This window comes from Danio rerio, chromosome 7 (genome assembly GCF_052040795.2).
Source record: "Danio rerio strain M-AB ecotype USA chromosome 7, GRCz13ab, whole genome shotgun sequence".
Classification (NCBI taxonomy): domain Eukaryota; kingdom Metazoa; phylum Chordata; class Actinopteri; order Cypriniformes; family Danionidae; genus Danio; species Danio rerio.
In genome coordinates this window covers 17,509,739-17,798,096 of record NC_141027.1, presented here as the reverse complement: position 1 = coordinate 17,798,096, position 288,358 = coordinate 17,509,739, and the positions used below count along the sequence as shown (strand labels likewise).

General features: G+C 34.2%; 25 protein-coding genes, 1 long non-coding RNA gene and 3 pseudogenes across 75 annotated transcripts in view; 13 read left to right on the top strand and 16 right to left on the bottom strand.

Moving 5' to 3' along the window:
- rtn3 (reticulon 3) overlaps window positions 1-2,322 on the bottom strand; it is a 37,512-nt gene extending 35,190 nt beyond the window's left edge. For 2 of the 3 annotated variants that reach the window (NM_001328361.2, NM_201072.3), the window contains exon 1: window positions 2,061-2,322. In NM_001328361.2, the coding sequence (NP_001315290.1) occupies window positions 2,061-2,154 (94 nt within the window). In that variant the 5' untranslated portion in view covers window positions 2,155-2,322. The remainder of the gene's footprint in view (window positions 1-2,060) is intronic. The other variant, XM_087259028.1, reaches the window with a different exon arrangement.
- A 3,985-nt stretch (window positions 2,323-6,307) lies between these two features.
- On the top strand, window positions 6,308-23,557 carry men1 (multiple endocrine neoplasia I). 2 transcript variants are annotated; one of them, XM_087258774.1, is made up of 11 exons: window positions 6,308-6,372; window positions 9,550-9,633; window positions 9,942-10,415; window positions 14,176-14,384; window positions 14,895-15,023; window positions 15,329-15,369; window positions 16,028-16,115; window positions 16,206-16,342; window positions 20,893-21,025; window positions 21,133-21,306; window positions 22,466-23,557. In XM_087258774.1, the coding sequence occupies exons 3-11, from the start codon at window positions 9,980-9,982 to the stop codon at window positions 22,970-22,972; spliced, it is 1,854 nt and encodes a 617-aa protein (XP_087114900.1). In that variant the 5' UTR covers window positions 6,308-6,372; window positions 9,550-9,633; window positions 9,942-9,979; the 3' UTR covers window positions 22,973-23,557.
- Window positions 23,558-24,437: 880 nt separating this feature from the next.
- On the top strand, window positions 24,438-66,665 carry map4k2 (mitogen-activated protein kinase kinase kinase kinase 2). Of its 3 annotated transcripts, NM_001040358.1 has the most exon segments (32): window positions 24,552-24,748; window positions 32,579-32,636; window positions 34,633-34,723; window positions 37,447-37,511; window positions 38,917-38,972; window positions 39,070-39,117; window positions 40,054-40,096; window positions 40,204-40,276; window positions 42,138-42,269; window positions 42,353-42,415; window positions 43,173-43,254; window positions 44,107-44,214; window positions 44,837-44,915; window positions 49,843-49,901; window positions 51,146-51,192; window positions 51,283-51,321; window positions 51,523-51,556; window positions 51,657-51,816; window positions 51,899-52,068; window positions 54,233-54,274; window positions 56,340-56,424; window positions 56,529-56,608; window positions 56,706-56,766; window positions 59,541-59,664; window positions 59,751-59,809; window positions 59,946-60,049; window positions 63,021-63,192; window positions 64,654-64,722; window positions 64,817-64,903; window positions 65,507-65,577; window positions 65,672-65,727; window positions 66,245-66,665. In NM_001040358.1, coding segments are annotated over 32 exon segments (2,598 nt in total). In that variant the 5' UTR covers window positions 24,552-24,655; the 3' UTR covers window positions 66,333-66,665.
- Window positions 66,666-72,606: 5,941 nt separating this feature from the next.
- On the top strand, window positions 72,607-75,150 carry LOC137496253 (uncharacterized). Its single transcript, XM_087260781.1, has 6 exons — window positions 72,607-72,725; window positions 72,833-73,189; window positions 73,313-73,387; window positions 74,341-74,463; window positions 74,749-74,780; window positions 74,992-75,150. The coding sequence occupies exons 1-6, from the start codon at window positions 72,692-72,694 to the stop codon at window positions 75,088-75,090; spliced, it is 720 nt and encodes a 239-aa protein (XP_087116907.1). The 5' UTR covers window positions 72,607-72,691; the 3' UTR covers window positions 75,091-75,150.
- A 2,510-nt stretch (window positions 75,151-77,660) lies between these two features.
- Window positions 77,661-83,223, top strand: nitr6b (novel immune-type receptor 6b). Of its 4 annotated transcripts, none has more exons than XM_087259166.1 (7): window positions 77,661-77,981; window positions 80,559-80,722; window positions 80,831-81,184; window positions 81,266-81,322; window positions 82,398-82,505; window positions 82,607-82,638; window positions 83,061-83,223. In XM_087259166.1, exons 2-7 carry the CDS (start codon window positions 80,689-80,691, stop codon window positions 83,187-83,189), a joined length of 714 nt encoding a protein of 237 aa, XP_087115292.1. In that variant the 5' UTR covers window positions 77,661-77,981; window positions 80,559-80,688; the 3' UTR covers window positions 83,190-83,223.
- nitr5 (novel immune-type receptor 5) lies at window positions 77,911-122,164 on the top strand. 4 transcript variants are annotated; one of them, XM_087258600.1, is made up of 8 exons: window positions 115,592-116,544; window positions 116,598-117,153; window positions 117,214-118,084; window positions 118,187-118,537; window positions 118,904-119,248; window positions 120,436-120,540; window positions 120,676-120,725; window positions 120,826-121,154. In XM_087258600.1, the coding sequence occupies exons 3-8, from the start codon at window positions 118,039-118,041 to the stop codon at window positions 120,940-120,942; spliced, it is 1,014 nt and encodes a 337-aa protein (XP_087114726.1). In that variant the 5' UTR covers window positions 115,592-116,544; window positions 116,598-117,153; window positions 117,214-118,038; the 3' UTR covers window positions 120,943-121,154.
- On the top strand, window positions 89,059-92,172 carry nitr6a (novel immune-type receptor 6a; the record flags this gene model as incomplete). The annotated part of the gene is given in 6 exon segments (NM_199130.3): window positions 89,059-89,174; window positions 89,274-89,627; window positions 89,709-89,783; window positions 90,244-90,369; window positions 90,480-90,511; window positions 91,495-92,172. Coding segments are annotated over 6 exon segments (750 nt in total). The 3' UTR covers window positions 91,624-92,172.
- Window positions 99,969-100,232, top strand: si:busm1-105l16.13 (annotated as a pseudogene).
- Window positions 101,079-105,430, top strand: nitr4a (novel immune-type receptor 4a). Of its 6 annotated transcripts, none has more exon segments than NM_131657.1 (6): window positions 101,147-101,195; window positions 101,276-101,629; window positions 102,018-102,299; window positions 103,806-103,916; window positions 104,079-104,128; window positions 104,218-104,328. In NM_131657.1, coding segments are annotated over 6 exon segments (957 nt in total).
- si:dkey-88n24.5 lies at window positions 108,415-112,893 on the top strand. 4 transcript variants are annotated; one of them, NM_001034991.1, is given in 9 exon segments: window positions 108,415-108,470; window positions 108,611-108,654; window positions 110,081-110,245; window positions 110,637-110,787; window positions 110,885-111,022; window positions 111,142-111,235; window positions 111,632-111,800; window positions 111,987-112,047; window positions 112,419-112,893. In NM_001034991.1, coding segments are annotated over 7 exon segments (747 nt in total). In that variant the 5' UTR covers window positions 108,415-108,470; window positions 108,611-108,654; window positions 110,081-110,172; the 3' UTR covers window positions 112,480-112,893.
- A 669-nt stretch (window positions 122,165-122,833) lies between the features above and the next one.
- On the top strand, window positions 122,834-273,391 carry nitr3d (novel immune-type receptor 3d). 6 transcript variants are annotated; one of them, XM_087258700.1, is made up of 8 exons: window positions 122,834-122,944; window positions 124,656-124,744; window positions 268,593-268,648; window positions 268,925-269,278; window positions 269,547-269,585; window positions 270,250-270,375; window positions 270,516-270,550; window positions 272,596-273,391. In XM_087258700.1, the coding sequence occupies exons 3-8, from the start codon at window positions 268,603-268,605 to the stop codon at window positions 272,704-272,706; spliced, it is 711 nt and encodes a 236-aa protein (XP_087114826.1). In that variant the 5' UTR covers window positions 122,834-122,944; window positions 124,656-124,744; window positions 268,593-268,602; the 3' UTR covers window positions 272,707-273,391.
- Window positions 126,639-129,133, bottom strand: nitr1n (novel immune-type receptor 1n). Of its 2 annotated transcripts, none has more exon segments than NM_001037571.3 (7): window positions 126,639-127,183; window positions 127,281-127,303; window positions 127,411-127,515; window positions 127,718-128,056; window positions 128,141-128,494; window positions 128,604-128,686; window positions 129,077-129,133. In NM_001037571.3, coding segments are annotated over 6 exon segments (981 nt in total). In that variant the 5' UTR covers window positions 128,650-128,686; window positions 129,077-129,133; the 3' UTR covers window positions 126,639-127,069.
- Window positions 130,896-131,700, top strand: si:busm1-263j20.12p (si:busm1-263j20.12, pseudogene; annotated as a pseudogene).
- Window positions 131,078-131,530, bottom strand: si:busm1-105l16.14p (si:busm1-105l16.14, pseudogene; annotated as a pseudogene).
- Window positions 135,631-137,827, bottom strand: nitr1m (novel immune-type receptor 1m). 3 transcript variants are annotated; one of them, NM_001309818.3, is given in 7 exon segments: window positions 135,667-136,216; window positions 136,344-136,357; window positions 136,456-136,566; window positions 136,770-137,111; window positions 137,195-137,539; window positions 137,629-137,703; window positions 137,787-137,821. In NM_001309818.3, coding segments are annotated over 6 exon segments (972 nt in total). In that variant the 5' UTR covers window positions 137,666-137,703; window positions 137,787-137,821; the 3' UTR covers window positions 135,667-136,093.
- On the bottom strand, window positions 145,100-147,755 carry nitr1l (novel immune-type receptor 1l). 2 transcript variants are annotated; one of them, NM_198347.3, is given in 8 exon segments: window positions 145,100-145,529; window positions 145,660-145,682; window positions 145,786-145,890; window positions 146,298-146,633; window positions 146,744-147,088; window positions 147,203-147,280; window positions 147,362-147,491; window positions 147,706-147,755. In NM_198347.3, coding segments are annotated over 6 exon segments (951 nt in total). In that variant the 5' UTR covers window positions 147,243-147,280; window positions 147,362-147,491; window positions 147,706-147,755; the 3' UTR covers window positions 145,100-145,427.
- Window positions 155,051-157,774, bottom strand: LOC137487204 (uncharacterized). Its single transcript, XM_087260759.1, has 7 exons — window positions 157,749-157,774; window positions 157,587-157,668; window positions 157,139-157,489; window positions 156,707-157,048; window positions 156,338-156,445; window positions 156,198-156,220; window positions 155,051-156,067 (listed from the first exon to the last, which is right to left on the bottom strand). The coding sequence occupies exons 1-7, from the start codon at window positions 157,749-157,751 to the stop codon at window positions 155,945-155,947; spliced, it is 1,032 nt and encodes a 343-aa protein (XP_087116885.1). The 5' UTR covers window positions 157,752-157,774; the 3' UTR covers window positions 155,051-155,944.
- LOC141375330 (uncharacterized) lies at window positions 159,550-162,985 on the bottom strand. The gene is made up of 6 exons (XR_015495493.1): window positions 162,490-162,985; window positions 161,335-161,397; window positions 161,161-161,215; window positions 160,953-161,028; window positions 160,714-160,882; window positions 159,550-160,439 (listed from the first exon to the last, which is right to left on the bottom strand). It is a non-coding gene; the product is annotated as an uncharacterized LOC141375330 (long non-coding RNA).
- Window positions 163,570-165,984, bottom strand: nitr1j (novel immune-type receptor 1j). 6 transcript variants are annotated; one of them, NM_001011881.1, is made up of 6 exons: window positions 165,766-165,805; window positions 165,343-165,687; window positions 164,910-165,251; window positions 164,667-164,765; window positions 164,293-164,300; window positions 163,956-164,093 (listed from the first exon to the last, which is right to left on the bottom strand). In NM_001011881.1, the coding sequence occupies exons 1-6, from the start codon at window positions 165,803-165,805 to the stop codon at window positions 163,956-163,958; spliced, it is 972 nt and encodes a 323-aa protein (NP_001011881.1). The 6 variants fall into 6 exon arrangements, 5 of the variants coding, with proteins under 5 accessions (XP_087114819.1, XP_087114817.1, NP_001011881.1 ...); XR_015494542.1 differs by having other exon boundaries at window positions 163,570-164,093; window positions 164,293-164,765; window positions 165,766-165,940; XM_087258693.1 differs by lacking the exon at window positions 164,293-164,300 and having other exon boundaries at window positions 163,570-164,093; window positions 165,766-165,984.
- nitr1k (novel immune-type receptor 1k) lies at window positions 168,198-171,883 on the bottom strand. The gene is made up of 7 exons (XM_087260760.1): window positions 171,856-171,883; window positions 171,693-171,774; window positions 171,248-171,598; window positions 170,818-171,159; window positions 170,483-170,587; window positions 170,345-170,367; window positions 168,198-170,226 (listed from the first exon to the last, which is right to left on the bottom strand). The coding sequence occupies exons 1-7, from the start codon at window positions 171,856-171,858 to the stop codon at window positions 170,125-170,127; spliced, it is 1,008 nt and encodes a 335-aa protein (XP_087116886.1). The 5' UTR covers window positions 171,859-171,883; the 3' UTR covers window positions 168,198-170,124.
- On the bottom strand, window positions 178,807-181,525 carry LOC141375324 (uncharacterized). Its single transcript, XM_087260770.1, has 5 exons — window positions 181,319-181,525; window positions 180,898-181,248; window positions 180,478-180,819; window positions 180,275-180,373; window positions 178,807-179,599 (listed from the first exon to the last, which is right to left on the bottom strand). Exons 1-5 carry the CDS (start codon window positions 181,386-181,388, stop codon window positions 179,595-179,597), a joined length of 867 nt encoding a protein of 288 aa, XP_087116896.1. The 5' UTR covers window positions 181,389-181,525; the 3' UTR covers window positions 178,807-179,594.
- LOC141375325 (immunoglobulin kappa light chain) lies at window positions 181,861-192,138 on the bottom strand. Of its 9 annotated transcripts, XR_015495446.1 has the most exons (11): window positions 188,814-188,948; window positions 188,648-188,714; window positions 188,288-188,360; window positions 187,811-188,152; window positions 187,415-187,738; window positions 187,218-187,322; window positions 187,111-187,145; window positions 186,867-186,927; window positions 184,149-185,079; window positions 183,860-184,073; window positions 183,532-183,751 (listed from the first exon to the last, which is right to left on the bottom strand). XR_015495446.1 is itself a non-coding variant. In XM_087260769.1 (9 exons), exons 3-8 carry the CDS (start codon window positions 188,325-188,327, stop codon window positions 186,877-186,879), a joined length of 897 nt encoding a protein of 298 aa, XP_087116895.1. In that variant the 5' UTR covers window positions 188,328-188,360; window positions 188,648-188,714; window positions 192,007-192,138; the 3' UTR covers window positions 186,276-186,689; window positions 186,867-186,876. The 9 variants fall into 9 exon arrangements, 5 of the variants coding, with proteins under 5 accessions (XP_087116894.1, XP_087116891.1, XP_087116895.1 ...); XR_015495445.1 differs by having other exon boundaries at window positions 183,529-183,751; window positions 183,860-185,079; XR_015495448.1 differs by lacking the exon at window positions 186,867-186,927 and having other exon boundaries at window positions 181,861-183,751; window positions 183,860-185,079.
- Window positions 205,181-209,615, bottom strand: nitr1d (novel immune-type receptor 1d). Of its 2 annotated transcripts, XM_087258698.1 has the most exons (7): window positions 209,412-209,615; window positions 209,254-209,329; window positions 208,823-209,173; window positions 208,402-208,743; window positions 208,039-208,146; window positions 207,912-207,934; window positions 205,181-207,773 (listed from the first exon to the last, which is right to left on the bottom strand). In XM_087258698.1, the coding sequence occupies exons 1-7, from the start codon at window positions 209,412-209,414 to the stop codon at window positions 207,663-207,665; spliced, it is 1,014 nt and encodes a 337-aa protein (XP_087114824.1). In that variant the 5' UTR covers window positions 209,415-209,615; the 3' UTR covers window positions 205,181-207,662. The 2 variants fall into 2 exon arrangements, with proteins under 2 accessions (XP_087114824.1, NP_938163.1); NM_198349.1 differs by lacking the exon at window positions 209,412-209,615 and having other exon boundaries at window positions 207,659-207,773; window positions 209,254-209,320.
- Window positions 219,357-221,714, bottom strand: nitr1c (novel immune-type receptor 1c). Of its 3 annotated transcripts, none has more exons than XM_087259960.1 (7): window positions 221,686-221,713; window positions 221,524-221,605; window positions 221,077-221,427; window positions 220,646-220,987; window positions 220,087-220,194; window positions 219,960-219,982; window positions 219,357-219,823 (listed from the first exon to the last, which is right to left on the bottom strand). In XM_087259960.1, exons 1-7 carry the CDS (start codon window positions 221,686-221,688, stop codon window positions 219,701-219,703), a joined length of 1,032 nt encoding a protein of 343 aa, XP_087116086.1. In that variant the 5' UTR covers window positions 221,689-221,713; the 3' UTR covers window positions 219,357-219,700.
- nitr1b (novel immune-type receptor 1b) lies at window positions 224,300-235,725 on the bottom strand. The gene is given in 7 exon segments (NM_001309819.1): window positions 224,300-224,339; window positions 224,342-224,448; window positions 224,731-224,747; window positions 225,002-225,100; window positions 225,238-225,579; window positions 225,664-226,014; window positions 235,686-235,725. Coding segments are annotated over 7 exon segments (996 nt in total).
- nitr2b (novel immune-type receptor 2b) lies at window positions 244,594-249,301 on the bottom strand. Of its 5 annotated transcripts, XM_087259962.1 has the most exons (8): window positions 249,194-249,301; window positions 248,470-248,564; window positions 248,027-248,374; window positions 247,641-247,952; window positions 247,451-247,561; window positions 247,328-247,362; window positions 245,349-245,455; window positions 244,596-245,173 (listed from the first exon to the last, which is right to left on the bottom strand). In XM_087259962.1, exons 2-7 carry the CDS (start codon window positions 248,510-248,512, stop codon window positions 245,363-245,365), a joined length of 942 nt encoding a protein of 313 aa, XP_087116088.1. In that variant the 5' UTR covers window positions 248,513-248,564; window positions 249,194-249,301; the 3' UTR covers window positions 244,596-245,173; window positions 245,349-245,362.
- On the bottom strand, window positions 253,397-257,954 carry nitr2a (novel immune-type receptor 2a). 2 transcript variants are annotated; one of them, XM_087260762.1, is made up of 7 exons: window positions 257,882-257,951; window positions 256,780-256,857; window positions 256,191-256,532; window positions 255,788-256,117; window positions 255,596-255,703; window positions 255,451-255,485; window positions 253,397-253,673 (listed from the first exon to the last, which is right to left on the bottom strand). In XM_087260762.1, exons 2-7 carry the CDS (start codon window positions 256,817-256,819, stop codon window positions 253,542-253,544), a joined length of 987 nt encoding a protein of 328 aa, XP_087116888.1. In that variant the 5' UTR covers window positions 256,820-256,857; window positions 257,882-257,951; the 3' UTR covers window positions 253,397-253,541. The 2 variants fall into 2 exon arrangements, with proteins under 2 accessions (XP_087116888.1, XP_087116887.1); XM_087260761.1 differs by lacking the exon at window positions 256,780-256,857 and having other exon boundaries at window positions 257,882-257,954.
- A 5,861-nt stretch (window positions 273,392-279,252) lies between the features above and the next one.
- Window positions 279,253-282,834, top strand: nitr3b (novel immune-type receptor 3b). Its single transcript, NM_001007211.3, is given in 6 exon segments — window positions 279,253-279,317; window positions 279,475-279,530; window positions 279,858-280,211; window positions 281,213-281,347; window positions 282,057-282,091; window positions 282,443-282,834. Coding segments are annotated over 5 exon segments (693 nt in total). The 5' UTR covers window positions 279,253-279,317; window positions 279,475-279,484; the 3' UTR covers window positions 282,566-282,834.
- A 1,703-nt stretch (window positions 282,835-284,537) lies between these two features.
- The window catches only part of nitr3c (novel immune-type receptor 3c), a gene marked incomplete in the record, with an annotated part of 33,865 nt that continues 30,044 nt past the window's right edge, over window positions 284,538-288,358 (top strand). Inside the window, 4 exon segments of the mRNA NM_001007202.1 lie at window positions 284,538-284,593; window positions 284,906-285,259; window positions 286,640-286,992; window positions 288,252-288,281. Coding sequence (NP_001007203.1) covers window positions 284,548-284,593; window positions 284,906-285,259; window positions 286,640-286,992; window positions 288,252-288,281 — 783 coding nt within the window.

Genomic DNA, 288,358 nt, shown 5'->3' with positions numbered 1-288,358 from the left:
AATATTTGCTTTTATCTGCAATATAATTACATACATGAATGGTTATATATAATTTTACAACAGAGACATATTAAATATTGCTTTGTTTTTCGGAAAGTCTAACAGATTCAGGTACTGAAATTAATTAATCAAATGTAAAACACAACTGTTCTGTCATTATCATATTAAAGAAAAATCACTGTTAAAACATTTTGATTTCTTGTGCTTGAATACTTTAAAACTCACTTTAAATGCTTACAGTCACAAGCCTTAAAACTGATAAACTTTCACTCACATATTTATTATAGTTCAACTTTGCAATGACGTGTTCTGAACTGTTGTGCTGGTCAAATATACTCCAGACTTGACATTGACCATCTTGCCTTGTAACTATTGCATAAACGCACGTTGCGATATTTAAGCTTAAACTAATAATTGATAACATTAGCTATGCTTCCATCCACCTATTTTTATATAAACCGGTTGATGGAAACGCCAAGAAGCTTATAAATTTAAAAATGCGCATAAAACACATATGCACATAACCGAGTAGAATAAACGTTTTTGTTCAATAAGAAAAGATGCGCATGAATTGTGATGTAAACACTTTTCTGAACAAATTCCAGTATGCCCATTAAAAAGGTCATGTGATCTTGTTATAAAAAATCATGTGATGATAAAAATGTGTGTGAATGGACAAACCAGCAGGCTGAGCACATTGTAAAGCATCTGAAATGTTGTTTTGATCATTCTAAAACATCTTAACAATTTCAGTACTAGTGTTATTATATTATTAATGACCTCCAGAACTGTCAACAGCATCTGTGCTCTGCGTCTCACACCTTCAAACGCCACAATACGTTCATTGCATGTCCAGATTGCCTTCTGAGGCATTTATTAAATGAAGAAAAGATTCACGCAGCTTCTCCTACTGCAGCAAATTCCATTTTTACTGTTGATATTTGACGGCAGTTAATCCGGAAGTGATGATTTTGTTCGCTTTGATTCATTGGATGGAAATAATGCCTTATTTGAATATTTTTATGCGATATTCCAGTTTAATTCACATTTTTAGAAGGAAACCTAGCTAATGTTTCCTTCACAAATCAACATGATTTCCAATGGTTGTGGATGCATATCCAAACATACAATCTGGTTCCATACTAAAAGTTTTTCTGTCTTTTTAAAGACTTTTGTCATCAATCACCTACCATGCAAAAAAAAAAATTCCAATACAAAATCGATTACAGCCACACGCAGGCGTATTATGGTTTCAGCAATGAAGCATTTAATTAAATTTGTATTTAGTTCAATATATTGTAGCCATTACAGTTACAAAAAAGTTATTTACAACAAAAATGTTATTATGCACTAATAAAATTGTCACATTTTCCAATAAATAAACGATTGCTTGAAATGATTCAATTAATTCATCTTAAGATTCAACTCAAAAGAACGATTTATAATCGGTTCTAGACAGCTCTGTTGATTATTCCAGCTTGTCACGTCGGTAGTAATGTAGATGGGTGTGTGTATGTAGGTTCTCCCTTGATTTACACGGTCCTCCAGTTTCGGATGCATCTGCACTGCAGATCATCAGCTGAGCCGCAACATGTGCCCATTTCAGCATGGGTTCAAAGAGGTATTATGTGTCCTCATATTTCTCCCTGGCCTTTTCCTAAAAATAAACGTTAGGTCAAAGCTGTGGATGAGAACACATTCATTCTGAGTCTGACATCCGCCATGATATTTATCCCTACAAAATGTCAATATAGTCTTCCTACAATGCCCAAGAGGAGGCGTTATGGAAAGTGTACGTGAGAAATAAACAGACCAACACCATTACATAACACGAGAGTATCCCAATATTAGACTCAACCCATTTTAAGCATGCAAGTTCATTCGAATCGATCTGAATCAGTGTGTCGGTTTGTATTGTCATAAAATGCTCTAGTCAGAGTGACCTGCCAAAAGCATTTCCACCAGTTCCGTTTTAGAATATCCACGAACACACGTTCTAAATTTAGAAGCATATATAACCAATTTAACGGCAGTGCTGCATGACGTTTGCGTTGTCTTACCGGAAAACTTTGAGTCTTTAGACGCTGCAGAATGTCCATCGTTTAGGCCTTGTGACGACGAAATCTGAGAAGATTGGGTCATTGGGTCTGCCATTTTTTGTCGCGCAGCTCTACAGGGTCTGTAGTATAGAGGTGTCGATTGAGGTTTGGATTGAAACTCTGAGCGGTCCCGATTCACCGAGTATTTCCCAGTACAGCAGCGGCGTCACCGAGCCTGCACAAGCACATTAGGTGAACCTGCCTGAATGTTGCAGTGGATGGGGGCGGTGGAACACATATAGGGCGGGTACATATGAGAGAGAGAGAGAGAGAGAGAGAGAGAGAGAGAGAGAGAGAGAGAGATAATAGGGTGAGAGGTCGATGTTTTGCATAAAAGTCTACGCCATTAAACTATAAAAACTATAAAGATACTGTGGCTGACTTTTTCTTTTCTTTACGTGTCCGTTCAATTAATTATTTCATTTACAACTATAGACTTATCCCATTCCGACAGTATCACGTGTTATAAACTGTGTTTTTTGTATTAAAGTATAATTAAAACTATTTTCTGCTTGCTCTATCAAAGTAAATAATATCTGATTCTGCAGTCTCTATCTTGACCATCCAGACAGTTGTTAATCCTAAAAACTGCGGACTGTTTTGGATTAGGTTGATGTCTAATCTATCCTCGTCTACTTAGAAATGATACACTAAACACTGTGCAACTGTATGGGATGTGATTATGTAATGCTTTTCGCATTTTAGCCCTGGATCTTTATTTCTTACCATGACAGTAAATGGTGGATCTGTATTTTATTTCATGTGCAACAGCGCCCCCTTTTGGTTAACCATAGTGTTGCGTTTATAGACTGTAAATAAAGGAGTCAAGTTTTTAATTAGCAAGGTTTCATTTACAAATTCATCCACGACCCAATGTAGAGTTACGACATGTTGCATTTTTTGTAGTGTAGAGGTATACTCCTACTTAATTTTCAGAACTACAGTGCTCAGCATAATTGAATACACCCCATGAATATGAACATGATTATCCATTTTTCAGTGTATAGGCATTGTATTTTGGTGCATTTAAACAAAACAGATTTATTAAACAGATATAATTATTAAAATAATATTTTAGTCACCAAATATATTTAGAAATTGAAAGATAATACAATTAAATTTAAGCAAAATATTGCAAAAAAAATTACAACCTACAAAATTTCTATTAAATGTAAAAAAATTTTGCTTCTCTTGATTTTTCCTCTTTTTAAATTTGTATTTAATATTTTTCTATAACATATACATTTGGTTGTACTAGTTTTAGGGCCGTTATCGTAAGTTATTTTGTTAGATAAGCTCCAGATTTGGCTTTAGAACCGACTAATGTAATGCATATGCACAAATATAATATTGTACTGCTTCCTATTAAAAATATGAATTTAAAAGAGAGATTTAAGAGGGGTGTACTTATATATGCTGAGCACTGTATCTGACTGTTAGCAATTGGTTTTCCTTTTGGTTGTACAAAAAGAATGTCAAGGCCATTTTTTAAGCAATTAACATCATGTTTGTTGCAGGGACGTGCCCAGGACGTTCTAGAAACATTCAGGGAGCGTTATGTGTTTGCTGGGTTTGAGCTGAAACTTTACAGACATATTCTGGAGACACGAAAGGCTTATCATAAATCTTAAAAAAGGGGTAAAATAAGTGCCCTTTAAAACTTTGAAAACATTATCAATGAAGACTAATAACAGTTGACGAAGCTGATGTACTTTTTTTAAATTTTAACAAATCAAGACAGTATATGTAATCCTGACTCGATCATCTATAATTAAATCATATAAGTAATTGATAGTGTTTTTATTGAATGTAAAACATAATGGCAAAATCACAAATACAAATAGGTATGTATGTTATGTTTACAGTTTCGGTACTAATTATAAGTCATTTAGATTATGCAGACTGTTTCCACAACACCAGATTACATTACGTTTTAAACTACCCATAATCAGATTACTGTTAACCACTTTGACCTACTTGGTAAATATTTCAAGTTTATGTCATTGGTGCTAGGTCAAAAGTAATCCAAAAGTAATCCAAGTACGTAAAAAGTAATCCAAAATTGTTATAAAATAAATTACAAAGTAATTTTGAAATCAGCGACAGGTGTGGTGAAAAGATTACTGAAACATCATACTCAAGTAAAAGTACCATTAAAAATGTCGTGCAAGTAGAGTGAAAGTGTGTGTTGTACATATTACTTAAATAATGAGTAAAAGTACCCAAGAGTAGCGAGTATTACACTCTGAAAAGTTGATGTGTTTTCATGCAGTTTGTGCAGGGATGTGTAAACGTAACATTCTGTAGTCCATTTAGTGATCTTCCTAAATTTGTTCCTTCCTTCCTTTTTTCCTTCTATTGTTTGTTTGTTCTGTCCTTCATTAATTTGTTTGTTTCTTCCTTCATTCCCTCCTTAATTCGTTCACTGATTCATTCATTCTTTTGTTCCTTTCTTTATTTGTTCATTCATTCAATAGTTCATTCCTTTCTTCCTTAGTTGTTCAGTCCTTTCTTGATTGCTTCCTTCATTCATTTGGTCCTTCCTTCCTTCATTAGTTCAGTCCTTCCTTTCTTTCCTTGTTCGGCCCTTCCTTCATTTGACCCTTCCTTTCATTCTTCATTTGTTCCATTTAGTGATTGTTTAGTGCTGTTTGGCAATTTCAGTCATCATGCAGTCGACATCCTTCATTTTCTCATCAGTGACATGCCGTCTATAAACACTCTCTGGTTCATAGCGTATGAAGATCTTCTTGGACATTTGTAATGCTTCCAAACGGTTTGCTGCATTTATAAAGCAGCCATATCTTGATGTTGTTCAGTAGGATGTGATTTACTTTCTATGTGGGATTTGATTGGACGGGAATTACAGAACTGATTTTCTACTCAGCCAGTACCCATAGATAAGAAAAAATAAAGTAGTGACTGCAGGTTGAAGTTTTTTGCTAGATCAGATCCAGTATGCTTGCGGCCGGAAGTTAACAAGAATTATTTATTCATTTTCTTTTCGGCTTAGTCCCTTTGTTAATCCGGTGTCGCCACAGTGGAATGAACCACCAACTTATCCAGTACGTTTTTACGCAGCGGATGTCCTTCCAGCTGCATATTCCAGATCTCTGGGAAACATCCACACACTCCTTCACACTCATACACTACGGACAATTTAGCCAACCCAATTCACCTATACCACATGTCTTTGGAATGTGGGGAAAAGCGGAGCACACGGAGGAAACCCACGCGAACGCAGGGAGAACATGCAAACTCCACACAGAAACACCAACTGACCCAGCCGAGGCTCGAACCAGCGACCTTTTTGCTGTGAGGCGACAGCACTACCATCTGCGCCACTGGGTCGCCTGAGATTTATTTATATTATTTATTAAATTTCCTACTTATTGTATTAAATTAACGTCTACCCCCACCCTAAACCCAACCGTCACAGTAATGTTAAAACAGTAGTAGTACTGAGTATTATTTATGCTATCTATTAAATTACCTATTAAATTTTAGTTTTTAACGCCGGCTATCCCCACCTCAACCCTAAACCAAACCGTCATAGTACTGTTAAAATATTAATTATTGTTAGGCCTATATAGTGTCATAAAAAAGACTGCTATTGATGTGCATATCGCACTTCCAGCCGACCGCATATCCGATCTAGACTTTACCCAGGTTGAAGGAAAATAGTGGAGTAAAAGTACCAATACAGCACAAAAGAGGGACTCAAGGGGAAGTATACAAATTTAAAACTAACGTTACTTAGTAAATTACAATTCCTGAGAAAAACTACTCAATTACAATGATTTGAGTATTTGTAATTTGTTACTTTACACAACTGCTGGCACAAAATCAAAAGTGATCCAAAGGTAATCCAAGTAGCGTAAGTAAAAGTAATCCAAAAACATTATTGACTAAATGACATGGTAAGTTGAAAATCAGCAAGCAACAGACTAACGTTACGCTTTGGAAGTAATTTTGTCAATACACACCAATGTATGTAAGGTGCACACCCTACTTTCGTCTCCAAACACTGGCGGTGATGTAGCAAAAACTGGCTCGCCAACCGTCATTAAACAGCAACGATGACACTACTACATTTCCCAAAATGCTTTTAGAACCCGGAAGTGATCTGTGAACAATAGGATTGCCCGGTTCAACGTTTTGACGTAGGAGCAGACTGTTTACGTCTCTGGCGTTTTGTAGAAGCTTCTGTCCTTTGACTGCGCGGCAAAAGCAAGGAGCAAAACAAAAGCATGTGGATGTAATTTCAACAAAGGTATGTTTTGTGGATGAAACAACGCATCGCGTTATTGTTTAGAAAGCAAGGCTAGAACAATATGTTTAATTCAAAACGCCCTCTAACCTAGAAAAACACCAGAAGCTAATATTTTTGTGCAAGCTAGTTAACGTTAGCTGCAGCAGCATCATGCAGATGTCCACACAGGCGCACATGGGTTGCTGTTGCGCTGTTTTCATTGCTCAAAAATTCATGCACTGGGTCGTTATTGATAGCATCTTGCATGGCATTCTTTTATTATGTCTGAATACTAGTTGTTTAAATGTAACTCTTGGTATCAGTGGAGTATACTGTAACTTACCTCGAGCTTATGCTTGAGGTAAAACGTTCAACCTGTCTAATGTCAACTCTAGCCAATCCAAAAGCTTTATTTTGGATTTGACAGCTAATTAATCCAATTTAATGTTAAGTTTTACATTTGGGACATCAAGTGTGGCTATACACGTGTCTTTGGGGATTTCCCTAAGTGACCACTTGGCATCCTTGGAGCCAGCAAGTACACACTTTAAATATTTGTCTATTTTATTTGCTGTGCTTTAAATCTGAGTCAGAAATGACCCAATAATTGCACCAGAACTGATTTTCAAAAAACATTTTAATCTTTGCTGAATCTTGCATGTCATTCACAGTATGTTTTATTGTGTTTCCAGGTGGAATATTTGCACAATATCATAATTATATGCGTCATTCTAAATAATGTGTAAAATACACATAAAACACTAAATAAATGTAATGCCGTTAAATTGTAATCAATTTAGTTTGTGCAGGGACATACATTGACCCAGAACCTTTATTTTGGCATTTTTAAGTTTCCTTTAAATTCTGACCTTGCAGTGTAAGTAACATTTCTAAATACACAAATGAAAATATTGGCTTCGAATTTCGTGCTATATTGTGCTAGATCTGTTCTATGGTAATGTCAAGTGTGTGTACTATTTTTTTTCTTAGTGTTACAGTCTAGTATGCAAAGAGTAACTCCTGCCCACTTTATCAGACACTGGTAAAATGAGATAAGACGCATTGTTTGTATCTACAGAACACAATGAGGGAGGGAGTACATTGGTCTGCTGTATTTTGATTAAACCTGATATATGGGTGTCACCTAAATTAAAAACTGTTGCAGTGAAGCATGTAATCATACTTTGCTGTTCTGGTACGTTAAACATAATTTTTGTGTATATTCAGGGTATCCGTGGGATCTTGTCAATACACACCTCAGGGCTGGGCGATATGGGCAAAATATCATATCTCCTGGAATTTTTAAGAGGAATGACGGTATACGATATATATCCGGAATTTTCCCATAAATGGTTACTTGAGAGTTAAGGCCTTTATTAAAAGTTTATTAAACATTTTTAAACTAAATATAATTCAAACACTGGGGGTTCTCCCGCTGTTTACAAATAAACAGCTGCAGAAAAAAATAACAGCTGCACAAAATCTTTAATATATAAAATACAGTACAGGTTTTTCTCCTGCTTAAAAATGTTGCACAATATTTTAAATTATAAAAAAAATCTTTGATAAATAAAAAACAGTACAGGGTTTGTCAGTAGTCAGCACTACTGTGCAAATAACAAAATAAACAGAACCGTAGAAAACAGAGCTACATTGTCAGAGCAAAAAAGGAACACACTTAAATAGTAACACAACAAAAAGTCTTGTAGGATAAAAAATCTCCACTTAACCGCTGCTTGATGGAGATTAAAGCCTGGATGCAACAAAACTATCAAAAATTAAACAGCTCCAAGACTGAGATTTTACTTATTGGCACACCCTCTAATGTTAAGAGATGTGGCAATCTCAAGTTAACAGTTGATGAATTTCTTTTAACTCCTTCTATGCAGGTGCGAAATCTTGGTGTCCTCTTTAATGCTCAGCTTAGCCTCAAACCTCATTTTAAACAGTTAACAAAAACTGCATTTGATCACTTGCGCAACATTGCCCGCATCCGTCCTTTTCTCTCAACACCAGATGCTGAAAAGCTTGTCCATGCTTTTATTACGTCTCGTCTAGATTTTTGTAACTCTTTATTTGGGGGTCTGCCAGCCAATTTACTTAAGATCTTACAATATGTTCAAAACTCAGCAACACGTGTGTTAACCCACACATCATCTCGCACTCACATTACTCCTGTTCTTCAGCAGTTACACTGGTTGCCTGTAAAGTCACGCATCGATTTTAAAACCTTGATTTTAACTTACAAAGCTGTTCATGGTTCTGCACCTGATTAATATATGTGACCTGATATCAACCTCCTCATCCTCTCGCAATCTACGTTCTGCTTCGGGGCTCACCTTGTATCAGCCCCGTTGCAAACTTAGCAGCATGGGAGGCAGGGCTTTCTCTTATCGTGCACCTAAATTGTGGAATGCTCTCCCCACAAACATCAGAAACGCCAGTTCCCTGGACTGTTTTAAGAAACTTCTTAAAACTCATCTTTTTATTATTGCTTATAACTTATGAAGCCTTCTTTTAATATGTATATTTTTATCATTATTATCATTCTTACTTTTTTGTGTATTTCATGTTCTTCTGTGTGTTGATGCTCTTGTTAGCACTTTGAGTTTGAGAAAAGCGCAATATAAATAAAATGTATTATTATTATTATTAAAAGAACCACATTGAATGTAAATATGAAACGCACAGTATTTTATTTCACAATCACAGTGTTGTTATTAGTAATCCTGTTGACCACACTTGTGTGATTTACAAACAACAATTAAATTAGCTGTATATGTTTTTAAGTTACACATTTACATGTATGTATAGTGCACAATTATTAAACAGTACACACATCAAAGATATCTTAAGTTTTTCACTCCATGTAAAAAATCCTACACCTTTTTTGTTGTTGTTTTGACTAAACTTGTTTTACTAAATATTAAACAAAGAAATGGAAATGAATAGACTATAGAAGTAATGAAATTGTTTCAGAGTAATGTGATGAAATGCTGGTAATGCATAGAAATGTAAATAGTCATTATAACAGACCAGAACGCCGAGCTAAATGTGTTATAACGTAAATGTAAAGAAGAGACCATCGTGTAATAATTTCTGAACTTATAATTAGTGAATATAAGGTGGTTTCACTTTCGAAATGTGGTATAAATTCGTCCCATTTTTGGCGTTTTTAATTCTTTTGAACACATTCAGGTGCTGCTTGTCAATTTGACAAGGCTTCTTTGTTCGTTCTTGCTGGCAATTGGCTTTGTGGCTGTTCATCAAGACGGCGACAAGGTTTGTTTGAGCTCGGGACGACCATGGCTTGTTATTATATTATTAAGGTGTAATGTCTCGTTTGTGTTTTTAAAAATGGCAGTTTCTTTGTTTTCATTCTCCTTCTGTGACTGACGTATCTCTGTAAATTAATAGTGTTCAGCTGCTTGTCTAGCTCTGCCTTTTGGTACCATTTTTACGTGCTAGGTACCTTTTGCAAAGGGTATAAAAGTTTCAGCAACTTCCTATAAATGCACACTTGAATTGTTTTGATGCTTGAAAACCAGGTTTAATCTTATGATTGTCTGATTGTATTCTTTTTATTTTAGGCTACATCAGATTGAGCTTGAAAACTCAACCACTAACCATGGGGATTCGTTCAACTCAGAAGAAGCACTTTCCTCTTCGAGGCATCGATGGAGTGGTGCAGCTTTTCGAGTCTGAGCTCAACAGCCCAGAACCAGACCTGGCCCTGCTGTCTCTAGTGTTGGGTTTTGTTGAGCACTTCCTGGCCGTCAACAGAGTGGTCCCTGTCAATGTCCCGGGCGTTCGCTTTGAGCCTCTTCAACCGGACTCCCTAAACTCCTGCTTCCCTACAGTAGAGCTGAATCTCTTATCAGCCCTCTACGAACGCTTCATGGCCCAGATTCGTGGTGCGGTGGACATGTCACAATATCGCAAACCGTCTGGCGCTTCCAGCCGAGAGCTGGTGAAAAAGGTATCCGATGTGATTTGGAACAGTCTCAGCCGATCATACTTCAAGGACAGAGCGCATATTCAGTCCCTCTTCAGTCTGATTACAGGTAAAGTTTCACAAACGTTTTGCAATCACTGTTTTAAGGCATAAAAACAATAGTGATAATGCTTTAAAATAATGGTCCATTAGTTCATGTATTTATGAACATGAACAAACAATGAACAGTACATTTATTACAGTATTTATTTGTCTTTATTGACGTCAGTTAAAATAAAGTCATTCATTGTTAGTTTCTGTTAGCACACAGCACATTCAGCACATTAACTAATGTTAACAAGCACAAGTTTGGGTTTCAATAATTCATTAGTCAAAGTTTCTCTTAAAACAAGGTGGGGGTTGTTTCCCGGTCATGAAGTTTTTGCTACCTGAAATAAACTTATTTTGCATTCTACTAATTTTATCAAGTAAAACATTCTTATTTAAAGGGCACCTATTTTACCCCATTTACAAGATGTAAGATAAGCCTTTGGTGTCTCCAAAATGTGTCTGTAAAGTTTCATCTCAAAATGCCCATCAGATTATTTAGTCTAGCCTCCAGAATCTGCCCTATTTGGTGTCTTACGCCAGTTTCACACTGCAAGCGTCAGCGGCGCGTCAGCGGCGCGTCAGCGGCGCATGAGCGGAGCGTGAGCAGCGCGTATGTCGAGCAGTAGCAGCACGCAGGCGTTTGCCTTTCACACCAGCTGCCTCTGCAGCGCGCAGCTCTTCGGCAGCTGCTGCAGAGATCAACCTATCTCTGTCTATTCTATCTAACTTTTCATCTGCACCAAGGCCCCTCCTATGCTCTTTCTTTAACCTGCAAATGTTTATTTTACAAATTTTATAGATCAAATAGTACTGTATGCTTCTCAAGCTAACATATATGAGAAGTGTCTACAGTCAGAAGACAATCGCCTGTGATATCATGTCATTTGTTTTTTGATTATCAGGTTGCTGTAGACCTAGTTATAATAATATTTATACAATATAGTTATAATGATATTTATACATGAGCAAACTAGTGTTACTTTCTCCGCTTCCTTGATGTCCAGCGGCAGATAAACAGCTCGTTAATTCATGCTCGTGCAGAGGATGAGACGGACAAAAGTAACCAATGCATGCCATTCTTTTACTTATTTTCGTGTTGTCAGATTCACAGTGGAAACAGCTCCCGGTAGGAATAACTCGAGTTAACATAAAACAAAGCCGATTAAAACTTTCTTTCTCTGCTCAGCTGCACAGAACACAGCGAGCTCTCATAATCCAGCATGCGTGTCGAACTACACTACCCACAATACACTTCGCTATGGACTACAAATCCCGTAAATATTCTATTTCCCCTCTCCTACAACACTAGTGTGCAACTTAAGCAAAACTGATACTAAATAGTTTTACATTTGGTTTTGTAGTTTGGGCCTAAATAAATGTTTGTTGCCGTTTTTAATCGTTTTAAGTTAATTTGAATGACTATATATAAACCATTTGACATTATTATAAAATTGCTACTTTTTACTGTCATTCAATGTGTTTTGGTCATTATCAATGCACTGTCACTTTAATTGAGCGTGAGCAGCGCGTCAAAAATAGACCCAGCGCCGAAACTATCGCTGCACTGCTGCTTCGGCGACGCTCACGCCTCGCTCTGACGCGCTGCTGTTTCGTGCGGTATGAAAGCTCTAATCTGTTAACATGGACGCCGAAAAAACACGCGCTGCTCACGCGCCGCTGACGCTTGTGATGTGAAACAGGTGTTAGTGTAGGGATGCACTAATCCCGATACTTGGATCGGATATCGGTTCGATACCGCATATTTTTGCTGGATCGTGTATCAGCCAGCTGGTACTGATCTAAATCCGATCTTGCGCGTGCGCTATATTCTGTGTAATTTATAAGCCAACAAAAGCCACAAAGGTAGCCTATTACAAGGCACTGTAAAGTTGTCATGTAGGTTATTATATCCTAAATGTTCTCAAGCCATCCTATAGTTTAATGTTAAGTACAGATGGATATTCGAGTGCTTAAACTCATGTTCAGTTCAGCGCTTCCCGCCACTGCGCCTGTCAATCATTCTCCATTCATTCACCATTCAAGCTGCGTGTGGCATTCATGACAACATGAAAAACTTTCTCCAAGACTATTTGTTCCTGTTAGTTTAAATACTCAGTGGAGAAATGCATTTAGTTTAGCATTAAATGGGTTCCTTTTGACCTGCAACAAGGAGTTCATTGCTGTTTCTAAATCATGCGCAGTGTCTGTTAAATCAGCAGATCGCATTCGCAACACTGAAGTAGAGAGGGTTATTACCTGCTTTTCACACACAAAGTAGGCCTACCTGAAACTTTAAAAGGCTCAATAATACATTGGACTGAATCAGCTGCGTTAAATGGTTACATAAATCGAGTTTGTTTAATATATTTTCATTAAAGTGGAATCCTATGTAAAAAATAAGGTGAACTTGACTGAGTGCTTCATTTCCCCCTTTAAAAAGGAAACATAAGCTTGACCATATGAATGTCATAATGAATGCTCAACTAATGTAGCCCATAGTTTATAACAAGCATCATGTTTAGTTAGATTGAGCCTTTTGTCATATACAGTAGACCTGTAGGTCTGTTATTTTTACTAAAGAAGATAAATTATTTGAGTTCATCACCAGAAATATGGAAACTGTATTATTTTAGTATAAAAATTAAATTAGTTAATAAAAATGAAGAACAACAGCACAGTATCGGGATCAGATCTGTATCGATCAATACTCAGAATTTTGGTATCGAGATCTGTGTAGCTATTTTTGTAGCGCGTGGCTTAAAATCCAAATGAGCTGCTTCTCCCCACCCACCGTTCCCACTTGTGAGTCTGTTTGTCATACATTGTCAGATAAACAGCAGTCAGTGATAGAGACAGACAGATGACGCTGAAAAACAGCTCATTAGAGCAAAACACCAAGTAGGTTTATTTCATGTTTTTGTGGTTAGGATAAAATTTATGTCAATAACAATAATCACTGGACTTTTTATTTTTGACACTATATTGATTCAAAGGCCAATCACAAAGCAGAAATGTGCAACAATGAGAATGTAAAAGTGTGTTGATATTTGAGAATTTTGGGCCACCGAAAATGTTATTTAATGGACCCTCTAATTTTTCTGGCTTCAGTCATTGTTACTATACTCTTAAATCTGGAAGCATTAACAACTTATATCAAAGTATATATTGTTATTGTTCAATATGGAAGATAATTATCAAGATTACATTTTTGCCATATTGCTCAACCCTAGTTTCAAGCACAAATGTTTCAGTTGGTGATGTCCTAAATTAAGAAGTGCAAAAGTAAGAGTCTGTATTCTCTGTGCGTTCAACATGGTTGAATGTATGAATGAGTGAATACTAGAAATTCATAGAGAGCTACAAATTTTGGAGGGAATGTGGAGACAGTTAAAAATGCATATTTTTTACTCATTTATGAATAGAAATCTTTTTAATTTAAGCTTAAATATAAACTGCATATCAATATAAGTTGCATACGGTCTAGTCGCAGAAATATTTTAACGGATCCACAGCACAAATCGAATCTGAATTTTCCGCATATGGAGATAATCGGAACTCCAACACAGGTCCCGGACTGCTCTCCATGGGAAATTAATGACTTCCGGTCTGTCATTTGTTGTGTATAGTGGAAAGGCGGCTTTAAAAGTGTAATATGGAAGTTTTTCCATTTACACTGAAAAACATAAACAAGTGCATGAAAAACTGTATTTTTGCTTGCACTCATTAAATTGCATGTTTGATTTAAATGATGCTAATTAATTGTCATTTTTGTTGGTAAGGCACTAAGCTGGACAGCTCAGGAGTTGCATTTGCAGTGGTTGCTGCATGTCAGGTGTTGGGTCTGAAAGATGTTCATCTCGCTCTCTCTGAGGATCATGCCTGGGTGATTTTTGGCAAGGGTGGGGAAGAAACTGCAGAGGTCACATGGCATGGGAAGGGAAACGAAGACAGAAGAGGTCAAACTGTCAGTGCTGGAATCAATGAAAGGGTAATGCTTTGATCTGATATTGATGTTTACCACAATATAATGAGCACTACTGTATATTCACAAACACTGCCCCTGCAGAACTGTTGAAAGTTAGTTTTTTGTTTAAAGAAATTAATGCTGTAATTCATCAAGGATGTGTTCAGTTGTTCTAAAGTAAAATGATATTAATAGTGTTACATAATGTTAAATAACTTAAATGAATGCCTTGCCATTAATAAAAGAATTCTGAGTTAATTAAACTAAATAATTAATGAAATGTCGATATTTTAAATGAAAAAATGATCCAGTATTTCACAGTAATATTTTTGTTACAGTAAATTTGAGCAAATAAATGTAGCCTGAAGAGCATAAAAATGTCTTTAGAAAAACAAGAATTCTAACAGACCTTTTAGAATAGTCCTCAAAAATTAGATTTGACTGAGATTACTAAAATTAGATTTGTTTTGTAATCTTCAAAATGCATTTTGTGAATCTGCACCTCATTTATGTATTTTTCTTCCATTTCATTAGAGCTGGTTATATCTCAAAGGCTCTTACATGAAGTGCAACAGGAATATGGAGGTTGCGTTCATGGTTTGCGCCATCAATCCATCTTTAGATTTGCACACAGACAGTACCGAGTTAATCCAGCTCCAGCAAGTATGTCTTCAATCTGTCCTTTTTTGTTTTAAGAATTTATTACATCATATTTTTATTTTTATTTTCTTGGATTAGATTAAAAATCTGTTTTTATTTTTTAAATTTAAATTTGTTCAATAACTATGTGCAATAACTTTTTTTTAAAGAGACAAATATGAAAGTGTTAAAATGCAGAGATTGTTCTAAATTGTACCAACATATATAACATATTATGTACTGTACCTATATTTGTGGATGTGTGTACACATATTTATTCATCTATTGACAAGCAGATTGGTTTCCGACATTTTATTTCTCTTTTGCAGAGGCTGTTGTGGCTACTGTATGATCGAGGTGATTTGGAAAGGTGTGATATTATTATATATTAATACATTTGTGATATTTCAGAGCAGGGATGTTGACCATTTGAGCTGATGTAATGTATTCTTAAAGGGATAGTTCACCCAAAAATTTAAATTCTGTAATTTTTCTTGCCCTTCACTTGTCACAAACATGTTGATGTTTCTTTCTTCTGTTGAACACAAAGCAAGACATTTTAAAAAATGTGGGAAACTGGTAACCATCGACTTTCGTAGTATTTGACTGTGAAATCAATGGTTTCTAACATTCTTCAAAATATCTTCCTTTATATTTAACAGAAAATGGAACCCTTTGAGTAAATATAGTCAAGTTTTGTTTTATTGTCGTTTCGCTTTATGTGTGGACATAAAATGGAACAAAATTTCCTGTCTCACAGGACCACGGTGCTACATAAATTAACAATCATAAATATGACCACAACATTGGACATGAGAGCTATTTTAAACCTATACATAACTAACATACTGAAGCGGAAATTTAACTACTCACTATACATAAACTATAAATACTTAACTATGCACATGACTGTATAAGTACTTTTACATAAGGCAGAACAATATTGTGGAAGATAAGTGGGAGTAAATGTAGTTTTTTGGGTGAAACAACCCTTTAATATTCATTCTCTTGTACTTGGTGTGTTACAGGTATCCTATGGCCATGGGCACTTTGGCTGACCTTGAAGATCAGGAACCCATGACTGGGAAAGAAAGCCCTCTGTCCATTCACCTTAAGGTATTTGATCAAACCTGCATCACAAATATTTGCAAGGCTGTCATTATTATAATGCACTAATCCGTTTGGTCCCTTTTTTTGTATTTCCAGGCTGTTGAATCTGCTAAAAAGTATTATAACAATGAGCACATCTACCCTTACATGTATCTGGCTGGGTACCATTACAGGCACAGGGAAGTCCGGGAGGCTTTGGGTTCCTGGGCTGAGGCAGCATCAGTAATGCAAGAGTAAGTTAAACGCCACAGAAAATGTTTTTAAAGAGCGCCTATTTTGCATTATAAACGGTCATGTTTTGGTTTTGGTGGTCTCCAACAACAGGCTGATATGCATACAAGGTCAAAAAACACTTCTATTGTCTTATAATATGCATTTATTTTTACCTAATTATCCCAATGACTCCAATATGATTTGATCAGTGATTCATTTGTTCCCAAACCCCTCCTGCCTAATCTTTGCTGAATGGGCCAATGACCCAGTCTATTGTAATTGGTTGGCTGGGTTCAGAGTGAGACAGAGAGAAACGCCCAACACGGTTATAAAGTAGCATGCAGAGCATGTGAGAGCCCAATGCAGGAATGCAATAAAGCAATGCAGTTAACGCCAGCCTATATTCTATTCTTAACCCCATCCCCAAGTAATAACAACGACACACATTCAGTATTAATCCACACAGTGGCAAAAGTTTAACTATTTTAAAAATTGAACGTGCCTCGCATGTGAGGAACAGCTGATGATGGCCATAGCAAAGGGGAACAGCAGAGGATCATGAGTTCAGAAACGCATTTAAATCGGTAAAGGAAAAAGCATGCGTCGTGTTTTCAACATGGTTTTGGATACAATATGTGAATAACCCACACAGATTTAACCTGAGAGATACAGTACAAGCACTGATCTATTATACATAGGTGATTACAAGCCGCGCAGAGCAACAGTTGAAGACACATATTTTGCTAACCACACAAAACGAGGCAAAACATTTTTTTACACTTATATGATTTGGAGGAGGAAGAAACTGGTCCATATGGACTATAACAGTTACTGACAAAGTCCCTGTCAAAGTCTGACAAAGTCCCATACATAATAGTCTGCTCCTTCCTTTAATAGCAAACGGCCGACAAATCCCGCATTGTAGGTTATTGTATCGATCATCAGAAAAATGACAGGAACTAGGACACAGCACTAGGTTGGCTATACTGTGGTGTTGTTGTGAAAATGAACTTTAACCGCTTATTTCCTACAGCCGAATCTCCATCTGTTAGTGATCGTTTACTTCATGTCATGGTCCAGTGCCGTTATCTGCCGCGCTCCACTAGCATCTAAAGGGAAAGGCACATTCACATTTTACCGTATCCAGCACTTTATATTTGATGATGTACCGGATCGATGTCGATGCGTAAGCAAAAGATCCGAACCCAATTCAATTTATTTATTCGAGTCTGAGTCGACTATTTTATTAAAGAATCAGTAGTTTTAAGCACTTTCAGATTTAAACCTCAGCTGGATGTTTCCAGGCCATTTTAAAAAAAATCCATAATAGGGGCTCTTTAAAATCTTTTGAGTGTTGAAGAATTGGGTATGCAAAGAGTGTATACTTACAAATAGGAGTGAGTGCAGTTTTTATTTCTTAATTTCATTATTTAAGTGAATAGGAAATCTGAAATATCTACCCTGAGGCAATTCTAATTTCTAACGTCAATACATTTCCTTAAAGGCATAGTTCACCCAAAAATGAAAAGTCTTTCGTCATGTTCCAAACCTATTTGTGTTTCTGTTAAACCCAAAGAAGATTTGTAAGATAATTTACTTTTTATGTCCTTATTTATTTATTTGTTTTATTTGTTTGTTTATTTATTTAATTACAATTTAATTATATTTATTATTATTATTTTATTATATTTTTTATGTGGGGGTCAAAATTTCAAATTACATGAACGAGTTATATTATCTTTTTTGATCGATGTAAATTTTATGTCATGTTTTTGCACTAAAAACGTTCAGTAAAATTATAAAATAATTAGGAAATTTTTTTAAAAGAATATAAGAATATTAGAAATATTAAAAAACACAAAGAAAATATATTTTGAAGCATGTTACCAATTGATAGTCATTGTTCATAGTATTTTGTTATTAATATGGAAGTCAGTGGTTACGGACATTCTTGAAAAAATATTTTATGTTCAACAGAACAAAGAGATTTATGAAAGTTTGGAACTTTTATGAGCTTTTGGAAAGTAAATGATAAGTACGTTTTCATTTGTTTTGGTAATTCATCATTTCTTTTATGTTTATTATCTGTTAAAACAGCAGGGGGCAGTGTTGTGATGCATCCATTTGAATTCTGTTGACAAATTTGATCCGTTTGAAACCTCTTATTGCTTGTAATTTCTTTCTAGGTAAAAAATGGCCAAATCAATCTCTGCACTAAGATTCTGTTACTGCTCCATAATAATGAATAAATGACACAACATAATAACTTGTGAAGCCCCTTGATGCTCATACTGAATGGAAAACACATGGTTTGCCAGCATTGTCTGTGTTGCCTCATGCTGCTTGTCTTTAGAAAGCTCATTCCTGTCTCAGCCTTGGCATCAGTCCCTGTTGAGAGAGAGACAATCTGTACTTTCCTCCCTTTAAACACACAGTGCAGTGGACAGAGGGCTAAAAATACTATAGTCTAATGTCCAGAAGGATGTCTGCACAAAGCATGCCTAGAACTACAGCTCACTCCCATCCACTTCCTTTTCCTGCTCTTCCTGTATCCTTTTCCTTCATGACAACATCAGCTATCTCTACCTTCTGTTTCTCTGACGTGCTTTTTTGTTTGTGCCTGTTTAATCCGGGGCTTTCTGGCAGGTTGACAGGTTTTCTGCATCATAAACTACACAGTTATGATTATATAGGTTTTATTGATGATAATATATGTCTATACACACATATACAAACATAAACATGGATGTGTTGATCATAGGAGGCTGCCATTTAACTCTTAAAACCATATACAATTTAATAACATTTTAAAGGTGCTGTATGCAAGTTTGACACTCAGTGGTTGTACTAGGTATTGCAACTCTGGTTCAAAAGACATTCAAGAGCAGGTTGCCAGATTGACAACACCAACAAAGCAGTGGAGTTGCAAGGTGGGGGCTTTGGGGGCTTAAGCCCCTGATGTTTTATCAAAAGCCCCTGATCTTTTAGAATATGTTGCACTTAAATAAAAATAGGAAGTATAACATTTATTTTGTTATCCAAGTACTTAAAATTAGCACATACATCACCCACATTCCACTTAACGCAGTGTTTGTGTCGGGTAATTAAAAAGTCAGTTGTTTAGCTGTACCTGTTTCTACTGGCAGGTGGGAGTGGCACTGTTGTTACATGGTGTGAAAAAAATCCCGCCACTGCACTGTATTCATTCATTCATTCATTATTTTAAGGACTTATTTGGGGCTAAGCCCCTTATCCCTTTCGACCCTAGCAACGCTCCCGCAACAGGCTGATTTATGTTGTGTTTGAAATAAAAGCAAAGGCTTGCGATAGAATGTTTTAAATTAGGGGTGTCAAAATTAATTGTTTCTTCGGTGCACCATGATGCAGACGCGGACAATAAGTTATCTGTTCAGTAATAATCATAACCGGTTATTATGTAGTGACGTCATTTATCTCCTATGCGCTCTGTCTCGAGGGAGGTGAGCGCGATTATTTACAACACTCAGCCAACTCAGGGCTGGTCTGTGGCATAGGCACCATAGGCAAATGCTAAGGGCGCTGTATATCCAGGGGGGCGCCAGAAAGGAACGCGATTCAGTTGGTTTTGTTTTCGATATTCCTGACACACATTCAGTTATAGACGGCAATAACTCAAAAACCTCTTACCCTAAAAAGATCTAAAGTGTGTTTCCTACAAAAAGACAAAGCTGGTTATGTTTCACAGCTGTCTTTCTTTTTTTCGCTCGACATTACGAGCACTGCTATATTTGAGCCCTGGCAATATGTGTTTAGCTGGGAGAGCTCGCGCTGAGAGGAGCTCTCAGTAAGGGACCGTCGGAAAAGTGCTTCTTTTTTTCGTTTTTTTTTTTTTTTCGTTTTTCTGCTCCGCTCAGCGTAAGCTCTCCCTGTTGCGAGGGCTTAAGTGTGTGTGCGTGTGTGTGTGTGTGTGTGTGTGTGTGTGTGTGTGTGTGTGTGTGTGTGTGTGTGTGTGTGTGTGTGTTTGTTTGTTTGTTTAGTGCTGTCTATGTTTGTGTATGTGTTTGAATGAGAGACAGTGTGGTACTGTATGTCTGTGTGTTTATACAGACAGCTTGTTATAGCCTCCCCCCTAAAATATAACACTGTATATGAAAAGCATCGTCAATGCACCGTGCTGTACGATATCGTATTGAACCGAATCAAAGGCATGATTATCGTAACCGAACCGAACCGTGAGACTAGTGTAGGTTCACACCTCTATTTTCCATATTAAAAAAGAGTTTTTATCCTAACCAACACCAGACGTTTATATTTTAGAAACGGTTTCCATTTTTTGCAGCTGATCAACAGAAAACTGACAATGATCACTCCAGGTACCCTTCATGTGCTTTATTCAGAATACAAACATAGTATGGTATTTTTATGCTTTAGAAGAGTCAAAAACTTGCATACAACACCTTTACCTATATTTTTTTAGTGGTGTATACAAAATGTATTTAAAAATGTAAAATTGGAAGTTGTATTATACCACTATTATTTTCTTCAACTTGTCTGCGTGTAGTCTAAAACAAGATTTTTATTTTCTTTACAGTTACAACTATTGTAGGGAAGATGAGGAGATCTACAAGGAGTTTTTTGACATTGCTAATGATGTCATTCCGACACTCCTTAAAGAGACCGCAGCTGCTGCTGAAAGTGAAGGCACAGATGAAGCGGAAAAAGAGGTCTTGTGTAATTAAAGATTAAAAAGCATTTAGAAAATGATTATATTTAGAATAAAGTTGTGAACAAGTCTTTCTCTTGTCCTCTATTCATGCTATTTCCTCAAAAGGACCAGCCCAGAGAAGCAGCTGCTTTGACCGCCCTTCAGGACCCAGAATGCTTTGCTCACTTACTCCGGTTTTATGATGGGATTTGTAAATGGGAAGAAGGAAGTCCCACACCAGTGCTTCATGTAGGCTGGGCCACTTACCTGGTTCAGTCTCTAAGTCGCTTTGATGCACAGGTAAAAACTCCTCAATTTTCACAAATTCAGGTGTTATTAAAAGAGCACTCCACATTTTTGGTAATAATTTGACAACTCATCTAGAGGTAAACAGTTTAGTTAAATTTTTATGAAAATTATTTCATCCAATCTTCAGGTAGATCTCAAGAACTCCCCTGCTGTAGTAGCTAATGAATAGATAGTGATTGCGTTTAAGGGGTAACTACTTACGAGAAGCTTGTCAATGGTGCCGATTTGAATTAGTCAATTAACTTGAGTTGCATGTTTTTGGACTGTGGGAGGAAACTGGGGAACCCGGAGGAAACCCATGTGAACTCGGGTAGAACGTGTAAACTCTGCACAGAAACGTTGGCTGGCTTGGTAAGGACTAGAACCAGTGACATTCTTGCTGTAAAGCAACAGTGCTAACCACTAGGCCACCATGCCACCCATCTAGGAAAGGAGGAGGAGTAGGGGTGGAAGGAGGGATTCTTTAAAATGAAGATGGCTGTTATGTGTCACTTAGGGTATTTATAGTGGCTAAGGAATCATCTGATTGGTTGATCAAAATTAAATAATGCGTGACCAACCGCAAGTAATCATGAGCACATGGTCCTCTCGAAATAAGTTTATAAATAAACTTCACAAAGATACAATAAAACAAACCTCATACCTCTTTGGAGTGGAGCGGAGTAAATGTAAAATCTGTAAATCCTGCATTTTGCATTCTGAAGCACATGTCTAACGCAATTGTTGCCCAGTAGCTCGCAACAAAACAATCTATGATTACGTTTTCAAAGTCCCACATACTTAGTAAATTAAATATATGCTTTAAAATAACTAATGGAGAGAAGCAATCATTGTTTTCTAGCTATATTAATGATCTCAGAGCTACATGAGTCTGGGTTTTCTTGATGATGTCAAATGTGTATGAACAACCTAAAGTAGTCATGCATGCAAATGCAGAGGGCATGGCACTTGAGTCTTATCCAGTGGGGTTTTACACTCATGGAATTTACATAATAACGAATAAACAATGGTCTCTGAGGCTCACAGTTTGTCTATTTCTATATACTGATCTCTTAATATTCTACTATGCTTTGGTATAGTCATAGGTTCATTATGGGGCACCTTTAAATGAACATTCATCATCTGATGCCATGTATTTACTCTTTCTCAGATCAGGCAAAAGGTGTCGATCATCACCAAAGACACAGAGCCAGTGGATGATGATGACCAGTCCAGTGAGGACCTGCGGGAGGGGCGTAGGCGAGGCCCAAGACGGGAATCCAAACTAGATGAACCAGCAGGATCGGCTTCTCCAAATCCAGCACTGCCTGCTCAAAATCAAAACCCAGTTCCCAAAAAAGTGGGTGGAGAAGGAGGCCGGCGGCGCTCCTCTGCTAGTACTCGAGGTAAAGAGGCAGATGGCAAAAACGAACCATCATCCCCAAGTCCCATACCATCACCATCCCAGCCTCCCGCTGTTCAGGGAGGACCGGTGGTGGTTTTCCACAGCGAGAAGATGAAGGGTATGAAGGAGCTGCTCTCGGCGGCCAAGGTCAACTCTAGTGCCATCAAACTGCAGCTGACAGCTCAGTCTCAAGTGCAGATGAAGAGACAGAAACCCACAGCTTCTGGAGATTACACCTTGTCCTTCATGAAACGCCCTCGCAAAACCCTTTAAAGTGGCTCATTTATATACATAAATATAAATATATATATTTTCTACCTTTTACATTTTCACCTGGACGGATTTTTTTTTTTGATCACGTGCAAATGACTGATTTGCCAATGTTATAAGCTGATGCTGAGTTAATTATCTAATTCAGTTCCTCAAAATCATTTCAAGTTGGCGAACTTGTCTATCATAAACCAGCAATTTTGTTTCATTATATAATAAAGGAATTTTATTAATTTGCCTTAATTTTGTATATTGACCATTTGATTTGATAAATCCAAATGACAAAGAGCCAAAGTGATTGTCTTTTGTTGTGTCAAGATTTTATTTTAAGATGCAATTATGTTTTTCAGATAGCTGGTTGTCTGCAATACAGTGAAACTTGTGTTTGCTTTCAAGTCTAAATGTTGTATTCAGAAATGTTGGGGCTCTCAGTCTACATATGAAGGTCTTGCACTTGTTTTATTGCTCTTCACACAAACTGCTGAAATCCATAGCTGACCTCGAGTTTATTAGTTTAGTTTTATTTTTCAAAACTATTTTGTCATTGTTAAAGTATTTTCTGTAAAATAAACGATTGGAAGAAAACTAGCATATGTTTGTTGTCTTTTACTCTGTCACACATGTTCATTCATTCATTCGTTCATTTTCTTTTCGGCTTAGTTTGTTTATTAATCAGGGAGCCACAGTGGAATGAACCACCAACTTATCCAGCATATGTTTTATGCAGCTGATGCCTTTCCAGCAACAACCCAACACTGGGAAACACCTATACACACTTGCATTCACACACATGCACTACGGAAACCCACACAAACACAGGGAGAACATGCAAGCTCCACACAGAAACACCAACTGGCCTAGCCGAGGCTCGAAGTAGCAACCTTTTTGCTGTGAGGCGATCGTGCTACCCACTGAGCCCTGTCACATATGTTGTCGAGGCTAAATGACAATAATGTGATCACCTATTGATGCTGTGCACATGCGCAAAACAGCGAAGAGTGTCGTGTGGCGATGAGTAGAGCCCGCTCGTGTTCAGTGACTCGGTTCATTTGAACGGTTCTTTTAAAAATATACTGTATTGTATATGTAAAAGCCAGTGTTTCTTTTACATTTTTAATACTTTAATTCTTGACTTCTTTACTTTTGATTGGGTTTAATTTTTAGCTATGTTTACGTTTTGTAAAAGAATAAGTGTTTGTTGTAATTCCATTCACACTCACAAGTGCATTTTACGTAACCTATCTAAATACGTTTATGTATTTATTTGCACGTTTAAATGAAGTGCTGTTTATTAAAACCTAAATAAACCACTTCAATAAAGCGTTGACTCGAGAACATAGACAGTAAAAACCGTTAATCAGTTATTTTAGTTCATGAATTATTCAAGCCAGCGCAAACCAATTCACTAAAAAGATCCGACTCTAGAGAATGAATCATTCTCGAATAGGACAATGCTATGTTTGAGTCCACACACGGGCGCGCGAGTAAGGACAGGCGGCGAGATTATCAGACGCTGGTTACCCTGATAGACTGGATATAAAAAACGTTTTTAAAATCACTGCTAAATCAACACCTTTTCGTCATTTACTCCTTTATTCACCACTTTTAAGGACAGCACACCAGGATGAGCTACATCAGACTGTGTGACAGCTGTCATGAGTAAGTGAAACACCAAGATCTGCGGGCATGAATACTATTGGAGTTTCATTTTTGGATCCCTTGGATGACTATGAGATTATTCAACGTATCGGGAGCGGCACTTATGGAGATGTCTTCAAGGTGAGGATAAAATAAAGGGCTATAGGGTTGCATTGTTGTCTTGAAATTACCGTATATGGTTATTATTATTCGGCATGTTAAATGCTAAAGAGCCGTGTGATACTATCATTGTACCATACCACCTCAGCACTGTTGATCTTTCTTTCTTTCTTTCTTTCTTTCTTTCTTTCTTTCTTTCTTTCTTTCTTTCTTTCTTTCTTTCTTTCTTTCTTTCTTTCTTTCTCACTATTAGAAACCTTACTCACCAAAATGTCTTTCACTTACAATAAATTATGCATCTAGACCTATTATATTTAAATTATATTTTAAAAATACCTCAAAACAGATTGTAATTTGAACATTAATTGCTGATCTTTTATTGTTTCAGAAAAATGTGATGCATACTGTATTAGTAACCAATTACCAACCAAAGAAAAACAACCCCATCCTGACAGGGCCATAAAATCAAATATACACATGGAATAAATATATATATATATATATATATATATATATATATATATATATATATATATATATATATATATATATATATATATATATATAAAGGGCAAAAAAACATTAAGACAATTACAGTTTAACACATATACAGTTTAAATTTATTAGCTCCCCTTTGATTTTTATTTTCTTTTTTCAAATATTTTCTTAAATGATGTTTAACAGAGCAAGCAAATTTTCACAGTATGTCTGATAATATTTTTTCTTCTGGAGAAAGTCTTATTTGGTTTATTTCGGCTGGAATAAAAGCAGTTTTAATAAAAAAAAAAAAAGCATTTTAAGGTCAAACTTATTAGCCCCTTTAAGCTCTATATTTTTTTCGATAGTCTACAGCACAAACCATGGTTATACAATAACTTGCCTAATTAACCTAACCTGCCTAGTTAACCTAATTAACCTAGTTAAGCCTTTAAATGTAACTTTAAGCTGTATAGAAGTGTCTTGAAAAATCTCTTGTCAAATATTATTTACTGTCATCATGGCAAAGATGAAATAAATCAATCATTAGAAATGAGTTATTAAAACTATTATGTTCAGAAATGTGTTTAAAAAATCCGCGCTCTGTTAAACAGAAATTGGGGGAAAAATAAACAGGGGAGCAATTTTTTCTGACTTCAACTGTACATTCCAATGAAAGTGAAAATATATTAAAGCAAGCCATAACAAACACAGAGCACATATTAACACAGTCAACGACCGTTAAATACTTGATTCACATTTTTAAAAATTCTTTACAATTGCCACTATACCAATTTTTACCCAGCAAAATGTGTTTAATAACCTTAAAAATTAATAATATTTAGTATGACCACTTATTCCTTTATGCATTTTAATAAGTACATATTAGAAAGCATGCTGTACGGCGACAGAACATTAATCCACCCATAGTTTAACTTTTTATTTCTGAAATATTAGACAATTATCTGAAATATTAGACAATTTACTTGCATTTAATATGCTTTTTTGTGATAGGCTAAGTTGGCTATTTGGAAATGTGATGCTGACGTCTCCCCTTTGACTCTATGCTAAGTATTAGAATACATTAGGCACATGATCTTTCTTGACAGACTGGATGGTTTTGTTTTGTAAAGTGATAGTATTCACAGCATGTGCGCAAAACCACACACTCCATCCAACAAATTGAACACAAGCTGAAAAGTGAAAAGTGTCACCTTTCAACAAAATATTTAATACTCTCCTGTCCCTTACAATAGCCCTGTAAATACAGAAAACCGTGAAAAAACAGATGCAACATCAAGTAGCTCTCAAAAGTAAAGTGGAATAGCATTAGGTTGGCTCAGGAAAAGAATTTACTCAACCACAGCATTAATGGAATGTTACAAATGTAGACCTTAAAGCCACATAAGACACTGGCAGGTGTGGTAGTTTCATTTCTCGAGAAGTTTAAAGTGCAAAAATGTTGTTGCTATTCGTGTGTATCTCTTTTATATGTGTTTTGCTAAAGTAATGTAACGATTGTGTCGCACTGTAGCACACAGTCCACTCTATCATAATGCATTGGGCGAGCCAACCACCCCACAATGCCCATCTCACAATGCACAAAGAATCCTTTCTAGTGTCCTCCAGCTCTCTCAACTTGGGGTAGAAAGTTCTCAAGATCTAAAAATGTTTCAGGGTGAGGATTCCCAGCTGTGTTCCAGCAAAACAGGCTGTTTTGTGTTTGATGGACTTTGTCAGCTCTGACCATGCCAGCAGACAGAAAAACAAGCTCTGGTGGAGATTTTCTGGTCAGAGTGTGGACAGATATTCAGCCCGAGTCATTGTTTTTTGGGTTGTGGGAGCGTTATTTCAGGTTGCGCAGTCAAACCATTAATTCGAATGTTGCACTGTTGCTTTAGTCATGACAGGAAGCCCTCTGGCATGCCAGGAAAAACAACAGGAAGGCAGCTCAGTAAAGTTCCAGGTTTTGTCCAGAAATGCTGGATTTGTTATGTTTATGAGTAAGCTAACTCAAAGCCAAAATGGAGGCCTACTTTCTTGTAGTCTTTTATATTTGGGCCGTCAATAGCTGATTATATAAATATACTGTAAAACATATGTTAGTTAACAGTTTCTGTGTTTTGTGATTGTTTTTGTTTATTTACAGTTGTGATTTACATCGTTCATCTCTGCTCTGTTCAATTTTGATGTTGGAAGTTTAACTTTACAGTTTGACAAAGTGGCTTTTATTGTCATTTTAGTAGTTTGATATAATATAATGTATGAGAAGTAGTGAATAGAGAAATAAGGCTGTAAAATAACTTAAAAAGTACTGGCAGTTTATTACAAGGTTTTTGTGCTTTAATATACCTCCTGCTTCAAATGTTATCACTGGATTGAATGGGCATTATCAGTGGTTGTCAGCTGATGGATATGGGCCAGTTAATTAAAGTACAATTAATAGGAAATGTAATAAATAGGCTATTTCTCAATATGCGTTCTTCAGCAATCTTGTGTCCACGTGTAACGTCATCATCAACTGCCAAGTTCAATTCCAATACACAAGACCACAAGTACTGAGGACGCGTGAAACTTCCCGCATGTATTCTTGATATTGAGGACGCATGGATGCAGACTTAAGCACCGAACTCGGTTTAGAAGACCCAGAAGTCATTGAGACTGGAGGTGGGAAGTGCAGCATTTTATATACATTTATTATTAAAGTTGAGAGATAAAACTTATTTACCTCAGGAATTTCCCTAAATGAAACGGTGAATATAAACATCACCATAAAAATCCTAATTAAAGCATAAACACATTAAGGTTGTTTATTTACTGAAATTCGTTTTAAAATCTGTTTTATTTATATTGTGCAACGTATATTTGTGAAGTCTTTATGCATAGTAAATATTTTGAAAAGGGTTAAACCAATAAATCGTTAATTAAAAACGTGTGAAGGTCACGTGACCTACAGGAAGGACGAAGCATCTCATTTCTCACAGGACGCGTTCTCTGTTCTTGTGGTCTCCCAAGTTCGTTCTTCTGAGGTGACCTGGTAAGACCGCTCTTCACAAGAAAGCAAATCCGTTGTCTGCATTCTTGAAATTAAGAAACAGCTACAGTGTCACCATCTTGCACTTTGTCTCCATTCCCCTAGAGGTCCCCGTCTTTCCCCTCTGCCCTAGTTCGTCCTTGTGTGTTCTTGTTTACTTAATTACTAATTATGTTTGAGCCTTTGTTTTTAAGTTGTCACTTTTTCCTCTGGTCCTCACTCGGTTCGCTTGATCTCCTGATCTACGTCTAGTAAGACTCTTTTGATTTCCCTGTTGCTTGCTGCCTTATTGTTTATTTTTTCCCCCTCGTGGTGTTTTCTTTGTATATTTATCATACTGTTAAACCATTTTGTATATCTCATTTTGAGGACAACCTAAATTGTCTGTTTTGCTGCCTCATTTTTGAGAAGAATCTAAGTTGACTTTTAAATAAATCCTTGTTTTCGGGATCCCTACTTGGAGTTTTTCGTTTGGGTCCACGACTACAGCTCCTGTTGCTCTGTGGTTCACTCACCCGTCTCCACTCCAGAGACCCGGGTTCAAGACCCACTCGTGACAAAATAGTATAAATAATAATTGTGGTTAATCAGCTATATTAATAGAGAAGATGTCAGATCTGTTTTAATCAATAATTTATTGTCTAAAATATATTGGAATGAGGCGGCGCAGTGGTGCAGTGGGTAGCACTGTCGCCTCACAGCAAGAAGTTGGCCTCACAGCTAGGTCATTTTGCCTTTATGTGTGGAGTTTGCATGTTCTCCCCGTGTTGGCGTGGGTTCCTTCAGGTGCTCAGGCTTCCCCCACAAGTCCAAAGACGTGCTATAGGTGAATTGGGTAAGCTAAATTGTCCGTAGTGAATGTGTGTAAATGAGAGTGTATGGGTGTTTCCCAGTCATGGGTTGTAGCTGGAAGGGCATCCGCTGCATAAAACATATGCTGGATAAGTTGGCGGTTCATTCCGCTGTGGTGACCCCTGTTTAATAAAGGGACTAAGCCGAAAAGAAAATGAATGAATGAATGAATATCAGAATTAGTTTGTTATTGACCCAATAATAATACCTTTAAAAATAAGCATTTATTTGCTAATACCAAGATGACCGTCAATAGACTGTTATTGCAAAGTTTTTTAAATCACATGCCCTCATAACCTTTAAACAAAATAACTTTCCCTTTCTCTTCAATGTCATCTGTTCTCTTTTATAATGAGGTGTTTATTGTGAGCAAGACAATCCGTCACTCGCATGATCGACCAATAACAAACAACAACTGAGTCAGTTCTCAATAGACAAAAATCGAGTCCTTCCCTACATTTCTATTTATGTATTTTTTGTTTTAGATTTCACTCAGATATTCATCACACAGATATAGCCACACATTTAATGTTGGCCTTTTTCATTCCACCACTTTATGAATTTGATGAATCGTTGGCAAGTATCATTTTATGGCATCTATTTTGATAGATTCCTTCCATACGACTGATGAACTCATAGTGCAGTTAATCTAGAAAGATGAATCTGAACATCAGCTTCTGGCTGCAGTTATAGGACAAGGTTACAATGAAGGACGCAGCAGGCTGCTACTGACACTGGGATATTTGTCATTAAGGCGCCTGCCAGGAGAGCTGGATCTGTTCCTGGCTTTTCTACAGCATCCCGAGCATTTCACTAAAGTAAACATGGCCTTAAAGTCACATCTTTGTTACATCTGCTCATTAAAGCACTTTATAATTCATTCATTCATTTTCTTTTTGGCTCAGGCACTTTATTTATCCAGGGTCACCACAGCGGAATGAACCGCCAATTTATCCAGCACATGTTTTACACTTCAGATGCCCTTCCAGCTGCAATATAAATTACAGTTATTGTTAATGTAAGCAACATAAATATATATATATATATATATATATATATATATATATATATATATATATATATATATATATATATATATATATATATATATATATGTATGTATATATATATATATATATATATATATATATGTATATATATATATATATATATATATATATATATATATATATATATATATATATATATATATATATATATATGTGTGTGTGTGTGTGTGTGTGTGTGTGTGTGTGTGTGTGTGTGTGTGTGTGTATATATATATTCTGTGTGGAGTTTGCATGTTCTCCCCATATTTGTGTGGGTTTCCTCCGGGTCCTCTGGTTTCCCCCACAGCCCAAACACATGTACTATAGGTGAATTGGATAAACTAAATTGGCCGTAGTGCATGAGCGTGTGTGTGAATGAGTGTGTATGGGTATTTCACAGTACTGGGTTGCGGCTGGAAGGGCATCTGCTGCGCATAAAACAAATGCCGGAATAGCTGGTGGTTCATTCCTCTGTGGCAAACTTTGAAATAGAGACTAAGCTAAAGGAAAATAAACAAATGAATATATGACATTTCTAAATTAGAATAGAAAACACTTATATAAAATTGTAATATTTTTTGTTATTAATGCTGTTTTATAAATGTATTATTAATTTTGTTACTGTTTTTTTACTGGATTTTTTATCAAATGAAGCTTTAATATAAGCATGTGGGACTCCTTCTCAGCCCTGGAGTTTCAAGTATTAGACTGGCCCACCTCAGTTCACGACTGACTATATTAATATAAGGTCATTTGCAAATCAGTTTCTAATGACACTATTGAGTCTTTTTCAAGAAAACAACTGCTTTAGAACTTCAAATGTCCAACAGCCCTAACAGTATTGTATGTCTAACAATAAAAATGAAAAAATAAATAATAATAATAACTACTAAGGAGAGGTTCGAACTCGGTTCGGCGTAACGCAACGTGCTGACCACTGGACCAGAATGAAAAATAAGTATTGCACTGTTCTCTGCAAAACTCTTTTACTTTCTATTGATGGCTTAATCTTTTTCTCCCCTTTTTAGATTTCTGATCAAGTTATGTCAGATTTATTAATGTAGTGAATCATCTGATTTTCATTGAGCTGGTGTACTATTCATTAATATTATTTATTCAAATTTTTATATTCACTAAGGTGCCGCTGTTTGGGGTCGAATGAGAGTTACATCATCATTAACCTGCGGGCTGCATTTTGCTCATGGTGCTGCGAGAAAATAAATAAAAAGAGCGTGTGAATATAACCAGCCTCAAATTGTAAAAGTTAAATACTTCTATTTTTTATAATCACACTTGATAAAAACTGTCCATAGAAACACTTTGATTGACATTCTCCCTTTTATACATGTCATCAGAGGGGAAAGCCCCGCCCATTAGTGACGATCTCTCCCTCATTAGAATAGACAGCTCTGAGTGAGAAGCAGCTGTCTGCCATTAGAGTTTTGACTCTGTTGCTATGCTTACACATAGGCATTTATAGCTCCACCCTCTGTTGAAGTTAGAGCTGGGAGCACAAACTCACTAAAATTTAAAGCGACAGTCACCAAAGTGGCACAATTTGGATCAAAGCATAAAAGGGTCTCAACAGAGAGGTGTGTTGATTTTTAACTTTGCATGCGGCGTCACAGTGGATTGCAAAATCGCCTCAGCAAGAAGGTTGCTGGTTTAAGCCTCAGCTGGGTCCTTTGGCATTTCGGTGTGGAGTTTGCATGTTCTCCCCTTGTTGGCTTGGGTTTTCTCCAGTGGCTCCGGTTTCGAAGTCCAAAGACATGCAATATAAGTGAGTTGGATAGGCTAAGTTGGCCGTAATGTATGTGTGTGAATGTGTGCTTATGTGTGTTTCCCAATGATGGGTTGCAGTTGGAAGGGCATCCGCTGCGTAAAACATATGCTGGATAAGTTGGCGGTTCATTCCGCTGTGGCGACCACAGATTAATAAAGGGACTAAGCCAAAAAGAAAATGAATGAATGAACTTTACATGCACACTCCTGGGACATTGGAGACTTATTTTACATATTGTAAAAAGGGGCATAATATGTTCCCTTTTATACATTTTCAAAAATCTTAGTAACACAATTAAAAGGTTGGGTATAAAAATTGATATTACAAAATGTGCACGAATATGCAGTGTTTTATCGCAGTTAAAACATGGCTCAACCAGCCCGATCTCACAAGGAAACATAACTATTATATTTATTGTCAGAAAACTGCTTATTTATATGAAGTGTTATTTACAATTTTGTTTATATGAAAACATCTGATTTTAAAAAAGAGTCATGCCCTGAAACCCTATCCCTAAACCCAACCGTCATTGTAGGATTAAAACATCATAATAAAATGATCATTTTCCTAACTAATTTTACAGCAATATACTGTAGCTGTAAAAGAGAAAATACAGTCTGATTTTCATGTTTATCATGTATTGTCTTTTCTTTCAGGCTAGAAACATTAGGAGCTCAGAAATGGCTGCTATCAAAATTGTTAAGCTGGATCCAGGTGTGTGAGTTGTTTTAATGTGTTGACCAGTGCAGTAGTTATGCATAATCCATCATGAAGCATACTAGTAAAATTACTAAAACTAAGTCTGCAGCATTGCACATTAACTACTAGTACTTATTATATTTATAGGTTATATATGCAACCACAAAAACTAGATGTGACCACAAAAACCTGGATCACAAAACTAGATAGAAGACTTTATGTTTTTAGAAATTAAGTTGTAAGTGTTATCTGACTACTGAATAAATAAGCTTTACATTAATGTATGGTCTGTTACACTCAAAACATAAATTTAGGCCTAACAAATAAGATTTCTGTAGTCTGATTGTATATTAAATTTTCCATCCATTTGGATTACAGAATTTTAACATAATTGAACAAATAAACTTTGTGTGATTTGATATTTGTTAGTTAAACATAAACTAAACAAATAAGAACAAGATTGATGTAATAATATCTTATTAATTCTGTCATGGTCACCAGTGATCCAGCCTACGCAGATCGCTGGTATACACACAGATCGCTAACAGACTACTAATCTGCCCTTTCAAGAACTACAAGTTCCAGTCATGCACCATATGCATACACACCGGTTCCTGATCCCGATTGATCACATTCACACAGCTGAAGCTGCTCAAAGACTGATTCGTTAGAATGACGGATTTGTAGTCTGGTAGCGATCTGTATACCAGTGATCTGCACAGACTGGATCGCTGGTGACCGTGACTAATTCATTTATTGTGTGGAGTATGGAGTTACGTCAATTTTGCCCCTGAATGAAAATTAAACCAATCTCATAGAATTGTACTAATTGGATCTGGCTTTTTCTACAGCTAGATTTATGTATACCAAATTCATATCATTGATTTTCTGATTAAATATAATAGTATTCGGTAGTACTATTTTAACAGATTTAGATTGATTGTAAGGAATCCAACAACATGCATTAAAAAATTAAATGAAATATTAAAGGTTACAAATGGTTATTGATAAACTTCATAGTGATTTAATATTTGGCAGAGATGCAACAATTTGAATATCTGTAATCTGAGGTTTCAAAAACTGATAACAATATTGAGAAAATCGCCTTTAAATTTGTCCAAAGTAAATTTTTAGCAATGTATATTACTAATCAAAAATTAAGTTTTGATACATTTACATAGGAAATTTACAAAATATCCTCACAGCACATAGTCTTTACTTACCATCACAATGATTTTAAGTATAAAAGAAAAAAAAATTATAATAATTTTGACCCATACAGTACAGTATAGTTTTGTATTTTACCAAAACATACACCCTTGCAACATAAACTTTTTCAGTTTTTCAGTGTCTCATATTTTTTTTAGTCATTATTTACTGAATTCAGAACTAAAACTCTTAATATTTTGGTATAAACTATTAAGAAAATTTGGCAATTACTTGTTCAGTAAATAAAATAAAATAAAATAAAATAAAATAAAATAAAATAAAATAAATAAATATATATATATATATATATATATATATATATATATATATATATATATATATATATATATATATATATATATATATATATATTTTAACAATATATTTTGTTGCTTGTTCAAACTACTTATGCAACTCAAGCTTAAACAACACAATTCTTGATTACAATTTATTTTGATTGTCTGTTTGTTGATTTAAGTTACATTGCATCTACATGTCAACTAATTCTCAATAGATTATGAGTAGACTATGGGTATTAGGGTTATTGTTAGTTAACATGTACTTGCAAAGTCTCTTATAGTCAGTTAAATGTCTGTTGAAGGAGCAGTATCAACAGATATTAAGCAGACAGTCTACTTATACCCAAATGGACCATCAAAATAAAGTGTTACTGGGACAACTTAATTGTTTTATGTTCAATCCACTTAAACTTGTTACTTAATCAATTTGTGTTAGGACAACCTGAATGAATTGTGTTGAACCCTGCATTTTTACAGTGTGCCCTTCTATCATTCTTATTCAGGAGATGACATCACCTCCATCCAGCAAGAGATAACGATGATGAAGGAGTGTAAGCATAAGAACATTGTGGCCTATTATGGAACTTACCACAGGTACAGCAATGTTTGTGCTTCCTCCAGAATGCTATTTCTGCAGAAGTTGTCAGGGCATAGAAAGGTGCATTCCACAGCCTGTTTTACACCCCTACAGGCAGAGTTACACAAACAGACACGAACTACAGATCACCTGAGCATGTTTAATAGGTTTTGTAAATGCTTGCCGACATGTGTCAGCACACGCTCTAGATGACTTTGTGCATTCCAAAATAATATTTCTGCGCCATGTATTCCCACTCACATGCTTTCAAAATGTTTATGAGATTCTTTTCATGTTTGTGAGTTAGGGGGTGTGAAGACGGAATTATTAACTGTCTTGTTAAGTTTTTTCTTAATTTAGATACTTCCCCAATGCTGTTTAACTGCGAGAATACATTTTAAAACAGTTTGAATTACATCTTATTTTACTAGATATTTTTCAAGATACTAGTATTCAGCTTAAATTTCAATCTAAAGGCTTAACTAGGTTGATTAGGTTAATTAGGCAAATTAGGGTAATTAAATCTTTTAAAAGTTTTTTTTTTTTTATTAAAAACTGCTTTTATTGTAGCTGAAATAAAACAAATAAGACTTTCTTTAAAAGAAAACATATTATAGTACATTTCCTTAAATTTGCAGTAGGTGATTGTCTTCAGAAACATTTTTGTTGTGCTGGTTAAAAGTCTCTTCTCATCCCAATAGTAATGATTCAAGTAAATGATCTAAATGTATTGATGTGTATTTTTATATTCTGGGTAAGCCGTAAAGCTAAAAAATGTTCGGGTAACACTTTACAGTAAGGTTCATTAGTTAATGCATTTACTAACATGAACTAATCATGAACAACACATGTACAGCATTTATTAATCATGATTGAACATTTACTAATGCATTATTAAAGTCCATGCTTGTTAACGTTAGTTAATGCACCATGAGTTAACATGAACTAACAATGAACTACTGTATTTTCATTAACTAACGTTAACATGAACAAATACAGCAGTAGATGTATTGTTCATTGTTTGTTCATGTTTGTAAATGCATTAATTAACATTAACTAATGAACCATATTGTAAAGTGTGACCAATGTTGGTCCAATTAAAATTTCCCGGGCTGACAATTTCCATAATTCTGATAAGTAGCCCAAACTGTCTGTCAACAAATGTAGATTTGTACGTCTGCGCACCCCGATCACGCAGACAAATCCGACGTTTGCGCATGCATACGCACCACTTTTACATGCACACGAGAGAGAGAGAGAGTGGCGGTGATAAAAACAAATGCTTAATCAAAACTTTTTAAAATCCTGAATCCATATTGGAGTTAATTTTGCACGCTGGAGGAAGGATGACACCATGGCTGAAGTATTTCTTTTAGAGAGGTAATGTTCTGTATTAAAAGTATTTTAGTCACGCAAAGCTGATGTATATTTTGTTGAATTACGAATGGGTTGCATGTGTCACGATCACCAGCGATCTGACCACCAGAGTTCGATGGAAAACATTGACGTTTACACAAACTACAAATCTGCCGGTTTATGGACTACAGATCCAGTCATGCAACACACACACACTCACCTGCTCCAAGTCACCATTGATTAGACGCTCACAGCTGAAACTACTCATGGGCTGATTCATGGACTATATATACAGCACATTAACACAGTTATTGCTGAGTCTTGTTGATCTGTTTGTGGAACATTATGACGCGTTTTCCTTGTTTTGTTTTGCCGTGTGCTTTGACCTTCGCCTTGTTTGCTTTTGTACGTTGCCTGCTGCCTGCCTGTTGAACTTTTGCCTGTTTAATTGACTGACTCTGGATTGCCCTTTTTGCTCCTAAGTTGATTGTTGCTTGGATGACTACTTTCTGTCTGAATAAAGACTTTGCATTTGGATCCACACCCCTGTTGTTAGCATCCATTTCCACATTACAATATGCACAGAAATCCTCTGGCGAAAGATTGATGCGACTATTTTCAGTTTCATAAGGGACCTTTTACTGCATCGATATTGTAGATTTTTATTTAGTTTAACAGCAAGACATAAGTAAATATGCCTAGCCTGCTTTACTGAGGTGAATTTGGTTTTATATTCACATCGGTTCATTTTTGAACAATGATAGCCTGTTATGCGCTCCCGATATTGTTTACCATGCTACTCTGAATATTTGTTCTGAAATAGCATGTAAGTATGGCTTAGTAATAGTGTAAGTCCTGCAGCCTGCCAGCCAACCAATAAGCATACAGTAGTGGCTTTAGGTCAAAGCATGTGAGAGAGTGAGACCAGTGATCCTTACATGCATGAAATTTAGCACATTATGGCAAGTTTTGCTTGCTACACAACAGAAAACTATTTTTTTGTTCAGAATTTTAGTATTATAAAGTACTAAAAAAGTTTTCTAACTGGTGAATGACATGATCTAGTGGATTGTCTTTAAGGTGTGCGTTCGTGATTTCAGGAGGCGAAGCTTTGTTCGGCAGGGGTGGGACTGTATTTCAAAGATATTAAGCTAACAGAAAGCATTTTGGCAGATCACCTACTGCATCTTTAATCAATTAAATATCACTTGAGAAATCTTTTTAAAAAAATAAGTATTGTACAGAATGACTAATAATTTTGCCCTCAACTGTTTACATCTTTTATTACAGACAAACTAAGAAATAAGACTTTCTCTTTGAATAAGACCTTTACTTTGTATTTATTCAAATGTTTTGCGTGTACTGAACTGTTTTGGCTTTTCAGGAACACTAAATTGTGGATCTGCATGGAGTACTGTGGAGGAGGATCATTGCAGGATATCTACCAAGGTATAACATTACAATGTAAACAGCTCACAAGACGCTGTTTGAAGTTCTTTTTTTGTGTATTACAGAGACTGACTATCTCTGTTAGAGAGAAAAACCCTTTTGTGGGAGACTATAAGATTCAATTCAATTCATTTTTATTTCTATAGCGCTTTTACAATGTTGATTGTGTCAAAGCAGCTTAACATAGTTCTAGTAAAGTCCAGATTTCAGAGTTGAAGTTCAGTTTAGCTCAGTTCATTGTGGTTTAAGTTTCACTGATAAAAGTTCAAACTCTGAAGAGCAAATCCATCGATGCACAGCTTCACAAGTCCCGATCCGAGCAAGTCAGTGGCGACAGTGGTGAGGAAAAAAAAGATCTATAGAGCGTTTTCACTCACAGTGTATGTCAAAATTTAGTCAGTTATCCATATGAGCAGTGGCTATATTGGAAATACTGAGATGTACAACAACAACATGGATTGGACAGTTAACATACTGAATATGCTGTTTATGCCTATTTATGCTGTCTTTAAACCATGGAAAATATGTTGAAGCTGCATCATCCTATAGAGGACCAGGGGCGCCGCTGGTCAGTACAGGCCCAATGACAATTTTCTGATGATGTCACAGATGAAAGTGCAGACCACTTTGGGGGATGGGGGGCTAAATGTAACTCTGGGGGCCTCAAAACGGTGCGGGCCTTTAGAATCGTCCTAACAACCCCCCCAGTGGCGTCACTGTAAAGGACTTTTAATTTAATGGGTGGTAAAAGCATTATATGAGCAATATTCATAGAAATATTAGATTCATATTTTACTTGACTGGATATGATAAGAACAAATATGAATATGATTCTTTCACTGCATATCCTGGCTCAGTTTGGCCAACCACAAACCCCTTTTGTTCCTCAGACAGTTTTTTCACTATTCCGTTTGTTAAATTGTTTGGCAGGCTAAAGCCTACTAAAAATGTTTTTTTTCCTTTTCCAACTGATTGGTACACCCCAAAACATAATAGCAACATTTTCAGCAACAATAATCGGCGAAATATGCAAGTTTTGTTCAGTTTAGTGGCATTGTTTACATTCTGTGCCTCCAATATGGCAGAACACATCTTGAAAACACTCAATCCATGGACAAACAGATATATTACACACTAAAAGAAAATATTTTAATAGAAAGCATCATATGGCCTTATAAATTAAACAATTATTGAGCATTTTAAACCAATTAAAAAGAAAAAAAAACACTCACTTTTTAAAAAAATTATACAAAAAATAAAAATAAAAAATTCCATAGGAATATATATAGGAAGATATTCTGTTAAACAAAACATATTTCAATCTCTTCCACCTTTGTTATTGAGGTAAACTGTTCCCGCAAGCTGAGTGTAATGGCTAATGTTTAATATAATATGCCCTCTGCAGTAACTGGACCTTTAAAGGAAAAGCAGATTGCTTACATCTGCAGGGAAACGCTCCAGGTGAGGCTGATTAATTATTGAAAAAGATCTTTAGATGCATAAATCTTCCTCAGTGACATGGACTTTCATTTAACCAGACTGCTCTTGTTTTGTCCAGGGTTTGAATCATCTCCATGAGACAGGCAAAATACACAGAGATATAAAGGTGAATGAGGTTGTTCAAAAGTTTTGCGGTTGGAAATGTTTTTGATTTTAATGTTTTTAAAGAAGTCTCTTATGCACACCAAGGCGAAATTTATATAATTAAAATTAGTGCTGGGCAAAAATTAATCATGATTAATCACATCCAAAATATAAGTTTGTTTTGACATCCTGTGTATATTTATTATGTATATACAGTTGAAGTCAGAATTATTAGCCCCCTTGTTTATTGTTTCCTCAATTTCTGTTTAACGGAGAGAAGATTTTTCCAACACATTTCTAAACATAAAAGTTTTAATAACTCATTTCTAATTTTATTTAGTTTTATTTTATCTTTGCTATGATGACAGCATATACATGTTTCTGGATGCGTTTTTGGATGCGAAAAACATAATTTTGGATGTGATTAATCATGATTAATTTTTGCCCAGCACTAATAAAAATACAACAAAGCGGTAATATTGTTAACTATTATGAAAGTTTAAAGAGTTTATATAGTGCTCAATGTGAATATATGTTAAAATGTCATTTTTCTAATAATTGTAACACATTAATCTGATGGAAAACATATTCATCAGCACATGATACTTCAGAAATAATTATATGCAGAAAAAGGAAAGAAATCTTATCAATGTTGTTACCGCTTATTAACAGTTGCATTGCTTAATATTTTGATGAGAACCATGATGCATTTTTTCTTTGGTTCTTTGATTATAAAACTTTAAAACAACTTAAATTAAACAGCTTAAATGCTTCTTTTGACTAATTTAATGCATCATTGCTGAATAAAAGTAATAATTAAAAACAAACAAACCAAAACTCACAAAAAAGTCTTACTGACCTCCGACTTTTGAACAGTGGTTTGTTAACAGTGTAATGGATATGGTGATTTAAAAAATATATATTAATACAAATGTATGTATATATTTTCCTTGTGTAGGGAGCTAATATTCTTCTTACTGATCGAGGAGATGTCAAACTGGGTAAGTGATCTTGTGTTATTGAATCCTAAACAGACACAGACAACTGAGGTTGCTCATTTTAGATTAATCTCTCTGTCTCTCTCTTTCTCTCTCTCTCCTCTCTGTAGCTGATTTCGGGGTTGCTGCAGAGATCAGTGCCTCTGTTGCCAAAAGGAAGTCCTTTATAGGAACACCCTACTGGTGAGCATCTGTGCAGAGATTTGCCCTCGAGCCTTGCAGAATTGCACTGTCTGGACTTTTTTTTTCTAAAGCAATTAGCACGCTGTCATCTATGAATGCAACTGAAGTGTAAAAAAATAGATCACTGCGGCATTTTTGTATAGCCTGTTTAAGTAGATTATAAAAACTAGCAAAACCAATGATTTGTATAGGCATTTACAAAATAAAAATATTTTTTTAGCAGATTTAAGTTTTAATTTTTACTGTAAACGTCATGCTTAAAATTATATAATCAGTATGTCATGAACAGGTTTTTATGGTTTTTATAGTTTTCTTAAATAAATGTGAAATTTTTGTTCTTTTTCAAATGCTTCCCAAGTGCTTTTTACTGGAGATATTATTTTTTTCAACACATATTTAAACATAATAGTTTTAAATAACTAATTTCTAATAACTAACTAATAAATTCACTGATTTTATTCCAGTCAAACTAAATGATATAAGACTTTCTCTAGAACGGGGGTCAACAACACGGTGCCCACGGGCACCAGGTAGCCTGCGAGGATCACATGAGTTGCCCGTGGCCCTGTTATAAAAATATTAGCTTACCATAGCACCACATACCAGTAAGCTGCATCTAATATTTTTTGTAGCTATTCTTTTTAAATCACACTTGCATTGGTGTAAAATTGAAAATGACATTAAGTTATATATTTAAAAAAACTTTAAAAACAATTTCAGACAAATGAAGTGTTGCATATTGATATTTATCTGTTACCAATCAATGTTGACAACTATTGTGAGAAATCATTAACATGATCAGTGTCTTCACATAGATGAATATCATTAATTATTAATAATAATTGAGCAAATTTGTTATTAGGAAGTGTGTATCAAACTGGTAGCCATTCACATTAAACGATACCCAAGAAGTAGCTTTCAGTTTCCAAAAGGTTGGTGACCCCTGCTCTAGAAGAAAACATAATAGGAGCGTATAATAAGATCTACAGTGAAAATGTCAGAATCATCAGCAATCTGCACAGGCTGGAGAAGATCTACAAACGTGCCACTTTAATGAACTACAAATGCCATCATGCACTTCACTCACACACCTGGCCCAGATCTACCTTGATTGCTAACACACAGCTGAAGCAGTTTAGGATTAACCAGATGGGCTATAAACACAACACACACATCATTGCTAAGTCTTGTTTCTGTTTTAGAGCATCATGTAAGCGTTTTCCTTGTCTTGTCTAGCTAGGTTTTTGACCCTTGCCTTGTTTTATTGTTTACATTGTTTTGCCGCCTGCACTGACCTTTTGCCTGTTTTTGACTATGATTATGGATTATCTTTATGCTTCTGTTTGCTACCTGTTTGACCGTTGCCTGTCTGACTACTCTTCTTAATAAACTGCATGTGGATCCACACCTCTGTTGCCCCAGACCCTTACATGACAGAAAATGCCTTGATCCGGGATTAAATATCGATCCGGGAAATATTTGAAAAATAATTACAATTTGACAGAAGGGCTAATAATTTTGCCTTCAACGGTATCAAAAATGAACTAATCATGTCAATCATAAATTAATAATTTTTTTCTTGAGTAACATATAAGGATTTTAAAATGATTTATGCTGGATCTTGTTACATTATGCTGGATCTTGTGATCATTTTTTATGTCTTCTAAATAAAACACACCAGATTCAGGTCATCAGTTCATGACCAGAGATTGAAAGACATGTAATGGGTGTGACATACAAAAGAGACATCCAAAACATGCAGTGTTGGTGATTCTTCAGGAACATGGTTGAGAAACACTGCTTTACATGATCCAACAGCAGGTGTGAGATATCTAATGAAAGTCTGTGTGTGTTTTGCCAGGATGGCCCCTGAGGTGGCTGCGGTGGAGAAGAAGGGTGGATATAACCACTTGTGTGATATCTGGGCAGTGGGCATCACCGCCATCGAGCTGGCAGAGCTCCAGCCTCCAATGTTTGACCTTCATCCCATGCGGTTAGAAAAAATCTCATTCATTTGAGAGAAGTGAAAATACAGTATAAAAACAGTACTGAGCTGAGCTTTCTTGTCCACTCTAGAGCTCTGATGCTGATGTCTAAAAGCAGCTTCCAGTCTCCCAAACTAAAAGACAAGAGCAAATGGTGAGAAGCTGAAAAGGCTTTTTCAGTAGACTACCTCAGCACTTTAGAACGACTCAATTTGTAAATCTCAGTTAAAGACTTACAGTTGAAGCCCTTTTGTTAAATTTCTGTTTAACGGAGAGAAGATTTGTTCAACACATTTCTAAACATAATAGTTTTAATAACTCATTTCTAATAACTGATTTATTTTATCTTTGCCATGATGACAGTACATACTGTAATATTTAACTAGATATTTTTCTAGAAGCTAGTATTCAGCTTAAAGTGCATGTTAAAGGCTTAACTAGGTTAATTAGGTTAACTAGGCAAGTTAGGGTAATTAACCAAGTCATTGTATAACCATGGTTTGTTCTGTAGACTATCTGAGAAAAAAAATTATCAGAGTATAATTATTAAATATTGATATTATTCATAATAATGATTAAAATGTTTTTTTAATGTAAAATTGCTTCAATTCTACCAAAACAAAACAAAAAAATACTTTGAAAAATGCCTTGCTCTGTTATACATCGAATAATTTTGACTTCAACTGTATTTGTATTCAGTGTCATTGCTTTGTATGTTTATTATTTTAATGTGTAAAGTCTTGTCTAGTAATTATGTGTTGCTCTGTTGTTAAGTTTCTTCTATTTAATCTTAGTATTGCACTTTTACAGCACTGTATGTGCTTTATAAATAAATTGACCTGACTTTACTTTAAAACATTTTAAAAAGTTCTTGTAAATGTGAAACGAGGTTTGTGTCTTTGTCTTGGCAGGTGTGCTGGTTTTCATAGCTTTGTGAAGATGTGTTTGATCAAAAGTCCTCGTAAAAGGCCGACAGCAGAAACTCTTCTTCAGGTGACAATCATCAAAGCTTCTATCTGTAGAAACAAAGTTAACATTGTTTTTGTTATTGCTGCTCAATACGGATCCACTTTAATAACCTTTCTCATGTTTTTGGGTGGATGCAAGGGACCTTTATTTTTTGTATTAGTTATAAAAGATGTCATATAATTCCTACTATATACTGTATAGGCCAGTATTTATCCTAAAGATTTACATTATCGATAAAAAGAATGGATTGGTAAAATAATCCAAACCAAAGTCCATTTATTTGATCAAAATATTATTTTGATTAACACATTATTACAGGTTAAACCAATTTAAAGGCACAGTTCACCCAAAAGTTATTCACCATTTATTCACAATCAAGGGGTTCTAAACTTTTATAAACATCATTCTTCTGTTGAACACAAAAGAGGATATTTGGAAGAATGCTGGGAAGAAAACATCCATAGTAAGAACATAGAATACTTTGGAAGCCAGTGGCTGTTTTTTTGCCAGAATTCTTCAGTATATTTTCCTTTGTGTTCAACAGAAGATAGAAACTCAGACAGGTTTGAAACGAAGGAAGAGTAAATGATGGCAGAATTTTCATTGTTTGGGTGAATTAGCTCTTTAATATATTTAATGTGTCAGCATTACTTTATATTAATTCAGTTAACAGCATTTATAAGGAGTTTAAAATATTACAGATCTAAGTATATGATTTTTATTACATTCTTTGTTATTTCTTTTACTGACAACATCCTGATATGATCATCCTCATAACTAAATGAGATCCTCATACAATGTCGCAATACAACAGTTTAGATTCCTTGTAAAGTTATAATTAGAACTGATAGTTAATGTCACCGTTTCTCTCCTCAGCATCCGTTTGTAACACAGTTACTGACCAGAAAACTGATGATTGAGCTGCTGGACATGGCAAATAACCCAGATCTCCACCGACCAACCAGTCCTGAGGAGAATGAAGAGGTGACAGAAAGACACTTGTATAGAAATATACTGTTTCTTGTGCTGTTTTACTCTTTCATGTCTTCTTCTCTATAAATACAGGATATAGCCTTCTTATACATATTTATGGTCATTTTTGCTTGCTTAAAGAATAGTTTACACAAAAATTTTTACTTCCTGTTTGTTTACTCCAACTTAAGTGGGTCTAATTGAAAAAAAAAAAGAATTTATTTCTTGTGTTGAACACAGAACAAGATATTCTGTAGATTGCTGGAACAAAAACAGCCATTGACTTCCATAGTAGGAACAAAAAATACTATGGAAGTCAATGCCTGTTTATCTTTCATTATTTGTGTTCAACAGAAGAAATAAAGTGTCTCTTTAATCACTGAGCAAGGCAAAATTTCCGAAAAGCATTCTTTTGAAAACTTACATTCAAATCTGCATATCACAGTATTTTTCTTAATAAAAATACAGTAAAGAACACAGTGAAATGGGGCAGATGAAGCAGGACATTTTGTTAAACTTTGCCCTGTTTGTTTAAGCTTTTTAAGTTATTTAAAGCTCTTTGCAAATATCCAGTCAGAGTTCAGTGTATCAAAGTGTACAAATATTTCTGTGTTTGTGTATGTGTGTGTTAAAGGCAAACGACACAGCCCCAGATAAAATCCAGTCCAAAGGGAAACATATGGCAGTGGAGAGGAGCTTGTCTGAAGAACAATGTAAGTTCTGGTTAACACTGTTTACACACCAGCTTGTACACAAATCAGTACAGTATCATGTGACAGGATCAACTAAAAGACATGCAGGAAACATTACCAAATAAAAGGCATGGGCACAGGGATTGAGCAGCTGATCTTGTTTCATATCTGCTAGAGTTTCCATATCAGATTCAGATTTTATGGGAAGAAAATATTAAGTAGCAGCTATTAAATCTGTGCTCATATGAATATACTTAATTTGACAATTTATTTATTTTACAATTGTCATATTTGTCATATGGGTAAATATAAATGGATCATGCTAACTAAACAAAGCATATATGTTTTTGCGTAAATGAAAAAAGCATAATATTTCCCACAATAACAACAACAACAACAACAACAACAACAACAACAACAACAACAATATTAATAATAATAATAATAATAATAATAATAAGATAAATAAAAATAATAATAATAGAAATAATAATAATAATAATAATAATAATAATAATAATAATAATAATAATAATAATAATAATAATAATAATAATAATAATAATAATAATGTGCAATATCCCTAATATTACCCATTATACATAAATAGCCAATCTGTAAAAATATCTGCGTAGGCTCAATATATAAGCTTATTTGGTAATTTATAAGCTAATGAGCTAATTTTTTACACAGTTAAGTAAACAAGAACAAAAAAAAGAACAGAATAAAAGAAAGATAAAACATATTACAGAATTCAAAAATACAAATACATTATAGATCTAACCCCAACCAACAGATTGTACAGCAATCAATATACGATAAACATAACAAAGTGGCAATATATAAATAAGAGAAAGTCAGGCCTGGATGTTGAGGGAGACATAGACTATACAAATGTAAATATGTAAAAAAAGTATGTAAATTCATCCCATATATTTTGGGAAGTTCATAACTAAGAAAACATGTGGTAAGGTAATTGTTATTTGTATTTAGAAATATTATTTGGATTATACTTGTTATTATTAAATTATTTACTTTATATAATGTAGTTCTATCATATACTATATACTTTGCTATACGTTAAATTGTACTGTACCAGCATCAGCCTTTTTTAACCCATTTAGAATTACCATACAATAAATTGTTAAGCAATGATACATTAGAAATACAAATGATGTCACGAATGTATTTCTACCAAATAAAATGTTTGTGAATATTGCAATAGCAACCTAACAGTCAAACACAAACATTTTTTGATGCCCTATTTTTAATGTTATCAGACAACAGTGTTATTATGGGGAGTCTTTAAATGACTCATTTTTAAACACATTTTTTAATCCTTTTAAAAAAGTAGATCTTTTAATAAAAGTAAGTCTTAAAAAACTGTTTTAGATTCTTATGTTATTTTATATATTATTCATTGTTGTTATAAATTAGCATTGGGTGAGTAATTCACCTCCAAAATAAAAGTTTGTTTTGACATAATAATATGTGCATGTACTGTAGAAATATATACAGTTGTAGTCAGAACTGTTAGCTCCCCCCCCCATCCCCCCTCGTTATTGTTTTCCCAATTTCTGTTTAATGGAGAGCAGATTTGTTCAACACATTTCTAAATATAATTGTTTTAGTAACTCATTTCTAATATCTGATTTATTTTATCTTTGCCATGATGACAGTAAATAATATTTGACTAGATATTTTTTAAGACACTTCTATACAGCTTAAAGTGACATTTAAAGGCTTAACTAGGGTAATTAGGTTAACTAGGCAGGTTATGGTAATTAGGCAAAATATTGTATAATGATGGTTTGTTCTGTAGACTATCGAAACAAAATATAGCCTAAAGGGGGTAATAATTTTGATCTTAAAATAAAAAAAAAAAAATAAAAACTGATTTTCTTCTATCCAAAATAAAACAAATAAGAGATTTTCCAGAGGAAAAAATATTATCTGACATACTGTGAAAATGTCCTTGCTCTGTTAAACATAATTTGGAAAAAAAAAAAAATCAAAAAAAAAATCAAAGGGGGGCTAATAATTCTCACTATAACTGTAAATATACACTTGCATGCACATATTTAAAAAAATATATACTCATAAGTAGATATATATATATATATATATATATATATATATATATATATATATATATATTTGTGTGTGTGTGTGTGTGTGTGTGTGTGTGTGTGTGTGTGTGTGTGTGTGTGTGTGTGTGTGTGTGTGTGTGTGTGTGTGTGTGTGAATGATAGAAATTAAATATAAATTTAAATATTTTTTAAAAGTTTTGTTTTTGTGTATGCGTGTGTATCACATATACATAATAAATATATGTAATATATACAAAATATCTTAATTCAAAGCAAACTTTTCTTTTGGATGCAATTAATCGTGATTTATCTGTATTATAAATCCTTTTTTTTTATAAAAGTGTTATTTACAAATTTTATTTGTTTTTGCTATGAAACAGACAAGGATGCTGATATGGCAATAAACCCAAAATCTCCCTCTCTTCCAAGAGTTCACACTTAGCTGATGATTGATTATAAAGCTTGTTTAGCATGCTGTCCGGGGAGAGAGCCCTGAGCTCATAAGATCCTCGAGCCTGGGGCTCCCTCCTTTGTGCAAGGCGAGAGGGGTGTTTGAGCTTAGGTAAATCTCGCAAACTCCCCTGCTGTAGTAGCTAATGAACAGATAGTGATTGCTGTTAAGAAATAGCTACTTATTAAGAGCATGCCTGTGGTGCTGATTTGTGTTCATCAATTAACTTAAGTTGCATGTTTTTGGACGGTGGGAGGAAACCGGGGAACCCGGGGTAAACCCATGTGAGCACGGGGAGAACATGTAAACTCCACACAGAAATGTTGGCTGGCTTGGTAAGGACTAGAACCGTGACATTCTTGCTGTGAGGCAACAGTGCTAACCCCTAGGCCACCATGCCACTCATTTAGAAAAGGAGGAGGAATAGGGGTGGAAGAGGGGATTCTTCAAAACGAAGATGGCTGTTATATGGAACTATGGGTATTTATAGTGGTTTAGGAATCGTCTTATTGGTGAATCATAAATTGAATAATGTGGGACCAGCCGCAGGCAATCATAATCAAGTGATTCTCTCGAAATTAGTTTATAAATAAACTTTACTTAAAATGTTTAGCTTGTTTATGATCACATCACATTTTCATCTTTTAGTTTGTTTTCTGCTGTAAGTCCAGTGTCACTGCGAAGTTCGTGTGTGTGTTTAGATTTTTAGCGTGTGCATGATTAGAGTTTAATGTATGTATGTACAGTACTCGGGCAACAAGGCGGCTATTGAGCATAACGCTAGTGATGTCAAACTCATAGAGCTGGTACTGTTTAGCACACGTCTATGGCATGTCCATCTCCCTCCCCCTCACACACACTCACTGATCCACTGCTTACATTCAAGGCCAAGCAGAGAGCTCTGTGCGTGTGTGTGATCGGGTGGAAAGTTGATGCCACTTTTACTGAGAATCCTTTGTCACACTTCTTGACTGTAAGATTACAGCATTCACAGGCAGAAAAGCAGGCTGATGGACAATGAAGCTTCTTTAGGGTGTCTGTGGAAGTGATGTTCAAGTTTTAAAGGTCTCTCACACACACATACATGTGCATTTAAGACAACAAGCTCACTTTCACATAAAGGAAGATAATTAAAGGTATAGTTCACCCAAAAATTTTAATTTTGTTAACCATTTCCTGTCTCTCGTGAGGTTAGTTGAACATAAAAGAAGAAATTTTGAAGAGTAATTGCTAATTGAAATTGCATTCTTCAAAACATCTTTTTTTAGTGTTCTACAGAAGAAAGAAACTCAAATTGGTTTTAAACAAGTGAAGGGTGAGTAAACGATGACAGAGATTTCACTTTTTAACTTTAAGTTATTATCACAGTGTACTCAGCAAGACTGCACTCAATCTATTAAAAGTGTCAGGATAGATGTTTAGAATGTTACAAAAGAGAGGAGAGACAGTGATAGAGCCAATTTAGTGAATGAGAATGATTGGGAGGCCACGATGGGTAATGGCGCTGATGGAGGGAATTTGGTCAGCCCTAATATATATGTATATTTGTCATTTGTCATGTTGGGAGTTTTTGTACTCTCTTTAGTTCGTGTTTTAGAAGGAGTTTTAGCAGTGCAGAGTTTAATAGCTTTGGTTTAGTCCTCACTGTGACCCAGTCAAAGTAATATCACATTGACAGACAGATTGAATGCCCTATTGACTATGGCATTGACTATGGCTATGATTGACATTATATAATCTGCCAAAGCCAGAAATATGCATCAGCATTAGGAATGCTGCCTCTCTGGACTGTTTTAAGAAACTTCTTAAGACTCACCTTTTTAGCGTTGCTTTTAATATAAGATGATGATTTTGTTTAACTTTTTATTTCTATCTTATGGTTCATATTTTTATTGTCTTATTGCATCTTTTATTGTTTTGCTGTTTTGCTTGCATTGTGTTTTAGTGTTTTGCCTGAAGCGCTTTGAGTATAAGAAAAGCGCTTTACAAATAAAATTTATTATTATTAATATTATTATTAAATATGCTTTTTCTAATTAGTATTTTAGCAATATTATCATTAGAATTCAGCCTTGGTCAAAATTTTCATTCCTTTATTTTCTTTTTGGCTTAGCCCCTTTATTAATCATGGGTCGCCACAACAGAATGAACCACCAACTTATCCAGCATATGTTTTACGCAGCAGATGCCCTTCCAGCCGCAACCCATCTCTGGGAAATCACACTCATTCAAACACATACACTACGGCCAATTTAGTCTACCCAATTCACCTATAGCACCTGTCTTTAGACTTGTGGGGGAAACCAGAGGGTCAAAATTTTAGATAAAAAAAATCTTTTGAATTGTAGTTAATATATATTTGAAAAATATGCAGTTGTGTTATATGTGTGTTTTTTATTTGTTTCAGTTGACCAAGTCAAGTTTACCCCTCCCAGACGGAAAGAGACGGAACCCTATCCTGACTTGGTCAGTTTTATTTCTCTCATTAATGCTCTCTGTGATCCATTTTGTCAGACAAACTTCAAACTACTTTTTTTGTGCATTTTGTGTGTCATCAATCACAAATATTGGAAAAATTATAAGCTCTTCTCTAAAACTTTTACTTTTTAATGATTTGCCAAGTGCTGTTTTACAGAGCAAGGATTTTTTTTTCACAGTATTCGCTTATATTTTTTCTGTGGGAAAAAGTCTAAACGCAGTTAAAGTCAGAATTATTAGCCCCCTGTTTATTTTTTTACCCAATTTCTGTTTAACGGAGAGATTTTTGTAACAGAGAACAAATTTCTAAACATAATAGTTTTAATAACTCATTTTTAATAACTGATTTATTTTATCTTTGCCATGATGACAGTAAATATTATTTGACTAGATATTTTTCAAGACACTTCTATACAGCTTAAAGTGACATTTAAAGGCTTAACCAGGTTAATTAGGTTTACTAGACTAGTTAGGGTAAGTTATTGTATAATGATGGTTTGTTCTGTAGACAATCGAAAAAATTATAGCTTAAAGGGGCTAATAATTTTGTCTTTAAAATTGTTTAAAAAGTAAAAACTGCATTTAGCCGAAATAAAATAAGACTTTCTGCAGTAGAAAAAACATTATCAGACATACTGTTAAAATTTATATATATATATGTGTGTGTGTGTGTGCATATATATATATATATATATATATATATATATATATATATATATATATATATATATATATATATATATATTTATATATACAGTTGAAGTCAGAATTTTAGCTCCCCTTTGAATTTTTTTCTCTTTTTTAAATATTTCCCAAATGATGTTTAACAAAGCAAGGACATATTTATATATTATATATTAATTTATTTTTTGAATGAAATAAAAGTGTATTTTAATAAAAGAATATATAATTTTAAGGTCATTATTATGAAGAAATTATTTTCCTATTATTCGATTTTCTACAGAACTTGCCTGGTAAAGCAGATTAAGCTGCTTGCTTAGGCCTTTAAATCGCACTTTAAGCTGAATACTAGTGTCTTGCAAAACAAACTACTGAAATATTATGCACTGTTATGGCAAAAATAAAAAATATATAGTTATTCGAATTTTTTATTAAAACTATAATGTTTAAAACATGTTAAAACTAATCTCTGTTAAACATCACATGGGAAACATTTGAAAAAGAATACAAATTTCACAGGAGGGCTAATAACTGTATATTTCCGTCATTAGGGATCATGTGATGATTGGAGCATATCTGGAGATGAACCCGAGTCACCGTAAGTGCTGATTAATTGAAATGGACTTGCTGTTGTATTATGTTTAAAGCTTATTTTTTATGTTTTTACCCTAACTATTCATTTCTGCAGGGGTCTTCTGGAGTGTGTGGAGGAGGAGTTACAGCAGAGGTACGTTTTTTTTTTTTTTTTTTGATGCTGAATTTTGTGCGCCATCTTGTGGAGTATATATCACACACACAAAATACTGTATTTGTGTATACATATAACCTTTACTTATAATGCAGTTTAACTTTATTTCTTATTATAACACCATTGCACAGACATTCAGAAATCATTTTGACATTGTGCTTTGAACTTTTTCTCTTTTAGGAGTATGACAGTCAAACGATTCTCATTTTTTGAGGTTTGCACTTAAACGTGTTGCAATGAATAGTTTTTATTGTTATATGTATACAAGTAACGTAAGCAAGAAAAAAAATCTCAATAAATGATTTCTAATGTAGTGGAGTAAGAGGAAGAGTGGACTGTTCAGCCCTCCACCTGCCTCTGCGACAACATCACTTCCTCCCATGAGCTCTTTAGAATGTGATCTGGAGGACAAGGACCTGACGCTTCGACCCAGTGCTACTCTGTGCCCAGAAACTGTATCCAATCCAAAATCAGGTATTAATAACTACCAGAACATACAAGATGCATTGTAATTGAATTCCTTAATATGAGCATCTCTCTCTTTGTGTTTTGGCAGTGCTGTTGAGGTGTTCTGGTAGTCAGGATGTGCGGCAGTGGTGCAGTGATCCTTGTGTTCCTGATGGGAAAAACACAGAGGAACAGCAGAGGACTTTAACAAGGACTTTCAGCAGAGACGCAGCTCTTTCTCCAGAGTGGAGCACCATGAGGAAGAAAACTGAGGACTCTGTGAGTTTCAAAACGTTGGATGTTACAAATAACATACGTATTTTGGTATTGCTCCTATCTAAAACACTTATTATTATATTTATTTTATTAATGGCGTTATTGATGGAGCGTTCACTGTTTTTTTTTATTTAGTTTATGTCTTCTGTGGTACTTGTAGATATCACACACCTTCCAGAATCCACAAAAAAATCTCATGAAATAATACAAATAAGGACTTTTTAAGCTGCATGATACTGGACAAATATGCGATATTGTTGTTGAGTGTTTTTGATAATGGTAATTCTTAGGATATTTCCCTAGAAAAATGCCATTTTTATTAGCTATGTTATAAAATTATTTATTTACGTAAGGATATTTAAATAAATTGGTCAAAGAAATTTTTCAGATCTTATTAATTCTAATTCAGACAAAAAAATAAATGTCATGCTTTCAAACATTTAATTTCAAACGTTTGACTCCTGCCATTAGTATTTATTTTCAGGTCTGGGTTCATCTTTGGTTGAGTTGTTGCTAGAAGGGATACAGCTATGGCCAGAAGTTAAGGAAAATTATATATATAATTTATTAAAATAGCATTTAGTTGTATTTTTAATATCTACCCCAACCCTCACAGTAATTTGAAAACAGTAAATATAATTATAATTATTTAAATTATTTATTAAATTTCAAAGGCGACACTGTGGCTTAGTGGTTAGCACTGTTGCCTTACAGCAAGAAGGTCGCTGGTTCAAGCCTCGGCTTGGTCAGTTTGTATCTCTGTGTGGAGTTTGCAAGTTCTCACCGTGTTGCCGTGAATTTCCTCTGGGTGTTCTGATTTTCCCCACAAGTCCAAAGACATGCGGTATAGGTGAATCGGATAAACTAAAATTGTTTTAGTTTATATGTGTGTGAATGAGTGTATATGGATGTTTCCATGACTGGGTTGCGGCTGGAAGGGCATCCACTGTGTAAAACACATGCTGGAATAGTTGGCGGTTCATTCCGCTGTGGCGACCCCTGATGAATAAAGGGACTAAGCTGGAAAAATAATGAATGAATTAAATTACCAATTAATTGTATTTTATTAACATCTACCCCTACTTCAACCCTCACAGTAATGTAAAAGCAGTAATTATAACAGGATTATTTTCATTATTATTTGTTAAATTGTATTTTATTAACATATACCCTCACATTAATGTAAAAATATTAATTGTTGTAGAGTATAAAAAAAAAGTTCGCTAAATTGATGTGAGTATCTGCAGCTGTATCCCATTTAGACTTTACCCTTTGGCTGCTCCATTCAATAGCAGAACAGTAACTGGTAGGGAAAAAAAAAACAGTAAACCCCATCTGATTGGTCAAATTTAGAGAAAGAACCAATGCATGGAGCACAAATGCTTTGCATAAAAACTAAATGTAAAATATCACACAATCTGCAATAAGTTTATTGCTTATATTGTTATCGTTTATTCTTCATTTTGTTATATAATGTGTAGCCCTTCTCTTCATTTCTCATTTTATCTTGTAGAGTATGCAGTACGTGGCTGATATATAAACATCTACTATGTGAAATCTAAAATATTGCCATATAAAAAATGCATTGACTTTGCACTTGCACTTCCCACTTATATTTTAAGGTGTGTGTAGGTGTATACATGTATGTGAATATATATACATCCTGTACAACACTAAAGCAAGTATACTAAAGAAAAGTGTTGGGCAAATGCTCTTAAATAGATTTTTTTTAACTTATTTTTATTGAAGAATACAACATTGCATAAAGTACAATACAGTGTACAATTTTTTTTTTGTATGTTAGTCCATCAATTTCTAGCACGATAATGGTTGTAAATACATGTAGAGAACAAAAAACATCCTTAGGACATAAAAAGGTACAAAGAAAAACATTACAAAAATATTTAAACTTTAATTAGATTTTGTGATTAGCTAAAACGTAATAGATTGAATTATTGTATTGAATTGAATTTCATTGTAATTGCATTACCCGTCAATTTTGTGTTATTGAAATGCTATACATTTCAGCACCATGGACAGAGCTCCAGAACACATTGGATATGTTTGTTTGTTTGTTTGTTTTCTTGATATTACTAATTACTGACAGACTGACTAAAAAGAAACCTATAAAAAACTCATGCTTGTGTTTTTAACCTTTAATTAATAGAGAGCTGATTCTCATGGACTTCCTCCCACTCCCCAAGTCTATGTAAGTTTAACAAGCTAATTTGTTTAACCAGCTAAATATACCTTTTAATTGTGTTAAAGGCACAGTATGTAATTTTCACCACTAAGGGGCATGTATTCACAACAAACAAAGATGTAGTTTCATCATGCCGTGACTTTGGTGTAGAATCATGGGAGTTGTGGTCTTCACTACATCCTATGGAACTCCTACAGAAATAATGTTGATGGATGAGATGAAGTGTTCTAGACTTATTATTGTGGTAGTATGAAGCAGAGGTAAACTGTAAGCTGTCAAAGCAAAAAGAGAGTGCTAAAGAAATTACTGATGCTGTTTTTGATGCTAAATACTTTTTAATGTTCTGTTATAATGCTGCTCTGTGCAATCTGGAAAAACCCATAACATATTAAATCATTTTTGGTGTTTCCCTATTTTCTTTAAAAGCAAACTGGAAATCGAGTTTTTTTGACATTGTTAGTGTAACACAGTGATCTCAAACTCAATTAATGGAGGGTCGCAGCTCTGCATAGTTTAGCTTGAGGAGGAATCCATTTTAAGACCTATGGTGTAACATATGGGTCGTGCACAACGGAAATGGGGATCCCTGTACTGTTTAAATCAAGGGTGTCCAAACTCAGTCGTGGAGGGCTAGTGTCTTAGAGAGTTTAGCTCCAACCCTAATCAAACACACCTGAATCAGCTAATCAAGCTCTCACTAGATATACTAAAAACTTCCTGGCAGGTGTTTTGAAACAAATTGGAGGTAGACTTTCCTGTATACCAGGCCTCCAGGACCGAGTTTGGACACCACTGATTTAAGAGAATAGTCAGGCAGGCAACAGTCAAAACAGGTACAAACTGACGTATATAGACAATCCAAAGAGCATAGTCATTAACAAGCGAATGGTCTAGACAGTCGGTCAGAACATAATACAAAGCAAGTGAATAATCAGGACAGGTGGCAAAACAACATGAGAGATAAACAATAAATGTGTCAAAAGAGTGTGGTCAAAAGCAGGCAAATGGTCTGGACAGGTTGCAAAACAACCTGAATGATAAACAAAACATAGGTCAAAAGGGCATGGTCAAAAGCAGGCGAATGGTCAGGACAGGCAGCAAAACAACATGAACGATAAACAAAACATGGGTCAAAAGAGCGTGGTCAAAAGAGGGCGAATAATCAGGACAGGCGGCAAAATAACATAAAAGATAAACAAACACAGGTCAAAAGAGCGAGGTCAAAAGCAGTTAAATAATCAGGACAGGCGGCAAAACAACATGAACGATAAACAAAACACGGGTCAAAAGAGTGTGGTCAAAAGCAGGCGAATATTCAGGTCAGGTGGTAAAACAACATGAATGATAAACAAAATGTGTCAAAAGAGTGTGGTCAAAAGCAGGCAAATGATCTGGACAGGAGGCAAAACAACATGAACGATAAACAAAACACCGGTCAAAAACACAGAAAGGCTAGACAAGAAATAGCACTTTGAAAGACTCTGCAAAGTGTATGTCAAAGTGAGGTGTATAAATAGTCCTGGTCAGTAGTTCTTATGAGCATCAGCTTTGTGTGTAATCAGGGAGAGAACTGGGACTGGTGTGTGTGTGAGGTGCGTCATGGGATCTGTGGTTCATACCGGTGGGAGATGTGAAGTAGAGTAAATGAATGATAGTGTTTTTCAGCGATCTGCACAGGCTAGATTGCTGGGGATTGTAACAGTTAGCATGACGACACAGTACACAGTCTGTCTCGGTAGTTAAACTAGCTTATTTCTCTGGATTTGAACATATTTGAAAACATTTGACATAATGCAAGTTCATAAGTCAACAAAACACATAACTATGTTCTAGTGGTTTTTGGATATTTTAATGGAAAACCTTACATATTGTGCCTTAAAACCTTGCTATATTAGAGTCTGACAAAACATGTAATCATGTATAATTAATCAATAGGTTGAGATTAACGTGATTAAGAATGTGATCTGAAAACTTGAACCTGAATAACTTGAATAAGTTAAAGTTGTTGCTTATTTTACATCTGATTTTATAGCTGTATTTATACAAAACTGTAATACTTCATGTTGCGCAGATGGGGGCCTGTTTTACCAAAGTCTTTAATGGATGTCCGTTAAAAATCCACTGTGCAGACACTTGGGTTTTGCCCAAAACAAGAGGTACAGATTTACGTCAATGCTACAGACAGAGAAGTTTAATGAAAATAGAAAATATTAATTAAATATACCATAAAATGCAGAATCTGACTATTGATTTTCCACAGATCAGTATTTAATTTTGGGGGCAGAGGAGGGGGTTTATATCCTAAACTTAAATGAGCTGCATGAAGACACCTTAGAAAAGGTAGTGCATCAGTTTGTTTGTATTTTTATCTCATAAAATGCAGTGCCAATAAGAGAGAATTCTTTTTTTAATTGTTAAAATGTGGTCTACATTGCAGTTGCTTCCACAGAGATGTACGTGGCTTTATGTCATGAACAATGTCTTAATGTCCATCTCTGGTACGTATCTTTTTTTTTATTTTTACAGTTTCATGGGTTATATATATATATATATATATATATATATATATATATATATATATATATATATATATATATATATATATATATATATATACACACATTAGATGTCGCCTACCCTGTTGTTGTCTATTAGAAGGAATGTGTCAATAGAGCCGCCATTTTAGTACAGGGTAGCGCTCCTTTGAAATGAATGCGGTACCAAGCTGCAGTGAAAGACTGTGACCATCCAGAGCCAGAGAATTACATATATATCACATATATCTATGATATCTATGAGTTTTCTCAGAGGTCAGTATGCACTTTTTTTTATATAACGAAACTTATAATTTTACATCACTTTTCTACATTGATGGATCAGTGATCGCACAGGCATTTCTGACAAAAAGCTTGTGTTTGTGTGTATGGAAATGTACTATTCACCCTCCCTGTTAAATTTGATCTAATCATGTCCTGAAACACACCTCCTCTGCTGCTTTCACTTCTCATACTGACGGAGGGAGCGATTCGTTTGTGAATGAATCTCCGTTATGAACGACTCGTTCACTTAGCCGACAATAATACAAGTTTCTAGCACGCAGCATCTCGTTGTCATATTTCTTTTGCATTGTTTGCTGATTTTATTCAACAAAACTAGCATAAGCTAAGTGTTTAGTGTGAGTTGGTGCTGCTTTGACTTATGGTGAATGCAGTAAGTGACTGTATAATCATCAATAACAGTACCTGTTTAGCACAAAAGTTCATAACATCCAAAAATGTAAAAAACTAAATCTTACCTATATGAAATGTTCTGCCTTTGTGCTTTGTTTTCTTTGTTTGCTCGTTACTACACCCATAGACACCGCTAAAGTCCAGCATCTTCACGTAGTAACACTGTCTTGACTAGTGTGGTTGAATGTCACTTGTCCTGGGAGCACTGTACAAATATGGCGGCGCTATTGACGCATGTATATATCTGAGATGTTGTGATGTGAGATTGATGTGATGTTAGTTTAGCCAACTAGTTTTAGAAATGAGATGCTTAGGAATTACAAACTGTTTAGTATTGGAGTTCTAATATAACATAAACCAAATCATAACAGTGGATCTCACTTGCTTAGACACTAAAATCCATGTTTACTGAATAATAATAAACTAAAAATTTAAACTTTAAATAAATAATAATTTGCTCAGAATTTACAATGAAGCTGCATTAGTTAATGTATTTATTAACTTAAAATAAGAATGAACAATAGTTGTACAGCATTTGTTTATCATAGTTTCATTTTAACTTAAATCTAAAGTTGTGCTTGTTGCGAGTTGTGTGAGTTAATAAATAGTTAAGAAATTGTTACGAATTAAGAAATAACAATGAATAATTGTATTTTCATTGACTAATGTTACTAAAGATTTATTCAATGAAGAATATTATTTATTTTAGGAATATTTAGAGTTGTAGGTCTGTCAGAAATAACATTTTGCATCATGTGAAGTTTTTTTTTAATCCTTAACATAAAAAAATCACCTGCTTCGAATGTTACTGGATTGAATGGGTTTTATCTGTGGATATCAGCTGATAGATATGGGCTTTGGGGCCTTCTGTGCCTACTAGTAGGCTCAGAAGGCTGTTATCATCCATCAACATGGTTTATCAGCTCCTGGTCTGTTTTTACATTACTGTTACAGGCTTTACTGTTGGGGTAGGGGTAGACGTTAATAAAATACAAATAATGTAAAATCTAATAAATAATAAAAATAATTCTTGTTACACTCGAATGTGATCTATAGCTGATTAACCATGTGTATGGATGATAACAGCCTTCTGAGCTTACTGGTAGGCGCAGATTCAGAAGGCCCCCCTACTGACCCATATCTACAGGTATCAGCAGATTAATCACTGATAACACCCACTCAATTGAGTGATAAGTTGAAAAAAAAATTGGCTGAAAAAGTGACAAAAAGGACAAACAAACCTTTGATTTCAATACCCTGTGTTTTATAAAAAAGGAAAAAAAATAAAAGAAGATAATGACATAAAATACAATTTTTGTTAAAAGCCAAAAAAAAAAATTATATTTAGAAAGTAATATTAAGAAAAATAATTATTAAATAATAAAAAAATAACTGTGGCATGTTCTGTCAAATCTGAGTTCCCATATATAAATTTATTTATTGTGGTTTTACAAATCCAAAATAAGCAATAAAATAAAATAAAGAATAAAAAACAAACAAAAAAATTATATCACCAAGAAAGCCAGGAGTTTATGAGTGAAAACTAGTTGGAATGATAGTTTATTTAAATGTTCAGTAACATATTAAGAATTTTTAAATTACAAATTTAAGTTAGCTACTGCGCCCCCTGCTGCTGGGATCAGCTTCCAGAAATGATCAGATGTGCTTCAACATTACACTCATTTGTTTAGCTATACCTTTACTGAATGAGCACTGTGCTACGTCTGACAGATCGCACTATTATGTCTTTCTTTTTTATTAACTTAAAACCTGTTTTAATACATTCTAATATGTTTTAATAATGTTTTTTTTGTTTCTTTTATTCTTGTTTATGTAAAGCACTTAGAATTACAATTGTGTTTGAAATGTGCTATAAATAAACTTGCCTTGCATATTAACTATTCTATTCTATTCTATTCTATTCTATTCTATTCTATTCTGTTTTGTTCTGTTCTGTTCTGTTCTGTTCTGTTCCGTTCCGTTCCATTCCATTCCCTTCTGTTCTGTTCTGTTCTGTTCTATTCTGTTCTATTCTTTAATAGGCAAATCATCTCAGCTGTGTTCTCACAGACTGACAGCTCTGTTTGAGCAGCGAGGGCACTTACAAAGGAAACAGGGACACTTGTCTCTCGGCTCCAACCGCTTCACTGAGCGGATCATCCACAGGTCACACAAACACAAGACTGACATCCCTAATCCAACCATTCAGCTCATTTCTGCTCCTTTTAAAAACTTTAATGATCTTCTTACAGGAAGTTCGCTGTTTCAGTGAAGATACCCGACACGAAGGGCTGTCGAAAGTGCAGTGTGGGTGAGAAACATTTCATTTCTTACCTCATTTCATTCTGTCGTTGTTGATCTGTAACTGTCTAAGATGGGGAAAAGGGAAATCTGAGTTTAGCTGACTGAAATGAATTAATGTTTTATCTGTGATTCTTCATCATTAGCTCGTAATCCGTACACTGACAGTACATTCCTGTGTGCCGCTGTTCCCTCTGGACTGGTTCTGCTGTTGTGGTATGAACCACTGCAGAAGTTCATGCACCTCAAGGTAATATCTTAAAGGGGACCTGTTATGCAAAAATCACATTTATAAGGGGTTTAAACACGGCTGTGTGGCAACAATCTGTAAATATAACCACCTTCTAATGATAAAAATGTATTAATAAAAATTTTTATAATCACACTTCATAAAAACAGTCTGCAGAAACACTTTGATATTCACTCTTTTGACATGGTAGACTCATCAGAGGGGGAAGCCACGCCCATTAGTGACGATCTCTTCTTCATTAGCATAGCATAGGCATTTAAAGCTCTCTGCCCTTTTAAAAAAGTGCTGGAAGCACAATCTTATTTGAGTTTAAAGGGCCATGAAACCCCCTCGTTTCAGCAGGGTGTTTTCACACCTCTACTTTGGAAAAAGTCAGAAAAGTGGGCGTGTCCAGCTCTGTTTAGGGGGGAGTGTCGGAGGAACTAAAGTGGGATGGTGTGGGAGTGTCTATTTCTGCACGCGCGAGTTTCAGAGTCAAAATACACACCCACACAGACAGGAGAAGTGTTTAACCTACATGGACATCTGTAGTCGAATTATTTGCCAAATTATTAAATGTTGGACTTTAACAGCAGTTTGGCTCTTTCATTCAGGGAATTCATTCATGCCCCTCGCGACAAACGAGATATTTGATTCGAGGATCTGCTGCAAGCGTGTATTTTTCATGCAATGTTTAATACCGCACGGCGAATGAGAGAAAAAAAAAACTCTGCATTTCCCGGAAACTTAGATGCACACAGCAGGTAGCATCAGAAAGCCGAATGTGTTATTCCGGTCACAAAATGCGGTGCTAACATTTCTGCACTCAGTGCAATAGTTAACTTAATTCGATACGAACAAACTGAATAAACAAAGAGCACTGGTCGCTCACTTACCAAATCTGTAGAGACAGGACAATCACCAGCAACTAGAGCCGCGTCTTTATGGAGAGAATACTACAAGCAAATCCAGATTTCAGTGTTTGCAGATGAGAACAGCTCTCAGGTAAACAATAATCCCCCTTAGACACGTAAGTTATTGTTGTCGAGCGTCGCGTACACTGTTAATCCACACGTGATCCAGATGAGCTCTCACAGAGAGAAAATAAAAACGAAACTTAACTGCAGCAAACTATAAAAGCAACACTTCACGCTTGTTTTGCCAACACAACGTGGCGTCTTTGTGGTGTAAACACGGTGACACAAATGAATATTAATGAAGTTGCACAGTAGAGCGCGCTGATTGGTTTGAACTAAGCCTTATTCATGCATTAATGTATCACACTGTAAGACGTAATAAGACTCACTCTGGCACAGATGCCCAGTCTGCACGCTGGAATACAACAGGAAGTACGAATTTGCTTGAAATAACGCAAAAACAACCAATTTACACTTTTTAGTGAAATATAGGTGTCCTAATAGTGTTTTTAGCAGTGTGGGACACATATATGACTGTCAACAGCTCAAAACATGTGTTTTGGTGTTTCGTGACCCTTTAAAGTGACAGTCACCAAAATATGGAGCCAGATCAGTCTCGAAAATATAACATTTTATTCATTCATTCCTTTTCTTTTCAGCTTGGTCCCTTAATTAACCTAGGGTCGCCACAGCGGAATTAACCGCCAACTTATCCAGCATATGTTTTACGCTGCGGATGACCTTCCAGCCACAACCCATCACTGGGAAACCCATTCACACTCATTTGCAAACATACCTACACTACGGACAATTTAGCTTACCCAATTCACCTGTACTGCATGTCTCTGGACTGTGGGGGAAACTGGAGCACCTGGAAAAAAAACCCATGCAAACGCAGGGAGAACATGCAAACTCCAAACAGAAACACCAACTGACCGAGGCTCGAACCAGCGACATTCGTGCTGTGAGGCAACAGCACTACCTTCTGCGCCACTGCGTCATCAAAATATTACTTTTACAAAATAAAGTTCCTACACAATACACATTTAGAAAATTTCATCATACAAAACACAATTCATAATTTTAAAAAACAATTCGTAAATATGCAAATTCAATTCATAAATTCAAAACATAATTACGCAAAACACAATTCGTAAAAATTCAAAACACAATTCGTAAATACACAAATCCAATTTGTACATTTAAAACACAATATGTACATAAACATTTTGTTCGTAAATTCAAAACAATTCGTAATAACACATAGCCCAATTTGTAATTTCAAAACACAATACGGAAATTCAAAACATAATTTGTAAAAATGCAAAACACAATCTGTATATTTGAAACACAAATCGTAAATAACCACATCCAATTAGTAAATTCAAAACACAGTTTGTAAATATGCAAAACACAATCTGTACATTCGAAACACAATTCGTAAATAAACTTATTTTATTCGTAAATTCAAAACACAATTAGTAAATATACAAAACACAATCCGTACATTCAAAGCACAATTCATAAATAACCACATCCAATCCGTATCCAATCTGGATCAAAGCTTAAAAGGCATAGTTTTAAAGAGTTATAAAACATTTTTTGTGGGGTATTTTTCTCTAAAACTTCACATACACACTCTAGGGACATCAAAGACTTATCATCTTGTAAAAAGGAGCATAATAGATTCCCTGAAAAGGAACGCTTCACTCAAAAAAAAAAAAAAAGGCTCATTAGCTCCCCTAGAGTTAAACAGTTGAGTTTTAGCATTTTTTAAAATGCGGGAGCACTTTTAGCTTAGCTTTGCATAAATCATTGAATCAGATTAGACTATTAGCATCTCGCTCAAAAGAAAAAGAGTTTTCATAATTGTAATAATAAGCTTAATTCTTCTGTTAATCATTTACTATGAAATGTTGTTATTTTCCAGTTTGAATTGGCTATGAACTATACTATCATTTACTAGCATAATAAATAAGGAACTTTGTTGCCGAACCATGGCTGTAGCAGGTGCAATTCTAATATTTCTAATGGTCACTCCCTCATGCTGTTTCTACTCTTGTTCTGCCCTGCAGCACATTGCTGTGCCACTGCCAGAGCCGCTGGTCATCTTTGAGCTGCTGGTCTTGATGAGCGATGAGCTTCCTCAGCTCTGTGTGGGCGTTCAGGAAAGTCCAGAACAGCAAAATGAGCCACAGCTGAAGTTTGACATCATCAATCTGAACGGCTTGCCAAACCCTACGCCAGGTAAATTGCTGAATGACTGACTGCTGATTCATGAGAATTCTGCAAATGCTTCTCATCTCACACTCAGCAAAGAAAATCTAAAACATGCTGATCTGCACTAGGAGCGCTCCAACTGATTGATGAGGCTCTTTCTTCATAAGCCTTTAAAATGGATAATAACATATTTTATTAATAATAATTGTGTTTTTAAAAGGCCTATCATATTAAAATATATAAAATATAAATATATAAAATTTAAAAGTTTGTAATATTTTTAAAAAAAATTCACTTATGGTCATCAAGGTTGCATTTATTTGATGAAAATACATTAAAGTCCTTATGTATATTTGTAGCTATAGCCAGCAATTTGCTTTTATGTAAAAAGTAGATGAAATATTAGGTAACGATCATGTTCCATTAAGATATTTTGTAAATTTTCTACCATATCTTTATAAAAACAACATTTTTGAGTATGTATTTAATATGCATTTCTAAAAACTTAATTTGCACAACTTTAAAGGGATTTCTTTTACCTTCCGATTCCGATTTTTTTAATTATTCAGCTTTTAGATAATGTATTCAAACATGTAAAAAAATGACACTTATGTCTGTTTTTGTGGTTCATTGTTGCATCCGTTCCTGATTATTTATTCCAGTAATAGCAAATGTTAACATCAAGGATCTGAAATATGGTTGTTGTTTTTTTTTTATATATAATTATATAGTCAGTCTGATCTCACAAAGGAGTTTAACTACTTTAAATACTGTCAGAAAAGTGGCTAAGTCATACAAAAATTTGTACAAAATTTAAAAAGATGTGTGCCCCCAACCCTCACCCTAAAACTAAATCCTATTTGCTGATGAGCAAATTGTACTAGAATGTATGAAAGAGATTGTACAACCACTAATTCAGTAAGTTACGATTTGCTATGAGAATGCACTATATATTTTATAATTATCGATCTGTATTGTCACTTTTATTTAATTTAATGCTTTCTTGCTGAATCAAAGTATTAATGTGTAAAGATATTATCCCTCAGAATTATACTACATAATCAAATTAAGGCTTCAAATTGACCCTATGATCGATGATCTCCATTAGTATTGGCCAAAAAAATAATAATAATAATAATAAATAAAAAAACTCTTCCTCTAAACCTCCTGATCAAAGAACAATTACTGGTTTATATAATATTTATATTATACAAATTTAATTTAACTTTTTTTAATTTAATTTAATTTAATTTAATTTAATTTAATTTAATTTAATTTAATTTAATTTAATTTAATTTAATTTAATTTAATTTAATTTAATTTAATTTAATTTAATTTAATTTAATTTAATTTAATTTAATTTAATTTACAAAAAACTTCCTTTGACTGATGTGCTTTCCAGCAAATAAATAATACAGTATAGTTTTAAGTGTTTTATTTATTGACATCAAGTGCATGAAAGGTGATTTTTTTTTTGTCTTTTCTCAGACAGCGAGTCAATAAGAGCTGTACAGGTGACGCAGCTGGACAGAGACACGGTTTTAATTGCACTGGAAAGTGTGTATTCATTCTTATAATTTATATATGAACCAATAAAAGCATGCACTGATTCTCGTACTGTAAATAAACTTTATTTTGTTCTGCTTTCTAGAAACAGTGAAGATTGTGAATATGCAGGGCATTCCCAGCAAAGAGTTAGCATCCCAACTGGAGTTTGACTTTCCTATTGAGACTTTAGGTATGAACCTGATATTATATGAATATAGTATTTGTTCACAACCCACTCTGCGAAATTTCTCTGGCCCAGCTCTGGCTGCAGCAAATTACGGTACATGAATGGACCAAGTCTGGCTTCCAGACAGGGCCAAACATGGACCATATCAGAATCTCAGCCAAGTTAATAACTCAAAACTGGGCTTAAACTGAGTCAGATAGGTTGGTGTGTCACAATTGCAATAAAATTGATAAATCCATAAAGATTTTCACTTTAAGCAAACTATGGGCTTGCTTTTTTTTTTCAAAGCAACCTGATTGGTAGAATTCACCAACTTCACTCAAAAATAACTTTAATGTATTTTAAATGTGGGTCAAGACAGTCCAAAATTAAATGGCCCACATATTAATTTAAAATCTAGGCCAAATACTACATTTTACATCTGGCCCAAATCTCATGTGCCACCTCTGCCAAACCCGGGCCATGTTTGGCCCAAATGCTGTAAGCCAGTGCCAGATGAATGCCTCCTGTGCCAGCTTTATGTCAAATCTGGGCCAGAATTCTTTGCTACCTGGGAAAAAGCTAAAATTGTGGTGTATGTTTTCATTTGACTGTTTTTTTTTTCAGTTTGCTTAGAAGAAAGTGTTTTAGCTTTCTGGAAACACGGGCTGAAGGGATGCAGTCTGCACAACTGTGAGGTAAAGAGTGATTGGGCTTTGTTATTTATGTACCATCAATCGTGAATTTTAATAGTTGATATATTAATCATGTTTGTCTCATCTGTCCACATAGACAACACAGGAAATCACAGACAAGAGCCGAGTGTTTAAAGTTTTAGGAACGCACAGGTAATCCTACTTTGTTTTTAATTATTGTATTTTATTTTATTTCAGTGGCTCAATGGTTAGCACTGTCGCCTCTCAGCAAGAAGGTCACTTTGAGTCCCTGCTGGGTCAGTTGGCATTTCAGTATGGAGTTTGCATGTTCTTCCCATGTTTGTGTGGGTTTCCTCTGGGTGCTCTGGTTTCCACCACAAGTCCAAAGACATGCTCTATAAGTAATTATAAGTGAAGTATATAGCACTATAAGTGAAGTAAATTGATCGTAGTGTATGAGTGTGTGTGTTAATGTAAGAGTGTATGGGTGTTTCCCAGTAATGGGTTGCGACTAGAAGGGGTGAAAGGCTGTGTTTTTTTTAATCAGCAGTGATTTAGAACTGGTGTGTGTGAGGTGCACAATGGGATATGTAGTCCAGTTCAGTGGCAGATGTGTAGTAGCATGAATGATAGTGAGTGTTCTCCAGCAATCTCCAAGGGCTAGATCGCTGGTTATAGTGACTATAATTATTTCTTTTTTGTTTTACAGAGACATTATTTTGCAAAGCACCCCGACTGAAAACCCTTCAGCCACTAGCAATTTATACATTTTGACCGGCCATGAGAGCAGCTACTGAAGTAAGCCAGCAGACCTGTAAATAACACGCATCACAGCATGGACATTTCAGAGACAGAAAGCATGAAAATGGATAAAAAGAAGATGTTGTCAACAGTAAATCTGCCTTATGAGTGTTCAGACATGGACTATCAGTTGATGTCACTGGTACACATTATGAGGGTACAGGAAGAAAATGCCCTGGCTCTTCATTTGTCTCTCTGAAAGTGTGCATTTGTCATTGTTGTTTATTACATCTAAGTAATCTAAATTAAACAACTGTATTTAAATAAAAATATAAAATTTTGTGATGGAAGGATTGTGATAACTACTAATAAACTACAGTGAAACCAAACTATATGAGAATGTTTTAATTTGTTTAATTTTAATCTGTTTGCTTTTAATTTTGCTATTACAACTCAAGTTTTTCAATCATTGAATACTTTTAACATTTTAACTGGACAAAAAGTGTTTGTGTGGAAAATAGTTTTTGTCTTAAAGGTCTAGGAATTGGGCGTCACAGTGGTGCAGTGGGTTGCACAATCACCTCACAGCAAGAAGGTTGCTGGTTCGAGCCACGGCTGGATCAGTTGGTACTTTTCTGTGTGGAGTTTGCCTGTTCTCCCCGTGTTCGTGTGAGTTTCCTCTGGGTGCTCCAGTTTCCCCCACAGTTTAAAGACGTGGTATATGTGAATTGGGTAAACTAGAATTGTCCATAATGTATGTGTGTGAAAGAGAGTGTTTGGATGTTTCCCAGAGATGGGTTGCAGCTAGAAGGGCATCTGCTGCATAAGACATTTGCTAGATAAGAAGGCGGTTCATTCCACTGTGGCAACCCACAGCGAATAAATAAATGAATAAATGAAGGTGTAGGATTGACATCCAGGGGTTGAACTAAGTGTTGCAGTCCAAATTGAAAAAAAATTCAATAGCGCCGTCCCAATTCGCATACTATCCGTCCTAAGTAGTATTTGAAAATAGAATTAGTATGTCCCAAATCATAGTATGTTGAAAAGAGTATGCCAGAGGTTCCCGGATGGTTTGCTATTTCCGGTAAAAAAATTAAGTGTAGAACTGTACATACTCTAACTGCTGATATTGCCAGCAATAAATTGAGCATTGGACGTGAATTCGATTGGAACTACAAACGGGTGTGAAAAGTGTAAATAAACTACAAACATGATGGACTCGCGAGACCAACCGTCAAGTAGAGAGGCTTCGGTAAAGATATTTGAATGACTGTTCATTCAAATAAATATTTAAATTGCATTGTGTTATATTTCATCTGCAACAAACAATACTTAACTTATATAAAGACGTGTTTGGACGTCTGCTGCTTTCCCAATAAAGTAGGAAATCAAGAATTTATGTGGATGATTGACAGAGGGCTTAACTAAGCAACACAAAAATCTGGTAAAGAGGAAGTAGTATGTCCCAAAGCTTACATATTCTTCTGTTGCTCTCTCGAAAGTATAAACTTTTGCTTCACAAACAAAGTACATACTTTTAGGGCGTAGTATAAGTATGCGAATTGGGACAGCAAATGACTTGATGCAGATTGCCAGATTTACGACACCTAAAGAAGCGAGCGTTCAAGCTGCTCAGCTAATGTTTACATTTGTAATGTTCATGTTATTTGCTAATTAAAAACACACCTCATGTGGATTTTGATAACTCTAAATCTGCAGCTTATTACCAATAGGATCTGGATGCAGCCTTTATGATGCAAGCTGAGATTACATCCTTATGCCGAGTTTAGACTGCATGACCTTAGGCTTGATTTTGACTCGCCGATAGGTTTTGAGAAATCGCTGACAAATGCCTGAAATCACAGGCAAATCGGAGCTGGTTCACATGAGTGAACTATCGATAGATGCGATCTGAGAGAATCGCTGAAGAGTCGCCGATGCCTGTGAGATATATGACATGCTAAATGCCATGTGAAATCGAGTTTTGACTGAAAATAACATCTGCGATCACAGCCAATGAGAGAGCAGCATCCACTAGACTAGTGTTTGTGTGTGTACCTGCAGGCCAGTGGGTGAATGGGGAGAAGCTAAAAGCGCTCCTTTTCAGTTTATTTGGACTCAAAAAATGGAGGAAAAACTATTGTAAATTTGGCAGGATCACCTGAGTCTGTTTGACGTGTCATGTGAGCAATATCACAACCGGGTCAAAAAAGAAAGTTGAGGAGATACTAATTCCCTTCAAACCCAGGTGAGCAAATATGTACATTTTCTACTCCATTAAAGGCTTCTTTCTCATTATGTAGTTAATAACAAAAAATATACCATGTGTTTTGGTTGAGAGACGTAGTTTGGAGGAAGTTGTCAGTGATTCTTCCAATTGTAAAGTTATGCAATGTGAAACCCCCTGTCGCCGTTCTGTCTTGCAGTGTAAACAAAGCAGCGACAAAACACCAGCTCAGATAGTCATGCAGTGTGAAAACATCTGTGACACGACTACTTTCAAAATCATGCAGTCTGAGCTTGGCATTAGCGATGCAATTTCAGACACAATGCACTCAATGGAGTGAGTGATGTCACTGTGACGGGTAGGGTTAGGGGTGGAGTTAGGTGAGCGCATTAAAAATCATCGCATGCAGCTCAGATTGCACTGCACCGAGTCAGCAGCCAGACCCCTCTTCTTATTCCAGAGGTTGATATTGTCCTCAGAAATCTAATTTTTGGAGCTGCATCCAATGCTTTTAATAAACAGTGACATCACTAGCTCCATTGAGTGCATTGTGTCTGACATTGCAAGTTTGAGATATGCAGTCTCAGCCTGCAAATCCAAGTCTGCATCCAGATACTCTTAAAGAGTCGACTGAGTCTGCATACATTGAAAGGGTTAAATATCTGCAAATATATGGTATTTTTATGGTATTTTAAGTTTTAGAAGAATCAAAAAATTTCAGACACACACCTTTAACTATTGACTATGTTATTATTGATATGATTATAAAGGTTAAGTTCACCCAGTAATCACAAGTTTCTTTTTTACTCACCCTCAGACCAGATCTAAGAGGTAGGAGACTTTTTTCTACAGTAGAACAGTAAATAATTTTAGCTGAAACCATTGCCCTTTTCCATCTATACACTACCTGACAAAAGTCTTTTCGTCGATCCCAGTTGTAAAAGCAACAAATAATAACATGACTTCTAGTTGATCATTTGAAAAAGTGGAAGAAGGTAGATTTTTTCTGATATACAGTATCATGTTGAACTGCATCCCAATCATCTTGAATACTGCAGAAGACCTATTAGAACCCGCATGGACCTAAGATTCCCGCAGAAATCAATCGAGTTTGGTGAAGGGCAAATCATGGTTTGGAGTTACATTCAGTATGGGGGTGAGCGAGAGATCTTCAGAGAGGATGGCAACATCAACAGCCTGAGTTGTCAAGATATTTGTGCTGCCCATTACATTACAAACCACAGAAGAGGGCAAATTCTTCAGCAGGACAGCGCTCCTCATACTTCACCCTCCACATCAAAATTCTGAAAAGAAAGGAGGTCAAAATGATTTGGGATTGGCCAGCCCAGTCCCCAGAATTGAACATTATTGAGCATGTCTGGAGTAAGATGGAGAAGGCCTTGAAGATCATCCAAAGAATCTTGATGAACTCTGGGAGTCCTGCAATAATGCTTTCTTTGCCATTCCAGATGACTTTATTAATAAGTTATTTGAGTCATTGCAGAGATGTATGGATGCAGTCCTCCAAGCTCATAGGAGTCATACACAATATTCATTCCGTTTCCACTGCGCCATGACATTATATTCTATTCATTCATTCATTTTCCTAATATTTACCTTATTAGTTCCTTTATTCATCAGGGATCACCACAGCGGAATGAACTGCCAACTTATCCAGCATATGTTTTACACAGCGAATGTCCTTTCAGCTGCAACCCTGGGAAACATCCACACATTCATTCACACATTTTTTCTATGGCCAATTTAGTTTATTCAATTTACCTATGTCTTTGGACTGTGTGGGAAACCGGAGCATCCAGAGGAAACCCCATGTGAACACGGGGAGAACATGCAAACTCCACACAGAAATGCCAACCGACCGAGCCGGGACTCGAACCAGCAACCTTCTTGCTGTGAGTCAACAATGCTAACCACTGAGTCACCACTTTATATTCTACACTGTACATTATTTCTGTTAAATGACAAGACTTTTGTCTAAGCAAAGTCAGACCTTACTGTCCTAATGAAATAATAATAAATCGGGCCTAGTAGTGTCAACTGAGTAAATTGAAGATGCAGTTTGTATGTTTTTGTCTCTTACCTGCTTTGTACTTTAGACAAATAAGTCCTCCTCTCTGACAAAGTCACCTGACATTTATTCGCTACATGTAAAAAATAAACAAACTACAAAACAAAATTAAAAACCCATAGTTTCTAACAATGCATTGGGGATCCCATGAAGCAAAATGACCAGTAAGAATATAAAGATCATTGACAACATTATTGTCTGTGATCTGCAGCTTCAGACAAAGTGGAAAATCTGACTTTTTCTATGAACTAAAAAAGTCAAAGCTGGAATTTATCTTTTAGTCTTTTTTGCATTTTGTGTTATTGTGCCAAAGCAATACAAAAACCAAAAGAACAGAGAAGGAAAAACAAGGTAACATTGGTTGTATATTCACTATACACTATTGCCTCGTTTCCACTGAGTGGTATGGTTCGGTACGGTATGGGTCACCTTTATCAGGCTAAAAAGTGTTACAGTAGTTCACTTTTTGGTACCTTTAGACCAGGGGTCACCAACCTTTTGGAAACTGAAAGCTACTTCTTGGGTATCGTTTAATGTGAAGGGCTACCAGTTTGATACACACTTCCTAATAACAAATTTGCTAAATTATTATTATTAATTAATGATATTCATCTATGTGAAGACACTGATCATGTTAATGATTTCTCACAATAGTTGTCAACATTGATTGGAAACAGATAAATATCAATATGCAACACTTCATTTGTCTGAAATTGTTTTTAAAAGTTTTTTTTAATATAAAACTTAATGTCATTTTCAATTTTACTCCAATTCAAGTGTGATTTAAAAAGAATAGCTACAAAAAATATTAGATGCAGCTTACTGGTATGTGGTGCTATGGTAAGCTAATTTCATAACAGGCCCACGGGCAACTCGTGATCCTCGCGGGCCACCTGGTTGGTGACCCCTGCTTTAGACAGTGGAAACAGACATAAAAGCATACCATATTGTTCCGTACTGTACCCCTCAGTTAAAACGGGCCATATAAAGCTAATACCATCTAAAAAATGTGCTTTATAATTAAAAATAGTTTTGTGCTGTAAATATGGGCTACTTTGAAATTAATTTACCTTTCATATAAAGTGGCTCCGTGCTAAACTCACTAAAAGAAAAACTGCCTGAAGTGACATTAAATTATGCAAAAATTGTGTGAGACTGATAACAGCAGACAGAAAGAACAATGCAAAATTTGCTGTCCTGAACAAAGACACTGTATAAAAACACCTCAAATAAGCATCACCTATTTCTTTTGTAATTTAATGCAAAGATGATAAAATATGAAGTATAGCTTTTTAAATGCACCTACATTTTTTTAACTAAAAAAATCTACATATGATTTAAGAACCTGATGACCTCTTTTAAAGTTTTTATAGTCTCATGATGTCATCTTTTTTATGGTTATAGTTTTGTTATTTGTCAAATCTGTGATTGTCCCAAACACCCACTCAAGCTAGCAATGCAGACGAGGTCTGTGCAACAGTCGTTTGAATTCTTGCTGTTTCTAATGAGATAACGCTGTGGTCGTGAAACACTTTTGAGGCAGAGTTGTATCGTGACATTCACTTTCACATACGTGTACACAGGATATAAGTTCCTGCCGTCTTTTCGACAATTGCTATATATGGTGCTAATGAGGTCAGTGGTCGTTTCTGCCATCTTTAAAAAACAAGAAACCACAAACTGCTTTTGTATAGACAAATAACAACAACAACACCAAAAGGAAACTCAAATTTGTGTCCAGTGCACAAATAATTTACATAGACTAACAACAGTTTATTATTAAAAATAAATCTTAAAAACAACATGCATCGCGCACACACACACACACACACACACACACACACACACACACACACACACACACACACACACACACACACACACACACACACACAAACTATTTTATTACCATTTTTATTATAGACAATATGGCAACATTGGTCATAACATTCTTTTACTTCGATTTGCGAGTGAGCTGAGAGATATCAGGTTGAACCAATCACAGTTTGATTTCAGTGTGTCTTGGTTTGAAAGTGACCAATCACATCACATGCAAGTCTTCTAAAGAGGATTTTCAGACGTCCATTGCAGCAGATATGATCTTTTGGGTTATTTTGATGTGTTGGGCTTGTAAGTAGCATTTTTATATCTCTTTTGACTGTTTAAATATATGCTTATTCAATTATTGGAACTTAATACATCATTTTAATTGTTGAAATCTCACTGATTTGTTGTAGCTGGAGTCCAGTCTAACCACAGTGCTGAAATCATCTCATTACAAACATTTCAGCTGGGAGATGATGTTATCATCAAATGCTTCTTGACCAGAAAAGGTGTTGGCAAATCATTGGTTTGGTATAAACAGAGCACTGGAGAGATCCCAAGAGCTATCACAATATCATACTACAATCACAAGGGTGAAGTCATATTTGATGATGAATTTAAAGATGGGAGATTCAGTATTTTATCAAGTAAAGACTCTTTTCACCTCAACATCACAGCTGCCACCAAGCAGGACACTGGAATATACTACTGCGGCACGGTGTTCTTGAATTTAATAGAGTTTATCTCTGGAGCACATCTGATGCTACAAGGTAAAAAATATAAAGTAACCATATATATCTATAACCTTTTATTTCACAGATTTTGTGATGGAATATAGTTTTAACAAAAGTCGTTTAAATTCTAAAAAAAAATGGTTTTTTTTTATGATTAAGGAGCTGAGTCCAAAGATGTTAATATGGATTACAGAAAGATACCAGTTATGAATGGAACGACTATTAAAATGGCTGGTAATTTCTCATTTAATTGCTATCATATAGTCAACTATTTCATATTCCTATTTTAATACTTCCTATAACGAAATAATAGGCCACACAGTGGCTCACTGGTTAGTACTGTCGCGTCACAGCAAGAAGACTTGCTGATTCGAGCCCCGGCTGGGTCATTTCTGTGTGGAGTTTGCATGTTCTCCCCATGTTCATGTGGGTTTCCTCTGGGTGCTTCAGTATCTCCCACAGTCCAAACACATGCGATATAGGTGAATTGAATTAACTAAATTGGCCGTAGTGTATGTGTTTGAATGAGTGTGTATGGGTGTTTTCCAGTATTGTGTTGCAGCTGGAAGGGCATCCGCCGTATAAAACATATGCTGGAAAAGTTGGCAGTTAATTCCACTGTGGCGACCCCTGTTGAATAAAGGGACTAAACTGAAGGACAATGAATGAAAATAAATTATAATAATTCTTTAGTTGAAAACTGTACTTGGTAGAGAACATAGTTGTATTTTGTTCTTGTTTTTATGTACTAAATAACTAAGCTTTTATTTTTTAAATCCTAAGTGTTGTGTTGTTTAATGGTTTTCTGAGAATAACCCTAATATCATTTCAAGAAATGTAAAAGTATGATCCCACACTAAATAGTTATATGCAGTTCTAACATATATATAATATATAGTTCTAATATATATATATATATATATATATATATATATATATATATATATATATATATATATATATATATATGTATATATATATATATATATATGTGTGTGTGTGTGTGTGTGTGTGTGTGTGTGTGTGTGTGTGTGTGTGTGTGTATATATATATACACACACACACACACACACACACACACACACACACACACACTCACACACACATGTTTTTAATCGAAGAACTCCACTTTAAGATGTACACTGTCACTTAATGCCTTTTTTTAATCTATTTTTTTTTCATTTTAGACAGCAATAGCCAAAAAGTACGGGATTTTATGCTACTTTGTCTGATATCCTCGACTTTTATTGTGTTGATAATTATCACACTCACTGTTGATCACTGCAAATACTGGAGAAAAAGCCTAAAAGGTAAAATTCACACATACTTTCTGTTTCCCACACCTTCTGCACTGTAAAATATTATATGATCAATAAGTCTTGACAACATTCGTGTATTTTTATTAAAGTAAGGTTGTAAAGTCAACTTTAAGTTATTTAACTTTTTAATGTTTAACCATGCTTTAAATGATATTAACTGAGACATTAATCCTAAAATAATGTAATAAACCAATATCATGTGCAAACTTACTAAATACCCCATCATGAATGCATTATATTAAACGCAATGTCTTTCATTTTATGCTTATTTTAAAGGACCAATTGAAGTTACATCTTTGTTAAACAAGGTAATTCAATTTCTTTATCATTGAAGGCTGAATTTAGGGTGACACTGCATCATATGAATATTAATGGTCCTGTTAACTTTGGTCTGTCTGTCTGTCTGTCTGTCTGTCTGTCTGTCTGTCTGTCTGTCTATCTATCTATCTATCTATCTATCTATCTATCTATCTATCTATCTGTCTCTCTGTCTGTCTGTCTGTCTGTTATTTTTCACAGATCGGAAATTCACATTACACAGCTGTGAGTTTTGCCTCTGTCCCTCCAGCAAGGCGATCAAACAACAAGCATCTGTCAAGGGATCAGAATATGGTTTAGAATATTCTCTTCATAAATGTTTCTGACTTACTGTCAAAAAGTGCATATATATATATATATATATATATATATATATATATATATATATATATATATATATATATATATATATATATATATATTGACATTTCAAAAGCATCATTTAAAGCAAATGTAAGAACATAAAGAGTTCATCTTACTTTTGTGTGTTATGTAAAAATAATTTCTAATTAAAAGAAAAACCCTTAGACAATAAAAAGTAGAATCTGATCAAACAACTACATTCGTGGGGTTTATTCATAAACTAATTTTGAGAGGATCACGTGCTTATGATTGAACACAGCTGGCCGTGCATTAGCCAATTCATGATCCTCCAATCAGACGATTCCTTTGTCATGATAAATACCCTAAGTTCCTTATCAAAGTCATGTTTGTTTTGAAGAATCCCTCCTTCCACCCCTACTCCTACTTTCCTAGATGGGTGGCACGGTGGCCCAGTGGTTAGCACTGTCGCCTCACAGCAAGAACTAGGTCCTCACTAAGCTAACTGATGTTTCTGTTCGGAGTTTGCATGTTCTACAAGTGCTCACGTGGGTTTCCCCCAGGGCCCCTGGTTTCCTCCCACTGTCCAAAAACATGCAACTTAAGTCAATTGACTAAATCCAAATCGGCGTCATAGATGTGATCCTAGTAAACTGTTATTTCTTAAGAGCAATCACTATCTGTTCATTAGCTACTCCAAGCAGGGGAGTTTGCAAGATCTACCTAAGCTCAAACTCCCCTCTTGCCTTGCAACGGGAGGGGGCCCCGGGCTCGAGGATCTTATGAGTTCAGAGCTCTCTCTCTCGGGACAGCATGCCAAACACGCTTATAATTAATCATCAGCTAAGTGTGAATTCTTGAGGAGTATTTTATTGAGAACATAATGACATATGTAGCTGCACTGGTCTAAATAAAATGATAGCCACGCTTCATACTGATGTCGTTACTGTTTATTTGTTTCTCTCTTTCTCTCTCTTTGCAGTAGACACCGTGAAAACTACAAGAATTAGAACATATAACATAAAAAATATGCATTTCTCAGAGTCTTTTTTACAGTCTCTCACTTAAATGTTCGCTGATATGCATATGAATATGTGCGACAACTATGAATCCAGTAACATCAGTCTTTACACAACATTATTTATGTAAATTCACATAATACAACGCTATACACAAAATGTAACAGAATTAAATATAAATTACCCCTGCGCCCTCTTAGACCATGCAGATTAATTAACTCTCTCTCTGGCTCTGTATCGTTGGCTTCTCTCTGCCACCATGTCAGTTTCACCCATAATGCAATGGTCCCGCACTTCACATAACTCAAAACGTGATCTGTATTCTCCAATAGCAACTCTTTCATTTATTACAAGGGTGCACATTCTCTGCTTTGCATTATATTACATATTATGATTTTATAATATAAATTAACATACACATTATACAACATTACTTGAGTTTATAACAAAAACACAAATATACACAACTTTTAAGAAATATGTGTGTCCTTGACATTTACAACATATTTATGAAATAAACAATAACAGTGACTATAGGCTTAACATTAACACTACAATGATTATCAATATAAACAATAATATGACAAGTGTAAAATTTTAATTATGTTACCAGCATAATTAGCATTTTAGACAAAAGCATCCTCACAAACACATCTCTGCTATGAAGAAACAAAATAAGGCTGTAGTTAAATGACATAGTTGCTCAGAGAGATAAAACATGCAAAACAAAATAATACCCTATACATTGAGATCTTAAAAAGTTAAATCACCAGTTATAAAAACTAAGATCACTAACAGCAGTATTATCTGTATTCTGCAGCTTCAGACAAACTTGACCCTCTGAATCCAGATGAATTCAGAGCTGGGCATTTTTTTTTGTGTGTGTGTGTTGTGTCAATGACAATATTTATTGTTACCACTCACTGTGTTGTAATATAGGTTACATCAAAGTTTATTTTAATGTTTCACAAAGTGCTAATCTCAAGTGAAATGATGTGTCTCAACATGGTTGGAGTCGTCCCGATTTCACAGGCCTGGTGTGTCTGATTTCAGACATTATTTCAAGAATTAAAAAATCTTGAAATCTTCTCTGAGATACAAAAACAAGATATGCTTGTTAGGTGGGTTTTTAAACCATGACTGCTCATTTGAGCTGGCTCAATTTGGTTCTTGCATGCCATGAGTTGTTCCTGGATGGTCCTGACCATCAGATGACCATTAAAACATATTAAACCAGTTTATGACCAGTAAGAGCTCAATCCAGCAGCCATGATTCAAAACCTACCTAACCATATGCTGTTTTTCAACAGGGTGAAACTCAGCATAATTCACCTGTTTAGTTATCGTGCAATTACTCACAATTATGAATCCCTAAATAATGATGTAAAACAATAAACAAATAATGTAAATAGATTTGTATTTAAAAAAAAATATTTCAAACCACGGCAACCATAAAAGTGCCAAAACCTTTAGTTTTAATCCTTGCCACCCGCTATAAAACGAAAAAGAAGAAGAAGATGAAGAAGAAGAGGAAGAAGAAGAAGAAGAAAGAAGAAGTTTTTAATCATTTGACTTTTCAGTAACGTACTCGGTTCACGCATGAGCTCGTGACTAGCTGACAGTTTTTTTTTTGGTCTGGTTTCTTCTGGTCAGCACTGTTGGGTTAAATTCGGAGTTAGTTCTCAAAAAGTGTCTTCAAATGATAATATACGCAGGTTTATTTGTTTTTAAGTCAGAGTGACTCGGTCAGGTCTGTTTAATTTAGTGAACCGGTTCATTCAATGAAAGGAATCTGTTCATTGGACTGGTAACGGAAATCGCTCTGGGCTGTTTTCTGATGCTTTGGATAAGGTAAATATTAAGTAACATTTTAAATAATGATACTTTTCTTGCACATACTGAACATTTTGCTTCATAAGACATATGTGTGTGGTTAGGCGGTAATAATTTTGTTTTTATTGTAAGTTATATGGTTTTTCATCTCTTTCAAAGGGATTGTAATCATTCCGCTAAAATCTTTCAGATATAATATCTGCTTCTTAGATTGTAAATTAACTGCAAAGGGTGAGCAGATTTTAGTATAGAGAGCAGGTATACAGTAGGAGTGTCAAAAAGCTGAATTTTAGTCAATGTTTTTGTTCGTCACAATCTATCCACAAGAGGGAGCTAAAGCTAAATAAAAGAAATTAAACCATTTTAAAATACATTTTAACACACACACACACACACACACACACACACACACACACACACACACACACACACACACACACACACACACACACACAATAGTAATTAATAGGAAAGTTTATGAGAATATTTAAATTTTTAATCAGTTTAATATTTAACACATACAACTGAATTATGAGTTATATCTACAGGACGATTACAGCACTTCTACTACTGCTAATAATAGGAATAAGAAGACAAATAATAGTTATTTTATAGCATGTTTCTAGACTCTCAAAGCACATTGCAAATTTGAACTGAGAAATAATACCTGTACTGGACAGCATCTACCTGTATGTTAGATGGCACAGTGTACCAGATGGCCATTAAACATTGGTGGAGTAGAGCGAGAGACAGAACAACAGACATACTCAGTAGATATATAGGTGTGTTTAGAAAGCCATGATGATGGACAGAGCAATTTGGCCATGGTCACATTTCTATTCTTTTCAAAGTGCATTCTGAGATTTATGATGACAGAAGGTCAGAACCTCAGTTTAGCACTTTATCAGGTAGGTATAATGCTTTTTTGAGAGTTTAGAATCCCAATTACTATACTGGCTCATTAGGGCCCACACAAACAGGACACAACAGAATGAGGATCACCATTTTCATATTTCTCAGCAGCAGAGGTTATTATAGTTGGGCAAACTTAGAGCATAGTTAAAAGTGCCACATATATTATTATTATTATTGTTATTATTATTAATTATTGCATTCAAATTTGCACAAACAACAAAAGAAAACTAGTATTTTCATGACTTTCAGAAAAAAAAAATGTGTGAGACTGAAATCAGCAGTCAGAAGAGAAAACAATGTCAAATTTACAGTCCCGGACATAGCATTAGAAGCATCTCAAATAAGCATTAACTTTTTTTTTTTTTGTAATTTGATGCATATTTGATATAATACCAAGTATAGCTTAATTAAATGTATGTTTTTGTATGTCTTAGAGTATTTAAAAAGCTGTTGATCTTTAAATGCATAACAACCACCATGTGCAAAGTGTCCATTCTCTCATTCTGGAAAAATTCCATTGGATCAGCAGACTCTGCAATACTCCGACAAGCCTTTCTGACACTAACACAACCACACCAAATTTAAACCCATCTAAATCACCTTCTTTCCTCATTCTGGTGGTTGGTTTAAACTTCATCAGATTTCTTGACCATCTGCATAAATGCATTGAGCTGCTGCAGAGTGATTGGCTGATTAGATGCTTTATGTTAAATAAGTGTATGCATATTATTCATAGTTGCAGATTCCACTTTTTTACAGTCTTATGTTTTTATCAGTTTTAAGCAGGATATAGTTTTGTTCCATGTCAAATCTGTGGTTGTCAAAAACACCCACTCAAGCGAGCAATGCAGAAGACATCTAAAAATGCAGTGGTCGTCTGCATTCTCACTTTTTCCAACGAGGTAACACTGTGGTCGTGAAACCCTTTAGAGACAGTGTTGTATGTAAATGTGACTTGCACTTTCACTCACATGTGCACAGGATATATGTTTTTGCTGTCGTGACCTGTTTTTGTCGACAATTGCTAAATATGGTGCTCATGAGGTCAGTGGTTGTCTCTGATAGCCATCTTTAAAAAAACAATAACAAGTAAACCACAAACTGTTTTTGTACAGTACAGACGTTTATCAAAACAACAACAACAACAACAACAACAACAACAAAGGAACTCAAATTTGTGGCACATACTGTAATTCTTGATTTATATCTCAAATGTACTCTATATATAAACTTGAAATACAACTTGGGTAGTATTTTAATTGTTGTTATTCATGTCAGAGTGTTAAAACTAATTTAATAATATTGATAATAATAATTTATTTTTTTAAATAAATATGTAAAAAAATAATCTTGGACTTGATTTCACTGCGGTTTCTCATTCCTTTTTTTCAATAATTTAATGTTGTTTACACATAAACACATTTCAAGCTAAAATAATGTTATATATATTGGCCATTTGCATTCAAGAAGACAATAGGCTCCTTAAACTATTTTTATTAACTTTAGTAGGATTGTAGAGCTACTGTAAATTACTACTCTTTTTTTCTGTAGTACAGTGTAAAAACAGTATGATCATTGTGCAAAGTTGACCCATTGACCCAATGCATTAACCACTATTATTATATACAATAAAGCAAATAAGACATTGATCATGACATTTTGCTTCAATTTGGGAGTGAGCTGAGAGATATCAGGTCGATTTCAACCAATCACAGTTTCAGACAGATCAGTCTGTCTTGGTTTGAAAGTGACCTATCACATCAGAGGCAAGTCTTCTAAAGAGGATTTTCACACATCCATTGCTTCAGACATGATCTTTTGGGTCATTTTGATGTGTTTGGCTTGTAAGTAGCTTTTTTATTTCTCTTTTGACTGTTTAAATAAAAAAAATATTTATTTATTGGAGTTCCATACATCATTTTAATTGTTGAAATCTCACTGATTTGTTGTAGCTGGAGTCCAGTCTAACCACAGTGCTGAAATTGTCTCATTACAAACATTTCAGCTGGGAGATGATGTTATCATCAAATGCTTCTCGACCAGAAAAAGTGTTGGCAACACATTGGTTTGGTATAAACAGAGCACCGGACAGATCCCAAGAGCAATCACAATATCATACAACCACAAGGGTGATGTCATATTTGAAGATAAATTTAAAGATGGGAGATTCAGTATTTTATCAAGTGAAGACTCTTTTCACCTCAACATCACAGCTGCCACCAAGCAGGACACTGGAATATACTACTGCGGGACGGTTTTCTTGAATTTAATACAGTTTATCTCTGGAGCACATCTGATGCTACAAGGTAAAATATATTCATTCTACTATTTTGTGAGGGAATAGACTTTTTTAACCATATAACATCATTTAATTTGTTATTTCCAAGGAACTCAAGACGTCAACATGGCATGTGAGAATATTCCAAATGGAACCACCGTTAAAGGTGCTGGTAATTCTTCTTTTAATTTCTATAATTTTCTAAACTATTAGTCCTTCACTTTTCTGTTTTGGTAACTTGTTACCTGTCACTATGTTGAACCAGAGCTGTGGTTCAAGATAGTGATTGTATCATTAAGCCACAACAAAACACATTATAAATATCCTTGCATTATTAGATATAAAATATCAAGCATGACTTCTGCAAACAAAAACTGCAAACAAAAACTGCACTTTTTTCTGGTGATTTTTTTTCAACCAGTGGCATTTTAGATGATGATGATGATGAATGAATTCTCCTTAAGTTCACAGCAGTTTTGTGTCAGTCATACATTATAATTTATTTATTTTTTTAAATGTGTGTGTGCAGATTTGTCATTATACATGTATTTGTAAAATGTATTTTTTGTTTTGTGAACTGTGTACAGTACATGGACCACAAAACCATAAGGGTAAAGTCATAAGGATAATAATGGTAAAGTTTTGAAAATTGAGATATGCATCTGAAAGTTTACAAATTGGCTAAAATAAAAGGCTTTCCAATGACATGATTTGTGCGAGCATAATATTTGTTCAAGATACAACTATTTGAATATCTAGATTATGAGGGTTATGCATATTGCTAATCCAAAATTACGTTTTGATATAGTTACAGTCGAAAGTTTACAAAATTTCCTCATGAAAGATGAGATTTACTTAATATTCTGATCATTTTGGCATAAAATAATAATCTATAATTTTAACTTATACTATGTATTTTACCATAAATATACCAATGCGGCATAAAACAAAAGGTTTTATGGTCCAGGGTCTCTGTATTGCTTATTTAAAAAAAATATATATTAAATTTAATAGAATTTAATAGAGAAATGAGTCACCTGGTTTGATATTTTATCTAATGCCGTGATCTTTAAGCTTAAGTCATAGTCATGTATTTTGCGCCATAGAAAGCATTCTGCACAATACACACAGTTCTAATAAAAGGATTTTGATTCTGGCAATGCAGTATTTAGTAGAACTTTATATTTTGACTTACTTGTTGCTTTATTTTTAAATTGTTGTATATTTTTTCTCTATTTCAGATAGCAAATTTCAAAAGGAATGCTTAATATTCTCCAATGTTGTTTTTGTGCTGGTAACTATCACACTTCTTGCTGATCGCTGCATACATCGGAGAAAAAGGCACAGAGGTAAAATCTATACACACAAACAGTTTAATATGCAAAATTGTTAAATATGCAATCACAAATGTTTGTCAAAATTGAACCCAAATGTTCTGCACATTTTAAAGGACCTGAAAATGTAGCATCTCCATCATGTGAGGTAATTTATTGTTATTCTTATAAAAATGGAATCTGGTAACAATTTGTGATAAGCTTCCATTAGTTAACACTGTTTAATGCATTAACGACAATTAGCAATATTTAGAAATAAGAAACTGTACGTAATCTGTTGTATCTTTTTAAATATTACTAAAGAATTGGTTTGTTTTTGTTCGGTTCTGTTATAAATTGTATTACCTAATGCAAATATGATTTTAATTATGAATATTTAGAAATTACTGACATGGAGCCTTATTGGAAAATGTTATTAGAATCTACAGTACACAATCCTACTTCTAACCCAATGAATATTACAACTACATTAATAACAATGTGATTTGTTTCTTAATCAGGAAAAAAAAAACAAATATATATATATATATATATATTCGTGTATTTCTCATTTTATTTATTTTTTTTCAGATTAGAGATTCAGATGTGAATTATGCAGCTGTGAGTTTTGCCTCTGTTTCACCGGCAAGAAGATCAAACGACAGACAAATGGCTGCATACAGTGAAGTGAATTTAAAGTCAAGAGATTACATGATTTAACAAAACAATAAACTTTTTACAAAAAAGAGAAAAATATCAGACCTGACTTTTTTTAATGTAGAGATTATACCGAGTTCATCTTGCCTCACAAAGGTAGAATGTGATCTTCACTTTTGTGTGTTCCACTGTATAAATATACTTAGTGTTTAAAGATTTAAAGTTACAAGCACACTTTATTGAGGCCATAAGGTTAAAATATTTTATAACTGTGACTGCTTCATGACAAAAATGTTTCAGGTTGCATTATTCATAATGATTTATCAGTATCATAAATTTGGTTGCCAATTCCAAAATTAGCTAAATGTGAATTATTTGTCTTGTAACTTAAAACAGACATCAAGGCATTTCTGTTTGTGTATTGGATTCTAATGCTGTCTGCTGCTTTCCTAAAAAAAATCTGTAATTTTACGGTTTATTATCAGCAGCTGGGGTGCCAGAAAAAAAAAGTAAAAAAACAGCTAAATTACAGAAGTTTACGGTAAAATAACTGACATTAAATAACAGAAATGCCCTTAAATTTCAACTTCTGGTAATTTTTTGTAATTCAATTGCTGTTATTTATAGTAAAAGTCTGTAATTTAACAGACGTTATTTTAATTTTTTCAAGGACCCCAGCTGAAAAACCATAAAATTCTTGATTTTTTTTTACAATGTATAATTAAGCTTCTTTTATTTATACAAGATTATATAAGATTTTTTATATAAAGAGAAAATAGGGAATATAAAATTAAAATATTTTCACACATATAAGAAAATGACAGATCTTAAAATAAAAAAAAATTAATTCATGAACCTGTTAAATATTTATAATAAAGAAACTCTAATTATTTCATAGCTGAATGTTAATAACAACTGATAATGTTACAGAATAAAATTTATGGCTATTTGAGTAAAATACCAACTTGACCAAAATAAAACTCAAAATTGATCCACACTTTTTATTTCTTCATTCTGTTTTGCAAAACATCACATTATCTTACACGCTTTTATTTGAATCTCCCAAAACCTCCACATTTGTGGCATCAACATCTACAGTATCAGATGAACAGAGAGAGTTCTTCCTAAAAAGATCCATCTTCACTTGAATTATTTTACAGTCATCATTTTTTTTCCTCTTCACACATTTAAAAAGCACTGTGCCGTATTAGTCTTACCAAAAAATAAATCTTATCTAATCTAAACTAACCAATCACCTGCAAAGCAAAGACATGGTGACGACAATATGTAATACAATGTATGCAATACAATATGTCTAATGAATAATTACAAATCCAAATCAAATATAAATGATGAACAATTAATAAAATAATCATACAATAGTACATTAAATGTAGAAATTGATTTATTTCACTGTAGTATTTGGCAGCCTTGATCCTTCCAGCATCATTAACATTTTAATGATGTTAAAAAGAACATGAGTAAAAGGTAGACCAATATTGCATTGGCTTTTAAAGATTGCTGTTCTCCATCAATAGTATTCTTTTATATCATTACCCATATTGTTGTATGGACCTCACTGTTGATATGTTGTAAGATATTTGAATGGCAGTATGCATAATAAAACAACATGCATAAGTTTACGCATAACAGTGTTCGGGAGTAAAACAATAGTTAACTATAAAACCATTTTGATGACTTCTTTCTTCACTTCTTTCTCAAACTAAGCTCTTAAAGGTGATTAATTGCCATATACTGGATAAAAAAAGTTTTAGGAGCTGCTATTTTGTAGCCATGTAACTCTGCTTGAATGTGATATAGATGAGTCATTCCTTTTTTGTAGTAATTTGCAACATTTAAAAAGAAAAATTCTAAAAATATATATTCTGTAGAGTTTTAGAACAAGTAAAAAATATGGCCCAAATCTAATTAAATTTTACACCTACAACCTTCCCATTGGCCTTTGAAACAGAGTGTGAAGGGGAAGAGCTTCAAAATCTACCTGCACATGTAACCCCACCGGTCCTAACCCACTCTGAGCTAGTATCGAACCGGCGACCTTCCGCATGGGAGTCAGGTTACAGACCATGGCCTTTAGCATCTGTCGCTAGAGTAGCTTTAGAGGTCAGAGGAGTGAGGTTTACCTGCACAGCACTCACTAGCTTCATGGCCTCCGTTACACACACATCATCATATGTCATTGCGAGCTCTTACTTAATTTGAGATCGACGATTGCGACTGCTGTAGTTACTCCAGTTGTGTTATTTTTGGTATTCATCTTCAGGAAATCACTGAAGGGAACAATATCATGTTATCGTAATGATATAATGTGGCAATAAGATCATAAGTGTACTGTGTATTTACACAGTGGCCTTAGTCATCTACGTAAACACAAGAAAACAACATTAACGATATCTTGGAGCCAATAGCTAGACTGTACAATAGGGCCTATAAGATCCACAACAGACTTTCTGGATGGACACATCTCTGTTTTGCTCTATCACTTTCTAAAGCTTTAACATTTCAAAACTACATTATGAACACAGGTATCAAACTGTACTATCAAATTTTAAATAGCTCTACCTCAGCAGCCTTTTGTGCATTGGTACCAAAACTCAACACAAGGACTGATCGTTCCACCAGATCTGTAACAAATTGATGTTTGCCAGTACCGGCTTTTAAAAACTTATGGACAGTTATCTTTCTTTTATGTTTTCACAAGAGCCTAGAATGAGATCCCACAACATCTCAAAACAATCCCGACACTGAGACTTTTTAAAAAATCCCATGCTTGTCATCTGATGGTCAACTATTGCTGTAGCCACTGAGATAGTAGCCTGCTTTTCTTTATTTTATATGTTTGGTGATTGCTTGTACTGTGTTGATGGATGAGATGTCTGTCTGTTTTTATGTTCTGCAGAGCAGGAACCTGCTAAAAACAGCATTCATGCTGAGTCAGGCCTGATTATCTTTTAATCCTTTCCTGTTTAAAAATTATAAATAAATAAATAAATAAATAAACATATAGTCAGTGAAACACTTTTCAGTGTTTATTTAACTCATTTGGTCATCGTCTGTTTCTTTTAAAGTCTTTAAATTTAATATCAAGCCTAGGAGGGTAAACACTTAATTTAATTCAGGGGGCATATAATTTAATAAATATAATTCAATAATTCATATAAAGCATAAAATCTAATAAATATTAACATATTAATTACATAAAATTAACTGCTGCACTGGAAAAAATATTTAGCTCAGCCTTGCATGCTTAATTTGGTCAAGAAATAATATTCATCCTAAAACATGAAATAAATGTTATAGAAAGCCAAAATTTTACTTTCTCAAGCATCAACATATTGTTACAACACCAACTTATGTATTTTTGATTGTATTGCGGAAAATGACTTTTCAGAACGAGAAGGTTCTATCTGCATTTACCATGTTTTTTTTTACTCCAATTTGCAAATGTAAAAGAACTTTGATCATTTACACTTAGAGAACCCTTAGGGTCTCTGTCATGTTAATGTATGAAAGAGAACTGTACACATTGTTTGCTATATGGAATGCAAAAACTTTGAAGCTCAATATCTCAAAATCTTTCAGAACTCAGATAGAACCTTATAATTCTAAGGTGATGAAATGTTAAATCTTAAAGGAAAGATAAAAGCAGGAGTTACGTGAGTAAAATGATGAGAGAGGACCAGGCCTGGCAAGTAGGTTTTGCTGCAGCCTGGAGAGGGATTTACGTCGTTAGTAGTTTGGGTTTACGGTTGGTGTTGTAGGTGTAGTAGACATTAATAAAACACAAAAGGTTGATGTGAGGTTGCAAAATATTTTTTAATTAATAGCGTCTGTATTTTGTGATTCACAACTGTTATTTTATTTATTTAGAGTTGTGAATTCCATTATATGGCGATGGAGCTGTGGGTAGCATGATCAACTCACAGCAAGAAGGTCGCTGGTTCGAGCCTCGGCTGGGTCAGTTGGCATTTCTATGTGGAGTTTTTATGTTCTCCCCATGTTTTTGTGGGTTTCCTCCGGGTGCTCCGGTTTCCCCCACTGTCCGAAAACATGCGCTATAGGTGAATTGGGTAAGCTAAAATTGACCGTAGTGTATGTGTGTGAATGAGTGTGTATGGATGTTCCCAGTGATGGGTTGCAGCTGGAGGGGCATCCGCTGTTTAAAACATATGCTGGATAAGTGGGCGGTTCATTCCGCTGTGGCGACCCCAGAATAATAAAGAGACTAAGCCGAAAAAAAAAGAATAAATGAATGTTGATCTCTGCTCTGCCGGTTCTTGAAAATTCAACTCTACACTTTAACATAGTGACTTTCATTGACATTTTAGTAGTTTGGAAATAATATAATGTACAATACATAAAATATAGAGAAATATTTTAAAAATAGCAGAAAATGTACTGGCAGTTAATTACAAGGTTTTTTGCCATGTTATACAACATTAACCCAGACAATATATCCCTTTGAACTATTAAAAATGTTTATAAAATTCACTTTTTAGAAATTTTCAAGGTTAAAAGTTGTTGGAAAACTGCTAATTTGTGGATTTTTTTTGTGTGAGTTTAGGGTTTGTGTAGATGTAGACATTCATAAAACAATCGGTTGGACTCTTGTGCAACTTAAACGAGACATTAAATAAATGAAAACTCCAGGAGGTTTGTTCATCCCACTTGAAGCTAAATTTGAAGCTGACTCTGATCTCCGTTTATACCCTTCTCAGGCCTGAATGTTTGAGTTTACCTTTAAGTTTCTGTTAAGGGTATTTATGTTTATTATTAAAATTATTAAAGGTTAGCCGCTTTCCCACCTTCACCATTCATTGAACCACAAGCTTAAACCTGTGTTACATCGCTTTGTGTTTAACAAATTTTTCTATCAAGCTTAGAAGAGGTTAATGTTAGTGCAACAGCATTTGTTCATTTCCCCTTAACATGTTTTATCAAATATCATAACTTTCCTTGCCCCCTAAAAATTGCATTTCTTTATTTCTGGTCACATAGAACATCTTTCAGAAAGGGCTAACAGTGTGTATTTTTTCTCCCCTGCTTATGTCTGTTCTGCAATCCAATCAGTTTCCAATGGAAGAAATCATGCACCACCACTACATTTTTACCCCTCAAGTGGATGTATGTCATGACAGAGGAAAAAGGACAATCTTTTGCTTCTTTGTGACCTTAAGAAAAGGGGGATTTTTGAAACCACTTTCAGTGTATGTACATGATGGTGGCTGACCCGAGGTGTGCACGTGCTCATGATTTCTTATTAACTTGCAAATTACATACAAGTTTAATAATCAAAAAATGTACAGAAAATTGTAAGCATAACATTTTACTAAATATAAAAAAAAATATTTACACAAGGTAAATGCAAGGTAATATTTTAAAGCATTTTTACAAACTCTGTCTCTTGTAATGTACAAAAGTAGGTTTGAACTCAGGCTAAAATGACATTTAACAAGTCCAGAAAATGTGCATGTGGTTTCTAACACAAAAAAACATGACCTTTTGGGCTCTTTTATTTGACTTCCTTTCATCTAGCAGCCAGATTGACTGCAGTTTTAAGTGGTTTGTCTCCTCTTTGTGTTTAGTTCCCCTTAGTGGTGTAACTTATGTTTGTTATACACTGTCAGTAGCTTTTCAGAATCCTAGATTCCACATAAGATATTAGCAAAAAGGACAATAACACTTCAACTGTAATGGCATGTAGAAACATATTAAAGTAAATTTGTTTGAACACAAACACACACACACACACACACACACACACACACACACACACACACACACACACACACGTTTAATAGATCTGGTATCAGATAACAAAGCCACATTATTTCCTCCTGCTAGAAATGATGTTGTTTTTTGCGGTCAGTTGCAAAGAGTTTTTTAGCTTTGCTCAAAACAGACTTATTCTAGTCCGTCTTGGTTTGAAAGTGACCAATCATGTCACATGCAAGTCTTCTAAAGAGGATTTTCCCACATCCATTGCTTTAGACATGATCTTTTGGTTCATTTTGATGTGTTGGGCACGTAAGTATAGCTTTTTTATTTCTCTTTTGACTGTTTAAACATACTTCTTTACTGTTCATACATCATTTTAATTGTTGAAATCTAACTGATTTGTTGTAGCTGGAGCCCAGTCTAACCACAGTGCTGAAATTGTCTCATTACAAACATTTAAGCTGGGAGATGATGTTATCATCAAATGCTTCTCTACAAAAATTAGTTTGGGCAACACATTGGTTTGGTATAAACAGAAAACTGGACAGATCCCAAGGGCAATCACAATATCATACATTCAACTGAATAAAGTCATATTTGAAGATGAATTTAAAGATGGAAGATTCAGTATTTTACCAAGTGAAGACTCTTTTCACCTCAACATAACAGCTGCCACCAAGCAGGACACTGGCATATACTACTGCGGCACGGTGTTCTTGAATTTAATAGAGTTTATCTCTGGAGCACATCTGATGCTACAAGGTAAAATATATTCAGTCTACTATTTTGTGAGGAAATAGGCTATTTTAACCATATAACATCATATATTTTGCTTTTTCCAAGGAACTGAGTATGTAGACGTCAACATGACTTATGGAAAGATGCCAGCTGGGAATGGAACCCCTGTTAAAAATGCTGGTAATTCTTTTAAGTGCTATAATTCAGTAAACAATGTGGCCTTTATAGCTGTAGTTCAAGATAATGATTTATACGCCTAAGCCACACTTAATAAAATAAATCCTTTAATTGGATAATAATATCAAACAAGATGTATACAAAAAAGGACTGCAATTTTCTGAGCTAATTTTTCTTCTGATTTTTGTTTTTTAGTTGGTTAATAAACTACTTTACAACTCATTTAAAAAATCATTTGCATTTGAATCAGTATTAATATTTTATTTTACTATGGTTTAATATTTTATGTAATGCACTAATTTTTATATACTTAGACATTCGCTTAAGTGGTCAAGTCAGTTTTGAATTAAAGAATCTGCACATCACATTAATAAAAAGAAATTCAAAGTCTGGCAATACATTGTTTTTAAAGAACTGTTCTTTTTATTTTTAACATTCTTTGATTCATTTTCCTCCATTTCAGATGACATTTTCCAAAAAGAATGGCATCCTGTGTTACTTTGCTTGATATTCTCCAATGTTGTTTTTGTGGTGGTAACTATCATAATTCTTGCTGATCGCTGCATACACTGGAGAAAAAGGCACAGAGGTAAAAACTATATACACACAATATAATATCAAAATAAGCAGTACTTTTGAATAATTAATCACAAATGTCTGACACATTTTAACAAAAATATTCTGCACATTTTATTAAAGGACTTGAAATGGTTGCATCTCCATCATGTGAGGTAACGTGTTGTCTCTATTTTCATGACAAACATATATACATAAAGTAAAGTCCTTGCAACAAAGGGATGGATCATATATCAAAGATCACCCACCCTTCTAACACAAATTAAAATGCTTGTAGAAGGTCTCATAATCTGGATCACCTAAGCAGACAAAGTAATTATAGAATAAATAATGAAATAAAAAAACAAAAACAAATCAACATACAATATGTACAGAATTGCTGTATAATGTACAGTATTACTGGCAGTTTTGTTTGCCAGTAATACTGTAAAATATTCAAGTGCACTGTAAATGACCAATTACAACTGTGTTGTAATTTTAGAGCATAATTGTAATTAATAATTTACAGGGCACTTGTAGATTTTACAGTATTACTGGCAACCATAATTGTCAGTAATACTGTAAGTTTTACAGCATTTTAGCAGTGTAGTTTTGTGAAACTCTAGCAATTTAGTCTATCTGCAAAAAATATTGTGAATGGTTTCTAAATATTGTTAAAATCAGGCAATTTGTTGCTTAGTGTAAAGCTCAGTTATTCTACATATGAGGTCATTTATTATTATTATTATTATTATCATCATCATTATTATTATCATCATTATTATTATTATTATTATTATCATTATTATTTAAATATTAAATCGGGTAAAACTTTGAAATATGTTTTAATTATTTATGGCTGGTTAATGCAGTATTAACAATCAGTAATAATAAGAAATGATCAACAAGTAAGTTGCTGCACCTTTGTTGATGTTGATGAACTAAAGAACTGGTTCATGTTTGCTGAGGTCCAAAAAATAATATTTTCTAATGCATATAATAATTTTTAATTAGAAAAGAAATGGAATCTTATATTAAAGTGCTATTATTATTATACTGTTATAAGCCAATGAATATTACAACATGTATAAAATGTGATTTGTCTCTCAAATAGATTATATTATATATTAAAATGTTTTATTTTATTGTATTTTTTCAGATTAGAGATTCAGATGTGAATTATACAGCTGTGAGTTTTGCCTCTGTTCCTCCGGCAAGAAGATCAAACAACATACAAAAGGCTGAATACAGTGAAGTGAATTTAAAGTCAAGAGATTACATGATTTAACAAAACAATTGTTTTAATATTTCTTTTAAAATCAGCTTGCCTCACAAATTTAGATATTGATTTTTAATTGTGTGTTCTGCTGTATATAGAAGTATATAGTTTTTTTAAATGTAAACTCTGTTTAAACAATCACAATTTGAGGCTGTAATGATATATATTCTACAGTATGAAGTTACTGTCACAGTGACTACTGCGTGACATAAATTATACACTTAAACTGCAGTTTTATCTGCATCTCGAATTGCAAAATTAGTGAAATTTGTATTAGTCGTCTTGTAAGTAAAATTTACATACATAGTTGCCTTCATGTTATAACATGGACGTGAATGTCAATATCAACTGTTAACATGTTATACAATATAATTCATGGCTATTTAAGTAAAATAACAACTTGACCAAAATGAAACTATAAATTCACCCTGACTTTTAATTTCTTTTCAGTTTTTTATTATTCATTTTTTATTTATTTTTTTATAATTTGTTCTACAGTTTGGTCTAGAACATGTGCATGTGGTTTCTAAAACAAAAAACATGACCTGTTTGACTCTATAAATTGCTGTTCTTTCATCTAGCAGCCATATCAACTAGTTTTACTTGGTCTGACTGTCTAACTTATGTTTGAGTAAAATCCAAAATTCCACTAATGAGATCACACACACACACACACACACACACACACACACACACACACACACACACACACACACACACACACACACACAGTAAGGTACACCTTACTAGTGCTGTTGGATCCCTTTTTGCCTTCAGAACTGCCTCAATATTTTGTGGCATAGATTTAACAAGGTACTGGAAATATTCCTCAGAGATTTTGGTCCATATTGACTTGACAGCGTCACGCAGATGCTGCAGATTTGTCGGCTGCACATCCATGATGCGAATCTCACATTCCCACACATCCCAAAGGTGCTCTATTGGATTGAGAACTGGTGACTGTGGAGGCCATTTGAGTACAGTGAACTCATTGTCATGGTCAAGAAACCAGTCTGAGATGATTCACGCTTTATGACCTGGTGCATTATCTTGCTGGAAGTAGCCATCAGAAGATGGGTGCACTGGCCATAAAGGGATGGACATGGTCGGCAAACCATGAGTTACTGTTGCCTTTCTATCAGCTCAAACCAGTCTGGCATCAACAAGGCATTTGTGCCCAAAGAACTGCCGCTCACTGGATATTTTGTCTTTTTCGAACCATTCTCTGTGAACCCTGCAGATGATTGTGGGTGAAAATTTCAGCAGTTTCTAACCATTTCACCATTAAAGTCACTTAAATCCCCTTCCTTCCCCATTTTAATGCTTTTGAACTGCAGCAGATTGACCATGTCTACATGCCTAAATGCATTGAGTTGCTGCCCTGTGATTGGCTGCTTAGAAATTTGCATTAACGAGCAGTTGCACATGTATATATATATATATACAGGGCTCAACAATTTAATTTGTCTGCGACTATTTGTCATTTGCATGCATTTTAATTTTGTGGTTTTAAGTCTTTAAACACTACCTTGTCTGTGATGTCGTAAACACCATATTGCTTTAAGGTTCCTCTTATCTGATTTGATGTTTTGAGCATGCAATTTTTTTTTCCATAACCTGGTAACAGCCAGTACATAGAAGAAACAGCAATATGGCGACAACATCAAAATATAAGGCTAAAAGAAAATGTCTGTTTCTAATGTCTTGGAAGCAGACATTTACATGTGAACAACGTGACAAAAAAAATTAAGTGATGTTTTGCACAGTTTGCCATCAGTTTGACAAGTCAGCCCACCTTTTGTTAAATAATTTCGAACTGTAATAAAAAACCTCCACATTTTTCATACTACTCTTTTTGTTTGCATAACATTTTAATAATTTTTTTAAAGTATTAAAATTGTAGATTTACAGACTTTATTTTTGACACATTATTTAAAATATGTGGCTAAAATATAGCTATTAACTTCCCTTTGTTTTTTGGTGGGGCCAGTGAAAATTATGGCAGGGCAAGTAAAAATCTGAACCACTGGCCCGATCAGACCAGTACAAAAAATCCTTAGCGTTGAACCCTGATATATATATATATAAATCTTAGTGGAGTACTTTTGCTATTAATATAATTAAAAAAGGAAGTATTTTTTATCTTAATAAAACATGGAAAATAGTGTGGTGATTTACTTATTTTTGTATTTAAGCAAGTTGCATGTGCTCACACACACACACATGCTTGCACACGTGTTGTTTATGCAAGGCATTTGTCATGTGATGCTAAACCCATATTATTTCCCCCTGATAAACTGATCAAAGTGTGTTTTTTTGTGGTCAGCTGCACAGAATGTCTTAGCTTGCACATCAGTTTAGTTTTGTGGTATTTATTCAAAGCATTAGCAGACCCTCAGTTGTTTCCCTTTCAGCATGTGTTGTGCTGACCTGATTCATGTTGTATGTTGTTGTGCCACCAATGACCTTTTGCGAAAGAAAGAAAAAAAAAAAACAGGCCTACACAGAGGCAGGAGAAAACTGAGAGATGCATTTAATCAAAACCAGTATGCACACAAACAAACAACAACTAACAGCAGGATCACTTTCAGTATACAATACTCATTCTTTGCTATTTCATTATAGTTTTGAAATATTTTTATTTGAAAGGCTCTATAATGACAGGAAGTGCAATTTTGTACTGTTTGCTGGTATTTTAATGTAAAACTTTTGTCTTTGTTCATTCAAGTGACATCAGCTATGGATACTTAAAGCTATAATTCATCCAAAACTCAAGATTCTGTCATCGTCTACTCAGCCTTAATTTGTTCCAAACCAATTTAGTTCTTCTGTTGAACACAAAATAAATTATTTTGACGAAGGTTGCAAACCTGCTGTAACTATAAACTTCCATAGTATTTGTTTTTCCTACTATGGATGTCAATGGTTTCAGGTTTTCAGCTTTCAGTCTTGTAAATATTATCTTTTATGTTCTACAGATTAAAGAAATGAATAATGGTTAGAAAATTCACACTTATTCAAAGATCTGTCATTATGTTCTCGTCCTCATGTTATTCAAACAGTTTTAGTTTCTGTTGACCTCCTTTTTGTCCAACTGTTTATCATAAACATTCTTCTAAATCTCTTGTTTGGCGAATGATCACAATGCAACCAAATCCAGAAAAAAAAAAAACATTTTGGAAAAATGTGATAAAATCTAAATCAGAGAAGTGCTGTAATTATTCATTAGGCAAAAATATAAATGCAAATCTTTATGTTTTTGCTTCTATTTTTCATGAGCTGAATTCAAAGATCTAAACTCTTTCTATGTACACACAGGTTGTTCATATATTTTGCTACAGTATATCTGTATTAGTGAGCCCTTCTGCTTTGCAGACATAATTATCCACTTCACAGATGTAACATATTAAGATGCTGATTAGGCAGCATGATTATTACACAGATGTACCTTAAAAGTGTGGCTCACATAATGTTTTTTTCTTCTTTTTCTTATTTAATAATCCTAAACAAGTGTAACTAGTCAGACTATGTTCACACCTACATGGGTATTTAGATAAACTGGGTTTTCCCTGCTTTAATTTTTTTCTTCAAGTAATCTTTGTCCAGATGACAATGCAACAACACACTGTGATGCATGGACACGTCAAACCAACAGGAGGCGATAATGACACTTTTATGTTGCATTCACGTCAAATTAGGAATTTTTATTTGATTTATTAATTTTCGAACAATTTTCATTAACAAAAAATACATTTCAACATAGTCGAAAATGGAGTGGGATGAAGCACAAGCTTATTATTTTCCCACCCCATAACCACATACATCATTTGTCTATTCCTTAAACTTATTTCTTCTTTTACTGATCTCTTTTTTTACATGAGACATATTTTATCCTTTTGGCATCTTTGACAGATTAAATGTTTGATCCCATTTGTGCCTTTGCATTTTGTAACATACACCCAAAGGGAAAAAAAAACATAGTTCAACATAGAAAAGAAAAATATATATATATACAATATAAATATTGAAGTCAAAATTATATAAATAATATTCAGTAAATAATATTTCACTAGATTTTTTTAAGACACTTCTATACAGCTTAAAGTAACATTTAAAGGCTTGACTTGGTTAATTAGGGTAGCTAGGCAGGTTAGGGTAATTAGGCAAGTTATTGTATAACGATAGTTTGTTCTCTAATCTATCGAAAAAAAAATTTAGCTTAAAGAGGCTATTAATTTTGTCCTTAAAATGGTGTTAAAAAAATGTTACTGCTTAAAGTTATACTGCTTTTATTCTAGCCGAAATTAAACAAATAAGACTTTTTCCAGAAAAAAAAAATAGTATCAGTCATACTGTGAAAATTTTGTTGCACTGATAGACATAATTTGGGAAATATTTAAAAAAGAAAAAAAAATTTAAAGGGGGGCTAATAATTCTGACTTCAACTGTATATACACACACACACACACACACACACACACACACACACACACACACACACACACACACACACACACACACACACACACACACACACATATATATATAACTTTATATATAAATTATTATATAATTATAATTATTTATAATTTTATATAACATTAAACTGTTCCATGGTTTTACTCCACAGAAAGACATACACAAACTGTTTTAAAGTTGTTCTTGTTTTCAGCCTCCTAAAATTTTGTTCTTCTCTGAGATTATATTCCCCTTGTCATACTTCAAAAAACTTTTTTATGTGTTTTGGAAGTACTTTATTCCTAGCTTTAAACATAAATTGTGCTGTTTTAAATGTAACCAAATCATCGAATTTAAGTATTTTTAATAAAAAAAAATAAAGGATTTGTTTGCTTTAATTACCCACACCTTCTATCAGTCTAATTACTTTTTCTGCATTGTACTTACGGATCGTAAATTAGATTTATATGTATTCCCCCAAATTTTAACACAATACCTCATATATGGCAACATAAGTGTGTTATATAATATTGATTTATTGTGCAGGATAAATCTTTCTTTATACACTACTGCAACAGTTTTTTTATTTTTTTTTTACTAATTTTGAGATCAAATTATTTATTTGTGATTTCCAACTAATTTTATGATCCAGTACAACACCAAGAAACCTAATTGCATTTACTCTTTCTATAACTTCATTATCAATATGTAAATCTTTATTATGACTACTTTTTAATTTTCCAAATAACATAACCTTTGCAATAACCATGCAAATTAAATATTTGCTTGAGTAAATTACATAATATTCAATGCAAATGTGAGAACAGAGGCAGATTGTAATCCCATAGACAAATAACATGAAATAGGCTAGGCAAGGCAAGTTTATTTATATAGCACATTTCATACACAATGGTAAATGAAAGTGTTTTACATAAACTGGAATAAAAGAAACAAGAAACTAAAAGTAAATAAGAGATTTAAAAACAATTAAAACAAAAAAAAACTGATATAAATGTGTAAACAAGTTATAAAGTAATGAAAGTATTTATTCAGTAAAGGCAAATGTGTTTGCCATGCTTGGCCAAGAATGTGTTTAATTTTGCTTCATTTGCGTCTTTAGTGTTTGGTGTGAACCCAGCCATCTTGACCAATCATGAAGCAGAAAACTGATGTCATGAGGCGAAAACACACAGTAATTTAAAAAAATCTTAACGTCTTAAAGTATCGGTCTCAGCAACCTGACATTGCATTTTCTTGTGGACAAACAGTAAAACAGTGTGGAAAAAAGTGTGGTTTAGAAAATACCCATGTTTGTGTGGACAGACTGCACAAATATGATCCCCATTTCTCAGTCATATGCAATGCAGTATTCTGGGGCATTGTGGATTGATGAGTTGTAGACCGGGGGTGGGGGTTTGGGGGTGGTGGTTATGAGTGATTGCAGACTGAATGACAATAAAAGGCAGCATGAAGTTGAAATTCTGACTGCATGAATGTCTACCGGAGCTGCTGCCCATGAATTGAATGCTACTTCCTTAACTATAAGCCATGTCAAAAGCATGTCAGATAATTTGGCAGTCATTCAACTGGAGTTACAACTGCAGATCATGTGTAACCACACCAGCTCATTACCTCCACATTTGAGGTTTAGGCAACTACGTAAATAAATAACCACAATTGTGCTGCATTTTTGCATTACGGTTGTAATTATTGATTTACAGTGCGCTGTGAAAATTTACAGTCTTACTGTCAAACTAAATTGGCAGTGAGTTACTTTAAACTTTAATTTTTTTACAGTGCAGTTATGTAAACCTTATTCAGGTTTTCTTTGTAAAACGTAATGGAGATGCATTTTCTGATGTGTCTCAAAACGATTTTTAAAAATGTTTTATAACACCTTAAAAAGCAGGTCCTCTTTTTTATATATATATATATATTTAATCAGTAACCTTGCAGAAACCCTGTGTAAAAATGTACAAATAATGCCACACTAGCCTTCATGTCAGTGTTCTCATCAGTCATCATGCAAGTCAATATTTGACTTTGACATTAAAATGTTAAAAAAAAAAAAACATGTGGAGGTAAGCGTGATTGAACACCCAATAAGGGGGGAGAGCATGCTAGGAGCACAGCGGCTGATCAGCAGGTCAATCAGAAATGATAAATAACACCTGTCTTTCTAGTTATTGGGCCGGAGAGACTCCCTTCATAAGGAGAAGGGGAGGAGCAGTCGGGAGAGGAGAGAGTACACACACACACACAAACCCTGCTACATGTGTGGTGGCATTGAAAATTAATAAACAGTTTGCTTACCTGAATCGCCGACCCTGTCTTCTTCTTCCCTCAACAACAACGAACTTTACTACAAAAACTAAAACAAAAGAATTTAAATGCTAAATTTAAGTGCTAAATTCAGCACCACGGAGAGGGACAGTATTTTGCAAATGCAGCAAAATCTTCAAGTTCAAATTATTAAAATCATCAATAAATGGAGTCATCATTTACTCTCCTTTTATTTGTCAAAAATCAGTTTGAGTTCCTGTTTTTGTGCTTAACGCAAGAAGTTCTTTTGGAAAATGTTGGAAAACCTAAAACTATTGACATCCATAGTTTTTGTTTTGTTTTTATACAAATTAATGATTACCGGTTTCTTCAAAATGTCATATTTTGCAAGGAAAAAATAAAATCTTAAAGGTTTGGAACGACTCGAGAGTGAGTATAAATACATAAATACATATCACATACAGTTTCACATGTGACTTCTACATTGGTTTAGATTCATTATATTGGTTTCTATATTGGCGTAAAGATTAATTCATTGTTTTAAGTCTCATGTAAGCAATCTCCTACCTGTATATACCTGTATATGTTTATACAACAGTTCTGTCTGGTTCTTGAATATGATTGGCTGATAGCCGTGTGATATTCCGCCTGTAACAGCACTCATACAGCCTCTTAAATCTTCACCCTTGTGTATTACTCCGCCCACATACAGCAACAAGCAGATTACACTCTACAGTTTGACAAATATTTCTGCTGTTGGTCAACAATGTACTTTTGAGGCTTTTATAGTAAAGAATGTAGTTGTTTAAATTGCAATTATGCAGTTTATTTATAAAGACAGTGCTTATTTTAAGAAATGTATAATTTCCAACCCAAGCTTATTCTGAAATCGTAGTCCCGCGAACGTTTCTGGAGACAGCGGATTACGTCCCAGGTTTTTTTTTTTCAAGCGAACGCGGCGGGGCGGTGTGACGCTGTTCCCTTTCGCGCTTGCCTTACCTCCTTGTGGAGGGCTTCCCCGCTGCAACCCGTTTGTCCACACAACTCAGCGTGTACGTCGGCAGGCTCGAGATGCAGAGAGGGGTCAACCACGGCAACTGGTTTCGAGTCAAGCAATCAGGTTAGACAAAAACAGAATCCCAAAAATTAAGTGAATGAGTTTCGTGACAGGTTCAGAACGTGGCAAAATCCGAAAACGCGGTAGAATAAAAAAAATCAGGGCTTTTATTTTTTTGGTTGGCTTTTGTGAACTGTTGCTCGGGTTTAGGGAAGCGAGCGGGCGGGCGGGTCGATCGGTAAAATTGGTTGGGTTCAGGGAAGGAGGAGGGCGAGTCGGCCGATTGGCCGGTTGCGTAGTCAATCGTCCGGTCAGTCGGACAGCGGCCTTCGGCGGGTTCACGCGAGAACAGCGCGGGCGCGAACCGCGCTCGAAAGAGGCGTCTGAGGTGCGAAAAAGCGCGCAACAGCGGCCTCTCGCGAATTCGCGAAAACAAAAACTGCAGCCGTACATACCCGCCGGGACGTATTCCGCAGTCTCCAGAAACGTCCGCGGGACTACGTTTCCACAATGAGCCTGGGTTGATCATTTCTGAGAGACAGTGCGTCGTCTGCTATTCAAACAGAGTTCAAATACAATTCATCCGGGAATTGTTAATACTTATGGAGAAAGCAAAAATGAGTGTGCAGACTCATTTGATACACAGAGCTGTCTCCAGAACCTTGCTAAGATGAATGTTGGTGTGTCTGACGGAGGACTATTCTACTGTTCTGTGATGAGGTTTTATTTGGAAACGGTTGGTCATTGAAGGCAAGTACGCTTTTTATGTGGTTTTTGAGGTGGAATAACAGTTAGACACATGTTTTATGAGTAGGCTTAAGGGTTGTTTAAAGGGCAGGGTTAGAAACAACCGTGTTATTAACATCAGCCTGTCATTGAGCAGTCCAAAGACGGTTGATGTTGTTCATTCACAAGATGGCAACAGATGTTGCTTAAGATCTTAGAGGAAAAAAAATACAGCGTAATTTTAAACTACAGCTGATGAAATCATTATAAAACTGGTAAATTTCTTTCTAAGTCAATCTCTCTCTGTTTTGTATGTTGTAGAGCTGTATTTATACCATAGTGTATTGAGTGAGATGGGACTCTTTGAGTTACTTTTTGGTTGACCATCTGTTTGTTTCTAACAAGTCTCCTGTTTTTGTTACTGCAGACTAGTTCAGTAAAAAGAAAGAAAGAAGAAATGCCCGCATGTGTTTAGCGTTTTTCCTTATCACAAACACAACAGTAATCTGGTAGTGATTGCATTGCTTTGGCTTTTTCAGGGGTTATTTATCGTGATCTCAACAACAGTGAAATATTGGGAAATCTTTGTAGACAGATGGCATTTCATGCCGTTCAGCCTTATAATCCTAAAATGTGAGCAAAATCACTTATTTTGTCATCACTTTAGACATTACACTAGAGTATCATTCAAATCTAGCTCTTTCTTTATGTTGTCCCAGTACAAATGGATTAAGTTAACTTAATTGTTTTAACAAATTTAAGTGAATTGAACATAAAACAATTAAGTTGTCTCAAAACTTAACAATTCAATGTTGGTTCAACTCGTATTAAATAAGTAGTTTGAACAAGCAGTATAAGTCTTTTTTTTTTTTAGTGTAACACATTTGAGGGCAGGGATTTGTGCTGGCAGAGTCACATGATGAGTCACGTACTGTATGTCAGAGAGTAAATGAATGCACTCAGCACAACATGCAGCCAGAAGAATCAAAGACCCAGAAAGAGCATAAAATGAATCACATCATCTACGTGATCATCTTTCTCTTTCATCCTCAAGTCTGTAAGTACAACATACCCAATTCAATCAGTCACTTAGTATTGTTATGGTTAAAAACAACTTTACAGTATTTGTTTTTCCAGCAGGCAAAAATAATTGCACTGTTGATCAAGTGGATGAAGTGTTAGCCACTCAAGAAGGGTACATTGTGTTGTTACCTTGTCTTCTGTTAGAAGATTACTTTCATCGAGTGATATGGTATAAGCAAGTTCTTGGAGAGAAACCTGTCGTAATAGTGTCATCATATCACCACTCTCAACCCAATGAGTTTTCCTCTGACTTTAAAGAAACTCAGCGTTTTCATGCGGTGCGAAAAGCAGACAGTTTCAACCTAACCATCCGTAGGACACTGAAATCCGATTCAGGCACGTATTTTTGTGGCAGTGCCTTTGCCCATGTTGTTTCCTTTGGGACTGGAACAATTCTGTTGGTTAAAGGTGAGTATTTTACTTTTGTTTTTATTTATTGTAACCCTAAAATCTGATTCAGGAATGTATTTCTGTGCCAGTGTCTTTGCAAATGTTCTTTCTTTTGGAACTGGAACAATTCTGTAAGTTAAACTAAAAGTTTTTTAACTTTTATTTGCATTTATTTTAACAAATATTAACACAAAAAGAGGTAAAAAAAAAAATTCTCAGAGCATACAGGTAACTAGAGACATTAGATAAGCTCTTGCATACTTCTTATACAGTTATTAAACGTGAAGCTTAACTGTTTTTAAGATGGATGATTCCATTTATTGTCCCTTGCATTTTTTTTTTTGTACAGGTGCAGACCTTAAACCTGCTGTTATACAACTCCCAGTACATGCTGTTATTAACCCAGGAAGCAATGTGACCCTGCGGTGCTCAGTTGAAAGGAAAACGTGTGATAAAGATGTGCAATCTGTTTACTGGTTCAGACAGAGTTCAAATACAACTCATCAGGGAATTGTTTATACTCATGGAAAAAGCAAAAATGAGTGTGCAGACTCATCTGATACACAGAGCTGTCTCCAGAACCTTGCTAAGATGAGTGTTGATGTGTCTGAAGCTGGACTATACTACTGTTCAGTGGTGACTTGTGATGAGGTTTTATTTGGAAATGGCACAACGTTGGTCATTGAAGGTAAGTAAGCTTTTTTACTGGCTTTCGAGATGGAATAACAGATACATGTTTTGTGGTATGAGTATGTTTAAGGGTTGTTTAAAGTACAGGATTAGAAATAGTGTCAATGTACAAAAACAATGTTATTAATATTATAGATGCATCAATAATGATGTACTGTATATATCCATGTATGTATATACAGTTGAAACCAGAAGTTTACATAGTAACAAGAACCATTACTATTTTTTTTTTAAATGTCTGATGGTAAATCATACTGAATGTTTATTATTTCAGGTCCGTTAGGATTGCCTAAATGATTTGCTAAATGCCAGAATAATGACTTTTTTTATAAAATACTTTTTTTTTTTTGAGAATTTTTTTATTAATTTCTAGACAGTCAAAAGTTTACACACATTTCCTTGGTATTTTTTTTAGCTTTGCTTTTAAACTATAACTTTGGTCAAATGTTTAGGGTATCTTTCCACAAGCTTCTCACAATAGTCTGAAGGAATTTTGGCCCATTCCTCCTGACTGAATTGGTGTAACTGAGTCAGATTTGACATCTCAGTGGACTTTTTTCAGTTTTTTTACAACAACTTGCATTTGTATAATGTTATTATTTTTTATTAGTATTATTTATTATATGCATAATTATATTTGTTTGAATAAAAACAGATTTAGATTAGTCCACCTGTCGGGTTTTGCAGACATATGTTTGTATAACTCACCACACTTCGTTATTATTGTTCATTTATTCATTTGCTGGAAATTAGAACAGAAATTAGAAATAGTTTTGAAACAAATCTTTGCTCTTAACGAAAGAAATTGAATATGTAGGCTAATGGATGTCTTTAGTTAAGTGCGTACAACACCGTTTCCTCTCCACGAAAGTAAAGGAGTAAATAAAGTAAAAGTAAAGTAAAGAGAAAGAGGCCGAATAAAGTAGGCTCGTTCTTTATCCTCGCGCTGCAGATGGTCGGTTTAATTGTTTTCTCGCTAGTGAAGCATTCAGTTGATCCTCTTCGCCATGTAAATAGCAAATGCATCATGGCTTGAAGCAAATGACACTTGAAGAGAATGGGAGATGAGAAACTGTTTGGTTCAATGCACATTATGCTCAAAACACATCCATACCTCATTAAGAGAATAAGCACAACCCTGTTAGACCATGCGCTGGGGCGCAGAGCGTATTTTACCATTTTACCATCGGACACACCCTTAATGCTTTTATGCCATGCACTTTAGACTTTGCGCCTATCGTTAAAATAGAGCCCAATGCCTTTGTTTATTTTGTGAAACAGGTGTTACTTGGCTATCAAAAAGACATTAAAAATCGAATAATTAACAGCATAGAAACAATAAATACTTTGCTCTTTATAATCATACCAATGTATAGATTTGACTTGTGGTAGTGTATTATTTTATTCTGGGAATTACTTTTAATTCTGACTAATGCTATTTACCCCCCTCTAAATAAATACAGATGACTAATTAATTAAAGTTGCTTTTTTCTTCTTCTCCTAGATGGATTTATTAGTGAAAGTATACAGAAATGTATTTTAATTGGCCTCACAGTGCTGTCTGCAGTCAGTCTTACCATCAATATTTTGCTCTCTTTACCATTGAGAAGAAACGGTAATTATTTTATTGCAATCTATCAGTTTAACCTTAATATTAATAATAATAGTAAACATTTTCATCTGTTTATTATTATTAATATTATAGATCTATTCTTAAAAATAGTGAATATTGATTACATAACTCATATGTAACCCATTTTATACTTACTTCAAACAGGTGGAACGCCTCAGCAAATGCAGACTAATGATGATATTACAAGAGTGCAGGTTTGGAGAATCAAATCAGCAAATAGGAGTTAACATAACATGTCATTTAATGTGAATTTACAAACACATTACCTAATTCTTTCTTCTAGTTTCAGAATGCTGATGATGTTAATTATGCGGCCCTGAACCTTTCCTCAAAAAGAGGTCAGAGAAAGATGACCCTAGAGAAGACACCAACACAGACCAATGCTGCAAGATGAGATTTGAAACATTTTAATGCTAATTGTCAGAAGATCACAGACAGCAGTGATACTTTATCAATATTGTAAGTTTGTGTGATAAAATGTGGTATAAAGCAGGTGGGGTATCTGCACTTTTTTCTCTGAGTATTAACATCTAACACTTGTGGCAAACTCATAGTTGGAAGGAAAGTAATGTGCAAAATTATATAAAAGCATAACCACATCCTGTATGTGTTTATATAACAATGGCTGAAAAGTAGGGTGTTTATTCACTTCTGTCAGCTTTACTAACAGGATTTAGGTCAGCATTTTAAATGGGTTATTCATTGTATATGTGTCTCTGGACCACAAACCTAAGTTGCACAGGTATGTTTATGAAATACATTGTGTGGGTCGATTATCAATCTATTATGCCAAAAATGCTGAATATTAAGTAAAAATCATGTTATATTTAGTAAATTTCTATTTAATTTTTGATTACTATTATTGATTGCTGAGAGATTCATAGGACAACTTCAAAGATGATTTTTAATATGAATATTTTTGAATAATATGATTTTTTTTAACCCTCAAGCTCTAATTAGGTCTTGTATATCAGCTTTCAGAAGGTGTAAAAATCTCAATTGTACACTTATTATTGACACTTATAACTGTTCTTGTGCTCACATGTGTTACTTCTGCTACATAAGAATAGATTGAATCATGTATTTCCCACAATCCAATTATCATATTTAACATCTCAGTTTTACTAATTATTCCACCAAACTTCCAACAATTAATCTGTTTTACTTTTGTTCCTATTTTGAGTGAAATTTATATTGAATGAAGCAAACTTCAGAGCAGACTTTCAGAGATTTGAAATCGCCTTTCTTTCAGGTAATTTTTTTTAATTTACTAGTTGAAAACTGGATATCATATCATTTGCTGAAGCATGTAATAATGACAACCTAAAAATAAAGTACTAGTCTCTCTCTCTCTTTCAAAAAAGATAAAAGATATGTGGTAATAGATACAGATTTGTGCTTTTAAGTAAAATGTATAGACATATGCTTTTAAGATACTTATATTTACTGTTTACCCACTCTTTAACTAAAATTCAGAATTAAACCTTTTAAAAATATTTTTGTACCTTTTTTTCTGAGTTTTTGACATGAAATATAGGAAAATAAAGATTTTTTGTATAAAGATTTACAGTAACCTTTTAAAAGCTATACTTTTAGGTACAACAGGCAACTGAAAGTAACAAGTAATTTAATTTATGGTTCTATAATACAACATTCACAGGTAAATTGTAACTGTGGGAGTTGGGGTACAACGGAGGTGTGGGTCCAAATACAGTGTATTCACAACTTGATCAGGCAGGCAATGGTCAAAACAGGAGCAAACGGTATCATGAGGGTAATCCAAAAGTGCATGGTCACAGGCAAAGAGGTCAGTGCAGGCGACAAACAGCATGAACAATAAACAAGGCATGGCAAGGCTAGACAAAAAATAATGCTTGGTAATGTTGGTGAGCAAGACTCAGCAAAGTGTGTGTGTGTGTGTGTGTGTGTGTGTGTGTGTGTGTGTGTGTGTGTGTGTGTGTGTGTGTGTGTGTGAGGTAAATATAAAGAATTATGAGTTACCAGCTGTGTGTGTAATCGGGGAATCAGGAACTGGTGTGTATGTGAGGTCATGATGGTATTTGTAGTCCAGTTAAGTGACAGATGTGTAGTTCATGGTCATGATCATGACATTTCATGTACAAAAGTGTACCTTAAAAGAAAAAAAGATCACCCTGGTGAAAGCTCGTTGCTTTACATTTACATGAAGTCATTTAGCCTATGCTTTTGTCCAATGTGACTTACAATAGAGGAGGTGTTCAGCGATTCTACAAGAAGAGACAATACAAACAAGAAGTGTTAATTATACAAAGAAACTGTGCTTGGATTTGAGAGAGGGAGAGAGAAAGTGCTTCGATAGGTGTTTTTTTTTATTATTTACTGGGGTTCAGTTGTTTTCGGAAGAGGTGGGTTTTAGTTGTCATTTGAGGGTCACCAGTGTATCCGGAGTCCAAGTGCGAATGGAAAGATCATTCCACCAGTGGTTTTGGAAAGTTACCTACAGCCTCTCTGCGATGGCACCACATGGTGGTGCTCACACACTGACTGGAGGCAACTGTAGACCTTCAGGAGCAGATAAAGGTAAGATGGTGCAATGCTTTCATTTGGACACAGCAGTTTTTTTTAATTATTATACTTATTATTCATTTAAATGGTAAAATATTTTTAATTATGCTAGCAGAAGCTATGGAAATATACCTCAAAGAAAGGTGTCAATAGTGTTGTGCATGTGATTAGTTATTAATTGTTATTTGGTCATTAAGCCGTGCATCTCTCTCACTTTATTTTGACAATACATTTTTTTAATGTATACTAAAAACCCGTATATATTGACTTCCATAAAAACAATTATTATCTTGTTAATGGTTACAGGTTTCCAGCAATCTTCAAAATATCTTCTTTTGTGTTCAACAACAACAAAAACACTCATAGAGGTTGTTGCAACATAGGCTCATTCTAAAAAATGCAGCCCTGTATATAGTTGAAGTCAGAATTATTAGCCCCCTGTTTATTTTTTTTTCCAAATTGTTTAATTTAGTTTCTAATCATAATAGTTTTATTAACTCATTTCAAATAATTTATTTATTTTATCTTTGCTATGAGGACAGTAAATAATATTTGACTAGATATTTTTCAAGACACTTCTATACAGCTTAAAGTGACATTTAAAGGCTTAACAAGGGTAATTAAGTTAACTAGGCAGGTTAGGGTAATTAGGCAAGTTATTGATGGTTTGTTCTGCAGACAGTCTGAAAAAATTGTCTCAATAAAAAAAAAAAAAACTGCTTTTATTTTTGCTGAAATAAAACAAATATTTCTTCAGAAGAAAAAAATATTATCAGACATACTGTTAAAATTTCCTTGCTCTGTTAAACATCATTTGGGAAAAAAAAAACATCAAAAGGAGGGCTAATAATTATGACTTCAACTGTACATTTTTGGAGATTGAGAATTATGTAGCCAGAAGTATGGCTGCATTTTGTCTTTAAAACAAGCGCTATGAGGAGGTTTGATGCTGTCACTTTTTGTGCTTTCCAGCTGGCCGATTACCTCCATGTGGACGTCTTTTCCGCAGTTACCAGTTTGTCCAGTAGCTCGCCATGTCGGCAGACTTGAGATGCTCTTGACCACAACAACGAGGTTTGAGTCAAGCGACGAATGGTTCCAGAAAGCAGGCAAGACAAAAACTGAAGCCAAAAATAAACAAGTAAATAACATGGTGAGAATATGGTAAAATCTAATAATGTGGCAAAAATCAGGCGATAGCATTTCTTTTTCTGAATTGCTTTTTAAAACTGTCGGTTGGGTTTAGGGAAGTGGGTGCACGGGTCAATCGGTGCTTTTGAAAACACTATTGGGTGAGTCAGTCTATCAATCATTCAGTCAGTCAGTCGACAGCAGCCTCTAGTGGTTTTACGCGAGAACAGCAGGCGTGAATGGCACTGTCGAGAGAAATTTGAGATCTCAAAAAGCGTAGACAGCAGCCTCTGGTGGATTCACAAAAACAAAAACTGCAAAGAACTTAGCTCTTGGGACATATTTGGCGCTCTCCAGAAATTCATAGCGGTATGTTTTCAGTGTGAGTCTGGGGTTTAGAGCCACTTAAGGTTGAGCGAGGACAATTTCTTTTTTGAGGGAACTGTCACTTCAAGTTTATCTTGAAAGTGACATGTGAAATCTGATTAACATCTTAAAAAGTTTCACCACAAACCTCAAGACTTATGCTAACCCTGTTTAGTGCTGTTGCAAGATCTAATAGGTTGACCAAAACTACAAAGAACATAACATGAGAGTGTCTGCAGTAACCATGCACAGCAAAATTTCCAGTGTTGTTTGGAGTTGTTTTTACAGTGTAAATTTTTTTGAGTTAAAAAGTGTTATTTGTGGTGTTAATTTACGTGACATAAACACCTGCAGTGTACCCTTGTGGTCAGAGTAAGGGTTAATACTGCGAGTTAACATAGTTAACACTATAAACAAGTTGTTTCCATTTCCGGTCGCTTCACCTTACTTCCTCTTTGATTAATGGCGGATGGCACATGGAGAACATTCAAACAGGTAACTGTCATATTACTTATTTAACCACAAATATTCAATACATTTTTACATGCTTTATGTTTCTCAATGTTAAATTAATATTTGTAAATATTCTAACCGAGATTTCAAGTTCTAACCACTTGTCATTTTATACGCGACAGACATCTGGAGCCACGAGACAAGCTGCTTTAGCGGGAAAACAAAGGTAACTTTAAACATTTTACAGTTAACAGTTTTAAGGAGTTCCTATTTGAATCGGGTTCAGTTCGAGCCTATTATGAGAAATAGGCAGTAATGACTCATGCAACCGTTTGAATTGTTTAAACTGTTTATTTGTTTTAAATATCTGCAAAGCAGCAGCTGTCAGTACTTAACGTTAGCTGAACCGTAACCTAGCTTTGTGTGTAATCTAACGTTATCTATAATGTTCACTGTTCAGTGCGATTGATTTGTGGCGCGAGCAGCGAGGAGTCGCGGGCTGCCTGTTCACGCTTTCATCAGTGCTTTTAAACGGTGAATAACGTTATACGATTCAAGTGTACAGGTACAGACCTGCAGACCATAATACGTTAAAAACAGACGCAAAATACATTCGCTGTAAAAGTTAGCCGTGCTTGTTGACATGAAGGGATAACGTTAGCCAGTTAAGAAATGATTCTTTTTTAAACGGTTCTTTTCAGTGAATCAATCGAACCAGTTCACTACATTGAACTGAATCATTTGAAATTGTTCGCTTCTCCGGTAAGCACCAATCCTTAAAATGGCTTACTTTATAACCTGTCTGACACTCAGTTCCACTCAAAAATACCGTATGTTGAGTTTCGACTTATTCAGTAACTGTAACAGACGGAACTGCTGTGAAAAGAACTGATGATGAGCGCGAATCGAGTAACGTGTTCCCTATGACAACGACCGAAAAATGCTATGCTCAGAAGAGACGAACCCAAGCAGACTGTTATTGCCATTGTTTACCTAGCAAATTTCATTGTTAACTCTAAGGTAGTAGTCGAATAGTAACTTTATTTAATATTGAAGTGCTGTTCAATTGCATTGCATGAAGAGCTGGCTTAAGATAGAACTGTACGTACTCTTAACTTTTGAAGATCTTTCATTAATGTGTAATGTGAAAAAAAAAAGTTTTTTTAATCTGTAATGTGCATTTATACAAGTATAATTTTCCTATAGCCTACGTCTTGCTAACAATACTAGTTAGAAATTGGTATGTAGAATCCTTCATAATAAAAAAACAAAAAGAACGTAAATATAGTTATTTTTAGAAAAAGAAAAACATAATGTGCTTTTTTATTTATATGTACTATTCATAATAACATCGGCTTCTGTATCACCTTAACATGAAAATGAATAAATTAACTTGATTTAATTTTACTATGTCAAGTTTGTGATAGATTCTTGTTAATAATAAAGTGATATATTGTGTATTTTTCAACAGCTTCCATCATGTTGGTGAAAGTTCTATATTAAGGAGTGAAAAAATATGTAAAATTGCTTACTGATTTTACATTTCAATGTTTTCGGAGTGAAGATAAGTTAAGATTGTGCTGGTCAGAGTTGTGCTCACTAAAGTCATAACCATTTCCTGAGTCTGTTTTTTTTTTTTTTTTTTTTTTCAGTGAAAAGCAAATTTGGATTATCAACAACTGCAGATCCTCAAGTTTTCAATGACACGGACCCTAATGTAGAAGAGGAGATCTTCCACGAGTTAATGGACAGCAGTCCACATTTATGCTTGACTGTTAGATGTTTGGAAGAAAATATTTCTGCTGGCCTGCCTGAGGGTAATTATTCAATAAATATTTGGACAGTTTTAAAATGCCTCTGTTTTACAGTAGTACAAGTCAAAACAGTTAGAATTAAGTAAAAAGAAGAAATTCATAGAAGAGCTTACTGAACAGTGGAGTGTGTATAGAAATAAAGAGTTTTTATATGTTTCTTGACCATTGCCAGGTGTTCGTTTAGCTAAAGTTCATGTGATGCCCAGTGATGAAAGGTTGATCAAAATAGTCTGTCAAAACCACAGTGTAGAAAAACATTGATGATGATAGTGTATAGTAAAAGCTATTAGTACAGCATTGTTTTAAATTAAGTTGAAATATAAGATAAATTTATTGTAAACTAAAGAAAATATAACGTAAAGGTTAATAATAATGTTTTCCATTTCTCCATCAGTGATTTCACCCACAAGATCATCAACAGCCAGCACATGTACTGATACAGTTTCACTCTCTTCAATGGATCATGAAGACCCAGAGCGAAATATGCAGAATCAATTGACAAGGACTAACAGCTGCTTGATAGTAGATGGTAAAGGGCAAAACAGGTATATGCATATGTTGTTTGTTATGGTTAATTCAATCATATACTAATTCAGTTTTATTATTTTACAAGTATAACCATTTTTCTGGTCACTTTATCAGATTGTTCAAGATGCATTGGGAAAGCAATCTGGTGGTGATGAAGTACTTGACGAATACAAGGTCACAAAAACTTAAGGGCCACAGCACTAGATGGCAGCTGGTTAATATTGTCGTCAGTCACATGAAAGAGATTCATGGGTAAGATTTCATTAAATATATGCAAGAAAAGCATGGATTTTTTTTTTTAAACCAAAAAAAAATAATAAAATGTAAAAAGTTAAGTACTGTCCTTAATCAAATATTTTACTGATTGTTAGGAGAATCCCCACGTGCAAGCAACGGGAGACTTATGCTTTGGGCATTATTTCTCTTTTTCCCAGCCTGAGAGACCCGTTTTCCGCAAAAGGCTATGTAAGAAATTGTCTTATTGTACTTAACACAAACTTGTTCATCCGTTTTAATTATTTAACGCAGAGGTGCCCAAACCTTGGTCCTGGAGAGCCAGTTTTCTGCAGAGTTTAGCTCCAACTGTAATTAAACACAAGCTCTTAACTAGCAAACTAGAAACTTTCAGGCAGTTGTGTTGAAGCAAGTTGGAGCTAAACTCTGCAAGACACTGGCCCTCCAGGAATGAGTTTCGACACCCCTGGTTTAAAGGTTTGTGTTTTTTATTTTTATTTGTATCATACAGTCAGTCTTTTTAATGTAACTGGCATTTTTAAAATATTTCTATCTATATAACAGGAACATTTTTACGATCCAGAAAAGGGAACCGTTTGTAATTAATCTAATATGCTTCTTTCTTAGATTATTCAAGACTTTAGTCTCCTGTTCAATGCTGAAACATCCAACAAGTTGCTTGAGAGGTGGCAGACCGCATTTAAGCACAGGATCATCAATGAGGCGAAATCTCTGACTTCAACTGCCAGACTTCATTGTCTTATTAATTCAGCAGAAGGACAAGAATCTGAAAATGGTACGATTTCTAAGGATTTTGTAGTTTGAAATTTGCTTTGGTTTCTTTTGTATTTGTGAGCTATAAGTGTGAATGTGGGCTTGCTTCATTTTAATATTAATACGTATAACTTTATCATCATTCATTCAGACTGGGATAATGATGTCATCTGTCCTACTCCTTCTGCATCTCCTACCTCCTTCAGAGAGAAAGAAGACTTAAGATCAGTTCAACAGAGGCCTTTGAAAGACTTGTGCATTTCCATAAGGTAAAACTCACAATATTTTCAAAAGTCTTTTCATTGTTATTATTAAGGTTGTTAAGACCATTATGCGATGCTGTAAAATGTACCTTTTAAAACTTTTTTTTAAAAGCCAATACATTCAGTTGAATGCTGTTGAAGAATGTATGTTACATCTTGGATGAAATGAGGGTTTATCAAAAAATATATAAACATATTTTTGTGGTAATTCTTTTCCCTGTCACACTACACAATGAATGACATGAACACATTTTATTTTTGCACTTTGGCTAAAGGTGGTTTTGTTTTATTTTTTGTGTTGTTTTCATTAACAAAATTGTAAGTTTCCTAATTGGTTTCCTGCATTTAATGACATATTTTTGGCTGTTTTTTTGCAGTCTTGCACCAGCATTGAAGACCATCTCAGTGAGAGAAAGGGCCACCAGCCATGTCGCCTAAGATTAGGAAGGATCAAGGGGAGGATTGACCATTTCTATTTGGTTATGGACAAACATCTCATCTCTTGTGCAGCAACCAGGTCCTTGAGTGCTGTTGATGAACTCTTTAAAGACTATGTGTTCAACTTGACGTACGAGGAAGCCCTTGTCTACATCTTTACCTTTCTGCAGACTACAGTCTACAACATCGATGTTGGACCTACCAGTGAGTCACCCAGGGTAAAGAAACTGCGTGCAAAGCTTTTACACTAAATGTTTCTTTTACAATAATGTGTTGGTGTTGTCAAAGCTTGCAAGCAAACAGCACCTCTTTAAGACTCTCACAGTTTTTGATACTGAAAATGCTGTACATTTTATGTTGGTTTAACTGTGCGTTTAAGATGCATTGTTAAAAATAAAAGTTTAAACTAGTAAACTGTTCTGATTTTTTTTTTACTGATCAATGCAAACTGTCTTGTAATGCAGTAAACAATCTATATAACTAAAATACATTTAAATATCAACCTAGGTATGTATGAGCACTATATTATTAGTGTTAAGATGAACACTCTTAGTGTTAAGCTATTAACACTGCGAGTGTAGTTTTAACATATTTATTTTATGCAAATAGGGAAAGTGAGTGGAAAACAGAGAGTTAAAGTCAACACTAGCAGTGCTTTTTTTTAACACTATGCAAGTGTAAAATAATTTACTCTTTTTCAAGTGTAAATTTAACTCGATTTAGTGTGGACCTATATAAACACTAAGGAAGTGTTAATTTTCACACTTTGAGAGTGAAATTAACACTTCAAAATTTGCTGTGTGGCCTACTTAACACCTACTCAAACCTTTTACCTTCCTGTGTGGCTCAAGCTCTACAAATGTCCTGTTTCTCAAGATTGAGGTAATAACAAAACATGAGCTCCATCAGGACCATCTCTTCATCTATACAAAGTCCAACAGAAAAATAAGAGTGGATGGAATATAATGCAAAGCGAACGGGCTGTATCAGACTAAAGCATAGGGCTGAACATTTGAATTACATCACATCCTGTTGAGTGAGTGACTGGAAGAAGCTGCACAGTGTAGAGCAGAAACTGTTGAAGTGAACATCAGCGCATCAGATTTGTTGCTCATAAGCGTAAATCGAAAGCATAGTTTAATTTATGCTAAATAGTTTTGTCTTAAACAGAATAAATGAACTTGGTATTGATTATTTATAGCAGAGTGAAAGTTGTTGTGATTGGTTGTTTACATTCTTATCTCTCTTACATACAGTGGTGTGAAAAAGCGTTTGTCCTCTTATTAATTTCTTATTTTTTTGCAAGTTTGTTACACTTTAATGTTTCAGATCATCAAACATTTTTAATATTTGTCAAAGTAAACACATCATGCAGCAAAACTAAATCCAAATCTACATACTGTAGCCTTACATATTGTGTATGTTGTTGCTGCTGGTGTGTGTGTTTCAATTTTATTTTAGAAATTCAAATGTTAGAAAAGAAGTCTCACAAATAAAATGCTTAAATAAGTAAAGACGTAAAAGTGGATCAGTACCCTTGCTCTCATTTTAAATGAACGTGCATCATGGTTGGAGTTGTTTCCAGCCGCAAGACCCATTTATATTTCTTTCGCTCACTGCATTTAAACCACAACAAAATACACACGTCACCCTTTATTTTCACATCCCTTTCCTTTACCAAAAACACAAATAGCCCACCCTCTTAAAAAGAAACTGTTATTACCAGAAGTCTTTGAGGTCTTAAAAATGTATTTGATTCCTTTGTGTCTCCAAATTGTTTATACAATATATATTGTATGTTACTAAAAGTTACAAAATGTATACATACTGTACATACACTAACTGGCCACTTTATTAGGCACACCTTACTAGTACCAGGTTGGACGCCCTTTTGCCTTCAGAACTGCCTTAATCCTTCATTGCATAGATTTAACAAGGTACTGGAAATATTCCTAAGAGATATTGGTCTATATTGACATGATAGCATCACGCAGTTGCTGCAGATTTGTCGGCTGCACATCCAAAATGCGAATCTCCCTTTCCACCACATTCCAAAGGTGCTCTATTACATTGAGATCTGGTGACTCTGGAGGCCATTTGAATACAGTAATCTCATTGCATGTTCAAAAAACCAGTCTCACATGATTCGCACTTTATGACACTGCCGTTCACTGGATATTTTCTCTTTTTTGGACAATTCTCTGTAAACCCTAGAGATAATTGTGCGTGAAAATCCCAGTAGATCAGCAGTTTCTGAATCATTCAGACCAGCTCGTCTGGCACCAACAACCAGGCCATGTTCAAAGTCACTTAAATCCCCTTTCTTCCCCCTTCTGATGCTCAGTTTGAACTGCAGCAGATCGTCTTGACCATGTCTACATGCCTAAATGCATTGAGTTGCTTCCATGTGATTGGCTGATTATAAATTTGCGTTAATGAGCAGTTGGACAGGTGTACCTAATAAAGTGGCCGGTGACTGTATAGTTATAGTAACTATATCTATATCTATGTTTAAATGTACATGCATCTCTGCTTAAGAATGAAGAATGTGCTGCAAGTTATTATTATTATTATTATTATTATTATTATTATTATTATTATTAATAATAATAATTATTATTATTATTATTATTGTTTTATTACATGAAGGTGTTTAATGCATCAACATATATATTTAATAATATTTCTTTCCTTTTTAAATATATTATACAAATGTTTTATTGTTTTTAAAGTGTTAAGAAATATTACAATAAACTACAATATTATAAATAATACATATTACAATAAAAAATATTACAACATATATAATCCTTTCTATTTATATTTAACAAACTGAATTGTGTTCAATTTATTAATAATGTTGTTTCATTTGATGTTATTTAGCACTAAAGTGTAAAATGGAGCTGACAGATCAGATCACCATCTTCTTCTCAGCTTCGAGGTCAGAGTGCAGGCCGGCGTGTTTGTGGTTTAAAAGTAAGAACAGAATGGAAAGATCAAGACACACTTTATACACACTTTAGCTGGGCTCAATTTTAGTGGTGTAAAGTTTCCACAGTGCATCTGATGTTGCTAAAAAAAAGGTGTCAGAAGCAGTCTCATGCACTTACAAGTGCTTAGCTTATTCACTGCCACCATACACTATGTGAAACTTAACTAAACTACAAAGACTTTTAAATTCAGGTGTTACATTTGTTCTCATAACTGCACTGCATGTTAAATAAAGCTTCACCATTTCCAGAAATGCAAAGTTAACTCTTATAAACATGTTAAATGGATTATTTTCTGATGTGCATGTTTATAAGATAAGTTGTAAATGATAGATTTATTGTGTAAAGGCAAACATTTAGATTTTTCCTTGATGTTAGATTATGGTTTATAGGCCAAAATACAGACATGCATAAAAAATGCATTGAGCACCACAAAGCCACAGTGCTTTTAAATGTATAATCTGTTATTTATGGTGATATAAGGTTTGGTAGGTTACATGAATTACAAGAAAGTACTGAAAAACAGACACAAAAATGACACACTTCACTTTTAAGTAAATGTATTCATCAGATACGTAATCTAAAAGACTGAAATCTAGGCACTCATTTAACATAAACATAAAAATATGGTATATTTAAAAATACACAAATGATTTATAATTTACATTGCTTGCAGAATGAATCGATGGAATAGATTTTCATTTTGTCATTAATTTTCCTTCGGCTTAGTCCCTCATTTATCAGGGGTCGCCACAGCGGAATGAACCACCAGGAATTAATTTTTATTAAGAAATAAAACAAATTGCAACACTGGCTCTTTAATTAGCATGTAAATGAATGATAATCACCTAATTTATTTGCAGAAGAACATAAATTATGATGCATCAAAATATGATTTTACTTTTATATCCAAGGATGTCCAAGGGTTTTGTCATTTCAGGACCATGGACAGGGATATTTGTCAAAGGTTTATTCAGTATTCAGTTTCAATCAAAATCAGCCTGTTAGCACTGCATGGTGTGTGTGTGTGTGTGTGTGTGTGTGTGTGTGTGTGTGTGTGTGTGTGTGTGTGTGTGTGTGTGTGTGTGTGTGTGTGTGTGTGTGTGTGTGTGTGAGAGAGAGAGAGAGAGAAGTGACCACAAAACTAGTCATAAGTGTCTCTTTAAAAAAACAAAAAAAAAAACAAAACAGATGTACAGATCACCTGGCAGCTGAATAAATTGGGTTTCCATATGGTTATAGGACAATATGCAAAACAAGCTCATTCTTAAAATGTAGCCCTATATACATTTCTGGAAATTACAAATAATGTAGCCAGAAGTACGTATGGCTGAATTTTGTCTTTATAACAAACGCTACAGGGCGGTATGATGCTGTTCCTTTTCACGCTTACCAGCTGACCTCCGTATGGATATCTTTCTTGCTGTTACCAGTATGTCCAGTAGCTCGCCATGTACAATGGTGGACTTGAAGCTCATCGTCGTGGTCAACTCCTCTCTGCGTCTCGAGTCTGCTAAAAAACGGTTCCAGAAAGCAGGAAAGACAAAAACAGAAGCCAAAAATAAAATAAACAAGTAAATAACAGGGTAAGAATGTGGTAAAATCTAAAAAATGTGGTAAAAATCAGGCGAGGGCTTTTCTTTTTCTGGATTGCTTTTTAAAACTGTCCGTTAGGTTTAGGGAAGTGGGTGTGTGCCTGTGCCGGTCAATCGGTGCTTTTGAAAACACTATTGGTTGGGTTCAGGGAAGGAGGCTTGGCCTTAGGTGGATTTACATGAGAACAGCAGGTGCAAGTGGCACTCATGAGAGAAATTTAAGATCTGCAGCCTCTGGGGGAGTCACGAAAATAAAAACTGCAAAAAAACGTACCTCTTGGGAACTATTGTACTGTGTACTGTAAATCGATACGTTTACAGAATGAGATACAAGTATTTGAATCTGACCCTTCAAAAAAATCTACATTTTGAGAAAATCATTTAGAAAAGTTCTTAGCAATGCATATTACTAATTTAAAAACTGAGAATAAATATTGTATGGATCACATTTATATATTAAAGTAAATTTTTGATTAGTAATATGCATTGAGCAACTTATTTATATATTATATATAGTTTATACATATTTAAAAGTTGCTCAATGCATATTACTAATCAAAAATTAAGTCTCCAACTTCAGGTTTCAGGTCCAGGCTCATACATTTCATACTAAATATACTTAATATAATCAAATGTAGAATCAAAATTAAATATAGAATCTTTCTCTGTCCAATTAAAACAATTAATTTGTTATATTTTAATGTATGAACGTACTTTAATGAATTTTAATTTAATTTGAATTTAATTTAAAGATTCACTGTCCAAACTGCATGCAACGTCTGCTAATATTTTCTTATTTTTCCACAGAATTCTTTTAAGCTGTGGTTGAAACTGTGTCAACTCCAGGAAATGAACAATGATTTGCTCACTAAAAAAAATCATGTGACCTTATAAACTAAGTGCAGGTAACGGTCAATTCTGTGTGAGCTTTTTTCTTCTCAGCCTCAGCACAGAATGATCTGAATGAAGAAAAGATGAACAAACGACTCTGTGTGATCATCTTCCTCTTGTTTGAAGTCTGTAAGTGCCATTTCAGTAATGTTTACATGAATTAAAATAATAACGTTAATGCTTTTTCTGAAGATCGTCATAATGTTAGCTTTGTTTGTATTTTTTTAACAGCTGAGACAGTGTATGGAAACATCATACAGCCTGATACAGTTGTGTCATTTCAGGAAGGAGAGACAGCAGTTTTGCGCTGTTTTATCACAAATTCACAAATGAGCATGACACTGTGGTACAAGCAAGTCACTGGAGAAGAGCCACGTCTCATTGCTTCCTCTATCCTACGTTCATCAGAAATCCAATTTCACAATGAATTTGACAGCAGTCATTTTGAAGTGTTGAGAGACACTGGTGGTTTTAATCTGAAGATTGTGAACGCTGTACAGTCAGATTCAGGAACATATTATTGTGCTACATCTTTTTCCAATGTCATTGAGTTTGGAAATGGCACTCGTCTGGTTGTTAAAGGTGAGTCAGCGCATTTCATCTTCATGCTAATAGCATAGTTCACCCAAAAATGAAAATTCGGCCGTTGTTTACTCACCCTTGACTTGTAACAAATCATTTTGTTTTTTTGTTCTGTTAAACACAAAAGAAGACATTTTGAAGAATGTTGGAAACCTGTAACCACTGACTTCCTAGGAAAAAACAAATATTAATGAAGTCAATTGTTATAGATTTTCAGCATTCTTCAAAATATCTTCCTTTGTGTTCAACAGAACTAAAATAACTGAAACTTATTTTAATAATAGAAACACTGTTTTTTTGGGGTAAAATATCTCTTTTAAAAGTTTCTAATGATTCTAAAACTGTTCATAATATCATCTGTTCCAGGAACAAATCTCAACAAACCCACTTATCTACAGTTGCATGAGCTTGAACAAGTTGAGTCGGCAAAAAACCCTCTTCTCTGTTCAGTCCAAAACCAGCTAGTGAGAAATGAACATCGTCTCTACTGGTTCAGTCATGGGTCAGAAGAATCTCCTCCAGGGTTTATTCATATTTATGGAAACTCAAGTAAATCATGTGTCGGGAGCTCTAAATCTGACTGTCTTTCACCGACCTGCATGTACAATCTCCCAATGAAAAGATCAAGGTCATCAGAAATGGAAATGCATTATTGTGCACTGGCCACATGTGGACAGGCTTTATTTGGAAATGTTTCTAAACTCAATTTAGGTGAGTGTGAGTTCATTTGGAAAATGTTTTTATTTTCAAAATCTTTGAAGATTGAAGACCTTGAGAAGTTATGGAAGAGTTGCGTTGCAGTTGATGAAAAATTGATTAGCCCTCCAGACAGAGCAATGTTTTATTCTTTTTCATCCCAGGAGATGTTTAACAGAGCAGAAAACATTTCACATTATTTCATATTATATAATTCTTCTGGAGAAAGTATTTCTTTAAGTATGGCTGGGATGATTTTTTTTTAAACTAAGCTAAAGTCAATATTATTAGTCCCCTATACAGTATATATATTTTTCTTATTTGGCAACAGAACAAACCACTTTTGTCCAATGACTTGCCTAAGTAACCCATTGTATCTTAACTAAACCTAACCTAGTTAAGCCTTTAAATTGCGTGTTTAAATGATTACAAATATCCTGCATAATACCTAGAAATATATTATGTACTGTCACTATGGGAAAGGCTAACTAAAATAGTGATTAAAAATAACATATTAATATATCATATTTAAAAATGTGCTGAAAAAATCTCGCTGTTAAAAAGCACTTGGGAATTTTTTTAAAATAATTAAAATTTCACAAGAATGATATTAGTTTGAAACACTGAAACTGATTATATTGTAGTCAGTTTGAACTTTATTTTTTCTATTTTTTTTCTGAGCATTTTTATTTAGGCTTTTTGATAGAATCCACTAGTTTGCCCATTTTTTTTTTTTTTTTTTGCAAGATAATTTTGGCAAATAAAAGCCATGATGGTGTTCCTCTACACAATACACCATGCTTTTGTCATATGTTGTAGATTGAATCCCCATTTTCTGGTCAAAAAAATAAATGAAAAGTTTAGATGCAAAAAAAAAAAAAAAAAAAAAACAAGAGCCGTCTGGAATTTTCATCTAAAATGAGCATTTTTCTTAGCCTTCTATGTTTATGTTCAGTTATGTCACTTTGAGGGCAATGAAAATACCATAATCTTTGTCATAAAATAAAAAATACAAAATTAATCATAAATAAAATAATAAGGAACCTGACAAGCAAATCATTTTAGAAGAAAATTTCAGATGAAACTTAAAGATTTAAAAAAACTGTGCATACCTATCCTAACATCTGTTCTACTGTAAATAATAAAATAATATGCAAAAAGACAAACAGAAAATATTACATATGTTTGTTTGCATGTTTCAGATGCTGTTGGGAGCCCGAAAATATTGCTCATTCAAATTGGCCTCGCTGTGTTACTGGCAATAAGTCTTGCAATCAATATTCTGCTTTGCTGTCAGAGGAAAAATGGTAAGCATTTCTGCTAATGTATCCTGTAATCTCAAAAACATAATTACATGTGTAAGCATTGTCTTATCATGATGCATTTTTATTTCATTGTTATTATTTTTCTTATTATTTTTATTTATTTATTTTTTACAACAGGGAGAAAATCTCAAATACAGACTGCTGATGAAGATTTGTCAATAAATCCGGTAGGATGTTATAAATGAAAACAAATTAGAAGTCACTAATAATCTATCTATAATGAACATTGTAATAAACATTTTCTTTTCTTCTACTTTTTTTATTCAGTTTAGTGAAGTGACCTACGCTACTGTAAACACCTCCAGCAAACACTCAAGAGTGAAGAGAGAGAGCAAACAAGAGGACACGCTGTATTCTGGTTTAGCATGTCAACAACACAGCTGAAAACTACTTATTTTAGATACATACTGTATATAATTAGCTCTCTAATCAACTCCAATTGTGACTTGTTCTTATACATCTTTATTACATGTACAATGCTTTTTTGTCAAGCCAAAAGTTCCTTGTAATTGTATGTCATTTTGTGAGGGCAAAGGTGTAGATTTGCTTTTGATATTGCTGTGTAACAGCTACCAATAAGTACTTTTCTCAGTGGAGCAGTGTGCCTGTTCTTATTTTATTTATTCATTAATTTTCCTGCGGCGCAGTCCCTTTATTTATCAGGGGTCGCAACAGTGAATGATCCACCAACTTATCCAGGGTATGTTTTATGCAGCAGATGCCCTTCCAGCCACAACCCAGTACTATGTACACTATGGCCAATTTAGTTCATTTAATTCACCTATACCGCATATCTTCGGACTGTGGAGCACCGGTAGGAAACTCACGCGAACGGGGAGAACATGCAAACTCCACACAGAAATGCTAACTGACCCAGCTGGGACTCAAACATTCTTGCTGTGAAGCGACAGTGCTAACCGCTGAGCCACCGTGTCGCCGTTTTCATTTTATAATAATTTAAAATGTAAACATTTTTGTTTTACTTTAAGTAGCTTGTTAGTCCAAGTGTCAAAACAATAACTTTTTTGAGCCAATGCATTACATTTTTACGTTTCTGCATAAAATGTATTATCCAACTGAAAATCACATAGGGAGACCTCATGGGTTCACCACTAGCTGGGCCACCCAATAGGCTCCAAATAAGATGTCCATTTTAAGCCAATGACCACTCTGTACCTCTGTAGTTCATGTAAAATTCATGTGGGCCCCATATTATGTGCTTGCTGTGTGGGGTGGGGACAGATCCCATCCGCAAAGTATATAGGTTTTCACGCTTTACACACATAAATTCACATAAATTATTTTCTTCTCAATAGTTAAAGAAAAAGAATCTGTTGAAATAAAAAAAAGATAAAATATATATACTATTACGTACTTTTATGGTATTCAGGAGCCATGTGCCATCTATGACAGGTGCTTTCCTTCTCTCTTTGTTTTAAAAGCATCATAAGCATCTGCTAAATGACTAAATGTAAATGCTTATTAACACTTGCATATGAAATAAAAAAGTGAAGAGAAAAACAATTGTCAAGTAAAGACCCAGGGTTTGGGGATGCCATACAACAAAGCATTAGCGATTACATTCAGAAAAAATAGACAAAACAAGTAAAAAAATAATACATTAAGTATAAATTTACATGTACAGATGAATAAAAATAGACCCACATTAAAAATGACCTTAAATACACTAATCAAATGAGAAAATTTTTATTTAAAACATGCGATTTGTTTCGGGTTGCCAAGTAAGTGAATGTTTTTTATACTGTAAAATGTACATAAGAATGATTTCCACGAATAAATAAATTGGTATAAAAAAGTACAAATAATTAACGAGGTTACTGTTTTATATGCAATGTATAATTCATTCATAAGTAACGTATTCCCAGCTTATTTTCCTGTTTATCGACGCCCATTGTCACTAACCAATTAAAAACTGCACTGTTCTAGTTAGCTACACTACATTTTTTACAGTCATTGGCTACACACTACAGACTGAGGCGAACTTGAGAATTGAGACTATACTAATTTATGTGACATAGGGGAGACATATTAACGGTTTTTACAAACAAGGTATTTTACTAAACAGACTTAACAAATTAACAGAAATATAACAAGCACAAAGTGATAATTATTAAAGCTAACCAATTGTAATAATCCTGACAAATAAAAATAACTCCGAAATAATATTTAATCCATTCGTCCTCCCCTACTTTTGAGATGGTATCAGCCGGCTGAAGCGGGAAGAATAAAAGTCTTTTCCGCCCTTTTCCAAACTGTTTACCAGTCGAGACCGCGAAAATGGAAGGCACCAGACCACTCATTACTCACCTCTCAGAAACCTCGTCCCAAACAAGGATTTAAAAGCAGTAGACCTACCACAAAACGTGTAAGTGTGCATTCCAAACGAAGTTTAAGAAAAACTTACTGTATAAATAAAGCTTTAAGTGTATCAAGCAAAAGTTCAGTGGAATATGTGGTCTCTCTCCCCACGACATTAAACTAAAACCGAATTACACGTTTGCTAACTAATGTAAGATAAAGAGCTGGGCTTTTATTGCTGTAACCCACTAAACAGCAAATAAATAACGTTAGATGTTAAATGAGGTCTACAAGTTATTAATGTTGAAAAACTGAACAATGCTCGTCCATTTAGAAGTTAATGCACACTCCAGTGTTTGGAACTGTGATCAAAAGATAACTTTGTTATAATTTTTAATATTATTGTTATTTTTGAAAACTCAACATAACCTATAATGTTAAATGCAAGGGAGATATTTTCACATACTTAAATGACCTTTTTAAGGCCTACAACAAACGCCTTGTTGGGAATACCAATATAGACATATACAAACTAATATAGGCTATACAAATCTAAATAACCAGATAATAAAACAACACATGTAATGTTTAGTCTAAAATAACCGAAATAAATCAATACCAACTATAATTTGATGACGCCTATTTAGGGACACATTGTCTGTTTTCTGTCTGGATGGTAATGTTAATTGCTGTTCCCTCACAACATATCCACATTGAGGTAAAGCTGGTTTTATTTTCCCACATTCAGACTTTATCCTTAATAATATTTCAGAAAACAGTTGTTTTCAAATTCTGAACATGAAAATCATATTAGTAACGTTAGCCAATGACTATCAAAGTAGCATTGTTTACAGTCAATTAAATAGTGCCAATGTTGTTTTTAAGTCACACTTGAATGCGATTTAGTCAAAATATTGAAATTACGTTGGTAAACACTATAGGGACCCTTAAAATGAGTTAATGTGTGGATATAACCAACTTTGGATATAACCTGCCCTTTTTGGGAAACAAACAGCAGAAACAACAAAAGTGCAAATATAAGAGCACATTAGAATTAGGTTGTGGTTGAGATCAAATCAAATACAGTCTAAAATAACAGCAATAAACTTATATCAACTGATATATAATGTAGTGTATTTAGGGCCACAGCAGCTTATCTCAGGTCTTTGTTAGGATGTTGAGTGCTCCCCACCCCAACGCAATATCTATTGAAAAGACCCTAAATGTCGTGGGGTGATGCTCTCATTCACCTTAACTCAGTTTAGTCAATCTTACCATGGCAAATCCCTCAATGATTTCTTACTCTTCGTGATGTGGTGATGCTTCAGTTGGTGGGTGACTGTGGGCTGGGGTCCAGTTCAGCATTTCACTGGACGGAAGTGTTGTGTTTAAAATCACACATTGCATAGGTTTTGTTTTATTTCGACCATTAAAGAAAGTACATTTTATATAGCAATAATTACACTTGGGCATACTGCATCTGCCATCATTTTACTGTCATTTGATCTACAGCATCTGTTACAAAACATTGAGATAAATCCTTAAAATATATTAAAAAACACAAAACAAAGATAAAACAGAAAAACACATTTTTTGCAAAGCTACTACATGCTGGCTTTACTTTTAAAGTTTTTTTAATTTCTTTACATTATAATTTTTGTTTTAAATATACCTAGTTTGCAAAATACTTTGTTGTTCCTTATACTCATTTTATACTTGATTTCCAGAGGTTGCCAGAACCTGACGTCCTCTTCTCTTCCTTGTCTTTTTTTATCAAGCCGTCCTGCTCCTTCCTCCCAGTTGGACAATGTGCAGTGGTGCAATGCTGAATATACCAAAAGCATCTGCCTACAGTATAGGCAACAAGGTATCTAAACATTTTAAATTCACTAAATCCACCAACACATGAGATAATGCGTCAGTTTAGTTCAGTTTAATACAGTGCTGCCAAAAAAGGCAAAACTGAGTGTGGCTTAATAATTGTTTTATTGGTATGAGCCACAGTTGTAATCAAAATCAGATAAACTTCACAGCCATAAGTAAACCGACAGGTATTAAGAATCACTGGTGTTATTAAGCTCTGTCTGCAACTGCCTATTAACTTTAAAAAAGTGACGGGCACACATGTACTCAAATAAAATGTGTGCCAATTTCATTCAAATAATGGTTTGTCAAGTAAATTGCTTTAGTTTTTTTTTCATTAAACATATAAACTATGCTTATTTGCTTATTGGCTGCAGTTTACAAAAACTACAAAATGTTTGAAAGTTTTCATTTTAAATGTGTAAGTGTTTTTTTTTTTGTAAACACTTAAATAGACACCTAAACACTAATCTTTTCTCTGAGAAAAACTTATAAAAGATAGTTACTTTTTAATCAAACCAAGTCTGCAGTTTGGCTTTCGTACTTTTAAAAATAGTAATATTAGTAGTAATAATAATAACAAAAAATAAGTTAATAAAACTAATTATTAAACACTGTGATAAGAAACACTTTTTAATAATAATAGGCTGTATTTAGTTGGCTTCATTGTAATGTTGATTAATGTTATTTGACAAAATGACTCACGAGACCAAAAGAGAGGAAAGTTATGCTTATAACTCAACAGGTGCCTTGTAAGGTGGTGTACATGAGAGGATGTGCTTAGCATTTGTCATATTAAGATGGTCACACAACAGAAGCACCACTCGGCGACGTGCCGCGTAGCGCCTCGCAGCCACATGCATTTTAGAATTCTAAACATAGGTTTCTATCAGGGTACACACACCGGCGCCGCAAAGACTCAGGACACTGTTTTTATTTCTGCCACACCACAGAGTGCCATCTGATTAGTTTTATTTTAAGAAGCATGTGAATGTGCATGTCTGGTGTGCGATACTTTAAACTGTCATGTGCAAGTGGTGTCGCGGCGCATCCGGTGTGTGACGCCCTTTAGGCGACATGCGTGGAGACATTTGTAAAAATGTAAAAATAACATACAGTAAGCACTAACAAGGTTTCTTAGAAAGATTGTTATTATTATTAGGACCCAACATATTCATTATTAGGGACAGCAATTTTCTTTGGGTAGGGAAAAATAATCATGTTAGTTAAGGCATCGAGTAAAAGTACACATAGCAAGTGGTCTAAATATCAACAGGATATTTAACCATCACATGTATGCACAAATAATATAATTAAGTAATTCACATCAATTTTCTACAATACATTTTCACAGAAAGACTATAGCTTTATAAGAGCTCCAGAAAACCAATCATATCAGCTTCTGCATCATATCACCTATTTGTATTTAAACTCTCAGAAATAATGATACAAAATCTGTCATTAACCCACGGTTCCTGTTTAAACTGTAAATATTTAAAACCTTTTAGGTGTAAAATATGAGCCTTCAGGGTACAATATGGACCTTTTAGGTATTGGTAAATAACTTTTAGGTACCAATATGGATCCTTTAGGTACTAACATGTACCCATTGTACAAAAAAGTACAACAGTGTACATTTTGAAAGGGTATTGTTACTGTTTCATAGATTTATCTCTAAAAGTATTCATTTTTTTTCTTTTCCCCCATTTTCTATTTGTCTCAGACATTTGGTGGCAATAGAGACTTCAAGCTGAATTCTGCATTCAACATATCTGAAGAATTAAAGAAGTTAAACAGAAGTTAAAATAAAAACAATGCACTGTAATAATTTCCACCATTAATTTCCCTGAAACCACAGTATGTCTTAAGAAATGAATGCACATTAAAATACACACAAATTCACATGATCTTCATATATATTTATTCACATATATAACTGGTATATAAGATGGTGCAAATGAACAATACTGTACACATGTGATCCAAAAAGAGATGTTAAATGAGGTTGCACACAAGAGTCTAACAGCATACAGTACATGCATTATTCAGTCGCATAAAACCACACATATCTTTAGCAAATTATAATAGTACAAATACAGTAAAATCAAAATAATACAGTAATATACAAAAACATTATAATTTGGCCAGCTATATAGCTATCATCTTACAATATTTTTTTTGGTTGACATTTTAAGATAACAAACACTTGAATAACCCTTTCCTTTAAATATCTTGATTGTTACAGATGGATTAAAGGAAACTGAGTAGCACTAACTGAAATTATTCAAATTAAGTCCATTGAATATTTCAATAATGCAGATGTGAAATGTTACTTTTGTGATCTGACCATTGCATACAAATATTGGTCTTGAGAGTCACTTACTGCAACTCTTCTAGAATTCTGGCTAAAATTAATGGGTGTGTAGTTTAGGCTGTCTTCATTCTGATGTCAAGAGAAAAATAAAAATGTTATATTATAAGGCTTTCAAACACATCAGAACTTCTAATATGAAATAAATTTTAGGAAGTCATGTACTTACTTGAGTTCTTTGAGCTGCAAGCACTTTGGAAAATGAAATGTATATATTGTTATTCTAAATAAAAAATGTGGTATCTGACAATTTATGAGAATACAATAATACAAGATGAATTATAATCTAAAAATCTTACTTTTACACTGACTCCTGAGTTTTACTCCCAGAAAAACAACAAGGGCCAAAAATATAACATTTGAAATTCCAAGAGCAAGAAGAGCAGGATATAAATCACCACTTTCTGTAACAAGATTGAACATGTGACATTTTTGCATTAAGATCAGGTTATATTAAATAATTAATTTCAAATGTGACAATTTGTTTTATTTAACATGCTTCAAATATGAATGATAGATGTATATAACATACATTTCCGTATAGGAATGAACAAACTAAGCCTTTCATCATTTAACCTTAATGTTTGTATTTTGCCTTAATCTTACCTTTAATATTCAGTTGAGTTCCTCTTCCAAACAGTATTTCTCCACATGAGGCCACAGCACAGTAGTAAATGCCAGTATCAGAGCGACTGATGTTCTTGTTGAGACTGTAGATGCAGCTCTGCTTGTAAGACTCAGCGCTGTTCTTACAGTCGCCATTTCTCTCTCCTTTGGTGTAAAGCACTCCTTCAGAGTCTCCTGAGCTTTGCTTAAACCAGTAGACGCTGTGATCTCCTGCACAGCTTTCAGTAAAGATGCTGCACTGCAAATTCACTGAATCTCCTGGATCAACAGAGTCTATTGAAGACTGATGAAGAGTTGTGTTTCTGTCTGTGGCTGCATCTTTAAAAGCACAGTCAGATAGTCAGGATTTAAACAATTAGCCAACACAAACTAAATAGAGCTAATATAATAAACACAACTTACCTCTGACAATTAATCTAGTTCCTGAACCCATTCCAATGGCTTGATATGATGAAACTACACAGTAATATGTTGCAGAGTCTGAAGGCTTTGTCTTTAAAATGGTCAGATTAAAATAACCTTCTCTTATGATAACATTTACATTGTTCATTTTCTCAGAGTTGTTATTCCAAATGGGACTTTTTGTAAAAAACAGATTAAACACAATCTGTAAAGTTTTTCCATCAGCCGTGTGTTTAAACCATGCTGTTGACAATTGCATATTAGGTGAAAATGTGCAGGTGAGGTTCACATCCTCTCCAGCTTGAACAATTTTTACATTATTCTCCTGGACAACGTCCACATCAGAGGAGCAAACTGCAAAAATAAACCCCAAACAAAATATTTATAACTGAAATTAGTGTTTAAAAATTGTTAGATTGTTAAATGAGCACTTTAATATTTAAAAAGATGTAGTCATATTTACATATTGTTGAGGAAAGCAAAAGGATAAAGTAATATCTCATGATCATCTGTCCTCCACAATTATCCTTCTACTTAGAATTTTCCCTAAAAAGTGAACAAATGAGCAGGTTGTAAAAACATTTGCCCATACGAGAAAATACGAGTAGATGAATGTTACCATGTGTCCAACGGCTTCTGCTACAGACAACTGAGGTTTACATACACCTTCAGCTCAACTTCATGTCTTCATTCTACTTCCCACATCAAAATGACCAGAAAAAAATCTAGCCCAAGTGTCTTTCCATTACTCTCATAACTCTCATGTATTAAGACAGAAATTGAAAAACACTATCAGTGGAAATAGTCTACCATAAGCTTAAAACGGGTCACTCTCAAAATTACTGTCCAAAATAGAAGAAAATATAGTATGTAGTTCATCATAAGGAACAAAAGTAGAATATAAGTTTCAAATAGCATAAAAACAATAAAACAAACCTTTTAAGGCCTCTGTTTTTAAACTTCTTACAGGTTCGAAGATGTCAAGAAATGAAACTTTTAAACCACCAGTTTCAATCATGGGGTTGGCAAATGACGTGTGTCTTACATCAGAGCCAACGAGAGATAATATAAGATAAGCTTACTGGCATATCACAAAAGTCTTCAGCAAACACTGAATGCAAAAGCTGCTTCAAAAACCAGCTGCAGTAATGGAATGACATTTTTGCACATTAAACTTTTACATCTTACCTTTTTTTCCCCAACTTTTTTTCTAAAGTTTTCTTAAAGTAATGGTCCATTTAGTTATACTAACATGAATTAACATTTAGTGATACGTTTATTAGGGTATTTATTAATAGTTAATATTAGTTAAGTTAAATAAGTTAGTTCAAAATTGGTTAGTTTAAATTGGTTAGTTAAGTTAAATAACATTATGTTAGTTCATGTTATCTCACGGTGCATTGATGTTAACAAGCACAACTTTGGATTTTAATAATGCATTAGTTATTGTTGAACTGCGATTAATAAATGCTTTACATTTAATTTATTATTCATACTTAATTTTAATAAATACATTAACCAACATGAACTAAAGTACCATTATTCTAAAGTGTTTTCCTGAATAAGCAATTATAAATTAGTCTCCGCTGCTTTTATTTTGTATCAGGATCATCTCTTAACTACAAAACAGATTAAATGCATAATGCGGCAGTTTGTTTGACAGGAGGAGGAAGTCAAACCAACAGATCTCATTTGAATGCTTTTCAACCACTAGGTGCCAGTAGAGACTATGGGTTGAATTTTGGATAAATAAAAAACTTAAGGTGAACTATAGGAAGCATTTTCCCAGGAAACTTTACTTTATACAACCACAAGAGTTTATAATTTCAATTAAAATAATGAAAACAATGCAATGCAATTTCCATCGTTGGTTTATTTCAGACCTCATTATTAGTTCTCAATCGCAAACTCCACCATAACATTCACATACAAACAGCTGAACAAATGTGTGTACAGTTTATTCACTAGGAGACATGTTGTAAAAAGAAAAAAACATAGTTATGATATTCAAGTTTCCCCATGAAGTGAGCAACAAAGTATAGACTTACCTACAAATATATCATTATACATTCAAGACCAGACTAATTCTAATCTCATTCCTAACATATTCATATATACAAAATAGAACTGAAACATAGAACGACATTAAAATATGGACAGTTTTCATTTTGCAATAATATTTAATGATTTTTTTAAAATTTCAGATGAAGAGAAATCATTAAATTGAATAGAAATTATGTAATTATTCTCTGTATATAGATCAGTGTGTATACAATCAACAGTAAACACATCTTTAATGCCAGTAAGTTTTTGTTAAATGTGTGAAAACCTTTAATGTTGCATCTTTGCTAGATGTGAGCCAGCTGTTAGAATTTTTTTCTTTGACTCTGAACAATGCATTATTCATAAACAGAGAAGTACATGCAGCAATGAAAAAATCATACAGAAACAATTATAGACTAAACAGAGTTCCACGTGGCACTTTATTTGAGCAAAAAAAGTGATGCCAGTCTGGATTTATGGGCTGAAGATTAGTTACATGCATCTATGAGATCACAGAGCACACATCATTATGTATTTAACTCTGATTCAGTGATAATGCTAAATTACAAATCAGCTCTTAAATTGTTTTACTGGGTGTATGGAAAAATTTCATACTTTCATACAAATATTTTTCCATATTTCTAAACATCCTTAAGATCAAGATTTGCTTTAGATGCAAAAATGAAGAAATTTAAGAAAAGAATTGAACTTAATTTTTTAAAAATCTCGTTATTAAAGGGATTTCCATGTTGTGATGCTTACGCTTTTTACCATTTATTTGATCTTAAAAAGGTCTTTATATATTTACCTCCATAAAGCCTGCAGAAGCCAATGTGTTTCTGTAGTGGAATTTTGATTTTGTAAATATATCAAATTGCTTACCTTTTATTGTCACAAAAATACAACAGTTCTTATTTTCACCAATATTTTAATCAAATATTAAAATAATACTGAATGACTGATTAAATGTTTTTTTAAACTCTACCTCTAATATTCAGTTGTTCCTCTTTCAAGCAGTATTTGTCCATATGCGGCCACAGCACAGTAGTAAATGCCAGTATCAGATTGACTGATGTTGTTCTTGTGGAGACTGTAGACACAGCTCTGTGTTGGGAACTTAGTGCTGTTACAGCAGCCATTTCTCTCTCCTTTTGTGTAAAGCACTCCTTTAGAGTCTCCTAAGCTTTGCTTAAATCATTAGACGCTGTGATCTCCTGCACAGCTCTCAGTGAAGATGCTGCATTGCAAATTGACTGAATCTCCTGGATCAACAGTGTCTATCAAAGACTGATGAAGAGATGCGTTTCTGTCTGCAGCTGTGTCTTCACAAGCATAGTCAAGGAATTGATTAGCCAACATAAACCAAATACTGCACAATAATATATATATATATATATATATATATATATATATATATTAGGGGTGTAACGATTTATCGTTGTACGATTTATTGCGATGCAAAAATGTCACAATATGCATCGTGGCGTTATGACGATTTGATTACGATATGACGTTCATTTTCTCTTATTAGTTGAGCTGTTTGCACGTGAGCTACGTTCTACCTGCTGTCGCACGTGAGTTCAGATTGCAGCAGCAGTAATGTTAGCAGACCAAGATGAGTGGAGTTGAAATAGAGGATGGCCCATCCTCTCAAAATCAGACGTCTGGCAACATTTCGGTTGTACAGTCATTGCTTTAGACTCGTCCGCTTTTTGACACGCATACTGGGTCAAACATACTAAGTTTTAAAGTCTTCACAGTGATTTACATACTTTGCACAGCTACAGGGATACCTCCTAATGGTGTTGAAAGAGTCACATACTGTATTTATAAGGTACAATTCAGCCTAAAATATCATTCTGTCTTCATATAATGTTCCCGTCGCAAAATCACAGATGACGTGAGCTGACCGTGAGCTGTTACTACAGAGGGCGGACTGATAGACGCGCGCGTATGGCAAGCCGTTTTAGCATTTAAACCTTTGTTCTGTCTATCCATAAATATCTTTAGAGATATCTCTAAATCTAATTATATTTTGACTAGTCATAATTATAATTCGACTAGTCAGAATGACAATTAGAAATATCTGCAATTACAATTGTACTAGTACGAAATCAGATTGGAGATATCTGCAAATATATTATGACTAGTCATATTCCTCCATTGACTTCCATTGAAAAATATTTGCAGATATCTCTAAATGAGTTTTGACTAGTCACAATTGTAATTAGAGATATCTCTAAATAAATTTAATTAAATATGAATTAAATATCTGGAAATGTGGATTTTTTTTTTTTGCACACACAAAAAACACAAGTGACCAAGCAACGCCTTAAGCTCTTACTGTTAAATTCAATTGAATAGAAAGCTTATTTTTTTCTTTTTTTTTGCACCTTTACTTAAATTGTTCCTTAATTTTGTCTGTCATTTCAATAATATTTTAAAGAAGTTTTTAAATTGTTTTATTTTCCAGAGACAGGCCTGTTTAATTTATTTTCTTAAAGAAGGTTCAGTTTAACAAGTTGAAACAAAAGAAATACATAAAAAATAGTTTACTTGGTAAAATTTGCATTTCAGTTTAATTTTCAATTTTTATTCCAAATATCGTGATACATATCGAATCGTGAACATTATATCGTGATACACATCGTATCGTGAGCTGAGTGTATCATTACACCCCTAAAATATATATATATATATATATATATATATATATATATATATATATATATATATATATATATATAAATAAATATACATATTGCGATCGTTATTTTTGATAATTACATGACTCTGTAAACATTTATTATTACCATTTCTTGATTCTCCCCATACAGTTTAATACAGTGCTTGAATCCGAAAGCTTTATCAGGTGACGTCACACTTAACAAGCAGATATCTATTATTTTATAGCACTATTTGCATGCTTTATAATGATTTGTATTTGCATTGCTCATACCATAAACAGTCACAGTTATAATAAAATCATTAAATTCTATTTCTTCTAGGGATGTCCCGATACAACATTTTAACTTCCGATACGATACTGATATTGCAGCCTTCAGTACGAACCAATATAAATCCAATATCAGCACAAATTATGAATACTTTACTTTTACCTATTTCGTTGAGTGGAATGTATGAACGGCTGGATCAAACTGAGAGCAAAAGTCAGCAACAGTAAGTATGGAAAAAAACAACCAACTTATTAATATTGGTTGCATAAATGTGAACCTTTTACATAAGAGTAAATAAAAAAAGAATTAAAGAATAAATATTAAGACCCTGAAAAATATCTTAATTGAATTACAAAAATAAATTTTTTAAAGTGCAAAATACTAATTAAAGGTCACTTCAGTTGACTGTGCACGCTGTGTCGTGGCGCCGTGCGGCGCTTCTGGTGTGCGATCTGCTTGACTGCCTGACTGGGTTTCAATCATGGTAATGACGGACTGAACACAGAGACTGGACAGCCCAGTTTAACCCAATGCATGAAGTTGTGGTCATGCATCGCAGAGCTGGTGCAAATACAACAAATACAAGCATTTAAGTGTCTTAACTTGTGCATTTTTCTTTTGTTAATACCTTTGCATCAAACGCGCTTTGGTCCACTCTCTCACACAACTCCAGCACTGGCTGACAAGGGGATTTACATTCAGACTAATGCAACAAGTAAAATCCTACATGACTTCACGCTTTACTAAGTCACGTCCGTGTGGATTGTCAAGACATTCCTTTATCAAGTCGATAAACTCGATCTCTCAACTTGTATGAAGGACGTAAAAACCTGCCATGTGAAAAACAGCACCGATCTTAGTTTGAACCACGCTGATCTTAGTTTGGTTTGAACACGAGCAGAGGTGAGCAGCTGTACCAGTGAAAGTGAAAGTACCCGCCCCCATGACGTCATTTAGCGGACCTAGTTGAAACCCAGGCAGGCTGTCAGGCCAATAATATCCAGCTGCAGGCCCGCAGAACCACACACGTTTTAGGCACACACAATCTAGGACACATGATTTAGGCAAACCATATATGGTAACTAACTCTTTAGCATTATCGCCACCTATTGAATTTCACAAATATGGTTTCCCATTTCAGTCATTATTATTATTATATCGTAACGATAATTTTAACATCTCTGCAGTTTCTGAACTCAAATTATGTAAATAAAAATAATTGGTTAAAGACACTTATGACTTTATTCATGTGTCCACATACACAAAGAAAACATTATAGATCGTCTAATTGTTGTATTAAGTGTAACAAACTAATTCAAGCTCTTAATATTATCATGCTTGGTTAAAATCACTTTGTTGTAAAATATAAAAAGCAAACAATAATATGTCACTTTAAAATGAATTATCCTACATTAATAAACTGATTATCTTAACTGATTATAGACAGTGGTCAGTCAGCATAAACCAGAGTGGTAAAAAGTGCATGAAATGATCAGTATTTAAAAGGGGGAAAAAAGAAAAATAAATATATTATTTTATATTAGACACTAGACAGACATCTGGTGGATGTATTTGCTCCTATACGTCCACAACTTCACGCATTGGGTTAAATTAGGCTTTACAGTTTCCATGTTCAGTCCTTTACTTCCACTGTATCTTTTTAAGAAAAAGGCTGCAGCATTACAACCTGTCATTCAATCAGAAGACAAAGTCGAAGCCGAGCTGACAGCCAATCTTTCCTATGCTTAGCAAAACTTGCAAAAAAATACCTCTGCATTCCTGCAACTGCAATATTTACACATATTTTTTTATTCAAATCTTCTGCAACGATTTTTAACTCGTGAATTTGTTTTACAATTTTTTACACCTTGTTGGCCAATTTATATATGGCGTGGCTATTAAAAATACAATGTTCCTTAACCAGATGGTTTTTCAAGTTACTTATAAAGAGAATGTTACTTCAGTCATGTTGTTGTAATGTTTTAAGTTGACTAGTCACACAGTAAAAAAAATCGATATCGTTAATCGGTCAAACTTATGTTATATATTATATATAAAAACCTAGAATTTTTTTTTTGCCATATCGCCCAGTCCTAGTGTACAGTATATTGTGCATATTCTAAAATAAATACCAGAGGCAACGGTAAAAAATACAATCAATATAAGCTATTAACTAAAAAAAAACACATTAAATAAATAACTGAACAATAAACACCCAGAAGCATGAGAGGGAAGTACATTAAAGTAACAAACCTTTTGACTCACTCATTTAGTCTCAACCAGACTAAAGTATTTTTGTTAAAGACCAAATAAATGCATGCTAATATTTTTCCATGAACACTATAATATCCAGGTGCCACAGTTTAAATATGTGGGTTAAAATAATAAATACAAGGCATTGGAATTTCAATTAATAATTTTTCAGAATCCCAAGTATTAGTCCTAAACAAATGCAATTTGTCAATGCAAATTAACATTCACACAAACACATTTGAAAAGATAAACATGTTTATTTTTTCAGAGGACACAATTAAATCATACAGCACAAGTGATCCATAAAGAGATTGTAAAACGGAGCATATTGTAATATGAAATTTAAAAGTTCCATATAATACAAAAAGAGAGTCATTCATACGTTTTTCCACAAACCCACAAACCTTATTCTTATTTTCAACACATCAACTTCATAACAATAAAAATGCAATACAAAGCCAGAATAACACAGTAACACATACAGTAGACGTGGCCAGTTATATATTTAAATTATATATTTTGATGACTTTGATTTTGATGAAAAAATGTTATACTTTTTAACCCTTTCCTTTAAATACTGGGCATAATCAATTAAGTAGGTCTGTAATTGATTCTTACAAATCAAATGTATGGAACCAAATAAGTTTTCATAAGATAAAAATACAAAGATTTTAACTGCATAGAAGCAAAATGTTGAATGTCACTGAAGTGATCTGACCTGTGCGTACAGAGATTGCTCTTGAGTAATTTTTGCTCTTGCTCTTTTGGTGTTCAGAGGTTTCTGTCTAAAAGTAATGGCTGCGTAATTCAGGCTGTCTTCGTTCTAATATTCAGAGGGAACAAAAAAGAAAATAATATATGGGTTATACATTAAAATAATATATATTCTTTTAAATATCATAAGTTATATTACAACAAATTAAATTAATAAAACAACTTTATGTACTTACTGGACTTTCCTGAGCTGCTAGAAAAAAACAAACATTGTTATTATAAATAGCGGACGTGGTATTGTAAATCTTACTTTGTATTGCAACAAATATTTTGTACTTTAAGTCTTACTTTTTCTCTGACCCCTGAAGATTTTGATTCCCAGAAAAACAGCAAGGGCCAAAAATGTAATATTTAAAACTCCAAAAAGTGCAAGAAGACCAGGATATAAATGACCACTTTCTGTAACAAAAGAGTTGTTTATATCAAGTACTCTTTGTTGAAAGTTTTCAATTTTATATAACATGCTTTAGATATTAACAAAATGTTTTGCATATTTTTTTTACATTAAATTCAGTATCTTGCACTCTAGTGTATGAATCAAAGTTTTCCTTAAACAAAAAGTAAAAAAAATAACCCATATATTTGTTTAGCCTTTAACTTACCTCTAATATTCAGCTGAGTTCCTTTTCCAAGCAGTATTTCTCCACATGCGGCCACAGCACAGTAGTAAATGCCAGTATCAGAGCGACTGATGTTGTTCTTGTGGAGACTGTAGACACAGCTCTGCGTTTGAGACTCAGTGCTGTTCTTACATCGGCCATTTCTCTCTCCTTTGGTGTAAAGCACTCCTTCAGAGTCTCCTGAGCTTTGCTTGAACCAGTAGACGCTGTGATCTCCTGCACAGCTCTCAGTGAAGATGCTGCACTGCAAATTCATTGAATCTCCTGGATCAACAGTGTCTATTAAAGACTGATGAAGAGTTGTGTCTCTGTCTGTGGCTGAGTCTTCATGAGTACAGAAATAGCACAATAAATCAGCCATTACACACACTAACACAAAAAGTAAATATAAAAAAAAAAATCCTTACCTCTGACAAGTAATCGAGTTCCTGAACCCATTCCAATGTTGTAAGATGTTGAGATTACACAGTAATATGTTGCAGAGTCTGACGGCTTTGTCTTTAAAATGGTCAGATTAAAATAACCATCTTCTTTCATGATATTAAAACGATTCTCAGAGATGTTACTCCAATTGGGTACTTGATCTAGATATAAAGACACAATTTGTAGGGATTTTCCATCAGCTGTTTGTTTAAACCATACTTTTGTCACCTGCAGAAGCCTTGAAAATGTACAAGGAAGGTTCACATCCTCTCCCACTGCAGCTATTTTGACATTATTCTCCTGAACAACTTCCACACCAAAGGAGCAAACTGCAAAATAAAGCACAAAAATATCTTTAGAACTGAAAGTGTTACAAATTAATTATGTTTATAAATTAGTAAGGCAGAGCAATGTTTACATATTGTTGAGGACAGCAAAATTAAGTAATATCTCATAATTCGCCGTCCAAAATTGTCTTTTTGCTTCGAATTCTCTGCAAAAAACAAACATATGAGCATGTTATTAATTTATATGCACATGCTGAATAATAAGAGTAAAAAATGAATGTGTCCTCACCATGTGTCCATCAGCCTCTTCTTCAGACAACTGAGGCTCCTATGCACTTACACCTTAACTTTTATGTTTTCACACTACATACCACATCAGAATGACTAGAAAAAATCTAACTCAATCATCTTTCCATTACTGTTAAAAAAAAGCTGGCATTTCTCAAAATCTATTTTAATTAACATGTTTTAATGCTACAAATTTCTTTGTGGTTTACCATTGGAAAAAAAGCAGGAAATAAGTTGTTCCAAAGAAGTATTTAACGACAAACCTTAGAAGGGGCCCAAATTTCCTGTTTTAGAAGATGGGCATTCAAGATGTGAAGTGCGATGACTAACAACTAGCTCATTTATTTAGAAAGCAGGATGTATTCCGCCATATTGTTTATTGCATAAACCATTGCTCATTCTTTAGTAATGTGTGTGAAATTTAAACTGAATGCTTTCGGCCTGTTAAAACATCCACAATAGGGGTCTTGACTGATTAAGTGCACAAAACTGCCCCCAAGTCTTAAAACAATTACCCCTCACTTACATCTAATCCACAGGTAAGACTTTAGGCTTATCCCCAACTTAATGACATTTTAAAGCTGTATTAACTGAACATAACTTGTGTGGGCACATCCTAAAGTATGTCAGTGTTGTTTTTTTGTCTTAAGATGCATACCAGTAATGTGCTTTTGTAAAGCATTTTTTATAAAAGTTGTTTAAATATCTTTATTTACAAAAGACCTAGTCCAGGTTTAAGATGAGCCACTCTCTGTGAAACTGTGCCTGTATAATTGTCTCACGTTGGATAATCCAAACTTCTACACACACTTGCAGTCTTTATAACCACTTGAACGCTTCTTTAAATATACTATAACAAACACATTATATTAGCAAGTAGTTAAGTGTAAAGATTGCATACTCACTATGTAGATATGACATTCATGTGTCCTTGATGTTTAATGTTGCTTTGTTTGTTTGTGTGGCAGTTGTCTATATGCTTTGTTTTTTTTGTTTTTTTTTTTGTGGTTAATGTTTTTCATCGTTAAATTCATGCCACCCACTCCCCACTGAACACTAGGTCACTGTGTTTTTTCTCATATAGAGAGAATAGTTTTTCTACGCCCACTCACCTGTGTGTACACACTTCATAAATGCATATATTAGATGTGCATTTTTTAATAATATATTTATTTTTGTTTATACCTTGTCTGGTGCAAATTCACAAAACTAGAGCAAGTGTTGATTACAGTGTCAGAGAAGAAAGTGCTTACTACGGCTAGTTTGTCAAGCCCACTGGCCTGTGAGAGGCGCACTCGGTTTGGGGTTGTCGTGTTGTTAGAGAAGAGGGGGGTCCTGTTTTTGTTTATAGGGGTTCTGGTAATTGTGTAGTTTTTCCCGTAGGGTTGGGTACCGATGTAATTTCTTTGCACCGGACTGAATTAGTATATGAGTTTCAGTGCCTAATTTTGGTGCCACTTTGCTGCAACAAGGACATAAGAAGCGTCAATGTTTAAGCACACATATGTATGCATTGTCACACCATCTCTAAACAAGTTCTAAACAACTTTGAGGGATATGGACACCATTGTCGATGTTAGGTGTTTGATCTTGTTGCTTAATGTATAGAAGGCAAAGCGCACAAAATGACACAAAACCCTTCAGATTCATTAGCCCCTTTCACACAGTAATACCGGTAAATATCCGGAAAATTTACGGAACGACTTTACCGGTATATTCAAAAAAGCGCTGTTCACACAGGCGAGGACGTTACGGAAATTTTCCGGAAAAGAGCATTCACACATCCATTCCAAAATACCGGTAAATTCTGACATCATTCACCTGAAATGAGCTTTAAACGGCTGCGCTTGTATTTGTAAACATTTGACTAAATTACAAACTCTTTTGATGATCAATATTGTAAACAACTTTCACAGGATCATATTCGCATATCGAGATGTTCATAATATGTGCGTGTGCTGGCGCTAACAGGCTGTTTCATGGGCACACTGAAGGTAAACAAACAACGGCTTATCATAAGCATCTTATCGATGATTATTTGCACAGTTGGCATTAAGGAGAACATATAAACGTGATCTGACTAACTTCTAGCAGCTAAATGTGTCTGGAAAAATATTCAAAGGCTTTTATTCTCACAAACCGCGCGGACGTAAATGCGTCTGACTGTTGTGATTGGCTAAAGCAGAAGTCTTACGTCAGCACGTTCTAGACGTGCACGCGCTTATTCCGGACATATTCCTTTTGCGTTCACACAGCGCAGCATTCCGGCAAATTGCCGGTAATGTTACAACTTCTCTTTCCGGAAAATAGCCAGAACGAATTTACCGGTATTTTCAAAAAGGACCTGTTCACACATACAACCTTTCCGGAAAATTGCCGGTAATTTTCCGGAAAGGTCTGTATGTGTGAAAGGGGCTATTAACATGCATGATCGCATTCATCAAATGTACTTAAAGCAGATGAACTTTACAAAAGTTGCGTGTAAGGGGGGAAACACGTCAAACCTTATGAAACATTTGAGGACACATGGAATCAAAGGCATGCACTGTCTTTAAGAGCCAGCGACACTATCTAGCACTTTCAGCGACTATGTTTACATCTATTTATCTAATCTAATTATTTGCCTTAATCTGAATAAGGTAATGTAGTGTTGGGCGTTTCATTTTTTATGTTTCGACTTTAACTGCATTTCGGCACTTTCACTTTCATTTAGGAATATTTCATTTATGCCCTGTGACAAGCTGAGATATTAGATGCGAGTATGGAGTAAGGACTGGGGGAAGAGTGTTGTTTTAATGGAACTTGATACCGCATGCTGAATGGAAAGAAACTTTAGCATTTTGTGATGTGAGTGTCTGTGGTCGTTCACCTACTCGATAGGTGCAGAGAATAGTGTCAAACAGCCGTTTGTGTATGAAGTATCCTCTCGCCAAATGTGGCAAAGTCCTACACTATGGTAATAGTTTGATAAAGGTGTTTATATGTTTGAAAAAAATTTCCATCTAAAACAGGGATACTCCACATGCCTTAATACAATTGTTTAGATCACTTATAACTAGTCGAATTAAGGTAATCAAAAGCAGCTTTTTACATGGTGGTCTTTTAACCAGAGTATTATTTTAATCATATTAAATCCGGAGTAGTGGTGTCCATGTAAATGTACTTGGTCATGACTTAAGCCCCAACCCCAGAAAAAGGAGTTCACTGATTTTGATGACAGCCTTTCCACAGGTTAGTAGTAAGCTAATGTAATGTTAATTGCATAATGCAAATCTTGCATTCATGCTAATGAAAAAATTATCAAAAGAAATATATGAATGCAATTCAAATATATATAAAAATAGTCAAAAAAATAATAAACACATTTCAACACATTTCTAAACATAATAGTTTAAATAACTCATTTCTAATAACTGATTTAGTTTATCTCTGCCATGATGACAATAAATAATATTTTACTAGATAATTTTCAAGACACTTCTATACAGCTTAAAGTGACATTCAAATGCTTAACTAGGTTAATTAGGTTTACTATGCAGGTTAGGGTAATTAGGCAAGTTATTGTATAACAGTGGTTTGTTTTGTAGATTATCAAGAAAAAATGTAGCTTAAAGGGGCTAATAATTTTGTCCCTAAAATGGTGTTTAAAATTTTTTAAACTGCTTTTATTCTAGCCGAAATAAAACAAATAAGCCTTTCTCCAGAAGAAAAAATATCAGACATTCTGTGGAAATTTTCTTGCTCTGTTAAACATTATTTGGAATATATTTTAAAAAGAAGAAAAAAATTAGAAGGTGGCTAATAATTCTGACTTTGTGTGTGTGTGTGTGTGTGTGTGTGTGTGTGTGTGTGTGTGTGTGTGTGTGTGTGTGTGTGTGTGTGTGTGTGTGTCTGTGTGGTGTGTGTGTGGTGTGTGGTGTGTGGTGTGTGGTGTGTGTGTGTGTGTGTGTGTGTGTGTGTGTGTGTGTGCGCGTGTGTGTGCGCGTGTGTGTGCGCGCGTGTGTGTGTGTGTGTGTGTGTGTGTGTGTGTGTGTGAGAGAGAGAGAGAGAGAGAGATGCAGACAGGCACGCACTAATGGCTCATCTGCGTGAACAGATGCGCAGAACTTCGAATCTACATTTGCTGACAGACAGTCTGACCTGCTTATCGAAATTATGGGAGATGTCGGTCCGACTCTATTTAATTCATTGAACAGTTTTTAGTTTTATGCTTTACCCAGAATATAAAAATACATATAAACACATTTACTTTAATCATTACTATTGGACTGTGAAGAGACTTTCAACCAGCACAACAAAAAATACTTCTGAAGACAATCACCTACTGCACCTTTGATTATTCATGAGAGCACGTGCTTTCCGAAGGCAAGGCAGACCTGCCAGCAAACTGAGACAAGGACCCGTGGCCATGACACACAGTATTTGGCCGTTCATGAAGGCTTGTATGTGTTTGTTTCCATGATCCATGGGATTTGTTGCATGTTTTTTCCCCGCGATCATGTCAGGGCCGATCATACAGCAAAGCTGTTTGTGTGCTGCTAGCATTTTTGTCGGGAGAGCAGTACGAGAATATGAGAATGGCGAACGTTGTCTTTTATCATGAGTTCGTTCACATTCAGACACATCACCGTGCTGCTGTGTTCGCTTAAATCCTCCAGATTACCAGCAGGTCTAACGGTTAAAATATACAGGGCAGGAGACGACACTGAGTTTGCATTCAGACCTCTGATTCAGAGTCAGACCCGGGGATTGAGGGAAAAGTCCTCATTTATAGTGTTTATATGAACACGATTATCTTTATAATGATATAAATTGAGGTTATCTGTATATGAAATTACGAATAACAAATGTAGCAGGGCATTAAATTACTGTTCATTTCTTTGCATTTTAACTTTGTAAACTAAAAACTCATGCGTCTCCTCACAGTTTGTGTCTCATTTTGTGAGCAAACTGATAACAGTTCGCTCTTCTCCTTCTTCCCTGCTGGCCACACCCACTTCTGCCCTTTGCTCGCGGAGCTCCATGCCCATTAATCATGCATCTTTTGAAAAAATTCTGAAGTAGACTTGAACTTAAGGTGAGGGGGTGTCATGGCCTTATAACGCAAGTGATTACTTTGAAATATTTAACGCTTAAAAAATAATTAACGAAATTATCGCAGTTGCAGTTTTTTTTCCTGTTGTGGCCGTTATGTGTTTAATGTGCAACAAAATATGGATAAAACCAAGGAAGGGCTTTTAGAAGGAAAGTTTCAGTATAAAACAATCAATGTCGCATCACCAGGTTCTCCAGCATTTCCTTTCATGCAATTTTGGGTGCATTTTTATTCGTTAGACATTAACTGCAGTTCACTCTCATTCAACAACATTGTTCATGCCCCGGCGAACGGAAAGAAAAATCTTTGCATTTCGGGACTCTGGTGGTCCTTTAAGGCAATCTAAAATCGATGCTTACATGGTAGACCCAATCAGTATTATCTTAATCATAAATTCTGAGTATTGGTGCCTATGTAAATGTACTCAATGAAAGTGCCAGATGATGTCCCAAGCTGTCAGAGACAGCCCATTTCTCTTCCTTTAAGTTGCTTTCATGCGCCCTCAAATGTTTCATTAAGTTTGACATGTTTCCCCCCCGCACGCAACTTTTATTTCCATTTTCCAAATTTGCAATGCCTATTGACCTTATTCTAAAATGCGGAAGTGCGGCTGTTTTCACGATTGTCTTAGAACTTCCGTTTTAGTCGCCTATGGGAGAAATGACAAGGAATAATAAACGGCAAAAAACGGTCAAACTACTTGCTCTACAAACAAATGTTTGCATGACTATACAGACCAAGTAAAATAATATATCAAGGAAATATCAGTTTGCAACATCAAACAGCGAAACGAGCAGTTTTTAATGTCTAAAAATGAATGGAAGTGAATGAGACCGGAAGTCTCGTGCCAAAAAGGTTCAAATGGCAGCGCCCGCTCGTCTGCGGAGAATAAGGTCAATATTTTTGATTTTTTTTGTAGTCCACTTAGAATCCAACATGGAAATCATTTTTGTTTGTTATTGGCATTGATTGTTTTGAAATTCAAATGGCACTTACATGCCTGTGTTTTTATTCCTGTAATATATATGGCTTTTCATGATTTAATCATGATTAATTGCAAAAAAGTGTGATTAATAAAAAAAATATATATATATTATTTGACAGCCCTACTCTATCTTCTTTTCATTTTAAAATCATTATCAGCTAAATAAACACCAGCTTAAGTAATACAGAGACTGTAATTTACTTCAAAAGTAGGAAGGGTGGTCAAACCATGGACTCTAAAAAAGGTGGATGACATGCTTACATTTTCTTCTGCTACTGTAGTAAAAAGTGAAACCAAAATTCCCCAACCAGAACTCTATCATCATTTGCATTTAAAACCCAAGTCAGCACAGTAGTGATCACGAGTAGGGAGTGTGTCTAAACCTACAGTATATATCAGAACCTATACAAATATACAATGAATGCACCATATGCTGTTTTATGACATCGTATAACTACTGTAAAAGCTGACTTACTAGAAAAATTAACACCGGTGTTAAGAAATTAAAATTAGGAAACTAAAATTACAGAAACTATTTCTTAGAAATATTAATTAAAGTGTTACTCAATAGCTTTTTTTCTGATCTGCCAAATGTTCACAGTACACAGTTTATGACCTCTGTTGCAGCCAGTCACCAGGGGGGCATTATTCAGGATGCATGAGGCACACTTGCGTCAAACCAACAGATCCCATTCCAGTGTTTTTCGACCACTTGGTGGCAGTAAACACTTTGGCTTGCTTTTTGCATTTAACCTATTAGGCTGCTGAATTATAATTTAACGCAGTGGTCACCAAACTTGTTCCTGCAGGGCCGGTGTCCTGCAAATTTTAGCTCCAACCCTAATCAAACACACCTGAACAAGCTAATCAAGGTCTTACTTGGTATACTTGAAACATCCAGGCAGGTGTGTTGAGGCAAGTTGGAGCTAAACCCTGAAGGGACACCGGCCCTCCAGGACCAGGATTGGTGACCCCTGATTTAACGTGTTGGTGTTCCAGTGTACCACACATGGTGCTTATTTAGATGAAAACAGCAATGCTAAGTCCAAATAAATGTGCTCTAGAATATTGCCAGGGAACTACTGTATGTTTTATACAAGGAGTACCAGGATTGTTTATTATAGTTAAAAGAAAAAAAAATAATGTAATGCAATTGCTATGGGAATAGGAAACTCCAGAATAGCAATAACATACACATGCAAACATTTGAAAAAAAAATAAATAAAACACTGTACTTGCAATGCACATTTATTTAGCAGGTGCAAATTAATGATAATACACACAAGTTTTTTTTATTAAATCCTGTTGTAAAATAAAATGTACTGTAGCTTGAGCTTCCACAAAAGCAAAACATATTTGTATAACATTCATGTATTGTACCAAATACATCAACTGACACACAAACCCACACTTTATCTATTTTTATCTAACAACAAATATACCGTACAAAATCAAATAGCACAGTAACATACAAAGACTTGCATTGTGGTCATAACTTTCATCTTTCTATGACATTTGATGACTTTTTCAGAATTATACAAGTTTCTCTAAACCTCTGAATGTTACTTGTGTGATCTGACCTGTGCGTACAGAGACTGTTCTTGTGTGACTTTAGCTCTTGCTCTTCTAAAAGTAATGGATGCGTAATTCAGGCCATCTTCATCCTAATATCAAGAGAAAATATAAAAGAAACTCCAATTAAGTGAGGAAATCTATGTAATAAGACTTAATAGACATCAAAAATCTAACAGTTTGAGAAGTTCTAGTATTTAATACAGTATGTCAGTAGCTTACTTCAGTTGCTTGAGCAGCAGATGCTTAAAATAAAAAAAAAAAACAGTCTAGTTATTAAATAGTGTGTTATTTTAAATTGTACAATTGCTTTTTATTAAGAAAATAATTGTATTCGTAAAGTCTTACGTTTAATCTGACTTCTACAGAGTTTTATTCCCAGAAAAACAACAAGGGCCAAAAATATGACATTTGTAATTCCAGAAGCAAGAAGAGCAGGATTAAAATCACTTTCTGCAACAAAATTGAAATGAACATTTGTTGCGTGATCAGTTTAGTGTCATGTACTCAGTTTCAATTATGTATTTACCTTTTTAAATAACATGTTTTACATGTGAAGAATTCAGATGCAAAAGCCTCTAAATGCCATCGGAATATCATTTGTTTTGTGTAGATATTTCACTTTCTGGCAATGAATAGATTTTTAAAGTGAAATAACAGCATACTATAAACACAGAAGACTGAAAAAAAAATTTTTATTTAAAAGCTTTTGCATTTGAACTCTATATTCATTAGATCAGATCCTTATTATGTTGTATTATATGCATTAAAATTAATTAAATGATTTTCCAAAGAGGAAAGGTCAAACTAAACATTTTAACAATATAACCAGATACTCAAGTGTTTTATCTTCATCTTACCTCTAATATTCAGCTGAGTTCCTCTTCCAAGCAATATTTCTCCACATACGGCCACAGCACAGTAGTAAATGCCAGAATCAGAGCCACTGATGTTGTTTTTGTGGAGACTGTAGATACAGCTCTGCGTTTGAGACTCAGTGCTGTTCTTACAGCGGCCATTTCTCTCTCCTTTGGTGTAAAGCACTCCTTCAGAGTCTCCTGAGCTTTGCTTGAACCAGTAGATGCTGTGATCTCCTTCGCAGCTCTCAGTGAAGATGCTGCACTGCAAATTCACTGAATCTCCTGGATCAACAGTGTCTATCAAAGACTGATGAAGAGTTGTGTTTCTGTCTGCGGCTGTGTTTTTACAAGCAAAGGACAGAAATAACACAATAAATCAGCCACTACACACACAACAAAAATGTTTAATGTATAACTAAATCTGAAAAATAAAAGACATACAGTACCCCTGACAAGTAAACGAGTTCCTGAACCCATTCCAAAGGTGTAAAATGTTGAGATTACACAGTAATATGTTGCAGAGTCTGACGGCTTCGTCTTTAAAATGGTCAGATTAAAATAACCGTCTCCTTTCATAACATTAAAGTGATTCTCAGAGATGTTACTCCAAATGGGCTTGCCATTTGAATATAAAGACACAATTTGTAGGGATTTTCCATCAGCCGTTTGTTTAAACCATGCTTTTGTCGCCTGCACAAGCCTTATAAATGTGCATGTAAGGTTCACCTCCTCGCCCGCTGCAGCTATTTTTACATTATTTTCCTGAACAACTTCCAAACCAGAAGAGCAAACTGCAAAATAAAACACAAAAAATATCTTTAGAACTAAAAGTGTTATACGGTAAAGTCTTAGATAAATTTTAATTTTAGTCTTTAATTTATTTGGAAAGGCATAACAATATTTACATATTGTTGAGGACAGCAAGATAATTAGGTAATATCGCATAATTCAGCTTCCAAAATGATCTCTTTACTTCTAATTCCCTGCAAAAGGCAAATAAAAATGAACATATTATCAAGTTAAATGCACATACTGAAGCATTAGAATAAAAAAAGCGTCCTCACCATGTGTCCATCAGCCTTTACTTCAAACAACTAAGCCTCCTATGCACTTTCACCTTAACTTTTATGCTTTCACACTACGTACCACAGCAGAATGACTAGAAAAATCTAACTCAATCATCTTTCCATTACTCTAAAACAAACAAACAAACAAGCAAGTTTACATATTTTAAATACTACCATATATTTAACAGGTGCACTAAAGCTGGCGTTTTTCAAAATCTATTCTAATTAGCACGTTATTTATACTACTATTACCATATTTATACTACTAAATACCTTGTGGTTTACCATTGGAAAGAAAGCAGGAAATAAGTTGTTCCAAAGAATTATTTAAACACACAAACCTTTTAAGGGGCCCAATTTTCCTGTTTTAGAAGATGGGTATTTAAGATGTGAAGTGCGATGACTAACAACTAGCTCATTTATTTAAAAGGCGGGGCTTATTCCACCGTATTGAAGCATAAACCATTGCTCATTTGTTAGTAATGTGTATGCATTCCTAAACAGCATGCTTCCTGCTTGTTCAAAAATACACAATTGGGGTCTTGGCTACTTCAGATTAAGTGCACAAAACTGACCCAAGTCTTTAAAAAAATTACCCCCAGTTTCACAGGCAAGGCTTAAGGCTTATCCTAGACTTAATTTCATTTTTGAGCTGTCTTAGCTAAAAATAACTTGTGTGAGCACATCTTAAGACAAAACAATAACATTGACATATTTTAATATGCATTTGTTGTTAGACCTTATTAATCCCAAAGGGGAATTCACATACTAAAAATAGCTCAAATAAGTTGCATATGTATAAAAACAATAGTAAAATTACATTTATACTGCACACCTTAGTTTCAAACAACAAGTAAACACTTGTCCATATCTAATAAATATTACAATTAGGCATAATTGATCTAATATAATTTTGGTTATACAATCTGATCACTGTTGGTAAAAATGATTTCCTGTATCTTTGTAATACCGGGGTTGAATTAATCTTGCACTAAAAGAGCTTGCACACGCTTGGACTGTATCAAAAAAAAGGGATGATTATCATGGTTCATCATACTGACAAATTACAGAACATACTGTTTAAAATAATGACAAGTTAAGCCACTCTATGAAAACACAGCACATTTTTAACTTTAATTGTGTCCTATCAGATAATCCAAATGTCTACACACAATTGCTGTCTTAACAACTACTTGAACACTTCTCCAAATATACTGTAACTAGGGGTGTAACGATACACTCAGCTCACGATACAATGTGTATCACGATATAATGTTCACGATTCGATATGTATCATGATATTTGGAATAAAAATTGAAAATTAAACTGAAATGCAAATTTTATTAAAAAAACATTTTAATTCCCAAGTAAACTATTCTTTATGTATTTCTTTTGTTTCAACTTGTCAAACTGAACCTTCTTTAAGAAAATAAATTAAACAGGACTGTCTCTGGAAAATAAAACAATTTAAAAACTTCTTATAAAATATTATTGAAATTATTAAATTCAACTGAATTTAACAGTAAGAGCTTAAGGCTTTGCTTGGTCACTTGCATTTTTTGTGTGTGCAATCTACGTTTCTAGGTAATCAGCAGTTCTATAAGATAATCCTGAACTGATGTGTATCTGTCTGAGAGGTTTTCTTCATGACTTCATGTCTTCATGTTGGGCATGATGAGTGACAGGGTGGCCGTCTTTTTATTACACAGGACAGTCGTGGCTCTTTTCAGCAGTTTAGGCAGGTTTACTATTTCTTCGGCGCATTTTTGTGTACCTCCGTACTCAAAAGAGTTAATGCTCGTCGTAATCATAACTCTAAAATGCGAGATGAATATTTAAATAATGTGCACGCTTTCGGTTTCATTTCCACAGCTGTTCATACTTCCCACGCGGCTCCTGAACGATCACTCAGTTCCACAAACTGAATGTTGTTTACTACTTTATTACCTGTTAGTCACAACCTGCAGGTTCTGTTCACTGAAGCAGACACGCGCGCGTCTGCTTAGTCCGCCCTCTGTAGTAACAGCTCACGTCATGTGTGATTTTGCAGCCGCCAATACATCATAATATGAAGACAGAATTATTTTAGGGTGAATTGTACCTTATAAATACAGTATGTGACTGTTTTAACACCATAAGGAAGTATCCATGTCGCTGTGCAAAGTATGTAAATCACTGTGAAGACTTTAAAACTTAGACTGTTTGACCCAGTATGCTTGTCAAAAAGAGGACGAGTCTAAAGCAATGACTGTACAACCGAAATGTTGCCCGACGTCTGATTTTGAGAGGATGGGCCATCCTCTATTTCAGCTCCACTCATCTTGGTCTGCTAACATTACTGCTGCTGCAATCTGAACTCATGTGCGACAGCAAGTGGAACGTAGCTCACGTGCAAACAGCTCAACTAATAAGAGAAAACGGACGTCATATCGTAATCAAATCGTCATAACGCCACGATGCATATTGAGACATTTTTGCATCGCAATAAATCGTACAACGATAAATCGTTACACCCCTAACTGTAACAGATACAAATACTTTATTAGCAACCAAGTAGATAAGTGCAAAGACTGCACACCATTATATGATATCATGTGCAATTGAGTCTTCTGAACTTACAACAGCCATTACTTGTTTGTCTATTAAGTGGCGGTTTATCAACGTCATCTTTCTATATTTTACAGCGGTTGGCATTAGGGCTGCACGATTCTGGCAAAAATGTGAATCACAAATTTTTTTTTTTGCTTAAAATCAAGATCACGATTCTGTAAATGTTAAATAAAGGTTATTATGATTAGGATATTATAATTGTTAATTCTCAAACATATGGTAAAACAACATATGTGTTATATGTGTAGGTATACTGTTGCTTAAAATGCAAAATTTTGTATAGTCATTATGGTGGACTGGAACAGACTTTCAATATGTCCTGTTTGTTAATTCATAGTAAAATGATGACATCTGAATATAACTATTCATAATTATGAAGTTGATGTATTATGTTTGAGACTAGTGCTTGTCATCTGTCATTGACAGCATTATTTGACCATTTGTTTTCACTGGTAAGATTCGAATTTTGTTATTATCCTACTCCTTGTTGCATTATATTCAACATTATAGGCTAGGGTTGTTTTACTGACACATTAAACGATTATTTTCATGCACAACACTGTGTTCGCTATGAAAGAAAAAACACATCAAATGTTTGTCATAATCATAACTGTAAAATGTGATATGATCATTTTAATGATGTTTGCAAAGGTTTCACTTTCAATTCCGACACACACATGCAAATCAAACTTCCCACACGGCTCTCAAACAATCGCTCTGTGCAACAAACTGAACGTTATTTACAACTTTATTATCTGTTATTCACAGCCTATGCAGCTACTGTTCACTAAAGTAGGCGTCATAGAAGGGCATGCGCATTCTCTGCAATGTTGCCAGATTGTAAAAAATGACATAGACGGGTAGTGTGAAATTAGGCCGTTTTGTAACGGCGTACCAGCCAGCTCTGGTCTTCACTTTTAAACCTGTTATGATCCCCCAGATAGGTGCCATAGCTCCTGTTCTCCACATACAAACGCTTACAACAGTTGTGATCTCCCAACCAGAATACAGATTGTTGGGCGGTGCTTTTTAGTTTTCAACGGGTTTCTGGCTGGAAACAGTCAGCTACATCTGGCAACACTGGTACTCGGAAGTAAACAAACAGCTAGCAGTCAGCTCACTTGTAATTTCGCAATGAATACATCATTACATGAAGACAGAAATTACATTTTTTGGGTGATTTATACCTTATAAATACAGTATGTGATACTTTTAATGCCATTTGAAGGTGTCAATGTTGCTGTGAAGATTTTTGCGACTGCCTTGCTTCTCTCCTGACCTTAAAAATATAATTGCCTGAATTGCAGAAAAAGCTGAATTAAGATTGTCTGTAGGGTCAAGTCAAGATTGTGATCTTTTTTCAATTACCCATGCAGTCCAAGTTGGCATTCAGTGAATTTGTGTTAGTTTCCATTATATTGCAGTCTCCTTATCATAAGCTTGGCAGCCATCTTAGTTTTAGTTTAGTTTAGTTTAGTTTATTTATATAGCACATTTTTTACAACACAACGTTGCCCAAATTGCTGAACACAATCAATACTAAACATGAAATCTACATCACACAAATAACAATTAAAACATAAGGCAAATCCCTCAACATTAAAAAGGCTCAAATACTAAAGAACAAAGATGGTGTTTCAAACGTTTTTTAAAAACAGGTAGAGTTGGAGCATGTCTGATGTGGGGCGGAAGCCCGTTCCAGAGTTTTGGGGTGACAACAGCAAAAGCCCGATCCCCACTTCGCTTACACCGGGACCTTGGTACAGATAGAATAAATTCATCAGAAGACCTCAGTGACCTACCAGGATTGCATACGTGTAGCAGGTCTGATAAGTATGATGGTGCCAGATTGTTTAAGGATTTAAAAACAAAGATTAATAGTTTAAAATCAATTCTTGACCTAACAGGCAGCCAGCCCAGAGAGGAAAGAACTGGGGATATGTGCCCAAACTTGCGAGTCCCTGTCAGAAGTCTCGCAGCTGCATTTTATACTAATTGCAATCTGTTTAGGGCATTTTGACTAATACCCACATACAGAGAATTACAATAGTCAAGTCTTCCTGAAATAAAAGCATGGATCACCTTCTGAAGGTCATTAAAAGAGAGAAACGACTTTACTTTTGCCACAAGTCGTAAATGGAAAAAACTGGATTTAACAACTGTATTTACTTGTTTGTTAAATTTCAGATCACTGTCGAATTGAAATCCTAGGTTTCTAACAACAGGTTTTTGATAAGTGGAAAGCTCACCAAAACCTGATAAATGCAGAGGATTAGGATCGCCAAACCAGACCAGCTCAGTTTTTTCTTCATTGAAATTTAAAAAATTTGACGAAAGCCAGCTCTTAACCTCGACTAGACATCTCATAAGGGAGTCAAGCCCCTTTTTATCCCTACTTTTAAAAGGGACATAAATCTGAGTGTCATCAGCATAAAAATGAAAAGCCACCCCATATTTACGAAAAATAGATCCTAAAGGTAAAATATATAAAGAAAATAAAATAGGTCCAAGTATAGACCCTTGTGGAACTCCACATGTCAGGGGTCTGGAGGATGAAAAGGTCTGACCAACATTAACGCAAAAGCTTCTGTCTGACAAATAAGATCTAAACCACTTAAGAGCAGAGCCCTGAATGCCCACTAATCTCTCAAGACGAGAAATAAGGATTTCGTGGTCTATAGTGTCAAAAGCTGCAGTAAGGTCAAGAAGCATAAGGATCACAGAGTGCCCCGAGTCCCTAAATAACAGAATGTTATTAGCTCTGCAGTTGTGTTAAAACTGTTTTCTCCAATATCTTAGATAAAAAGGGTAGCTTAGAAATAGGTCTAAAATTGGACAGCACAGATTTATCCAAACTAGGCTTTTTCAAAAGAGGTTGCACTACAGCATGTTTCAACTGAGAAGGCACCACACCAGAAACAAGACTCCTATTTATAATGGATAAAATACTAGGACCAATAATCTCAAAGGCTTGCTTAAAAAACTTTGATGGAAAAATATCCAATGGATAGCTGCTAAGTTTGATCTTGCCTACAGTACCAGTCAGAGATAGAAGAGAGACAGGTGTGAAACTAACAAGTGCAGCAGGGGACACATCCGGTTCCGGAAAAACAATATCAAAGCTAGCAATTCCAGACCTAATTGAAGAAATCTTCTCCGTAAAGAAGTTTAAAAAAGCTTCACATGTATCACATGACTCCTCCATAACAACATTAGACCCAGGGTTAATCACAGAACTTATGCAGGAGAATCTTAAACTGCATCTATTGCAAGTTCCGTAAAACTGTTTCTGTTTCTATAAAACTGTTTACCAAGCATTAAAGATTAAATTTAACATGTAGAATCACAAATTAATTCTGACAATAAATGTTTTTGTAATAAAATAACTGAAGAGTTAAATCAACTCGTCCCTTTGAGTGGCTCTGGATTCTATTAAATGTGGTGTACTGTCAACAATAAAGGACAAAAGAGTGCCGGGTCTAGGGTGTTTAATGTTGCTTTTTTGTTTATGTTTGTGTGGCAGTTGTCCATGATCACTTTGCATTATTTATTGTGTTTTATGTCAATTGAGAAGAGCCCCAATTGTTGCGCTGCAATTGTTTCTTCGCCTTTTGCTTTGATCTACGGTTGTTTGATTAATTTTTGCTGGTGTGCTTTGTTTGCTATGTAATACTGAAACATTTTTAGTTTCAAACTCCTTCGAGAACTGGAGTATGAACATCATATCTGTGTATTATTCTAGATGGAGGAGAGGGAATAGAGAATCTATGTCATGTGATATACATGCCACACACGCAGCATTCTTTTAGTTATACACACTAGGTTAGGATTTGTGCAACACTTGTAAGTTTTACTTTGGTAGGAGAGAGTAGATATGACATCTCAGATGTGGAAGGTTTACTTTTTTGTTGTATTTTGTAGTCATGGGGAAGAGTTTAATGGGGTAGTTAGTTGATTTTTGTTTTATTTTTTTATTTTGTTTGGCACAGACCCTTTCTCTTTGTCCTCCTTATGTCAGTTAAACTTGGTTAGATTTCTTTTTTTGTAAAGTCGTTGTCTTATTTCTTTAACTACTTTTGTGTGAAACTTGGAAAAACGTGTGCGGTGCAAATGTACAAAACTGCTGATTAAAGTGTTGATTAAAGTGTCAGAGATGAAAGTGTCTATTCTACAGGTAGTTTGTCAAACCCACTCACCTGTATCAGGCACTCTCAGTTAGGGGTTGTTGTTCGGTGAGGTGGGGGATAGAAGAGGGGGTCACAAAGTTTTCGCATAGTTCTTCTGTTTTCTGTAGTTTTCTCTTCTAAATTTCCAGACTGTAATTAGTCAGGATTTAGCATTGTATAGATGTTATACTTTGTCTCAGTATTTTATTTAACAACTTGACTTTGGGCCAAGGGAAGACTCTGCTTGTGGAGGGAGTACAGACTGATTTCACAGATGGTTATGGTCTTTTGATGCCATAATTGCTCTGGAGTTTAAAATGCAACCTTTAATTATCATAGTAATCCTGAAATAAGTTTATTTTTAGAATTAAAGTAAATTGTAAGCAGAGGTTAATCTTTATTTTAGTAAAATATAAAATATATGTTTTAATACATATTCCTTGACAAATGTGCTTAATTAGAAAGTCTCTTTTTAAAATTGTGTGATTGCTAACCATTGACAATTGCAAACATATTACTCAGTAATGATTACCATCACTTTGAGCAATTATCACTTTATTTTTGAGCACTAATTTGTTTAATGCACAGATTAACTGTGCAGGCGGAATTACCATTTACCCTAAATATCTTTCCTAATATAATTTAAAACTGTAGCCCCTACTTGTTTTTTTTATCAATATGCTCTAGATATATAACTTCATTTATAAGTAAGTTTCTTTCTACTTTTTAAAATCAATTTCAACTAATGTCACTGTAATTTAATTCAAAAGTTTGACCACCTCCATAGACCCTGAAAAGTGATTGACATGCTTAAACTTTCTTCCACCAGTGAAAAGTGAAACCAAAATTCCTTAGTGTGAGTGTGGCTATACCTATCCATCTCAGACTTAACCACAAACATACAACAAGTGCACCATATCCTGTTTTAATGACATCATATAACTAAATACTGTAAAAGCTAACATATTTGAGAAATGTACACAAGGAATTAAAAGTAAAAAAAAAATAAAGTTGCAGAAACCATTTCTTGAAGATATTAAAGTGTAATTCAATTGCTTTTGATGTGCCAAATGTTTACAGTACATGGAGAGAGCAAGGTTTATGACCTCTGCTGCAGCCAGTCACTAGAGGAGCTCAAAATATTTTGGCTTCACTGTTCATGATTCGTAAGGCACACTTTCGGCAAACAAACACACCCCATTCTAGTGTTCTCGACCACTTGGTGGCAGTAGAGACTTTGGCTTGAATTTAGCATTTAACCGATTACGCTGCTGAATTATCATTAATTTTATTAGCGTTCCAGTATACCACAGAAGTGCTTTAGATGAATACAGCAATGCTAAGTCCAAATATGTTTTATATCAGGAGTACCAGGATTTATCATTAGTTTAAAGAATAAAAACAAGCTATTGCAATTTTCATGAGCATTGTTATGGGAAAGTCCGCAATAACACACACATGCAAACATTTGAAAAATTAAGTACATTCAATGTACATCTATTTTGCATATGCAAATGAATGACACTACACACAAGCTTTCCTTTAAGATTTGCAAATTGAAATGTACAATAGCTTGGTGTTCCAAAAAGCAATTCAGTCCAATAACATTCAAGCATTGTGCCCAATATATTAACTGACACACAAACCCACACGTTTATTTTTATAGTTTAGCAAATTAAAATATCTAATGTACATGTATACAGTACAAAATCAAATCACACAGTAACATACAAAGACTTACAAAATGGCCATAACTTTAATCTTGCAATGACATTTGATGACTTTTCAGCATTATAGCATAATCTCACTGGTGTGATCTGACCTGTGCATACAGAGACTGATCTTGAGTGACGTTTGCTCTGGCTTTTCTAGTGTTCAGAGGTTTCTGCCTAAAATTAATGGATGCGTAATTCAGGCTGTCTTCATTCTAATATCAAGAAAAATATAAAAGAAACTCAAGTTATAAAAGGAAACCCATGTGATATGACTTTAGGAAAAGTTTGAGAAGTTCTAGTATTCAATATATTATTGACAAAACAGCAAAGTGAAATACTTACTTGAGTTGTTTGAGCAGCGGATGCTTAAAAAAATCAAGAGAAAGTCTAGTTATTATAAATAGCAGTCATGTGTTATTATAAATCTTACAATTGCTTTACATTAATTAATTAATTCATTAATTGTATTCATAATGTCTTACTTTTAATCTGACTTCTACAAAGTTTGATTCCCAGAAAAACAACAAGGGCCAAAAATATAATATTTAAAATTCCAGAAGCAAGAAGAGCAGGATTAAAATCACAACTTTCTGTAAGAAAATATAAATGAATTTTACTTTCTGAACATTTGTTATGTGACCAGTTTGGTATCATATACTCATTTTCAACTATGAATATACCTTTTTACATAACGTGTACATGTGAAGAGTTCAGATGCAAAAACCTCTAAATGCCATCAGGAAAAATTCATTATGTTGTAGCATTAAATGAATTAAATTATTTTCCAGAGAGGACTAAAACTAAACATTTCAAAATTATAACCAGATACTTGTGTTTTGCCTTCATCTTACCTCTAATATTCAGCTGAGTTCCTCTTCCAAGCAGTATTTGTCCACATGCGGCCACAGCACAGTAGTAAATGCCAGTATCAGAGCGACTGATGTTGTTCTTGTGGAGACTGTAGACACAGCTCTGCGTTTGAGACTCGGTGCTGTTCTTACAGCGGCCATTTCTCTCTCCTTTGGTGTAAATCACTCCTTCAGGGTGTCCTGAGCTTTGCTTGAACCAGTAGATGCTGTGATCTCCTGCACAGCTCTCAGTGAAGATGCTGCACTGCAAATACACTGAATCTCCTGGATCAACAGTGTCTATCAAAGACTGATGAAGAGTTGTGTTTCTGTCTGCGGCTGCGTCTTTACAAGCACAGATATAGTCAGGACAATAAATAAATAAAAATCAGCCACCACAGACCAAACAAAACCTAAAAAAACCCATAAACATACCTCCAACAAGTAATCGAGTTCCGGAGCCCATTCCAATTGTTTGATATGCTGAGATTACGCAGTAATATGTTGCAGAGTCTAAAGGCTTTGTCTTAAAAATGGTCAGATTAAAATAACCATCTTCATTGGCAACATTAAAACGATTTGTTTTCTCAAAGTTGTGATTCCAGCTAGGCTGTTGATTTAAATATGAAGAAACTATTTGTAGGGATTTGCCATCAGTTGTCTGTTTAAACCATGTGTTTATCGACTGTACCAGCTCTGGAAATTTGCAGGTAAAGTTCACATCCTCGCCAGCTTCAACTATTTTTACATTATCTTCCTGAACAACATCAAAACCAGTGGAGCAGACTGCAAATAAAGCACAAAAGAGTTGAAAAGAGTTGAAGTAGTTATATAATGTTAAATGTATTTTAATAAATATTTAAAAAGACATCTAGGTATTTACATATAGTTGAGGAAAGCAACACAATAAAGTAATTTCTCATTATCAGTCGTCCTCTAAAATGATTCTTCTCCAATGAATTCCCCTATAAAAAGTGAACAAATAAGCATGCTATCAGTCCGTTTAGTAATGCCTGAAAATAAGAGTAGATGAATGTGTCCTCACCATGTGTCCATCAGCCTCTTCTTCAGACAACTGAGGCTCTTATGCACTTTCACCTTAACTTCTATGCTTTCTCACCACATACCACAGCAGAATGACTAGAAAAAATCTGAACCAACTATCCGTCCATTACGCTTAACAAAACCCTTTCTCATTTATTAATGCATGTATTATTATTGAACACTTTGTTAACCTTAAAGTGGCCACTCTCAAAAACTATAATTGATGGTATTTCAATGCTTCAAAAATACATTGTGTGGTTTACCACTGGAAAAAGCAGGAAATAAGAGCCTCAAATTTCCTGTTTTTGATCATATGCATTAAAAAAATAAATCTTTCTAGTTTTAGTAAGGGGGTTTTACAGAAGTGTTTTGAATTGATATATCCATGGTATGTATAGAATGTTTACATGGTTTTCACTTTCCAAAATATCAATATTTATAGGCAATAAAAAGCTTTATTTTACCTTGGTTTTGAGGCTCAGAGCAGGAGTGGAATTAAACTGTAATGTTTTCCTAATATTTGTGTATAACCACAATAACAACAAAACATCTAAAGAAAACAGCTGTTTTGTCTCCTTGACTCATTAATGTGGAGTGCTTCACAGAAAATATAGCCTACAATATAGGCTTGATCTGACCTTGTGCTGTGTGAATCAGTGGGTGGAGCTATAGAGTCATGCATTGATTTTCTTAGGTGGAAGCCGTGTTTAATCATAGATAGGTACTTTCCTCTATCGGCATGTTGCCTATAAAAGTTACAAGAGATACTTACAAGAGATTCTTTTAATGCAAAGAATCTTTTGCTAATCTCAAGCCAAAGTAAAAGTTTATTTCCTTTATTGTTCGTACATTAATACATGTTAATGTTAATACTTATAGCGTCAGGGCTTTATGTTAACCTTTCTCGTGGTTTTTTTATGGATAAGTAAATATTTCATATATTTGTTCGAGTATAAAATTTCTGTTAATTTGAGCAAAGAGTTGTTTATTATTGGATGAGCTTTTCTGCCTTATTTGTTAGCAAAGTATAAGTACAGTATCAGGAGTGGATTTTCAATAAATAAATGTATCTAAATGTATAATAATTCAATGTGACAAATAGTTCTTCTGTTTTTGTTAAGACAGCTGTCGGCTTTCAAATACATTCATTCATTCATTTTATTTTCGGCTTAGTCCCTTTATTTATCCGGGTTCGCCACCGCAGAATGAACCGGCAACTTATCCAGCACATTTTTATTCAGTGGATGCCCTTCCAGCTGCAATCCATGTCTGGGAAACATCCACACACACTTATTCACACTTATACACTACGGATAATTTAGCCTACCCAATTCACCTGTACCACATGTCTTTGGAATGTGGGGGATACCCACGTGAATGCAGGGAGAACTTGCAAACTTCACACAGAAACGCCAACTGACCCAGCCGAGGCTCGAATCATGACCTTCTTGCTGTGAGGTGACAGCACTGACTACTGCGCCACTGTGTCGCCCTTTCAAATTCATATACACACTTTTAGAAGAAAACGTACAAAATTGTACCTTTTAGGGTACAAATGGCCCATCACTGGGGTGGTACCCTTAAGGGTACAATTTTGTACCTTTATTTAGAGGTACAAAATTGTACCCTCTACATTTGTACCATTTAAGGAACAATTTTGTAGCCCCAAAGAACTAAATTGTAGACACTGAAGGTACAAATATGTACCCTTATTATATTATATAGCATTTTCAGGGTACTGACCCAGGCATTTCTTTGATCCTTTGGTGACTGCATGCACAAATAAATAAATAAAATATTTTGGTTTACAGATGTACATTTTTATTTAGAGATGTAGAAATATTTCATTACAACTCACAACTGAATGCGTCAAGCACAGCAAGTACAAAGCAGACATGTAAAACAGTAAAAAGAACAATTTAGATAACAAATAAAAAATAGTTTGCTCACTGTATAGTAAATAATCTACACTTAATACAAACAAGAATACTGTTTAAAATCTATAAACGCATTACACAGGCTACATCAAGTCCTGCACTTTATAAAGTCCAAAGTGTTTGTCTTTAGTCAGAATAGTCAGTCTTAATAAATAATTTGTCATCAACATTTTCTCTGTATTTCAGAATGAAGGCAGAGTTTCTCTATAAATTGCTTCAACAGTGCAGAAAACCAAAAACATCAGTAGCCTCTTCCTCAGCATCAGTAGATTACTCATCATCATCCTCAAGTGGAGTTGTAATTTGTTGTAACGCAATATATTTTTTTCTTTTGGTAAACAAAACACGTAAGGCACTCATAACTGAAAAATGTTCTTTGATAGTCAATAATTATTAGGACCAAAAATTTGTTTCATCCATGAATGAGAGCAGTGTGCTGGATTAACTTGATGATTGTAAATTATTATTCAAGAGCATGTAGAAAAACAAAAAACAAGGTTGATCACTCTGGTAACTGGAATAGGTCAAGGCTTTTCATAATCCAAAGTTCATACAAAACATTCCACTGCAGAAACATCAAGGTGTTCTTCAAATGAAATGGATATGTCAAAAATGTATATTCGTCCACACCATTAACCCGGCCGATCGCAGTCCCATCAACTCTGAAGACTGCCGTCACTCGTCTTGTTAACACAGTTGTCCAGTCAGTGGCCTCCTCCTGTACTTGAACTATTGTATGTGGTAAAGATGGTTTACTGTAAATGACAAAGCAATAATTACAGTCATATCAGTCACTCCATCACTGATGAAGAGAAAATCAACATGCAAAGAATTTAATTCAAGAATTTCGTTCATTTTGGCTTAGTCCCTTTAATAATCAGGGGTCGCCATAGTGGAATGAATCACCAACTTATCCAGCATATGTTTTACATAGTGGAAGCCCTTCCAGCTGCAACTCAGTACTGGGAAATATGCATACACACTCATTTACATACAGTACACTACGAACAAATTAGCAAATTAGCTTACCCAATTCACCTTTGGCCCATGTCTTTGGACTTGTGGGGAAACTGGAGCACTTGGAGGGAACCCACAGGAACACGGGGAGAACATGCAAACTCCACACAGAAATGCCATTTGACTTAGCCGAGGCTCAAACCAGCGACCTTTTTGTGACAGCACTACCCACTGCGCCACCCTAATATAAATTTAAGAATTATAAAATGCATTTATCAGAGCATATACAAAACAGAAAACAACATACGCACCTGAGCACAACGAAATGTTGAAGTTTCTCGCTGAACAAGGCTGGCAACATGAGAAGTGTTGCTGTAAAATCAATTCCTGGAACATAAGATAAGATGTGACATACAAACAAATATGAAGGAATCCATCCAAAGCTAGAATTTAACAAAATTAATCAAGTGGAGAAAGTTTAAGAGTCTTAAAAATAAAGTAAAATAAAAAAAAGAGTACCTCAGAGTCAGGTCCTTAGCATTCTTTAGTTGATCTCTCATCTTTCGATGAACAGCTAGAAAATAATTGTAAACATATAGTTGTACATTTATTGTTGTTTGTAAGTAAAAACCTACAGATGTAAAACTGTATGTAAGCCATTAAAATCATGGTATAAATATGAGAAATACTTGCATCTTGTAACTGAGCCATGCTTTCATATGACATGCCTTCATTGGTTTGTTGTTCAAACGTGTCCTGAAAGTCAAATAGAAACTTTAAAAACTTCAGGAAAGCAAAAAGAGAAAGTAATATTTATTTATTCATTTTTTAGGTATTTATAAAAAAGTTAAAATACTGTAAGGTACCAGTTTCAGAACAGATGGGACAAATTATTAAGTTAAAGAACAAAACATTACTTAAAATGTTGATTTGTACAACAGTGGTACGTTATTAATTTTACATTAACGTAAGCATGAACGATAGTAATGGATATGAGTTTGTGGACACTCCATAACACCAATGTAGACACTGAAACGAAGATACATACATATGAAGAGTGCGGTTAAGTTGGTTTTGTTTTCAATATTCCTGACACATTCAGTAATAGACAGCAATAACTCAAAAACATCTTACCCTAAAAAGATCTAAACTGTTTTAAAATCCTTTTTTACGAGTAAGGGTAAAAGGAGAGGTTCTGAAACTTCCCATATGCAACCGTGTATGACAAGTAATTTTTACCAAAAAACACCTGTGTAAACAAAAAATAATAATAATAATTAAAAAAGAAAAAAAGAAGCACTTTTCCAACACTCCCTTACTAAGCGCTCAGCGCGAGCTCTCCCGGCTAAACACATATGGCGAGCTTGTAATGTCCAGCGAAAAAAAAGAAAAAGGCAGCTGTGAAACATAACCTGCTTTGTCTGTTCGTAGGAAACACACTTTAGATCTTTTTAGGGTAAGAGGTTTTTAAGGTATTGTCGTCTATTACTGAATGTGTTAGGAATATTGAAAACAAAACCAACTTAACCCAGCTCATACGAAGAGACAGGCATAACGTTACACATTTGTAACTAGACACGTTTACATAATCACTCGCTTTGCAGGTGACAAAATTGTGCTTTTTATTAACAAAATGATAAATATATAACCATGGCATGGATTTACTAATGCCTTTGACAACCCTCAGAGGTCTAAAATAACATTTCTGCGGTCAACCGCAGCTAGAAAATGGCCTCAAGATATAAAAAAGCAGTAACGTAAGATATGTGAGGCACGAATACATTAACGTTAAGTGAAAGGCGATACAGGGTGTTTTTACACCGAGAAAACTAACATATAATTACTCACCTTCAATATGTCCCTCTCCTTTTCTGTGTCTTCGATACCATATTGTATTAACTTCTTTAATAAGCTGTAGACATTTTAGCAAACTCCATCCTGCAGGCCAACGCACACAAAGCAGTCTGACCGGAGCACTTTTTCGCAGGAGAAAGCCGAGACCCGAGTGTCAGACAAAATCAACAGAACATGGCTTAACATGCAAAAGTAAGACTGACAATATATCATTAATACATATTTACCTGAATGTGTGGACTCCAAGACTTTTCCTTAAAAATCGTGCAAAGTTCTGTGTAAACAACCAGCATACTTGACCACCTCAGTAACAAACACTACTAAGTAACGTCTCAACAAGCCGAATTCTTAAAGAGACAGCAACATCACTACTTAAATGATGAAGTTGCCACTCTGCATGGTCCTTATTCTAAATCTCATTTAGGGTCTTAAACAACTAGTTAGCAAGGTTTTTAATTAAAATTACATTCAATTGTACATTAAATTATACATTTTTTTTGAGGAATTATTAAATTTAAATACATGAAAAAAACAACATTATTAAAATATCTAATTCAATCAATTTATTAACTTTAAATTTTGAAATTATGTGTTTTAGTTATGTTTATTTAATGTTTAAATCAATGTTTATTATTAATAAATTTAAATTAGTGTTTCGATCTTATCATGAGCAGTGGGTACAATTTTGTTCCTATAGAGGAATAAAATATATAACCTTGAACCTTTAAAGCTGCCAAATTGGTCCTTTACAGTACAATTTTGTACCTAAATGTGCTATAAAAGGTACAAAAATGTACCTTTCAAACCGAAATCTCAACATTTGTACCTTTATAGCCCATTTGGGTACAAAATTGTACCCTAAAGACCAATTTGGGACCTTTTAAGGTACAATTATATATTTTGTTCCCTCTAAGAGCAAAATTGTACCCTCATTGTACCTTTTTTTCTGACAGTGCAGGGTAAAAGTTACTTTTAAACTTCACTTAAAAATTCTAATATTTTGAAAAAACAGTGGACTGGCGCTTCAGGCCAATAATTGTTTGCACAAAATCAAGAAAAGAAAGAGCATGAAATACAATCAATAGTAAAAACTTTATTAGCTTTATTGACAGTTTTTTGTTAAATGTGCTAATATTTTAAATGTTGCATATTTGCTAAATGTGAAAGTATAAACAAAAAAACACATGCGGTATTGAATAAAAGATACAGCAGCAATAACAGACAAACCAGTTACATTTGGCTTTTATTTGAGCAAAAGAATTGTGAAGCCAAAGAGTTGAACATACCAAATAACACATGATCTCATCTGTTTATTCCCACGTGCACGCAATCAAATAAAATCTAAATAAAACAAGTTCAAAATGACATTTCAGATTATATTAAAAAACATTAATCTGACATTATTTTCTGCAAACATCATAAAAATGAACTAAGCCACTTTTACTCTTAAGTTGAACTTCTTATGGCCTAAAGCGTTTTGTAGGCATTTTTTGAGTGATCATGCTGTACTTTACAAATGAATGTTCTTCAGAAAAGTTCATGTTGAGTCCTTCTGCACTCAAATCATTTTGGGCAGCAATGATCAGAATGTCTTCACCCTACAATAATCAGGGGAAATAATCAACATTTTTATTTTTGCACTTGATAAGATTGCCTGTATTATTCAAATTATTATTATACTATTCAACCTTTTGAAATCTCAAACTATAATCTATACTACATGTAAAATATAAAGATTTTAAATAATTGTAAAATTTACTGTTATTTATAATTCAGAGAAATAAATTAAGGACTTACTTGATTGTCTTGATTTGTGGATTGTGGATGAAGAAAAACAAATTTAATTATTTAAAAGGCAATTAAACATAATAAGTTGTATTGTGGGTCTTAAAGGGGCAATAAAAAATATATAAATAACAAATATCTAAACATCCTTAAGACGTTTTGCTTTAGACGTTAAACAAGTGGCATTATTATAATATATTTTTAGCAGTGGATCATAAGTTAAAGGAAATATGACTTCTATAGTATTTAATGTTTTTCTCTCTAGATCTAAAAAAGGTATTGATAAATGTACCTTGATAAAACCCACAGAAGCCATTTTATTTATGTAGTGGAATTATGCAATTACAAATACATGTTAGGAGTAAGTGTCCCAATAAATATCTTACCTTTCTTACATTGTTTTATGGTCACAAAAACAGCGTACGCCAAAAATAAGACGTTTAAAATCCCAAGAGCAATCAGAGTTGGATTTACATCATTACATTCTAAAATGACAAAACATTCAATATGTGATTGTGTACTGATTGTAGATCAGTTCATATTTCCAGCAACATCTGAATCAAATATTCCTCCTGAATGACAAGCTTTAAATATTTCTCTAAAAACCTTTATATATATAATATAAATACCTCTAATATTCAGTTGAGTTCCTCGTCCAAGCAGTATTTCTCCACATGCGGCCACAGCACAGTAGTAAATGCCAGAATCAGAGCGACTGATGTTGTTCTTGTGGAAACTGTAGACACAGCTCTGTGTTTGAGACTTGGTGCTTTTATTACAGTGGCCATTTGTCTCTCCTTTGGTGTAAAGCACTCCTTCAGAGTCTCCTGAGCTTTGCTTGAACCAGTAGACGCTGTGATCTCCTGCACAGCTCTCAGTGAAGATGCTGCATTGCAAATTCACTGAATCTCCTGGATCAACAGTGTCTATCAATGACTGATGAAGAGTTGTGTTTTTGTCTGCGGCTGCGTCTTCATGAGCACAGAAAAGGACAAAAAAAGCTCAATGAATCAGCCACTTCACACATACAAAAATAATTATTATATACAATAAAAACCTTACCTCTGACAAGTAATCGAGTTCCTGAACCCATTCCAATGTTGTAAGATGTTGAGATTACACAGTAATATGTTGCAGAGTCTGAAGACTTTGTCTTTAAAATGGTCAGATTAAAATAACCATCTTCTTTCATGATATTAAAACGATTTTCAGAGATGTTTCTCCAAATGGGTTCTTGATATAGATATAAAGACACAATTTGTAGGGATTTTCCATCAGCTGTTTGTTTAAACCATACTTTTGTCACCTGCAGAAGCCTTGAAAATGTACAAGGAAGGTTCACATCCTCTCCCACTGCAGCTATTTTGACATTATTCTCCTGAACAACTTCCACACCAAAGGAGCAAACTGCAAAATAAAAGTGTAGTATTACATTGTGATAAAGGCTTTTGAATGTAAAATAAAGCATATAAAAAGTATATTCACCTATGGTTGAGCAGAAAAAACAGATTAAAAAATACTTCATGGCCGTTGGTCTTAAAGAAATATCCATCAATTGTAATTTGTCCTATAAAATCAGCCCAAAACAAATTCTTGACACCAGAGATAAGTGATAGAGATCAGTAGACTGGTTACCCCACACTTCAAACTCTACTTAGATAAATGAGACGCTTACGCACTATTATCTTATTTATTCTGTTTTCTAAGAGTTGATTGGCCGCTTAGAAAGGGGTTTGAACTGAGCTGAAACCTCTTCTGCCAATTCAGCCAATCGGCGTGGTGTTGTGGTTGAGTTTGCATTATTATTATTTTTTTAAATTAATTTAAGCATTATAATTATAAATAATTACAATATACATAATTATATATTCATAATTATAAAAAAAATTGTAAAATAAATAATTAAAAAATATAAAATGAATTACAAATAATTATAATAAAATGATAAATTATAATAAAATTGCAACTACAATATTGTTTATCTTACAACAAGTAAAAAACACTTGTTTCAAAACTAATTTTTGAAAACTAATTACTGCGTGCAAGTACAGATTTTTTCGCACTTAAGTCATAAATCAAATCATAAATGCTTAATACATTTTAATTTGAATTTAAATGTTATTTTTCATTTTAAGAGAATGGCACTCTTTAAATGTTAGTGAGCATTTGTCTGTTTAGCATTAGTTGAGAATGACCTCTGAGTCTGTTTTCACACCTCTAGCTGCATCAACACCACTACTTGTGAAACCTCAGCTATTCTTCCATTGCTAGAAAAAAGCCTCATCAGTGCCCTGCAGACAGACTACTATTAACACACTATTAACAAACTCTCTGATACTTAATAATCCGCCTTAAACTAAAGTCTATAAGACACAGATTTGTCATTTCAGCACCAAGGACAGAGATATGAATAATTTCTGCATTGCAAAAATGATCTAACATACCATATATACTGTATATATTCTTGCAGAAAAATAAACAGAGCTTTTATGAGCACAATTTCAATGAGATATTATTGAGATAAAATGAATGCAAACTAACAAAATCTGACAAATCTTAAAATCAGTAAACTAGTATTGCTATGAAACATATTTAATTCAGAAGCGTTTAATATGCCATGTTTATTGTTGTTAAACTTTAATAAGCAAATGGATTCTTCCCCTACACAATAAGTGATTTCAGGTTTCAAACTGATCGAACGTAAAAAGGACATTTGAGTTTCTTAACCATAAATAAACACAACATCACGTCATTGAAGTCTGGACAGAACACAGAGAAGGAACAACATGATAAAAGCATGTGCAGCATACAGCCAAATGCATTTCCTTTATATTTTTATTTATGAGAGTGGTGGTCATTTTCGACTTTACTACTATGATCAAAACGTGAACCTCAGATTCAGACCCAGTCCATATAAGGAGAGCATGTGACTGAGGATCTTACTGAAGTCGGAAGGCAGAGATGAATTTCATCATTTCCTGCTAAAAAAGACAGGAAGAAACTGTTCATTATAGAACAAGAGATGCTGGAGTGAACGTCAGCCGACAGCTTTCAGAGTGTCTCACCTTATTTTAACTTTGAAGATGTCACATTTGTGGTTAGACATTTAAAAATTTCAGAACAAGAAAAGACAATCGTTATTAATGTACAATTCATATATTAAGAAGTTATTTAAAAAAGTAACTTTGTTTGATTAAATAGTGGTATGCAATTACATTTTTCATCACTTTCAATATAGCACGCAAAAACAGTATAAACATCAACTAATTGGTAATATTCTGAGAATCAGATTCATGAAGGTCTTTTGTTCATGCTTATATGAAACATGTATATCACCAATCTTCCTCTGTCTGTTCCCCCCTCCCCCTCACTTTTTTATACCACACTCTAAATTGAAACCACAGAAGTAACTTCCGCAATGAACAGCTTTCACTACTATTGCACTTAGTTTTTTTTAATGTCAGAGTAAAAGTTATAGTTATGAGATAATGAAGTGATAAAATACTAAATCATATTGTGTTAACCATTTGACTTTATTTGAACATTTGTTCTTTTAATAAATTCAGTTATATCTGCCTGCAGACTTGCAGATGCATGTAGGCAGACACATGCACTTAACAGAACTGGTGGAATCACTGTAAAGTGTAGTGTTAAAGGCAGGGTATACACTTTAAAAGAATGTGCAGCCAGACCCTTCTCACTAGTTCTATCTTTTTTTTCATTTTCAGGTGTAGAGTGTTAGAGTGAATACTTTGTGTTGCAACTAGGGGTGTAACAATATACATTTATATGTGTACATGTCATACTTTTTTTTTTACTCATTCTCCAACTGTCAACACGTTTTATAAATAAAGAGCACTTAAGACCTCACATAAAAAAGCCGAGGGGAAAATGTTTTTTATTTTTATTTTTTTTTTCACGCACAACCATCTCGGATTTTTGCTGCGACATTCTAATGGTAGGGTCCGGATTTGCAACAAAGCATGGATCCATCCTTGTATCAACAGTTCAGGCTGGTGTTGATGGTGTGGGGGATATTTGCTTGGCACACTTTGGCCCCATTAGTACCAATTGAGCATTGTGTCAACACCACAGTACCTGAGTATTGTTGCTGACCATATCCATCTCTTAATGACCACAGTGTACCCATCTTCTGATGGCTACTTCCAGCAGGATAACGCACCATGTTATAAATTGCCTAAATTAGTTTTGCGGGACATTAATTTCCATACTGACAGGGATCGCAGATAGTTTACTTCAGATTTTGAAAATTAAATTACTGGCACACATATACATACAGTATACAAGGCTTTCTATCTTTTCGCTTAGCTTTTGGTGTGTACATTAAAATAGTTTATCTGTGGAATCTTGCCACGGCATGTGTTTTTAAGAAGACATGGTGTAAATGCTCTTGTAAACTGATGAGCCAATAGAGCCAATCACAGGCATATCTATTGAGCGCATGAACACAATGACCAATCAGAATTTTTCAAGAATCCACTCAGCAGTGCCCAAAATGCAAGCAGGAATTGCTGCCATCACCACATTTTTAAAATCTTAGTAATGACTTGTATCTAAGTTGCTACTTCTAACAGTACTCCCAGTGCCAAGACCCACCATTAATGTCTAACTACTAATAATTCAGAAGCAGTTAAACCTTTGATTTTTCCTTTAATTGTAAACATAAGTTATTCTATATTTTAGTTAAGCCTAAATTATACAGCATAATATTTCAATATTTTTTTTTGTTGGGTAATATGCTAAATTAGAATATTTCTTTTTAACTTGAGTGCTGACCGTTAATATTATTCAGTAATGATGACCATCGCTTTGAGCAATTCTGACACAGCACTGATAAGTTTATAATAAACCAATTTAGTGTAAACTAAATATAGCATCCCTTACGTGTTTTAATAATAATAATAATAATAAAAATCTAATTTCCATCATCAGTGTAACTATACATGAATTACAAGCTCCACAAGAACATTCACATTCCTAACACTGAAATTAAATAAATACGTTGCGTAAAAAAATAAATTAGCCAGCCTCCTGTGAAATTTACTCTTTTTCAAATATTTCCCAAGTGCTGTTTTAAAACAAGGACATTTTCACAGTATTTTCTATAATACTTTTTTTTTCTGGAGAGTCTTATTTCTTTTAGTTTGGCAGTAATATAAGCAAACAAAAACAAAAAAAAGCAAACAAAAACTAAACAACTTTAAGGTCAGTAATATATGTATGTCTCCATAAGAAAACTGCATAATTCTAGTATCATTTATCCAAATACTAGCATCTTGCAAAATAAGTAGAAAAATATGATTAACTGTCATCATGCAGGGCAAAGGCAAACAAAATTTGTTATTTAAAACAAATAACTTTAAAAATGTGTTGAAGACGATCTCTTCATTAAACAACACTTGGGAAATATTTTTTATAATAATTAAAATTCCTCTATGCTATATGCAGTGCACGAGTTTATTTAGCATGTGCAAATAAAGGATAATACACACAAGCTTTTTTTTTTTGCGATGTTTTTACAATTAAAGGCTTTATAATTATTCCAAAAAGCAGCACAGTCAAATAACATTCATGCATTGATCTAAAAATACTGTATGTCAACTGGCTCACAAACCCACACTTTAGCATAGTATAAGCAAATTCAAATATCTTAGAACGAATTTACAGACAGTACAAAATCAAATAAAACAAAAACTTAAAAAGACTTGGCCATACTTTTTTTTAATCTGCAATGACATTTGAAGACAAAAACTTTTCAGCATTAAAGATGTTTCTCTAAACTTTTAAATGTTACTGGTGTAATCTGACCTGTGCGTACAGAGATCAATCTTTTTGCTGGAATTTGTGAAATTTTGCTCTGGCTCTTCTAGTGTTCAGAGGTTTCTGACTAAAAGCAATGGCTGCATAATTCAGGCTGTCTTCATCCTATTATAAAGAGAAAATATAACTTCTGTTAAGAGAGGAAGCCTATGTTATATGGTTTAATGAAATCATCACATCAAATCACAAATATTTTAAGAAAAGTTTGAGAAATTTTACTTACTTGAGTTGTTTGAGTAGCGGACGCTTAAAAACATCAAGAAAAAGTGTAGTTATTATAAATAGCAGTCATGTTTTTTTAATTTTTTTTATCTGACTGTTTTGCTTTACTCTAAAAAATATTTTATCCATAAAGTCTTACTTTTATTCTGACTCCTGAAGATTTTAATTCCCATAAAAACAACTAGGGCCAAAAATATGATATTTGAAATTCCCAAACCAAGAAGAGCAGGATTGAAATCACTTTCTGTAATAAAAATGAAATTAATTTCAATTTCTGAACATTTTAACATGAGTTCAGTTTCACGTTTAGATATGAATTTAAGTTTTCATAACATTTAATACATCAGTTTGCCTTTTCAGTTGGATAAAATTCTTTAGATAGCGTTTTGTACATTTGTTTGGTCAGTTAGGTATCATGTAATAGTTTATGAATCAAATGCTTTTTCACAAATATTTGTTTCGCCTTAATCTTACCTCTAATATTCAGCTGAGTTCCTCTTCCAATCAGTATTTCTCCACATGCGGCCACAGCACAGTAGTAAATGCCAGAATCAGAGCGACTGATGTTGTTCTTGTGGAGACTGTAGACACAGCTCTGTGTTAGAGACTCAGTGCTGTTCTTACAGCGGCCATTTCTCTCTCCTTTGGTGTAAAGCACTCCTTCAGAGTCTCCTGAGCTTTGCTTGAACCAGTAGACGCTGTGATCTCCTGCACAGCTCTCAGTGAAGATGCTGCACTGCAAATTCACTGAATCTCCTGGATCAACAGTGTCTATCAAAGACTGATGAAGTGTTGTGTTTCTGTCTGCGGCTGTGTCTTCACAAGCACAGAATAGTACAGAAATGGTCAGGATTAAAATTAGCTACCACAAGCAAACAGAGAAAGATTAATAAAAATAAATTACCTCTGACAAGTAATCGAGTTCCTGAACCCATTCCAGTGGCCTGATATGATGAAACTACACAGTAATATGTTGCAGAGTCTGAAAGGTTTGTCTTTAAAATGGTCAGATTAAAGAAATTATCTCCTTTGGCAGCATTAAAACGATTCTTATTCTCAAACTTGGGATTCCAACTTGGTTTTTGACTTCCATATAAAGACACAATTTGTAGGGATTGTCCATTATTCGTCTGTTTAAACCATGCTTTTGTTAGTTGTGTCTGCCAGGAAAATGTGCAGGTAAATTTTACATCCTGGCCAGCTTCAACTATTTTTATATTATCTTCCTGAACAACATCAAAATCAGTCGAGCAGACTGCAAATAAAGCACAAAAGAGTTAAACAGTTTTAATAGTTTTATAGTGTTAAATGGATTAATACAGTATTTTATAAGACATTTAGATATTTACATATCGTTGAGGAAAGCAACAAAATGAAGTAGCATGTCACTATTAGTCGTCTACCAAAATTATTCTTGTGCTTTGAATTCTCCTATAAAAAAAGAGAACAAATGATCAAGCTATTAATCCGTATACACATGCTAAAAATGTAGATGAATGTGTCCTTCCTCACCATGTGCTCATCTGCCTCTGCTTCAGACAACTGAGGCTTTTATGCACTCTCACCTTAACTTTTATCACATCACATGCCACATCAAAATGACTAGAAAAACATTCTAACCCAAACATCTTTCCATTACTCCCTCTCTCATATGTTAAGACATGTCATAAACATTGCAGCTTAAACTGCCCACTCAAACCTTTACACAATGTTGTGTCAGTTCTTAAAAATACAGTGTTGTTTACCAGAAAAAAGCAGGAAATAAGATGAAATGGTGAGTAGATGAATCTCAAGAGCCTCAAAGTTGCTGTCTTTGAGTTTGCAAGATATTAAAATGTAAAGCTTAAATACGGACTTTTGATCATGGCTGAGCATGTTTTATATCTATTTGCCTGTCTGTTTTCTTTGTATTTTTGGTTAACCTCTTTTGCATTCAAGTGTTAAAACACAAACACATCAAGATAATTTTTTTTCTTGGTTTGATTCATTATTCTTATTACAGAATATGCTCGTATATTCATAGCAATAAAGATGCTGAGGGCCGTACATTTTTTGAAAATGCTGGTGTGGGAAGAGTTAAATATTCTTCATAATTAGTACAGCCTTTTAGTCTGCTAAAATAAATGTAAGTGTGGATAATAATAATCCAGTGGAAATTTGTGTGTTTGAAATACTGTCTGAGTAAGTATAACATGTGAGTTAGTATTGTAGTTTAAATGAAAATCATATACTGCATCTGGTTTGTTGTTAGTATCACACGTCCTACCAGCGTCAGTTGTGTCCCTTCTTCTCAATCACAAATTCTCTTTTGTGGCCTAATAGGATAGAAAAGAGTCAAAATCTTAGCTGAAGTGTATATTATCAGTGAACTATCTTAGATCATCCTATCTCACATACATCTGTACTTCACCTTTAAACAACTGGGACTATAATGAAACTTCAAAATAATCCTTGAGTTAAAAAAAGGGTATATATATATTTTCATAATTATTAGGGATTCACCAATACCAGCATTGGGTATCAAGTTGATAACTGGTTAAAATGCTCACATCGTATATGAAATGCAGATACCATGCACTGATACCATTCAGCAGTATTTCACTATGTGGATGTGATTTGTTGTCTTGCCTGATTGCAACATCTTAATGTATTATATATATTAATAGCTTAGTCTTTATAAACAATCTGTTTATAAAATACATTATTAACAAATCTATAGGCTACTGAAGAATAAACCGAAAATGCAATATGAGCCTTGCATAATGATGACAGTGAAACAGGCTAGTGCTCATTTTATATATAAACTATAAATATTAAAAATGAAAGGAATTTTAAGTAATGGAACATAACATGTAAAAAAAAAATCTAAGCTATTATGTGAAAGACTACAGGTTAAATAAAAGTGCTTCCTCGGAGCTGAATATCACTGTGGTTGTGCACACGCGTGTTTGTTTACAGCTTCTGTAAAGATCAGATACCCTATACCTGACAGATGACACAATCTCAATAAACACTTGATGCTTGCTGTCAACTAGGCTACATTATTTATTGGCATTAGTTACGACATTGATAAGATCTGTTGTTGTCAAACTTTTTCCTTTTTAATATTTAGTCTTTATTTTCTTTTAAGTCTGTAATACCACTATTATCCCTCATCACCAGTAAAATAACCAGCCTTTGTATGTATTGTATTTCAAATTTATATTTAATCAAAATAAATTGTAGCGAGTTTTACTTATTAAACAAACCCTTGCATTAACTCGCCGCTGGGGAAAATGAATGCTTATCCGCACAGAGAAAAAACCAGATGCTTTAGACATAATTTTTAAAATACTGACTTATATTAATAATATAGCTAGTAGGGCTATATGACAGGTTTCTTGTACAAAAAGCATGTTACAGTTTTCTAGGGCTGTAACGATACACGATATGAAATCGAAATCGCGACACTCAGATCTACGATCCTGTGTCACGGTGTGATAAGGGAGAATCGCGACACACCCCGTGACTACCTTTCCAACAACGTCACGCGTGCCTGCAAAAGTTGAGCTAGTTGAAGAAGAACGTGAGGAAACACTTTTTTTCGCTCGACATTACGAGCACTGCTCCGTTTAAGCCCTCGCAATATGCGTTTAACTGGGAGAGCTCGAACGGAGCTCTTAGTAAGGGACCGTCTGAATGTGTCAGGAATATCAAAAACAAAACCAACGTAACCCCGCTTGACAACAGACAACGGCAGAAACATTGCCAATTCAGTCAAATCATTGTTGTTAATGTGGCTGCGCAGAGAGGGATGGGCGTTCACCAGATGCCCCGACTCCTCTGCAGAGGAAACTTTTCTGTAACCGTGCTGTGCGCTTTCTGTTTAACCCTTTAGGAGTTAACGTTACGTGCTGACTGACAGGTGCGTGAGGCCAGGAAACAGGACGAAGCTTTCAGTTAAGATGAACACAGTTTATATAGTTATACTTTATTTATAGATAAAGGTATATGGCTCTGTATATAATCACTCTATCTTGCTGGAGTTTATAGCCGTTTCGCTTTACTTCAGGACGCATTAATGCCGCTCTGAAGGTCTAATCGCTGTTTTAAGTTATCCAGAGCTGGATGAATGTACAAATCTTGAATATCACAATAGTATTAAATATTACAATTGTAACTACACAGACAGCAACACTTTTGCACAATCAATACCCAACTGATTCAGTCGTTTCATGAGAGGACCGCGCTTCTTCTCTTCTTTTTTCCTTGTCAACATAAAGGCAGTGAGATGCGCCTTGTTTTCGGCCCCTTGTTTAACTGCAAGGCATACTTATTTTGCGGGACGATAACGTATAACCCGTGCCTACAGACACATTTGCCAATGAAGCAAAATGGAAGAAGAATATTGCTGTTTGATACAGACCTGTTGATGCTAACCAGCGCTGATGTTGACCTGGATATGCATAATAAACGCAACAAATAGGCTTTACCTTTTATTTTACAGCTTATAAAGCATGTATGCACATTAATGCAATATATTTAAACAACAAAACTGTTAACAAAAAGTCAACCTATGCGCGTGTTGTTGTTGTTGTCTTTTCATCATGCATCGTGCGCACTTGAACCGCGAGGGAGAGAGAGAAAACCATATAGCAAGACATAATCTTTAAAATAATGATTTCTATTAAAAATGTAAAAGGTTTTGTCATTATAATAATAACAGTGGGGCATTAAATAAATGCATATTTTCCGTGGAGAAAGCAATTTGAGGAAGTCTGCGATTTTTATTTGACGGAAGAAAAAACATATGATTGGATAAAAAACAGCCTATGCCGGTTATTAAAAAGAATCAGTCAGTGTTTTCGATTTGTAATATAAATTATTTATTTAAATGAAAATAATTTAGGGCAGTCCTATTTATTTTATTAATTTTATTTAGATTATTCTGCTCTTCTGTGCTAAACACTGCAGGTGCGTGAAGATGCTCTGTTGTTCTGTTCTGTTATTAATATGCTAGCATATAAAAATAAATCAGTATTTTTAAATGCAATATTTAATGTGTCAGACACAAAATAGTCACGCCAATTTGTTTAATATAAAATTAATAGCCTAGTAATCTGACCAGTTAACCGTTAATAACCGATTAATGAGCGGCGGTTGTCGGTTAGCAAAATTTGTTTTATATATGGCTATTTACAGGGAGTGCAGAATTATTAGGCCAATGAGTATTTTGACCACATCATCCTCTTTATGCATGTTGTCTTACTCCAAGCTGTATAGGCTCGAAAGCCTACTACCAATTAAGAATATTAGGTGATGTGCATCTCTGTAATGAGAAGGGGTGTGGTCTAAAGACATTAACACCCTATATCAGGTGTGCATAATTATTAGGCAACTTCCTTTCCTTTGGCAAAATGGGTCAAAAGAAGGACTTGACAGGCTCAGAAAAGCAAAAAATAGTGAGATATCTTGCAGAGGGATGCAGTACTCTTAAAATTGCAAAGCTTCTGAATCGTAATCATCGAACAATCAAGTGTTTCATTCAAAATAGTCAACAGGGTCGCAAAAAGTGTGTGGAAAAACCAAGGCGCAAAATAACTGCCCATAAACTGAGAAAAGTCAAGCGTGCAGCTGCCAAGATGCCACTTGCCACCAGTTTGGCCACATTTCAGAGCTGCAACATCACTGGAGTGCCCAAAAGCACAAGGTGTGCAATACTCAGAGACATGGCCAAGGTAAGAAAGGCTGAAAGACGACCACCACTGAACAAGACACACAAGCTGAAACGTCAAGACTGGGTCGAGAAATATCTCAAGACTGATTTTTCTAAGGTTTTATGGACTGATGATATGAGAGTGAGTCTTCATGGGCCAGATGGATGGGCCCGTGGCTGGATTGATAAAGGGCAGAGAGCTCCAGTCCGACTCAGACACCAGCAAGATGGAGGTGGAGTACTGGTTTGGGCTGGTATCATCAAAGATGGCCTTGTGGGACCTTTTCGGGTTGAGGATGGAGTCAAGCTCAACTCCCAGTCCTACTGCCAGTTTCTGGAAGACACCTTCTTCAAGCAGTGGTACAGGAAGAAGTCTGCATCCTTCAAGAAAAACATGATTTTCATGCAGGACAATGCTCCATCACACATGTCCAAGTACTCCATATCGTGGCTGCCGAGAAAGGGTATAAAAGAAGAAAAACTAATGACATGGCCTCCTTGTTCATCTGATCTGATCCCCATTGAGAACCTGTGGTCCATCATCAAATGTGAGATTTACAAAGAGGGAAAACAGTACACCTCTCTGAACAGTGTCTGGGAAGCTGTGGTTACTGCTGCACGCAATGTTGATGGTGAACAGATCAGAACACTGACAGAATCCATGGATGGCAGGCTTTTGAGTGTCCTTGCAAAGAAAGGTGGCTATATTGGTCACTGATTAGTTTTTGTTTTGTTTTTGAATGTCAGAAATGTATATTTGTGAATGTGGAGATGTTATATTGGTTTCACTGGTAAAAAATAAATAATTGAAATGGGTATATATTTGTTTTTTGTTAAGTTGCCTAATAATTATGCACAGTAATAGTCACCTGCACACACAGATATCCCCCTGAAATAGCTAAAACTAAAAACAAACTAAAAAGTACTTCCAAAAAAAATTCAGCTTTGATATTAATGAGTTTTTTGGGTTAATTGAGAACATGGTTGTTGTTCAATAATAAAACGATTCCTCAAAAATACAACTTGCCTAATAATTCTGCACTCCATGTATATTGTTAATAATTTGCATAGTTAATATTGTTCTTTGATGTTTAGTTTATAAACATTTTTTAAATGTTATTTAATAAAAAATCGTTTTACAAAATCTTTTTTTTTCCCACCCCACACGAAAAAAAAAAATTGTGATATGAACCGAATCGTGGGTTTGGTGTATCGTTACAGCCCTACAGTTTTCTCTGGTAAGGACAAATTCATCCATTGCCCCTGTCAGTTTCAGTTTCAAATCCCTATTCGCAGCACTGAAAGTATTCCCAGATTACCTTGGAAGAACTAACTATGTCGGAAGGACGAGAAAACTCTGAAACATTGTGAGATGATGGTTGCACAGTTTTTAAAATGAGAGTGTGTATTTGTGGCTGGATGTCAAGATAAAATTGCTTTTATCACCTTAATATTTTAGAGAATGTAGTTAAAGTTTGCATAATCAACTATTGATCTTATCTACCTGTGAACCACAATGTTAAACAGCATGTAGCCTACTTTTTGATTGCATGAGCATGGAAAAAATGGCAGGACTCACGATTATAATAAAGAACCGTGCATAACAAGTTTTATGTATCCCCATTATGCAATGTCAAGAGTGACTTCATAAGTTAACGTAAACTGCACACCCTCGATTATGTAATGTGAAGTCATGGATGTGTGTCAGCACAAAGATTATCCTTTAAATGTCCATGCTTAATCAGTAATCAATCAGGCCTATCGATTTACAGCGTTATCAACAATATGTGTACATTTTTGGCTTGAATACTGTAGTCTTCTGTTGAAGTTTTTTGTGTACATCCAAAAAATAAAACCTCCTTTCAAATTAATTGCACCTTTATTGAAACCAAATATCAGAATTGGTACTCTGTATCGGCAAGCACACAAATTAAAATACTCATTCTTGTATCGTTTTTTTTTTTAAAAAGTGTTATCGGTTTATCTCTAATAATTAGTTTTTTTTTTTTTGACTGAATTGATAAATCAAGGTCTCTTTTTCTGTATATGCCATTCACAGTGATATTCCAACCTTACACTTTCTCTTACATCTGCTTCGTGAATCTCACTAAAGATGATAAAAACACCAGTTGAGCTCCAGTCACATTAATTGTGTTTTTACTTTTGGTTTGTTTCCCCCAAATTGAACCCAAGGGCTAACAAAAACCCAAGACATAAAAGTGGCCCAATTCTGTGGGAAAACCATGGACTTGGCACCACTTACTTTTCAAGTAATTAGGTGTGACATACATAATTGCAGAATTACAGAATGATGTATCTGAAAATAACAGCCACCACAGGTTTAATTGAAACAATTTGAATCTAACAATTTGAAACAAGCTAGGAACTATTTGTGAAAAGCAAAGTTTTACTTGTGACTGAATGAAACTGGCAATGTAACAAGATTAAATTAGCAAATGAATACAAATAAATGTTTAAGAATTAAATAGAATTGTATTTATTATTTAGACAGCTGATTGTATTCAAATGTGTACAATATGTTAATGCCACTATTTTTACAGGGTAAACAAAACTTCAAACTTCGTTCAAAAGCTAAATTGCCTGCAAAAGTAAGATTTTCCCATTTTGACTGTTCACATATTTCTCCTCACACATAGACACGTTTGATACATGTACTTGATCAATAACACCATATTTTAGAGAATAAGGGTGCAATTTAGTTGCCTGTTGTAATATTTTGAAATAACAGTGGGCACATTTTTTTTTTTACAATTTAAGAAAATATGTTAATATGCTAGCACAAGATAGGAAGTAAAAAAAGATCAATTCATAAAATACAATCAATACGAAATGCTTTAATGTGTTTTTGTTAAATGTCTTAATATTCTGAATGTTACATGCTGCTAAAGTAATGAATAGAAGATACTGAAACAATATAAGACTATAAACAGAATTATGTTTGGCTATTTATTTGAGCAAAAGAATTGTAAAGCCACTCTGAATTTAGTTTTTATTGTTAGGCTGAAGATTAATTACATGTAGGTGTATGTAGAGATCACAGAGCAAATGTCATTATACACGTAACTCTGATTATGCAAAATTACATTATAATGAAAAAAGAAAGTACAAAGAAAGTTTCTTATAATGAAGAAAGAAAGTACAATATACATGTATGCAAAATTATACAGAGCATTTGTAAAATAATAACAACATTTATTTGAATCAAATTATCTTATTTCGACATCAATTGCCAAAAACACAACAGTTGAACATAACAAACATACATGGTCTGATGCCCATACGTACAAGCAATGAACTATATTCAGAATAAAACATGTTTAAAAATGACACATTAAAAAGACAATATTCTGACATTATCTGCTGCAAATACACCATTAAAATGAACTAAGCTGCATTTAGGCTTGAGTTGAACTACTTATGGCCTGAAGCGTTTTGAGTAATCATGCTGTACTTCACAAATGAATGTTCTTCATAAAACTTTACGTCGAGTCCTTCTGCAATCAAATCATTTTGAGAAGCAATGATCAGAATGTCTTCACCCTACAATAATCAGAAAAAAAAATCTTTAAAAGATCCACCAGCAGTCTTTTACGCTTGATTGTTAATGTTATTGCAATAGACAAATGTATGTTTTGAACCATTTGAAATATTAAATATAACTTTACCCTAAACTAAATGTAGAAAAATTTAGATATTGTAAAATGTAATCCATTAAACTTTATTTCCTACTTAAAAAAAGAAAAAAAACTTACTTGATTGTCTTGATATTTGTGGGAAAGAAAAAAAAACACATTATTAAAAAAGACAAGTTAACACTGTAAGTTGTCTTTAGGGTCTTAAAAAGCAATAAAACGTGTTAATTCCATATATTTTTAAAGACCTTTAAAAAAAACTTAAATCCGAGTTAAAAGTTTTAAATTTAACATGCGCTGCAAAGAAACATTTTATTTTGTACTTTGCTTTAGACGCATTTCCTGTCGATTGAGCCCAGGGAAATTAATGTTTTACTTTTTTTTTTTACTGTGTGATCAAAAGGTGTATGGTAAAAATAATTTCCATCTTGTGGTGTTTAACTTTGTTCTCTCTTGGTATTTAAAAAGTCTTCAGTCTACATAAATGTACCTTAAAACCTACAGAAGCCATTATAAAGTGAAATTATAAATATGAGCAATTACAAATACATGTTAGCAGTATGGGTACCGAAAAATATCTTACCTTTATTACGTAGCTGTATGGTCACAAAAACAGCATATGCCAAAAATATGACATTTAAAATCCCAAGAGCAATAAGAGTTGGATTTACATCATTACATTCTAAAATGACAAAACATTAAATATGTGATTCAGGGTGCTGATTGTAGAACAGTTCATATTTTTAGCAAAATCTGAATGAAATATTCCTCCTAAATGAACCTTACCTTTAATATTCAGTTGAGTTCCTCTTCCAAGCAATATTTCTCCACATGTGGCCACAGCACAGTAGTAAATGCCAGAATCAGAGCGACTGATGTTGTTCTTGTGTAGACTGTAGACACAACTCTGTGTTTGAGACTCAGTGCTGTTCTTACAGCGGCCATTTCTCTCTCCTTTGGTGTAAATCACTCCTTCAGGGTGTCCTGAGCTTTGCTTGAACCAGTAGACGCTGTGATCTCCTGCACAGCTCTCAGTGAAGATGCTGCACTGCAAATTCACTGAATCTCCTGCATCAACAGTGTCTATCAAAGACTGATGAAGAGTTGTGTCTCTGTCTGCGGCTGTGTCTTCACAAGCAGAGAAATACTAAGATTAAAATTATCTACCACAAACCAAAAAGAGATAAAATTGTAAACATAACTTACCTCTGACAAGTAAACGAGTTCCTGAACCCATTCCAGTGGCCTGATATGATGAAACTACACAGTAATATGTTGCAGAGTCTGACGGCTTTGTCTTTAAAATTGTCAGATTAAAATAAAAATCTCCTTTGTTAACATTAAAGCGATTTGTTTTCTCAAAGTTGTGATTCCAACTTGGCTTTTGACTTTCATATAAAGACACAATTTGTAGAGATTTTCCATTATTCGCCTGTTTAAACCATGCTTTTGTTGATTGTACAAGCCATGGGAATGTGCAGGTAAAGTTCACATCTCGGCCAGGTTGAACTATTTTTACATTATCTTCCTGAACAACATCAACATCAGTTGAGCAGACTGCAAAATAAAGAATGAAAATGAGACAGGGTGTGTTGAAATGTAACTGTTTTATCAAAAGTATATTTACCTATTGTTGAGCAGAACAAAAATATGAAATTTCTCCTCATCATAGATCTTGCAAATGTATCCTTATTCATTGGGAAAAATCCGGCCAGTACAAAGCACTTCACACCAATTGAACAGAGTAATAGAGATCGATAGACGCCACGCACCCTTTAATCTTTTTCCAGACAAATGAGACACTTACGCACTTATGTTATTTATTCTGTTTTCTAAGAGTTGATTGGCCACTTAGAAAGGGGTTTGAACTGAACTTAAACCACTTTGACTGCAGCCAATCAGCTAGTGTTGTGGTCAAGTTTGTTTTATTACATGCAGTTTTAGACTTTAAAAAAAGTTTGAAGTAAGATATGTAAGATAAGAGTGGACATAATGAAAATTCTAATGTAGTTCATTTGTACAATGTACAGTTTTCTCAATGCATACTTATTTTAAGCAGATCTTCTGGAAATCACACATTTAAATCTAAAAAAATCACACATTTAGCAGTAATATCATATGCTAAAGAAATGTTTAATTTTGATGATTTGATTTTGATTCTTTCTTTTTGAAGTTAATGAAAATGTCACATTTATAAAGTTACAGCTAAAAGTCAAGTGTTTGTGAACAAGTCAGTTTAGTTTTTTCAGAGAATGAACTTTGTCTCAGTTTTCACACCTCTGTGTGCATTCTCTTAACATGTGAAACCTCAACTATCCCCCCCAGTACTAAAGAGGAAGAAAAGAAAGCCTTATCTATGAACTGCAGATAGGTCTGCATACAGCGATTTAAGAAATTCTCTGCTCTCTGACACTTAATATTAACAAGGTCTTAAAGTGAACTCTAAGGGGTGGTTTCCCGGACCAAGATTAAGCATAGTCCTAGACTAAAATGGCCATTTAAATCAGACTAACAGAAATGTGCTTTCTCTGTCATGGTTTTAATAAGTCTAAGACTTAGCCTAGTCTAGAATTTAATAGGCTAATTTCCCAGAGGAAGACTAGAGCAACTTCAGGACTACATTGAGGCTTAAATTAAACCTACCAGGTGGCAGGTTTAACTTCAGATTAATTTTGTTTGGAGGACACATGGATTACTTGGACTATGTCAATGATGATCAGCGCTTTCCACCAGCCAGCCAAGTTCTTGCAGATAGAAGTGACCCGTTGCAACATTTCGATGAAATAAGTTTTTGAGATCGTTTCCGCATGCATAAAGTAAATGCAGTGGAGTTAATTTCACACTTAGAACCCAGGCTTTCATCTGTGACCCAAAGAGGACAGCCTATACCAGTTTCTCTCCAGGTGCATATAACTTTAAGGTTTTTGGCATGTGGCACCTTTCATCGAGAAATTGGGGATTTATGTGGTGTCAGTGAACCAACAGTATGTAAAGTCATTCACAGAGTGTGCAGGGCTATTTGTGAATTGAAAGCACACTACATAAACTTCCCTGATGCTAGAACCCAGGCAAACTACAAGGTACTATTCTTTGAATATGGAAATTTCCCAGGAGTCATAGGTTGCATAGATGGAACCCATATTCCCATTAAGCGTCCCTCTACTCCAGATGCGGAGGAATACAGGAACCGAAAGAACTGGTTTTCCATAAATGTCCAAGGTGTATGCACTCCCCAGTTAGAGTTTTCAAACATTGTTGCACGGTGGAAAGGTGCAACTCATGATTCCCGAATTTTCCTCAACTCATTTCTATATACTCAATTTGAAAGAAAGGATCATAATGAAATTTTGCTCCGTGACAGTGGGTATGCTCAGAAGAATTTCTTGTTTACACCATACTTGCACCCAACAACAGCTGAACAACTGCGCTATAACCAGGCTCATATGCGCACAAGGGGTTTAGTAGAGCGCATGTTTAGTGTTTGGAAGAGTCGTTTTCAGTGCCTTAGGAAAACACTCAGATTCAAACCAAGTAGATGCTGCACTGTCATCATTGCAACAGCTGTTCTTCACAACTACCTAAAAAAGCAGGGATGCCCAGATCCCCCAATAGAAGAGGATGACAATCCAGATGTGCCACCATTTACAACAAACTACAGAGAAGGACTTGCATACAGGGATGCTTTTGCATTGTGCCACTTTAAATAGATCTGTTTACATTATTTACCTTTCAACCCTCTGTTCAGACCTGATACATGTAATAATAAAACTAAATATTTGTTAATAGTTTACAACTTTTTGGTCTGGTATGTTACTAAAACCACAACATCCATCTTTTCTTAATAGAACAATATTTATTTCACGGATTCATGTACTGATGTGACTCCTTATTTCATGCTCCTCCTTAAGATATTTCAACTTATGTTCATGAAAATCATTAGCCAATTTTTCATGAACAGTGAGTCTTTTCTTCTGGTTACCAGCACAGGCAGACATTGACACCCTTGCTTCTGAGGATGTGGAGGGTAAGCTGCTTTCCAACTCTTCAGTTCGGTTTTGACCTTAAAAAAATAAATACAGATTAAATGGGAAAATGTTTCACATCATATGACAAAAGCAAATAGAAGTATGAGAGGAGAGAAACAAAAGCCAAAATCAAATTCAAATACTTAATACAAGTGCATGTGATCCATCATCTGAACTGTCCAGATGGTCATCATCTGGTATGTTCTCCAAAGGTTGCTGATTCTCCAGTATTCCGGTCAGTAACTCATCCAACACATCACAGTCTTTATTTGCAGGTCCTCCGCCAGTCTTAAACCTCTCTCTTCGAGCTTCAGCAGCAGTTTTTTTGAGGTTTATTTTTATATTTTTCCACAACACCTGCATTTAATAACTAGTATGAATACAACTGTGACTTTAAAATAACCGTAACGTAATAAACCTAATGATTCTTACCTGAAGTTGTTGAATTGTTCTTGTAGATGTGTGTTTATTTATAAAATCTGTCACTGATGTGATTTTCATGAATACAGAAGACTGGGTTGGTATTTTTGCATTTCGCCGGGTTTTGGATACTTTTTGGGCTGGAATCAGTTAGCTACATCTGGCAACACTGTGTGCGCTTTCGGTTTAATTTTCACTGCTGAGAACGGTTCACTTCCTGCGCGGCTCTCAAACGATCACTCACAAATGAGTGCCACAAACTGAATGTTATTTACAACATTATTACCTGTAATTCACAGCCTATGCAGGTTCTGTTTACTAAAGTAAACTTCATTCAGTGGTGCGCGCGCGCAACTGCCCGCCTTCCCTCTGGTGATTTTGTGTGATTTTGCAGTTGCAAATACATTACATGAAGACAGAAATTACGTTTTTGAGGTGAATTATATCTTATAAATACAGTATGTGACTCTTTCAACACTATTTGGAGGTGTCCACATTGCTGAACAACGTATGTAAAACAATGTGAAGACTTGTGCAGCCACTACTTCTCTCCTGAACTTCAAAATATAATTGACAGAATCATAGAAATGCTGGATAATGATCCTCTAGGGCAGGGGTCGGCAACCCAAAATGTTGAAAGAGCCATATTGGACCAAAAAAACAAAAAACAAATATGTCTGGAGCCGCAAAAAATGTAAAGCCTTATATAAGCCTTATACTGAAGGAAACACATGCTGTATGTATCTATAGTAGCTATATTAGCCTACTATAAAAATGACTAAGTTGGCTACAAATACATAATGAGCCTTCATGATTAAATAGCCACTGAAATCAGGTGGTTGGTGTTGATTTCGTTGTCATTTAAACACTTCAGCACAGCCTCTGGTCTTTCAGTGGTATAAATTTGATAATTTCTTCTTGCGGCCCATCAGAGTTCACATACCTGCATAAAAGCACATTGAATATCGGTCACATCACAGGCAATTGAGTATGCTGACAGTGAATTAATGTCCTTGGTTTGCTGATCGGTGATGTTACCTGCCATTTTAATAGCCCTTTCCTTCACTGTCTTAGCGGAGAGAGGTATATCTTTAATTTTTTGTATTATCGTGGTTTTTAGTTTTTGAAGTCTGCAAATAGGTGTTTTAATATGTTGATGAATGACTCCTTCATGTAGTCACCATCTGTGAATGGTTTTCCATGCTTTATTTTCTCCCGGTTTGTTTACAACAGCCACCTGCCTGGCATCCCGCCCTGCTGATAGAAACCTGTGTCGCAGGCTATGACGCAAATCTTCGTTGACAGAAATGTTAAAATTAAATATTAATTCTACACACTTTTACAGCATTTGAAAACGTTAAAAATGTTTGTCCTCCTATAGATATCATATTAAAACAAAAATATATACTAACCTTCCCCATCTTTTTGAACATTTTTGAAAAAGCTCCAGGGAGCCACAAGGACAGCGCTAAAGAGCCACATGCGGCTCTAGAGCCGCAGGTTGCTGACCCCTGCTCTAGGGGGTCGAATCGAGATCGCGATCTTTTTACGATTAATTGTGCAGCTCTAGTTTGTACTTTGTACTTAGCTGTGGAAAACCTCCATACTGTATACTCACTTCTGTCTGTGCCCCCTGTCCATCTCTCTTTAACCCCACCCCACACACACATTTTCACACCACACTTTGAATTAAAGCCAACTTCATCAATGAGCAACTTTCACAACTGTTGCACTTTGCTTTTCAGTGGCAGAGAAAGAGAACAAGTTACACTGTAATGATGAGATTATAATGTGGCAATACACAATCGTAACTTGTTGTTTCTTAAACTTTTAAGTGCTATCTTTTTGTGGATTATCAAATACTGTTGCAACCCATGCTAAAAGAATAGTTTCCCAAAACTGATTTATTTCCTGGCCATTCAACATTTAGCTTTTCATTATTTGATGTGCATAAAAGTGCATGTTTAATAATGATAATGATAATTAATATACTTTCATTCTTGCTTCTATTTGTATCAACAATGTTCTTTTGCGCTTAGAATAAAGGCATTGGACCTCTGTTAAGACAAACTAAACACACAATTAATTTTAAAGCGTAATTTAACCTTTTTTTCTTTTTCTTTTTTTTATACTTCTTTTCAATTAAAAGGTTCCATATCAGGATGAGACAAAGTATGTTTAAGCAAAAGCATAAATGCCATTAAGAAGTAAATCAATGCAAAAGACATCTTCCAATTTATTTTACAACAGTGAAGACAAAAAGCAAGAAATGTGACTTAAATTCTTGTGTTTTTCTTGGTTTTGTTGTTAGTTTTTGATTGGTCTTTTTTTGCACAAAATATGCATTTGTGTGACCAGCTGTTAAAATTACAGTCACAGGATTGTGAGATAAAATTATACATTTGTGTGGCCTTTAATTATCAGACACAGCCAACAGTATGGCAATAGACAGACAATAAATATTTCACCCAATTTCTCAGACGTTCTAAGATCAATCTGTGAAAAAAATCACCAAAAAATGCCAGCAGACACTGAGAGGGGTAACACACTGATCTGGAAAAAAAAGCACAGTGTCTGTTTGCTGTCTATGATATAAATTACCCTTCAGTGAAGCCATGGGTATCGACAAGACACTTCAAAACAAAAATATTAGCAAACACAGAGCAAATTTTCAACCACAGAATGATTCTTCTCATCTCTCACTTATCAGGCATAATTTATTTTTGGTACCTTCTAAATCTTAAAGACGCTTGTGGTACACTGTGTAACTGACAATAGTAGAGGCATCAGCCTGAAACAAAACCAATGATAAATTGATTCAGATATGGTCATAATAAATATAAAAACAAATAAGGATAATAAAAAAAATGCATAGGCATTATACACTTTGGAATAAAGCACTTTTACTCTAATATTAAGCTGCTGCAATATCACGCAAAATAAAAAAATAAATAAAAGAACTGAAAGGTCTTACCATTGATCGATCGAGCACATTATAGGGAATTCCATCTTAACGAAAGAAAATTATTGTTACAAATACAAACTTCTTGACAGATATTGATTTGTGACTGTAAATCTTACCTTTTTGTTGGTGATTATGCAACTGTATACCCAGAAGTATGATCACGATCACACACAAAATGTTTGAACTTGTTAAAACAAGAGCAATTACACTCCATGCTGTTTCTGCAAAGACGAGAAAGATGGCTTAATTTTTAACAACGCAAGTCCAAATAAATTACATTTTGTGTTTTGTTCTGAACAAATTTAGTGGATACCTGGCCCAGGCAAAGCAACTTTATTTGCATCCCCGAATAGTATCTGTCCACAAGCGGCCACAGCGCAGTAGTAGATGGCAGGATCTTCATCAGTGTTGGGCAGGCTGTAGATGCATTTGTGTGCAGTGGAGTTTAGATCAGAGCTGTTCTCACACTGAGCGCTCCTGCTGTTCTGAGTGTAGATCACTCCTGGGGAGGATTCTCCAAAGCCCTGTTTGAACCAGTAGACCTTGTGTTTTTCTGCACAGCTCTGAGAGATGACCCTGCACTGCAGATCCTCTGATGCTGATCTCTGATGATCAGACTCGATGTTCAGTTCACCAGCTGAAAAGAAATCAGCAAAATGTTCATTTGACTGAACTTACTGAAGAACATTTAAGTGAATGTTCAGTTTACCTTTAACAATGAGTTCAGTGCTGTTCCCAAATATGAACTCATACACATATGCAACACAATAGTATGTTGCAGTGTCTGATATTTCAGAGTTTGTGATGCTCAGATTAAAACTACCTTCATCTTTTTCTATAAAGAAGCGGTTTTGTTTGTCAAAGTCATTTTCATATTTGCCAGCTAAACCTTGATATGCTGAAGCAATTAGAAGAGGTTTCTCTCCAACTCTTTGTTTGACCCAAACCACACTGATTCTTGACTCTTTTGGAAAAATACATGTTAAGTTAACTGCGTCTCCAGCTTGAACAATCAGAACATAGTTCTGAGCATTTGCAGTTTCTGAGCTGCCTAGAAATAAAACAAATGAGAGAATCGTTAGTTTTGTCAGTGGTAGATTTAGTTTATTCATCAATACAATGAAAAAATGTCTAGCATTTAATTATGTCTAATGGTAGGACTAAGAATGAAAAATAATTGACTTACACATTAGGTAAAGCAATATAAAAGAGAAATGCAGGACCATTTTGCCAGATAAATATCAGACAGCTTAAATCATCTAGAGGGAAAATATAAAATAAAAAAATATTGTCGCAGTTTATGGAATAATTAGAAAAATATATATATAATTGTGGTATACTGTATGACTCTGAAAAAAAAATAATCATACATTTTTATTTAATTACACACCAATACTTTTTATGTGCATATGGGAAACATAAGATAGCCTCAAAACATTTAATTCTAGAAAGCTGTTAGACAAATTGAATAATAAATAATTAAAAAATAACAGTGTTAAACCTGCACATTAAAATGTATTACAAAAAAACGTAAATCAGTACTTACAGAGTTTTGTGAATAAAAGATCATGTGGTGTCGAAGAGGTCAAGATAGCTAATAAATCTTCTCCTTTCTAGTGGATAATAGAAATAACGCAACAAAATATATATTAGTTACTATAACATATAACAGAATAATATATGCATATTAACAAAACATGTTTTGAATTTACTTGTTTGCAGTAAATTAAAAGCTTCAGATGTGAAAAGAACCATCTCACTATGTGCACATACTGCAGTTATACGGCTGGGAGAGATCTGTGAGAAAGGCAGTGACATTTACATGCGTGCTGCTGACTGTAGAGTGTAGCACACACACTCACACAAACCACAGATAACACACAAGCAGAATTTTCATCAAATGAGTTTTTTCTAAGCACACTCTCACACACACACACACACTGTTTTTCAAACTTAGTGAGGACATTACATAGATGCAGAGATGGCAAAAGTACAGTATACACATCCTTTACTTAAGTAGAAGTACTGATACTCATGTTAAAAACGACTCTGGTAAAAGTAGAAGTACTGACTACACTTTTGTACTTAGTAAAAGTAAAGAAGTACCGCCTCAAAAATGTACAAAAGTAAAAAGTACTCATTTCAACTACAGTGCAAAGACATGTGGTACAGGTGAATAATGTGTAACTAAATTGGCAGTTCAGTTGTGTGTGTGTGTGTGTGTGTGTGTGTGTGTGTGTGTGTGTGTGTGTGTGTGTGTGTGTGTGTGTGTGTGTGTGTATCTGTGTGTGTGTGTGTGTGTGTGTATGGGTGTTTCCCAGGACTGGGTTGCAGCTGGAAGGGTTTCAGCTGTGTAAAACATATGGGGTCACCAACCTTTTTGAAACTGAGAGCTACTTTTTGGGTAAATTTGCTCAATTTACTTGTATATGTTATTATTAAAAATTAATGATATTCATCTATGTGAAGACACTGATCATGTTAATGATTCTCACAATGGTTGTCAAAAATGATTTAACAAGGTAGGAAACAGATAAATACAACATGACATGAAGTTATATTGTATATTTCAGACAAATGACAAGTATTTTATAGTAAAGTAAAAATTGTAAAAATATTAGATTTGTATGCTCAGCTTTCTGGTAAATGGCACTATGGTGAGCTATTTTTAGAACAGGCCCGCTGGCAACTCATGAGATCCTCGCGGGCTATCTAGTGCCCACGGGCACCATGTTGGTGACTCCTGTGCTAGAACAATTGGACATTCATTCAGCTGTAGCGATCCCTCATACATTTCCAACTTTTATGTAAAATGTTTATTGCCAATTTTATGAAAGTAGCCAAGCAGCATCATAGCCTCACAACATTGATCAAGAAGTCGGTTCATGTATCATCATCCTGACGCAAACCCGTAGCGTTCAGCATGTAGTTTAGTCGATGTTACTGTAGATCAAAAATCCAGTTATTGTGGTTATTTTATTTAGCGAATAATCAATAATTCTGTTACAGATTTTTCTCAGTCACTTTGGTCCATTTCTCAAATAAAAAATAGAAATTTCCAAAACTCCCTGTTTAATCTTCAGATCATCGTTGTGCCACTTGTGCACATCAGAAAAGCAGTTTCTCATAATGAACAAGTCTCAAATGCTTTTGCACATCCATGCAAATGATTGTGCAATTATCTGCTGTTTCCTAACGTATCAATTGCTGATGTTATGTAGTCATGTCATGAATAGTCTCACTCCCCACAACATTTAAACATTTGTTCAAGTCTTTACATGAAAAATGGCTGAAGAGTTTGTCATTATATTTTGTCATAATGACTTTTTATACATTTCCCTTAGACTTTTTTTCTAAATCTGTCTACAACTTTTTTAATGAAGGTCTAAAAGGAGGTTGTCCTATGTTCACATTTTTATTTTGTTTGTTCTTTGCACTATGTAGGGCTTTTTTTCCCCTTTCTGTATCACAAGGACATGATCTGTCAACTAATTACAGTACAAACTGCCAAAAAAAAAAAAAAAAAAAAAAAAAAATATATATATATATATATATATATATTGCCAATGTTTACATCAGCACAGCCCTCCAGAGTACACTAATATTGACAACATGACTTAAGTAATTTGAGTCATATCATTCTGATGCCACTGACATGTTCATTGACACAGAAACTTAGTTTTGAGAGAAGAACTAAGGATTCTGAGCAGGAGACTGGCTTTTATAGGTTTCAGTTCTGATCTGAGAAATGTGATGAAAAAGTGACTAAGAAAAACTGTAATGCATTTATTCTATGCTAAAGCAACATATACAGCCGTGACTACAACCTACAAAACATGTGCATGATCTTTTTTTCACATGATAAATACAACATCTTTGGCAATATATTTTTATTTAGAAATTGCCCAGTAGTTACTTTTGTTGGTGCAAAATATTTGTTAAACATTATTAATTGAAGACAACAGTATAGGCCAACAGGTAAATGCAAAATCATATAGTCAATAAAAAATGAAAAAAAAAAAAAAACAGCATACATTCTGTATTAGGAAATATGAACTTATCAGATATAAGTGAAATAAACCGCAATGCATGCATTTTTTTTAGTATTTGATTGTTTTAGTACTAAATGTGCAAATCTTTACAAAAAAAAAAAACAATATATTTTGTGGTATTAAGGCTCCTACACACACGCTTTTCGTTTGTGTTTATCATCAGCGTTTTACGAGACGTTTTTCTGTATTCAAACCCAAGCGCTTTTCACTGGCGTTAAGTTGAAGAGTATGCAAAATCACTCTTTGACGCTAGATGGTGCTACACAACTTTAAGCTTCTGACACCCGCTTGTAACAGAAGAAGTGGAGGAGAGGAAGTTCACATGCTTGTTGTTAAAGTTACTGGTGACTCAAACAAGCATGGATGGTTTAAGCAGCAGCTCCAGCTCAGGCGATGAAGAAATGATTACTGTTCACAAGAGCAATAAGCAGCTAAGCGTTCATATCGCCTCTGGGCATCTTCTTTAATGTGCGCTCGCATTGACAGTTTTGCGCTTGAGCGCCTCCAAGTGCTGTTTACTGTAGCTTCAGCAGCTCCATGCACGTGAACAAAAGTGCCGATTTGATTGGTGGACAATGTTTGAACGCGGCGTGTTAAATAAAAAAAAAAAATGAGCATGAGGCGTTTTTTTTAAATGATGCTTTTGCATGTTGGTGTGCACGATCGCATTGACGCCCTTTATTTAGTCACGAGGTGTTGAACGTTGATGGAAAACGCGAGCAAAAAACGTCTTGGTGTGCACGGGCCTTTAGATTGAAAGACCAGAGAAGCGCGTGTAGTATGATCGGAGGTGGACAGAAGGCATAAGCATTTAAATGGCATGTTTTTGAACTGAAATGTGTCTCTTGTTTACCTGTGATCTGAAAAAGTAAAAGGTGTCTTATTAGCGTGAAAGAAGGCAGCATCAATCATGTTAAATTGGCCAACTTCCTCTGTCACATCTGCGTAGTCTTCCTCGCCTTTCTGTAAGTAATCTTCATAAACTAGCCCACGTACGGTGCACGATAGCCTGGAAAAGGCCACGCACTGCAGCACGTAGGCGCACAATGTGGAAAAAAAGACTGACTGCATCAAAAGCGCACATTATTGCACAATGACAAAAAATAATATAGATTGCGCCACCAAACACATGAAAACGAATGTAACGAGCGTTATTTAAAAATGTAAGGAGTAGAGAGTACAGATATTTGTGTAAAAAAAGTAAGAAGTAAAGGTAAAAAATTTGTCAGAAAAATAAGTAGTGGAGTAAAGTACTGATACCAGAAAAATCTACTTTAGTACAGTAAATATTCGTACTTTGTTACTTCCATCTCTGCATAGACGTCCATTGTTTTTCTATCAGGTTAAGGATTTTGTCTATGGGCCTAACTATACCTCTACCCCTAAACCCAACCCTCACAGAAACAAGTGTCAATTATTAGATACTAATAAAAACATCCTCTGGCCAATGTATTAGCATTCTTAATTGGTAAGGGGCAGTGAAATGTCATCAGTAGGTCATCATAATTATCTACTGTATGTACAGTAGGGCAGTTGAGCCTTCACAAGTGTAGCTCACACGCACACAAGCACGCACGAACACAACGTGTATACCTGTCATTAACCAGGTCATCATATTTTCTAATTTGCATAATTAGTTAACACTCTGGCCCAATTAGGCACATACACTGAAGAGATAGAGATTCATGTTTGGTGGCATACTGTAATAATTGCTAAGTGTACAGTGTTTGCACATTTTCATGTTATTTTAATTTGATTTTCGACTTAATTTAAGTTACATACTGTAATTAATACTGTGGTATTAAAGCATTAATAAACAACCTAATATATGCAGTTTATTATTGCCTGTGCACAATGATTTCCTTTCAGAGAGGCAAAAAAAAGATTTTCTTACAGAGAGGCAAATAGCTACAAATATTTGGGTGAATTATCATTTAGATTGAGAAAAGAAATTCAGTACCAAGCCAAGAAGCCCCCCCCCCCAACCCCCCCATATTCTGGCACATTTAGATGGCAGAATAAAATTAAAATATAAAAATGTATAATTTTAAAAATGTATAATTGGCAGGTGGTGGGGGTGGAAAAAGTTGCATAATTTATAGTTTACATTGGATTATGTTATGACACTGGAATGTTCTGATATCATTGTTGTGCCTTAGGTTAATTCTACAAAAAACAAACAAACAAAACCACCAAAAAATAAACAAACAAAAACAAAAGACAGACATCTCCTCAGTCGACATTTGTCAGAACTTGAGACCAACAAATCAGAAGGCAGAAACAAAATAGATCATTTCCTGTAGACTGACTGACAGGAAGCAGCAGCTCAGTACAGACTGAGAACTGATGAGGTGAACTGCAGCGGATAAACATTTCTCAAACATACAATATTGGACATTACTAACAGCACTCGACAGACTCAAATCATTAAATTATGAATATTATAAGGAGAAAATATAATATAATATAAGGAGAAAAGTCTCTCCTTATGTTATATTATGACTTTATATTATTTTCAGGTGATTTAAATGAATGAAAATATTTTGATTTGCAGAATTGTTTAGTTCTTATGTTTTATTAATTGCATGCTCTAATTTATGTGCAGTGTTTTGTCTGTTTGTTAACCGATTAAATAGACACTTCAAGTTTTATGCTCAGATGTGTTTGTGCACCTTTGTGCTTTTGCATGCACAGTGCGGTTTAAGAATTTTCCAACCACAAGACTGACCAGCTAGTGTGTTCACACCTCTCTCTGAGTCAACATCACACACACCCACACACACCACTCACTAGTCAAATAAATTACTGCTTGGTGACATACTGAATTTTAACAGTTTACTCTTGCATCATAAACAAAACCCTATTCACTCAGCTGAACTAACTGGTTATGATATGCATTTAACGAGACATATGTGCTATTTTTTAAGTTGCTGCATACGGTATATACTGTACTTTTAAGCAGATGTGCTTATGTTTTTAGTTAGGAAAATTGACGCATTCAGAAAATAAAATGCAGACTTTACCCATAATATATTTCAAAGTCTGTTTTATTTATTGTGTTATTTTTGAATGCTGTCTATTATGCTGCAGGCCTCACTATTTATGGTCTCATTGTTGAGTTTTTATGCAGAGTTTCTCCACTAGAGGGGTCTTATGAGCCACTTATTAATAATACTGGGCTTCACCTCTTAAATATGGAAGCTCTCTTTAGAAAAACATAAAGCAGTCTAATGATGAATCACAATATGATTGATCAATCTCTTAAATTAACTAAAAAGTAAAAAATATTTAATATGCAGATGATTCACAACTTCCGACAAACTTCCGACATTTACAACAAACCAGTCAATTTTAAGTTTATGTAACTCCAAACAATTTTCTTTTGAAACTTGTACAACCCTGTGCCCAAGATATATGAAGACAATCAGTAATAAACTGTTTGAAATGGCCAACACCACAGCAACTGTCTACCCAGATGTCAGAAAACTTTGAGGAAAAAGTTAGAAATTGAAAAAAGTAGTGAAAGAAATGAATGCAATCATTATATTGCACGTATAAACTGCAAGTGCTTGTGTGAGTCTGTACATACATCAGCAGTTTATTAATATTCTGACCATCTTTCTGAAAAAATCATATTAGTTTTTCTATAGATTTAGTATTAATGAAGTTATGATGACAAAATAATCTCACTCAAGACTTATTTCAGTACCACGGACAGAGGTTTTAAAAACAATTTTGGCACATTTTATAATTGTGACATCACCTGGGAATTAGTTTTCACACAAAATGTCTCAATAGATACTACTGTATAAGCAAAACCAGTCAGTTCATGCAACATTTGTTGACTTATTGTGCATACAGAAGTATCTTGTAAGTTTCTTTCCTCTGATCTAGTCGTGGAGGGATTGTATTGGTAGCTCAATGCAGTGCAATTCAGACCATCAGCGTGATCCACACAGAACAGAAATTCATATTGCTCCATTCATCCAACACAACATATATCTGTAATGATAAAACAATGACAAAGCTTCATGTATTCACAACGGCTTTACACTCTAATAATTAACCCTGCGTTATATTACCTAGAGTAAATCTCAAGTAATGCTGGGTTATTTTGCTTCATGTTTACGCAGATCATAATTTATCCAGGGATCAACAGATTTATAAATGTCACCTTTTGATATTGTTAGCATATTTGTGGTGTTAATGTCCATGATTATCATTCTTTTCATAATTGTTGAAAACTCTCAGAATGGAGTTGACTGGCTTGAAAAGGAACAGGCTTGATATTTTTTTTGAAAACAATTATACAGTACAACATGCTGTACATAACTGGTCAAAGCACGTCACGAGTTTGTCTTTTTGTTCTTAAGAATCAAGTCATAACTAGTGCCACTCCAGTGTGGGTTTCTTAATAGTAAAGAAAGTTAAAAATGTGAAATATACCTGCAAAAAAATGAGCTCTCTGCGTACAGGCTTCGCTGTATCTTTATTTGTATTATGTAGATATGATATTCATGTGCACTTTAGTCTTGTGAATTTACAACAGCTATTGTTTGTGTAATATATGGCATTAAAAATAATTTTGTTATCAAATGTACAAAACTGGTGAAAGTGTCGGTTAAAGTGTCAGAGAGATGATAGAGTGTAGAAAACAGGTTGTTTGTCAAGCCCACCCACCTGTATGAGGCACACTCAGTTTAAAGTTATCTTGTGGTGGGGAGAGAAGAGGCGGGTCCTGGTTTGTTCACAGAGGTTCAGGTTTTTTTTTTTTTTTTTTTTTTTTTTATGTTTTATGTAGTTTTTTTCCCTCTCAGTTTCCAGACTGTAGTAAGTCAGGATTTTTTGTCACACTTTATTTTGATGGTCCGTTTGTTGAACTTAAGTTACATTGCATCTACATGCCAAAAAATGTGTTATAAGTAGACTGTTAGGTTGGGGTTAGTGTAAGTTGAGATGTACTTGCAAAGTTTCTTAGAGTCAGTTATCTGTCTGTTGAAAGAGCATTATCAACAGATATTAAGCAGACAGTCTATTAATACTCAAATGGACCATCAAAATAAAGTGTTATTGTGTATATTTTGCATTGGAACGGTGTTACTTTGTCTCATTATTTTATTTCATGTTTTGACATTAGGCCTTGTGGAGACTTCGGATGTTATAATTGCTCTGAAGATCTGAACAATTTCTGTTTTCTCTTCTTTCGTTTTTAAATCATTATCCTCTAAATAAACACCAGCTTAAATAATAATGATAATAAATAAATATTAATTCTTTTGCTAGTAAAAATGTGAAACCAAAATTCCTTGATCATTATTCTATCATCATTTGCATATATAACCCGAGTCAGCACAGTAGTGATCAAGAGCAGGGAGTGTGTCTAAACCTCTCAAACATAACCACAAAAATACAATGAATGCACTATATATATATTTTTTATGACATCATATAACAATACTATAAAAATAAACACTTGAACGTACACTGGCATGTTTAGACATTAAAATTCGGAAACTACAATTACAGAAACCATGTCTTAGAGATATTATTAAAGTGTAATTCAATTGCTTTTTATGTGCCAAATGTTATATATAAACTTAATAAACTATATGTTATAGCAGGTGTACACGGATTTATCATTTGAGTTTAAAGAATAAAAAACAAGGTAATGGAATTTTCATCATCATTTTTGAAACTCCAAAATAACATACACATGCAAACATTAAAAGAATAATAATAAAAATAAGCATATTCAATGTACATTTATTTAGCAGATGCAAATGAGTGACAATACACACAAGCTTTTCATTGAAACTTGTAAAATGAAATGAACAATAGCTTGATATTCTAAAAAGCAATGCAGTCCAATAACGTTCATGCATTGTGCCTAAATATATCAACTGACACACAAACCCACACTTTTATTTTTGTTTTTAGCAAATTCAAATATCCAACAACATGTATACAGTACAAAATCAAATAGTAACAGTAACATACAAAGACTTACAAAATGGCCATAACTTTAATCTTGCATTGCCATTTGATGACTTTTTTAGTAGTATCGAAGTTTCTCTAAGCTTCTGAATTTTACTGGTGTGATCTGACCTGTGCGTACAGAGATTGATCTTGTGTGACTTTTGCTCTGGCTCTTTTAGTGTTCAGAGGTTTTTGATTAAAAGCAATGGATGCGTAATTTAGGCTGTCTCCATCCTAAAATCAAGAAAAAATATAAAAGAAACTTCAATTATAAGAGGAAACCTATGTGATATGATTTAATAGAGTTCAAATCTTTAAAATTTTAGTAAAAGTTTGAGAAGTTCTAGTATTCAATATGTAATTGATAAAGCAACACAGATAAGTACTTACTTGAGTTGTTTGAGCAGCGGATGCTTAAAAAGTTAAGAGAAAGTCTAGTTATTATAAAAAGCAATCATGATTTTTATAATAAATCTGACAATTGCTTTATATTAAGAACTTAATTGTATTCATAAAGTCTTACTTTTAATCTGACTTCTACAGAGTTTGATTCCCAGAACAACAACAAGGGCCAAAAATATGATATTTAAAATTCCAGAAGCAAGAAGAGCAGGATTAAAATCACATCTTTCTGTAAGAAATTTAAACAGATTTTTAATTATTGAACATTTGTTACGCGACCAGTTTAGTGTCATATACTCCATGTTTCAATTATGATTATACATTTTTACGTACCATGTTTTACATGTGAAGAGATTGCATGTTAAAGCCTTTAAATGCCATTCACTTTTTGGCAATGAATAGGTTTTAAAATGAAATAACAGCATATAATATAAACACAGGAGGCTGACAAATTTCTATCATTATCATGTTGTAGTATATGAATTAAAATGAATTAAATTATTTTCCAAAGAGGGAAGATCAAACCAAACATTTTAGCATTATAACCATATATTTGTGTTTCGCCTTCATTTTAGTGTTTACTTAATTTTAGTATTGAGTTGGGTTCCTCTTCCAAGCAGTATTTCTCCACATGCGGCCACAGCACAGTAGTAAATGCCAGAATCAGAGCGACTGATGTTGTTCTTGTGGAGACTGTAGACACAGCTCTGCATTTGAGACTCAGCGCTGTTCTTACAGCGGCCATTTCTCTCTCCTTTAGTTTAAAGCACTCCTTCAGAGTGTCCTGAGCTTTGCTTGAACCAGTAGACGCTGTGATCTCCTGCACAGCTCTCAGTGAAGATGCTGCACTGCAAGTTGACTGAATCTCCTGGATCAACAGTGTCTATCAAAGACTGATGAACAGTTGTGTCTCTGTCTGTGGCTGTGTCTTCACAAGCACAGAAAATAAATAGTACAATAAATCAGCCTCTACACACACCAAAACCCTGAATAAATATAAAAAAATAAAAGCCTTACCTCTGACAAGTAAACGAGTGCCTGAACCCATTCCAAAGGTGTAAAATGTTGAGATTACACAGTAATATGTTGCAGAGTCTGACGGCTTTGTCTTTAAAATGGTCAGATTAAAATAACTTTCTCCTTTCAAAACATCAAAACGATTCTCAGATGTTACTCCAAATGGGGTTTTCATTTAAATACAAAGACACAATTTGTAGGGATTGTCTATCAGCTGTTTGTTTAAACCATACTTTTGTCACCTGCAGAAGCCTTGAAAATGTATATGTAAGGTTCACCTTCTCTCTCGGTGCAGTTTTTTTTTTACATTATTCTCCTGAACAACTTCCACACCAGAGGAGCAAACTGCAAATTAAAAGTGTAGTAATACATTGTGCTAAAGGCTGTTGAATTGTTAAAGCATATAAAACATATACCTATTGTTGAGCAGAAAAAAAAGATTAAATAATACTTCATGATCACCATCTTTAAAAACATCCTTTAGTTTTAATTTGTCCTGTAAAAATCAGCCAAAAACTTAATCTTAACACCAGAATGAAGTAATAGCGATCAGTTTACCCCACACTTCAAACTCTACTTGGACAAATGAGACGCTTACGCACGTATCTTATTTATTCTGTTTTCTAAGAGTTGATTGGACACTTTGAAAGGGGTTTAAACTGACCTGAAACTGTGACTGCAGCCAATCAACGCGGTGTTGGGGTCGAGTTTGCAATATTACTTTTTTATAATCATTGTAAGGTAAATAAAGACATAAAAAAATTGCAATTACAATATTGTTTATTTTACAACAAGTACGAAATACTTATTTTAAACAGATGAGAACTACTAACAGTGCACTATAATTTGAATTTCATATAACCTTAAAGGAATATCATTAATGCTAAAGACATTTTTATTTTAATTTAAATGTTTTTTATTTTAAGAAAATGTCACTCTTTAAATGATAGTGAGTATATGTCACAGTTTAGTTTCTGCAGAGAATGACCTCTGTGTCTGTTTTCACACCTCTAGCTGCATCAACACCACAACATGTGAAACCTCAGCTATTCTTCCATTGCTAGAAAAAAAGCTTTGTGTGCCCTGCAGACACACAACTCTTAACAGAACTATTAACACTTAACTATTAACAAAGACACTTGATAATCAACCTTAAACTAAAGTTTATAAGACAGATTTGTCAATTCAGCACCAAGGACAGAGATATAAATAATTTTTGCATTGGAAAAATGATTTAACATAGCTTCATACATATTCACACAGAAAAAACAAACAAACAAACAAACAAACAGACAGATTAACAGAGCTTTTGTTAGCATAATCTCAATGAGATATTATTGAGATGAAAATAATGCAAACTAACATAACCTGACAAATCTTAAAATCAGTAAACTTATGTTGCTATGAAACTGTTAATTCAGAAGAACAGATTTAGAAGCCTTTAATTTGCCATATTTAATGTTACTTATCTTAGCAAAGATATTCTTTATTTCAAACCCATCTGATGTAAAAAGGACATTTGAGTTTCTCAATTATAAACGTACACAGCATCACATCATTAAAGTCTTGACAGAACACATAATTATAAAAACTTGTGCAGTTTACAGCCAAATGCATTTTCTTTTTTACTTTTTTTTTATTTATGAGGGAGTGATGGTCATTTTTGTCTTTATAACTATGACCAAGACTTAAACCTCAGATAAACCTCAGAAGCCTCAGTCCATAAAAGGAGAGGATGTGACTGAGGCTCTCACTGAAGTCAGAAGGCAGAGACGAGTTGCATCATTTCCTGCAAAAAAAGACAGGAAGAAACTGTTCATTTTAGAGTCAGAGGCGCTGGAGTAAACATCAGCGTACAGCTTTTAGATTTTTGAGTGTCTCATCTTATTTTAACTGTAAAGATGCCACATTTGTAGTTTCATGATTTAGAAGTTCAGAATGAGAAATAAATATAATCAGTATTACTGTACAGTTTATATATTATTAAATTATTTATAAAAATTATCTTTCCTTGTGATTAAATAGTGGTATACAATAAAAATTTTTGTCATATCCAATCTATTCAGTATGCAAAAAAAAAAAAAAAAAATAGTACAGTATAATCAACATCATAAATATCAACCAATTGGTAATATTCTGAGAATCAAATTCATGAAGGTCTTATGTTCATACATATGTTTGCATGTGTGAAACATGTACATCACATCACCTGTTATCCTCTGTCGGCCTGTCCACAGTGCGGAGTAGTGTTAGAGGCAGGGTTATTTAAAGAGTGCCTGTGCATAAACTGCCATTTTTGTCAAATTTAAAAAGTATCTAGCAGAAATAAAAAAAATAATATGTATAGTAGCCTAACTAGCAACAGAATAATTGTCTATGTTAAAAGATTAGAGCTTTAGTGGACGCAAAAGCAGCACAGAGCATAAGAAGAGCAGTGCCATAATAATTTCTATTTTGGGTCTATTTTTGCTGCTCTGTTTGCGCGCAATTAAAGTGACAGTGCATTGATAATGACCAAAAACACATTGAGTGACAGTAAAAAGTAGCAATTTTACCCAATAAATGCATCAATAATATCCACAGATTTTTATATAGTCAATGAAATTAACCTAATAAACTGCAAAAGATATTTGTTCTGGGCCCTAACTACAAAACCAAATAAAAAAATTGTTTTAGTTTTGCTTGAGTTGAACAGTAGTTTCATTATAAATATCATTATAACTATATTGTAGAAATATTATAACTAGGTCTACATCATGCTGACAATCAAAAACTAACAGCTCTATTTTGACGGTCCATGCGCAGAGCGCAAAGCGCAGGGCGCAAACACTTTCAGGGCGTGTCAGAACACATTTTTGCTAATTTAAGGACTGGAAAATCCGCTTTGCGCCATGGCGCATGGTCTAAAAGGGTTGAGTTTATTTTCTTAATGAGTTATAGGTGTGTTTTGAGAATAAACCAGTTAGAGTCTCATTTCCCATTCCCTTTAAGAGCCAGCTGCGTCGCGCCATAAGCGCATTCACTATTTACAGGACATAAAGTAAGGCTAAGTGGAAAAACTGAGCATTTCACTAGCAAACAGTTAACAGTTTTTTTTAACAGAAAACTGTTAAACAGAGCATCTACTGCGTCAGAATGAGAGATAATGGATCTACTTTCACTTTCGCTCTTGGATAGGGAAACCTTTTCGCACAGACATCAATTAGCCTATAAATAATTAATTGCATTTGTTAAGCGCAAATATTCGTTTCAAAACTATTTCTAAATTCAGTTCTAATTTCCAGCAAACGAATAAATGAACAATAATAACGAAGTGTGTTCAAAAACCTAAGTTATATCCTAAAACACATGCTGTGCCCCATATGGTCTAAAACCTGACAGATGGGCAAAACTAAGCTTGTTTTTAATAAAACAAATATAAATATGGATATAATAAATAAAACATCTAATAATAATAACATTAATCAAAAGCAAATTTTTATGAATAAACTGAAAAAGCCTCCCGAGATGAAGAAGACATAAAAGCAGTGGTTTTTCATATTAATGTAGGCTAGAAAATAATATGTTTTGTAATATTTTAATCCTTTATATTTATATCCTATATATATTCTTATTATATCCTATATATATATCCTTAATATTTAATTTTTTTCATATGTAAAGATATTTGCCTATTGCTCTCTTGTGCGTATTAAGCAGTGTGTAAGCGAGGCGCAACTCTGCGCTGGAGTTTAGACCGGGTTTGTTTTGGTCTAATGAAAAATCTATTTTAGTTTCTCAAAATTGCAACGCGCTAGCAGTGCGCCTCAGAACGGCTTCCTTTTTAGACCAGAACGCCTATGAGCGCACATATGAGAGCTAATGCATTTGCTATTTAAACAGCGTAGCGCAACGCCTCAAAATTACTCTTGCGCCAAGCTGAAACTAGCAAAAGACTACTGTGCCGCGCCATGCGCCACAATGTGCCGGGTGTATGATAGGGCCCTTCATTACATGATATCACAGGCGAGTGCATCTGAAAATAAATGAACAACACTTCTTATAGAGCTTGAGAAAAATAAAGTTCTTTATGATCTAGATAATTTGTAAAATAAAGACACGTTGCAGGTTAAGGAAACAGCATGGGTGGAAGTTGCATGGGCCTTAATGCAGATGAAAAGTAAAAAATAAAAGTGTATTTATAAATAGATTGATTAGTAACTACATAGAAAAGACAGAGATAGACTGATCTGTGCAACAGCCGCCGATCAGGTGCGTGCTCTAGACGCTGCCAGTGTAAAAGACAAATGCCTGCACGCTGATTCTGCTCTCCCTATGCACTGCGCAGACTGCTTTAGCTCTGCTTGTGTGTGCGGTGTGAAAGGGCGTCAGTCTTCACGATAGATGCAGAGAAGCCACGGTATCTGGATCATTTAATAATAATAATTCCTTCTTATATAGCGATTTTTCTGGACACTCAAAGCACTTTACACATTTTTGGGGGAAATCACCTCATCCACCAATACAGCCATATTGCGTCAGACCACACACACCATACACCAGCTGATTGGTGGAAAAGAGACGGTGATGAAGCCAATTATGATGTGGCTACATTAGGAGGCCATGATGGACAGAGGCAAGTGGGCAATTTTGTCAAGTATGCTGATGTTTAACCCTTTACTCTTTTCGAGGGACATGCTGGGATTTTTAATGACCACAGAGAGTCAGGACCTTGATTTAATGTTTCAGATGGCACTCATTGAGCAGTATAGAGTCCCCATCGAAATACTGGGGTGTTAGGAGCTACACAGACTCTAGGTTGAGCACCCCCTGCTGGTCTCACTAATACCACTTCCAGCAGCAACCTAGCTTTCCCATGTGGTCTGGCATGTAAGGTACTGATTGTACCTTAGCATGTAAGCTACCGTGGGTGACCATGTGCGAGTTGCAGAGAGCTAGGTGCCGACATATTTCACATGCGCACTGCTTTATTTTCATATTTAAGTAATGATCTGTATAAGTAATGAATGAAGTACAGTTGCAATAAAGTGCAAAGGATCCGAATAGATATAATATACACAAGGCAGACATGCTGCTTCAGACGAGCACACGCTGGCCGTGGTTTCTGTTTGCGACATCACAACATAATGTTTTGGCCGTGTTGTTTCGATGATAAAAAAATCTTGGCCGAATGTTTCGCTAGCCGAGTATTTAGTGCGTCCCTGATATAGTTTGATAATTTATTAATCATTTAAATTGCAATTAGGTGTAAAGCTCAAAAATAACCAGTTGGTCTCTAAAATTTAATCTAATACATGCTAAAGCTATCTTCATTTGTATTCAAACTGCCTTAATCTGTTAACATCTCAGAATATTTTGTTTAGAGTTTCATAACTTTTTGGACCCTATCATGCACCCAGCACAATAAGGCGCAAGACGTGTTTGCCCCGACTTGTTGCTATTTTCAGATCAACGCAACCTTAATTTTCCTGTTTTCTGCCACATTGTTTAAATAGCAAATCCATTTCCGCCACTTTATAGACTCATGGGAGTTCTGGTCTAGAAAAGAGGTGTGTTAAGGCGAATTGTTGGCACTTTGCTATTTTGAGGAGCTAAAATACTATGCAATTGACCAGCTGAAAACATGTCTGCAGCGCAGAGCGTCTTAGTTGTGTCTCGCTTACACATTGCTTAAAACACACAGGATGTACAGCAATACACAAATATATTAACAAATGAAAAATAATTAAAGGAATAAAATATTGCAAAAATTATTTTCTACATAAATATAAAAACCACTGCCTCCATGCCTTCATCTCTGGGTGCTTTTTTCAGTTTATTTATGACAGTTTGCTTTTGTATAATGTTATCATTATTAGTATTATTATTTATTATATGCAAATTTACATTTGATTTATAAAAAAAGCTTAGATTTGCCCACCTGTCATGTTTTGGACCATATGGGGCAGCATGTGTATTTGGATATAACTCAGTTTTTTGACCACACAACGTTATTATTGTTCGTTTATTCGTTTGTTGGAGATTAGGACTGAATTTAGAAATAGTTTTGAAACAAATCTTTGCGCTTAACAAACAAAATTAATTAGGTAGGCTAATGGATGTCTGTGCATACAACACATTTTCTTATCCACAAAAGAGAGAAAGAGAAAGTGAAAGTAAAGAAGCTGATTGGAGGCTCATTCTTTATCCTCGCGCTGCAGATGCTCTGTTTAAATTTTGTCTCTCTAGTGAATTGTTCAGTTTTTCCACTTACAAATCTGCCATGTAAATAGCAAATGTGCCATGGTGCAACTGACTCTTAAAGGGAATGGGAGATGAGACTCTGATTGGTTTTATCTCAAAACACCCAGAACTCATAAAGAGAATAAGCTCAACCCTGTTAGACCATGCACCGTGGTGCAGAGCATATTTATCTCTACTTAAAATAGCAAAAGAAGATTCGGGCATGCCCTTAAGGCTTTTGCACCCTCCACTTTAGACTTTGCACCTAGATCATTAAAATAAAGCCCATAATGTTTATTGTTTCTGATTTATGCCACTGCCTTACCTCAATATTGAACAGTTACAAGGTATGATTGGGGAATGGACCTTTTGCGTTGTACTGTATATGTGTAAAAACTTTTCTGAGTGTAGTGTTTTAAACATTTTATTTCATTTATTGACTTTGGGTCATGTGGAGACACTGCTTGTGGAGATCTATCACATGACCATACAGTATGTTGTGGGGAAATTATACATGTTTTTGAAAAATTGGTTAAAAAAAATCAGATTTGTCATAATGTTAAAAAAAAATCATTTAATACTTTAATAGAAAACGTTTTTCATGAATTTTATGAATATTCAAAAGAGCAGAGTTTATTTGAAAACATGTAAAACACTAAATTTATCCAAGTGTGGAGAGTAAACACTGATTTCAAATTGGGCTTTTACGTTTTCTGATGTTGTGATTGCTCTGCAGATAAAATACTACACTTTCATTTTCAAGCTGATCCTGACATCAAAACTTTACCGTTAATATTGTAGTCTTTTGAATTATGGGAAATTGTAAACAGAAGATATATTTTAGTTAAGAGTCAACTATACAGCATAATCTTTTATGAAATTTTGATTGAGAAATTTGCTAAATTAGAATGCTTCTTTTTAATTTAACTGAGTGCTAACCATTGACTAATATGCAATTCAGTAATGATGACCATCGCTTTAAGCAATTCTGACACTTACTTTTGATCATTATTAAGTTTAGAATGCACCAATTTACTGTAGTCATTGAAATACCAGTAAACTAAACAGAGCTAATTGTATTCGCTAATATGTTTTTAAGCTGTAGCCCCTCTTAGGTCCTGTCTATCTTTGCTCTCTAGAAATATATCTTCATTTTATAAATTAGTTTTCTCTCTTTTCATTAAAAAAAAAAAAAAACTTTATCAGCTATTGAATTTAGCATTCAACAACTTACCAGATAAATGTGTACTAGCACATAACTTTTTTATAAGAACCAGGATTTATCAGAGTTAAAAGACTAATTAGAAAAAAAGTCAATTGCTATCATAACTGTAACTGGAGTTGCAAACTCCACGAGAAAATTAACATGCAATCACTGACATGCAATATAAATACATACAGTTAAAAGTAAAATTATTAGCACTCCTGTAATTTCTTTATATTATTATTTTTCTTCCAAATATTTCTCAAGCGTTGTTTAAGAGCAAGGGCATTTTCACAGTATTTACTATAATATTTTTTTCTTCTTGAGAAAGTTATTTCTCAAGAAATAAAAGGCTGGAATAAAAGAAGCTTTTAATTCCTTTTAAAATGTAAGGTCAATACTATAAGCCTTAAATATAAAATATACAAATTTTTTCATTTGTCAAAACAAACCAATGTTATCCAAAGACTTAATGTCTAATTAACCTATTTTGTCTAGTTAACCTAATTTACTTAATTAAGCCTTTATGTTGTACTTTAAGCTAAATTCTAGTACCTTACTAAATAAGTAGAAAAATATTATTCACCGTCACTATGGCTGTTACGAACCCCAGTTTTTTAAGGCTCGTCTAGGGAAGGGTTTAGCAAAATAAAAGGACACGGAACTAAGAAGAATACAATTCTCTATTTGTTTAGAGACCAGAAAAGTGTCCTCTCAACTTAAGGTGGCAGCAAAAAGATAAATCATTAATTAAACAATATATCTCAGTCAAAACAATTACTTAAACAAACATAACAAAACTTAAACCATAGAAAAAACATAGATCAAGTATAAATAAAGCATAGATCAAATAAACGGCAACAACACCAGGATGGCTTCTTAGCAGCGGCTGCACAAGTCGTGCCCAGAAGTCTCAGACCTTCATCTGGGCAAGATACGTAGAGATTCTCAACAAATACAGGTCATACTCTCAAGAGAGACAAGATTGGGAGGATCAGTCAGACTTGCTGGAAAACAAGAGCCACCCCGACACACACACAGCTTCCACTTATAAAGGCAACAAGCCGAATTACCGGCAGGTGCAAGGCGGAGCCAGCCTCAAAGAAAAGAAACAGCAATAAGTAAAAATCAACAAACTCCAAAGCAACACAATAAAGATATTTATAATAATAATAATATTTAGAAGAAGAAGAAATAAACAATAAATCGTGACAATGGCAAAGACAAAATAAACTAGTTATTAGAAATTAGTTATTTAAACTGTTTAACAATGTGCTGAAAAAATCTTCTATCATTACACAATACTTATTGTTTTTAAAAAAAAGTTATTTCTTATAGAATGCACATTTATTTTTTAGCGGGTGCAAATAAAGGATAATACACAAGATTTTTAAGATGTAAAATGAAAAGCTTTATAGTTTGATGTTCCAAAGTTTTCTCTAAAACACAACAGTGTGTCAAATAACATTCATGCAATGATCTCCAAATACTGTTCTCCAAATATTGGCTCAAAAACCCACACTTTAGCATGTTTTTTTAGCAAATTCAAATATCTAACAGCAAATATACAGTACAAAATCAAATAATACAATACAATCAAATAATTGCAATATGGCCATAATTTTTATCTTGCAATAACATTTGATGACTTTTTCAGCATTATAGAAGTTTCTCTAAACCTCTGAATATTACTGGTGTGATCTGACCTGTGCATACAGAGACTGATCTTGCGTGTTTTTTGGTCTGGCTCTTTTAGGGTTACTAAAAGTAATGGCTGCATAATTCAGGTGGTCTTCATCCTAACATCAACAGAAAATATAAAAGAAACTTCAGGAAGTGTGATATGTGATATGACTTAATAAACATCAAATCTAAAAGATTTTAAGAAAAGTTTGAGAAGTTCTTGTAATTGATAAACAACATAGTGAAGTACTTACTTGAGTTGCTTGAGCCGCAGATGCTTAAAAAATCAAGAAACAGTCTGTTTATTATAAATAGCAGTCATGTGTTATTTTACATTTTACAATTGCTTTATATTAAGAATTTGTATTCATAAAGTCTTACTTTTAATCTGACTTCTACAGAGTTGGATTCCCAGAAAAACAACAAGGGCCAAAAATACGATATTTGTAATTCCAGAAGCAAGAAGAGCAGGATTAAAATCACATCTTTCTGTAACAAAATTTAAACTAATTTTAATTTCTAAACATTTTTACTTGACGAGTTTAGTATCACATCTTCAGATATGAATGCAAGTTTTCATAACATTTTTACATTTATTCTATTATTTATCCATTTGTCTACATATTCCTTTTCATTTGGATATAGTTCTTTAGATATCTTCTTGTACATTGGTCAGTTCCGTATCATGTCATAGTTTATGAATCAAATGTTTTTTCACGTATATTTGTTTCACCTTCATCTTACCTTTAATATTTAGCTGAGTTCCTCTTCCAAGCAGAATTTCTCCACATGCGGCCACAGCACAGTAGTAAATGCCAGAATCAGAGCGACTGATGTTGTTCTTGTGGAGACTGTAGACACAGCTCTGTGTTTGAGACTCAGTGCTGTTCTTACAGCGGCCATTTCTCTCTCCTTTGGTGTAAAGCACTCCTTCAGAGTCTCCTGAGCTTTGCTTGAACCAGTAGACTCTGTGATCTCCTGCACAGCTCTCAGTGAAGATGCTGCACTGCAAATGCACTGAATCTCCTGGATCAACAGCGTCTATCAAAGACTGATGAAGAGTTGTGTTTCTGTCTGCGGCTTCGTCTTCACAAATAAAGAAATGGTCAGGATTAAAATTAGCTACCACAAAGCAAACAGCCCGAAAATAATAGACATAACTTACCTCTGACAAGTAAACGAGTTCCTGAACCCATTCCAGTGGCCTGATATGATGAAACTACACAGTAATATGTTGCAGAGTCTGACGGCTTTGTCTTTACAATTGTCAAATTAAAATAAAAATCTCCTTTGTTAACATTAAAACGATTTGTTTTCTCAAAGTTGTGATTCCAGCTTGGCTTTTGACTTTCATATAAAGACACAATTTGTAGGGATTTTCCATTATTCGCCTGTTTAAACCATGCTTTTGTTGATTGTACTAACCATGGGAATGTGCAGGTAAAGTTCACATCCCAGTCAGCGTCAACTATTTTTACATTATCTTCCTGAACAACATCAAAATCAGTCGAGCAGACTGCAAAGCAAAAAAAGTTGAAATTGTTATATAGTTTAAATTGGATTGATTAATATTTTATAAGACATTTAGATATTTACATATAGTTGAGGAAAGCAACAAAAAAAAGTAATATCTCATTATCAGTCGTCTTCCAAAACTATCCTTTGAATTCACCTAGAAAAATAGAGAACAAATAATCAAGCTTTCAATCCATTTACACCTGCTGAACAAGGAAGATGATTGTGTCCTTCCTTACCATGTGTTCATCAGCTCCTTCTTCAGTCAACTGACACTCTAATGCAGTTTCACCTTAACTTTCATGCTTTTATCACACCACGTACCACATCAGAATGACTAAAAACATTCTAACACAAACATCTTTCCATTACTCTTTCACATATATTAAGACAAAGCGTAAACATTGCAGCTTAAACTGTCCACTCTCAAACCTTTACACAATGTTGTTTCAGTTCTTCAAAGTACAATGTTGCTTACCAGAAAAAAGCAGGAAATAAGATGAATATAACCAATAGAAACTCTCTCAAGAGCCTCAAAGTTCCTGTCTTTGAGTTTGCAAGATATCTTTACATCTTAAATAAGGATATTTGTTGTTGGCTGAGCATGAAGTTGAGTATCTGTCTGATCTTGAAAAGGCACTAATCTGTTTTTTTTTTTGTAGTCTTAGTTAACCCCATTTGCTTTTAAGTGTTAAAACACAAACGCATCAAGATGAATTTTTTTTTTCTTTAAATCTAGAGGCTTACATCATTATTTTGATATTTAATATGCTTGTATATTCATAGCAGAAAATATTTTGAGGGCCATCAGTTTATTCACAATTCTTACGGCTTTTTAGTCTGCTAAATTAAATGTTTGTGTATATAGTGATCTAGTGGAAATTAGTTTGTCTGACATCAGATACTTTCTGAGTTCTTCATGATCCAGAAATTTTTATTCATAGAGTATGAAGTAATATGGTAGTTTAATTGAAAATCAGATACTACATCTGGTAGGTTGTTAGTATCACACGTCCTACCAGTGCCAGTTGTGTCCCTTCTCTTTGTTCACAAATGATCTCCTGTGGCCTAATGGGATAGTAAAGTGGATCTTTCGTTGCTGTGTCCTGTGCACTGCAATATGTGACCTCATTCAGAGCTTACGACTCTATGCAGCTCCTTTTCTGTTATGATTGGCAGATGGGAACTGCTATGCTATGGGTGGAAATGCTATGTTCCTTCGCCACAGTGATTGCATCTTAGCTGACAGCTATAGTTAGGCTTCTTCAGCTAGAAACGTTGCTTTGTGATGCTTTGCTGGCATTCTTATTTACAACTGATTGTGATTGCTGCTAGCTGTGTGCATTGGTGCTACCCATTCATTGGCATTTCATTGGCCCATTTTATTTCTCTTCTTGAGGGTTACATAGTAACCGTTTTATTCACATCTTAGCCAGCTTGAACTACTTGTACATTATCCAAACAACATCAAAATCCATTGAGCAGACTGCAAAATAAATTGAGACCGTAAGGCATAGACAAATTCTAATAAACATTGTTAATTTATATTCCTAATACATACCTCTAAGCAGATCTTCTGTAAATCACAAACCCAGACACGTTTTATGTTTTAGCAGTAATATATGCTAAAGAAGTCTAACTTTGATTAAAATCTCCTTTGTTTTTCAATAAAAATGTCACTTATAAAGTCACAGTTTAGAGAATCAACTTTGTCTCAGTTTTCACACCTCTGTCTGCATAGTCTAACATGTGACACCTCAACTTTCCCTCAGTACTAAAGTACAAGAAAGGAAAGCCTTATCTATGAACTGCAGACAGATCTACATTAGGGCTGGACAATATTTCAATATCAATATATATCGCAATATAATTCTTTTCAGTAACTTTGAGTTTTAAACTCAATTCTGGTATTTTGCTATAAATTTGCATATATATATATATATATATATATATATATATATATATATATATATATATATATATATATATATATATATATATAATTATTATTATTATTGTTATTATTATTAATATTTGTAAAAATTACATATTTCATGCTTTGTTTATTCTCCACAAATAAACCTGTAGCAAATTATAATAATAATGTAGATTAACTTGCACGCATATCTACATTAATAATCTGTAACAAATTATAATGTAGATTAAACTGCTCGCATATCTACACCATTATTGCTGTAATAATTAGATTAAGGTTATTCTTCCCGCGCGTTTCCCGCCATTATAATGTTGCGAGTTAAGATTTAGATTTCGATGCTCGCGTACCTTTCTGGACCATTATATAGCGGACTAGCTTGGCTGGAGGAAGATTAATTTGAACGGGGCTTCAAATGAATCGACTCTTTAGATCCGAACAAACGAATCGTCCAGCAATGCTATCAAAATAAAAACACATAAAGTTTAAGCAGGGTAGCAAGATCAAAGTTTAAGACATTAGATTCATTAATATACACAGGCACCTTTCTTTATACAAAATTAAACTTTATTGACTAATCTAACAGAAACTAACACCTAACACAAACACACATTCATACAAGCATAGGGAAGAGTAACTAACATGAAGTTAGAGGTTGAGAGGATGTAATGATGGGAAGACCTCGGATTTTGTAAGAACAAACCAAGCAAACCAAACATAAACAAATTCAAAATAACCCTTCTATTGTCTCTTTAGGGTTGAGTTTAGCTCACACCAGTTTAGATGTTGGAAGAGAGGTGATACTTGGGGTTGCTCTGAAGACGGGAGAAAGAGAGAGAGAGAGAGTTGCTTCCTTTTGAGCCAGGAGAGAGAGAGGTTGAACAGAGAGGGGTGCGAAGAGCTCCCAGGCAGCGTGTTTCAGGGCAGAGAGAAGTTTTGAACAGAGAGGGGCATTGCTTTCGGTCCCACACTTATATAGGGCAGGTTCGGATCCACCCTCCATGAAAAGTTGACCCATTAGAAGCTAACTTCCTGGAATAATAATTTTACGGCTCTTTGTCCGAGGCAGAAGAATTTGCATAGGCAAATTTTATACAAATTGGGACAGAAATGTTAAAGTCTCTTAAAATGTTAATATGTTGCACTCTTATTAAAATAAAATGTCAACGATCAATTAGTACAGCGAGTGAGCTTTTCGGAAAGTCCAAACTTGAACCGCTTATGAGTTCGTTTGGCTTTGGTGGAGTCAGACATATGACTCCAAAACACATGATTAAACATAAAGAGAGTAAAGTTTATGTGAAAACATCAGTCTTAGACAAGCAGCTTAAAGAGTCCTGTTCATTCTTTGTTTAATGCCGCATGGCACATTCCTTTTGGGTCGTAAATACCTTGAAATCAGGTTTCGAGTCTTCTCTGGGCAAAGTTGGCTTGGTTGTGAAATAAAAAGCAAAATAGTTATGTGTCTGGTCAGCCATATTCGTTACATATTATTATTATTATTATATTTGTAAGATCTTGTACATTGTATCATTTGTTACTGAGTGACCGTCAGAAAGAGCGTGATGTACGTCATCACGCAAGTGACATCACAGACAAGTTGCCAGCGCTCGGCACAGCAGTTGTTTAGCTCCGTCGCAGAAAGTTTGCCCTGAAGTGTGCCCTGAAAACAGATGTGAATGAACAAGCTTCCACAAGTAAGAATGCAGATGAAGTGGTTGATGAGAGAGGAAACACCAATGCAGTGGTGTGAAAGTGGTTCGGCTTTTTAAGTTCTGATAAACATTTCTAGTTTCGGTTCTCTGCAAAATGTGCGGGAGAGGTGCCCACTAGCATCGGGAACACATCAAATCTTTTCCACCTGATAGCACATACTGAGAGTCACAAGCAATGACAGAAGATGAGGCATCATAAACGTTTAAGCTAACCTGTCGCCTCACCCCCTTCCACCTAACCCTAACACCAAAATCAGCGGTCAGAAGAGAAGGCTATGAAGCAAACAAATGGATATGAGGCACCGTGTAGGATTTAAATCGAACTTCGCTTATCAACACGCGCATATACACCTATAAATTACTCCCATATAAACCTATACTATTGAATGTTCAGTAATTTCTCAGCTGCCTAGGAATTAAACAAATAAGAGAATCGTTAGTTTTGTCAGTGGTAGATTTAGTTTATTCATCAATACAATGAAAAAATGTCTAGCATTTAATTCCGTCTAATTGTAGGACTGAGAATGAAAAATAATTAACTTGCGCATTAGGTAAAGCAATAGCATTAACCAGTGCAGGATTATTTTGCCAGATAAATAGCAAATAGCTTTAATTGTCTACAGGGAAAAGTATCAAATAAATATTTATTGTTGCAGTTTATGGAATAATACAAAAATTGTATGTGACTCAATTTTTCATAAATCAATTTTATTTAATTACAGAACAATACTAAAAATGTTTATGTGCATATGGGAATCATACGATAGCCTCAACATTTGGTCCTGGAAAGCTTTTAGACAAATTGAATAATAAAGAGTTCCAAAATAATACAGAATTCCAAAATAAGTGTAAAAACTGCACATTAAACAGCACATTAAAACACATAACATTTAAAATAAAATACATCTGTACTTACAGAGATTTGTGATAAAAGATCATGTTGTGGTGTCGAAGAGATCAGTTTGGCTAATAAATCTTCTCTTCTCCTTTCTAGTGGATGATGGATATAATGTAACAAAATATAAAAATAAATATTAATTATTGCAACATTTATAATTACCGCATTTATGTATACAGATCAACAAAATGTTATGGATTTACTTGTTTGCAGTCAATTAAAAGCTTGGATTCAGGTGCAAAAAAGGCCCTCCCTCTATGTGCACATCTCATATAGCAGTTGCACGGCTGGGAGAAATCTGTGAAAGGCAGTATTACAAAGCATTTACATGGGTGCTGCCAACACACACACTCACACATACCACAGGTAACACACAAGTAGGTTTTTCATCAAATGAGGTTTTTCACCACATGTATGTGCACGCACACACACACACACACACACACACACACACACACACACACACACACACACACACACACGGTTTTTCTATCTTGGTGAGGATAGGAGGAGTTTATAGATGTCTGTTGTTTTTTCTATCACCTTAATGATATTGTCTATGGGTCTAACCATACCTCTACCCCTAAACCCAACCCTCACAGAAATACATGTAAATCATTAGATACTAGGCACCAGTTGCATATTAGCATTTTTAATTTGTGTGAGCCAGTGAAATGTTCTTACTGGTTCAGTAAGTCATAATTAACTTTTTACTGTAAGTTAGGACAGTTGAGCCTTTACAAGTATAGCCCACACAAACACAGACACACCCAAGCACACACAAACACACACAGTATATAACTGTCATTAACAGTGTCATCATATTTTATAATTTACATAATTACACCGTGGCCGTGTAACAGTTAGGCACATACACTGAAGAGATAGAGATTCATGTTTGGTGGCATAATAATTGCTAAGTGTACAATGTGTGCACATTTCCACTCAAATCAAGTAACCTATTGTGTTTAGAAATATTGTGGTACTAAAGCATTAATCAATAACCTAATGTATGCAGCTTATTAATGCCTATGCACAGTGTTTTACTTCCACAGATGCAAAATGCAACATATTTCTCAAAATGAAAAAGAAATTCAGTACAGAGCCTATGCTTTTCCCCCTCAATACTCAATATTGATACTCAATAATATGCACATTTAGATAGCAGATAAATATCAAAATGTAAAAAAGTGTATCATTTAAACAATATATCATATGTTAAAAACAAGTGTGATTGGCAGGTGGTTAGGGTGGCAAATGTTGCATAATTTATACAGTAGTTTACATTGAGTTATGTTATGTTATGACCCTGGAATGTTCAGATATAATTTTTTTGCCTGAGGTTCTTTCTACCAAAAAAAAAAAAAAAAACACAGACTTTGCCTCATTCAACATTTGTCAGAACATGAGACCAACAAATCAGAAGGCAGAAACAAAATAGATCATTTCCTGTAGACTGACTGACAGGAAGAAGCTGCTCAGTACAGACTTAGAACTGATGAGGTGAACTGCAGCGGATAAACTTTTCTCAAACATACAGTATTAGACATTACTGACAGCACTCGACAGATTCAAATAATAGAGTTTGGATATTTTAAAAATAAAGTCCCTCTTTTGAAATACAATACTATATTTGTATAATATGTAATGACTTTTTATTACTTTTAATTGATTTTAGGTGAATGAAAATTTTAAAGTTGTCGAATTGTGTTGTGTAAATTAGTTGTATGCTCTAATTTATAGTATGTGCAGTGTTTTGCCTGTTTGTTAACAGATTAAATAGACACTTCAAGCTTTATGCTCAGATGTGTTTGTTTACCTTTGTGCTTTTGCATGCATCACTTGCATGCATGCCCTTTGTGCACGGTGCACTTTGAGCATTTTCCAACCACAGGACTGACCAGCTAGTGTGTTCACACCTTTCTCTGAGTCAACGTTACACACACACCCACACACCACTCACTACATTAGTCAAATAAATTACTGCTTGGTGACATACTGAATGGTAACAGTTTATTTTTGTATCATAAACTATAAACGCGCTCAGCTGAACTAACTGGTTATATATGCATTGAGCGAAACAGGCTATTTTTTAAGTTACTGTCTGCTGTTTATACTGTACTTTTAAAATGGATGTGCTCTATTAAATGTGTTTAATTAGTAAAATTGAAGCATTCAGAAAATAAAATGCAGACTTTACCCATAATATACAGTATTTCAAAGTCTTTATTAATTTAGTGTGTTGTTTTTAAATGCATTCTATTATGCTGCAGGCCTCACCCTCATTGTGTCATTGTGGAGTTTTTGCAGAAATTTTCCACTAGAGGGGTCTCACTGACCACTTATTAATAACACTGGGATTCACCTCTCAAATATGCAGGCTCTCTTTATAAAAACATGAAGCAGTCTAATGATGTACCACAATGTGATTGAGTAATATCTTAAATTAACTAAAGAGTAAAGATAATTAACATGCAGATGATTCACAATCTTACTTTTGATTGTATTAGTCATGAAATAAAATTGAAATTAATAACAGCCTCACTAATAATGTGAAGCAGTGATATGCAAAGTTCAGTTTCAATTATATATATATATTTTTTTCATTTTTATTGTTACAAAAAAAAGTGTATTTTTACATTATATATTTACTTGGTTATGGATCACAAGGTGTTGAAAATAAAATTCAGCAATATTTATTAATGTGCAAATAAATTAACAATTCCTTTTCAATATATGACAATAATTTACTGACTTTTTAACTGATGTAGATGTAAATTATAAAAGTCAACAGTGTGTGTTTGTACAGTAGCACATATCAGTCAATATGACAGCAAAATATTGCACAAAAATGGTCTCTATTAACATGTGGTATTTCAGTACCATGGACAGCGATTTCTTTCTAAACTTCAGACATTTAAAACAGTTGATCTAAAATTTATATACCTCCAAGCAAAGTTCTTTTGAAGCTTGTACAACTATTTGCCCAGAAATATGATGACAATCCGTGATAAACTCTTTGAAAATGCCAACAGGACAGCAACTGTATTCTAAGATGTCCAAAAACTTTGAGGAAAATTTTGGAAATTGAAAAAAGTAGGAAAAGAAAAAATTGCAATCATTGTATTACACATATAAACTGCATGTACTTGTGTGAGTCTGTACAGCAGTTTATTTATAATCTCACTATCATTGTAGACAGTCATATCATTCATTTTAGCATAGACTTAATTCTAATGAAGTCATGCTTGGCTTACTAACAATAATCTCACTCAAGATTGTTATTTCAGTACCACGGACAGAGATTTTAAAAACAATTTTGGCACACTTTTTAATTGCGATGTGGTCTGCAAATTAGTTTTCACACAGAGTGTCTCAATAGATACTACTACAGTATATAAGCAAAACTAGTCAATTCATGCTAAACTTGTCCATCTGTGTGATCCACCTGACACAAAACAGAAATTAATGTTGCTACATTCAACCACACAGTAACATATCTGTAATGTAAAAACAATGATAAAGCTTTCTTCATAATGGCTTTTCACTCTGTAATACTTAACGCTGCGTTATACCTAAATCTCGTAATCCTCGGTTATTTTGCTTCATGTTTACACAGATCATAATTTATGCAGGGATCAACAGATTTTGTTGTGGTTTATAAGTATCACCTTTTGATATTCTTGTTTGCATATTTGTGGTGATAGTGTCAGTGATTATGGTTCTTGGCAAAATTGTTGAAAACTCTCAGAATGGAGTTGAAGGGCTTGAAAGGGAACACGTTTGCTATTTTTCCTGAAACAATTATACAGTACAACATGCAGTGTTCCGATAGAGAAGAGTGTTTCTACAGGTGGTTTGTCAAGCCCACTCTCCTGTGTAAAAAGCACTTCGTAAATGCAGTGTATTTATTTATTGTTTGTGAGACTGTGTCCAGTGCAAATGTGCAAAAGTGGTAAAAGTGTCGGTTAATGTCAGAGAGATGATAGAGTGTAGAAAACAGGGAGTTTGGGAAGCCCACTCAACTGTATCAGGCACACTCAGTTTGGGGTTGTTGTGTGGTGAGGTGCGGGAGAGACGAGGGGGTCCTGGTTTGATCACAGGGGTTCAGGTTTTTTTTTTAATGTTTTATGTAGTTTTTTTCTTCTTAGTTTCCAGACTGTTGTAAGTCAGTATTTTGCTGTGTTATACTTATAAATAAAACACATCTCAGTATTTTATTTCATGTGTTGACATTAGATCTTGTGGAAACTTCTGATGTTATAATTGCTAAGATTAGAATACAATGTCTGATTTCTCTTCTTTCATTTTTAATTTTAAATTATTATCAGCTAAATAAATGCCAGCTTAAATAATAATGAAAATAAATAAATAAAAATTCATTCTTCTGCTAGTAAAAAATTGAAACCAAAATTCCTTAACCATTATTCAATCATCATTTGCATATAAAACCCAAATCAGCACAGTAGAGCAGGAAGTGTCTAAACCTACAGTATATATCTGAAACTGAACCACAAACATACAATAAATGCACCATATCCTGTTTTTATGACATCATATACTATAACTACTGTAATAGCAATCTTGTACACTTAAACATACACCAGTATGTTAAGAAATTAAAATAAAGAAACTAAAATTACAGAAACCATTTCTTGGAGATATTAATTGGTTTAGTTTAATTGCTTTTGTTTTTACAGTACAGAGAGAGAGAGGGGGCAGAGTTTATGACCTCTGCTGCAGCCAGTCACCAGGGGGGCACCAACTATTTTGGCATACTATTCAGCATGTGTGAGGCACCCTTTCATCAAACCAACAGATCCCATTCCAGTGTTCTTGACCACTTGGTGGCAGTAGAGACTTTTAGTTTTGCATTTAACCGAATACGCTGCTAAAATATTGTAAGACTTTCCAGTGTGTGTCACTATTGTTTATAATATGTTTATTTTTAGAGATAGATGTTATTATGTTTCAGAGTATTTGAAGAACAAATATAGGGATGTATGTTTGAATTGTAAGTTTAAATGCAGGCACATTTATGTTGTATTTTCATAGATGTCATAGTTCTGATTTACCGCTTCTAGCCGATAGTCTGTGTCTGTGTGTAAATTAAAACGCAAGTTTCATTTTGATTCTCTCTCAGCTTGCCGGTTTATAACCTAGCTAGCTGCCAGCTACTAGTTACTTGCTACTAACAACTGTTATTAAACAAGGAAGGACGTCGAAGTTTGACAGACAAGTGTAACGTTAGTACGGCTGTCTACTTTGTGGATGAACATTGTGTATGTGAACGCAATAAAAGTTTAGCAGTGGCTCGAGTTGTATCCATCGTACTTGCCCTGAAACCCTTCCAGTGGAGAGTTTATTGAGGTAAAGTGAGTAACCTGATAAAAAACTGGACAAATATTATTAAAAGTGTTAGTGTTCCAGTGTACCACCCATGGTGCTTATTTAGATGAATACTGCAATGCTAAGTCCAAATATATGTGCTCTAAAATGTTACCGGGGAACTATATTTATACCAGGCTGGATTTATCATTAGGGATAAAAGAATAAAAACAGTGAACTGTAATGCAATTTTCATCATCATTAGTATGGGAATTAAAAATTCCACAATAATATACACATGCACGCATTTAAATAAATAAAAAAAATAAACACATTTATTTGGCAAATGCAAATGAAGGATAGTGCACACAGCTTCCCATTAAAACTGTTGTAAAATGAAATGTACTACAGCTTGATATTTCGAAAAGCAACACATTCAAATAACATTCATGCTTTGTGACCAAACATCATCTGACACAAAAATCCACACTTTTCATGTTTTTTTGTTTTCATGTTATCTAATAGCAAATATACAGTACAAAATCAAATATCACAGTAACATACAAAGATTTACAAATTGGCCATAACTTTTATCTTGCAATGACATTTGATGACTTTTTCAGAATTATAGAAGTTTCTCTAAACCTCTGAATGTTACTGGTGTGATCTGACCTGTGCATACAGAGACTGATCTTGAGTGAATTTTGCTCTGGCTCTTCTAGTGTTCAAAGGTTTCTGTCTAAAAGTAATGGATGTGTAATTCAGGCCATCTTCATCCTAATATAAAAAGAAAACAGAAAAGAAACTCCAGTTAAGAGAGGAAGCCTATGTGATATGACTTTATTTAATGAAAAAGTTTCAGATGTTTAGTATTATATATTTAATTGATAAAACGGCAAAGTGAAGTACTTACTTGAGTTGTTTGAGAAGCGGACGCTTAAAAACATCGAGAGAAAGTCTAGTTATTATAAATAGCAGTGTTATTTTAACTGTTACATTTGCTTCATATTAAGACATTAATTGTATTCATAAAGTCTTACTTTTAATCTGACTTCTACAGAGTTTGATTCCCAGAACAACAACAAGGGCCAAAAATATGATATTTGAGATTCCCAAAGCAAGAAGAACAGGATTAAAATCGTAATTTTCTGTAACAAAATTGAACTGAATTTTAATTATTGAACATTTGTAAAGTGATTATCATATAGTATCATATACTTCATGTTTCAATTATTAATATACATTTTTACATAACATGTTTACATGTGAAGAGTTTTATGTAAAAGCTTTTAAATGGCATCAAAAAAATTCTTGATGATATTTAAATTTTTAGCAATGGAAAGGTTACAAAGTAAAATAACAGCATACTATAAACACAGAAGGCTGAGTAAAAATTCCTGTCTTTTAAAGCTTTTGCATCTGGACTCTCCTTTTGTTAGATCCGATTGTTACTATCTTGTAGTATTATATTGAAATTAATTGAATAATTTTTCAAAGAGGAAAGATCAAACTAAACATTTCAACATTATAACCAGATATTTGTGATACAAATAATAGATTTATTTCTGATACAAATAATAGATTTATTGTTCATCTTACCTCTAATATTGAGTTGGGTTCCTCGTCCAAACAGTATTTCTCCACATTGATCCACAGCACAGTAGTAAATGCCAGAATCAGAGTGACTGATGTTGTTCTTGTGGAGACTGTAGACACAGCTCTGTGTTTGAGACTCGGTGCTGTTCTTACAGCGATCATTTCTCTCTCCTTTGGTGTAAATCACTCCTTCAGGGTGTCCTGAGCTTTGCTTGAACCAGTAGACGCTGTGATTTTTTGCACAGCTCTCAGTGAAGATGCTGCACTGCAAATTTACTGAATCTCCTGGATCAACAGTGTCTATCAAAGACTGATGAACAGTTGTGTTTCTGTATGCGGCTGCGTCTTCACAAACACAGAAATAGTCAGAACAAAAATAAATCAGCCACCCCAGAATAAAACAAACAAAACTTAACAACAACATAAAAATGTACCTTTGACAAGTAATCGAGTTGCTGAGCCCATTCCAATGGTTTCATATGCTGAAACTACACAGTAATATGTTGCAGAGTCTGAAGGCTTTGTCTTTAAAATGGTCAGATTAAAATAATCGTCTACTTTGGTAACATTAAAGCGATTTGTTTTCTCAAAGCTGGAATTCCACTTAAGCTGTTTTTTTAAATCTAAGGACACTATCTGTAGGTATTTTCCAACAGTTGTCTGTTTAAACCATGCTTTTGTCGATAGTACATGCCCTGGAAATATGCAGGTAAAATTTACATCCCTGCCAGCTTCAACTATTTTTACATTGTCTTCCTGAACAACATCAATACCAGTGGAGCAGACTGCAAATAAAACAAAAAACAGTTGAAAAGAATTGAATTATATAATGGTTACTGTATTTTAATTATTATTTAAAAAAAAGACATCTAGGTATTTACATATAGTTGAGGAAAGCAACACAATGAAGTAATATCTCATTATCAGTCGTCCCTCAAAATGATCCTTGTGCTTTGAATTCCCCTATAAAAGGTGAACAAATGAGCATGCTATCAATCTATTTACTCATGCTAGAAAATAAGAGTAGATGAATGTGTCCTCACCATGTGTCCATCAGCCTCTTCTTCAGACAACTGAGGCTCTAATGCACTTTCACCTTAACTTTTATACTTTCACACCACATACCACAGCAGAATGACTAGAAAAAATCGAAACCCACCATCCTTCCATTTCTCTCAACAAAACCCTCTCTCATTTATTAATAGATGTATTAATTTTAAACGCTTAGTTAACTGTTTACCTTAAAATGGTTACTCTCAAAACTGTAAATAATATTCTTTTAGTGCTTTAAAAATGTATTATGTGGTTTACCACTGGAAAAAGCAGAAAGTAAGGGCTTCAAATTTCCTGTTTTTGATGATAAGCATTAAATGGATGAATCTTTGCAGTTTAAAGAAGGGGGTTGACAAATGGCTGGACATAAAGTATTTTCAATCGATAAATCCATGGTGTGTGTTTTGTGTGGCGTTCACTCCTGCCTGTAATTTTTAAAATACACATTTGAACACTTTAAGACAAAATAAAACCCAGTATATTGTGTTTAAAGGGTTTTTAATTTCCAACATATCAAAATCTATAGGTAATAAGCTGTTTTGTTCCTTTGAGTATGGGTCGTTTTTATGGGCAGTCCAGTTGAAGTAAATGCCCACTTCTATGATTAGATAACAGTTCTGCATAGTAAACTGGCTTTCAACTCCCTTGTCAGCTAGCATGGGAGATTGAATGCTAATTGTGAAATTGACAAAACATCAGAATCTTTTAGTTTGCATTCACTATCGAATATTACTGGTGTTAAAAATGACATTCCATGACGTCAGTCTTGAGATAGGACTCTACGATTTAGCATATGTTTTTGAATGTGATCAGGGTGTGATGTCAACTTTTCAATTATATAAATGTAATATTGTTGCATGAGTGTCCAAGGTTACAGACCTTCTTTTTGAATGATTTAAAATATTTGTCAATTTTGAGAGTTCGTGCAATACTGTATAACAAACAAAACATCTAAAATAAAGAAAACAGAGGAAAACCTTCCTTGACTTATAAAATGTGAAGTTCTTCATATAAATTATAGCCTGAAAGAAAACACTTTAAGTAAAAAACTAACTTGATGGGAGAATAAGCACAGTTGTTAGAAAACTCTTAAGCAAACATATTACCTTAAATATTGGCTTAATTGAACTACTTTAATTAAATGAGCCATATTCATTAATACATTAATTAACATTTATTCTGGTGTATGTTCACCTTTAGGAAGGTTTCTATGCAAATCTTATAAATGAAACCCCAGGTGTTTGGTGAGAATTTGAATGTTAAAACTTAAAATCCAATGTCAACCTGCTGAACATTCATTCATTCATGCATTCATTCATTCATTCATTCATTCATTTTCTTTTTGGCTTAGTCCCTTTATTAATCTGGGGTCACTACATCGGAATGAACTTATACTGCATATTTTTACGCAGCGGATGCTCTTAGCTGCCACCCATCTCTGGACAATTTAGCCTTCTCAATTCACCTACAGTGCATTTCTTTGGATTCTTGGGGAAACCAGAGCAATTGGAGAAAACCCATGCGAACACGGGGAGAGCATGCAAACTCCACACAGAAATGTCAACTGACCCAGCAGAGGCTCGAACCAGCATCCTTCTTGCTGTGAGGCAACCGTGCTACCCACTGCGCCACCGTGATGCCCTGAATGAATATTATGCACAATATATCTTGAATATAATGTAATATACTAGTCCCGCCCAATGGGCTATTTTACCGCAAAAAATATTTTACTGACTACTTTTTTTCTAATGAAAACACAAGATATTTTGAAGAATGTTGGTAGCTAATAGCCAGGCTTACACAGAATCTAGGCCAGCGCAAATCCACAGAAAGCTCCACCAAAACTGCAGATTTTTGCAGGATTGTTGAGTCTCTTTTTGAAACTGTTGTAATGTCATTATGTAACTGTTTATAAAATGATAATAAAATATATGTCTTAGCAATCACTTTAGTAACTCTTAGTCTCCATAAAGGCAGCGTTAGCATTAGCTTTTTGGGCTAATTGTTTTAGGCTTGCCTTCAATTATCTTTGACAATAGCCTGCTTATAGGGGCGGAGCTCAGACAAACACTCTAGCAAACAGTTATTTGTGATTGGATGAACATTTTTGCTTTATTTCTTAGCATAGTATAAGTACAGTATCAGGAATAAATTAAAGTTAATTTTATTACATAAATGCATCTAAATGTTTAAGAATTCAATGGGACAAACAGTTCTTCTATTTTTATAGAAAGAAAAGAAAGATCATGAAATGCAATCAATAGTAAAAACTTTATTAGCTTTTTTAGCAGTTTTTTGTTAAATATTTTAATGTTTTAAATGTTGTATACTTGCTGAGTGTGAAATTATGAACAAAAAGACATGCAGTAATGAATAACAAATACAGCAGCAATAACAGACAAAACAGTTACATTTGGCTCTCATTTGAGCAAAGGAATTGTAAAGCCAAAGAGTTGAACATACCAAACAACAAATGATGTGGTCTGGTAATGCCCACATGTACATGCAATTAACAATATTCAATAAAAAAAATCTTTAAAAAAAAAAGACAATGAGCTGAAATTAATTTCTGCAAACACATCATGAACTAAGCTGCATTTACACTCAAGTTGAACTTCTTATGGCTTGAAGCGTTTTATAGGCATTTTTTGCATTATCATGCTGTACTTTACAAATGAATGTTCTTCAGAAAACTTCACGTTGAGTCCTGCAATCAAATCATTTTGATCAGCCAAGTTCAGAATGTCTTCACCCTGCAATAATTAGAAAAAAAACAACTAATCAATCTTTTAAAAAGAACCTTCAACATTATTTTTGCTCTTTTAATTTCAAGAACTTACTTTATTGTCTTGAGATGTGTGGTTTGTGTATGAAGAAGAAAAAAAATAAAAGGCAAAAAAGCGTAATGAGTTATCCAGTGGGTCTTAAAAAGGTAACAAATATATATATATATATATATATATATATATATATATATATATATATATATATATATATATATATATATATATATACATATACATATACTCCCCAACACAGATATCTAAACGTACTTCAATCAAGTTTTGCTTTAGATGGTTTTTTTTTTCTTCCTTTTTTGGAATATTTTTCTAAACCAAGTGGTGGCAATATAATAATAATAATAATATATTTTTGCAGTGTGATAATAAGCTATGGGAAATATGACTTCTAATAATTTTTAAATTGGTCTTGATAAACCCAAAAAAGCCATTATATATTTATTGTAATTATATATGTGCAATTACAAATACATGTCAGCAATAAATGTCTCAATACATATCTTACCTTTATTACGTAGTTCTATGGTCACAAAAACAGCATACACCAAAAATATGACATTTAAAATCCCCAGAGCAATCAGAGTTGGATTTACAGCATCACTTTCTGAAATTACAAAACATTCAATATATATTATTCAGAGTGCTGATTGTAGATCAGTTCATACAGTTTTCCAGCAATATCTGAATCAAATGTTCCTCCTGAATGGCAAGCTTTAAATATTTCTCTAAAAATATAAATACCTCTAATATTCAGCTGAGTTCCTCGTCCAAGCAGTATTTGTCCACATGCGGCCAAAGCACAGTAGTAAATGCCAGTATCAGAGTGACTGATGTTGTTCTTGTGGAGACTGTAGACACAACTCTGTGTTTGAGACTCGGTGCTGTTCTTACAGCGGCCATTTCTCTCTCCTTTGGTGTAAATCACTCCTTCAGGGTGTCCTGAGCTTTGCTTGAACCAGTAGACGCTGTGATCTCCTGCACAGCTCTCAGTGAAGATGCTGCACTGCAAATTCACTGAATCTCCTGGATCAACAGTGTCTATCAAAGACTGATGAAGAGTTGAGTTTCTGTCTGTGGCTGAGTCTTCACAAGCACAGTCAAACAGTCAAAACAAAAATAAATAAAATTAGCCACCTTATACCAAAAAATAAATAAATAAATACATACCTCCAACAAGTAATCTAGTTCCTGAGCCCATTCCAATGGTTTGATATGCTGAGATTACGCAGTAATATGTTGCAGAGTCTAAAGGCTTTGTCTTAAAAATGGTCAGATTAAAATAACCATTTTCATTGGCAACAATAAAACGATTTGTTCTATCAAAGTTGTGATTCCAGCTAGGCTGTTGATTTAAATATGAAGAAACTATTTGTAGGGATTTGCCATCAGTTGTCTGTTTAAACCATGCGTTTATCGACTGTACCAGCTCTGGAAATTTGCAGGTAAAGTTCACATCCTCGCCAGCTTCAACTATTTTTACATTATCTTTCTGAACAACATCAAAACCAGTGGAGCAGACTGCAAATAAAGCACAAAAGAGTTGAAAAAAAGTTAAAGTAATTATATAATGTTAAATGTATTTTAATAAATATTTAAAAAGACATCTAGGTATTTACATATAGTTGAGGAAAGCAACACAATGAAGTAATTTCTCATTATCAGTCGTTCTCTAAAATGATTCTTCTCCAATGAATTCCCCTATAAAAAGTGGACAAATGAGCATGCTATCAATCCATTTAGTCATGCCTGAAAATAAGAGTAGATGAATGTGTCCTCACCATGTGTCCATCAGCCTCTTCTTCAGACAACTGAGGCTCTTTTGCACTTTCACCTTAACGTCTATGCTTTCACACCACATACCACAGCAGAATGACTAGAAAAAATCTAAACCAACCATCCTTCCATTACTCTTAAATAAACCCTCATTTATTAATATGTGTATTGTTATTGATTATTGAACATTTAGTTAACAGTTTATTTTAAAATGGCCACTCTCAAAACAAAGTAATTAATATTTTTTTCAGGGTTTCAAAAATACATTGTGTGGTTTACCACTGGAAAGAAGTCTGAAATAAGGGCCTCTAATTTCCTGTTTTTGATGATAAACATTTAATAAATGAGTCTTTGCAGTTTGAATAAGGGGCTTTACAGAAGTATTTTGATTTGATAAATGCATGGTATGTACAGTATATATACATTTGCACGCTCTAAGACAAAATAAAGCCCAAATGCAATGTGTTGAAGAGTTCATGAACTATTTTTATTATTTTTTGTCATTGTCTGATGGCAATTCATGACATTTACATGGTTTTTACATTCCAAAATATCAATATCCATAGGTAATAATAAGCTTTCTTTGGATCTTGGCATTTAGTCTGTCTCAGAGTATGAGTGGAATTAAACTGTAATGTTTTTTTTTTCTATTATTTGTGTATAACCACTGTGACAACAAATCATTTAAAAGAAAAAGAAAACAGAGCTGCAAACACAGAAATTATAGATAACAATAACTGTTAACTCAGATATTTTTGGGATTTTGTGTTGAACTAATATCACAAATTCAGGTAGGCTTTTCATTATGTTTGTTTCATATACATAATTATGTTGTTTCTCTCGAAGTAGCACTAGCTGCATGTAACATTAGGATGTGATTAGGCTGCTGGTATTTGCACAAGTAAAAATATGCTGAAAGATGCAGTATATTTTTCATTGAATGCTTTTAATTAGTTCTAATAAATGGGATATGCAGTTTAAATGGGTTTCTTCAGAAATAAAACAATAGCCTAGTAGTCATGTAAACTTTTAATATAACTCTTAATCAGGCCTTTATATTAAGCATGCTTATGGTTTTCTTTCGGACGAGTACATTTTTCATATTTGATTGGGCAAAGAGTTGGTTGAACTTTTCTGCATTATTTGTTAGCAAAGTATCAGTACAGAATCAGGAATAGATTTTCAACAAATAAATCCATCTAAATGTAAACTTTTTTTTTAGATGCATTCTCTTTATTTAGACAGCGGTTGGTTTTCAAATACATACATGGGGTAAATGGTACTTTAAACTGCATTCAAAAATATAATCCTATTTATATAGACTGGACTTTTAAAAGTGCTTAAAGAAATGTTAGCACAAATTTAAGAAACTAAAGAGCATGAAACACAATCAATAGTAAAAACTTTATTAGCTTTATTGGCAGTTTTTTTTTTTTTGACCAATTGTGGTTTATAATCTCTTCACATGCTGAATGTGCTGAAGTTTAATTTTGTACCACTATTTAATTACACAGAAAGTACATTTTTATAAATAATTTCATAATACATAAACTGTACAGTAAAAGTGATTTATATTTATTTCTCATTCTGAACTTCCAAAACATGAAACCACAATTCTGGCACCTTTAAACAAACTTAAAATAAGATGAGACACTTAGAAAGCTAAAAGCTATCTGCTGATGTTCACTCTAACTCGCTCTATAATGAACAGTTTCTTCCTGTCTTTTTTTAGCAGGAAATGATGAAACTCGTCTCTGCCTTCTGACTTCAGTAAGAGCCACAGTCACATCCTCTCCTTATATGGACTGGGACTGAATCTAAGGTTTAAGTCTTGATCACAGCAGTTACGTCGAAAACAACCTTTTACGAGTATAAATTCTAAAGCAAATGCATTTGGCTGTACACTGCACAGGCTTTTATTATGTTGTTCCCTTCTCTGTGCTCTGTAGACTTTAATGATGTGATGCTTGTGTACGTTTATGATAGCGAAACTCAAATGTCCTTTTTACATCAGATCAGTTTGAAACCAAACAGACACATTGATTGTGTAGGGAGAAGAATATGTTTGCAAATTAAAGTTAAGAAACATTAAACACGGCATATTAAAAGCTACTGATTTTGTTCTTCTGAATTAACTGTTTCATAGCAATCCTAGTTTACTGATTTTAAGATTTGTCAGATTATGTTAGTTTGCATTCATTTCATCTCAATATTATCTTATTGAGATTATGCTCACAAAGCTGTTTATTCATTTTTTATTCTGCATGACTTTGTATGAAGCTATGTAAGATCCCTTTTCCAATGCAAAAATTATATCTATCTCTGTCCTTGGTGCTGAAATGACAAATCTGTGTCTTATAGACTTTAGTTTAAGGCTGATTATCAAGTATCAGAGAGTATGTTAATAGTGTGTTAATAGTTGTGTGTCTACAGGGCACTGATAAGGCTTTTATCTAGCAATGAAAGAACAGCTGTGGTTTCACATGTTGTGGTGTTGATGCAGCTAGAGGTGTGAAAACAGACTCGGAGGTCATTCTCTGCAAAAAACTAAACTGTGACAAATACTCACTAGCACTTTAAAGAGTGCCATTTCCCTTAAAATGAAAAAAAAAAACAATCAGATTCTCTGTCTGTGTTTGTGTATAAATTGTATGTGTTGTCCTCAAAGTTTTCTATGCTCTGCATCATCTCTTCACCGGTCTTGGATCTCATCTACTATTATATATTTATATACTAGCTCCAATCGTGTCTGGCTGCAAACAGAAGCTTACTCATGTAGTCTCAGGCACATGCACTCAATAGATCTAGTGACTTCACTGTGAGGGGTAGGGTTAAAGGTGGTGTTTGGTAAACGCTTTAACAGATGTCTCAGCTTGCATTCTGCATGCACTCTGTCTGCAGCCCCAGACCCTTCTCTCTAGTTCTGTCTTTTTGTGGATTCAGGTGTAGAGTGTTAGAGAGAATACTTTCTGTGTTGTAACTAGGGGTGTAGCAATACACATTCATACATGTACATGACATATGTGTAAACTGAGTTCATGCTTTTATAATCTTAGTTTTAAGAAAATAAAAATATGTAAAACACAAGGAAATTTCTTTATTTTGCTGTACCAAAGATGTTCTGAACGGTGACATCATTGTGCCCTATCAATTTGAACCAAGTATTTTGTGAACTGTTGCACCCTTGGTTGAAACTTATGTTAAAGGTGCCATGTAGTGGAAATCTGGATATTTTGCACCTGGCCATAGCTAAATGATAAGAGTCTAGTACATGGAAATAGCGTAAAGTGAGCCTCAAATATCACTGTTTCCTCATTCGTATATAAATCCCACAAGTGTAAAATCTTGATGAAAAAAAGTCCAGTCAGAAAAAAAAAAAAACAGGCTGCAGGAATCATTAATATGCACACCCCATACTGTTGACTCGTCACAGAGTTTCCTAGTTAGCACTAGAGTGTTTGAGGGCGTACTCGCACTATGTACAGTTGCCTTGAATTGTGCCGTAGCACACTTGTCCTTCTTTCCCTCTCCCCTGATGGCCTGCACTCACATTGCATCCGAGCAGACGCACGCTTAAGTCATTGATGATGCGCTCTTCAGTTTAACAGAAGAGAAGTGCTCTCGCTCAGCACAGTGGAGATTTCTTTAGTCATATAATTTTAGTCGTTTGATATGCAGAGACACACTGTCAAATATTTTGCAGACCATATCAGACACTTTTGACGCTCATAAATACTCATAAAAGTCTTCGTGCTGCAGGTATTTGGAGGTTTGCTGAAGGTGCAGCTGATGTGCAGTGAGGGGTTTGCGTCTTTAATAAACTATGATAGTTCATGTTCATTGAACAGTAAGAATGATTAATAAATTCAAATGAAACAGCCCCTTAAAAGTCACATAGCGCCTTCAGTTTTTGCACTCACACTAAAAGCGTACCGTGCCAAAGCCCAAGTGAACCACGCTGTGGGACATCTCTTCCAACCAGGCCAGGGCTGGCCAACTGAACCATGCCTGAGCCCAATTCAGGGCACTCACACTTCTCAAACAAACCAGGAAACGCACCTGGGCACAGTTCAGATAGCATAGTGTGAGTGCGCCCTAAAAGTAGTTCCTGTCAGCCTTTGAATGCTGTCAGTCTGCTGACAGATCAGCTGATACCGTAGATGCAGCTCTCAAACACTTCAGTGCCCATGTAACACCCTGTATTTATACAGTTTTATGCAAAAGTTTGGGCAGCTTCTCTTTTGTGTGGATTTTAAAACCTGTATTCACATAATGCTGGCTGATTACAACACAAAATAGATTTGGGTGACTCGGTGAACTTAAACAATACCAACGCAGGTGCAGCCTTACATGAATTAGGAGAAGGATGCAAAAAGCTATCACAAAGGTTTCTCCATAGTCAGAGATATAGTAAAAAAATTGGAGGCCACAGAAACAGTTGTTGTGAAAGAAGGGTACATAATGGGTTGAATGGTCACAAACAAACCACAGATCACCTCCAAAGAGCTCCAGGAATGTATTGTTGCTGATAATGTCATTGTACATCATTCCACAGTCCAGCTCACTCTACACCAAGAACAGTTTAGATGAAGGGTGATGCACATTTTATGAGTTCTGCCAGCAAGAAGAGCTATTTGAGGTATGCAAAGGCTCATCTGGACAAGCCTGAATCATTTAGCAAAAACAGTGGGGACAGATGCCAGAACTGTCTGCGCTTTGCATGGTGGAAAAATAACACAGCATTCCAGTAGAAGAACTTGCTCCCTACTGTAAAATATAGTGGAGGGTCTGTGGGGATGTGTGGCAAGCACAGGTTCCCTGTCATAGTTGAAGGCTGCATGGATTTCACTTAGTATCAGCAGATTCTAAAGAACAATGTTCAGGAATGAGTCAAGAGGCTGAAGTTACGGCAGGGTTGGATGTTTCAGCAGGACAATGATCCAAAGTACAGTTCCAGATCTATCAAGTAATATATGCTCAGACATGATACAATGTTCTAGAATGGCCATTCCAGTCCCCAGACTTGAACATCATCAAAAATGTATGGATTGTTTTGGAAAAGGCAATTCATGCTCAGCACCCATCAAACTTGACTAAACTGGAGACATTTTGCAAGAAAAGCTTTTTTAAATTTTGATTTAAATTGCATTGCATCTGTTGATTAAACAAGTGTCATGTGAGAACTGAATTGTTGCTTTTTCCATATGGTATATAAAATATATCCTAATTAAAGCAGAGTATGGCTTGCAATTTAAAAGAATGATCAGGGTTACCCAAACTTTTGCAAAAACTATCCAAGTTTTAGAAACAACAGATACTAACTTGACTTTTAGTTGATCATTAGTTATCACAAGTGGCTCATATTTAGGGCAAAGGCCTCTAGATTATGCTTATTTTACCAAAAAATAATGATCATGACTCGGTTTTGGATTATTTAATTAGGACAGGAAGGTTTGAATTTGCTTAGACAAAAGTCTTGTCACTTAACAGAAATAATGTACAGAATAGAATATAAGGTCATGGTGCAGTGGGAAAAGAATTAATATGGTGTGTAGAGGTGTGAACCGTCTCACGGTTCGGTTACATTTATCATTCCATCGATTCGGTTCAATTCGATATCTCGGTGCATTGACGGTGCTTTCCATACACAGTTCCATACACAGGGCCTGTGTGTGTGTGTGTGTGTGTGTGTGAGACATAGAGATAAATGGAGTACTTTCATGATCTCAATCACAGTTAAATAGGGGTTTTTGCTGTATATTTCAGTGAAAGACTGATCCAGCAAACACACACAGTGAAATTGTGCACAGTTTATGAGTTTTAAGTAGTTGGAGTGTTTTAAATACTCGCGATCGCCTTCCTCGCGACAGAGCGCATATGAGGTAAATGACGTCAGTAATAACCGATTATGATTATTACTGAACTGATACCGAATTGTCCGCGTCTGCATCGCAGTGCACCAAAGAAACGATTAATTTTGACACCCCTAATTGTGTGTGACCCTCATGAGCTTGGAGGACTGCATCCATACATCTCTGCAATGACTCAATTAACTTATTAATAAAGTCATCTGGAATGGCTCCCAGAGGACTCCCAGAGTTCATCTAGATTTTTTGGACTCATCTTCAATGCCTCCTCCTTCATCTTACCCCAGACATGCTCAATAATGTTCATATATTATGACTGGGCGGGCCAATCCTGGAACACCTTGACCTTCTTAGCTTTCAGGAACTTTGTGGAGGCTGAAGTATCAGAAGGAGCGCTATGCTAAGAATTTGCTCTCTCCTTTGGTTTGTATTGTAATGGGCAGCACAAATGTCTTGATACATCTCTGCAGATATCTTGCATGCCCCCATACTGAATGTTACCCCAAACCATGACTTTTCCGTCACCAAACTTGACTGATTTCTCAGAATATCTTGGGTCCAGGCTTGAGTCCATGATTGAAATGCAGTTCAACAGATGAATCTTCTTAAAAATTTACCTTCTGACACTTATCCAAATTATCAACTAGAAGTCAAGTTATTATTTGTTGCTCTTACAACTGGGATCAATGACAAGGCTTTTGTCAGGTAGTGTGTGTGTGTGTGTGTGTGTGTGTGTGTGTGTGTGTGTGTGTGTGTATTAATTTGTGTTTTTAATATTAATTTTCTTATATAATTGAATAATATACAAATGTTTCTGTGATTTATACAATAATATTTGAAAAGTCTTTTAGCTGATGCATTAACTGAGCGACCTGCATAGCTTTGTTTATTAAATAACTTTAAACCTTAAAGTTAAGATTTTAAAAAAAGTTTGTGTCTCTTATATTTACCCAATTATTTTTCACATATCCACAGATAAAAAAAAGACATACACTCTACCAAAGAGTTGTTTGTGATTGGTTGAAGTTTTCTGCATTATTTGTTAGCAAAGTATCAGGACAGTATCAAGAGTAAATTTTCAATAAATAAATGCATTTAAATATATACGAGTTCAATCAGACAAACAGTTCTTCTGTTTTTATTTAGACAGATGTGGGTTTTCAAAAGCATAGACAGGGTAAAAGGTACTTCAAACTGGATTCAGAAATTCATATATTTAGATAACAATAGACTGGATTTTTAAAAAGCGCTTCAGGACAGTAAATGTTATCACAAAATCAAAAAATTAAGTAGCATAAAATGCAATCCATACTAAACACTTCTGTAGCTTTATTTGCAGTTTTTTTGCTAAATGTTTTAATATTTTAAATGTTGCATATTTGCTGAATGTGATATTATAAACAGAAAGACATGCAGTACTGAATAAGAGATACAGCAGCAATAACAGACAAAACAGAGCTACATTTGGCTTGTACTGTATTTGAGTGAAAGAATTGTAAAGCCAAAGAGTTGAACAAGCTCTGACGAGATCTGTTAATGCACACATGTGCACGCAATCAAGTATATTCAGAATAAAACATGTTCAAAATGACATTTCAGATTATATTAAAAAAAACATTAAGTTGACATTATTTTCTGCAAACACATCATGAACATGAACTAAGCTGCATTTAGACTTGAGTTGAACTTATGGCCTGAAGCGTTTTGTAGGCATTTTTTGAGTCATCATGCTGTACTTTACAAATGAATGTTCTTCAGAAAACTTCACATCGAGTTCTTCAATCAAATTATTTTGGGCAGCAAAGATCAGAATGTCTTCACCCTACAATAATCAGAGAAAAACAATCAATCAAATTTAAAAAGGTCTTCAACATTGTATTTTTTGCACTTGATATGATTGGCTATGTTATTCTAAATTAAATATCTTAAAGTTAAATCTACTCTAAATGTAAAATATAAAGATTCAAATAATTGTAATTGTAAAATTACTGTTGTTTTTTACAATTCTAAGAAATAATTTCAAAAACTTACTTGATTGCCTTGAGATTCGTGGATTGTGGATGAAAAAGGAAAAAAAAAAATTAAAAAGCAATAAAACGTAACAAGTTGTCCCGTGGGTCTTAAAAAGGTAACAAAAATATATATTTCCCCTCTAGCACAAATATCTAAAAACATCCTTATCAAGTTTGTTTTATACTTTTTTTATTGTTGATTTTTCTAAGCGTACTAGTGGCATTATTATTATTATTATGTTTTTGGAGTGTCGTCATAAGCTATGGGAAATATGACTCCAATAGTGTTTAATATTTGTCTCTCTTTGTCTTACAAAGGTCTTTATAAATGTACGTTGATAAAACCCACAGAAGCCAGTATATATGTATTGTAATTATATATGTGCAATTACAAATACATGTTAGCAGTAAGTGTCCCAATAAATATCTTACCTTTCTTACATTGTTTTATGGTCACAAAAACAGCGTATGCCAAAAATAAGATGTTTAAAATCCCCATAGCAAAAAGAGTTGGGTTTACAGCATTACATTCTGAAATTACAAAACATTCAATATGTGATTCAGTGTGCTGATTGTAGATCAGTTCATAGAGTTTTCCAGCAATATCTGAATCAAATATTCCTCCTGAATAGCAAGCTTTAAATATTTCTCTAAAAACCTTACCTCTAATATTCAGTTGAGTTCCTCTTCCAAGCAGAATTTCTCCACATGCGGCCACAGCACAGTAGTAAATGCCAGTATCAGAGTGACTGATGTTGTTCTTGTGGAGACTGTAGACACAGCTCTGTGTTTGAGACTCAGTGCTGTTCTTACAGCGGCCATTTCTCTCTCCTTTGGTGTAAAGCACTCCTTCAGAGTCTCCTGAGCTTTGCTTGAACCAGTAGACGCTGTGATCTCCTGCACAGCTCTCAGTGAAGATGCTGCACTGCAAATTGACTGCATCTCCTGGATCAACAGTTTCTATCAAAGACTGATGAAGAGTTGTGTTTCTGTCTGCGGCTGACTCTTTACAAACACAGAAATAGTCAGTACAAAAATAAATAAAAATCAGGCACAACAGACCAAATAAAACCTAAAAAAAAAAAGTACCTTTGACAAGTAATCTAGTTGCTGTGCCCATTCCAATGGTTTCATATGCTGAAACTACACAGAAATATGTTGCAGAGTCTGAAGGCTTTGTCTTTAAAATGGTCAGATTAAAATAATCGTCTACTTTGATAACATTAAAGCGATTTGTTTTCTCAAAGCTGGAATTCCACTTAAGCTGTTTTTTTAAATCTAAGGACACTATCTGTAGGTATTTTCCAACAGTCGTCTGTTTAAACCATGCTTTTGTCGATGGAACATGCCCTGGAAATATGCAGGTAAAGTTTACATCCTCGCCAGCTTCAACTATTTTTACATTATCCTCCTGAACAACATCAAAACCAGTGGAGCAGACTGCAAATAAAGCACAAAACAGTTGAAAAAAGTTAAAGTAATTATATAATGTTAAATGTATTTTGATTAATATTTAAAAAGACATCTAGGTATTTACATATAGTTGAGGAAAGCAACACAATGAAGTAATATCTCATTATCAGTCGTCCTCAAAAATGATCCTTGTGCTTTGAATTCCCCTATAAAAAGTGAACAAATGATCAAGCTTTCAAACCATTTGCTCATGCTAGAAAATAAGAGTAGATGAATGTGTCCTCACCATGTGTCCATCAGCCTCTTCTTCAGACAACTGAGGCTCTAATGCACTTTCACCTTAACTTTTTTGCTTTCACACCACATACCACATCAGAATGACTAGAAAAAAAATCAACCAACCATCCTTCCATTACTCAAACAAAACCCCCATTTATTAATCCATGTATTATAATTGAACAAGTTCTAACTAACTTGAAGTTAGATATTGTGCACCTTAAAATGGCCACTCTCAAAACAATGAGAGAGTAATGTTCTTTCACTGCTTCAAAAATATGCTGTGTGGTTTACCACTGGAAAAAGCCGGAAATAAGGGCCTCTAATTTCCTGTTTTTGATGATAAAAATTTAATAAATGAGTCTTTGCATGTGAATAAGGGGGTTTACAGACATATTTTGATTTGATATATGCATGGTATGTGTGTGTGTGTGTGTGTGCACACTCTAGACAAAATAAAGGAGACACTGCTCGCTGCAGAGCCATTTGAGCAGAGCTGAGCTCCAGCGAGGGGGAGCATGAGCTCTCGCTCCTCCTCCTATAAGCTGTTTTAATGCTTACACCAACCCCACTCCTAACTCTACCCCCAGTGACATCACTCGTAAAAAAAAGTGCAAGAAAGAGGAGCTCAAGCTCCCCCTCGCTGGAGCTCAGCTCTGCCCAATTGGCTCTGCAGTGAGCACCACTTGAAATAAAGCCCAATACATTGTTAAAGAGGTCATGAACTGTTTTTATTATTTTTTGTTGTTGTCTGATGTCAACTTGGTTTTTACTTTTAAAACTATCAATATCTTTAGGTTATAATGTTTTCTTTGTACCTTGTTTTTGAGTCTGTCTCAGAGGTAATTCTGTAATTTGTTTTTCATATATTTGTGTACAACCACAATAACAACTAAACATCTAAAATAAAAAAACAGAGCTGCTAACACAGAAATAATTATAGCTTACAATACCTGTTAACTCAGGAATGTTTTTATTTTTTTTTTGTTATACAAGTACAAACCCGATTCCAAAAAAGTTGAGACACTGTACAAATTGTGAGTTAAAACTGAATGCAATAACATTTCAAATTTCAATATTTTCTTCAGTATAGAACATACTGTAGATGACTCGTCAAATGTTTAAACTGCATGCAAAAATGCGTCATTTTTTAGGGGAAAAATAAGTTGATTTTATATTTAATGGCATCAACAGATTTCAAAAAGTTGGAACAAGGCCATGTTTACCACTATGAGGCATCCCCTCTTCTTTTTACAACACTCTGCAAATGTCTGGGTTCCGATGAGACAAGTTGCTGAAGTTTAGGAATAGGAATGTTCTCCCATTTATGTTTAATACAGGTTTCTAGGTGCTCGACTGTTTAAGGTCTTTTTGACGCATCTTCTTCTTTATGATGCGCCAAATGTTTTTTATAGGTGAAAAATCTGGACTGCAGGCTGGCTATTCCAGTTCCTGGATCCTTCTACGCATCTAGGTGTTGTAATTGATGCAGTATGTAATCTGTCATTGTCATGTTGGAAAATGACAATGGATGAGAGTATAAGTTGTTCTAGAACTTGGATATACCTTTCAGCATTGATGGTCCCTTTCCAGATGTGTAAGCTGCCCATGCCACTTGCACTCATGTAACCCCATACCATCAGAGATGCAGGCTTCTGAACTGAGCGCTGATAACAACTTGGGTTGTCCCTGTCCTCTTTAATCCGGATGACATAGCGTCCCAGTTTTCCAAAAAGAACTTTAAATTTTGACCACAGAACTGTTTTTTCACAGTAGATGGTGATAATTTCAAACTCTTTGCAATTTTAGCTGAGAAAGTCCTTTCTGATATGGCTCCAGTCCACTATTTTTTGTTGCAGCATTAGGGAAATTTTCAATCCTCTGCCCATCTTGACCTCTAAGAGACTCACATTCTGAGAGGCTTTTTTTTATACCCAAATCATCCAGTTGACCTATTAAGTGGAAAATTGGTCCTCAGCTGTTCCTTATATGTACATTTGACTTTTCTAGCCTGTTATTGCTGTCCCAACTTTTTTGGAATGTGTAGCTGTCTTGAAATCCAAAATGAGCCAAATTTCTCACTTTAAACATTTGATATGTTATCTATATTCTATTGTAAATAAAATATAAGTGTATAAGATTTGTAAATTATTGCATTTCTTTTTTTATTCACAATTTTTACAGTGTCCCAAATTTTTTGGAATTGGGTTTGTACAATATATTCATGTAGGCTTTTCATTGTGTTTGTTTCATATAAATAATTATGTTGTTCCTCTCGAAGAACCACGCCGTGTAACATTAGATTGTGTTTAGGCTTGCCAATATGGAAAAAGGCAAAAGATAAAGTATATTTTTCATTGACTGATTTTAATTAATCCTGATAAATGGCATATGCAGTTTAAACAGGTCTCTTCAAAATAAATCTATAGCCTAGTAGTCATGTAAACTCTTAATTGAACTCTTAATCAGGGATTTATATTAAGCTTGTTGTTGTTGTCTTTCAGAGAAGAACATTTTTCATATTTATTTGAGTGAAGAGTTGGTTGAACTTTTCTGCGTTATTTGTTAGCAAAGTCTTAGTACACTATTGGGAGTAGATTTCAATAAATAAATGCATCTAAATGTATAAGAGTTCAATGAGACAGCCTGCTCTTCTATTTTTATTTAGACAGCTGTTGGTTTTCAAATGCACACACATGGTAAAAGGTACAGTGGATTGGACTTTTAAAAGTGCTTCAAGAAAAAAATGTTTGCTCAAAATCAAGAAAATTAAGAGCATAAAACACAATCGATAGTAAAAACTTTAGTAGCTTTTCTGGAAGTTTTTTTTTGTTAATCAATTGTGGTTGATGTTTGTTCTGTCTTCACATGCTGAATATATTGAATGTGACATTGAATTTTTGTTTGTACCACTATTTAATCACCCAAAGTTACTTTATATATATATATATATATATATATATATATATATATATATATATATATATATATATATATAAATCGTACAGTATTAATGATTATATGTTTCTCATTCTGAACCACAAATGTGGCACCTTTAAACAAACTTAAAATAAGATGAGACACTTATTTAAAGCTAAAAGCTGTTTGCTGATGTTCACTCCAGCACTTCTCACATTTAGTTTCTTCCTGTCTTTCAAGCAGGAAGTAATGAAACTCGTCTCAGCCTTCTGACTTCAGTAAGAGCCACAGTCACATCCTCTTATATGGGCTGGGTCTAAATCTGAAGTTAAAGTTTTTATCATAGTGGTAAAGTCAAAAACAACTATCACACTCTTATGAGTTAAAAAATAAAGTCTGAAAAATACCTTCTGCTGTTTACAGCACAGGCTTTTATCATGTTGTTCCCTTCTTTGTGTTCTGTGTAGGATTTAATGATGTGATGTTGTGTATATTTATGGTTAAGAAACTCAAATTTTCTTTTTATATCAGATCAGTTTGAAATCAAAGATGTCCCTGATTGTGTAGGGAGAAGAATAAGTTTGTAAATTAAAGTTAAGCAACATTAAGCATGGCATATTAAAAGCTTTTGAATATGTTCTTCTGAATTAAATGTTTCCTAGCAATCCTAGTTTACTGATTTTAATATTTGTCAGATTATGTTTGCTTGCATTCATTTCATCTCAATATTATCTTATTGAGATTATGCTCACAAACGCTCAGTTTTTTTAATCTGCGTGAATATGTATAAAGGTATGTTAGATCAGTTTTCCAATGCAAAAATGATTTATATCTCTGTCCTTGGTGCTGAAATGACAAATCTGTGTCTTACAGACTTTACTTTAAGGCTGATTATCAAGTATCAGAGAGTATGTTAATAGTGTGTTAATAGTTGTGTGCCTGCAGGGCACTGATAAGGCTTTTTCTAGCAATGAAAGAACAGCTGTGGTTTCACATGTTGTGGTGTTGATGCAGCTAGAGGTGTGAAAACAGACTCGGAGGTCATTCTCTGCATAAACTAAACTGTGACATACACTCATTAGCACTTTAAAGAGAGACAGGTCCCTTAAAATGAAAAACAACATTTGAATTAAAACGAAAATGTATTTAGCATTGATGATTTTCCCTTAGAAGTGTATGAAATTTGTACTTGCTCTTATGGTTATTGGTTTTCAGAAATCTGTTTTAAAACAAGTATTTTGTATGTTCATAACTAACATTTGTTAAATTAATTTAATTTTTTTTTGTTATTTAAGACCTACAGGATAACTTGCGTTTAATTGCCTTTTAATTAACTGAATATTTTTTCCCTTCATCCACAATCCACAAATCTCAAGACAATCAAGTAAGTTCTTGAAATTATTTCTCAAAATTGTAAATATCAATAGTAGATTTTAAAATTACAATGATTTAAATCTTTATATTTTACATTTAGAGTAGATTTAACTCAGAGATTTTTCATTTAGAATAACATAGCCAATCATATCAAGTGCAAAAAATACAATGTTGAAGGTCCTTTTTAAAAGTTAGATTTGATGTTTTCCCCTGATTATTGTAGGGTAAAGACATTCTGATCTTCGCTGCTCAAAATGATTTTATTAAAGAGGGACTCGGTGTAAAGTTTTCTGAAGAACATTCATTTGTAAAGAACAGCATGATCACTCAAAAATGCTTACAAAATGCTTTAGAAAAAAATAAGTTCAACTCAAGCCTAAATATTGCTTAGTTAATTTTCATGATGTGCTGGCAGAAAAAGATGTTAGATTATCATCTTTTTAATGTAATCTGAAATGTCATTTTGAACTTGTTTTTATTTTGAATAGTATCAGTATCTGACAGTAACAGATCACGTTATTTGGTATGTTCAACTCTTTGGCTTCACAATTTTTTAGCTCAAATAAAGAGCCAAATGTAAAAAATGTTATTAATGATATTGGTGTGCAGCATCTACTTGGATGATGCGACGGCAGCCACAGGACAACTGCACCAGTGCGCTCACCACACATCAGCTATAGGTGTAGTAAAGAGACAGTGATAGAGCCAATTTGGTGGAATGAGGATGATTGGGAGGACATGATGGGTAAGGGCTGATGGTGGGAATTTGACCGGGGTTACACCCCTACTCTTTAGAAGTGCCATTGGAATTTTAATGAGCACAGAAAGTCAGGACCTCAGCTTAACGTCTGAAAGACGGCACTCAAAGCAGCATTCAAGAAAGGTCTAGTTCTTTAGGAGCAAAGATGGGCTGATGATCACCAGTTTGACAACAAATGTGAGAAAATTATTAATGAAATGTTTAAAAACAATGTTCCTCAGAGAAAAATAGGAAGGCATTTGGATATTTCACTCTCAACAGTGCATAACATAATTAAAAGATTCAAGGAATCTGGAGGAATTTCAGTGCATCCAGGACAAAGGTTCAGGCCTAAACTGAACTGTGATCTCTGATCCCTCAGGCGGCACTGCATCAAGAATCCTCATTCATCTATAAGCAATTTCACCACATGAGCTCAGGACTACTTTGGCCAGAATTACCAAAGTAAGCCAAAGGGAAGCCCTTTGTTAACAGTGTCTAGAAGTGCTGTCAAAATCTCTGGCCTCAGAGGCATCTGGGATGGACCATCACACATTGAAATTCTGTACTGTGGTCAGATGAATCAGTATTCCAGATATTTTTGGGAAAAAATGGACGCCGTGTGCTCCAGACCTTTAAAGAAAATGGTCATCCAGACTGTTACCAGCAACAAATTCAAAAGCCAAGATCTGTTATGGTATGGGGTTGTGTCAGTGGCCCTGCAAAGGTCACTTTGCACTTCTGTGATGGCACCATTAATGCTGAATAGTACATAGAGATTTTGGAGCACATTAAGCTGCTGCCTTTTCCAGGGACGTCTATGCATATTTTAATAAGAAAATGCAAAACATTTTCTGCACTGCACACATTACAAAGGCCTGGCTGTGGAGAAAGAGAATACAGATGCTTAAAAGGCCTTTCTGCTGTCCCCGGCCTGTCTCCAATGGAGATTGTGTGGTGCATTTTCAAGTACAAAACGCAACAACGAAAACCCCCTAATGTGGCAACCTTAAAACTTTGTTTGCAGGAAGAATGGGACAAAATGACACGTGAAACACTTCATCACTTGGTGTCTTCACTCTCTAAGTGTCTTTTAAGTGTTGTGAAAAGGAATGGCAACATTACAGAGTGGTAAACGCTTTACTGTTCCAACTTATTTTAAAATGTGTTGCAGGAATGATGAGGAACACATTAAATAATGTTTGTTGTATTGTCTTCCATAATTTCCCAACTTTTTCTGATTTGGGGTTGTATTATAACTGAATAACATATACAGATCAACAAAACATGTTATGGATTTACTTTATTGCAGTAAATTTAAAGTTTCAAATGTGAAAAAGGACCATCTCACTATGTGATACTATCATATGTCAATTGCACGGCTGAGAGAAATATTTGAGAAAGGCAATGACTTTATCACAAAGGATTCACATGGGTGTAAAGACTAGTGTGAACACACACACACACACACACACACACACACACACACACACACACACACACACACACACACACACACAAAAACCACAGGTATCACACAAGCATGTTTTTCATCAAACAAGTACACAAAAACGCACTCAAACTTTTCTATTTTAGTGCGGACATTACACAGACGTCCATTATTTTTCTGTCAGCTTAATGATATTGTCTATGGGCCTAACCATACCTCTACTCCTAAACCCAACCCCTACAGAAACAAGTGTAAGTCATTATATACTAATAAAAGCATTCTCTGGCCAATTTATTAGCATTTTTAATTAGTGAGAGCCTGTGAAATGTCCTCACTAATAGGTCATACTACTGAAAGTTAGGACAGTTGAGCCTTCACAAGTATATCTTGCACTCACACAAACACACACAGTCACACACAAACTGTATTCTTTCCATTAACAGGGTCATTATTGTTTTCTAATTGATGTAATTACACAACACTGTGACAGATTTAGGCGCATACACTGAAGAAATCAAGAGAGATAACAAAAATTCTGCTTTAATGTTTGTTGGCATAATAAATGCCATTTAATAGATTTTCTTTTCTGGCGGATTTAGGTAGCAGATGGATATCAAAATATAAAAATGGATAATTTTAAGCAATAAATTATAACATATGTTAAAAACAAGTAGTTGGCAGACGTTGGGGTGGTAGAAGCTGCATAATTTATAGTTTACATTGTATTATGTTGTTATGTTATGTTATGTTATGTTATAACACTGGAATGTTCTGATATACTGTAATTGTTGTGCCTCTACTAAATTCTACACAAAATAAATAAAAAAGGCCAAACTCCTTTTTAAAGTCAACATTTGTCTGAACATGAGACCAACAAATCAGAAGGCAGAAACAAAATAGATCATTTCCTGTAGACTGATCGACAGGAAGCAGCAGCTCAGTACAGACTGAGAACTGATGAGGTGAACTGCAGCGGATAAACATTTCTCAAACATACAGTATTAGACATTACTGACAGCACACAACAAATTCACATCATTACGTTATGATTATTTCTAAAGGAAAAGTCTCTTTTGAAACTACTTTTAATTTTTTTTAGGTGATTTAGATCAATGCATTTTTTTTATCCATTTTTCTTTTTATCATTTTTATATTATTTTTTAAATCTGTTGAATTGTGTTTTTTATTTATTAAATGCGCACTCTAATTTATTTGCAATGTTTTGCTTGTTTGCTAATTGCTTAAATAGACACTTCAAGCTTTATACTCAGATGTGTTCGTGCACCTTTGTGCTTTTGCATGCATCTCTTTGCATGCATGATTTTGCACGGTGCGGTTTGAGAATTTTCCAACCACAGGACTGACCAGCTAGTGTGTTCACACCTTTCTCTGAGTCAACATCACACACACCACCGTATTCGCTCAGCTGATCTAACTGGTTGCAATATATGAATTTAATAAGATAAATATGTTATTTTTAAGGTACTGTATACAGAAAATACGGTACTTTTACATTGATGTGCTTTTATTAAATGTCTTTTTTAATTAGTAAAATTGAAGCATTCCGAAAATAAAATTTCAGAAATATATTACAAAGTATTGGTTTAGCACACAATTAGGTATAATATATTTGACTGCAGTCTTTTATGCTGCAGGCCTTGCTTTTTATGGTCTTATTGAGGAGTTTATGCAGACTTTCTCCACTAGAGGGTTCTCACTAACTGCTTATTAATAATACTGGGCTTCACCTCTTTTTGTCAAATACGTAGTCTCTTTAGAAATAAATGAAGCAGTCTAGTGATGTGCCACAATATGATCAATCTCTTAAATTAATTAAAGAGTAAAGATATTTAATATGCAGATGATTCACAACCTTATTTTTGAGTGTATTCATAATGCAATAAAATTTAAATTAATAACAGCCTAACTAATAATGTGAAGCAGTGATTTGCATAGTTCAGTTTTATCTTTTTTGGTAATTTATTTTAATAATAACAAAAAAAGTGAATTTTTAAAATTATATATATATATATATATATATATATATATATATATATATATATATATATATATATATATATATATATATATGTATGTATGTGTATGTGTGTGTGTGTGTGTGTGTGTAATGGATTATAAGGTGATACTTCATTGGTCAATAAACTAAATTCAACTATATTTATTAATAAGTATATAAAATCTCCCTTTTTTGATATATGAAATACATTTACTGACTTAATTGATGTAGGGGTAAATAATAAAAGTCAACAGTGTGCGTTTGTACAGTAGCACACTTTAATTAAATCAATATTACTCCAAAATATTGTACAAAATGGTTTCTATTAACTTATAATATTTCAGTACCATGGACAGAGATTTCATTCTAAACTTCAGACATTTACAACAAACCAGTCGATTTTAAATGTATGTAACCCCAAACAATATGCTTATTGAGTGCTATTTAAAATCTATAGTAAAACAGTAGACACAGAAATACAAAAAACATATTTAAATTATATCATGGATGACACAGTGGCTCAGTGGTTAGCACTGTTGCCTCATAGCAAGAAGGTCACTGGTTTGAGTCCTGGCTTGGTCAGTTGACATTTCTGTGTTAAGTTTGCATGTTCTCCCTGTGTTTGCTTGGGTGTCCTCCGAGGGCTTCAGTTTCCCCCCAGTCTAAATACATGCACTGTAGGTGAATTGAATAAACTAAATTGGCATATGTGTGATAATGAGTGTTTGGATGTTTCCCAGTACTGGGTTGCAGCTGGAAGGGCATCCGCTGTGTAAAACACATGCTGGATAAGTTGGTTGTTCATTCCACTATGGTGACTCCTGATGAATAAAGGGACTAAGCCGAAGGAAAATAAATAAATGACATTATATTATTCTTTAATTTCAGTTTGTGACATTACAGTTAATATCTATATATTTTGAGCTCAAACAGTTAAATGTAATTAAGAGTTCATAATATTGATTGGGTTAACCAGTTAAATCACATCACAACATATTTAATGATACCTTACATAAATGAGTACATTTATCTTAAATGTTTTTCTTTGGGTCTTCTAGAAGTGGAGGACTTTTGTTGGAAGCTCAGTGCAGCATAATTCAAAACACCTCTGTCTTCATCCTAGAACAGCAGTTTACAACATTTAGTCAAATAGGCTATACTGTAAAAGCGGATAGTTACTTTAATGATAAAAAACATTGCCATAACAGTGACAAGTTAACTTGGTAACACTTTAGTTTAGGTCACAGTTCATGGTATTAACAAACCATTAACTAACATTACTAGCCTAAGTATTAATAAGCTGTTTGTTAATAGTTACGAAGGTACAGTAGAAGTGCGGTTTAGGATTAGAGATGCAGAATAAGATCATGCTTTATAACTACTAATGAACAGTTCATGTTTTAATATTAGGCAGGTAGTAAGCTAGTAGTTAATAGACCATTTCAATGTGGTCATGTCATTGGTCCATGAACATTTCCTGCTTGTTATCAAACTATTTCATAACTGTAATAAGAGCCAATTGAAACATAACTTATGTTAAAACAGCTGTCATAACATTATTTATCAATATGTGGCTCTTTTTAGATTTTCTGAAGCTATGGAAATTAAATATGTAAAACAGGAAACATGGGACCACTGTCTTTGTTTACATCCCTCAAAAGGGTCTATAGCATGAATTGTGACCTAAACTAAAAAGTGTGTGAACCCATTGAAACTTGGAACTGTTAGTAGACTTCATTTTTATAATTCTGCACATACAGTGCTCAGCATGTATGAGTACACCCCTTACAAATCTCTTTATAATTAATATTTTCTAGGATGCTTTACAATATTATATCAGTGCATGCAGTATATATTATATTAGTCAGTACTGAAGCAAATTCTAGAGCTAATCTAACAAAATTACTTATAATAACAGTTTAAAAACATTAGTAGCCCAAATGTACACTGTAAAAAATGCAGGGTTCCACACAATTCATTCATGTTGTCCCAACACAAATTGATTAAGTTATTATAGCATTTTTAACAAATTTATGGGGATTAAACATAAATTAAGTAGTCTCAATGAAATCCCAAGAATTGTGCTGTTTCAGCTCATTTTAAATAAGTAGTTTGAAGGGGCAAAAAATATATTTTTGAGTGTATATTTTAGGGAATAATATTAAATAAATAAATAAAAACTGTTAGCCAGCACTCAATTATAGTGATTCACACCTACCTAACTTTAAATAGTAACAGTTCTTGACCCCAGTGAGCTACAAAATTAAGTAGACGCTTTGAGCTTTACTGTGGTCTAGAAAGTTTCATGATAAAAAAAGTAATTAGAACAATTGTACTGTTCAATATTTGATTTTGTTCATTGACAAACACAGAGAAACATGAATGTAATGTCCTATAAAAACTTCTTGAGAGCCAAGCATCTCATGAGTTTATAATTTAAATTTGATGAAGATAGCATGCAAAACAAGATTTCTGTAAAAGGTTTTCCAAGACTATATCGGTGTCCTTCTTTCTCTTACAATCAGAGGCATTTTTATATCATATATTTCATATATGCCTCTGATATATATTTTATATCAGAGGCATATATATATATATATATATATATATATATATATATATATATATATATATATATATATATATATATATATATATGCATTTTTGTTGAACTTTTGTTGTTAAATGTATTATCTTTCTATTTCTAAAGATGTTTGGTGACCAAAGTATTGTTTTAATAAATATATTTGTTTAATAAATCTGTTTTGTTCAAATGCACCCAAATATATTACCTATATTCACTGAAAAATAGATAAAACTATTCATTTTCAAAATAGGGTCTAGTCAAATACAGTATACTGAGCACTGTAGTTTATTTTTCTGAGTTTTAAGGCAATGCATTTGTTAAAGTCAACTAATCATTTTAAAAGCAATGGTTTTAAAAATAGTTATCAGATTTTTATTTTAAACATTCAACATTGAAATGCTCACCATTAATTGACCAAGCTGAATGTTCTGTGTCCTGTCTTGAAATACAATATTACAACACAAAACAGTGGTTTTAGTGCATGAAATAACTGTTCAGATAGTAAGGTGTACTGGAGTAATTCCTACCGTTCTTTTGGAACTTGTACAACCGCGTGCCCAGAAATATGATCACAATCATTAATAAACTGTTTGAAATTGCCAACGCCAGAGCAACAGTCTTCCAAAGTGTCCAAAAACCTTGTGGAAAAATGCAGAATTTTTAAAAGAAGCAAAAGAAAATCTGTAAATCTGAAAATAATGCTGTGTTTATGTGCACCTGGGATTGTTACCACATCTCCAAACAGTATTTGTCCACAAGCAGCCACAGCGCAGTAGTAGATGGCAGGATCTTCATCAGTCTTGGGCAGGCTGTAGATGCATTTGTGTGCAGTAGAGTTGAGATCAGAGCTCTTCTCACACTGAGCGCTCCTGCTGTTCTGAGTGTAGATCACTCCTGGGGAAGATTCTCCAGAGCGCTGTCTGAACCAGTAGACCTTGTGTTCTTCTGCACAGCTCTGAGAGATGACGCTGCACTGCAGATCCTCTGATTCTGATCTCTGATGCTCAGACTTGATGTTCAGTTTACCAGCTACAAAAAGAAATTAGCAAAATGCTCATTTGACTGAACTCAATGAAGAACATTTAAGTAAATGCTCTGTTTACCGTTAACAATGAGGTCAGTGCTGTTCCCAAATATGAACTCATACACATATGCAACACAATAGTATGTTGCAGTGTCTGATATTTCAGTGTTTGCGATGCTCAGATTAAAACTACCTTCATCTTTTTCTATAAAGAAGCGGTTTTGTTTGTCAAAGTCATTTACATATTTGCCAGCTAAACCTTGATATGCTAAAGCAATTAGAAGAGGCTTCTCTCCAACTCTTTGTTTGACCCAAACCACACTGGTTCTTGACTCTTTTGGAAAAATACATGTTAAGTTAACAGCATCTCCAGCTTGAATAATCTTAACATGATTCTGTCCCTTCATATCTGCATTATCTGACGTGCCTATAAAAAAGAAAAAGAAAAATCAAACATTATGGGTGGGAAGATGGTTAGTTTTACTTTGATTCATTCTGCATAGCAAAACTAAAGTTACTTACATGTTAAAAGGTAAAGCAATAAGATGAAAAAACAATGAATCATTTTAAAAGATTGATAAAAATCAGCTGATTCAGAACTGCTTAGGGTGAATCATCTAGAAAGAAAAGAATCGTATCTTAAAAGTGTATATATAAACAATGAAACATTTAAGAAGCCTAAATGAAACAGTCCACAATTAATCCCCAGGCTAGATTTGGTTAGTTCACTTGTAAAGACAAATGAATTTAATATCAATTTTAGCTTAATAAAATTTTAATCTATGACTACTTGTTTTGATAACACTTTACAATAACTGTGTATTAGTTAATGTTGGATAACGAACAAACAATGAACAAATCATATTATTCATTAAATTACAGTATGTATTCATGCTAGTTAACCTTAGTTTATGAAAATACAGTTTTTGATGTTAGTTCATGATAACTCACAGTGCATTAACACGTTATCAAGCATTAATTTGCATTGTATTAATGCATTAGTAGATGTTGAACTCTGATTAATAAATGCTGTATCAATCGTACTTGATTCACAATATATTAACTAATGAAACCATTTTGTAAAGTGTGACCCTTGTTTTTATAATGCACATTTGCACTCTTGAATACATAGCTTTAAACAGCTAAATCAAAATTAATTATTAATAATGTTAATCATTTAGGTTAATAATTTGTTAATAATATAAAGTTAATAATTGTGTGAAGAAAGTCTGAAAGCTTTACTTACAGACGTCATTAAAGATCAAGGCTGGTTTTGATGTGTAAGCCATGAGGTTTCGTCTTCCTCTTTAACATAGTCCAAAAGAGAAAGACACAGAGACGCTCACTTATATATACAGTACTGTACTTCCCTGTACTAAAGAAAAACATTTACACGATTCCATTGGTTGATTCACATTAATGTTTATGGAGCATTCAAAACATTCAAATCTAAAGTTTACACTTGACTCACACTTTTATACAAAAAATATATGAAATGTTCTTTGGCAAATTAATATATCAACAGCCTAAAGTGATTTTTGTTTGTTTTAAATGTAGCGTAACATCCATACTGTATGGTGTGTGTGTGTGTGTGTGTGTGTGTGTGTGTGTGTGTGTGTGTGTGTGTGTGTGTGTGTGTGTGTGTGTGTGTGTGTGTGTGTGTGTGTGTGTGTGTGTGTGTAGATGTTTGTGTGTGACCTTTATATTTGTTTGTGTAATGTTTATGAATACTGTATTTCGGTAAGGTGTCATATGGAAAGTTTTGCAAATAGCAGCTTGGCGTGAACATGTTTTCTACCTTCCTGTTTTCACGTTTTGACCACAGTAAAGGATTCTTCACAGCTATTGTGCAACAGCAGAAATTCATGGCCAGAACTGAGGCTGGTTGAAGTGCAAAAGTCCTGTGATCAATGTTTTGTCTGTGCCTGCCTATTTTTATCAGTATAATATCATGTTCAGAATTATAATCTAATTGATGTATTCGGAGTGTGGTCTCTCATTTACGAAACAAATAATAAATTATAACTAAATCAAATAAATGCATTATTATATAGCATTATTATTTTGCCACTTTGCTTTTTGTCATTTGTAAAACAAAACAAAAAAAAAAGGAAAAAGTTAAGGTGGAATAAAACAGGAATAAAGGGGGGGGGGGGGGGGGGGGGCAATAATTCAGGGGGGCTAATATTCTGACTTCAACTGTAAATATTAACCCTTTAACTGCCCCACTAAGAAAAAAAGTTATTGCATTTCTTAACTCCTAATGTTACTAGTTAACACACATCTTTATTTTTTAAAGTACGCCATAAAATTTTTCAGATTCTCATTTAACACCTTTTTTTTTTTTTTTTTACAATAAAACCAAAATTAAGTGTAGTGTGATTTGTTTGTAAACCAACAATGTTGTGTAAGCAAACCATTATTTAAAACAGTCCTTGTTTAAATGACTTTTAACATTTATTAAAACCGTAAAAACATGGTCAACCGATTAGTAGAACAGGCAGATAAAGGTTACTGGAGAATAAAATTGTTTTTTATTTTTTTTATTTTACTGTGTACACTGTAACCTAATGAGATAAGTCAAGACAACAAATATTTGTAAAATTCTTTAAATTATTTTAATAAGTTTCAACTAAAATTTAAAAGTTATACAAAGCTTAACTTAATATGTGTGGTCAGTTTGATTGATGTAAGTTGAGATGACTAGAAATGTTTATTTAATTCAACTTTAAAAAAAGAAGGGCAGCAAGAATTGTTTTTTTTTGTGTACCTCAATTTCATGTGTCATTCAGTGTGTTATTTGCTGTTCCATTTGAACTGAAATTTACTAGCAATAACATTTGTAAAGGAGTTTATTTTCTGCATATACTAAAGCATTTGTTAAATGCATGCTAAATTGAGCTGTTATACATCAATATGTTATTTAAACAATACACACTTGCTCTATAATATAATGTTCAGAAACAAAACAAAAAGTGATGCATGAAGTGGAAAAAACAATCTGCTTGGAGTGGTGTTTGTGGGCCGTAATGTGTGTGGGTGGTGAGATAAGCGCGACTTGGCCTGTCCTGTGGTTGGAAAACTACTAAAAATATATTACAGTTCACATGAGCTGCCTGACAGGCCAATCTTGCTGAGTTGTTCCTGTGCTTGTGATTCAGCAAATCCTGTTGTGAAAACATAATATTTATCACTCTGATCTAAAAGCAACACAGCAAACAGAAGGTATAAAACAAGCAATATTTATTATTGTAAGCTGTTTATTGTATATACTTTTTTCCATTCAGAGCCAGAAGCCATTGGTCTGGATATAGTCATGGTGATGGCAACCTCACAGCCGGCCTTACAGCATACACTGTAAAACATATCTGTTACTTTAAAGTTTCCGTATTTTGTGATTCACAAGTTTTTCCCGTTTATTTACAGTTGTGAATAGCATTGTAGGATGTTGATCTTTGCTCTGTTGACTTTCAATAGTGAAAATTCAACTCTACAGTTTTTATTGACATTTTAGTAGTTTTAAATAATATATAGAGAAATGAGCCTGTAAGATAAGAATGTACTGGCAGTTTATTACAAGATTTTTGCAGCATAATATACAACACCAACCCAGCCAATATATCACTTTAAACTATTAATAATAATAATAATAATAATAATACATTTTATTGATATAGTGCCTTTCCAGAGCTCAAGGACACTTTACAAAGATTGTAACAAAAATTTATTTTACGAACAGACATTGAAAGAAACAGTAATCAAGTAGAGACACAAACATAAAGGAAGTCAAATATAACAAACTGGAAATACAAAACAAGACCTAGTAGACAAAAATGCAGAGTACAGGTTGATCAAACAAAGTGGTCAGTTTATCAAATCAGAAGTGTAGCAATCAAGTGAGTTTTGAGTAAATTTTTAAATTCTGAGATAATATTTACAGAACAGAGTGAACGTGGTAAAGAGTTCCAAGGTTTGGGTGCAATAACACTAAATGATCTGAAGAGAGGCGGTACCGAGGGACAGCAAGAAGACCAGAGTCAGAGGAACGTAATAAGCGAGTAGGAATATAGGGAAAGGCATCTTGCAAAGATAAGAGGGAGCTAGGCCTTTTTAGGATCTAAATGCAAAGAGGAGACTTTTGTATTTAATACGGTATGCAACTAGCTGCCAATTAAGTTCATACAAGTTGTTGGAGTAAAGATCAAGGTCACATAATGCAATTCAAAAGCATAAATAAACATGGAGAGAAAAAAAAATCACAAAATATGGAAAACTGATAACTCAGGATATTTTTACAGCATATATTTGTATGCCTCCTTGATCATTTTTATGATATTTTTTCACTAGAGGATATCAATTGTATTTTTTTAAATATTTTTTTCCTGTTTGCTTGCTTTATACACTTTCCACAACTTTCAAGTGTCTTACTAATTGTCAGCAATTTCTATATTAAATAAACTTGCTAATTTTGCACAGTCTAGTACTAATATGGAGAATTATCACTTCTGATTATTATTATGATATAAAAATATCTGACATTGAATGCAATAGTTACATCACAGCATCTGCAATGTGTAGTTGGGATTATTGTTGATCAGCAATAAAGAATATGCAGTCTTTACATTTCATGTTTACATTATTATTCAATAGGGGCAGGACAAATAGTGATAAAGGAGGTTGAAATGGCGGATCAAACATATATCAATGTTGCAATTCTAAGAAATATATGTGCTGTTAATAAAAGAATTACATCTTATAACTTTTTGATGCATTTTTCCCTCTTCATTTACCAATGTGATATTTTTCTGAGGTATACATATGATTTTTTTTTCTTGTGATATATCGCTGATATTGTGATCTGTCAATATCGTGGGCAAAATATCATGATAATTTGGTTTCGTATTACTGTACCTGAATATCTCACTACTTTTTTCACTTTTATTTATTTTTTTTATACTTGCAATTTATTGATTCTCTCCTCTACAAGACTCAGTTAATGATTTCACTCCAAATATTCATATCGCATTAAAAATTGCTGCAAAATAAAATATTGCACTGTTCAATTTTTTTATAACATGCAGCCCTAATTATAACAAAGTGAAACATTGTCTAATTACAATTTACCAGAATAGTTAAGTGTACATTGGCCTCCACGTCAATTGTTGGTCCTTATTTTTATTTGCAAATAACACAATTACAATATAGTTTTAAAAATACATAAACACATTTAAACACATGATTGCTTACTTACAGTATAACAAGTTGAACCACATCCTACCAGAGCATGTGTCAAGAAAAGCTATAATTGCAATTCAATATTAAATGAATAATTGTATTACACATAGAAACAGCGTGCTTGTGTGAGTTTGTTCATACAGTTTATTCATATTTTGTGTCATTAATTAAATAATTTGTCAGTATTAATGAAGTCATGCTTTCTAAAAAATAATTCTGAAGACTGTTATTTCAGTACCAAGGACAGAGGTTTTTAAAACAATGTTGAGACATTGTTATTGCGATGTTGCCTGCTAATTAGTTTTAACACAAAGTGTCTCAGTAGATACTACTATATAAGCAAACCCAGACAATTTATGCTACATTTGTTGACGTCTTGTATGTGCATACATAGCAGTGTCTTGTAGGTTTCTTTCCAATGATTTTCTAGATGTGGAGGGATTTTGTTGGAAGCTCAAAGCAGCATAATTCAAACCATCAGCGTGATCCACCTGACACAGAACAGAAATTAATATTGCTACATTCACCCACACAAAAATATATATCTGTATACTAAATAGGGGTAACAATGATAAAACTTGCTGTATTCATAAAGGCTTTTCACTCTGTAATACTTAACCGATAGAGTAAACCTCATGTAAAAGTAATCCTGGGTTATTTTGCTTCATATTTTCAGCAAATCATAATTTATCCCCAAAAATATTTTTGTGGCTTATAAGTATTACCTTCCAAAATTATTGTTTGCATATTTGGGGTGTTAGTGTCATTGATAATTATTAGCACATAATGATTAATGGCTGTAGGCATTCTTGTCATAATTATTGAAAACTCAGAATGAGGTTGACTGGCTGGAAAAGCAACATGTGTTTTTTATGACGGTTTGATATTTTTCTTAAAACAAGTATACAGTACAACATGCAGTGTTTTTAAAACTGTTCAAAGCACGTCATAAGATTGGCTTTTTTCTTAAGAATCATGTCGTAACTCTGTTACCACTGCGGTGTGGGTTTCAAAACCCTGCCTCTAAATTAAATGTGTGAAACGCACCTGCAAAAGGGAGACTCTCTGCATACAGGCTTATCTGCATCTTTATCTGTATTATGCATTGTATGTACAGTACACTGAAAAAAAAAAATATGCATTGCAAATTGTTGCAAACAATTGACATGAGCTGAATTTAAACAAACAACATAAGTTGAACATTACTCAATTTTGTTTTAATTCAGCTCATATAAATTGTTTGCAACTACTTACCTAAAAATATTTTAGTAAATCTAATGAGTCATTTTTTTCAGTGTATGTGCAGTATGTATGCATGTATGTATTTTATAGTTTGTTACCACAGTTAAATACTATATATTATGTATGTCACTGAAATATGGACTCGATGCAGAATATGCTGGTCTGAGAACATCTCTTGTTTTTTATACTGCCTATATATACTGTACAGCTTTTTTGATGGTATGGAAGTAATTTCAGTAAAACTGTCAGCCAAGAGTTACATTATTTTCATTAAATAAATAAGCACAATGAAAATGCATTACTCATTCAGTTTACATTTTGGGATTGGGTTATTTGTTGTGAAACCTTATAATTAGAAATGATTTGTTTTTGTTCCTTTGGGTGAAAGTTTCGCAAACTGGAAGTTCAGAGACATAATTCACGTTCAGAAAAGATAGATATCATTGTATGATGTATTGTTTAATTGCATTGGTCAGTTATTATACTTTAAAGAATTTGAACATACTGTGTTTTTTCTGAAGTTTTTTGAAGCATTTTGAAAATATTTAAAGACAAAATGAACATTCTGTCATTGTCGACTATCTCTTCACTTATCACAAGCCAGTTTGGCTTTCATTCTTCTGTTAAACACAAAATAATTTATTTTGAAAATGTTTGAAACCTGTAATCACTGGCTTACATACTGCAATTGTTTGCCCAACAATGAAAGTCAATGGTTTCTGAAAAACAATAAGTTGTTGTGAATAATGTTGTAAACATGTAATCATTGACATCCATAGTATTTGTGTTTCCTACTATAGAAGTCACTGGTTTACAGCATTCTTCAAAATATTGCTTGTGTTCACCAGAAGAATAAAACATAAAGTTTTGGAACCACTTGATTGAGAATAAATAGTGGGTACATTTTATATTTTGGATTAATCTTTTAAATATGGAGAAAATAATTTAACAGTTGGATATAAAATCATTATAACTCAACATTGTTAGATTTTTGCATAACAGCAAAAAAGTGTTTAGATTGCTCACCGATAACTGATGGCTCTGAGTGTTGTAAAACCGATCTTGAAGAGAGAATGGGTTTACAAATTACAGCTAGAAATAAGGCTCTATTTAAATTTTAATTGGAGATGTTAACATAGCATAAATAATAAAGACATGACATAATACATACCTTTTTGCCTGTACTTGTGCAATTGTACACTTAAAATGATATTCACAATTATAGATAAAGCTGTTATGATCAGAACAGCTGTAATCCAATGTGTCTGAAAACATTCATCTGTAGCAAAGGAAAATATAGGCTATATTATTCAAATAAAAAACTGGTGTTGCAGGATATAATAAAAATTTTTTAAATGTGCACCTTCCGATCCAACTTTCTGCCCATCTCCAAACAGTATTTGTCCACAAGCGGCCACAGCGCAGTAGTAGATGGCAGGATCTTCATCAGTCTTGGGCAGGCTGTAGATGCATTTGTGTGCAGTAGAGTTGAGATCAGAGCTCTTCTCACACTGAGCGCTCCTGCTGTTCTGAGTGTAGATCACTCCTGGAGGAGATTCTCCAGAGCGCTGTCTGAACCAGTAGACCTTGTGTTCTTCTGCACAGCTCTGAGAGATGACGCTGCACTGCAGATCCTCTGATGGAGACTCTGATGCTGGTTTCTGATGCTCAGACTTGATGTTCACTCCACCAGCTGAAAAAAAACAAAAAACAATGACGGTATATTGCTAATTAATGCAATTTAGAAGAGTGAATAATCTGCTTACCTTTAACTATGAGGTCAGTGCTGTTCCCAAATGTGAAATGATATGCATATGTTATACAATAGTAAGTTGCAGAGTCAGACACTTCTGTGTTTGTGATGCTCAGATTAAAACTGACATCATCTTTTGTTACAAAAAAGCGATTGTGTTTGTCAAAGTCATTTTCAAATTTGTGATCCACATTTTGAAATGATGAAACGACTGTTAAAGGATTCTTTCCAACACTTTGTTTGATCCAAACCACACTGTTTCTTATTTCATTTAATAAACTACAAGTGAAGTTAACCGTGTCTCCAGCTTGAACAATCTTCAGATAATTCTGAGTGTCTGTAGTTTCTGAGCTGCCTAAAATTGAAATAAATGAGAGAAAAGTTAGTATTGTCTGTGGTAGATTTGGTTTCTTCACCAAGTACAATATAAACACATTAGATCCAGCTTTTTAGTTAGTCTTAGAGTTACCTTAATGAAGTCAATATGAAACACATTGGGTCAAAAAAAGATACTTTGAAAGATACTTTATATTTGCCTTAAGTTAAAAACAATTTCAAAGACATTTTAAGAAAGGAAAAGTAAAAGTAAAACAGCTACTTACACGGTAAAATTGTAAGTGTTAGGATGAAAAAATTAAGCATTTTCAGGATTGTCTACAAACAGGTTAAAATTAAAATCTCTATATGAGAAAGAGAGTAAAAACAAACAAAAATATTGTTATTATTAATAATAATAATAATACTAGTTATTCTCTTTATTCCAGACACTATGTCCAATTCTACAAAAGAAAGACAAAAACAATACAAACCAAAACAATATACACTAAAAAACACCAAATATGCCAATATTTCATCAAAGGTGACTGAAAACGCACCTCAGTATGCCTAAGATTTATCAACAACATTAAAATGTTTTTCTGAGAATTCTCCAATCGACAGATAAACTTCGAATCAAATTAATCATTAAAGCAAAAAACGACCGAACTCTTAATTTACAGAACAATTCACTTGCACTACACCATCTATGTTTTTAGCATCCTCATGCAATCATTGTATACAACCTGCAGAATATGGAGACTCTCTTTTTTAAAGATTATACCATACAGAAGCTGTGTATAAAGAACTGCACTAAGTTCAAAAGAGGTTTACCGTAACCTGCTTCGAACACAAATGAAACTTTCTTATCAGCATAAGTGCTTAAGCCATATAACTTTCGACGTTCCCTGTACATATCATTATCATCACTCATGTCTTCAGTAATGTCATGCCCTAAACATTTAACAGTCTTACCAACATTTAAAACTTGCCCTGACAAAAACAAACCTGGAAAAATGATATCTCTATGTTCTTTGGTTCTATATACACGTCATGTAAACACTTTTTAAAAAAAATTATATTGTACATCAATCTGCTCAAATATTAAGCAGCTGCTGAAAACCAGCACTACTTTGGGAGAAAAACTATTAATAATAGTAATAATAATAATAATAATAATAAATTAATATACTCAAACACATACCAATACCGTATGACATTGTTACTAAACTCCAGAACATCCTCTTTAGCCTTAGTCTATTGTTGTAATTCACTAACATTAAAATATTTATAATATATGCTAAAATGTAAGTCTTGTTGATTAATCTGAGCAGATAAAATATATAAATCAACAAAGTAACAAAAAAGACACTAACACAAATGACTTACAGTTATCCATCACAGGTTTGTGACCCCTCACACCATCTGACATGTTCCTCCTTGATACTGAGACTGAAAGAGAGAAGCGTAAAGAGGTCTGCCTTTATACACACTTCCCTATACTGAAGGACAGCAAACTGTATCTACATGATTCCACACAAACACAGTGACAAAATTACTATCAATAAAGAATATAAATAAAGGAGAAGTGCTAATGATCTTAATTTGTAAAATTTAAATGCACTTTTACAATTAAAAGAAATAAAAACACAGATAATTAATATATAATTAATTAATCAATTTCCAACCAGAATTAAACTTTTTGTCATTGATCTAATCCCATATTGGTAAAAAAGTGGATGGTATTGTTTTTTCAAAATTTTAATAATCTTCCAGAGTAGTTTTTTGAATAGCATTATGTGTTAAATATTTATAATATGCGTGTTTAATTAAACAGCAGCCATACTTTTTGTACATTAATACTAATTTTTAATAATCCGGGTCACAATTATTCTTAAAAAGTGAAATATAATAACCTTATTCATTTAAAGACCATGCACTTTACCTTAAGTCACTAGCAGCAGCCTTTGATGGTAAAAGCATTGGATGCCATCTCTTCTGAAAATGGGTTACTCTTCGGAAATTAGGTTAAGTTGAGTTGAAGTAAAGAGTAGGTGGGATAGAGGTCAGTGTTGTGGTCGGAAAAAACCTGCTTGTTTGTATGCGTTTATAACTACAAAGGTATGTTGTTATGGGAAATTTACCAGTCGATAAATGAATAAAAAACCACTGACAACCTAATGAGCTTGTAAGCTGCTTTTCGAATAATGTGTGGAATTTGGTATTTGGATACTGCAATAATAATAATAATAATAATAATAATAGAACACCTATAATGCAAAAATCACTTTTATAAGGTGGTTAAACACTGTTGTGTGGCAACGACATGTGAATATAACCAACCTTTGATAGTCAAAATCTATTAATTTTTGTTATTTTTTTTCAGTCTGCAGAAATAGAGGGGTAATGTCATTAGAGGTTGCAAGTTTCACTCATTAATGATAATATCTCCCTCATTAGCATAGACAGCCCTGAGTGAGAAGCAGCCGTCTGTCATTAGTTTTATTAGTTTTTGAGCCAAAGCTGAAGATAATGTCAGCGAGGAATTATAAATGATGAGTTTTAGGATTCTTTTGAACCCCTTTTGACCTATTAACATTAGTCCTGTATCGAATATGCCACTATGCTGACACATAGAGCTCTGTTTTAACAATCTAGGCACAAAGTCTAAAGCACTTGGCGCAAAAGCATTAAGGGCCTGTCCTAATAGACTTTAGCTATTTTAAGGATGGAAAAATACTAACAGGGGTGTGCTTATTCTCTTAATGAGTTATTGGTACATTTTGAGCATAATGTGCATCAAATCAATCAGAGTCTCATCTCTCATTCCTTTTAAGAGTCAGTTGCATCACGCCATGGCACATTTGCTATTTACATGGACTTTGTAACTGCAAAAGCTGAATGCTTCACTAGTGAGAAAACAGTTAAACACACCATCTGCGTGAGGATAAAGAATGAGCCTCCATTCTGCCTCTTTTTTTACTTTCTCTTTACTTTACTTTTACTATTAACTCCTTTACTTTCTTGAATAAGAAAATGATGTTGTACGCACTCCACTGAAGACATCCATTAACCTACATATATAATTCGATTTGTTAGTTGACCGTTCGTTTTGTTTGTATAATTCCGTTTGTTTTGTTTGACCGTCACACCCATGAGTTCACAACGTGGCGCAAATAGATTTGCCATTTAAACAATCTGGTGCATAACATGAAAATTAGGGTTGTGCTGGTCTGAAAATAGCAACAAATTGCACTATACAGGTGTTGCGTCTTATTGCGCTTTGTGTATGATAGGACCTATAGATTTTTGCAGCTCCACCCTTTTTTTTAAAAATAAAGGCTGGCATAGCGCCATGCATTTTAGAATTCTAAACATAGGTTTCTATCAGGGTACACACACCGACGCAGCAAGTCAGCCACGACTCAGGACACTGTTCATATTTCGGCCTCGCCACAGAGCACCGTCTGATTAGTTTAATTTTAAATAGCATGGGAAAGTGCGCATCTGATGTGCGATACTTTACATATATAATTCGTTGCATTGCATACGGTGTGTGACGCCCTTTAGGTGTGGGTTAGGGTTAGTGTAAGTTGACATGTACTTGAAAAGTTTCTTATAGTCAGTTAAATGTCTGTTGAAGGATCAGAATCAGCAGATATTAAGCAGATAGTCTACTAATACTCAAATGGACTATCAAAATAGTTTTACCAAAACTAATATTTTGAATAGATGTTAAAGTGTAAGTCTATTTTTGGATTCAGAGATATTAAATGGTAACAATAAAGTTATACAACGTATTTATTACTTGACATGAATAAACAATGGATGATGCACTTATTACAGTTTTATAAAATAAAATAAAAATTTTAAAAAAGCATTAATTTTTAACACACCGCATAACTCTGGATTTTTAATTGTGATATAAATAAATGCTGTACATGTCTACTTATTTTTGATTCATGTTAACAAATACATTAACTAACATTAGCTAACAGAATCTTACTATAAAATGTTACCAATTATATAATGTCAAATCTTTTGTTTGTTGAAAAAACAAAGGCCAGTTTAAAAAAAAAGAGCTATTATTCTGCATAGCACTGGAGGTTCAATGTATATAACATGAGCGTTTAAAGCCATTGCACCACATCAGAGGCCTTTACTTTTTGAAGTCATTTGAGCCACATGTTTGCCACAAACGTCCACAAGCACATGCATCGTCAAACTGAAAAAAGATGAACAAACAGCAAAACCTCATGACTTGATTTTTAAACTGATAAAAAAACCTGCTAGTCTACTACCACAAATCCCAGACTCAAGCTTAAACTTATCTTCTGTCTATAAAAGGAAAAAACGTGATAAGCAGAGCTCCAGTTAGAGGCCACAGCGTATGACATCATTTCCTGTAGAGTAGCTGACAGGAAGACGATGCTCAATACAGACTAAGAACTGATGTGGTGAACATCAGCGGAGAAACAATTCACTTTAGCACTGACATAATCGCAACAAATCTCAAGAAAATCTAAAATATTTAAAGTTTATATTAAGTTATATGGAGATATAGTTAAAGTCAGAATTATTTACCCTTCTGTGCAAAAATATTTTTCAAGTGTTGCTCAAAGGAGACATTTTTAGTTTTTGCCATGGTGACTGATTAAATTGTTTTCACTTGCTTTTCAAAATAATATTCAGCTTAATCTGCAATCTAAAGACTTAACTAGGTTATTATGTTTAATAATTTAGGATAATTAGGCAAGCCGCTGGACAATTGATTTGTTCTGTAGACAATATAAAAAAATCTTTTATAATTTATATAATGTTTAAAGTAAAAACTGCTTTTATTCCAGCCAAACTACAAGAAATTGTTTGTTTGTACCTGCGCACGCTTTGGAAGTTTGACAATTTTCCAACCACAGGACTGACCAAGTGTTGTGTCTTCACACCTCCATCTGAATCAAAAACACACATGCACATATGTCAGTGTCAAAAATAACCCTCCTATGTGCACTCTTTCCACTAACCCTCTAAACTTTTAGATTAAAACATTTATTTTAAAAAATGTGTGAAGTAATAAATGGAGTAATATATAAACTTTATATTTCCAATAATTGATTAGTGTTATAACAACAAAAAATGTATAAAAACTGCATAAACATATAAACACATGATATATTTAAAAATATTTAATTGTGTTTTCAAGAATAATTTCTTGCTACACTTTTTTGCTAGATTCAAAAAATGAAGCCTTTGTATTTGCTATGACCTGCATTACGTGCATGATGTACTTTGTGTTTTTCAAATCAGCTATAAGTTCAGATTTATACGACATGGCTGTTGAATACTTGCATCTGGTTGGTAAAATAGGTCCAGATAGGTCTTGACCACATTAAAGTTCTATACCACTCTGCTGAATGACTTCAGTTCTAAAGTCAAAACATAAAAAAAATATGAGATATTCAAGAAAATACAACTGAATGTTTTTTTTTTTTTTTTTTTTTGCTATTAATTCAAACCAAGTATTAAGCATGGGCAATATGGACTATATATACATACATACATACATACATACTGTACATACATACATCTATACATATATATATATATATATATTAAGGGTGTAATGATACGCATATTCGTATTGAACCGTTCGGTATGAGACTTTCGGTTCAGTATTACAAACTAAAATATTCAATTCAGACTAACATCTAAAAGATAAATGGGAATAACTACAAAATGTAATGTTTTCAGTGCAACAACACTTAACATGGCATCCCAAATGACGTGGCAGACAACATTCTGCCTTCCCCGTTGCAGGGCTCGAAATTGCGACCATTTTGGTCGCATATGTGCCCGAAATTTTATCTATGCGACCACAAAATATGTTTGGGAGCATTTCTGTGAGTGTTTAAAATTGTTGTGTGCGACCAGTTTTTACTGCAAACTGTTCACCACATGCCACCAATTTGGGAGACATTCACGCACAATGCATCTGTAAGCTCTTTATCTGCACTTGAAACGCGAAATTTTCTTTATCTGCACTTGAAATCACTATCCCTTGCTGCAGTAAACAAAGCCAAGTCCGTAATGCTTGCCCCGCCTTAGCGCTCTTCTTATTGGCCCACCACTGCTCTAGCACTGAACGCGAATGATTGGTTAATATCAGCTATCAATCACTTAGTCTTGCTTGGGATGACAGGGAGAGCTACTACAACGAAAAATTGTAATGCGCTGAAGATGAGAAAGAAGATAACACTGACAGATTTTGTTCTAAAAACCATGGCATCTAAAGTTAAAAATAATGACACACCTTAGTAGTGATCATGGGCTGAATGTTAATCCACCATCTTTTCCAAGAGTGGTAGACTTCCATTGGCTTCAAGTCCGCTATGAAAAGTCTGTGGGATGGAATTTTCTGGTAACTGTTTGCCACATCTAGCACGAGAGCTTCTGTGTAATCCCTCATATAATCGCCAGTTGCTGTCCGCCGTGCAAGTGGCAGCTACATGTCAAATTTAACACCATGTACACCATCGCAAATGGGCTTGCACTGAGTAAACTAATATCGCTACTCATAAAAAACTATATTGCTATTAACATGACGTATGCATATAATAAGGTACAGTATGTGTCAAAAGCATCAGTGCGATATCAGACAGCACTTGTGAGAACAACACGGTTATACCGTTAACAGATTCATTTAGGCAGTGTGTGCAGGGCCGGTGAGCGCTCTGTGTCTCTTTTGGTCACTCATAAAAAATGTTAATCACAGAAATCCTCTGTCTTTTTTCTTTTTTTGCTGTATCGAAAACGTACCAAACCATGACACCACTGTCGTATCGAACTGAACCGTGATTTTTGTGAACCGTTACACCCCTAATATATATATATATATATATATATATATATATATACACATACTCATCTTTTGGTATTTTCTTTGGTATTTTGATTAGTGTTGATTTCAAATGCAATAAATATGTTTGTATAAAACTTGTAATAACAGTGCTTATTGGTGGGTGCGACTAGATTTTGGCTGATGCGCCTACATTTTAAAAGTTAGGAGCACCGGTGCTACCAAGCAAAAAGGTTAATTTCGAGCCCTGCATTGTCATGTTAAACAGTAGATCATCGCTTTTGAACTCAAAATATCAATTTTTTAAAGCATACACTCTTCTCTGTCAACCTGCTCGTGCTGGCTCCACCCCTGTTGCCCCAGCAACCCTGGACCCCAAGTTCCCCCAAGTTCCTGTTTACATATTCCGCAAATGCATAGAGACTCCTGGATGCCCGCAAACGAATGATAGTCTTCCGGAAATCGCACGTCTCCCCCCGGTCCTTAAATACGTTGCACACCCCTCTCCACCACATCCCTTTCAGCTTTTCAGGTATGTTGGGCACAACTCACCCCTTCTGCTCAGGTATATTGCACGCACATGCCTCTACCGCTCTTCAGATATGTTGCGCGCACACGCCCCCACCGCTCTACAGATACGTAGTGCACCATCACCGCCACCAAGAGAGTGGTGGAAAAAAAACAACATCTGCTAAGAACGCTGGATCAGACAGGCCATTTCTACAGATTCGAACAGGGCAAATCAAATCACAGAGGCGATCTGCACTTTTATAGCTGTGGATATGAGAGACCTTAATCGGTAGTAGTAATTTAATGTTTTAAAAAAAGTTAAATGTAATAGAGCCCCGTTACATTATTCCTTCATAAGCCCATTTCCGTCAGATAATACCTGCATTCAGATCCACTAAAATGGCAGGTGACCGTCAAATCAAGCAGATCTGTGCTGTCTGAAGAAAAGGTGCACACTCATCTTTCTAAAAATAAATAAATACTTAAAAATAGATTGAAACTGAGTTCCATAAAAACTTAATTTTTATTTTCTTTTTATTTGTTTAACTAAATTATTACATTTATTTTTATAGGACGCTTTTGGGTTTTAAGTATAAAAAAGGATTTGTTTTATTTGCTGCTAAGCAGAAACCCTGGAAGAATAGCTCTACCACTGTTTAAAGTCAAAAAAAAAAAAAAGATCATACTATTTTGATGTTAGTTTTATTACATAAAAATTTTTAATCAGAGGAATCCTCTGGCTTTTTTCTTTTTTTGCTGTATCGAAAACGTACCAAACCATGACGCCACTGTCATATCGAACTGAACCGTGATTTTTGTGAACCGTTACACCCCTAATATATATATATATACACACACACACACACACACACACACACACACACACACACACACACACACACACACACATACATACATGCATACATGCATGCATACGTACGTACATAATAATAATAATAATAATAATAATTTTTATTTATATAGCGCCTTTCCAGAGCTCAAGGACACTTTACAAGGAATGCAACAGAAAGATAAACAAACATACATGAGGTCAAATATAACAAACTTGAATAACACAAACAAGACCTAAGAGACATATGAGCAGGATAGTGGTGGATCAGATTAAGTGGTCAGTTTGGTAGATCAGATGCAAAGCATTCAGAAAATAAGTGAGTCTTAAGTAAGGATTTGAATTCAGAGATATTATTAGCAGAGCGAAGTGAGTGTGGTAGAGAGTTCCAGAGTTTGCATTTACATTACATACATACAAAATTTCTGTCTGGTTCTTTGATTGGCAGATAGCCATCTGATATTTTGCAATATCAGCACTTGTAAGACTTCTTCAATCTTTCGTATTACTCTGCCTACATGAGTGGCAAGCAGAGGACTACAGTTTGACAAATATTGTAGCTGTCGGACAACATAATGTACTTCTGAGGCTTTTAGGTGACAATGTAGTTGTTTAGATTTCAACTATGCAGTTTATTTATAAAGATAATGCCCATTTAAAATATTTATAATTTCGGTGATACATCGGCATCCTGAGCAGAGTAAAGACAGTTGACTTAGTCCTTCCACAACATGGAGACAGAGAGCGCATAATAAGCCATTAGAAAAAACCTCAGAGCAAAAATACAAACTACAGCTGATCAAATCATGATAAACCAGGTAAGTGGCATTCTTAGTCGATCTCTCTCTTTTGTATGTTGTAGTGTTGTATTTTTACCATAGTAATTGTAGTGTGTTGAGTGTGAGATGGGACTCACATATTAGGAATGTATTTATTTTGTGTTGAGTTACTTTTTGGTTAGCCATTTTTTATTTCTAATGAGTCTCCTGTTTTTGTTACTGCAGACTAGTTTAGTAAAAAGAAAGAAAGAAGTAATGACCGCATGTGTTTACTGGTTTTCCTTATCGCAAACACAACAGTCATCTGTTAATGTTTGCATTGCTTTGGCTTTTCGGGGTTAATTATTGTGAACTCCCGATTGCGACAGAGAAAAATCTTTGGGAAATCTCTGTAGACTGATGGCATTTCATGCCGTTCAGCCTTATAATCTTAAATTGTGAACAAAATCACCTGTTTTGTCATCATTTTAGACATTACACTAGAGAATCATTTAATTACTAGCTCTAAAATGATGTTGGTGAATTAGTATGTGGATGAATGGAAAAAGAAACTAGTTCTTGTGGCTGATCTGGTTACTGCAGGCCATGGGAGATGTTCATCTTACCTTTCATGTTCATCAAACCAGTCTGTCACCTGGCTTGCTGTTTATTGGTGCATTATAACATCCACATGACTAATATCCACATAGAAGATGCTAACGATACATTAGGGCTCGCGTTTATGGATTTACTGCATTCACTTGATGCAGTAATGGTCAGTAATGGATAAAGCAAAATGTTGTTGGTCCAACCCATCGCAGGGGTCACCAATCTTGGTCTTGGAGGGCCAGTGTCCCTGCATGGTTTAGTTCCAACTTACCTCAACACACCTGCCTGGATGTTTCAAGTATACCTAGTAAGACCTTAATTAGCTTGTTCAGGTGTGTTTGATTAGGGTTGAAGCTAAAATCTGCAGGACACCGACCCGGCCCTCCAGGAACAAGTTTGGTGACCCCTGGCTTAAAGCATACATTAGATCTAATTCTGTCTTATTGAATTGAGGTCATTGATGTAGACATTATACCACAAAGTGATGATATTACAGACCACTACCTTTTACTATAAGCTGTGTTTACCTGAAATTAGCAGATCTGCACCGATATATTGCCCTAGTAGAACTTTCATTCATTGAAATGCACCCGCAAATTACCTTAATGTAGTTACCAGCAGTATGGATGCCATCTTTACTAGCACACTAAATACTGCAACTATAAAATTAAAAAAACTCAGCAGTGAATATTAAACCACACTAAACTGAGGTGATCTGAACTGAACTTAAACTCTGAAAACTTAACTGACACTGTTTCAAATCACTATAATATTCAATGTGAAGCTGCTTTGATAAAATCTACATTGTAAAAAGTACTAGAAATAAAGGTGAATTGAATTGAAATTATCATCCTGATACACGACACCGCCTTCGGGATACAATGTTTGTACCACTGGGTGCACATGGTCCTCCAGAATGCTTTGGTAGTCCTTGGCAGTGATTCACCCATCTAGCACAAGTATTGGGCCTAGAGATGTCATGATATTGCTGCCAAAACCATCACTGATCCACCCCCATGCTTCACTCTGGGCATGCAACAATCTGGGTGGTATGCTTTTTTTGGGCTTCTCCACACCGTAACCCTCCAGGATGTGGGAGAGACTGTGAAGGTGGACTTCAGAGGACAATACATGCTTAACATAGTCCACAGTTTAAATTTTTTGTTGCTGGCACTATTGAAATTGTCATTTGCCATTGGCACGAGTGACCAGAGGTTTGACTATAACAGCCCGGCCATGTTCATTGACCCTGTGAAGCTCCTGATGAACAGTTTCGGTGAAAACAGGAGAGTTGAGGTACATTTAATTCTTCAGTGAGTTGGGCAGCTTAAAATACAATCCAGGTTAGCACCTGGACATCCCTTACAGACAGCTTCCTCTTGCATCCACAGTTACTACTTTTGGATGTAATTTGTCATTCTTGGTGGTATTCTGACATTATTCTGGATATTGTTGCTCTTAATACATCACAAAGACCTGCTGTCTTGGTCACAGATGTGCAAGATTAGATGTGCACATTAACAATATTATAATTCTTTTACAATAATATAATTTTTTTGAACTCTGATATGTCACTCACAATGGTAAAGGATATAACAGTTTGCTTTTTGATGCTTCTTGATTCGAGAATTATAGATATTTGGACTAAAACTCTAAGTAAGAAATGCATGTTGTATGCTCATTCTTACATAAAAACTAAGCTGGATGAGATGGAGGTGATTAAAGTGGTTCTCGATTATAATTTCACCTTTGACAGGTATATGAGCATAAACAACATCAACAAAGTTACCACTAAGTGTCTTTCTATGCATATACAGCTGTTCAACATCAGCTGAGCCCTTTTAATCAACTCATATCTGCTCATTTTAAGACTTACTGACCTATTATAAGTGTCTTTTGTAGTGCATTTTGATTAATTGCATGTTAAACCCTTCACTCCTTTCAAACATTCACTCGCACCTTAAGTTCACCTCTTGCCTACTTAAAATAGTTTTAAACAATGTTGTCGGCTTTAAAGTGCACTTGCACAATAGTAATCAAACTGCCACATGATGTAATATTTAAGTGTGCATTTCTCATTTTATCATTTAATTTGATCACTATACATGTTCAAGCGTCTATTAAGAGAGATTCTTCTAAACAAAGCTGGCTCTGCCCCTTTTTTTTTTTTTTTACATTTCCGTGTCTGATATTTGACCACTGTTGTGCATTGAAGAGGAAGCAGTCTGTTGTTTAACTTGTATTGTATGGTGGTTTTCTGAACTGAACATACTGGACCTTATCTGTGGCTCAATCAATATTAAGTGGGCTGTAATATTAAGTTTTTTTTTTTTAATAATACATTTCTCCTGACGTTGTACAGTAAGTAGACCATTTAAAATGTTTTTCATTAAATTAATAAATGTAGTAAAGTACTTTTGTTCAGATGTTAGAGATATACAAGTTGTAACTTTAAAATTTAATTTTTTTCGTGTTCCAGGTTGTTTTTTTTTTTTGACATGTTTTTTTTTTTTTTATCAGGTGCTGCAAAATGAGCTTACAAAGTTGTTTTACCTTCTTTCTCTTTACCTTCGCATGTAAGTTTAAAATGTTGGGTGATAATGACAAAAAAGACCACAATTAAATTTATATCTGTCAATATTGATGATTATCATAATTAATTCCAAATCTCTGTTTATTTCAAAGTTAAAGGCAGACTTTCTGCTGAGTGAAACTTTTAAAAACCAAGAAATTAAATATGCTGTGAAGCCTAAACATTTATAAAATGTGTTTTGTTTTATGTAATTTTTATTAAGCTTTGTTTTAAATTAGTTTTGTGTCATATTTTTATTTGATTGTTTTTGTTGTCTTAGATGGGACCTGTGAAGAAGATTTTATTCACCAGCAGCCACTGGTAGTTGCTGAACTTGGAAGCAGTGTGACTTTACCCTGTTTTCACTCTGATGACTTTATAACCACTATTTCATGGTATAAACATTCAGCTGGCAAGAAACCTCTTCTTATAGCACATTCAGCTCCCAACTCAGGAAGAGTTACATATCAAAATACCTTTAACAACACTAATCGATTCTTTATAACAATTGCAAGTGGCTCTTATAATTTAAGTATCCTTCACTTGGAGAAAGAGGATTTTGCAACCTATTATTGTGCTAAGTTTTTCCTGAACATCATGATGTTTGGAGAAGGAACGATTCTGCTACATAATGGTGAGTTAATGACAGATTTTGCATTCTAAAATGTACATAACCGTTTATAAGGCAGTGTTTACTGCAGTGGTTCAAGCTGTAGTATTGCCGAATGATTCAAAAAATTTTATTAGGATGATGTTGTAAAAGCTATGTTTCTAGTTTAACCACCTTCAGCAAATGCATTGCAGTTTAGCATTAATATTAAATCAAAAGTAATTCACACAATACTTTATTAAATGATTTAATAACCATATTTTGCTGTGATTACAAATGAATTTGTGACAAGAGAAAGACAGAAAGCAAGAGAACCAAACAAAGAGACAAGGTAACAGTTCGAATACTCTTTTATTCCTTCCATTACTAAAAACATTCACAAATATACACATCAGTCTACAGCCTGGAGTTTCTTTAAACTTTGCATTCAAACCTTCCTCAAAGTGAACGTATGCCAGAAATATTTTTAGTTTGTTTATTAGTAATTATCATTTCTATTTCATAGTGGTTCAAATAAGCCACTATTAAGGTTAAATATGTTTACTTAGAGTTTAATTCTCCCATTCCACCCTTTGTGTGGGAAATGATGTACGGTTAGTATGCATGTTTCCACCCGTTTTGTGTGTACGCCACATTTATAGCGAGACCCCACATCTTTATTAGCACTTTTGTGCGTTTTGGAATTTGTATTGTGCCTTTTAATAGACATTGTTTTGCAATAAAAACAAATGCCTACACCTTAAAAAAATATGTGGTTCCACACAATTGATACATGTTGTCCCAACACAAATTGATTGTTAACCGAATAATTTTGACATTCAAGTAGACTTAACATAAAACAATTAAGATGTCCCAAAAAACTTAAGAACTGTGTTGTTTTAACAAATTTTTAAATAAGTAGTTTGAACAAGCAGCACAAGTCATTTGTAGAGTGTATGATGATTTTCAGATGTATAGCATATTAATGTATTTACAGAATGTTGTATGTCTTTCAGAAACGAACATCATCATCACACCTAAATCCTCGTTTTGGAGTCCAGTCGTTCTGATCCTGTCTGTAATAAGTGCAATATCCATTATTGTGAACATATTTCTGATGATTTGCACATATTGCAAAGAAGGTAAGTACAGTATGTTATATAATAAATACAAATACTTTACTCATAGTATTACTATTACTTGTTACCTACAGTGACAATACATTTGTTTCTGACATTCAGATCAGTGATCTGTAATTTAACAAAGTTATTATGTTCCACAGATGCTTCAGAACAAATTTTAAGTCGAGTTATTCAGGTAATTATGTTTATATATTTTTTATTCTTCTTTAAACTTTTAGAGATTGAAAAATATTTTATAGTAAGGGTCCTATTTTGCCTGTGTATTAAAAACATAAGAAAATCTGAATGTGGATAAATGCAAAACTGTAGAAGCTAGAATACAATTTGTTGATCTTTCCAAATTTTATCTTAAATCATTTCCTACACCTACTACATTTCAAACTACATTTCATTTAAATCCCTTAAATATGCACAGTAGTGATAAAAAAAATATAAGGTAAGTAAAGTTGTACATGTTTTTAAAACATCTCGTATACTGCATAAATGTGCTTTCATTTATTAGTATTAAATATAATATTATGGAATATCATTACAATGTAAAACAGATGCTTTGCATTTAATATATTTAGAAATATCTATTTTTTTGTAATGGCAAGCATAATTTTAAGCTTTAAGTACATTCATAACTCAAGTCTCTTCAGAATTCACAACTTTGTTCTATTTTCTGGTGTATGCGTGTGTAAAATATTTCCCCCTTGGGGCTTGCTAAAGACAGATGCTGCACACATCATCTAGTTTCAAAACTAGTTGTTTTGAAACATTGTGTTTGAATGTTCTGTGACATGAATAAAAATTACAGATGTACCCGACAATGAAATCTGATGAATGGTTGAAATGTTAGATAAGTGTTTGCTTTTTCTAGCGTTTCTGAAAATAATTATATTTAGCAGAATTCATGTTTGTTTCATGTTCCAAATTTAATTTGACTTCAATTTTAGGTGACCGTCGTCAATTTAAGTCTGTATTTCTGATTAGGAATGGGTCACATTTTTCAGTCATGAGTCAATTTAGAGTTTTGATTTATATCTGATCCCATACTCTTCAATGTTTGCGTTAAAGAGTTTTAACGCCCCAAGTTTGCGTGTGTTCTTACAGACACGATCTTAACATTCTGAAGTTAGTCACAGGATTAACTAATAATAAATAATATGAAAAATACTTGGTGTAATTACTGTTCTTACCTTACTGTGAGGGTCGGGGTTAGGATTGGAGTAGTTGTAGACCTTAATAAAATACAATTTAATACATATAGCTTCGCCAGGTGCGTCTCTTCAAGCAACAACCTTTGCTGCCTTTTAATTTGCTTACACATACTAAAAGTATGTACTACTTTTGTGAAGGTATATACTTGTGTAACAGAAGATTATGCAAGCTTTGAGACATACTACTTCCTCATTAACAGATCGTTTTGTTGCTTTGTTATGTTCCCTATCAATCATCTCAATATCATCCATATTTCTTTCATATTTAATTACTTACCTTATTGGAGAAGCAGCAGCAGGATAGTCTGCCTTTCGAGTCTTTCATGCAGAGAAATCTCTTCAGGTCTTTGGATAATTATTCATTCAGAAGTTTATTTCCAAACACGTCTTGATATGTTCACAGTGTTGCTGTAGTTGAACTATAACGCGCAAAAACACGATTTAAATATTTTTCAGTTGGCCAGATATTAATAAACAGTCATTCAAACAGCTTTACCAAATCCTCTCTACTTGACAGTTCATTCTGCATGTCCGCCATGTTTGTAGTTTGTTTTTTGTTTTTTTTACCCGAATTTATAATTCTAAACAAATTCACGTCCAGCAATGTACTGTGGGCAATATTAGCAGTTATGGATGGTTCTACACTTTTATTTTTACTGGAAATCGTACACTAATCGGGCACCTTTGACATGCTCTTTTCAACATACTATGGTTTGGGACATACTGGTTCTATTTTTTCTAAAACTATTTAGGACAGATAGTATGCGAATAGGGATGCCACTGCCTCTTCTGTGTAACAAGAGTCAGAAGCATAAAATTGTGCAGCGCCACCTTGTGTATTGGGGTGTTATGTCAGTAATTGTACACATTTGCTCTGTTCATCACCTGTGAATATCAGTTGGACATGATCTTTAAAAAAAAAAAACTGACGATAAGAGCATGATATAAACATCACAGTGTACACAAAGAATACCCGTGAAAATCCACTGATAATATTTCTCTTATTTGTTCTCTGCAGGTTGATACAAATTACTTCAATTATGTTGCCTTGCAAAGCTCTTCAGTGACAACTAGCCAAGAAGAAACTATCTGTGTTTATACACAGACCAGTAAGCACTTTATGAGATAATTGCTGCTGTAGATTATTGTGGTTTTTATTGTGGTTGTTTAGGTTTGTTAATAATTTTACCAGTTCACACATTACATTTTCTTTTTATAATTTTGATTTTGGTTAATTGTAAATATTTTTAGTCTATAAATATCAGCACAATGTAAACCAATAGAAGTTATTTTTGTCCCTCTTTACTCATTTTGACTCTTTTTTTCTTGAGCTTTATTATCATCCTCAAGCTTAAAAAAAGATTTTTTGTATTTTAATATTAAATATTTAGTGATTGAAGCTAAAAGAATGTAAATGATCATATGCATTTGTTTTTATTGCAAACCATGTCTTGCAAACCATACAGATGGCTGATAAAGATCAGGGCATGGCTAAAATGTGTGTGGACTTAAGTTGTGGTCAGATATTGATGAAGTTCTTATTGGTCAGTTGCAATGTCTCAGTATTTGGGCTTTGGTCACATGGTCAAGGAAGAGGCAAAGTTGGATTATAAACTTGCCGTCTCTTTTATTTTCTTCTCTCGCTCTACTTTCTGAACCCCCCCAACCCCCCCGGGCCCTCTTTTTCCTATTTTACATTTAAGCTGAGTACATTTGATATTATGTGCTTTTATCATTTCATGTTATTGTTATTTTGTTACTTATTTAGCATAACCATAGAAAATTGTTGTGAATAAATCATTTTATTTTTAAAATATTCTGTGAATTATTTAATTTTGATATAACTTTACACTTAATTGCTCCATATTACAGTCACATAATAGCAATGCTCTCCCACAATTTTAGCTGTTAAAACTGCCCTTATTTTTGTATTTGGTATAAGATTGCAAATGAATAGTTTGATGGTTGAGAAGTGCAAGTTTATTTTAAGGATTCAACAGAAAGAATAAATGGTTAAACTTTTGCAATACATTTTAATTAGTACATTAATATCACTCAAAATATTCACAAACTTGAACAAACAATAAACAATACATTACATTACATTGCTGGGTATTTATTCATCTTTGTTAAAGTTAATGTAAAATAATGTAAAAAAAAAATTCATTGTTAGTTGACTTTTTAACACACTGCACAACTCTTATGTTGTGCAGTGTGTTAACAAGTTAACTAATAATGAATGACTTTTTTGTACATTATTTTAAATTATCACAAATGAATACTTTAATTTGACAACAAAAATTTTATGAATGCATTAGTAAATGTTGAATTGTGATAAAAATGCTGTACACGTTAATATTAGATTATAGGCAAAATACTTTTACTTATATATCATTAACTACTGGAATCTTATAATATGTGTAGCACTGGAGGTTCACTATATAAAACATGAGCGTTTAAAGATCCAGCCGTTGCACCACATCAGAGGCCTTTACTTTTGAAGTCTTTTGAGCTGCATATTCACCACAAACATCCACAAGCACATGCATTGTCAAACTGATAAAAGATGAACAAGAAACCTCATGACTTGATTCTAAGACTGATAAAAACCCTGGTAGTGAGTCTACTACCACAAATCAGAAAAAATTCCAAAAAAAAACAGACAAAAAAGAAAGTAGTGATTTCTAAATTTGACTTATTTCATTGCAGACAATTCAACAAGCATTTAATGTGTTCCTCATCATTTTCATTGTTTTTTTTTTTAGTTTTATAAACTGTATTCCAATATTGGTTCTTGCAACACATTTAAAAAAAAAAGTTGAAACAGTAAAGCATTTACCACTTTGTAATGTTGCCATTCCTTTTCACAAGACTTAAAAGACGTTTAGGGACTGAATACACCAAGTGATGAAGTGTTTCAGGTGTAATTTTGTCCCATTCTTTCTTTAAACAAGTCTTAAGGTGGGCATAACGCCCCATTCAAACAGGGTTGTCAGCGTCAACGCTTCCCATTCACTTTGAATGGGTGACGTCAAGCGTTGCCAAACTGCATTGTGGATCCATCGGCGCCGCTTCACAGGCATTGCTCGCTGCAGAAGTTGGGACTAGCTCAACTTTTCAACCGACGGAAGCGTCAGCCAATCTGATCGCTGTATGCAAATACACCAGCTAGACAGTGGCCTATTGCTGACTGAATTTCATTGGCTGACGCTTCTATGACGATCGCTCCACCCCTAACTTCAGACGTGCCCGTCAAGCGTAGAAGCTGTAGCCCCGTGTGAATGGGGCGTAAGGATGGTGTCTTCATTGTTGTAGAATTTACTACACATTCTCTATTGGAGTCAGGTATTTTGTATTCTGTTCCTCTGCGGCCAGTACTTTGTAATGTGTACAGAATGTGGTTTTGCATTGTCTTGTTGAAATATGCATGGGTGTCTCTTGAAAAAAGGCAGCATATTGTGCTCTAAAATCTCTTTGTACTTTTCAGCATTAATGGTGCATCACAGAAGTGCAAAGTTACCTTTGCCCAGGGCACTGACACAACCCCATACCATGACAGACCCTGGCTTTTGGACTTGTTACTAGTAACAGTCTGGATGATCTTTTTCTTTGGTCAGGAACACATGGCGTTCATTTCTCCCAAAAATATCTGAAATACTGATTCATCTGACCACAGAAATCATTTCCACTGTGTGATGGTGCATCCCAGATGCCTCCAAGCTCAGACAAGTCGACAGCGCTTCTAGACACTGTTAACATAGGGCTTCCTTTTGACACAGTACAGTTTTAACTGGCATTTGTGGATGTCATTATGTATTGTTGTACTCAACAAAGGTTTGCCAAAGTAGTCCTGAACCCATGTGGTGATATTGCTTATAGATGAATGTTGATTCTTGATGCAGTGCCGCCTGAGGGTTCGGAGATCATGGTAGTTCAGCTTAGGCTTGCACCCTTGTCCTTTACGGACTGAAATTTTTCCAGATTTCTAGAATCTTTTAATTGTGTAATGCATTGTTGAAGATGAAATCTCTAAATGTCTTTCTTTCATTAATTAATTTTTCCTCCCTTATCAGGGGTCGCCCCAACAAAATAAATCGGCAACTATTCCGGCATATGTTTTACACAGCGGATGCCGCAACCAAGTACTGGCAACACCCATACACTCTTATACACACATACACACACACACACACACACACACACACACACACACACACACACACACACACACACACACACACACACACACACACACACACAGAGAGAGAGAGAGAGAGACAGAGAAAGGCCAATTTAGTTAAACCAAATCACTTAAACTGCATATCTTTGGATTGTGGGGGAAACTGGAGCACCCTGAGGAAACACACACAAACATGAACATGAAAACTCTACACAGAAATGCTTTCTGGTCCAGCTGGGACTCAAATCAGCAACCTTCTTGTTGTGAGGCAATAGTGTTAACCACTGAGACGCCGTACCACCTGTTTTTAAACATTTTAATAATTTTGGTCGGCCCATTTTTTTTTTTGCTCCTAGAGTACTAGACCTTTGTTGGATGCTGCTTTTATACCAAATCATAATTACAATCACCTGTTAAAATCACCTGTTTCAAATCACATCATTATTCAACCAATTTATCTGATTTCTAGCACTACATTGCTCCTGTCCCAACCTTTTTTTTTTTGGAATGTGTTGCATGTCTCAATGTCAGGAAAATATGTATATTTACAAATGAAATGAAGGTCACAAAACATGAAATATGTGGTGTTCATATTGTCTGAAATAAAATACAAGTCAAATAATAATTAAAATAATAATTATAATAATGCAAATAATTATAATAATAATAAGTTTTATTAATAATGAGCTTTTCTCAGACTCTAAGCACTTACAGAAGCATCAAAATTAAAAATTTAAAAAAGAAATCACTACGTTTTTTATTTGTGTTTTTCATACTTTCCCAACTTTTTTCTGATTTAATAATAATAATAATAATAATAATAATGCATTTTATTTAAAGGCGCCTTTCATGACACTCTAGGTCACCGTGCAGGACAGCTTGAACAATCAGTTCAAATAAAAACACAATAAAAGTCAATAGAATACAAACTTTTTTGAAAAATGCAGTCGGGTTAAAGTGAATAAGCTGCTCTAAACAGATTTGGGATTGTACTATCACAAATCCCAAACTCAAGCGTAAACTAATCTTTTGTCTATATAAGTAAAATAAAATCTGATAAATAGAGCTCTATTTAGAGGCCACAGTGTATGACATCATTTCCTGTAGAATGGCTGACAGGAAGAAGATGCTCAGTCTAGAACTGATGTGGTGAACATCAATGGAAAAATTCACTTTAGCACCGATTAAATGTTTTAATAATATTAATATAGTAAATACTGTGCATGTATGCATTTATGTTATCTTATATGTGATTGTTTGTTTGTACCTGCTTACGCTTTGCAAGTTTGACAATTTACCAACCACAGGACTGACCAAGTGTTGTGTCTTCACACCTCCATCTGAATGAAAAACACACATGCCATGCACATTTGTCAGTGTCAAAAATAGCTCTCCTATGTGCACTTTCCCCCTAACCTTCTATCTCTTTCAGTAAAGAACATTTATATTTAAAAATTTTGAAATAATGCATGTAGTAATATATCAAATTTATATTTGCAATAATTGGAATACATAAATTAATTTATATATATATTTATATATATATAAATTATATATATATATATATATAATACTTAATTGTAATCTAAATTACTCTTTTAATACAATTTCTAGCTAGAATCAAACAATTAGGCCTTTGTATTTGCTGTGACATGCATTACCAGATGTCCTTTGTGTTTTTCAAATCAGCAAACAATAGGTCCAGATAGGTCTTGACCAGAATACAGTTCTTTATCACTCTGCTGAATGATTTCAGTTCTATCACAATCAGAACAATTTTAAAAAGGCTTTAGATGAGATGAAACTAGTCCTAAAAATCATACAAATGTCTTAAAATGCATCTTCTGAACAACATCTTTGGGTGTGGTATAAGCAGAATAATTGATTACACAGAGTGTTTTTTTTTCAATGAGGTGATGGTTATGGCAATAAATTAAACCAAATAGAAGGCATGGGTGATATGGACTTGAAATTATGTCACTATTTTATGGTATTTATTGCGATAATAATAATGTAATATCGTCGATAAACCATATGTATCCACTGAGAGACAACAAAATGTCCTGTATCTTTAGAAAAAAAAAAATATTTATGTAGTATATCTATGTGTGTGTCTGTATGCACACACATATATATATATATATATATATATATATATATATATATATATATATATATATATATATATATATATATATATATAAACAACGTATATGTTACTTTTATTTAATCAGCTATTTTTTTTCCTGTACACGCCTCTCCTAAAAGACATTCAGATGATATACAAGAGGAATTTTTGTGGAAAAAAGTAACTTTAGGTCAGAATTTGCCTGGGGTTTCAATAATTTTGGGCATGTCTGTATACAGTAACTCAAATAACCACTTGTTACAACTGAGGTATGCATAAGAGGATCTCTGAATGAACAACGCGTCCAACCTTGAGGCAGATGGGCTACAGCAGCAAAAGACCACACCGGGTGCCACTCCTTTCAGCTAAGAACAGGAAACTGAGGCTACAATTCACACAGGCTCACCAAAACTGGACAATAGAAGATTGAAAACACATAGCCTGGTCTGATGAGTCTTGATTTCTGCTGTGACATCCGAAGGGTGGGGTCAGAATTTGGCATCAACAACATGAAAGCATGGATCCATCCTGCCTTGTATCAACGGTTCAGGCTGGTGGTGGTGGTGTAATGGTGTGGGGGATATTTTCTTGGCGCACTTTGTGCCCATTAGTACCAATTGAGCACCGTGTCAATGCCACAGCCTACCTGAGTATTGTTTTTAACCATGTCCATCTCTTTTTGACCACAGTGTACCCATCTTCTGATGGCTACTTCCAGCAGGGTAACGCGACGTCATAATGCGCAAATCTTCTCAGACAGGTTTCTTGACCATGACAATGAGTTCACTGTACTCAAATGACCTTCACATTCAGCAGATCTCAACCCAATAGAGCACCTTTGGGATGTGGTGGAACGGGAGATTCACATCATGGATGAGTAGCTGATAAATCTGCAGCAACTGCGTGATGCTATCATGTCAATATGGAACAAAATCTCTGAGGAGTATTTCAAGTACCTTGTTGAATCTATGCCGCAAAGGATTAAAGCAGTTATAAAGGCAAAAGGGGGTCCAACTTAGTACTAGTAATGTGTACCTAATAAAGTGGCAGTTGAGAGTATCTGTTCATGTTAAGCCTACTGGCCTATTAGAAGTGTTATTGGAGTGCATAATGCATGTTAAACCCTTCACACCTTTCACACATTCACTCGCGCCTCGAGTTCACCTCTTGCTTACTTTAAATAATTTTGAACAATGTTGTCAGCTGTAAAGTTTAGCCACAAAATAATACAAAAACTCATAAATTATTCTAATTTCAGTTTGCATGTTAACTTAATCACTATGCAGGTTCAATTGTCTGTGAAGAGATTCTTCTAAAGGAAGTCCGCTCTGCCCTTTTTGTTTTTTACGTTTCCGTGTCTGATCTTTGACCACTGCTGTGCTTTGAAGAGGAAGCAGTCTGAAATTAGATACTACCAAACCAAGGTTGTACTGTAAGTAGACCAGTGAAACTGTTTATTTTATTTTATCAAATTAATATATGTGATGAAGTACTTCCGTTCATATTTTAGAAATATAAAATGTGTAAATTAGAATATTTCATTATTTTCATGTTCCAGGTTTCTTGACATGCTTATTTTTTTTTCTCAGGTGCTGAAAAATGAGCTTGCAAGATTGTTTTACCTTCTTTCTCCTCACATTTGCATGTAAGTTTAAACTGTTGGGTGATAATGACAAAAAAATACCACAAATACATTTATATCTGTCAATATTGATGATTATCATAATGTCAAATCTCAGTTTATTTCAAGTTTAAAGGCATTTTTTTTTTGCTGAGTAAAACTTGTAGAAACCAGAAATGAAATATGCCTTGAAGCCTAAAAATGTATAAAATGTGTTTTTGTTTTATCCATATGCATATAGTTTTATTGTGATAATTTTTGTTTGACCATCCCTAATTTTTAATAAGCTTTATGTTAAACTTTTTTTTTGTTTGTTTCTTACTGCTTAATTGTTTGTTTTTGTTGTTTTAGATGGGACCTGTGAAGAAGATTTTATTCATCAGCAGCCACTGGTAGTTGCTGAACTTGGAAGCAGTGTGACTTTACCCTGTTTTCACTCTGATGACTATGTAACTACTATTTCATGGTATAAACATTCAGCTGGCAAGAAACCACTTCTTATAGCACATTCAGCTCCCAACTCGGGAAGAGTTACATATCAAAATGCCTTTAACAACACTAATCGATTCTTTATAACAATTGCAAGTGGCTCTTATAATTTAAGTATCCTTCACTTGAAGAAAGAGGATTTTGCAACTTACTATTGTGCTAAGTTTTTCCTGAACATCATGATGTTTGGAGAAGGGACAATTCTGCTACATAATGGTGAGTTAATGACAGATTTTGAATTCAGAAATTTACATAAAGTTTGTATATCTGTGTTTACTGCAGTGGTTCAAGCTGTAGTATTGTCAAATGATTAAAGAGATGTTATCAGCATGATCGTGTAAAAGTTTCAGCCACCTACTGCAATCATATACCAATAATGGAAATAAGTGCAGTTAAAATTGTGTGACTATTGCAATATGGAGCAGTAATTTACAGAATGCTTGTAAATTAAATAAATAAATTACAATATTTTGCTTTGGTTACAATGAAATTAGTCACAGAATAAATGATTGAGATGATAAAACATATGAAATGATGAAACATATATAATATTATTCCTTTCCATTACTAAAAACGCCAAAACTGTACATTTCAATTTCGGCCACTCTTTGTAATCTTACACAAACATTGAAAATAAGTGCAGCTAAAAATAACAAAATATGGGGGAGGTTGTTGCTAAATAGCAAAATAGATCAGTTTAACTGAATATAACTGAGTATATATATATATATATATATATATATATATATATATATATATATATATATATATATATATATGTGTGTGTGTGTATATGTGTGTATGTGTGTGTGTGTGTGTATATATATATATATATAAATTGTACCAAAATTTTATATTATAGTTACTCTATTAGAGGAGTCACTGTTTGAATCCTCTTTTATCTCTTTCATAACCACAAACAACATAAACAAAAAGTGACCAAAAACCCAAATTGGAAACATTCACAAATACAGTAAACATGTCAGCTTACAGGCCTTGGGTCTCATTCACTGTATAAAACTTTGCAAAGGAACCTTCCTAAAAGAAAACATAAGACAAAATATTTTTTGTTTATTTATTAATGATTGTGGCGAATAAAATTATATTTAAAGTGGTTTAGAAAAGTCAATATTTAAGTAAAAGTTGTTTTCTTATACCAACCCCCCCAAAACACAGATTTTCAGCCTTGTATTTACAGAATGTTGCTTGTCTTTCAGAAACTGACAGAAATATCAGCACATCTGTTTCAGCTCCATCATTTTGGAGTCCAGTTGTTTGTATCCTGCTTATTATAAGTGTAATATCCATTGTTATGAACATAGTTCTGGTGATTCAAAAGAGTCGCAAAAAAGGTAAATAAACATAATTATATGAAATTGTAAAAATTCATAAAGATAGATAGACAGACACTTACTGATTTTTTTTGTGTGCATGTTTTTACTTTACGGATCATCAAACAAACTGAAATATTAGTCAAAGATAGTACAAGTAAACACTTGATGCACTTTTGAAATTAAGGTTTTTATTATTAAGGGAAAACAAAATAAAAAACTACATAGCCCTGTGTGAAAAAAACAAGGTTTGCCCCCTAAATCTAAAAGCGGGTTGGGCCTCTTTTCAAATATTTTCAATAGCTTGCAATGAGTCTGTTACAGTGCTGTGGATGAATTTTGGCCCACTATTCTTTGCAGAATTGTTGTAATTTAGCACATTGGATGGCTTTTGAGCCTGAACCACCTTTTTAAGGTCATGTCACAGCATCCCATTTAGATTAAGGTTAGGGCTTTGACCAGGCCAGTCCAAAGTCGTCATTTAGTTTTTCTTTAGCCATTCAGTAGTGTTCCTGCTTGTGTGCTTTGAACTCAAGTTTGCCTCAGCTTGATGGTTGGACATTCAAATGAATATTTCAATTTGCTTGATGATCAGAAACATTAAAGTTTGATAAATGTGCAAAAAAAGGGGGAAATAGTAAGGGGGCAAACACTTTTTCACACCACTGTGTATATGGTATTCTACTTAGACATTCAGACCAGTGATCTGTAATTTCATTATGTTCCACAGAAACTACAGAACAACTCAGAAGCCAGATAAATCAGGTGATTATCAATCTACTAATAATAATCATTATTAATAATTAATCAGGTAATTAATAATTCCTTCAAATTCTAGAGAATAATACATGTTTTACAGGCATGTTCTTATATTGTCTGCATTTTGACATAAATTATTTAACTTTAGGAAAATACTTGTGTATTTTTTCTCAAATGTTTGTCTTTTTTAAATAAATAAATATATGCTGAGTTTTAAGCATTATCCCATTTATTACTACATTCAATGTCACATTCAGATATCATTACTTTTTAAAATACAGGTATTTTATGTAACAGACAGTGTGAAAATTCGCTCAGTGGCGTAATTTTATTACTTTATATTTTCTTCCTCTGCAGATTGAAACAGATGACTTAAATTATGCTGCCCTGCACTTTTCCAAGACAAAGCCCACCACCTCGAGAAGATCTTCAATGAAAACCATCCAGGAAACCATTTATTCAGAGACCACAGTACATTAGCTGAGAACATTACTAATGATAAGAAAGTATTGCTGTTGTTCTTTCACAGTCTGTGTTGTTGTTCAAGTTAATTAACAAGTTCTTTATGTAGCTTTGTATAACTTTAATTTCAGTAAATAATTGTATATATTTTTCATCTCTGAATATCATAAGAAGTAACATGAATATAAATAAAGTTGCTGCCTGGAACTGTCCATTATTTTCTATATCAGTCCTTTTGTCTTTTGATTGTTTGCTGGTGCACAATAAATGTCCATGCTATTAATGTTATTTCTGTTTCATTCATACTGTACGCTAGAGGGTGCCCTGATGCATAACCTACATTTTCTACATATGCATTTGTGAAGAAGACGTCAGCTACTCAAAAACTTACCATATTTGCTAAAGCTCGTTTCTTTTTTAACAATGTTTGCTCAAGGTATTAAACTCTGCTTTAATATTATGATGCAATGCTAATTGACCTAGCCTTTAACACGTGAATATTACTGTATAGAATACAGTTATATATAATTATAGAATAATCTTTCTCAATCTTGCCATCCTCCCTGTGTCACCACAAGTATATGGTTTGCATATATTATCACATGGCCCTGTTTTTTTTTATGGTCAAACTTGTGCTGTGTGTTTATCATGTTACATTAAAACCAGTTTGCAACATCAAGCAGAATAGCAAGCTGTTTGTACAGCTCAAAATCAATAGAGGTGAATGAGACCAGAAGTCTTAATTCATTTAAGTAATGACTACACAGCAAAAAAATGTTTTCATTTCCAAGTGTTTTTGTCATGTTTCTGGTCCAAATATCTAAACAATTCTTAAATCAAGAAATAATTTCTAGACAAGCAGTAAATATAGTCTTGTTTTCAGAAATATTGAGTCAAAATGAAGTTAAATAGGTAAAATAATCTGCAAATGGGGAAAGCAAAATAAGCTGGTTTTTCTTTTGAAACAAGATTATTTAGCTTGTTTTATGTAAAAAAAAAACTCACTTAATTTGGACGTTATTTTTTTTTAACTAGACAACATTGTGTAGAAAATGCTTCTTGATTTGATCATTTTTAGATGGACTAGAAACAAGATATACTCTAGGTAAGAAAAGCTTTTTTGAATGCTCGCTCACTCTTACATAAAAGCTAAGGTTGATATACTTTGATGAAGGTGTTTAAAGTGGTTCTCGATTATGATTTCACTTTTGTCATGAACTGTATGAGCATAAACAACATCCACAAATTTACTACTTTAAATGTGTCTTTACATGCAAATACAGCCACTCAACATCAGCTGAGGCCTTTTAATCAACCCCTAAAATATCTGGTCATTTTAAGACTACTGGTCTATTAGAAGTGTCTTTTCAACTGCATTTTTAGTTAATGTCATGTTGAACCTTTCACACATTTCCACACAGTTCGAGTACCTCTTGCCTGCTTAAAATATTGCTTAAATCATTGTTGTAGGTTTAACACAATGATACAAAAATTCAACACGTTAATCTAACTGGCACCTGATGTAATATTTAGGTGTGCATTTCTCATGGTATCTGTTCATTTGATCACTATACATGTTCAAGCATCTGTTAAAAGAGATTCTTCTAAAGGAAATCGGCCCTGCCCCTCTTTTTTTTTCTTTAACCGTGTCTGTTCTTTGACCGCTTCTGTGCTTTGAAGAGGAAGCAGTCTGAAATTAGACTTACTACCAAACCAACACATAATCAAAGGTATGTTAGTTACTTGTATTGTGATGGTCTGAACTGAATATACTGGACCTGATCTGTGTGTCTCAATAAATATCAGAGGGCTATAATATTAGGTTTATTCTTTTTTTATTTGAAGAATATCTGTCACGTGGTTGTACTGTAAGTAGACCATTTTTAAATTCAAGATTTTTTTTATCAAATGAATTAATGTGGTAAAGTACTGAATATTTCATTATTTTCATTTTTCAGATTTCTTGACATGTTTATTTTTCTTTTCTCAGGTGCTGCAAAATGAGTTTACAAGGTTGTTTTACCTTCTTTCTCCTCACATTTGCATGTAAGTTTAAACTTGGGTGATAATGACAAGAAGACCACAATAAAATTTATATCAGTCAATAATGATGTTTATCATCATGTCAAACCTCTGTTTCTTTCAAGTTCAAAGGAAGATTTTTTAGCTGAACGAAACTTGTAAAAACGAAAAAATAGATACGTTTTTTATGCTTTCGTATTTGCTTTGTCCATGAAATAACATATTGTAACAATCTTTGTTTTATTACAATCACTATTGTTTGACCAAAATATTTATGATTTTTGTTTTACTTTTTTTTGTTTCCTATTGTTTATTTTATTGTTTGTGTTCTCTTAGATGGGACCTGTGGAGAAGATTTTATTCATCAGCAGCCACTGGTAGTTGCTGAACTTGGAAGCAGTGTGACTTTACCCTGTTTTCACTCTGATGACTATGTAACTACTGTTTCATGGACTAAACATTCAGCTGGCAAGAAACCACTTCTTATAGCATATTCAGATTTCAACTCAGAAAGAGTTACATATCAAAATGCCTTCAACAACACTAATCGATTCTTTATCACAATTGCAAGTGGCTCTTATAATTTAACTATCCTTCACTTGGAGAAAGAGGATTTTGCAACTTACTATTGTGTTAAGGATTTCTTGAACAGGTTAATGTTTGGAGAAGGAACGATTCTGCTGCGCAAAGGTGAGTTAATCACAGTTTTTGCATTCTGAAATTCACATAAATGTGTGTAAGGCTTTGTAACTGCAGTGGTTCAAGCCTTGGTATTGCTAAATGATTTAAGAAATGTTGTCAGCATGATGGTGTACAAACCGTACATTTCAACGCCATCTGCAAGCTTATTAATCTTACTAACGATGGAAAAAAAAGAGCAGTTAGAAAATCAAAATTGTGTTGCTATTGTGTGACTATTGCAATATGGAGCAGTAATTCACAGAATAGTTGAAAATGAAATGATTTAATAACAATATCTTTCTATGATTACTGAATTGGGAGGTTCATTTCGCTGTGGTGACCCCAGATTAACAAAGGGACTAAGCCGAAAAGAAAATGAAAGAATGAGGGTTACTCAGTTAGTCACAAAATAATTTATATTAATTGTACCCAGCTTTAATGTACCTGATAAAGATAGAGGAGAGAGAAAGAAAGAGGAGAAAGCAAGTGAGCTGAAGCAAAAAGAGATATAGTCACAGTTTTAATCCCCCAAAAAACCCACAACTGTACATTTCTTTTTCAGCCACCTTCTCTAATCTTACACCAACATTGAAATTGCAGTTACAATAACTAAATATGTAGGAGATTGTTGCTCTTGTGTGACTATATTGTATTGCAAAAAGGAGCAGTTTAACTCCATTAATATTAAATCAAAATTAATTTACAGAATACTTAAACATGAAATTATTTAATAATAGTAAGTTATGAAATAAATGTATGAGGTAATAGAACCCAGCTTTAACGTGTAAAGTTATGATAGAAAGGCAAAGAGAAAAACAGAAAGCAAGAGAGCCAAAGCAAAAGAGGCAGTCACAGTTCACTCCCTTTTTTGCTTTCTATTTCTAAAAACCTAAGAAGTAACCAAAAACTCATATCAGAGGCATTCACTAATACACACGTCAGCCTACAGATCTGGGGTCTCATGAACTGTATAGAACTCTGCGTAGAACCTTTCTAAAAGTGAACATCTGCCAGAACAAATTTTAATTGTTTTACTAATGATTATGGTTAATAAAATGATTTATAGTGGTTCAAATAAGTCAATATTTAAGTTAAATATGTTTTCTTTGAGTTTACTTAAAGCTGTGCATATTCTCCCATCAAGTTTGGTTTGTATAGATTATAAACTTTGCATGTGAAATGGCATGCTAATGTTTCCACCTGTTTTGTGCAAATGCCATGTTTACAGTATATATGAGACACCAGATATTTATTAGCACTTCTGTGCCTTTTGAAATTTGTAATGAGCCCTTTTGGTAAAAAAGAAAAGTTTGCAATAAACAAATGCCCATGATCATTTGCACATCTATTGCATATTAATATATTTACAGAATGTTTCATGTATTTCAGAAACTGACAGAATTAGCAGCACGTCTGTTATCCAGCAGCCTGTGTCTGACAGACTTCATCCAGGAGATTCAGTGACCCTGCAGTGTTCGGTCAGCAGTCACATCTGTGCTGGACATTACAGAGTCTATTGGTTTAAACACTCATCAGGATATTCTCAACCAGGGATCATTTACACTCATGATAACCGGAGCGATCAGTGTTTGAAAAGTTCAGAGAAGAGCTCTTTTGTTCAGAGTTGTGTTTATAGTCTCTCTCAGACTGAACTCACTACATCTGATGCTGGAGTTTATTACTGTGCCGTTGACACATGTGGGAAGATACACTTTGGAAATGGGACCAAGTTGACTATTGAAGGTACAAAAAAGTTTCAGACAAATCAAATAATACATCAAATTAACACCTAAATCAATATAATCATTTGCTAATTTTCAGCTTCCTTCTTTTGGAATCCAGTTGCTGTCATCCTGTTTACAATAAGTGTAACATCCATTGTTGTGAACATAGTTTTGGTGATTCAAAAGAATCGGAGAAAAGGTAAATATACATAAGTTTTAAATATATATATAAAAAAACAATTATTACAAAATACAAAACTACATATCCCTGTGTGAAAGTGTTTGTCCCCTATCCCTAATAACTGGTTTGGAGGGGTTTGAGCCTGAACTGCCTTTTTAATGTCATTCCACAACATCTCATTTGGATTTAGGTCAGGACTTTGACTAGGCCACTCCAGGGTCTTAATTTAGTTTTTTTATCAGTCATTCAAAAGTGGACTTGCTGGTGTGCTTTGGGCCATTGTCCTGCTGTAGAACTCAAGTTTGCTTCAGCTTGAGGTCACTAACAGATGGCTGGGCATTCATATAAATATTTGAGTTTGCTTGATGATCAGAAACATTAAGGATGATAAACATAAACATTAAAGATTTGATAAACATGCAAAAAAAAAAGAAAGAAAGAAAGAAAAGTGTAAGCCGGCAAACACTTTCCACACCACTGTGTATGTATATATGGTATTCTACTTAGACATTTAGACCAGTGATCTGTACGTTTATCTCATTACTGTATGTTCCACAGAAACTACAGAACATCTCAGAAGCCAGATAAATCAGGTGATTGTCATTCTAATAGTAATCATTAATAATCATTAATCAGGTAATTAATAATTCCTTAAAATTCTAGAGAATGAAAAATAATGTTTTATAGGCATGTTGCTATATTGTCTGCATATTGTCAACATGAAAAATTTTACTTCAGGAAAACACTTATGTATATCAAGTTTAACACCTAAATTAAAGTTTATTTTCACAAAGAACTATTTATTTAAAAAATGTAAATATATTTATATTTTCCCATATGTATTTATTTTATTCATCAATATTAAAATTGTAATGTTGTGGAATACAATTTAAAAATAACTTTTTATTTGAATATATTTTTAAAAATGTATTTAATATATACACTAGCACATTGAGTTTTAAGCATTATTCCATTTCATTACGCCATTCAATGTCACATTCAGAACTCATTACTTTTTAAAATATAGGTATTTTTTTTGTAACAGTGAAAATCCACTGAATATTTTTTTTCTGTGGCATTTCTTCCTCTGTAGATTGAAACAGATGACCTAAATTATGCTGCCCTGCACTTTTCCAAAACAAAGCCAACCACCTCGAGAAGATCTTCAATGAAAACCATCCAGGAAACCATTTATTCAGAGAC

What these genes read in the sequence shown, in the direction of transcription:
- men1 (XM_087258774.1), top strand. Translation starts at nt 9,980, where the DNA reads ATGGGGATTCGTTCAACTCAGAAGAAGCACTTTCCTCTTCGAGGCATC. An exon ending in GCAGCATCAGTAATGCAAGA is followed by an intron (nt 16,343 to 20,892) that starts GTAAGTTAAACG and finishes TTTTCTTTACAG; the next exon opens with TTACAACTATTGTAGGGAAG. An exon ending in CAGATGAAGCGGAAAAAGAG is followed by an intron (nt 21,026 to 21,132) that starts GTCTTGTGTAAT and finishes TTTCCTCAAAAG; the next exon opens with GACCAGCCCAGAGAAGCAGC.
- map4k2 (XM_087259983.1), top strand. Translation starts at nt 34,668, where the DNA reads ATGATGAAGGAGTGTAAGCATAAGAACATTGTGGCCTATTATGGAACT. An exon ending in ATTGCAGGATATCTACCAAG is followed by an intron (nt 37,512 to 38,916) that starts GTATAACATTAC and finishes TGCCCTCTGCAG; the next exon opens with TAACTGGACCTTTAAAGGAA. An exon ending in TCGAGGAGATGTCAAACTGG is followed by an intron (nt 40,097 to 40,203) that starts GTAAGTGATCTT and finishes TCCTCTCTGTAG; the next exon opens with CTGATTTCGGGGTTGCTGCA.
- LOC137496253 (XM_087260781.1), top strand. Translation starts at nt 72,692, where the DNA reads ATGATCTTTTGGGTTATTTTGATGTGTTGGGCTT. An exon ending in AACGACTATTAAAATGGCTG is followed by an intron (nt 73,388 to 74,340) that starts GTAATTTCTCAT and finishes TTTTCATTTTAG; the next exon opens with ACAGCAATAGCCAAAAAGTA. An exon ending in CTGGAGAAAAAGCCTAAAAG is followed by an intron (nt 74,464 to 74,748) that starts GTAAAATTCACA and finishes CTTATTTTAAAG; the next exon opens with GACCAATTGAAGTTACATCT.
- nitr6b (XM_087259166.1), top strand. Translation starts at nt 80,689, where the DNA reads ATGATCTTTTGGGTCATTTTGATGTGTTTGGCTT. An exon ending in CATTTTGATGTGTTTGGCTT is followed by an intron (nt 80,723 to 80,830) that starts GTAAGTAGCTTT and finishes GATTTGTTGTAG; the next exon opens with CTGGAGTCCAGTCTAACCAC. An exon ending in TCGGAGAAAAAGGCACAGAG is followed by an intron (nt 82,506 to 82,606) that starts GTAAAATCTATA and finishes CACATTTTAAAG; the next exon opens with GACCTGAAAATGTAGCATCT.
- si:dkey-88n24.5 (XM_087259843.1), top strand. An exon ending in CGTTTTCCGCAAAAGGCTAT is followed by an intron (nt 111,236 to 111,631) that starts GTAAGAAATTGT and finishes CTTCTTTCTTAG; the next exon opens with ATTATTCAAGACTTTAGTCT. An exon ending in GACTTGTGCATTTCCATAAG is followed by an intron (nt 112,048 to 112,418) that starts GTAAAACTCACA and finishes GTTTTTTTGCAG; the next exon opens with TCTTGCACCAGCATTGAAGA.
- nitr5 (XM_087258602.1), top strand. Translation starts at nt 118,039, where the DNA reads ATGAACAAACGACTCTGTGTGATCATCTTCCTCTTGTTTGAAGTCT. An exon ending in TTGCTGTCAGAGGAAAAATG is followed by an intron (nt 120,541 to 120,675) that starts GTAAGCATTTCT and finishes TTTTTACAACAG; the next exon opens with GGAGAAAATCTCAAATACAG. An exon ending in AAGATTTGTCAATAAATCCG is followed by an intron (nt 120,726 to 120,825) that starts GTAGGATGTTAT and finishes TTTTTTATTCAG; the next exon opens with TTTAGTGAAGTGACCTACGC.
- nitr1n (XM_087258694.1), bottom strand. Translation starts at nt 128,649, where the DNA reads ATGATCATGAGATATTACTTTATCCTTTTGCTTTCCTCAACAATAT. An exon ending in AACTAGATTAATTGTCAGAG is followed by an intron (nt 128,057 to 128,140) that starts GTAAGTTGTGTT and finishes GTGCTTTTAAAG; the next exon opens with ATGCAGCCACAGACAGAAAC. An exon ending in ACTCAGGAGTCAGTGTAAAA is followed by an intron (nt 127,304 to 127,410) that starts GTAAGATTTTTA and finishes CATTTTCCAAAG; the next exon opens with TGCTTGCAGCTCAAAGAACT.
- nitr1m (XM_087258695.1), bottom strand. Translation starts at nt 137,728, where the DNA reads ATGCTCATATGTTTGTTTTTTGCAGAGAATTCGAAGCAAAAAGACAAT. An exon ending in TTTGCTGTCCTCAACAATAT is followed by an intron (nt 137,540 to 137,628) that starts GTAAACATTGCT and finishes TTTATTTTGCAG; the next exon opens with TTTGCTCCTTTGGTGTGGAA. An exon ending in AACTCAGCTGAATATTAGAG is followed by an intron (nt 136,567 to 136,769) that starts GTAAGTTAAAGG and finishes CTTTTGTTACAG; the next exon opens with AAAGTGGTCATTTATATCCT.
- nitr1l (XM_087258697.1), bottom strand. Translation starts at nt 147,242, where the DNA reads ATGCGATATTACCTAATTATCTTGCTGTCCTCAACAATAT. An exon ending in AACTCAGCTGAATATTAGAG is followed by an intron (nt 145,891 to 146,297) that starts GTAAGATGAAGA and finishes ATTTTGTTGCAG; the next exon opens with AAAGTGATTTTAATCCTGCT. An exon ending in CTGTAGAAGTCAGATTAAAC is followed by an intron (nt 145,683 to 145,785) that starts GTAAGACTTTAC and finishes TTTTATTTTAAG; the next exon opens with CATCTGCTGCTCAAGCAACT.
- LOC137487204 (XM_087260759.1), bottom strand. An exon ending in AACTCGATTACTTGTTGGAG is followed by an intron (nt 157,049 to 157,138) that starts GTATGTTTATGG and finishes GTGCTTGTAAAG; the next exon opens with ACGCAGCCGCAGACAGAAAC. An exon ending in TTGTAGAAGTCAGATTAAAA is followed by an intron (nt 156,221 to 156,337) that starts GTAAGACATTAT and finishes GATTTTTTTAAG; the next exon opens with CATCCGCTGCTCAAACAACT.
- nitr1j (XM_087258690.1), bottom strand. Translation starts at nt 165,832, where the DNA reads ATGGATATTTCTTTAAGACCAACGGCCATGAAGTATTTTTTAATCTGT. An exon ending in AACTCGATTACTTGTCAGAG is followed by an intron (nt 165,252 to 165,342) that starts GTAAGGTTTTTA and finishes GTGCTCATGAAG; the next exon opens with ACGCAGCCGCAGACAAAAAC. An exon ending in AACTCAACTGAATATTAGAG is followed by an intron (nt 164,766 to 164,909) that starts GTATTTATATTA and finishes TTGTCATTTTAG; the next exon opens with AATGTAATGATGTAAATCCA.
- nitr1k (XM_087260760.1), bottom strand. An exon ending in GTTGCTTTCCTCAACGATAT is followed by an intron (nt 171,599 to 171,692) that starts GTAAATATCTAA and finishes CTTTATTTGCAG; the next exon opens with TCTGCTCGACTGATTTTGAT. An exon ending in CTTCAGGAGTCAGAATAAAA is followed by an intron (nt 170,368 to 170,482) that starts GTAAGACTTTAT and finishes GATGTTTTTAAG; the next exon opens with CGTCCGCTACTCAAACAACT.
- LOC141375324 (XM_087260770.1), bottom strand. Translation starts at nt 181,388, where the DNA reads ATGAATAAGGATACATTTGCAAGATCTATGATGAGGAGAAATTTCATA. An exon ending in TTTGTTCTGCTCAACAATAG is followed by an intron (nt 181,249 to 181,318) that starts GTAAATATACTT and finishes TTTATTTTGCAG; the next exon opens with TCTGCTCAACTGATGTTGAT. An exon ending in AACTCGTTTACTTGTCAGAG is followed by an intron (nt 180,820 to 180,897) that starts GTAAGTTATGTT and finishes CTGCTTGTGAAG; the next exon opens with ACACAGCCGCAGACAGAGAC.
- LOC141375325 (XM_087260765.1), bottom strand. Translation starts at nt 188,213, where the DNA reads ATGAATAAACTAAATCTACCACTGACAAAACTAACGATTCTCTCATTT. An exon ending in CACTGAACTCATTGTTAAAG is followed by an intron (nt 187,739 to 187,810) that starts GTAAACTGAACA and finishes ATTTCTTTTCAG; the next exon opens with CTGGTGAACTGAACATCGAG. An exon ending in GCATAATCACCAACAAAAAG is followed by an intron (nt 187,146 to 187,217) that starts GTAAGATTTACA and finishes TCTTTCGTTAAG; the next exon opens with ATGGAATTCCCTATAATGTG.
- nitr1d (XM_087258698.1), bottom strand. An exon ending in AACTCGTTTACTTGTCAGAG is followed by an intron (nt 208,744 to 208,822) that starts GTAAGTTATGTC and finishes TTATTTGTGAAG; the next exon opens with ACGAAGCCGCAGACAGAAAC. An exon ending in CTGCGGCTCAAGCAACTCAA is followed by an intron (nt 207,774 to 207,911) that starts GTAAGTACTTCA and finishes TGTTGATGTTAG; the next exon opens with GATGAAGACCACCTGAATTA.
- nitr1c (XM_087259960.1), bottom strand. An exon ending in GTTGCTTTCCTCAACTATAT is followed by an intron (nt 221,428 to 221,523) that starts GTAAATACCTAG and finishes TTTTATTTGCAG; the next exon opens with TCTGCTCCACTGGTATTGAT. An exon ending in CTGTAGAAGTCAGATTAAAA is followed by an intron (nt 219,983 to 220,086) that starts GTAAGACTTTAT and finishes GATGTTTTTAAG; the next exon opens with CGTCCGCTTCTCAAACAACT.
- nitr2b (XM_087259962.1), bottom strand. Translation starts at nt 248,512, where the DNA reads ATGATTCATTGTTTTTTCATCTTATTGCTTTACCTTTTAACAT. An exon ending in ATTGCTTTACCTTTTAACAT is followed by an intron (nt 248,375 to 248,469) that starts GTAAGTAACTTT and finishes TCTTTTTTATAG; the next exon opens with GCACGTCAGATAATGCAGAT. An exon ending in TTCAGCTTGGTCAATTAATG is followed by an intron (nt 245,456 to 247,327) that starts GTGAGCATTTCA and finishes CTGCTGTTCTAG; the next exon opens with GATGAAGACAGAGGTGTTTT.
- nitr2a (XM_087260761.1), bottom strand. Translation starts at nt 257,924, where the DNA reads ATGTCAGATGGTGTGAGGGGTCACAAACCTGTGATGGATAACT. An exon ending in CAAACCTGTGATGGATAACT is followed by an intron (nt 256,533 to 257,881) that starts GTAAGTCATTTG and finishes TTTCAATTTTAG; the next exon opens with GCAGCTCAGAAACTACAGAC. An exon ending in GCAGAAAGTTGGATCGGAAG is followed by an intron (nt 255,704 to 255,787) that starts GTGCACATTTAA and finishes CCTTTGCTACAG; the next exon opens with ATGAATGTTTTCAGACACAT.
- nitr3d (XM_087258700.1), top strand. Translation starts at nt 268,603, where the DNA reads ATGAGCTTACAAAGTTGTTTTACCTTCTTTCTCTTTACCTTCGCAT. An exon ending in CTTTCTCTTTACCTTCGCAT is followed by an intron (nt 268,649 to 268,924) that starts GTAAGTTTAAAA and finishes TTGTTGTCTTAG; the next exon opens with ATGGGACCTGTGAAGAAGAT. An exon ending in TTGCACATATTGCAAAGAAG is followed by an intron (nt 270,376 to 270,515) that starts GTAAGTACAGTA and finishes TATGTTCCACAG; the next exon opens with ATGCTTCAGAACAAATTTTA.